This window comes from Ammodytes marinus, assembly GCF_949987685.1.
Source record: "Ammodytes marinus genome assembly, chromosome: 6".
In the NCBI taxonomy this organism is placed as follows: domain Eukaryota; kingdom Metazoa; phylum Chordata; class Actinopteri; order Uranoscopiformes; family Ammodytidae; genus Ammodytes; species Ammodytes marinus.
The window spans coordinates 6,530,373-6,772,602 of record NC_137235.1 but is presented as its reverse complement, the minus strand read 5'-3'; the positions used below and the strand labels follow the sequence as shown (position 1 = coordinate 6,772,602).

General features: G+C 40.3%; 6 protein-coding genes across 7 annotated transcripts in view; 4 read left to right on the top strand and 2 right to left on the bottom strand.

Annotated features, from left to right (window-relative positions):
- The window catches only part of tmem192 (transmembrane protein 192), a 9,942-nt gene extending 3,060 nt beyond the window's left edge, over positions 1-6,882 (top strand). Inside the window, exons 5-6 of the mRNA XM_080030026.1 lie at positions 4,775-4,880; positions 6,191-6,882. Of these exons, the coding sequence (XP_079886152.1) occupies positions 4,775-4,880; positions 6,191-6,305 (221 nt within the window). The 3' untranslated portion in view covers positions 6,306-6,882. The remainder of the gene's footprint in view (positions 1-4,774; positions 4,881-6,190) is intronic.
- Positions 6,883-7,649: 767 nt separating this feature from the next.
- On the bottom strand, positions 7,650-10,672 carry apela (apelin receptor early endogenous ligand). Its single transcript, XM_080030034.1, has 3 exons — positions 10,546-10,672; positions 8,638-8,727; positions 7,650-8,098 (listed from the first exon to the last, which is right to left on the bottom strand). Exons 1-2 carry the CDS (start codon positions 10,625-10,627, stop codon positions 8,639-8,641), a joined length of 171 nt encoding a protein of 56 aa, XP_079886160.1. The 5' UTR covers positions 10,628-10,672; the 3' UTR covers positions 7,650-8,098; position 8,638.
- A 17,596-nt stretch (positions 10,673-28,268) lies between these two features.
- Positions 28,269-39,544, top strand: marchf1 (membrane-associated ring finger (C3HC4) 1; the record flags this gene model as incomplete). The annotated part of the gene is made up of 6 exons (XM_080029899.1): positions 28,269-28,436; positions 32,893-32,943; positions 33,530-33,603; positions 37,298-37,478; positions 37,842-37,986; positions 39,222-39,544. Exons 1-6 carry the CDS (start codon positions 28,350-28,352, stop codon positions 39,542-39,544), a joined length of 861 nt encoding a protein of 286 aa, XP_079886025.1. The 5' UTR covers positions 28,269-28,349.
- A 1,845-nt stretch (positions 39,545-41,389) lies between these two features.
- tma16 (translation machinery associated 16 homolog) lies at positions 41,390-43,787 on the bottom strand. Its single transcript, XM_080030032.1, has 7 exons — positions 43,722-43,787; positions 43,520-43,629; positions 43,071-43,108; positions 42,892-42,976; positions 42,572-42,720; positions 42,421-42,463; positions 41,390-42,224 (listed from the first exon to the last, which is right to left on the bottom strand). Exons 1-7 carry the CDS (start codon positions 43,722-43,724, stop codon positions 42,026-42,028), a joined length of 627 nt encoding a protein of 208 aa, XP_079886158.1. The 5' UTR covers positions 43,725-43,787; the 3' UTR covers positions 41,390-42,025.
- Positions 43,788-47,053: 3,266 nt separating this feature from the next.
- Positions 47,054-57,076, top strand: tmem154 (transmembrane protein 154). The gene is made up of 9 exons (XM_080030030.1): positions 47,054-47,291; positions 48,515-48,616; positions 50,212-50,268; positions 50,378-50,413; positions 50,598-50,771; positions 51,494-51,545; positions 52,162-52,235; positions 53,150-53,192; positions 56,178-57,076. The coding sequence occupies exons 1-8, from the start codon at positions 47,192-47,194 to the stop codon at positions 53,179-53,181; spliced, it is 627 nt and encodes a 208-aa protein (XP_079886156.1). The 5' UTR covers positions 47,054-47,191; the 3' UTR covers positions 53,182-53,192; positions 56,178-57,076.
- A 6,128-nt stretch (positions 57,077-63,204) lies between these two features.
- fbxw7 (F-box and WD repeat domain containing 7) lies at positions 63,205-170,686 on the top strand. 2 transcript variants are annotated; one of them, XM_080030212.1, is made up of 15 exons: positions 63,205-63,547; positions 72,080-72,233; positions 78,757-78,837; positions 95,778-96,032; positions 96,325-96,879; positions 148,571-148,653; positions 150,092-150,233; positions 153,262-153,396; positions 155,112-155,235; positions 155,721-155,857; positions 156,494-156,607; positions 162,780-162,961; positions 164,644-164,869; positions 165,901-166,111; positions 168,159-170,686. In XM_080030212.1, exons 4-15 carry the CDS (start codon positions 95,847-95,849, stop codon positions 168,425-168,427), a joined length of 2,364 nt encoding a protein of 787 aa, XP_079886338.1. In that variant the 5' UTR covers positions 63,205-63,547; positions 72,080-72,233; positions 78,757-78,837; positions 95,778-95,846; the 3' UTR covers positions 168,428-170,686. The 2 variants fall into 2 exon arrangements, with proteins under 2 accessions (XP_079886338.1, XP_079886339.1); XM_080030213.1 differs by lacking the exons at positions 63,205-63,547; positions 72,080-72,233; positions 78,757-78,837; positions 95,778-96,032; positions 96,325-96,879 and adding an exon at positions 142,970-143,330.
- Positions 170,687-242,230: the final 71,544 nt, after the last annotated feature.

The window sequence follows — 242,230 nt, the reverse complement described above, 5'->3', positions numbered from 1 at the left end:
TCGATTCCGTAAAAATTTACTCTAGCTTTGTTTTAATGACCTAAAGCTGCAAAAAGAAAAACTTCCCTCTGGAATTAAATAGTTTGGAAATTTGTCAGATATATTTTAAAGTTTAAAGTTTGGATTGAATGGAAAAGGTCTACTAAAATGTTAATTTAATGTTTCAAACAGACAGATGTATGACTAAATAAGTTGGAACTTATCTTGTGATTAGACTGCCACAAATATAAAACAGTGATACACTGGAAGTTTCTTACTTCATATTTATTTATTATGATCAACCAATTTCACAGTTTTCACAGAATGTTTTTAGGATTTTGACTCAACTTTATGTCTTGTTTCTCTTCTGCATTGTGGCCTATAACAACTTATTAACTTATAATTGATTAATGTTACTGTCAGTTTACTTATTATTCAATCTCACAACTACAACATTTTGTTGCTGTAAACATCCCTACAACAGCAAAGTTACATTTTGTAGAGACATTCACAAGATGAATCACAATGACATTGGTTATCCTCTTACTTTTCATCTAATATAACGCCAGAATCTGGTAAAAAATTTAAATTTCCCCAAACCTTGGTTTATGACCAAATGCCTGCTAAATGAATGACATTCGCACGCATTTATGTAATGGTATTTCATAACAAAATTGTTTTTATACAAAGTAAAAATCATGACCTTTGGATCCATTTGTAAATATGGGAAATCCTAAGAGGAATTCCATGTGAAAATCCCACTGGAATCTCAGTTGTCTGTTTGTTCTCCATCACATTCGGCTACATGGTAACGGAAGGGCAGGAGGTCAATCTTCAGATTAAATTCTAAAGCTGTGCTAAGTGTCATACCCCAGAACTTTACAAGTGCCACCTACTTTGAAACAAAGTCAAGTACCAATAGTATATCATATTTGTGCTTATTTTATTATTTTATTGAGACATAGTATTTGGTGTTAGTTTGGGTTTCATTTGGTGTAGTTTAAAAGTGTTAAATAGAGGATTTAGAATTAAACAGTGTAATTTGGCAATAATTACAAAGCATTTTTAATAATACCCAGGCCCACACTCGTATCAATATTTCAGAAGTCAGTCCGTGACTATTTATTTTAAACGTGGACATATTTGTTAGTTGTAAATAGTATAAAAAGCCATGACTAGGATGACAGACAATAAAGCATACATATTCAGATATTCCCCAGAATGTTATTTTTAAGTCCAGTACACTCGCCTTCCTCTCAGTGTGTAAAGGAAAACCAATATAAAGATGCAGTATCAGAGGATATTGATATTGAAGAATCTGTAATGAAAGGAAATCTATATATATATAAGGGGTGTGTTTGGCAGCTGAGGGGCACAGATTGGGGCTCCAGATACCAGAGAGGCAAGGAGTGAAGATAAGACGCATTAGGATTTAGCCTAGCCAAAGGGTAGCCCTCGGACCGCTACACCCAAACACACACACACGCATACACACATTGTCCCTGTGTTTACAGTTAGGGTGATCTAGTGTGTGGTTGGGGGTTCTGTGTTCGCCTGGCACATTCCTACTCAGATCAGTGCGGTCAGGCACAACGCAAACCTAGCGACGCCTCGCAGCACCAACCTTATTCTAAAGCACAAGCATGCACATGCACACACACGCGCGCGCACACACACACACACACACACACACACACACACACACACACACTCACACTCCGACTGATGCAGAGTCAAGGTGCCATCAGTGAGTTCTTGAGAAGGAAAGAAAAATCAGTATATGAGGAGACAGAGAAGGAGAGATATAAAGCCTGCAGCTATGAAGTCCATAGAGGAAGGCCTCGTTCAACTTCTCTTTGAAGTGCATGCTGACTCTGTGTGTGTGTGTGTGTGTGTGTGTGTGTGTGTGTGTGTGTGAGAGTGTGTCTTTGAGGTTTGCTGTATGTTTCTGCCTCTCTCATTTTAACATGAATACCCTCTCCTCTATAGACCTCTATGCACATCAAAGCCACATCTTGGCCTTCAAAGGCTTAACTTATATACATCTCTCTCCTCTCTCTCCTGGTCTCCTACATCTTAGCACTGGAGGGCAGAGGGCTAACGCACACACACACACACACACACACGCGCACTCACACACACACGGATACAGAAACAGATACCTACACTACATCCCTGTCACACTTAAACTGCAATGCAATGCACTTTACTGTACTGTATGACTGACAACGTCCATTTGAAAAAGACCATATTTTAAATCGCAAATACCTAGCTGTAATTTTTCACAGCTCCCATAGTAAATATTTTATATAAATAATAAATTGAAACATATGCAAAACATCCACTGTGTACAATGTGATCACCATGAAAATTGTTATTTTGTAACTTTGTTAGTGACGATAACTGATAACATTTCATCACCGTGGCTCAGGTGGTTAAGCGGGTTGGCCAATGATCCAAGGGTTGGTGGTTCGATCCCCGCTCTGCCACCTGTGTCATGGTTGTTGTGTCCTTGGGCAAGACACTTCACCCACCTTGCCTCGTGTGAATGTGTATGACTGCTGTATGTTTGAGGTGGTGGTCGGAGGGGCCGTAGGCGCTGAATGGCAGCCACGCTTCCGTCAGTCTGCCCCAGGGCAGCTGTGGCTACTATCGTAGTTTACCACCACCAGTATGACTGTGTGTGAATGAATGGAACCTGGAACCCTGTAAAGCGTCTTTGAGGGCCTTGAAAAGCGCTATATAAATCCAATCCATTATTATTATGAGTATTAAAAATCTTTAATTCATCCATATCACTTTACCAGACCCTAGATATATCCCTAATAGATTTGGGTCATTGTGATTTACAATACTATTGTGTAAATTATTTATTATTTTTTTCATTCGGACAATTTGCTCTGCTTGGAAAAACCTACCTTTTTAAGTGTGCTAAGGTAAATCCAGTAATCCTGTTTTATAGTTATTATAGAAAAACTCATATTTGAGGCGTGCCAAACCTGCACATAAACCACGTCCAGATCAGGATGAGAATAATGTATATTTTTAGCATCAAAAGCGTCTCAAATTTTGAAGCGTTCATTAACGGACACTTAAACATGGTCTTCTTTGTTGCCTATTTATAAACATTTCCTTGTCTGCGTGACCGCCCGGTTTCTCCTTGAAAAAAAAGGATTTCTTTACACCTTTTCCCACATCTACAACGGCACGTGACACACTTTCATGAGCAGGAAGTTATTGTTTCAGTAGACTGTAGACATGCATACTAATTCAAACTCCTGTGTTGCAACTAAAAGATGATCACACCGCTCTCTCTCCTCCTTCGTCTTGTGTCACCTCACGGTTGCCAAGATGAGATCCATTTCCTTCAGTGTCTTTGATTTTGTGATTCTAGGCCGTTCATAGCTGTGAGCCCTTGGTGTGGTACCATTAGCTGTTAGCACCTCTGCAGCCTCGCTATTATCACGTGGAAATGTGCACTGCTTCTTCTTAATGGGTGATAGAGGCTCAGACCAGTCGTAGTAGACCCGGTCTGAGCACTGTGTCTGTCCAGAGCGTGTGAGTGTGTGAGAGTCTCTAACAAGCATGTGTGAAATGTGTCACGTCCATCCATCAGTCCTGGTCTCTCTCCCTCTGTCTTTTTCTTGTCCCATGCTGTAATACTCAGTGTAAGACGTCATGCATATCTTTTATTTATTATTATTCTTCCGGACAATTACACACAACAATACACAATTTTCTCTTTGCATATTCATACATATTACTTTGTGTTATCGTCCAAAGGGTGGCAGGAGAAGCCAAAGGCTTATCAGGTCCCGCCCCCACTGCCATAAGATTCAGATACACAGATATCTTCATCACCCTTTGCATTAGTTCAGGGAATTTATAAGTTTCCTACAATGTATGCTGGTGGTGTAGTGGTTAGAGCGGTTTGACTAGAAAAGCACTATATAAGTACAGTCCAACTATTCTGCTTCGACATTTCTGAGGCATTCCTCATCATTTCTCTGCCTCTCTAGAATGTCTCTCTACGTCACACTTACCTGCTTACTTTTCTGTATTTACACACACACACACACACACACACACACACACACACACACACACACACACACACACACACACACACACACACACACACACACACACACACACACACAGATTTAGGGCCTCATTATGCAGGAATGTGCAGTATTTCTTTAGATTGTCTGTGAGTGTGGATGCTGAGATGCTGCGCTGTAGCAAAGTAAAGATAGCTCTCTTTAGAACCTCCCTGACAATTTCCTCCGGCTAATGACACTGGAGTCTTATCAATCCTCGGCCAGCTTCTCCCTGTCTGCCCTTCCTCATACACACTTGCCCCAGGAACCCCACACACACCTCGCAGCCTTATCTCGATGCAAACAGCACCAACATCTACCGTACTTCTGACCCGAGCTCCTCTTCTAGCTACTGGATGCTTAACACAACCACACCTTGCTGCTAACCCCTCCTCCTGAGTAAAGGTGTATGTTTAGGGTGAGAGAATTAGAGGTTTGAGTGCAGGATATGGCTGCCCATAAGGCCTAAGTGCAGGATATAACAGCCCGTGTGTGTTTAGGAGAGGGAGAGGAATGGAAAACAGTAAAAAGAACAAATGTGTGCCGTTTCTCACCCGAGTGATTCGTGTTTGTAGGGACAGCTCTCACTGCCCGGTAACGTCCGTGTGTCTTATTTTATGTGCAACAGACAACACACAACACTGGTTTGATGATGATGTCATGAGAAAAACAAAAATCTTGTTTGTGTTTTTTAGTGAAAGTGATGCAGTTCAACAGGGAGCGAGCTGCGCCAGACGTGAGCCATGAAGAGCATACGCACAACTTTAGTGTCACGAGCCTGCCGACCGAGACGGGCTTCAGGTACACAGCTGTCACACATAATGTTTAGTGCTTCCTTTAAACAGGAACAATGCTCTGTAAAAGTTCAGACATTTTTACGTGTCGGTCTCATGTTTGTATAAGGCTCCCAGCTGCATGTTTTTACTGCAGGCTGAATTAAATGGTTTCTCATCGACTCAAAGGCTCCAGCAGCACAAAGTTCAAGTACCTAAGAGAAATAATAAATGAGGGCCGCAGTCTGAGTTAAATACTCTGAACGGGTACATTTGTAAGTAAAGTCAAGGATTTCCTTCTCTAACTTTTTTTTTATTATTATTTTTTATTTATTTAATGATATTACCAACTGAGCTAAAGGCGCCCCCCTCTAACTTTTTATTAATGCAGGTATTGCATACTAGCTTTTTGCTTAAATATAATTTGTTACATGTTATAACGGTAAGTTGTCCACATAGAGTGACCTAGACTGGTTAGAAAAGTTATTCATTAGCTTTAGTATAGTATTTATTAACCCTTAATTACAAGTCAGGTATGTAAACTAAAGCAATATTTAAGTATTTATTAGCATTCAACCTGGATTAATAAATCAGGTGATGTTAAACTTGATGCTAATAAATCATTTTCAAACTAATATACTGTAGGTCACACTGTTAATAGCATCTAACGTTAAACATACCAACTTCTGACCTGGGAGTACGTGAACACGCAGAGACGGAAGAACAAATTCCCAACTCGGACCAGAGCACTACTAAGCATAAGTCTTTCTATAGGATCTGAAGACTAAATTATAGAATACCACCTGCTTTAACCTTAAACAAACCGATGAGGCCAGTAGTGTTACAGATTATTACACTCAACAAAAATATAAACGCAACACTTTTGTTTTTGATCCCATTTTTCATGAGATGGACTTAAAGATCTAAAATTCATTCCAGATACACAATTGTACCATTTCTCTCAAACATTGTTCACAAATCTGTCTAAATGTGTGATAGTGAGCACTTCTGCTTTGCTGAGATAATCCATCCCACCTCACAGGTGTGCCACATCAAGATGCTGATCTGACATCATGATTAGTGCACAGGTGTGCCTTAGACTGTCCACAATAAAAGGCCACTCTGTACACAAGTGTTGCGTTTATATTTTTGTTGAGTGTATGTCAGAATCAAATCATAAAGCCTTTTTTGTCATTGCATAGGATACAACAAATTGGTTTTTGACATTCAAGTGATGCATTCCGACATAGGAACATAAAAACACAAGAGATAGGACATTCAGTAAAGATAAAATGGATGCAATAAAGGTATTTACAGGTGCTGTTTTTTGTGTCCCAGGGAGGGCTCCAATCTGGAGGAGGTGGTGGAGAAGCAGGCCGACCTCATAGAGTACCTGAAGCAGCACAACACCCTGCTGAGCAAACGGCTTCTCAACCTCACTGCTCAGCACTGACCCTCATTCCGCCCTCCTCATCCTTCTTACTGAGAACCAGCCGCCAAGGAGCCGGGCCCGACTATTTTAACTCCCCTCTCTCTTTAACACAAAGCCCAGGGGATCAGTGTGTTTGAAAGTGAGGACTGACGCTAGAAGAAAACACTGGATAAAAAAAAAAGACTTAAAGAGTAAGGTAACCCCTGTGCACACAAGCACCTGAGCACACAAAGACTTTGAGACGGGCAAAGCGAGGCATCATCCTCACCTGAGATGGACAGATAACGCAGGATGAGTTGAACTGTAAGTGGAGGTCAGTTAAAGAAGAGTCACGGGTCACTGATCAGAGGTGAAGGGTTTTTATCACTGTGTTACGACTTCCCCCAGTGATCTGTGTATGCTGCCGCTTGTGCTACCACGAGAGAAACACAATACAAGAGGCAAAACTGTTTCAGAGATCATCTGCACTAAGGAGGGGAGGGGTTCTTCTCACCTATCGGGGTCAAACAATGGAAAGAGATAAAGTAACACTGTTAAAATGTCCTCTTTTTTATGTCTGAATGTGTGCGTAAATGATGTATTTGTTTAGTATTTTGTTTGTTCGACTTCAATCATAGAGTTTGTGTATCTGTAAGCAGATTACAATAAATCTTAATATACTCTCATTTTGTACAATTGAATTTATGTTTCAGTTTAAGAGCGACAGTCGACACAACGCCTCAATGAAACCCAAGTAAGTGACTGGTGTTTATGTTTGCGACAAGCGTTTACTTTGTATGATGTAATGTAAGAGCTGAAAAGAAAGATCCCCAAACAATAGAAACTCCTAGTGTCAACATTAGCCCGGTGTGAATGTCCCCTTTCCCGCCTCGCCCTTCTCTGTGTTCAAATTTCGACGGTCACGGGAATCCACGTTAGCGAAATATGGAGGTCTTCATTTGAACCCGGGTTTGGTGTTTTACTCCCCCATTGTGATTTCTTTATGCTCTGGTGTCCGTAACTCAGCAGGGGAGCGCCGCATTTACGACTCTTTTCACATTTTCTTCTCCTGGGAGCCCGGAGTTATCTTAAGTTACTGCAGGTATCAGGAGCCCCATTTGACCTGGGGGGGCTTTTTTTATATACAGATACGGACTTGTGTCCTTACTAAAAGTATCCCACATTTAAATGTATCCTGGCCTAAAAACCTGGAGATATGAAAACCATCAATTATCCTCACACCCTTTAGACCTGTTTAATTTTAACACATACACATAATCCCATCAAGTAACAACCAAACAACTACATTGATACATCTTTTTTTATTAAAAAGTTTTAAACATAATTCAATAAACATTTGAAGTGCATACATGCATTATAAACACTGTGTGGGAATGCTATGTGGATGCTGTACATCTTAGCTGCAGTCACTGAGATGTTTCCAGCTCTTTGGTCCGTAGCTTTTAAGTCAGGCATGGAATGTAGCTGCAGCTCCTTTTCCACTTGTTTTCATTTTTTGGTTAAATACGGAAATATGAGTTTTTCAGAATGAGGATGGAAGGGGCTGACAATGGGACATAGCCAGATCTGTGGCCGACGGGATTACATGGTTTATATATATACATATATATTCTTTGTTGGGAATGACAGTTTCTTGGAGCTATTTTGCAGCCAATCATACATGAAAGTCTTTGGATGGCATTTCAATGACGTCCCATAGCTTGTCAGTCTTATGTCTTGGTACTGGGAGCCATCCATGGTGATTGGGCCACACGCTGCAGTTGCTTCATATTCACAATTCTCTCCTTGGCTCAACCTAATTCTTGTGCTTCAACCTGAAATGAAAAAAGAAAAACATAATTTAGTGAGTTTCTAAAAGCGGATTAGGACCAAAACATCTTATGCAACTGTGCGTGTACCGGAGTCCCAATTAAAGCTGAAAAACACCCCTTGTACCAAAGCCTTTCTCTTCATCGTTAGTAAGATTTATGCCTGAGACTTTCCCCCACCTCGCTGCACTCCTGTTCTGCGTGAATACACACTTCTGCCTCTAATCACACACACCTTCTTAATTGCCACCTGCCGACTCTTCTGGCCTGGTTTTCTTCCATGTTATCACCAGGCTTGGCTCATAACCTCTTTTTTAACACAGAAACCCATGTATGGGGGCGCCCTTAGCTCAGTTGGTAGGGCGTCCCCCCCAGGCCGGGCCCAGCAGACCCGGGATCGATTCCCGCCCGCGGTCGTTCTCGGCATGTCACTCCCCTCTCTGCCCCATTTCGCCTCTGTCTCTGCACTATCAATAAAGCATAAAAATGCCCAAAAAAATATCTTTAAAAAAAAAAAAACATGTATGAGTGCACACACGTCTCACCTCAGGGGAAGGGGACTCTGGAGTGGAGTGGCATACAGCGTCTGTATTGGCAGCGGTGTCTGTGGTATCTTCTCCTCATCTTTGGGAATTCTGAAAGGAAAACATCATGTTAATATGTGGAAGAAAGACACTGGATGAGCATTTCTAGCCTACAGAATAAATATTTGAACCTATTTTAGACTGTTATCATGAATGAACCGCTTATCAATGTAGTTTTAAACGTAAAAGTCATTTTTAAAGGGTAGATTTATGTCTGCAAGTGGACCCCTGCGTTTCACCTGACAGGCCTAATTGATCCCAAATGGAGTTCAACTCAACCTGAAGCTTTTAAAACCAAATGAGGTGAAACAACTGTTCCTCCATCCCCCATTTTCTGAGTAGATTTTGAAACTATCAAACCGTAACTTGAAGGCCTACTCTGTTGACCATAGAATAGCCTGCTTTCATTGCATTTTATTGTTTTTTGGACGAATTTTCCAACAGCAGGGTGACCCCCTTCTAATAAACTGGGACACACCGGCCCAACACATGATTATTTTTAAACGTCCCTAATAAATCCACTTTGACTCCCGCGGTTCACAGACTGCCAGGCAAGCCCAGGAAGAGATAAAGTGCCAGATGACTTTATGACTCCCTCTACCTCCTCCCCCCTCTCTGAAAGAAACTGCTCCCCACGCCTGAAGGCAGCCTTCTTTACACTTGGCACTGCTACTCCATGTCATGTTAATAAAGCTCGGGTATTTGCATGGCGTTTTAACACCATGATTAACAAAAGCGCGCCGGAGTGCCTTCCAGCCCGGGACAAAGGGCCTCACTGGGGGTCGCCGTGCAATCCCCGGCGGCGCTGCGCTCCCTCCCTCTTTATCCCTCCATCCATCCTCTCCTCTCCATCGCCGCATCAACCTTATCACGACCGCAAGCTCAAATTAAATCTAGTATTTATTTAACAACCGCTATTTGCTAGAAAAACTGCATGGACATGTGCAAAAAAGGTACACCTGTTACAAACAGCATGATACCTATACTTTTCCCGTCAGCAACACTAAAACCAGTCTGTCTCTAGACAGGTGCATAAGAAGAGTTGAAATTACAAGCATTAATGTTTAACCCAAAACACACCACGCTTTTTTTTAGTTGGTGCTGCATTCAAGCCATGTTGGCAAAATGGAACAAACCTCTTTAAGCGCAGGGAAATAACCCCCAATTCTATTAATCTTGCCATACCTGACTCAATTAAATTACCCGTACACTAGTAATTCCATTCAGTATTATATTTGTAAAAATAAAAAAAATATATGTTATAATGTAATAAAACGGCATTGTTTGCGAAATTGTTTTACCAAGTAAGGATTTGATTTAATTTAGATACAACGGCAGCTTTAGTTAGTTTCTGATCTCTTTTCCACCGGTTGCTACCACTTTTTCGTGGTTCTTTTTCTTTTAACAGGAGGCTCGTGGTAAAAAAAATAATCCCACTGTTGAGTTTTCCTATTTACGCCGAACTCATGAATGTACCATCATAATTTGGTAACGATTCGTAGGCTAAATTAGCTAACGTCCCGCCGTGAGCTTTTATCAACTAGGAAGACTAAAACAGAGAATAATATAAACAATTGTCATATTTTATTTGAGTCTGTAGGTAGGTTAACTTTTATATTTTTGCCACAGACTGTTGTTTTAGCTAGGTGTATTTTAACAATGTCAATGTCGAGAGTTTAGCTAATTAATGTAGCAAGAAACGTTGTTGCTATGGTAACCCGCAGTTTAATTTATGAGTTTAACCCAGGCTACATAGCACAGTGATTTGAACCCGCCATTTAAAAACGGTAAGCCTAATTTCAACTGTTCTGTCCAGGTTAATAACGGACACCTGCCGGGAGACGGTAAAGATTTTTGGAGGATGCTCACCTGGTCTGAAGGAAGGTGCAGGTGCTACAACAGCGGCGAGCAGCAGGAGCAGCAGCAGGTAGAGCAGGTTGAAGATCCTCATGGCGGGACAGATGCGTTCGATGTTCCGACGAGCTTTAGATAATGATCATTTATCCCCCACACCAAAAAAAAAAGTCTGAGTCCTCCGAGTTGATGATGCTCTCTTCTTTCTCCTCCTTTTGTTTCAGAACAGAAGAGCCCACCACGGGAGAATCCAGGGAACACTGAAGCACCAGCTTTTTCTCAGGATAATCAGTAGGTCCCCCTGAAGAATGTTTGTGTGTGTCCTCCTCTGTTTGCAGTGTCCAGAGAGAGTGTGATTGTCTCTGTGTCTGAGAGCAAAGTGACAAAGGTGCCTTTCCCCCCACCTTCTTTATACGGCCTTTTTTTTAGAGGGAGGGGTGTGTGTATGTATGAGGGGGTGTAGCTCACAGAAGCCCCCACCTCAACCCCCTCACACACACACACACACACACACACACACACACACACACACACACACACACACACACACACACACACACACACACACACACACACACACACACACACACACACACACACTTCAGCATTGCACATATTGACCCCACATGTAGAGGGTAATTCAAGTGACAGGAAGCCCCCTCCACTAACCCTCCGAATGCCCCTTTAACACACACTCTCCTGCAGGTTGCATTTTGTGTGTATGTGTGTGCGTGCTTGCGCCAGTATGAGTCAGTGAAATCTTGAGAGTGAGTGAAGGCTATGCTTGATTTATCACTCACAGCACCCGAGAAGAAAGATTCAAGAAGCTGTAGTTGAAAGAAGCAGGTTTAGTGTTACCAGATCTCGAGAAACAAGGACACAGGCCTATAAAAACAAGCCCAAAAGAAGTCCAATATAAGCTCACCAATAATATAATTTAACCGCAGAAAAAAAAATATTAATTTAAAGAAACAAATAAAAGCCATCCTTCCACTGTCTCACACATAATGAACAGGCCCAAGAAAACAAAAGCATATGTCAGTTAAGTTACCAGATCCTGCAACAGAACAAACAAGCAATGCATTTAAACAACATATCAAAACCAGCTGTTTAGATAGCTCGCCCAAACTTTACGTATTTAATGATTGAGCTGCAAGCCCAAATAAAGCTACTGCACGTTACTGACATGCCCAAAAAACCGCAACCCACTACATCCAATATTTTTAAGTGACTCTACCAAAAAACAAGCCCAAAGTTGCTTATAAAAAGTGTACTTGTCAACACTGGTTGAAAGTAGCAGGTTGCTTGCAGACTGAGAGCAGAGCTGGATGATCCCTCCTCCCTCAGTTGTCCCCAAATTGTCCCCTACCCCCGCACAGAGGAAGACACACACATCTGGGGCTTGTGGGTGCCGGGTGGGGATGGTTGTGGGGTGGGGGGTATTTGCACCGAGCATTTCAGGGGGGGTGGTCCAATCTGGTGATACACTGACTGGACTAAAGATACTCAAAGAAGTCTGACTGTGTGTCTGGGATGGATGCCGTCTACTGTCTGTCTCTGTCTGTCTTCACGAATGTCTCTCTGTGGGATCTAGGGTGTGTGTTTGTCGGCGTGTAGTTCTGTGGATAAAACTGTACTTTTTGGGGGGACTATTCAACCGTTCCAAAATTTTGATTTTTTATAATTAAATTAGTAAACTTTCACTCTTTTAGCATCTTCTAATCATCAAACATCTTGTATCAAACTTAAAAATGTTGGTGGAGCCGAACAAAATCTGTATAGTAAACTGTCAAATACTGAAAGGGTGTTAAAGGCTTGATCAAATTCACCATCTCTATTGTTAATCACCAATCGATCGTTTTTAGTACAGGCCAAAATATGATGGAATCAGAGTCAAAATGTCTCTAGTATCGGCCGGTAAGCTGGCATCAAATACTGTATCTTGTTTACTTATATTCTGTTGAGGGAGTTCTTTTAAATCAAAATGTTGCCAATGTTAGACTTTTTTGTTCAGACAAAGTTGGTGCACAGGTGCGTTCAACAGTTAGGAAATGTGGTCACATTTATTTTTATTTTATTTTATTTTTTTAAGATATTTTTTTGGCATTTTTATGCTTTTATTGACAGTGCAGAGAGACAGAGGTGAAATGGGGCAGAGAGGGGAGTGACATGCAGAGAACGACCGCGGGTGGGAATCGAACCCGGGTCTGCTGCTGGGCCCGGCCCGGGAGGGGGACGCCTTACCAACTGAGCTAAAGGCGCCCCCTGTGGTCACATTTCTTAAATTTTTATTAAAATTTTTTGAGAAATGTTGGTACAAAAGCTCTACCATTGTATCTGCACTAGTATCAAAATATCCGTACAACAATACCCAGCCCTGCGTGTCATGTATAGCTCTGCTGTCAGCTGGTGGTATTCTCTGGGGGATTCCTCCTGCAGCAGGTAACACAGGTCTTTGGCAGTGGCTCTGTGGTTGTCCGTCCGTGGCTCTTGCCAAAGTGCAGGGACTCATTAGCGTGTCTGCTTGCGGCCGTCTCTGTGGACTGAGGGGCACTTTACACGGTGAAAACGTGAGTTTTCCCGTTTTTGGTTTTAAAAAAAAAAACCCGTTCAGACACAATTTATCTGACATCTTCACCCGTACACAAAGTTTTCAGAGGAAACGGGCCGAAATCGCTGAAGTAGCAGCCATGCCAAGCCAATAATCAGCGGTGACACAGCCTAGTAGATAGCTCTTCCGGTACAATTTGATGCATAAAACCTTACTGTAACCGAAAATTAATGCCACTAACGTTCATAAAGCGGTTGGTGTAAGCTTGGGGTTACAAATATTGTAAAAGACAAGCTTATTTCACCGCATTGAACTCGGAAAAACAGCAGACTTGCTGATAGTGAAGGGGCTTCGTGGGCGGATACCTTCCTGTTAGGCGTACTTCAGAATAAAAGTCAACTCACGTGTGTCCAGCGAAATGCTATGAATGTTTAGCCAGTGAAATGCTTTTACTGTGAAGCCTTAATGCTCCTTTTGTTGAACAGTAGCCTAACTTAACCGCTGCACGCTGATAGTGTTTTTTTAATGTAGAGAGAGCCGTGTCCCTGGCATATAGAAGTGACACGTTTATTTAGCTAGAAAAACAGGCAGAGCACAACTCTTTCCCTATTTGCTTGTAGGAGCGATTGGTGGCACGATAACAAATTCATCAGCAACAGCACAACGTCCATGAGCACAATGAATACAGCTCGGTGATCCGCCATTGTTGTTGTTGTTTTCCAACTGGCGCACATGTACCTACAAAGACGGCGCATGCCTATTTATATCCAAACGCAATGCGCATGTGTGAGGGTGGAGCCGTGACGTCAGCGTTATCAGGGGAAATGGTTTCGGTGTTCACAGGAAACCAAAACCGTTAAGTTTTCCAAAAAATCCTCCCTCGGAGGTGATCTCAAAAATCTGCGGTTCATGCCTGCGTTTGCGTTTGCGTTTGCGTTTGCTGTTTTCCTGTAAATGATATAGTGCAACCGCAGAAATTTTTCTGCGTATGCACCGTTTTGCGTGGCCGTGTAAAGTGCCCCTGAGTCGCTCCATTCAGCGACCCAGCTAATGAATTAACACATTAAGATGAAATGTCGGCCATTACATGTGAATGAGGATTAGAGAAGCAGCAGGACACTAATGGACCGGGGGCTCCAAACAGTCACAGAGACTTTGAACAAGCATCTGCACCGTCAGCTCCCTTTGGCCCTCAAAAACTAGACAAAAGAGGCCAAAAAGGACTGTCTCAGTTTGTGGAGTTTTTTTTCTTCTTCTTTTTTTGCAGTGTGGGTATGTGTCATTGTCATTATGTCTTTGGAAATGTTGCCTTTATTGTTTTATGGTGTTTGCAAAAATGTCGCCTGAAATGACAGAGATTCCTCATGGATTTGGTAAACGTACAAACACATACCGTCGCTTACGAACACATTGATCCTACCGCAAACACTCGGCCGAGGTATGTAGTTTGTTTCTGTGGCAAGCTGCACTTTGCATATCAGCTGCCATTGTCTTTTAAAAAACTTTTATTTTACCCTATTTGAATATGCTAATTTGGCTTCAATTGTCATTCAGAGCCACCTGGTATACCGCATCCAACTGCTGCTCTAGTTTCTCTCCATATCTCTCCCTCTCCCCATTTTTTTCTTTATCTGCCCCTTTAAAACAGCAGCGAGGGAATCGTACCGAAATCTCCCCACCAGGTTTTCTGTGTGACTGAGTCGAGCGTGTTGTAATATTTGCTCTCCCTGGGGATTATACGTCTTTACAGGGATTACCCAGCCTGCTCAAACACTCCCCTACGAGAGAGGCACACACACACACAGCCCCACACACACACACACACAAAAACACACACAGAGGGCAACCTCCTGTTACACTGCGTCAGCACCTTGGCAGGTTGCACTGCATAGCTGGACCTCGCTCCCCTGCTAAAGGTTATTATTTGGTGCGTGATAATTAGCTAAATTAACCTCGGTATTCTTCTGGTATGGACCAGAATGTACCCCCCTAATTGGTTTACCCTATGAAATAATTGCCCGTTGCAATTTTCCATGTGTTGTTTTGTCCAATAAACCGAGGAAAATCTCTGGCAAAGCAGGAACCTGTGTCGTTAAATAACTTAAATGGTTGAACAGCTGTAGACCTTTGGATTCATTTTCTGCTGATTGATAAACTATTTATTGATTAATAATGTCATGCTCACTTCTTCAGTGCCAACTGAAATGTGTCCGTAACACTGCATATTGTATCCCAAAGTACTGAAAGCTGGCATCGAACATCTGCTCAGATTCATGTTATACTTTGCATATTCTTTGATGAGATAGTTCTGGAATTTGGTCAGTGTTCGACAATCTTACACAATTCTAATAGATAACAAGGAACTATGAAATGTTCATGAAACAATTACATTTTTCTTCTGATGATTATAAATGACCTGTAACAGCAAAATAGACCATCAGTAAAAACAACGCTATTGTTATATAGTTATTATTAATGCCTTTGCACAGGTCCGAATCCCCGCAAACGTGGAAGAAACAGTTTAGTAGTAAATGTGATCTTTATGACCGCAGAGGAAGCTTCAACCTCTCCTCCCCTCCTGTCTTCTTCCTCTCCGCATCATCTCCTGACCGACAGATAAACAACTTCCTCTGATAGAAACTCATTAAGAGGAACAGAGCCTCATAAAAAGACAGTACATTACTGCATTTACACAGAACAATGGACAACTAGTTATACAGATAGGTCACAGGTTAGAGAGAATAAAAACTGGAGTATCATAGTCAGGTTTAGCTCATCCTTGAGATGCCACAGCAACTTCAGTGCTGTCCAATACATCAATCGGCCATAGGTGTTCAGTTTGATCATAATTCACATTAAATATAATGACATCTTATGTCTCTGGTTATGTTTTACCTTTGTTTGAAGCAGAAATATTCGAATTTCATATTGTTCATTTTTACATCACTGTGATGAAGTTACTTTATTCATCAGGTATTCTTCCCTTGATTAACCAAAAGCAAACCTATACTGTACGTATATGCATACAGCCTTAAGAGTTTCATTATTGATTTTCCGTGGATTTGTTTTAATGTTTGCTTAATGCTTATACACTGAGCAGGTGGTCCGTCTAACACTTTTGCCAATTTTAGACTATTCAATTCAGTGTAAGGTAAGCTCGATTGAGGTACTAAAATTGAAAAGTAATTTCTATATGTAGGATATCTGTAGTAGTATTCAGTTGACAAAATAAGTAATGTGAAATGTTTGTGAGCACATTGGTCATCGAAACTAACTGAAGCGCTTGTGAGAGCTACACAAGTTAGGCCACAGTTTCCCTTTAATAAACTCAATCCGAGGTGGATACAGCAAGTGCCGTGATGTCTGAATTTTCCGGGGTGTAGTCCAGTGTCTGGGTGTGTTTGTGTGTGTGTGCGTTCACGAGTGTTGATTGTGATCTGATGGGTCAGTTTGTTGTCCATCGTTACACTGATAGTGGGCCTGTTTATCATGTCATAAGGTCGTCAGTGTTAATGAGGACTGTCCGCAGCCAGCCATAGCTTAATGACTATTAAGGCCCCTTATCTCCCAATTGCCCAATACAGACCCCAATGGATGCATAGACCCACGAGCATCAGTGAACACCCCAATACACACACAATACAGTTTGGATCATCAGGACACATAACACAACACAAATGAACCTCTTTAAAGCAAAGAGATAAAATCTCACGATGGTGTATTAACTTTCAACGTTGTGGCGCGCCTCCTCCCCTCCGCGTCGGCAACAAGACGGCCGACTGTGGAGGAGTGACGGAGGGCTCACGGGTCAGGGGGCAAACTCAACAGGGAGCAGCCTCTAACCCCCCCGGGATGTCACCCCAATAGGGCTTCAGGGGGCAAAAGTCACTTGGTTTGTTAAATCCTCACCCAGACACAGCGGCTTTCTCTGGACACACAAACCCAGCGTCCGTGCCCCGCGGTCAGAAGTTCAGTATTGTTTTTTTGTGGTTTGATGCAGAGAAAAGCATGAAGTTTCTGTTTAATTTGTGCCATTGTTCTATGTCATTGGACCTTTCAGGGCACTGTTAACATGAACAAGTTAGGAAATCTCTAGAAGTTACTCACTAGAAGTTATCTCAACAACACAATAGAATAAATTGCCCCAAATGTTTTCCTAAAAAACGAATGGCTTCTAGAAAAAGTCTACTTTTTGACCTTTTTTGACACATCTGTCCTGTTTTGCACCGTAACATATTTCAACAATCAAATGGTTTTATTTATTTTCAAGAGACAAGGTTAAATATTGGCCATTTGTCAGCAAGAGGCAGGATTTTTATCGGCCTCACAGGAAGCTCACTGCCCAAGCAGTATAATTCATGGGGAAGGATTTTCTTGTTGCCAAAACCAGGTGCTCAGTAATGGTTGTAAAATCTCTTGACCAGAAAATCACAGCTGAAAGTGAGAACAGAGCAGATCAGTGTAGCTTTTTTTTTTTTTATAACTTACACTTTGACACTGATCAGTCTGTGAGGGCATCACAAATGTACCCAAATCACCATAAAATAAAGACCTTGCAAAGTACAAATGTAATATTTTGTTGTACATACATTACTGTTGCTGCTCTACAAAATTGGCTCTACAGCAGAACATTTCAATTCCACATTAACGTCTCAGTTTCTGACCCTAACATCTTCAATTATTTAGTGATAGCTGGCTCGAATGGATTCATGCTATAATACATAAGTCATTAAACAGTGTCCTTTTCCAAGTTGTATTTGTTACAGACTAGTTTTGAGGTAGACTTCATCATTTATTTGGGGCTTTCAGTTCATTTTGAGTTCGTAGTATACAGAAAGTGAGAAGCCTCCAGCAGATCCAGGAAAGAGCTTCTTGGACTTTTACTTCATGGTTTCTTCCTGGCCTGCTTGGTGATCACTCTCTGCTTTCTGTAAACTGTTCGTGAAGTCTTTTCTCCGTATATTCCGTCTTCTGAAAGAGAGCATCGGACGCACAGTATGCAGTGTAAGGAAAGCTAACTATTTTTTTGTGTGTTTGTGTGTGTGTGTGTGTGTGTGTGTGTGTGTGTGTGTGCGTGTGTGTGTGTGAGACAGCAGACGGAGACTCTGTACCTGTGCGTGCTGCGTCTGGTTTGATGCAGACTGAAGCCAGGGTGAAGAGCGAGACGATGAAGAAGGCAACGACGATGAAGGTCAGCTCAAAGCCAGAGAACGGCAGTTCCATCTACACACCTACCCAACACAAGGCACGTCATTATTATTTAACATAGTCACAATAAGATACATGACACAAGACTGACAATAAAGGAAATCATCTTCTATATAAAAAAAGACCTTCAAGAGACACAGTAAGAAACTGGAATACATGTATTACGCGTAGCCTGATATTCAGACTGAATCTTCCTTTTCTCTTCACTTCATCCATTTACTATTTGAACCACTAAGGAGAAGTGGGCAGGAATATAAAGGAACGTTGTGGATACAATTAGGACTTGACTTGTCTTGGACTCACTACAGATGTATCTGTCAGCTTTTAAGCCAATGTTTCACAACCTGTACTTGGAAAGTTAGTATTTTTATTGCAATACTGTTGACACCTGTTTTATATACTATCTATGGTTGACACACAACTGGAGAAGCAGTAGCCTTTTGACTCCACCAGGGGGCCTTGTCACTTTGTTAATTACAGGCATACTGTGACATCAGTCATTTATTGTTTTATGATGAATAATGCTGTCTTTGTAGTGCTTGTCAACAGTTAACTGTGTTATTTTCCACAAATATACTAATGAAGAAGATTTTTTTCTTGCTTAATGGTTTATTTTATAGAAGATTTTTCAATTTATGATTTTTTCTAATAATCTATCCAGTTCACTTGACCAGCAGTATCGAATGCAATTTTGGGTATCACAAATTTAAATTAAGATACACTAGAACATGATATTTTGAGTGACTTGGTATAATTCAATGGGGCTTTTTCATAAATACAACAGTCAGGGTTAAAATCCCCCAAAAAAGGTAAAGACTTTTAGTGGAACTGAGAATATTTTACTTCAGTGAATTGATTCTTCCTCTTAAGCAGAGTTCCTTGATCCTGCTTGCTGCTGTAGATCTGTTCATTTACACAAGCTAGCTCCACCCTCTGATCCCTGCCACGGATGATTCAGACGTGTCATTACTGCAGCATTGTATGAGAGTCACTCTAATGCGGCGAGCGCACCTTTTGTTTCCGACCTATAGCTGTAGCTTTCTAAGACGGATAACTTACAACACGTTTAACGAAAGAAAAAGTCTGTGACAAGGTTTTTAGACTTACCAGTGGATGAATCTCTGTAGCTAGTTCCAGATGTGAAGATCAGAATAAAAGTGACTTCTGTGTATCTTCACACACACTCACACCCAAAGAGAAAAGAAAGCCGGAGTGTGATACAGTCTCGGAAGGAGGCGTTTGTTAATTGACTTTACAATGCACCAGCTGAGCCACTCCTTTGTGCCTCATCCTGGAAACACAACACTGGATCCTATAACAAAGTGCACACACACACACACACACACACACACACACACACACACACACACACACACACACACACACACCTTCAGAGGGCAGAATTTAGACTTTGCGCTGGTTACTGATAACACGCACAAACACACACTCACGGCTGACGTGTCCTCATTGGGGCCTGAACAGACCACCGCTACCCTCTGAAGTTTTTCAGTCATGAAACCTCGTCCGCGGTCAGACGATCAGCTCCACGCGCTGTGGTTGACTGTTTTTCTCTGATGGATAGGAAATAAGAAAAAGTGGTCACGTACTTAGGTTTTCTAACTTCATGGCCAAGATTTTGTCACAGTGAAAGAAAGAAGAAAATGACTGATTAAGTTTATTAGCGTTGTTTAGTGTCTCATGGGATAAAAACCTCAGATTTATTTTGAATTAATCAGGTGTAAAATAAGATTGTGTATATAATGTTAGACATCAGAATTATCTTTACACACACTCAGCCATTTGCATTTGCTGAAATAAATGCGACAGTTGGTGAAAAGTTGCCAAGAGGACTTTTGTGTTGAGAATAAAAAAAAAATTTGTATTACGTCCATCATTTTATTTAACACATGACTTTTTTATACATCATTTAAATGATGAGGATGAGGTCTATTCATGGCTATTGTAGAGGTTGTGAATACACCTCCACATATGCACGCACGGTATTTTGTATGTGTAGTTTACACACCAAATAAACTGACAGGAAAGAAATAAACAAGAACATTAGACACATGAAAACTATTTGTGGTTAAGATAAAAAGGAAATCTGGATTAATTATAAGAACAGAAAAATAATTACAAAAACATTATTTTACTGGGCCAACAAATTGTTTTAGCGATACAGAAAGAAACCCATACTAATATATTTTTTGTGTTGCACTTTTCAAGCTAGAGCACAAATGGCTTTGTGGAAGAATTTGAAATGAAGTGCGCTAACAAAATACTGGGCACAGTTAAGATATAAAAGAAACAGTTATACACAGGAAGAAATGAATAACATGTTAAAGAAAACATTCTGACCAAACCTATAACAAATATATAAGTATCGCTAATAAATGAAAAAAATAAAGATTAAACAAGTACCATTAAGCAACAAGAAATCTTCATATCTTATTCTGATTTGAGAAACAAGCCACTACTTGAAATTTAAATGAACTCCACTACCATTTTAGAGGCTGTAGTTTGCAGTGCCATAACAACAGATAATACAGGATGTTTTTATTGTTTTGCACATACTCAGTATATTTTATAAACTCAGTCAGTATCCCTTCCTAAATCTAATAAAATGCAACTGCCTGCAAGCTTCAATGTAAGTTACATTATACAGAGAGGTGTCCCTAAAATCATATCCACCACGGATTTAACTATTAACTCCCGAAATGATCATCAAGTTGAATCAACATCTCTCTGAAACATTGTCAACACAAATGTAATATTATAATCTTAGTGAAGGCAGAATTTAGTCCAGAGCTGTTGCATTAGTTTCAGCTAGGTTTCCAATAAACTGGCAGTGTTTGGTATTATCAGAAAATATTCAGTTTTTGCAGTTATGTAATCAACAAAACTACAAACTATTGATTTAAAAAAGTGCAATATTAATATTACTTCTCTGACAAAAAGAAATAACATAATCAGTTTCAGCAGAGTTAACATTTATCACAGATCCCTAATGAATTCACCATCATGACCTTTAAATAAGGTTATTACCTCCATGAAGGTAGGATTACGGTAATTGCCGCACTGTTTAGTTAAACTTCTAGATTTATCTAAAAAAAACCTGGAAACTTTTTATCCTTTCATATTATAGTATACACCTTTATGAAAGTGACAATTATGTAATACAAAATGAATTAATACTATCACAGCAATGTGTAAAAAACAGATATGATTTTAATCGTTCAGTTGTTTATGGGTGTGAGAAGAAATTGTCTGTGAAGTGACTGAATGGACCCGGTTAGACATTATTGTGTTGTGTGTGTTTGCAGTCGTACCGTCGGAGCGTGCACCGGCCTCACTGAGCATCCCAGTGAGTGTGAAGAGGCCGAAAACCAGCAGAGAGAACAGGATCGTCAACACCTCCAGCTCACTAAATGGAGATGCCATCTAAACCCGCTGCCACACCTGCGGAAGTCTCACCTGTTAAGTCACACAGGTAACATCACCTTGCGTCAAACACTCTTATCAGAACTACCGTATTTTCCGCACTATAAGCCGCACTGGACTATAAGCCGCAGGTGTTATAATGTTTAATTACCATATGTAAGAGTTTGTGCACAGAGGGGATTGTCGGGAAAGAGATGGCTGCTTGAGGAAGCTTCCATTTATTAACATTTCAACAAACAAGTTGCATATATGCATAACGTATTCAAGTGTTACCATTTAGTGCAATAGTAGCTACTAGGGATGGGCACGAGTGTTTTCGCTACTCGTGTGATCGCTTGCATTCCTCGAGGATCAATCGATTCCTCGTTAAACTTTTTTCTATTTTTAGAACGCAACGCATCTATCTGCAGAATAACGGTTCACCGCAATAAAGCGCTCAATGCTTATTGTCAAACAGTCACAGTTGCCATATGATATTAAGGATTTTTTTCCACAAGTTTAAAACACATTTTCCTCACTGAAAGTAATTAAATAGACGGGCCACAATTTAAACCGATCAATGGGGAGAAAAAAAGAGAAAAAAAGCATGGGCTGTAGACCTAGTTGTAACAAAAATGTAAAATACCATTTAAAATAAGAAGGGCAGCAAATAATATAAAATTATTGTCCTACAATTTAAATACATATAAATAACTCACCAAAGCAGATAGTTGTATATCCAACCGCGTAATGCTCACTTCGTGTCCGTGAATAATTACCGCAACTAATTCCTCATTAACGGAACGTTACACTGGTCGGTTTTTGAATCTTATCCCCATATTCCCTATTGAAGGCTTCTTAACTGTTGTTGGCTCGGCGCGAATGTGCCTGAAGTAAGCCTTCCTTCTTCTTTACTTTCTTTCCAAGCTCACCTGGAGTCTACTCATTACTAACTGAGAGTAACAGGTGTCATCTCCCCTTTTTATAAACGTAACTTTATCATCTGCTTTGAAATAATTGGACAGTTACATATATTCCTGAAAATGTTCTGGAGAAGAAAGGAGAGACCGTGTTCAGCTCTGCGGTGCTGTGGAGAACACAGGCTGTGCTGCGGTGGCACTGAGGTGGCAGTTATTTGCAGTTGATGTTTGACACAACGCTCAGTTTATTGCCCTTGCATCAAAATATTTAATTTTGTTAAACTCTATTTTATCCGTTTTGTGCCGTTTTGTACACGTATATAACATTTTAAAATAGGGGCGGGCCGCCGGCCTAAAGGCTACAAAAAAAAAGATTTTCCTCATCCACCAATCGAGTTCATTTGAAACGAGGAGTACTCGAGTACTCGATTACTAACACCCATCCCTAGTAGCTACAGAACATATACTGTGCTGTGTAATAACAGGGTCGAAAAATGGGGGAAAAGTTGCAGTTGATAGTCCGAAAATTACGGTAGGCTTAAACACTTACCCAGGTTAAGGTTACTGGATCATTTCAGTGGTTACCATTACACTGCAGCTTCGTGATACACACAGACACACAATCCCTCTCTCTCACTCTCACTCTCTCATTCTCTCTACCCTTTTCTCTCTCTCTCTTTGTACCACACTTGTGAGACCTGTGAAGAGCTAACTAACACATCCCCCTCTCAAGTTCAAGTGAGATCATATTAACTCTAATTATTCATGGGCCCTGTGTGTGTGTGTGTGTGTGTGTGTGTGTGTGTGTGTGTGTGTCATTCATTCATTTTCCTTTATTTATTCTCGAAAGATCAATTGAGGGTTACCCTCTTTTACAATGACGTCGAGACAGATACACAATATACAATGAGAATACACAACAAGCTTACAAAGAGACAACAACAATTAAAACATTCAGATCAATTGAATAAAACAGAACAATAGCCTAATTAAAACAATTAAAACAGTTACACGTGGAGTGGGGCTGATTCAAAATAATAACTTTAAATTGGTTAACAGTTATGAGTGTATTTATTTTAATTTGATGTTGTAGGCTGTTCCAGGAGTCAGGGGCACTGTGGCTAAAAGCAGTTTTACCAAGGTCAGACACACAGGTGTGTGTGTGTGTGTGTGTGTGTGTGTGTGTGTGTGTGTGTGTGTGTGTGTGTGTGTGTGTGTGTGTGTGTGTGTGTGTGTGTGTGTGTGTGTGTGTGTGTGTGTGTGTGTGTGTGTGTGTGTGTGTGTGAGAGCGAGTGAGTGAGTGAGTGGTTCAACCAGTAGAAACACCCCATGTAAAAAGCATTCATCATATCTTAATTTTAATATTCATGGTTGCACTCTGGAGGGTGGGCGTTTATGAAGCCCTGAAACTGAAACTCTTTTGTGGAGGATAGCGTTTGAGCGGTTGGAGGCTACAAAGAAGTGTTCTGACTTCCCCATTTCCAATGCTATGAAATGGTATTTGCCACCATGCTTGTGTGCATGTGTGAAAAGGATGTCGGTGGTCACACATTTCTGGGGAACTTTATCTCTGACCACAGTTTGATCGCAGCATTGCGCAGTGAAAACAGGCTGTTGCTGCTGCGGTTGCTGCTGCTGCTGCTGCTTAAAACCAGTAAAGGTTCGTCCTGCTACAGAATCAGAAAATAAAGACATGTAAGACCCCATAATGGAATTTAAATTTAGTTAGAACTAGGAGTGTGCGGAGACGTCATTATCTGTATCTGTATCTGTATCTGTTCAACCAACAAAATTATCTGTATCTGTATCCGAATACACAACAAGAAGTGGGCGTGGCGTATACCGGACGTTTCTTTTACATTAGCCTACATTAAAGGAAGTCACACCTAAATTGATTTTTCTAAACTAATATCTATTGTCAATGCAATTGTTGTCCCTTCAAAGCATCAAATTGATTTAATATTGACATATAAGTCAAAAAGTCAGATATATTTCTACTTTTCATCTCTCTCTATCTCTATATATATCTCTCTCTCTCTCTCTCTCTCTCTTATTGCCCCTCATTTACTAATAAGTGAGTGGAAACGTTCTCACTTGCGGAGTTGGTAAACGTTTATCGTTGTGTCGCATAAGATACAGTGGAGCAATCATATTCTTTAAGCCTTGGTCTGAGGAAGTTCTAAATTTGTTCTCAGAATACAAAGAAATTCAGGGAATGAAAATATTGATAAATAACAGCCCAAATCTGTGCGTAGGCTACTCACTGTTAGTAAATGAGGGCCAGTGTTTTACTTTTAACTAAACTAAGATCCCCCTTTAACTGGGGGAAATTGAACAATCTGAAACTGGAAAAAACATGTAGGCTACAGCTGTACTTCATGATTTCTTTTATCTCTATCTCTCCCTCTCCCTCTTTTTTTTACATTTGTTTTACTAAACTAAGATTTAGGAACAATCTGTATCAACGTATGTGTCAATCTCATAAACCCTAAATTATATTTTAACCTTTCCACAAAGCCATATGTGATTTTAATGTGTCAAGTTTGCAGTTTCCGATTTTATTGTATGGGTCCTGAAGTAGGCCTAGGCTTCTACGCATTGATTGACAGCTGAAAAAGTACACGTCCTTAGCATCAGTTTGATGGAAAGGTTGTGGTGTTTGAAAGAGTTTAAGCAGTAGGCCTAGTGAATGTAAATACATCGGGGAAGGGCTGACGCATATTCCATCGGTTTGTCTCTTCTCCGCCACGGCAGCGGTTTACGAGGAAGCACAGATAAAGACAGCAACGAATGCGACCGGTAGAACCCTCTATTCAAGGGAAAGGGCGAACACGCTGCGTTTATCAGTGGGTAAAAAGAGAGAAACCGCGGGTCATGGGACGTGCCCGGTCCTCTCGTGTCCACCGCAGAACAGCTGTTAGTGTCATTCTACCTGTTGTGTCATTGAGGCGGAACGCACTGCGACAATTAAGTGCATAATATAAAAAATAATAATCCTGAATAATAACGGGACTATTCGGAAAGTATCCGTATGTAACTCATTATCCGTGCTTATCCGAATACATATTGGGATTCAGGCTCATCCCTAGTTAGAACCCCCCATGAGGCTCAGTTCTCTTTGCGGCGGACCCGGGTTCTAATCTGGCCCGTGGTAGTTCTCTGCATGTCATTCCCAATTTCATCTCTGTCTCTCCGCACTCAATAAATAAATCAATCAATAAAAGCATTAAAAATGCCAAAAATAATCTTTAAAAAAATGTTATACGACCCATAATGTAACAATTTATAAGTTAGGATGGATAGATTAAGCTACTTAGCTAACAGAACTGGAAACAGTTTTCTGGACACTTGTCTGAAGAATCTGTACAGTAGCTGCACCTGAATCAAATGTCTGACAGATGAGTCAGTGCTCCTCCTGCTGTGCAGTGCCTGTTTAACCTGCCTTCACCCGGGCAGGTTGGGTTACTTAATCTACCTCTTCATTGTCTCTCCCTCTCACCATCACCATCTATCCTTATGTTTTGTCTTTATGACACCCCTTTCGCATTCAACATTGAAACCAGATTAATTTACTATGTTGTATTAATATGAGTTTCAATCTAAATATAGTTTAAATGAAGGACAATCTTCTTCTTTTTTTAAGATATTTTTTTGGGATTTTTTATGCTTTATTGATAGTGTAGAGACAGAGGTGAAATGGGGCAGAGAGGGGAGTGACATGCAGAGAACGACCGCAGGCTGGAATTGAACCCGGGTCCGCTGCTGGCTGAGGCCCATGGGGGGGACGCCCTACCAACTGAGCTAAGGGCGCCCCCATGAAGTTCAATCTTGATTGGTTTTCCTCTACAGCCTGGCCTGATAGCGAAACTGAATTGTTGTTTCCTTTCACTTCATTATATAGTCTGATGTAGTGTTTGTCTGTGTGGCCTTGTTGTTTTGCCCTCCTGTTACATTCTTCTTCTCACCATAATCATTTCCAGGCAAATTGAAAGATGCAGTTGAATAATTAAAGGTGCTGTAAGCGGAATGGTTCTTTTAGCTAACTTCCTGTCAGTTACTGCAGTTAGCAGTCCCCTCGCTCTTCCCTACGTCACCACATTAATGCACTGAGGTCTTCAATCAGCGAGTTATCTAGCATTATCTCAGATCCATAAGTGTAATAAAACATGATAAAAACCATCAAAACAGACATTGGGAAGGATTTTTACCTGCTCCGCCATTGTAGCCACATAAACATTCACCCACCTGTCGCTCTGGCGTGCACCGGCAGTGAGACCATGAGTGAGACAGGTGTCGGTTTGTAGCGTTCTCTCTTGTGATTGGATATTAATTTTGGGATCCCCCGAAAAGTTTATTTGCCGATTACATGCAGAGAAGCTGACTGAGAGATCGACTTTATGAAACGCGCACATTATGTAAGTGATCACTGTATGAATAAAGAGCGATTTAACACTTATATTAACATAAATAAATTGCTTACTTCACCTTTACCTTGAGCTCTCAAATCAAAATCAAAAATATATTTAAACATCAAAGTTTTGTTTCTTCTGTTATCAACTCAAAACAGCCTCTTGAACCACGTAGGTCTCATTAATTCTATGCCATTTTTGTGGAAAATATTCCATCTACCTGTTTGATACGGATTCTTTATTATTAATCCCACCTACATAACTCTTATTCTCTGAAACCAGGCCTGCACCATCACAGCTCAGTTATTGTGGCGGATTAGACCTAGTTTGAAAGTGGTTGTAGCCGGGCTCTATAAATAAGATAGAGGTGTGGCTGCTGTTTTCTTGGTGTTATATCAATCATAATCTTCCTGGCCTGAGACAGTTTGAAACAGCATTGAAACCTCACTGTGAAGACACTTTGTTTTTCTCTTCAGTCAGACGGCTAATGTGCCTTTATTCCTTTAACATGTCAGAGGAAATGAGGCGGCTTAACATCTATCAACACATTATTTCTCACCAGGGAGTATTTAACAATAAGGCTGCGTGTGCGTGCGTGTGTGTGCGTGTGTGTGTGTGCGTGTGTGTGTGTGTGCGTGTGCGTGTGTGTGTGTGTGTGTGTGTGAGTGATTGAGGGGTGATTGAGGGAAGGAGAGAGAGAGAGAGAGACTGCTGTCCATGTGCACCAATTGCATAAGCTTATTAGCAGCAGGACTTGTCAAAGGAGGAGATTGAGGTTAGTCTAAGCCGTAATCCTCGTAGACCGTATGCTTATTACCAAGCAAGCACGACAGAATCCCGGCTCCGCCCCCTTGGAGAATGACTCTCTCACACACACCCACACACACACACACACACACGACATCACACATTCCCCCTGCCTCCTTTGTTTACTGCTCGGCTCCATCCCATCTCTTGGTCTGCCTCTCAGCAGGAGGTGTGTGCAGGACGAGGAGGGGTTGGGAGAGGCTGTGTGCACTGTTGAGCAGGTTCCCAGTCGTCATGACGACCTCACACCCCACCGTCTCCGGAGCTGTCTGCCTGTTGCCACGGTGCCAGATTCCCTGTACCATCTTCCGCTCCTCTTGATGATCCGGATCGCGCTGATAAGGGAGAGTGATATCGGAGCGCCGTGTCTGTTCTACTGAACAATACAGCCTGTTGGATGGGACCGCGGATCACGCGCAGGCACGCGGATCGGAGGACAGGAAGGCGCGGCGTGCTGGGAATGCTGTGGAAGTAAGAACCGGAGCGTTGCCTGGAAACAGCAGCATGCCAGTACAACAGATATCTGTGGGTCCGGCCAGGGAGACGGCCGGCAACGGCAAGAGTGCTCCTCGCTCCAAAGACAAGGCCGAGGTGAGTTTCTAACCTGTTACTCTGAGGTGCCAGTGAATGCCCTTTATGTTTGTTTATTTTTTTGCAGTTAAGGCTTTTTAACTAGTGTAGAGTTGGTAAATTGAGAGATTAAAGATTCCAGCGTTGATCATTGCATTGTTCCTTGAGCATTATTCTCAATGGTTGTAGAGGAGATTGCGTACGTACGTGTGTGCGTGCATCAGCCTCTGGTTTAAGCTGACATTTCAACACATACAGTATTGATGCACTTAGCAACCTTTTGTCACCGTTCAATCACTTCAGGTTTGATGCTTTCAGCTGCTTCTTCTACAGAGCCTGACGTCACACATGAAATGTCTCATCATAAAATATCGTAGAATGTCAAGCCACCGCAAATCTCCTCTTGTTAAGTCACACGCATGAGGCTATAAAGTGATTTTCTCTGACCGCGAGGGGGATTTCAATTTAAACTGTTAGGGATTTATACCAGGAGGAGAAAAGACGCCATCAAGAAACAAACCGTTGGGTTTTTGGAAATCTAGGTAGTTTACACAACTCATCATGCAAGTTATGAAATGGTTGTTGCCAAGTTAGTTTGTATAATGCACTATGTATTGGTCATTAATAGCTTCACTGTGAATCTACTTGTTCAAACGGAAACAACAGCTTAAATAGTCTCTGATGTTCATTTGAGGGGAGATTAAGTATAAAACGGTTTCACTTCCTTATATTTTTATTGCTTTGAAGAATGCTGTTTAGAGATCGGTTTAAGTATCCTGAACAATCTTGTTGTGTATTCAAAAGAAAGTTCTACATATTTTTCCTGGTGTTCAACAGTATTGGTTTGCATTCATATCCATTAGATGTACAAATCAATTAGCAGAAGTCACATTGTCTGGTGGTTGATTTTTCTACTGCACAGAAAGGATTTGGAATCAATTGCTGACATCTTAAAAACATTAATTTTACTTAATTAATTGACTAAAATAAATTAAATATCTACAGCCTGCATTTGAAAAAATCTCAAATTTAACAATTAAATTATTAAAAGATGAAGAGCTTACTTGAAAAAGTATTTGTATGGTCCGTTTAGCACCCATTCTCTAATGATAAGATCTTAAAGACCTACTTCACCGGTTGGAATGTGAAGGTGTATTGAACTCGGAAATCCTATGTAGTATAAATGTGCAAAAAAAAATTAAATCGGATCATCCTAGCCTGAGAAAAGGCAGAAAGAGAGTTTTGTGGTCTCACTGTCTAACCCTACATTTTCCTTCTTGTGACATCACAGTAAGGGTCAGGATTAACAGGACAGCTGGGCCAAGGGAAGATTGAGGGAAGACTGAGGAAAGAAAAACCTCATTCATTATATTATAATAGTGATTTTATAATGATAGAACGCTGGTTCCGTATGGGTGAAGTATTCCTTTAAATGTAAACACTCTTGCCTGTCACAGCTAGAAAAAAACATTATATTTTAATTATATCTATTTCATAACATGAGATATTTCTCTATTTTGTGTTTATTATGTGCTCTACTCACTGTTTTTTCTCTCTTGTTGGGCGAAGCTGTGTTGGAAAACAGTGTTGTGATCACATATCTGTCTGGACCAATCTAGATTGAACAATACAAATCCAGAATCCAATGACATTTTTTGGGGTTGTTTGGTTATGTTGCCATGGAGATACCACAACAATATAACTCCTGTCTTTTTAGCATTACATTCTCACAGTTTTAGATTTGAAACCAGGCATTACATTCCTATTTTAAAGCTGTTGTAATTTACACAGCACACTTGTAGCTTTATGCCAGGTTGTCTAAATGTGGATGTAGGTGCTTTTTGATCTTGAGCCAGAGAACAGAACCAAAATATAACCCTTAGCCCAAGCAGCGTCACTTAATCCTCTCTACAGAAACATGCACATGTCAACACAGACATTCACCATAGCCTCTGCTGCACATCAGAGTGAAAGTGTTGCTGGGGAAGCAGGTGCCCAGGTAAGTTGTATTAGGATGTTATGATGCAGCATTTCATCACAACTGATCTAAGTTTGAGGCTTATACAAAGCTCCAAAATGAAGAACCGCTGTGTTTTACCGGGACCTCCTCATCTTTTTGAAATGTTGTTGAAAGTTGTTGTCCGTTGTTGTGACTCATATCTCTCAGGCTTTTGATTCTGGTGCAGCTACTGTACAGATACTACTGACCAGTGTAATCTTTAGGAAACTGCTCCAGTTGTGTTAGCCTAGAGTAGTTTAGCATTGCACAAAGAAGGTTTTTGTGGATAAAATACAGCAAACACATCACGATACCTTCATGATGTGTTAACTCTATCTGTTTGATTCATCTCTATACCACTCGGTAGAGTAATGTTATGCAGATGAAAAAAATCCACTATATATCACTGTGTATTTAAATAGTATGTCTTTCAGTCCACATCCTACTGGGAAGTAGCATGTGGACAAGTTTTTCTCTGACATATTATCCCATTGACCCTGGGAACATTGTTATGCTCCCGACTGGAAGCACAGGGAAATGACAAACCTGGCAATGTCTAAATCAGACATCAGACTGACGTCACCGATCCATGTACCGTTCCGTATTCCACAATCCTAATCCGTTTAATCCAGGTCCCTTTTCGCCAAATTCTCTTGGACTTCAATAAGGTTTTTTTTACCTCTCAGTTTTTGCTGTTCATCACCATATAGCCTGAGTTGATTTGATTACACAGTTCTTGCACTTTTATTTTAAATATTTTTGTCGCCAAATTAGCCATTTTCACTCTTTGTAATTCAGTGAAAGTGATGTTTTTTCATGCTAAAATCTAGGGGATACTTAGAAGTATAGGTTACTAGCTAACAAGGTTAGCTCCAAACACCTTCTATTATTGTTCATGATAAACACCTGTTTGATCAATCTCTATAAAGAGGAATGCAACAGCAACACTCTCATACATGTTTCAAGGAGAATGCAGAGTGTTTGCTTTGACTCCCCGCTGGACTACTGATTTAAACCTGGCCGTGACCAAATCCCTTGATCGGCTTATGATGCAGTCTTCTCCTTGTAACTGTCTCTTATTTATTTCACTCGATCACATTGACTTCACCCACAACTGTGTCTATGTGAGGATTGGTGCACCCATGCTCTACTGTGTAAAAATACTTCTGGAAGATACATAAAGTTTCTAACTGTTAAACCTATTATACTATAAGTAGAAACATTTTACAAATCAACCTCTAACTGAGACAAATGCGAATTCTTTGGCCATTTTAAATAATTAAAGAAAAAATCAGGCCATGGAGCAAATTTAATCTCAGACATCCGCAGTATCTACTATTTTCATTATCTAAACATAAAAATAACCAAAGTGAGAACAATAGTTTTTAACGATAGCAATAATAAAGGAGAAAAAGAAGAACGAACAAAAGTGGGAAAAATAACAAGAAATGTTGCTGAAATATTGTCAGTTACTTGAGGAGACATCATTATATGAAATAAGGAGCAATTACACCTATTTATTAAAAAACATATATCAAAGGAAGTGTTTTTACATGAAGTAGGATATCAAAACAGACTATTCCTGAGACTATGCAAACATATAAGTTAGTTTAATGAATTAATAGTTTAGCTTTAGTTCATCGCACTTACGCTCTCCAACACCTGACAGTTGTCAGATCATCCAGCTTGACCCCATTGCATATTCAGTGTGTATGCGTGTGGTTTGTGTGTGTGCATACGTGTGCATGTGTTTGTTGGTGACTAATTTTCTCACATAGCTCATTCAGAAACTAGCACACATTCACAGAAAAGACAGTTGAGGTTAGAGGTAGGTTGCGAGACTCTGGAACAAGAAATTTTTTTATCCCACGATTGACCTGCGATTATGAAAGCCCAACTGAAAGGGGCGAAATTAGGAAATGAAAGCAACTTGTGTAAGCCAGAAAATTAGGCCTCAAGTGACTGAAAAGGGTTGGGTGGGTTCAAGTTCCGTTCAGTTCAGGCAATAAACACTCTCGTAAGTGCTAGAAAAAGTGCTATTAGTTTGCTTTAAATAGAGACTCATTGCAGAGCAGCATCTTGAACACTTAGCAGAACGGCCAGGTAATAGGATTGGCCAGCTTTAGCTCTGGTCACAATGAAATAACAAGGTCACGTGGCAATGCATAACTCCTGATGCTTGATCGCCACAGAGCCAGCCAACAGTGAATACATTGATGGTGCTAAAAGCTGCTTAGCTTAATTAAAATATAATTATTTTGGTTATATTAAGTGTAAGCTTTAACTTTACGATTTGCCAATCTGAAAAGAAAATCTGCAGATTATTTCACTATGAAGGTAATTGTTTGTTATATATAAAGTGTTTGTGTGCCAGAGAAATCTCTGTCGTAATCACCTCGAGCTACTCAGGTGCCATTTAAAGCATCTCATACTTCTCTGTGGTCTCTAATGATTTCCTGTCTCTCCTCCTCCCTGCAGGGGAAGAAGGCCCCCGGGCGCTCAGGGAGTCGATCCAGCAACATCTCCAAGGTAACTGCCGAGTACCAGAAGGCTTTTAAGGGCCATATTAAGGTCACAGTTCAGAGTGTTTGGTAACAGTGTATGGTAAAGCTCACCCAAGCAGAATCTGATGTGAAAGGATGTACTAATGCTATAAGTGTTCGTGACCACTCAATACAAGGTTGCTCTTAGTACAGACTGTGGACTGATAAAACACTAAAGTATAATTTATGATCAGCAGATCAATTGTTTGTATCCATCTCACCGGGCTCAGCGCTATTGTTAAGAGCATGAAGGAGCTATTTTTTTTTATCAGAGATGCTCTGACAGGACAAGGTTGACAACTATCTTATGTAATAAGCATAACATTTAGAAGCTAAAGATATATTTCTCAGTATTTGGAAGTGTCAAACCGGAGCTAAAATGAGAGCGAATTCTGGACAGAATTACAGAATCAAAATTGATGGTAGTGTTTCTCCGTGGCTACTGGATGTGTTCAGCCAATTGTCTGCCTACATGTTCCGAACTTCATACGCCTGTTACATGTCAAAGTCGTATGCTTGCTTATCGCGGCTTATAAGGAAGGAAGCTAAGTTGACTCTGTTGAATGTTTCAGGCCAGCAACTCTACAGCAGGAGTCACTACAGCCTCAAGGACATCGATCGCGCCGTCTTCTCAAGACATATGCAGGTATGATGGTGGCCTGTATAAGATTTGCTCAGAATTAGTAACCTCGGTTGAATGTGCAACTCATGTTTAATTAATATCTGCAAGCATGACTTAAAAGTCATATATTATGCAAATTTTCAGGTTAAAAATTGTAATTTGGGTTGCTACTAGAGACTGTATTCTTTAAACTCTTTAGTGAAGTGTCCAAAAAACCCTACATATTTCTCACAGTGCCATTGCAGAATCCCCTCTTTCCAGCCTCAGTCTGAAACGCTACGTTTGAGCGAGCGACCTAGGCGCAGCTTATGATGTCGTAAGGGGAGCGAAATCTGACTGGGGTTTTTTGAACAGAGGATTTTAGAAAGTGGAGGTGGAGAAAAATTATAGGTATGTTTTTTCCCATACCTTTGGAGTCTCTTGACAGACGGAGAACCCATATTAATCATGACAAACCATGAAAAAGTGCATTTCGCATAGTGACAAGAGCAGCCACAGTTCTCTCTGTGATATAAACATGCACACTTTAAAGCTTCTTCTGCACCGAGTGGGAGACTCCATTAGGACGGTCTACCGCACCCAGAGAGCATTAACAATATCAGCAGAGATGCTGGCATCCAACAACGCTATCATAAAGCGATCAAGAGAGGAACAAGGCGGATTTCAGAGAAGGTATCCTCCAGCTGATAATGTCAACTTGTGGCGTCGGCGTCACACTGACAGACTCATTCCTCTGGTTTGGAGGCTGAGAGGACGCTGCGTTTGACGGACATTTGTTTACCTGAACCTGCCCGGACCTCCACATACCATGCTCAAATCACTCTCCATTTTCTGTTCTGTCAACTAAATTACCTTTATGTTTCCACATCATCATTCGTAAAGCATGTCTCATTTTCTGTCTCAGAGGAGATTTTATTTTGCCCTAATCATTCAGTATAAAATGCCGTGTCTGTCCTGCCAAGATCCCCTTTAGGCCACAGCAGGTGGAGGCAGGAAGCTGTAGGGAGTTTATTGGAACAGTTTATGTAATGTTTCCACATTAATCAGAAAGTACGCTGAATTTGAATTTGGTGTTTCTGTAAGTTGACGTATCCCAAACCCGTTGAGCTGCGTGTAATTAAGTTTCAGCTTATTTTTTGAGAATCAGAATTAGAAGGAATTTGCTTTGGTCGGATGGTGCATACAATATGACATAAAGAATATAAGTGAAAGCACATTAAAAATATTCAAAAATATGGGGGGAGGTGAACAGTTGTGCAGTCAGATTGTCCAGATTTTCAAAGCAGTCAGTCTGTAATGCTGCATCCACACCAAACGCGAAAATTTGGTGTAATGCATAAGTGTGAACACTTTATGTTAATGTAACATGGTGTCTATATAGGGTGATTTAGGGTCGAAACTGGGGCACCGGGGGCCTTGTTGATAAGGCCACCTCTGCAGAGAGGAGTGTTTCATAGAGTTTGATTCCGGGGGGAGAAGGGCCGGCCTCAATCTTTCCTGCACGCCTCATGTTCCTGGAGTGACGGCAGATTGCATCCAATCACCTTGTGAGCAGAGCGAATGTTAGGCTGCAGTCTGTCTTTGTCCTTGGCAATGGCAGCAGCGTACCAGATGGTGTTGGATGAGGTGAGGATGGACTCAATGATGGCAGTATAGCATTAGACCATAATTGACTTTGCAAAAAAATTCTCTGCTATGCTTTCTGGCCGACGTTCAGCTCCTATCTGTGGTCCTGGGAGATGACGGTGGAAGGAATCCACAGTGTCAACAGGATGATGGGGCTGGGTATGGCTGCGTAGTTTCTGAAGTCTATTATAATCTCCTCTGTCTTTAAGCGTTGAGACCTAGTTTGTTCGAGGTCATTAGTGGGCCAATCTCCTGCCTGTAGGCGGACTCATCCAGAGATGAGTCCAACGAGGGTGGTGTCATCTGCAAACTTTAAAAGCTTGACCGACTGATAGCTCTGTAGGCAAACTGCGGAAGGTCCAGGAGTGGATCGGTGATGGATTTGAGGTGAGACAAGACAAGGAGCTCCAAAGCCTTCCTAGTCAGGGTGACAGGTCTGTAGTCATTTAGTCTGGTGGTCCTTTTGAAGAGGCCTGGGCCTTTTCTGTGGAGGAGGAGCTGGTTAATGGTGTCAGGACTGACCTATTATCTACAGTATAGTGTAATGGTGGGCTTTTGGTTTTCGAAAGTTTTTGATCTGCTAGAGTTCTTTCCAGACTGAGTGTGATTCATTAGCTGAGAACTGATGTAGGAGTATTTTACCGCCTTGCTTAACCTGTACACCTTTGACCCCTTAAACCTGTCCATGTCCCCAATCCCCAATTTTCCAAACATAGCTCTCTTGCCTTGGCTGTGAACCAGGGTTTGTCATTTTTACAACTCATCCTGGTGTGTGATGGTACACAGCTGTCCTCACAGAAGCTGATGTGCAGTATCATGTCACAGCCTGTGTTCATGACATCTTTGGTTTACATGGCTTTTGTTTCTACCTGCATACAGGCATCAGGAGGGCTGTGACTTGGTTAGAGTGACCCAGTGCAGCATAGTGTGTGTAGTGAAATAGGGACCCAATACTTAGTTCATAATGTTGTCACATTCATGTCTGTTCCATCTTGTTTCACTTTAGTTTTTACACATCTCCATCTTTTTGTTGCATGTGCTCAGTTCTACCCAGCTGACCCCTTTAGAGGAGGATGTTTCTGAATCGCACAAACACAACAAGCACAAACACACCTCTGCGATGACGGTCGCCGGCACGTCTCTGGGCTCATCCGCTCAGGCCCAGAAGAAGCAGGTGAAGCGCCGCCACCGTCGCAAGAGGAACAGCTGCACCGCCATCGAAAGCGTGGAAACCATCGCCAAACAGGAGCAGAGCGACCGCAGCCTCACCCCCGACCGCAGCGAGCAAGGGGAGAAGCGAGAGAGGTCTTCCAAGAACCGGAGAGAGCTCCCGCCTCGCCTCCGCAACACGGCGGCCCCTCACTCGGACTCCACCTCTGAGGACGAGGCAGGACCCGAGGCCCGAAGCTGGAGCAAAGAGAAAGCCCGGAGAGTGCGCCGCCGCAGTGGAAGCAGCCTGGGGCGAGATGGGCCCAACGGGGGGAAAGGAGCAGAAGTCATAACGGAAGTCATGGAGCTTCAGTCGGTGGACTCGGACGAGGAGAAGACGAACCAGCCTCTGGTGGAGGACGGCGGAGGCCTAAAGAAACGGCACAGCAGCAAGTCCTCAAAGAGCGACAGCCACGTAGCACAGATGGAAGTCTCACAGAGCAAAAAGAAGGAGAAGAGCCGAAAGTCCCGCAGCCCGGCAGGCAGCTCCTCTCTGGCAGAGGATGGCGAGGAGCTCATCACCAAGAGTTACCAGGAAAAGGGTTCGGGGAGCCCGGACATGTCAGTTCCCACACTACAGAGACACTGCAGTGCGAACGGAGGCATGGCACAACCCTACTCTGAAGATGACTCTGAGCTGGAGGTCTGCAGGTCAGTGGCTTGTTGTGAGCCTGTATTAGTGTGTGCTCTAAGCATCCGTCAATATCAGGTTAAAGTCTTTATCATCATTTATCCTCCAAAAAGGGAAATCCTCTTGGTCGCTAATACCTAAGATACCCATCAAAAAACAAGAGACAGTTCATAGAAATAGTACCGATATCATGCAAATCGTTACCTGTTTGGATGTGTGGGTATTGTATGTTTTTTTTCCTTGTGTGTTTAGGATCTGCCACTGCGAGGGGGATGACGAGTGCCTGTTGATAATGCCTTGTCGCTGCACAGGAAGCCTGAGTTTCGTCCACCAGGCCTGTCTCAACCAGTGGATCAAATCCTCAGACACTCGCTGCTGTGAACTCTGCAAGTTTGACTTTATCATGGAGACAACGCTCAAACCTTTGCGCAAGGTAGGAACACGTTATGACTTGGTTTGGGCAAGGAGTTCATGATACGATACGCGTCACGATGAGTATCACGATATAATGCAATCTTCCAGTTCATTGAAAATATAAAAACAGACCTGAAATACAAGTTGCCGTGTAGGATATGGGTGGTCCTAATATATCGCATCATTTTGATCGATATTACAGCTGAAATTGAGTCAAAACTCAATCCCCAATTTAAAGAAAATTAATATCACCATATTTTGCCATGTCGATTTTTGAGCACGGCCCTAGTACAGGCCCAGTACATCTCATTCAAAGCAACCGTCCTAGAATTGAGTGTCAGGCTGTGATAATGAAAACCATTTATCTTTTTCTGTCTTCCAGTGGGAGAGGCTACACATGACGAAGGGCGAGAGAAGGAAGATCTTCTGTTCTGTGTTTTTTCACCTGACAGCAATAGTGTGTATGTTGTGGTCAGTCTTCATTCTGGTCAAGAGAACTGCAGAAGAGATCAGACAAGGGAAGAATGGTGAGTACGTCCCCCCCCTCCCCCACCCTGTCTCACACATCAGATACATGTAGTTAAGTTATTTTTGGCTTTAAAGGTCACATATTATGCTTATTTTCAGGTTAGAAATTGTAATTTGGGCTTCTTCTAGAAACTGTTTTCATGCATGGTGTCAAAAAACTTTTGTATTTTTCACAATGCCATTGCTGAATATCATCTTTTCAGCCCCTGTCTTAAAGAGCCTCCAAAAACCCCAGTCTGCTCCGACTCTAACTGTCAGTTGGATTCAGGGGTATCTTTCGGGTATCTTTTCGGTATCTTTCACTTTTGCATAATAGGTGACCTTTAATGAAATAATGTTTTGATTGATGGCAAATTAAAGGTACAAAGGGGAGTTTTTAAATGTTTTATATGTAGATTTATCCACGCTAATCGTTTCTCACCACCAGGTATTATATTATTTACAATTAGCATTTGCAAACCTTCAGTTCTTTGAAAGTTTGTTTACATCCTTTAAGATTCAAGATTTAAGCCTGCAGAAGTATGTGTGAAAGCCCATCCTCACACATGCATCCTCCCGCTGATAAAATACTTACAATACAATCAATACAGTACCAAGAAAACATAGATCAGTGGTCAAAAACTCTACAGGGTACCTTCAACCTTTGTACCTGCCCGACTCTGGTGATGTGATTTTGTGTAGTCACTTGACTTGTCGTCGTTTGTGTTCCCCTGCATTTTAGAGGTGTATACGTAAACTGATCATGCAAATCCACCACTATATTCTCTCAAAAATATCAAATTATTGTATATTCTCTGAGTGATCTTGTAATTTAAAGGACCCTGATACACACTTTAGCTTCAATGTTATCTCTGAATGTGTGGCATCCTTGTGAAAATAAAACCCCTGTGTGCTTTTGTATGTTCGGTGTTGTAGGTTGATGGTGTGCTCTGTTGTGCTGTCGTCGTAGTGTATCTGTAGTATCTTTGTCATACTGTAGGATATTGGTTAGAGGTAGAAAAGGTAGATACAGTATATACCATGATGTATTCAGAAGTCATGTATAGAGAAATTACACTCACTCTTGATTGCAGAGGAATTTTGGAGAATTTCTCTTCTGAGGATATATGGTTCCCCACACGGTAAGCACAGCTCCGCATACGGTAAGCACGGCTCCGCACACACCGCCGATCATGGTCCGCCACACGTCCCGCAGGCTGTGTAACAGTGTGTGTTGTTGCGTTTGCGTCCTCAGGCGTGCTGGAGTGGCCCTTCTGGACCAAGCTGATTGTGGTGGCCATCGGCTTCACAGGCGGCCTCATCTTCATGTACATCCAGTGTAAAGTCTACCTGCAGCTGTGGCGTCGGCTCAAGGCCTTCAACCGCATCATTACCGTGCAGAACTGCCCCGAGAAAGGCCTGCACAGCTCTCAGGCCCGGCCCAGCGATTTGCCCAACGGAATGGGTGAAACCGCGGAGGTTCCGGTCTGCCCTGCGCCCGTCCAGGACACAGAGGCACAAATGGACTCGGATGTGTCGGTGGAGGCCGCGGTGGCTCCGGACCAAAACCCTGTCTGACACCATTCTCCTCCCACTCAGAGGAAGTCCTGAAACTCACCTCGCTCATCCAACTACACACGCCGGTGTGAGCACGGTGTGATTTGGTCTCGCACACTGTTTTAGTGTTGTTCAACTCCAGCTCCTGTGATTACTGATCTTGACACACAATGTACGGAAACTAAAAAACTTCAGTAATCAAGGAAAACTGAATAGCTGAAAGAATTCACAGAAGTGAATTTGTAAAGGAAGGAAGAATGTGGCAGAAAATGGGGACAAGAGGAGGTGAAGAGATGTGAAGGAAAATAAAGCCATCAGCAAGAAAAGTTTGTAAAGACTTTAGTTGTGGGTCAATATCGACAGATTTATTTGTGATGCACTTTCTCTGACACTGACAAGAGTTCAGAGGTGAAACCCCCTGTGGATTAAAGATGTCTCAGTATGCTTCAAACAGATCTGTAGAGGACACGTCTTACAACCATGTCATATATAGTTTGTTTGGAGAGGAGCGAGATGCAAGGATTCGTAAATCTCTCCTCCCAATGTGTTTGTGGTGTTGCTTTTGGTGGTATGGTCCATGTGAAAAGAGACACTGCGTGTCTTCAGGAGTAAACTGAGGCACAAATACTTGATGCTCTAAGAATCTGTCAGGTTGTTTACGTCACATGTCGTGAACATGCTCTCAATTTAATACCAATACTTTGTAATGCACTTTGTTTTATTGCAGACGGGAAATAAGGTCAGTGACACTGAGCATATTTGCAGGCTGTCAGAAATGTCACCCTTGCAAGGGAACGTTGGCTGTACACTTTAATACTGTTCCCAGAGACAGCACTCATCAAATGGATGTAATATTTCACAATTATTTATGTAGGAATTCTTACTTTATCACTTTTGGGGGAGGATTGCTATAAATCAATCAGGATTTCAGCAGTCACCCACATAAGATGAGACATAATTTATGATAATGATGACACCTTCTTTTGCTGCTGCCACCATTTTCCTTTAAAATAAAACATATATATATACTCATATGGAAGCAAAATGGATTCTTCTGAGAACAATAATAATTAATCTTTACTTCAGAAAAATGGGGGAACATTTTGTTTATGTTTCCACTGTTTCCTTATTGTGCACTTATTCCATTATGAATGAACAAGTTGTAGGATTGAGACCTAGTTTCTCCAGTTTACAGTTAATTGAACTTTGATCAGCAGTTCTCAAACCGAATGCTTGAGTTTCCCTGATGGAAACTCCCATCTGGGGTGAGTCAACTCAAGAGCTCAGAAATTGGCAAACCTGCTTTCTGATACAGACCATTTGCTGCATACAGGGGCAGATATAGCGCAGAATTAAACATTGCGATTCAATGTGCATGCTGTTCTCTTATTACTACACTGAGTGACTGCAAAAATGGAAATATTCACAACCATTTGTTGACACAGTCATACATCTTGGGCACCTTTGTGATAAATATTACAAGGCTGGGGGAAGGTTTGAAAAAGGATTTCGAAAATTGTGTCGACTCGACACACCATGTCTCAAGAAAAAATAATTTATTGTTGAAGGGGAAAAAACAGTGCCCACTTGAGGACGGTCCCTACAGGGACATCAGTGGTTGTAGTGTGATATCTTGCCAATTTTCACACCTCCGCACAACTGGCTAACCGTTAACAGATTTTGACAGCCTAACAGTGTCTTTAGTTTGAGGCATACTGAGGCCTTAACTCTCAAACTATCAGGTTTTAAGACACCAAAGAGTTATGTATGATAAGTAATCAATTATCTAAAAAGTATCTTTTGCTAATCTGATATCGAAAAATTCCAATGTTTTGAATATGCTAAATTTGTTAACTATGGTGGGAAAGTTTTCTAAAAATATCAAATCCAAAGTAGCCCAGTTGTTTGACGTTTTGTTGGGAAAGCTTGCAGCAAAATGCCATTATGCTATGTGAGGTCCAGGTATTTATACCCAAATGTAATTAGAGCTTTCATTGTTGTCAGCCGTTGATATTTTTACATTAAACTTGGCACAGTGTGAAAGTGACAAGACATATTGTACAAAAAAAGGCGACTGTTGTTTACACTTGTCCACAAGTTTTATTTGGTTCTTTATCAGTTTCGCCGACACTTTACCGATAAAATAACATTATCTCTGCGTCTTACAGCCACCGGGTCATTGGAACATTCAACATCTTTGTCCAAACCTTTTTGCTATCTCCGATTGGATAAAATTGTATTTTCAGGTTACATTTGATGCATATTTGTGTGTGCAATAAAAAATGAATGTAGATCCCCCACATGGGCTGGTGTGAAGTTACTGAGCAACAACAAGGAGGGCAGAGTGAATACATTTGAGTTTTCTGTCCAAGAGTGTGGCACCATCTTCTGGACACTCATGGAGTAGCAGCATTTCCCACCACACATAGATACAGTTCCCATAAAAAAAGTCTGATATTCAGCTCCACAGTTCACTGATTCAGCCTCAGTCCGACATCAGCCTCAGTCCGACATCAGCACCATCTCGTCCACCTGCTCATCATCTTCATTCTCATCATCATCATCAATATCTTTATCCTCTTGATCTTTATCATCTTCCGCGGCACGTTTCTCCTTTTCTTCATTCTTGGTTTCCAAATCCATCTTAGACACCTTTCGCATTTTGATGTTTGGAAGTTTCTTCAGATCACCAGTCCACTCTCTGCACAAATAAAGCATCATCAAAAACGATCAGAAAGGATGTTCCATGTGATTAAAATATATGTAGGCCTACATTTATTTGTATATTTCAGACAAAAAACTCCATATGTTGTTGTGCACGAATGTATACTGTAAGAGTCATTTTTCAAATACAATAATTGTAATAAAATAGAAACTACAAGGTGCTTTCCACTTACCTGAATGTTTTCAGATTTTTTGTATTAATGATGTCTGGGATCTCTGTGAAGGGGACAAAACAGAAGACCATGGAGGATTTTCCTACGCCAACTGAAGGCATGTATAAAACCTGTCTGTGCGCTTAAGTGTATTACCACGATGAGGACTTACCAAATCCGACGCCCTCATATAGTGCTCGCTCTCGCTCGACGGCTTGTTTGACAGCAGCCTCTCTGGCGCCATGTTGACGACCCTGACGACCTTTGATCCCGTTCAGAAGCTCAATCTGCTCAAGTTCAGAATCAAACCTTTGGAGGTACCTGCACACACACACACACACAAATAAATGCTGTGTTCATAGTTACACGTACAAATGAGAAAATGCACAAAGGTTTCTTCCCTTGTTTGACTAGCCAATTGCCACGCCAAATTGCCAATTGATGTGTTGCAAAAACTAAAAAGGAACACAAATCTCCTCCCATATATTTGACCTTTCAACGATGCCACATGCGTCTGCCTTGGTGTAAACTGTCTTTTCTGGCTCCAACTGTTCCTGAAACCACTGCAGTTTGTCACCTGAGAGAGGAAAGAGACAGTGTGTAATGAGGGAGTGATTTGCATCCCAACAGCGAGCAAACATGTACGATGAAAACAGAAAACACAGACTTACCAACGCCGCTCAGAGATTTTGCTTTGTCGTTCTGCTTCCTGCAGCGTCAGAGAAACCAATCGCACGAAGAAGAGTAATCGAATGAAGAAAAGAGTGTCTCAGTTTATTTATTCACATTTTTCCACAAGCCTGAACTCAAAACTGCAAAGCAACAGGACGAATTTTTATGAAGAGTTTAAAAGTTATTTATTTGACCAACTGCAAACTAAAGCAGATGCTACTTAAGTTCAACATGTTTCAGTTTAAAGTAGTTTTTGACAACCAGCTGAAACCAGCTGTGCTCAAACAACGCTTATGTGCTGTGTGTGTACTGTTGATTGGAGACAGTTTGAGAAGTCTCCAGTCTGCGACCCTACTCGGTGGAAACGAGGCATAAACGTCCGTAAAAGTGAAATGCCTAGGTAAACATGAGTGTGTGTGTGTGTGTGTTTTCTGTCTTTTCCACGGACCTTTCTTTCTTTTTCAGTCGGATTTCTTCTCCCGCGAGGTAAGCAGCTCTCCTGCTGTACGGATGACAAGCCTTCTCCGCGGGTTTTGGTTTTCCTTTTTGAGGTTTCGGCTGAAACATTTAAATACACGGCAACGAGACAGTCAGTAACACATATCAGCGTCCCCATTAATAATAATACACTAGCAGGCGACAAGCATTACCATTTTATCGGATTAGAAAACACGCGTGGTGCTCCTCTGTTGACAACTGGATCGGTCCGTTGCTAAATTGTGTCCGCCTCCGGATGTGTTGCGGAGAGATTACAATGGTTCCTGTTTTCAAAAAGTCCGAAATGATTCGATTTAAAAATATATCTGAGATCAGCAATCATGATACTTCTATTTGTACCTCTACTTTGATTTGCGTTAAATATAATAATTACAATTATAATTTCAGCTGAATTTTCGAGATTTCTTTATCATTAAATCTGTGTTATGGCTACACACATATAATACTGTATAAGAAAGAAAAGCTAAAATATTTTTGGGTTCTCATCATTGAAAGAGTAAAATAAAAAATAATATTAAAAGTGTTCAATGGACATTTTAAGAACAGCGTGTACAGTGTTTACAAATACACAAATGTTAACTTCTAAATAGCAATTAGGCTACAAACTGTTGTAACACAACACAAACAGTGATAACAAAAACAAGATGACAATCTCAACTCATGATAGCCTACAATGATTCTGATCAGTCTAGACTCTAGTTCAAGCTGTTTCAGTGGGACCAGTTGGAACTAGTCAGGCGGGCTCCTCCAGCACTCTAGGCTTGGCTTGGTTAGAAGGATCAGATATGAGGGAACAAGCCGTGGTTTGCTTTAGATGCTTATCACACTTCACTTGAGACACTTTCATTTTTAATTTGGGATCTTTAGAAAGTTGTATTGGTTATTAGTGTTTATCTGAGATGAGACAAACGTTTACAACTTCTGTGGCTAAAATAATAATTTTACACTCCATTATTTGGCCAACAGTATGGAGACATACATACCATTCACATACCTCTGTGTACTTAAGGACCTGGGGCTGTTTTTTAATAGTTTGGTCTTATTCTCCTTGAGTGATATTTTAGATAAGTGAAGTTCGACATGACACAGCCATCCATGCATAACGCAAAGTCCACAAAGAAATGTCCTACTCTGCATTCCAATAACCATGCTTCCATATTATTTAGATGGCCCAATACACAATGTCAAATGCAGTATGCCAAAAGTACCCAGATGTACACAGTGCTACTGCATGCAAAGTACATACTTTTTAAAGGCAGATGCAGTATGTAGTATTGTGTGTGATTTGTAACGCAGGGTTTGATGTTGAAGCTGAGAGCCCCTGACCTTAACCTTATCACACATCCTTAAGGGATAAATCGAAAGATTATCGCCCAATGCATGCGTCCAACCGCACTAATGCTCTTGAGGCTAAATGGGATCAAGTCTCTGAATCAGCCACGTTTCCTAAATCTTAAGCTTTCGTAGAAGAGTGGAGGCTATAATGTGAGCAGATTAACACCTGTGATTGTGGGTTTAAATGTTTGAACAATCACAAAACAGTTTGAGTGTTCAGGTTTTAATGTACTGTACAGTACGTTAGGCATGTGTGTCTTTACTCTAATTTCATTTACATCTGCAGTGATCCCACATTGCCTCAGAACTTCTCAACGTCGCCAAAAATACAGACCTTTCTTTGGAAAATTGCTGTCCAGTGGTAGAAGAAATAGTTTACATACAGTTGGTTATTTATTCCTGTGTGAGTCGGGCCCCCATCCAAAGGGTCACAAGATAAATCTGAGATCTTGTGAGATTATTAGTTGAAGAGGGTTATTTCATGCAATTTGGGCCTAAAATAATCCTTTAAATTCAATTATGTGCAAAGTTTAGAGGGGATATTAATATGCATCATTAAGTATTATAGACTGTAGTTGAGTACTAGCATCTTACGTCTAGAAAATTACAACAACCTTTAAGTAGGAATAACAAAAAGTAGGAATAATCTTGAACAATGTGTTAAAATCTGATCATGTTTACTTTTTGTCCAATTTTATTTCTTTCTTTCTGTAAATTGACCTGTGAAAAACTAAAATGTTCCATCTTTGTAGGCTAAGTAGAAAGATAAAGTATAGCATATCATGAAAACACTCAGATACAAGTAGGCTACAAATTGTAAGGTATTTGAGTAAATGTACTTTCCCATTAATCATCACGCATTAAATCAATCTCACTGTTATAAAGCAGGTGTGTGTGTGTGTGTCTGTGTGTGTGTGTGTGTGTGTGTGTGTGTGTGTGTGTGTGTGTGTTTGTGTGTGTGTGTGTGTGTGTGTGTGTGTGTGTGTGTGTGTGTGTGTGTGTGTGTGTGTGTGTACGTACAAGGAAATGAGCTCCACCTAAAACAGCCTGACTCAGACCATGTGACTCAGTTAGAAAAGAGCGACTGTATGAGTTGATTCCTCCGTCATAGATACGCTCTTTGTTCCTCAGATGAAACAGCGTTAAGGCTGAATACCCATCAAATATGTCATTTTAACGTGTCACTTAATGAGTTCTCAAATCTTGAACTCCATTATTCTCTTTATATTGAGTCCACTTTCAACTATTTAAATAGTATGAACGCAATATCTCATGAACGCTTTGAGGGGTTTTGGTCATATTTGGCACAAACTAACACTTTGACCCTGTGATGAACTGGTTCATTCTAGAGGTCAAAGGTCTCTATGACCTCACGTATTGTGAACAAAATATCTCAAAAGTGCTGTGAGGGATTTTCCTCAAACTTTGCACAAATGTCGACTCTGACTCAAAGATGAACTGATTATACTTTATGCTCGCAGAGGCATATAAATGTCAGGCGGTATTTAGTTTTAATATTGAAGATGTATTTGAAGAGAAAATCATTCTTGTTCTCACAAAGAGCCTGGGTGTCCTGGGTTACTTTGACATTTAAACAGATTTTCTAATGCCAGAATCACCAAATATGTCCCAACCGCCTGAGAAAATGACCACCAGTATTTAGATTAATCATGGTGCAGCTACCACCATTATTGTGCTGTTAGATGAAGAGGAGAGGCCTCTCAAAGTAGGCCAAAAGCCTCCGCCCATAGATAATCATAAAGGCATGACCTTCCAATTCATGTTCAGAATATTGTGACTCTTTTATGCTCCTGCCAGTTCTCGTTTCATGGAACTGATCAGCAACAAACAACTGTTAAGATACATGTACAGCCTTTGGTAGTTATTTAAAGAAGCAGACATACATATCACCACTTTCTCAAGAGATACCAGACCAGATGGCCAGTCCTGCTTGAGATCCGAATTAATTATGTTTTTTCCCCCCTGCCCCTAACAGTTTGTTCAGCTTTCCCCCTTTGCTCTGTAGGCCTGCATACCTCAACGGCAAGAATGTGATTGTGCTGCAGCTGAGAAGCCGTCAGACTTGTGTCAACAAGCACACACAGTCCATTGCATCACATCCGAGTGAGTTATCTGAGTGAGTCTGACTGTGAGGGTGTGTGTATGTGTGTATGTGTGTTTTGTGAGCGGGTGATTTTTTTCTTTTCCTTCCATTTTACATGTTAAGTCAGATCAGGAAGTGTTGATGCTGTGACAGAAGAGGAGGAAGTGGGCACACAATGGCACTATGTCTGCTGCTTGGCCCGGTAACATGAGTGGACCCCGGGTGAAGAGCCCCTTTCTGCTGCTGCTGCTGCTGCTGCTGCTGACGAGCCTAACCAGGACAGGTAGGACCGGGCGTTAACCTTTTTTTACTCTCTGATTTAAGACACAACCGCACTCTCACTTCTCCCTTCTCCTTGCCTGCTTTCTCTTTTGTGCTGTATTCTACTCTTCTGACTTGGTGACTGCTAGTGTAACTTCCTAACTGACGGTTAAGAGTGTGTGTTGAAGATACAGTCCAAGTTTCAGAACTTTAGCCTTTTTTATGGTTAATTTCACCACACCACAATGAGCTCATAACAAGGCTCGGGGAACCAAAGTACTCACATTTTTAACTCCTGCCCTAATTATTAACTGAAAATCATTGGAAATGAGGGTCACCACACTCAATGATATCTCGCGTATAAATAACGGTTGAATGAATTATACTTCAATCCACCTTTGTCAACGCTACGCCATGTTAAGAAACGTATTGCCATGTGCAATTCAAATTAAACTGTTCTCTAAGTTTTATAAAGCTAAAACCAGTATTTGCTGGTTTAAATTGTACAGTATAGCCTACACATCATACTCTATTTTACATTTTTGACATTCTTCTTTAGTTTAAAATCTTGTGTCTTTTCTTGAGCAAGACATGACAAAACTCTGCGGGGAACACATTGCTCAACATGTCGAAAATCACCACCTACTCATCGCCGTCCAATTGGTGAATTTTGAAATCCTTTTTTAAATTCCTGTAACAGCGGCTTTGTCATCATGAAAATGGATGTTTTCGGTTCTCGGTTTTCTGTCAGTTATTCTGCTCAGCTGCAGATGTTTTAGAAACCAGGCCGACGTATGCCGGGTAACTGTCCTCTTTCACCTCTGATAGAAATGCTGCACATGTTTTTTTCGCCTACAATGCTTTTGCCTTGTTGTCAAAACATTTCTTGAAAAAATTAGGGAATACCTCCCAACGATGTCTCCAAAAAAAAAACATATGATGTTTATATCAGCCATACTCTATAAACGGGAATGTAAACAAAGGGTTTGTATACAGAGGGGGCCCACCGTAGCTAGCAACTTGCCTATTTACAGAGTTTAGGCTGTGTATAAACACAGGTTTTTTCTTCAGCGCGCACACAGTACGGACAGGTAGGGGATCTTGAGGAGATTTTGATCGATTTTGACAAAAAGCAACTTTGAAAACATGCGTTCTCCAGAGTTGGCTAACTGAAAGTCCACTGTATCCCTTTTCAATGACATTGCCGTGCCATGATATGAAGTAATGAGAGTTGTTGAATTGCAGTGAAATGCCAAGAGGAAGATGACACTGATCCAGAAACCGAGACAGAGGAAGGGGACTTAGGTGACCCTCCACCAGAGGATGATGAAGGGACGGAGCCTGCAGGTGAGAAATGAACCACAAAACACACTACATTAATATTAGATTATGTGTTCAAGAATATGTGGATAGGGGCGTTCACATTTTTAAAAATTTTATAAAAAAAAAATGTTTTGTTAAAAAAAATCCTGTTTTATTCTCAGTTTGTTTTCTTTTTTCCAATTAAAGTCATTGTAATTTTCCTTTATTTGTCCAAGTAAAAGCTTCCTGAAGATATTTTAAGAGACAATTGCTCAAGGCGGCAGCATTAAATTACATTCTTACAACAATTAATGCACCAAGAGAAATGTAGCATGCTGTAAAAGTATACAAAAAGTATACAATTATAACGTGTAAGTAGATTTCAAAAGTTTCCTAAGAAATAAAATAAAAATAAAAATACATCTAGCATCAAACACACAGACCAACTGTCCAGATCTTTTAAGATTACTTTTGGGTTTGGCTGATTAAGTACTTGATGATGTTGAGATTGACAGGAAACATGGGGGAAGAGACAGATAGAGAGAGAGAGAGAGAGAGAGAGAAAGAGAGAGAGAGAGAGAGAGAGAGAGAGAGAGAGAGAGAGAGACAGACAGACAGACAGACAGACAGACAGAAGATAGATAGAGAGAGAGAGAGAGAGAGAGAGATAGAGAGAGAGAGATGGTACTTTTGTGAGTTGTTCCAGGAAGGGGCAGTGTCTGTATCTTAACTCCAATACAATCCTGTATGAGAGCACAGGACATATTTCTACATGTTTCTGAACGCAGGTGAGGAGGATGATACAGCAATGCAATGATTTTAGACAGCAGTGTGGAGGAAGCAAGGCCCTGTCCTGTTTCAGCATGTTTTCAAAGCAAGGTCCGTAAAAAAAATAGTTTTCTGAGAGTAGTAATGAGAAAGAGCTAGAGACTGGTCTGCACAGATCCCCTGGGCTGAAGCCATAGTTTTAGAAATACTGAAGTCATGAGTCACATTAAGGCCAATTGTTATTCCCTTCTTGTTTTATTGATGCTGTTTTCTGTTCTTTTATGTTTTTTTCAAACTATATTTTCCAATATTGAAGTAGCCTAAATGCAATGCGAAATACTACTGCAAACTGACAGGAATAAAAGTTGTGGAGAAGTGCAGAATATTTTACACAGCTGATATAAGCGTGGATGTAGGACCTATATCTATCCAGCTCAGGTAGTTTTGAGCCAAGCCCCGGAGGTTTTTGGTCTGAAAAAAGTTTTTTTACTTTGTCCAGAAGCTGGTTTTATGTATCCTAATGTAGCGCAACATAACTTTAATGTAGCATAGTAAGTTGTTGTCGTGGGCAATGTCTGTTTTTTAATGTTACACCAAATTTTGTTTCTTTAAAAAAAAAAATGTTTTCAGTCTTTATAAAAGGTGGGAAAAATAAGTGCCTTGAGACTTGTTGTTAATGCTACTTGACCTTCAAAAAGTCAGCCCCAACGTTTAATTTTTTTTAATTAATTAATTTAAAAAAAATTATATTCTTATTGGTTTTTGAGAAGTTGGCTGTTGTTATTTAATTTTTTCACCTAACTGCTTCGAATAATCTGCAAAATGTTTAATAGAACTTGAAATTCTGCCGTTTGTGTTTGTTGAACCTGAAGATGGAGCTGCCACTGAACCCCCAGTCACGGTCCCCACAGAGGAGATCCTAGACCCAGGTCAGTCCATAACAAAAAAAAAAGTTAATATACTAGCCACTAACTCACTAAAAACATTTCAGTAAAATAATTTAACTTTTGTTGTTTTCGGTTGAAAACACCATACTAGGTCCAGGAGAGATCACCTCCACTGCTGACCCTACTGGTATGTCACAACCACCACCTGGCCTTGCAGCACAGTTTCTGACATGTCTCTCTGTAAATGCAGAACACACTTTTGTACTTGTATTAATCATAAGACTTAGTAACAGAGCAGTTTTGCTGCAGGATACATGTATTTCATTAAGTGACGAATAACACGACTGACTGAACATGACTGACTCCTGCAGATATGGGAGAAGAGTCTGGCTCAGGCTCAGACCCAAAAGAGGAGATAGAAGATGAGGAGGGTTTCAGTGCTATGATCATCCTCATCCCCGTGGTGCTGGTCGTCCTCATCATCGGCTTGATAGTTATTGGGATTTGCATCAACCGCAAGTGGAGCAATAAAGCGAAAATTCAAGGTATGTACACCACAAGAGTGCAGACTTTAAAAGAGCAGTTTATCCTAATCACAAAAAAAATATATACATTTTTAGTGGCCAGTGAGATTTTCAATGTGGCTGAATATATACAGCTCCGGAAAAAAAATTAAGAGACCACTCCAAATGTTCAGTGTCTCTTGTTTTACTATTTATAGCCATATGTTTGAGTAGAATGAACAGTTTGGTTTTATAATACACACTACTGGCAACATTTCTATCAAATTCCCCCCAAAAATATTGTCATTAAGAGCATTTCCATTAATTAATGTAGAGATGAAGATTTAAGAAAAATTACGTCTGGTCGCTTAATTTTTTCCAGAGCTGTATATTCAGCTGTATATTTTTATATAAAAAGCCTTGAAAGACAGAAATTAGAACTAAAAGTAAATTATAGTGGCATAAGTCTTTAGTTCGATTTATCATTTAGACTTTTGAAGGTCAAATGTTTCACTAATGCCATAAAAATGTCATATTGTTTATCTCAAAACTTGAGAATAATTCTAGAACACCCTCTTTGTATTATTAATATTGTTTTGAAAAAAAAATACATTAGCTGCTCACCAATCCTTGTGTATTAATATAACTATAATGGATAACTGAACTTACGGTATTTAGCTTTGGTTAAAGTTAATGATATTCTATCACGGTAATGCTGTATCTTATCATGATAAAGATGTCTGATGACTGTTCTCCTCTTATAGAACTAGGAGCAGACGATCCATTTTTGGGGTCCCCTACAGAAAAGGTGCCAATGTAAGTAATCAGAATTGAACTATTTATTTGTACCGCTGGTAATTTGAAGGACTTCTGGTAACTATGCTAAATGTTTGATTTTTAAAGAGTTGAGAATCTCAATCTTAAAGATGATCAATCTTTGGTGGGACTTGTATTTCCTGTTTTAAAACATGACTGCTGTGCAAAGGAAGTTCTGGTTTCATATGTAAGAGTTACTTAAAGTAACATAGAGTTACCATGAGTCATAGATGTTATATACTTCTTTAGTGGTATGTTCTCTGCTACTTACAACATCTCAAACATCATATTTACTTCTTGATCGCTAGAGTTAACCAAAATACTTAATAAAGTTGCAGACTTGTCCGTCTGTCTGTCTGTCTGTCTGTCTGTCTGTCTGTCTGTCTGTCTGTCTGTCTGTCTGTCTGTCTGTCTGGCTGTCTGTCTGTCTGTCTGTTTGTCTGTCTGACTTTCTGTGTGTGTGTGTGTGTGTGTGTGTGTGTGTGTGTGTGTGTGTGTGTGTGTGTGTGTGAGTGTTTGTGTGGGTGCACGTGCATGTGTGTGTGTCTGTATGTGTGTCTGTGTGTCTATGTGTCTCTGTGTGTGTTAATACATTTTTAAACACTTGTGTTTCCAGGCCCATGTTTGAAGAGGACGTGCCTTCTGTGCTGGAGCTAGAAATGGACGAGCTCAACTGGATGAAAAAGGATGGTACGTATAGCTGAAGTATAAAGTCAGTGTTGTGATGTAGCTAAGAACAATTAATGTTTTTTTGTTAAAATTTGAATACTACTTAAGCATTTTAATTTCTCAACATTTTCCTAATTCTAGTCCAATACATTTCGGAGGGCAATATTGTATTTATAGTAATAAAATGTTACTCCATTACAACTATTTGAAGCTATATTGTTATGCCTATATGCATAAAAGTACAAAATAAAATCAGTTTACAAGTTTAAAAGTCACTTTACAAGTCAAGTGTTGACTTAACGTATGAAAAACTTTTAAACACGCAAACAAAAAAACAGCACAAAAAGTTTCATGGATTCTGCTTCTCAGATATGACAATTAAAAAAAAAAAAATAATTACAGAATCTTATTTTGTTTTGGAACTTTTTACTTAATAAGAAAACATACTATTTTTAGAACAATTGTGTTTCAGTACTTTTAACATTTGTTTACACATTCACCATTTTGGTTTTATGAATTATTTTAATGTATTCATTTGTTTGTTTTCTTTTCTCGGTATTGTGAGTTGGGAGTTTTTACAGTGAAGTGTGTTCGAACTCTATTATAGTTATTGTTGTCTAGAATGCCCTGTTGTTCTATTTAATAACGATTTAAATGTGATCCTTTGTGTCTGATTATTTTGAGATGAAGCTCAAAATAAACCATCTAAAAGTGGAAAAAAGGAAACATTTCTAACCGTAAGATTACCGTAGTTAGGGAGTTTATCCAGCAGAGGTCACTGTTGCTCATATTGCGAGACCATCACAGAGAGAAAGCTTAACGTCTTGGCTGATATGTCAGCTTATTCCTTGATTGTGGAAGTACTGTATATCTATCTGTATAGGATATATAAATAAGTACATGTTCATGTTCGATCATTGGTTTGTTTTTTCTAGGTGAAACCACAGAGGACTCCAAACCCACATAAATCTATTTATGGTGAGCATACTTATTAAATGTATGTCCAGTTTAAGAACACATACAGATTCTATTTAGTCCCTTGTCATGTATTGCTCATGATCAGAGAGCTATTCTTATAACCTCATAAAAAGGCTCGCTTTTTAATTATATTTTTCATTTAACTTTTATTTATCCTCGAGAGACCAATTGAGGGGTGACCCTCATTTACAATGACAATGACGTCGAGTTCAAACAAATTCAAAGGAAAAACAACAATACATAAACAATATTCAATGCAAATACATCGAATACACAACAACAGGTGAATAGAAAAACAATTGAAACATTTACACAGTGGTGAAGAGTGGCAGCAATTAAAATTAAATGGGTGAAAGTACAATATAGCCTAATTAAAACAGTTACAGGTAGAATTTGGCAGATTTAAGATAGTTTGTTTAAATTGGTTAAAGGATATGAAGGTATTTAGTTTAATTTGTTGCTGTTAGTTGTTCCAGGAGTCAGGGGCACTGAAGCTAAAAGCTGTCTTTCCCAGCTCAGACCGGGCTTGTGGGACATTGAGCATAAGCATGTCAGTGGAGCGGGTCTGATAAAGCCCATCTGAAATTTGCAGCATTTCTGTTAAATAACGAGGAAGCTTCCCGGTCAAGGCTTTGTAAATAAAAATGTGCCAATGTGCGTCACATAATAATAATAATAATAATAATAATAATAATAATAATAATAATAATAATAATAATAATAATAATAATAATAATAATGCCTGGAAAGTGCTTTTTTTAATTACTCAAATCTAAAATATTGTTTTAAGATATCAAAACAAGCAACATTCATGTGGGTACAATACAAACTACTATTTATAGAACCACCTCATTGTAAAACACTCACAAAAAAGTATGTAAATATTTATTTGCACACATTGATGCATTAGAACCGACCCATTCCACACAGATTGATACACAATAATGCCAACACAACACAGATCGACTGAGGTTACACAATATTCTTTCTGCCAGCCTGTTTGTTTTGATGCACCAGCTGCTTTCAGCATAGCTGCCTGTGTCTGATGAACTGTGACCCTTTCATCATTACATATGGTACTGTTTGAAAGCACAAACACTACCAACATCTGTTAGTGATTACAACAGGCATGCATGGGAGTGTGGCGCAACTTAACCCCGGGATGGTCTCCTTACTGGAAGGGCTGGGAAAGGCGAGGTCAAGGTCCACTACGAGAACTGTTGACCAACGCTGTTTGGTTTACACCAGGCTTTTTCATTGGATTTTGTTTCCAAAGCTGTGCAAGTGTCAGGGGGAACTTTCATTCAACAAAGCGGCACTCTGTACACATTGGGTTACACAAGAAAGTCCGAAAAACAGAAGTGGATGTAATGTTACTGCTGCTGTTGCTGGCGTTGCACAATGTGATGCCATCTCTTGTATCAGCTGCACCCTGTCTGTCTGTCGGACCTGTGAAATTCCTCAGCAACTCAGGGACAATAATGGGTCAAATTAAAGACAATAAAGGGCATTTACAATGTTGTTAAAAGAGACTTCAAACCAGGCAAGTTACTTTGCACTGGAAGAAGTTGAACCCTATTGTGCACATAGTCGGAAAAGAAAAGCGGTTTAATGGAGGTGTTTAGAATTGTTTTCAACACTAATTGAGGTGAAAGTTAAAGGACAGTAAGTTTATTGAAAAAAAGTGCACAAACTCTAGGCTTCTTAAAGCTGCCTAAATTGACATGTTTTGTTTATACATTGATAAGGTATCGCCTTATAAAGTTGTTGTTTGTGAACAGTTAAGGAAACAGTTTCTCTCTTCATACACCCAGGGGACACAAAACAACATTGTTATTGATCAGGATTTGAGCTTCTGACCACCTGATGAATGCATGTCCAATATCAACTCTCTGTTTTGGTCTCCACAAACTCTTGAGGGAAACTTGTTGACCGATCGTTGCCTCTTTGGCCGTCTGCTCTTAAAGTAACAGGCCATAAAAAACAAAACAACAATGGGCTTAAAGACGCTAAAAGTTCCGAGCGGAAGTATAGAGTTAATTCTCCTTGGGTCTGGTACCATGAGTGAACCTTACACATTATCTTGTATCTATGTCCTTAAGTGTAGGTTCTGTTGAGGTTAGGTTTGTTGTTGGAGCTTGTGGTCGGAGGAGATTCTTCCTTGACGCAGTCTGACCAACACCTTATTATTTGTGTGGCGGCTGATGACGACAGTAGTGAGGCTATGTATGAACTGGCCTGAAAGTGGAATTGACTGAAGAATATGACCTACGGTGACTAGCGAGGAGTTTACCCAGAACTCTCTCTGTTCCTGACCTTACACTGACTTTGAACCAATCAGAATCAAACCTAGATTCTCTCTCTTCTTTCCTGTAGTTGTTTGAGGTCCACAAAGCATCAGACAAGCTCTCTCTTGGATAGTACGGACTTATACACCTCTAAGTGCGCCTCCATAGTGAAAGCGAGGCAAAGAGTTTGGGACTATAGGAGTTGCTTTGTTGTGATTAGTATTTTGCCGTTGAACAGGTTGTTTCAGCTTCACAGACGTCTGTTAACACATTGCCACATTATGTCTTCCCTCTGTCTCTGCTGCATCGCCACAGAGCAAAGTGTAGTATGCACATTTGTGAAGTAATGTCTGCTTGTTTTCATATCAGCACTCCATATATTTCTTAAGATATTTACATGTTGATTCTTATTTTGTTAGTTAACATTTAGACAAAACCACTGATTCACTAGATAGTTGTACAGAAGGAATGTGGTTGTGGTGGTGGAAATATACCTTTGGATAACAACTATACCAAAAGCGACTGTCATTTAATATCCCGATGTTCTATACACTGCTTTAGGTGCAGTGTAACTATTCCCTGAATATGTGAATGTGAATTCCATCACTACACCAGAGTTATAGAGGAATGACCTCTGTCTATTGTAGTCTCTCTGACATTATTGTCACCTCTCTCTCCCCTCATTTCCTGACTGCAGGTTAACAAAGGACGCTCTCTCAGTGTGCACGGACACACGGTCAACAATGCCCTGCTTGGATTTCTGGATTGCAACTTGGACTTTTCTGACCTTCCAGCAACATTTCTGAGCACAGGGACCAATTTGACTGCCAAGAAATTATGTCACAGAACTTAAAGGACAAATATGATTTTTTTTTATCGGTAAAATAATAAGCAAGAAAGTCTTCAGTGGATGGCTATATGTAACAAAACAGTGTTGTGCCCTTCATGAATTGTTTTTTCATCATCTGTTTTTGTTATTGTTGAACAGCCAATCCAGGGAAATGCACAGCGTTTTAAAAAGTATTAAGTTAAAGCCTAAAAAAGAAAAACACTTTTCATGCAAAATCATACTGTTGATTGTCTTCTCGCGCCGCATTAAGGTGATACTTTTCTCCACCCCTCATAGATATGAATGCTCATTGTTTCTGCTGATGGCCTCTCCTCAGCTCTAAACCTCTTTGTAGTATTACACTATGGGACTCCCTGCAGGCGCAGGATATAATGGGGGAGATAGATACACTCATGTTTATTTCATGAGGATATTTCCCTTATCAAAAAGGGGAAATATTATTACAGATATTGTTCATATACAGATTCTGCTCTAATGTTATATTTCCAGTTTTGTCTTGAAAGTGTATGAATTAATAATAATAATAATAATAATAATAATAATAATAATAATAATAATAAGCAGTAATGACACTGATCTAAATGTGGGAGCAACTTTCCAAATGTGTCAGTGAGTATTTTGCATTGTAAATATGAGAATACAGTACTCAAAAGAATATTATTTTCAAGGAATGCCTTCTGTAAATATTTCATATAAGGCTGTAGTATTGTGTTGCTCATGAATTTTTGAATAAAAAGCCCTTGATATAATTATGATGTCTGAACATTTATGGGCACGCTGGGAACTTGGCCAGTCTAAACCATATGGGCCACTTTAAGCTGCTGTTGGATCAATGGGACCCATCCTCAAGCTCATGTATATTAAACAAACAATAACAATGAGTTGAAATAAAGGAGGTTGCACTTCAACAATGGAGATCCTTGGTCGAGTGCTAAACCAAAATCCAAAAGGCATGTTCCAAAAAGTAAAGACAGGGTCGCACATCTCAGGTTCCCCACTTAAGGAGGAGAAAATACTGGAATTGAATTAGACTCACATCAAAATAAATCAATTCTGACGAATTTCGGCACAAAGCCCTCTTCAAAGCGTTTAGATACAATAACAATATTTGATGCCATATCCCTGTTTCTGTGAAATTGCTGTAATGATAGTAAACATCAGTTTGACAAAACATTAAATAGAAAACCGCAGGCTTTAGAGTGTCCTAAATGTGTTGTGATTCAAACATGCTGCTGTAAATCCACTGGTGAGTCTGCTCCGCTCTGCCCATTCAGCTCTGTGCTTGTGATGGCATCCACAGCAGCAGAGGAATGGCTGGGTGAGGGAGCAAAGGTTGGACAATCCACACAAACCAATGAATACAAATGAGCAAATAAGTCTCATCTTGCTCTAATTTCTCCTCCTTTTCACTCTCATTAGATTTCCAGACAGCGGTCCTGTGTGTGTCAGCGCGCACACACACTCTATGCACAGTCACCGCTGTCTGGGCCGGGCAGACGCTGCTGACTATACACGATGACATTTTCAAACTCAACATCCGACGCCTTAAGAAAAACTGCACAGGTATATCGAGTCTGGACTTCTTATATGGGAGTATCTTAAGTTTGAAGCATTATACCTGAAGGCTTGTCCAATCATGTTGGCATCACCTTAAAAATAAGGTCTATCTAAAGTTTTAGAAAACAGAACAACTCTTATTGCAACAGCCTCCCTACGTGTCTTAACCAGTAAAGTTACTTACAGGGTACAGACTGTTCAAAACTCTTCCGAGAAGCTTTTCACCACAGCTGTGTGTGTCCTAATTTCACCTTTCTTAGCCTCACAGCAAGGTGTAGAATCAATTGTTATAGACTTTAAATTATCTTTAAAGAGGCACTATGCCAAATTTCACATGTCAACGTGTGTTTGCTAGTCAACTGAGCCTGTGAAAAGAGTTGTTAAATGTCTTCTGTGGCTCTTAAGTAGCTCGGCCAAGTCTGATAAAAGTTTCTGACTTGACACCACCCAGGTTTTCTTCACATTAGCCTGGAGACAGAAACCCTGGAGACATGGAGTTTGAAAGGCGTGGGATGTTTATGTGCATCAGGGAGTCTCCCGAAGATTATACTGCATCATAAAATCCAGCACTTTTTTGGAGCTTGACTGACATTAAGGCCTAAAGTCAGGACACCCCAACCTTAGCAGCATTGATTTTCTTCTCTGATGTCCCATTAACCGTATCAAAAAGCAATTCTAAGTCACCGGGGAACTAGTTTAAGGCTACTAAAGGCGTTCTCATCGTATAATCTTTATAAGCGTACAGCTTCAGATCTTTGAGGTTTTCTGTCTGTTCCGAAGTCCGACTTAAAACTAAAGAAGGAGCAGAGTTCCTTCAGTTAGAGCCCCAAGGCAGAGAAACGACCTGTCAGAAGTAAGTCAGTATTGAATCAGTATCATCTTTTAAATCCCTCCTTAAAAGAGACTTCTATCAGTTATTATGGATGTTACTGACATTTTTTTTCTTTTACACAATTTGGGTTTTTACTTATGTCTTTGTGATGTTTGACTGGAATTTGTTTTACCTGCAGTAATTACATCTTTTTAATTTGTTGCCCTCTACATTTTCAAATGAGCTCTTATCAACACTGATTTTAATAGTTCCTTAAACACCGGATTGACAGTTGATTCATTAGTGGATGGACAGAAGATTAACGTATGACTGTAACAATTCCATGTTCCAGCTTCTCATATAGAAGGGGTGTCTGCCTGTCTTTGTCTTGTGACAATAAACTGAATATCTGTCTATGATTGTGACATTTTATTAATCTAACAATTGGTTGATTAATCAATAAAATAACAATCTGCAGATTATTTGATAAAGAAGAAAATGTAAGTTTCAACCTTGGGTTTCATCAAGTCATTTGTAACTTTTCTTATTCTCTGAAATACAACCTCAATATTACCACATAGAGAAAATACAAACACGACGATATATCTACACTTCTATTTACTTCCTCTACAGCACCAGGGGCCTATTGCATAAAACTAGGATAAGGGATTAACCTAGGATTTTTCGGTTATCCTGGCTTGCGTTAGCCATGATCCGGTTGCATAAAAGCGGAGGGACATAAGTTACCCTGGAGATTTATCCTTTACGTTTAGCCTGGTCCCGACCAGGCTAAACGTAAAGGATAAACTTATTCTGTTGCCTGACTGGCTCAGTCAGCTGTCACTCCGATCTGAAGGTGTTTAACAGTTATTCCATGATCTTCTGTGTAATGCTTAAGTTTCAATAACCTGTTTTAAAGTACCATATAAAAGACTGCATTGTCATTTAGTTAAATAGTTCTTCTTTTTTATTATTTAACCTGAACCATTTATAATTAACTTAATTATAATTACATTAAGATGAAATTATATAAATTATAATAATTTATGTAATAGTCTGTTCATATTGCGGGCTATATTTATACAATTGATTATCGATGGTAGATGACGTTGCAAATGTGGGTCAAATAAATTCACTTTGTACTTATAACTATATCGAGGTGCATCTAAAACAAAATTAAATATCAATGAAAGTTTCCTTTTTTCTGTAATTTAATTAAAAAAGTGAAACTTAAATATGTTCTAGATTCATTACACATTAAGTGAAATTAATCTAGAATAAACATACTTTTCAGAAGGTCAACATTTCTGGTTGGTTGTATGCAATATTCTAATATTTTGAGATACTGGATTTTTTATTCCATGATCAATCAATCAATCATCCAAAAAGAAGGCCTGACATATTTCACTTTGTGTAATGAAAGTTTAACTTTTTTAATGGACTTTCCATGATATTCTATTTTTTAAATGCACCTGCAGACTGCTCACTGTCAACTATTTTATCATAAAACAATGCAGGGACATCAAGATTAGTTGGCAGAGATGACATCCCCTGTATAAAATGAACTGCCCCCTGATTTACGGTTTAAACTAGCAAGGCATTGTGGGAAAATGGGCCGTCTTTTACATTTTTACATCAGTAAATCTGTGTTCGATCTCTGGGTCTACTTCTGAAAGCTGTGGGCTGGCACTTAACAGAATGACTTACACCTGGCTTGACAAAGCGGCCCCTTTACATCCTGGATTGGCATTTATGCAACTGACTAATCCAAAGTGCCCAGGCTAAACTTTGTCAAGGCTGGCTTTATCAATCATCCTGGATATCTTAATACCACTTTTATGCAATAGGCCCCAGGTGTAGGGTTTCTGGCCAAGTGTTGCTTGCAAACAGCATTGTTCACACTAGGTCAAATTCTGGCAAAACTGGTTTACATGTAAATAAAACAGCGATGCTTCTCACCAAAAACACCGTCAGGTGAAGTGTTGACTAATGAATCTGAGCATATTAGCATAAGACTTTCTTTGTTTTCAGATGACTTGGCCTACAACTTGACCAAGTTTTCTCACACCAGGGTTTGGAGTATTGAATGCCATAAAGTGAGGATGAGTTTGTTTTGAATTGTGATTAAAGGCCTGTCCGTCACAGTGAACAGAAAATGCAATGTAATCCCCCAGAGGAAAAACATTCACAACAACATCATATTTGCAGTGACCCGTCTCTTTGAATTTACCACACATAGTAGACAGAGCCAGTGTCTACCCAGCAGGCACTGTTGCTGCCTGTCACACTCTATCAGCTCCATTTCACAGCCATGTTTGTTTGACTTCAAGAGCTGTGATGTTACAGAGTATCGTCCATCTGTCGCAACAGGCGCATTCACTCATTCTTGGGCAATCTTTGAGCGGAAAACACAAGGGAATAATCTCATCTGTGTGTGTGTGTGTGTGTGTGTGTGTGTGTGTGTGTGTGTGTGTGTGTGTGTGTGTGTGTGTGTGTGTGTGTGTGTGTGTGTGATTAGCGGAGACTTAGTTCACATTTGTTTTGAGTTTTGGTCCTTTGTCAAGTAGTGATAAGCAATCATTTCATACCGTGTGAAACTTTTCCACTGCCTCTTATGAAACATTGCTCCTTGCACCATTTGGAAAACGTTCGATAAAAACTTCTCATGAACCAGGCCTGGGGCTACCAGTGACATCACATAATTTTTCAGGATATCTGCTCATCTGGAGCATATAGTTTACATTTTGTAAATTAACCTTACACATTATGAGATGTTTAAAAGGTGAGACTCTGGGCTCATCATACATACATAAGTAAATATATAGTAACCATTGAACTATTTCCCTAATGAGAATGTAACTCCTGTGGGAATGGTGGGGAAAAAAATCTCTTTCAAAACAGCATTTATTCCATCCAGTCTAGGGATTTGATGTATAATAATATTGAGGGGTAACATAACACTGCTATTTCACACATTATTTATACAACATTATACATTTTTATGGATTTCTGTGTAATAATGGATAGGTACCTCTTTGGTTCACAGAACATTCATCAAATGATTCAACCAAGAAAACTTTATTTATTTTAAGATGTCAAATGCCAAAACCTCTGTTTCAGACAATCGTGTAGGGCAACTCTGGCATATACAACTGTATATGCATACAAACTATAGCCTAACAAAACTACATTTATAAAGGAACATTTTGAAAATGAACACTTTTCTATGGATTTCAGGTCTTTTATCTATGGATGTGTGTGTTTGTGAAAACATTGAGAGATAATCTCCATACTACCAACATCATGAACACATGGCTACAACACTGTAGCCATGTATCTTTTGTTATTAATATTATCAAGTAACACTGACAGCATGACTAACACAGCACCTATAAAGAGATGACACCAATGAAAAACCGTCAGTTCAGATTCTATTCTCACTTACAGGAGCAATTTCCAACAAAGAACACAGCTACTAAGAATATTTAGTTGCCAAGTGAGGATATTTACAGCCGTCCTTTGTTTCCAGGGTCTGCTTTTCAATCCTCATTGACCAGATGCCAGTCTCAGCTCCACACTTCTTTGGATCACATATTTGGTGATATCTCAGGGCTGCAGGCGCTCCCTGGAGGACCCAGATACGGGGGCATGAAAATGACCATGAGCCAAAGCTAACCATGGCTGGCACTGCAGGGGTAAGAAGCAGCAGGAGCAGAACAAAATGAATCCAGGATGACTTGGATTTTTTTTCTTCGCCTGTGAATAAATCAGGCTCAATATGCTGGAAAGAGCTGCTCTAGGTTTTCATGCACACCATGCACATTTGGATTGTCTCCCCTCGCATGTTTTTTCTTCTTTTTCAAAACCTTATTGATTAATCAACATAGTAAAGAAAAGAGGGAAAGAAAATGCAACTATAACATTTAATTCAGATTCAGTTTTTGCCCTCATTAACATAGCGAGGAAAATATTAAATCTGGGTGTTTAAAAACAAAAACAAAAACAAAAACATCTGTATATATTACCACTGTTTGTAAAGCAATTACAAATGGTTTGTCTAATTTGGTAGAAGCTATACTACTTTTAAACACAATTAATTATCTAAGAGGATTTATCATTTATGGTGAATAGATAGATTGAAAGATAGATAGACATATAGTGTACTTTATTTATCCCAAAGGGAAAATTGCTATACATTCATTATTAATGACAAATTATATATACACAAGAACAACTATAGGCAAGATGTAGTTTACGTATAATACAATGTATTGAACTTTAAAACAATAAAACAATAGTAATAATAATACATTTACTCAATTACCTGAACAATTTCATTAGTTGTGTTACAGATATTATAGTTTAAATGTAAAAATAAAAATATTACTTTAATTTTCTCACATGGAAGTCATCCGGGGAGTGTTTTTATTGCATCACATTCGAGCGCCAACCAACAAACAAAACCGGTCCGTCATCATGCTGCGACAGCCATTCTCTCTAGTCGGTGGCAGAGACGAACTAACCTGGCGGCTGCTAAAGAGGCTGAACGGACAAACCTCTGATAAACTGACACGCTCATTGCTGCCAGCGGATGTGTCTGCCCCCCTCTTGTAATACTTGGAGGTCCATCATATGTCCCTACATCAGTGACGTTTTACTCAACCAGCGAACATTAACACGAACTTGGCTGGTGAAGGCTAGTTAGCTGCTCATGCTAACGTGCTAGCTGCTGTTGTGTTCGCTGCCGGTGGGAATCGTTAGAATTCATCAAGCTCAAAGGGATATCTCGGTTTGGATACACGACCAAAAAAGGAGACTTTTGTCTTTTTTCCATCTCACCGCCTCTGAGGTAAACACAGCACACTATTACACAAAGTGCAGGATCAAAACAAAGGGGAATATCGCAGTAGTTTTCCAGTTAAAGTGGGCCTAGCATTAGCATGCTAACGGATAGCTCGTCGGCTAGCTGAGGTAGCGTCGCTAACGCTAGCTCAACTTAGCGCACTTGTGTTGATGTGGAGCTTGTGAAGTGACACGAGAGAAGTTAACTGAGCCTGAACAAATAGTGTGCTTTTTGTTTTCCAGCTGTCATTGAGGCAACACCACCTAGTTCGGTGTCTGTGTTCGTTTTTCTGCTTAAAACAACCTGCACGAACTCTTCAAAGCCGCAAAAGTGCGAGGAGTTCAACATTATCCGAAGACCACAAACTTTTACAAGAAGTGGATTTTATTTATTCTTGACAAAGCGTACAAGGTAAAGTTGAAGGTGCTATTTCGGAACTAAATAGTCGTTTTTTTGTACTCTTGTAGTCAAGGCTTTATCCACCAAATGCAAGAAGAACCGATGTGAAGTCAACTTACTATCCCTCCCGTGCATTAACTGCAGCTAAATCCAGATGTTCCTGCGGTCTCACGAGTGACAGATGTTTCTAGGTAGTTCATTGGTAATTGTGACTTTGGGGGTGCTAAAATGCTTTGTTCCGATTTTGCCATGCTCAGTAGAAAGTTGCTGTAATAGAGCTCTTACAATGTCGCTTGTACACTCACTGTCACTTTATTAGGTACACCGAGAGAAAATAATCCTGTCTGCTGCAAACTTAATGTATCTAAATGAAGATTATTATAATATATTGCTGTCCTTTTTTGAAGCTGTTGAACTGTTTAATTTTATACTGAGATATGTTTCTAGTATTTACTTCATGCTTAGTATACAAAGGTTGTAAGAATATAATTGAAACTGCTAGTTTTTCAGGAGAAAGCGAGAATAGAAACTTGAAATAGTTCAAAATTGAGAAAGCACAGTTTGACCAATTAGGGTGCGCTCGCTTATACGGCAAACACTTGTGTGAGAGGTGCAACAATATTTATTACAGTCTTCAATCAGTTGTCACTTTATTACCATCTTCCAGCTTAAGTTTGTGGAGCTGTCAAACTGTATAATATTAAAGGTGGAGTCGGTGATTCTAGAGAATGCTTGCTGTCAAAATCCCTTTGTGTCAAAAACAGTGAACATCTCCTCACATTCCACTACCTGTCCACAATATGTGTGTGTATGTGTGTGTGCTGAAAAAAAATACATCATGTTGTTCATCAGACAAAGGTTAGTAGAGTAAAGTATAGCTGGTACTCTGGAGAAACGCCAATAGTCTCATGTTTTGAACTGGTTATCCCTTTAGTCTATTTTACCCACATGGTGTCTCTGTCTTTATCTTGTCTTGAGCTGTTTTTTTGTAATATGTAAGTTTATTATGTCTTAAAACATCAGTGTCCGAACCATCTTTACATCTTAAAAGGGCAGGCGGATGGTTGTAAGGTCGGGTCAAATGACACATGTTGCTCAGCCACACACAGGTTTAACCTACATCAGTAGGTTGGTTTGAAAGGGGTTGTTGACTTGGGGCTCTTATTTCCCTTCCAAGAGAAGACCACTGCTTCTCCACCCTACCTTCTATCTCGGTCTGAGTCTGTCCTTGTCGATGAGATACTGACAATAAGAAACATCTGCTTCTTGGTCCTCAAGCGACGTGGCCGATATCCAGGACTAAAATTGTTCCCCTATGTTTAATGGGCTATGAACTATGATAACAAACAAATAACATGTAGGAGACCCTCACAATTAAACCTCAATATAAACAAATAATATGTTGAAGTCCTCAGTAGATTAGAATGTATTCCATCTCAAGAAAATCCAATTTGAATAATTTCTTGAAAACTGCAAATCAGTTGTGTAGGAGTTTTATTACAATAAGTGGGAGCTAAAATAAACTTTCAAACCCCGCTCCATGGCACATTTCAATACGTTTGGGGTATCCGACTGTTTCATGCTGCACACACTGTTTCAAACTGACAGGTGATTTGGTATTCAGCGGGAGCAGCGTGGTGAAATGTGTGGGTGACCTTGATGATCAGTACGAAAGCTGTGATACGGAAAGAAGGAAAGAAAAGAGCAATAGATTGTGCTTTTTATTAGTTTTCCTTTGTTTTTGGGGCAGTGTCATTTAGGGACAATGTTAGAGCTGAGTCTTGCCTTGACACAACAGTCCTCGGGGCAAGAAACTGTAGAAACATTATTGTATCATAAGGATTTTAAAAAGTGCTTTCCATTTTTGCAGGGGATCCATGTGATGCACAGAGCCTCACCACAGAATCCAACTGTTTACACAGTCAATAGAATGATACGTTGGTATTTACTCATCTAATTAGATCTGCAACAACTCCAACAAGCCTTTCCCTCAGCAGTTAATTCAAAAACAAATGTCTGTATTAAGAGTTAAATACATCTGGATGGCACAGTATCAACAAAAGCTAGACACATGAAGCTTAGAGGCAGGATTTGTGTGCTCTACAACAGTTTTTCTTCTCCTTATTATTCAATAGTTTAGGAGAACTGGATGCAAGTACAAACAGAGGCTGATCATTCAGACAAGACTGGCATGTTTTCAGTTCACATGGATCGTTGTGATGAAATCCGATTTTACTGGCTGTGATTATTGCTGCAAGGCCTTGGAGAGTGAGAGTTGAGGGCTATCCTCGACTTTGTTTGCGGAAAGCTTTCACATTCCCACACTCTTGACTGTTGCTGTGTAACTGACCCCAGGGCTTTTACTAGATCCATTCTTACGGACAGTCAGATTTCACGGCTTTAAGACGAGTGAGATTTGTTAAGGGTGTCAACAGTGTGTTTCAGGTGGCGAACATTCTTGGATACAAGTAGACTTGACTAAGTGCTGATAAAAACTTGCCCTGCGTTCCAATACCAATACTTCTTTGATATTAAGAGTGTCCCAACACATGATGTCAAATTCAGTATGTATATATTATGGCTGTTCTGACCCAAAATCCTATTGTCACATTGACTAAGCCTCCGAGAGCACCCTGCGATGCGTATAATAACATAAGGGCACTATTGTATGCATACTGCATGCAAAGTACATACTTATTATGTAAAGCTAGCTGCAGTATGGAGTATAGTAAAAAGAGCCTATGCGATTTGGAGTGGACGCAGGCTAGGTTTGTCAAACTTATTTTATGTAACAGGGCTGATAAGATGGTTCCTGTAGGCAAACCCATAACCCTAAAGTTAGCCCAGTTATGAAACCCAACATGCATTCTTGGCTTATTAGGGAATAACTACTCTCACCATAATTATTTGCGGATTTGTTGACTTTTTCCTCCAATTTGGAACTCTCTTTATACTCCCTCCATCACCACTCCTAACTTTACTATAGACAGATTCATCCAGAAGTCATTTTGATCCCTTTCTTGGCTGAAGACTGGGAAGTGATGGATAGGAAACAAGTGGAAACTTGCAACCAGGGCTTCCCCCAAAACACCAATGAATTGAATCATCAGCTGGGATGCCCAAAGTCGAATATCAATTAAACAAATCGCTACGCTTTACACTTTCATTAGAATGACCTCACTAAAAACTAAACTAACAGAGTGCAAGGGGCTAAAGGAGGATGAGGACTCGAGAGAGAAGCTTCTGTGTTGAAGTGGAGTGCTTTAGTAACGCCTTGAGTGCAGTCCAATCAGAATGGGCAGGCTTCCAGGCCTTTTGGAAGCACAAAAACACTGTTTAGTGAAAGATACTGGAACATTTGGATAATGAGTGATTCATGAGACGATTCATGATTTTGATGAGCATCCACAGTCTAGAGAGAAGAGAAGGGATTGAGGGCACACCTTAGGCTAAAGAGAGAGAGAGAGAGAGAGAGAGAGGGTACAAGCCAGCAGTTATAGTACGGTGGTTAAAAAAGGTATTAAGATTTTGAAGGAATAATTCAGCCGCAGAATTTGAACTTAACTGAAGAGGAGAGACTACAAGTGAGTCAGTCTTGTTGAGAATGTGCCACTTTTTCTCAGCTACCTGCATATTCTTTCTCATCCAGTTTAATGAATTCAGACAATCCTGGAGGTTGTTGAGGACAGGTGGGCAGGTGAAGAGAAGAGAATACATCTAAAAATGTAGGCGAGGAGAGACGGGGAAAATAACAGCAGGGGAGAGCAAGAGCAGGGAGTATAGCTTGTGAAGGGACTGATTTATCAAAGAGGAAATACATTGGACATCATAACCATGCAGAGGAGTGGCCAGAAGATTAGAAAAGCAGCTTCTATGAAAGTCCAGCCTGCCACCGTCAACTGTGTGAGTGGGAGAGAGTGGGCGGGCGGAGATACTTGAGAGAGAACGAGATCAATGAAAGAGGAAATTAAAGGGCTTTTCTGTTGGGAGGTCCAAGTCACCTTGAATAGAGAGAGATCTCCCATTTCCAGGAAATCTCATGAACTCAGTGCGTTTTTTTTTTAGAAGAAAGTCATCAAGTAGGACTTTGGGACGACAGCAGATAGTAACATCAAGGAAGGCAGAAATAAAAGGTTAGGCTGCGAGTTAGGGTAAATGTTTATTTTGGATCTTACTTATGTCCTCTTGACAGTAACACAGATATCTCCCTTTGCTGAACAGTGAATTCAGGTATTGGATGCTTAATAATCAATCATTGTAATATTGAGTTAACACTGACAGGTGTATAGGCGCACAGCAACAACTTCTCCCATCTATAAAAATGACTGATCAGCTAATGTACTGATGGCTTACATTAAGGTAAAAATCAGTTTTCTGTTGGAGCTATGAGGAAAAGTACAGAAAAGGCTGAGCTGGATGATGGAAAGTAATACGGCGGGTGGTGGTTTCAGATATTAATCGGAAAATGTTCTGCATTATGGAACCTGTGTCAACATATTAATTTGAAGTGATGTTTTATGGAGATTTTTGGCATTTAACAGTTTTTAATTTAGACCAATTTTAATTTGAGACCTCTTTCTGACTTTAGACATTAATTTCCGTGTGGTGATTCACCCGAAACTTCTCATTAACTCACCTGTCATGCCCTGCTGTTGTCCTGCACTCTCATTTTGTGTGCGCTCTTCTCTCGCTCAAGATTTTTTTTCTCCGTTACTTTAAATTAGTTTGTTTTTATTGCAAGCCTTCATCGTCCAATTAATCCATTTTTATTATGCTATCATCAATCATATACGATGATATTTCTTTGGTCTTTACTCCCTGTTTTAACATGCCTTTGTAATCTAGACAACAAGCAACTACAGTAGCAAAGTGTGGGTGTGTTGTGCAGTTGTGAATGGCCCTCTGCTCTGTATCAGTGAGGCACAAGGAGCCCTTTAATAATTCAGTGCTGTGCCATGTAGCTCTGAGTTGGTTAATGAACATGGGGAGGAATCTCCCAGGCATATTGCTTTGATGTGGGCTACAGTGTAAACGCTGTGTGGCAGTGCAGAGACAAGAGGAAGTCAATGGTGGATATATTATGGTTCAAAATTCTGCTGTGGTGGCAGAGAATCCTGTCGGCTCTCGAAGATGACTTAAAATAAGGATAGGAGAACGGAGGGGGGTCTCCCTTCATTCTGCCCTAGGACAATCCTTTCCTTTATTTTTCTGTGCTGTGCTGCTGAACAAGCACGTTTTTAATAGTTCCACTGTCCTTTCACTCATCACCAGGAACACGTAATGTTCTCACAATGAGCCGACCTCGCCTAATCAGCCAGGCGTTTTCTCCCCTGGTAGATGACATCTGCTGACTGAGGTCATTCACACAACTGCAAAGCTTAGCAAATTGTCACTGAATAATGTTTAAGTTTTGAATCGACAACGTCCTTTCTCTGATGCATTATTTAATTTATCTGAAACCCCGGCATTGTAAAGACTGAGTAACTACTACTTGGTAGATAACCATATGGGCCATTTTTTCTTTTTTTCTTTTTTTTTAAGATATTTTTTTGGCATTTTTATGCTTTACTGACAGTGTAGAGACAGAGTTGAAATGGGGCAGAGAGGGGAGTGACATGCAGAGAACGACCGCGGGCTGGAATCGAACCCGCTGCTGGCCGAGGCCCATTGGGGGGGACGCCCTACCAACTGTGCTCATATGGGCCATTTTGAAAAAGTGAGTGAGTAGTACCCACTTAAACATAGCGGTTGTGTATGAAACAACCTGACTGTGCGCTGGCATGTTATCCGATTAATCAATGGTATAATCAGTAGAATATTCGAGTGCTAAAATAATCGATAACTGCCGCCCCAGACTGTTGGATAAAGTGTTTTTTATCGTGTCACAATGTCCATGTGAAGTGAAGGGCGATGCTACTAGTAGCTTCTCAGCACACAGAGCCACCTGCAGCCTCTGTGTGATTTCCTATCAGAGAATGCATTAAGGCTCCCGGGCTTTCAGCTCAGACCTTTTCCATCTTGCCTTAACACAATTGCATCTCTCCTCTGCCACCCACAACTCATTCCCTCTCCTGTGCCCACCAGTCCTTCTGTGAGGCTGCAGCAGAGGTGCAGGATGAAAACCATTTGAAAGGAGGGAGGCCTCTCCCCCCCCCTGAAGAGGTCCTGTTGTTGGCATGGAAACGGCTGTCTTTGTGAATGGAGGCTTCTCTTACACCGGTCAGAGGTTGCCCACTGTGTTGTGGTCCAAGTACGGGCTTGTCAGACCTTTTACAAGCAAACCTGTTACAGGTTCAGAAAACCTGGGCTTAAATTGATTTTAATGTATGTTTTTGGTAATGCCCTTTGTTGTTCTATACTGGTTCTTTACGGTTCGTAGTTAATGTGTGTTACTGCTGGTCTGACGTTTAGTTTCCACTTGATGTGAACACTAGGGTGCTTTCATTCTTCTGTTCAAAGGGGCAATGTGGACCTAAGGTTCAAGAACCAGACACTTGGTTTCAGAGATTCTTCTGTACGAGTGCAGTGATTAATGGATGCACAAGTTTACATTATGGTAGATTTCTCTGTAACAATCTACTGTCTGAATATGTTTGTTGACCAGATTGGGATTACATCTGCTTCATAATGTAGGTCAAAAACAATTAAACTTTGCTTCTACAATCATTTGATTATCCAGATATTGTAGCTGCCCTATAAAGTCAACTATTTAATGAATACAAATGAGCAATAAACTGGCATTTCATCAGCTCAAAAGGGGGTCAGGAGGAAAGGCCAAATTATTGTTGTTTTTTTATGTGCAATCAGGCAGGTTATTGTTCAATGATTAGATGCCTTAGGGGAACCAGCAAGTCTCTTTACTCTGTGGACAAAGCACAGCCAACTACTGACATAATTATTCATTTCCAAATCCAGTTTGTTCAAAAACAAATAAATCGGCACCCTGTTCCTGTTCTTGTCTTTAACACACAGGTGTCTATATTCAGCACACCCTTCACTGTCTCTTCCTCATTCTCTCAAAACAGAAATGGTTAGTAAAGGTGTTATGGTGCTTTTAGGGAAGATGCTTTCTCCCATAAATGTGCACTTCTCTATGCTTGGATTATGCCCAGACAATATCTGATTCAAACAAACCAAAACCAACCTAATACTTTGTGACAACCAGAACACCGTAAAAACAGAGGAATTAGTCTGATTTGAGGCATCAATGCTCATTCATTTCAATAATATTAACTCGTATCTTTTTCACAGTACAGTTTCCCAGCATAGAAACTGCCTGGAGATCGCTCAGTTTGAAGTTATGTAGATCTCTCCTGGCCCACATCCTCTTTTTCTACAAGATGAATTATTCACTGTTTATCAAAATTAAAGTAGGTTGGATCACACTTACTGTAGCTCAAAAATGCGTCTTGTGTGAATTGATCCTAACTAGACAGAATTAGAAGACAAAAATGCACCAAAAATGCAGTTTTGATACCAGATTCTTCTATTTATTTCAAGTTGATTTGGTTGTAATGTATTTCACCCTGTTCCACTTTTGGATCAAAGTTCACTAATAGATTATCTTGGCGCACTAAATAATAAGAGGGACCATAGGAATGTGTTGCATTGTCATGCTAGGATATCCTCCCTCGGACCTGAGTGACTTTCCGGCGGAGTCGCAGGCAGCTGGGAGCTCAGTTAAAGTGCTTTAAGACTATCAGAGGGGATAATCCTGGAAGGGAGAGTTCAGTGAACAGAAGGAGCAGCCAAACCGTCTGTCTCTCCGTTTACTTTCCTCACATTCTCCAGCTGATAATGTCCCTTGTAGAACACGTCACGAATGCAGTCAGTCGTTCTCCCAACACATGGCCACCATATGCCTCCTTCATTGCTCCCTATAAGGAGAGATAGCCTCCCTAAACAACATAAAAAATACAAGTGGAAAAAATGACGTGTTTGTGTAATCTTCTTTTTTTTTTTAAAGATTTTGCTCTACTCCAAAGAAACTGGTTATAAATGATCTCTGATGTGCATTTTTTGACACAATTGAAAATGAATAAGGCGTGACTTTGGTTTACGTCTGCTGTTGCTGCATCTTCGTCTAACTCAGTTGTTTTCTCACCTATGTCACTTTCTCTTTTTTTCTCTCCTCTCCAGCCTCCCACCTTCCCCCTGCACTGCCCCTGGCTCAGTGGGTAGCTCAGCATCACTTCAAAGGGAAGGTCTGTGGAGCTGCAGATAACACGCTGTACCCCCTAGCATCGCCAGGCTTCTCCAGAGCCCCCATCACACGCAGTCCATCCTCTGACAGGTTGGCCCCCTTCTGTGTCTTGTAGGAAACAGTTGATGCTACTCTTTGTTTCTTCTGCTAATGTTTCCATGTTTTTTCCCCCCCTCTTGCACCGCTCTCCCATTGTTTTGGTGAGCCCCAGGCTTTAATGTACACTGGAAATACATTGTCACAGCAGCACGGCATTTATATGTTCATGGAACAAGATGAAAGGGATGAGTAACTCCTTGGTATTTTGCCAGTAGGAGTGTTGTGGGCTAACGCATAGTGGGAGTTTTTGTATTCATCCTGCGAAAATGACATGCATACATGTTAAAATGTACATTCTGAACTCTCTTTTTTTTTAAATCAAAATCTTTTTATTTGGTTTTGTGATATTGCAGAATGCCAGGTTGTTATTTTGTTACATATAGTTGAAATGAAAAGAATAAATGAAAAACAACTTATGACACTTTACATTCTGAACTCTCTTAATAATTGATACCATATTACACGTGGGGTCAGTGATTCTGGCGAAATTTTGGTGACCAAATAAATTGTATTCAGTTTTGAATCGAATCGTATTTGCAGCTGTATAAACACGAAATAAATGTAATAATGAGTGTGAAGCTTTTCTTTAACTATTGAAAAATTAAACTTGCTTAAAAATGATGTTTCAACAATCAACATCCATTCTGTGATATAAATAGTTGTCTTATAAACTTCTTTTGGACGATGGATACCAGCCGCTCTCCTTTGAGTACAAGGATTTAGCTATAATGCTCAAAGTGGAGGAATCTGTTGGATTATCAGTGTTTCCATGGTAGCAACACTTTGCTGCTCAGGTTCCATGTGATTTCCACTGGGATGAAACACCTCTCACTCGGCTCTCTAACAACGTTTTGTCCACCTGTGGCACAGATCGTCTATAATGGGAAAAAAATACTCTTTTAATGCAAGCTTAAAAGCTAACCCTTTCTTCCACGTAACCAGGAGCCAGACTTATCTTTCAGAGTGTATCCTAAATCTTTTATATAGAAGTATATAAGTATGTCATTCGTGTATACAGAATAAGAATTGTAATACGGTGGATGTAAAGTTCAGTGCAGCCTCCAATAATGAGCTCCACTAAACTGTTGGGAGTAGTTGTTGACATAACAGGAAAAGATTATATCAGAAGTCCACACGCTGAACAAAAGCCTGCTCTCCTTTGAAGACATTCAAGTTATGTGCATACGTCATTGTTGTTTTCATTCTCCGGCAGTGGACTGGACACATGTTGGTGTATGTCCCTCCCAGTTCCATGCAAATCCTAAAATAAAAAAACTGGAATAATATAACTTTTAAACCTGCCATTTATCTTTATCTAGGTGATAGTGTTAGCGATAATGATGGTGTCAACAATACGGACGGGGGAACTATTTATCAGCAATGATTGTTGTTATCTTTACAGAGCCAGTAAAACTGTCCAGAATTCCAACTGAGCTCGCCTTTCACACTTGTAATGGAAACTTTAAAGGATGGGTGCAATGTCTGCAAAAGCTTAAAGGGATTTTTTTTTGGGTTGAAATTCTATAAACCGGTGCCATCAACAGCCTGACACACAAACAAGCATCATGATCATACTCTGTCATTATGCCCGCCTCCTCTCATTAGTTTCTGTTCTGCTTCGCGACTCCTGTGCTGCACGACTGCATTGTGAGCTTGTTTTTTACCCAAGGGGAGGATTTCTTACAGCTGCAAATTGTGTCATGATTGCGATGGTCAGGTCTCGGGTCGCTCGGTGTAAAAAAGCTCCTGGATTTGGGAGGAAGAAGCTGTTGAGAAGGTGGAGTTGTGGAGGAAATGAGGTTGCATTCCACGAGTAATTTATGAAGTGTCTTTCATTCTCTCTCTCTCTCCATACTGCTGGCTAGTTTGCAGCTGCTCCAAACAGTTCCCCGACTTTTTACTAGATCTGGACCCATCTCGACATAATGCACTGTGAGGAAGTCATTAGTTTAGTGGCCACAGGAGCATAGTTGATATACTGTGTGGTTAAGCTTAGGGAATCGTTGCTGATTTTAACAGACTCATCTGTGGCTATTGAGTTTTCTTCTTTTTTTCAAAACCCCATCCGTATTTGCTTTAACCAATCCATCATCATTGTGCAACTTTTATTAAGAAGCTTGCGTGTTGTGTTTTGGCATCCCCCATTTTCCTCTTGTGGTTTACATTCATCAAGGAAAATGATCCTGAATGGAGCTCTCACATGGACCACAGAGCTGGGAACTTTAACTAAATGCTCACACACACTACTGCATGAGTCACATCTTAAGCACGGGTTCCAAAGTGACTAGACGAGGCCTGTTTTATTATTAATGTGTTAAAGACTCCAGCACTGCACTGCTGTGTGAAAACATGTCAACCAGACTCGGCTCGAAAGTCCACACCTGCAACAGGAATTGTAAGACATTCTTGTCCGTTGTCATTGTTGTCTGACTATGGTGGAATAACGTTTACAGTAACAGTCTAGTCTAAAATCCTTTTTCCTTGATTGAAGATAGCAGTGTAAACTGTGGCATCCATTGTGCGACCTATGATGATGAGCCTCTCCAAATGAGTTAACGTTCAGCTATTAGTTATGCGTTCCAGAAATAATATCAACGGTTTGTTCATCCTATCGAAAAGATCTTCTTTGACATTTTCATGGTCAAAACAATTCATGCTGCTTAACTGCAGGCCCCTTTTTCCCCGAAGTACTGTTGGAAAAGTATCAATCCCTTTTTTTCGTTCCAAATTTGTAATGTTTTAATCAAATGTCAAGCCAATTTCCAGAAGAAGGGACCAACTATTCTGAAGAGGGCCCTAATGCATTGATGTCAACAACACTACTGTGCCTGTGTTCTTTTAAGGATTTGTTTTGAAGCCAGATATTTTTGTTATGTAACTGTTGGTATTTATTAGCTACTATCTTATGTAATAAAAACATTATTTATTTTGGTTATGAAAATGAAATGGAAATTGTTTCAAGTAGGTTTAATATATAGTTTCAGCTGACTGAAAGTGACATATCTGCATTGACATCCTAAATGAACTCACACATAAGTACATGTACAAGCTGAGATGCTTATTCTGGATGAGAGCAATGCTTTTGTTCACTGAGTACTGTTGCATAACCTAGTGCTTCTCTCATATTTTCACCAGAGTTACTCAAACCTAACCGAAGCCAGGAAACACGGCAGTTGCATTCCTTCATGCCGACTCATTGTATTTGGCACAACCAGATACAGCTGACCCAGACTGAAGTTGGATGCAGCCATAACCCCTGTGCAGGATTCAATTAAAGACCTCTGAGAAACGTTAAAAACTGTTCCTAGAAAGCTCTTGGTTGGCTTGTATGGCTTTTTATTTACTGGCTTATATTGTGTCCAAACACAGCAGTTGGCTAACATGCAGTGGCGAGAAGGGAACACACTGATCCTTGTTTCTATATTAAGGAGACGTTTTTTTGGCTCCAAAGTCTATAGCACCAATTATCACACATAAGTGTATAGATAGAACTCTCGTCTTGATCCGATATTGTATATTTCATTTTCCTATTCATCTAGGAAGCAGTTTGAACATGATTTTGGCATTTTTCCGTTATCAGATAAGTGTCAGAAGGTGCAGCAGCTACGCCTCTGTGACGCCCCGGAAGCAGATTTTGAACTGTACTGTTTGAAACTGAAAGCCAGAAGGGTGCAGTTATGTTTAGTATGTCGTGCCTTGTTTCTTTTTCAGTGTTATGATACCTATGAGCTTGATGTGTGCTGTACGTGAACTAATGTTGCATTAATAACTTGATGTTTTCTTTATGAGCCCAATACTAATGATCGGTTTCTGTATCCGCTAAATTAAATCAAGTGAAAACCTATATTCTTCTCTATTCAACTTAACTGTGTTTATTTAACTCTGGCCTGCGAGTTCTGCCAAGTCAAACCTTCAGTTATACCACATCATTCATTTAAGCCTATCCACTTATATTAAGATTAATCTGTCCACTATAGTTTTCAATCAGGACTGTCAGTGTTTGGATCCAAGTAGCTTGGGAAACAGAATTTTGGCCAAATTTCTCAAATACATATTTTATCATCATTTCAGTCCTCAGATCAGACTTTACTGATTGTGTGAGAACCATCATGTCATTGGAAGCCTGTAACCTCTCGCCACATCTGGAAACATCCACTAGTTGCTTCATGCATGCAACATCTTTATTACACAATAGACAACGTGTCTTTTATCCGCTACTTCAATTTTGCACTTGATTGAGAAATAAATCCTATAAAGCAATCCTGAATTGTGAGGACTTCAGCCTGTCGACCGATCTCTTTCTCTCTCACGGTTATCAAATGTCAAACAGCTGGATCGCCTGCCTGTCTGGGCATCTGCTCATTTCCCAGAACTCGGTTGTCCATATCCAGTTTTGTTTACTTCAACTCAGAAATCCTATTCTCTCTGCAGAAGCCATGCGGCTCCTTTCGCACTGCTGGGGGAGTCTAGCGGTGCTAATTATGTTTGTAGGCAGCTGCTGAAACCCAACAGCTCAATTTCTCATATTAGAACACCTTGATCTGTGTTCTGACCTGTTGTTGAGCAAATTACACCCTTGGGTACAGGAATAAGCTCTCGGCTATTGGACAGTTTTCTTTTTACAGCGTTGATCTCAACAAATGAACATATGGATTGTGTTAGAAGAATCACAGGGTCTCTGCCTTCGCTCATTCAAGGTCAGAAACAGGATCAGATTCACAGGTGTTTTATCGAACTGAAAGCTACTGAAATAACATTTAAAGGTGCAGTGTGTAGAATGTATTTGCATTTTTGAGAATATACTTTTTAGAAATGGAATATCATATTCATAGGTAAGTTTTAATTAGTCTGTACCATAATCGCTTTAAAAAAATGTAATTACCTTAGAATGAGCCCTTTATATCTACATATGCCATGTTTCTACAGTAGAACATAATGGACAAACTTAACTTATACTTCACCTCAGCACTTGATTTTGTGGAAAGACTTGAGGCAGTGGTGGATGATGCCATCTTTAGTAACTACGTAGCTTCTGGTCCTCGAAGGCCAAGTAGCTTCTGTGAATTCTCAGAATGGGAGGGATAGACTACAGAGCGATGCAATTTAGACCATTCACCATTAGATGATGCTAAGAAAAATACTTGATATTGCACACTGTACCTTTTTTAAAAGTATATATATATTATATATATATACACTCAACAAAAATATAAACGCAAAACTTTTGTTTTTGCTCCCATTTTTCATGAGATGGACTTAAAGATCTAAAATTCATTCCAGATACACAATTGTACCATTTCTCTCAAACATTGTTCACAAATCTGTCTAAATGTGTGATAGTGAGCACTTCTGCTTTGCTGAGATAATCCATCCCACCTCACAGGTGTGCCACATCAAGATGCTGATCTGACATGATTAGTGCACAGGTGGGCCTTAGACTGTCCACAATAAAAGGCCACTCTGAAATGTGCAGTTTTGTCTCACAGCAAAATGCCACAGATGCCACAAGCATTGAGGGAGCGTGCAATTGGCATGCTGACAGCAGGAATGTCAACCAGATCTGTTGCTCATGCATTGAATGTTAATTTCTCCACCATAAGCCGTCTCCAGCAACTTCGCACAGCCATTGAAGAGGAGTGGATCAACATTCCACAGGCCACAATTGACAATCTGATAAACTATGCGAAGATGTGTTGCACTGCATGAGGCAAATGGTGGTCACACCAGATACTGACTGGTTCTGAGTCCCCAGACCCCCAATAAAGCAAAAAAATGCACATTTCAGAGTGGCCTTTTATTGTGGACAGTCTAAGGCACACCTGTGCACTAATCATGATGTCAGATCAGCATCTTGATGTGGCACACCTGTGAGGTGGGATGGATTATCTCAGCAAAGCAGAAGTGCTCACTATCACACATTTAGACAGATTTGTGAACAATGTTTGAGAGAAATGGTACAATTGTGTATCTGGAATGAATTTTAGATCTTTAAGTCCATCTCATGCAAAATGGGAGCAAAAACAAAAGTGTTGCGTTTATATTTTTGTTGAGTGTATATTACTTTTTTCAGTCGGTTCTTATTTGGTCCAAATTGTAATTCCATAAGGGAGAATGAAAGAAGATTTTTTTCAAAAATGAACCCCCGTGTTAATGCTGTATCGCATGCTGGCTTGTCAGTAGCTTTCCCTCTCCCATCAGACGAGACGGAGGAAGAACTGACGCGTTTGTGGCTGTGTGACTCACTGTTACAGGCTGATGCAGGTGTTGCATGTTGTACCAGGTTGTTACATTTTTTTCTGATGTTGTGTTGTTTTTTTCTCTCTCGAAGAACTTGTGTGTACCGTCTGGTGTCTCAGAGAATACACTGTGAAATCCCAGCATCCTTATCTCATTACTCTGGCCCTCCTGCTTTCTCCTCTCCTGTTCCAGACGCCCCCGTGGCCTGTTAACTCTTTGATGACCTCCGAGATTGCTTTTACTTAACTTACTTTTTTCTCTCTCTCTTTGTCCACAGAAATAATCAGCCCTTAGAGTAGGATCTGCAGTGGAGAAGACCAATTGTGGCCCGAACAAAGACAGACAGACAGAGAGAACTGTAAGTAAACACTGCTACCGTGTGAACTTCGTGTGTATTTAACTTGTGCTCCAGTGACGTTCTTATCGCATAGGTTTACACACACACGCGCGCACACACACACACACATACTCTGAGATTTATGGTTGTTTTGAATGGCTGGGAGTGGAGATTGCTCCTTGGTGTATGATAATGTATCGGAAGCTTTGTTTGGATGTGGGGATGAAATTGTACAGCTGATGGCTGGAAATGTCTAACAGCTATTTATTAGGCTCCTTGCACTCGTTTAATAATTGTTTCTTTCTGTCCAATAATAGTGTTTTGTTCTCAAGTTAAAACTGCAGGAAACAACAATGGTTTAAAACCTCCATTGAAGAGGCAATCATTATCAGGCTCAAGTTTATGTTGTGTTAATGTTGGTTGTTACCTGCATCAACTGCTGATTGGTTGTGAGCTTGAACCCAGTCGTTTCTTAGCAACACAGGTTCCTACTGTATTTAAGGGTCTGTTATGAAGTAAGTTAATTACCTTGCCAACATGGTGGTATTTTTAATACCATAAAAAAGTTCTCAACCTATATGCATCACATGTTTTTTTTTTTATTTTTATTTTTTTACTTTTATTTTAGTGGTTTTTCAGTTTTTTACATACGAACAAAAAAAAACTGAATAAGTAAACACATACAATACATACACAACCCCCACCCCCAGCCCCCTCCCTCACATAAACAGACAAGAAATACAAAAGAAAAAAGTGAGATAAATAACTAAGACAAAATGATTAAGAAAATAAGCTATAAATACAAAAAAAACTAAACAAAGCTAAAACAAAAACAAAACTGGGGCAAACCTCACACATTTTGGTTCCCTATGTGCTGCAGCACTGGGCCCCATACAGCGGGGAATTTATGGGGGTGGCCTGACAGCTCGTATATGCATCACATGTTTTCATAAGACTGAAGAATCTAGCAGGAGCACAGTTTTAATTGATCATCTATTTAGTTGCTTATTAATTGTTAGTCACATGAATAATGTTTCAGCTCTACTTGCAGCGTCTATATAACCCTGATATCTCTTGATCTGTGACTGTGCGTAGCGGCTACATTAGCTCCCTTTTTGTAAGGAAGTGTAACCAGTGTGTTAGCTAATGGGAGTGGGGGAAACAAACTTCCACAGAGATCAAGGAGGACAAGGAAGTGATTGCTCCAGTGATGTGCGGAAGGCCCCACCCTGTGTTTCAATGTCAGCGGCTCGGGCAGGATGCAGAGCTTTCACACTTGCACACGAGACAAAGTGGAAGTTGTTGGGAGTTGTTGTGAAGAAACAGGAGGTGAATTCACTCTGAGGCATCCTATTGGTGTGTTTTGGTGTGTGTGTCCTTTTGTGGAAGTGTGTGTGTGTGTGTGTGTGTGTGTTGAAGGAGGGAGCTGAAAAGCCATGTGAATAGCTGCAGTATAAAGAATGAAAAGCTGTTTTTGTTTTCTTTATTCGGTGTGTCCAGACATTGATGAACAGGTTTAAATATATGGAAATCTTGTGTTGTACATTGCCAATGTTCTGGCACAGTAACCTACAATATGGTCAGGCTGCGTGTGTACTTATGCATGTGAAATTGTCGCCAAAGGGGGCGCCCTTAGCTCAGTTGGTAGGGCGTCCCCCCCATGGGCCTCGGCCAGCAGCAGACCCGGGTTCGATTCCAGCCCACGGTCGTTCTCTGCATGTCACTCCCTTCTCTGCCCCATTTCAACTCTGTCTCTACACTATCAATAAAGCATAAAAAATGCCAAAAAAACATCTTAAAAATTGTCGCCAATGACTGGAGCCAAAAGCATGATATAATTAATGTGTTTATGGTGAAGTCAGTGCTTGTAGGAGTAAGGGGTTGGGGGTGTTCTTCCTTAAAGCCACAGAGTGCGGTGAAATACCTGAATTATTCATTCCCGGCACGCGCCTGTGAATTAAAGGTAAAGTGATAGCACATAGTGGTGCATGGCTTGGCTTGCTGCTGCATTTTTAAAGTGTGGACTGGCACTCAAATGTCAAAATGTTAATATAGTCTTCCCCCTAAAACTGTTACCCCGGTCCCAGCCAACCGGATGAAAGACATTTGATACGAAGTTTGAATAATTCAGCGATTGGGATAGAATTTTCTTCCAAGTGCAACTTCCTCATTCGTATCCCAGTGCTATCTGCTCGTGCTCAAGACTTGAACGCTATCAATGATGGATTAATCTGTCCTGTTGTTAATATTTCATCTTGCAACCTAGTCATTTTTGCTCATTCATTGATCTGTGCGTACTTCTGCTTGTTACATTCACTGGAAGAGGTTTTTCATCTCCTTTCAAACATTAAGAAAAAGAAGAAAAGTGATATTCCCTGAAAAAGCTGTCTGTGTATCGCAGAAACCCTGTAGTAAGAAGCGGGTTGCTGTCATTTTTTTCTTTTCCCTTTTTTAACATCTGAATCTGATGCTGTTGCCTATTGAGTGTTTGAAGAGACTGTGATTTAGCCATCCTCGGTGTTATTCCCTAATCAGTCCCACAGCTCATTCCCTGTAAATAATTCAGAACAGCTTTTTGCCTGCTCCACAGAAGAGCACACACACCATTGATAATGGAACATAGCTGCTGATGCAGAAGTACAGGAAGTTTAAACAACTTTTACCACATCCTATCATTTTAAATTGAACATTTGACTAGGGATTAATTTGAATGACATTTTGTCTTTGGGGAAATGAGTTGCCGTGCCATATATAGTTTGTTTTTACGAAATTGTCAAATTGTATACACTAAAGAAGAACAGCTATTCTCGATGTGAGCCAGATAGATCAGTGTTTTAAAATGAAGGCATGATTTACTGACAGGTCAGTCGTCAGCCTTACTTACTCCAGGTTCTGTAAATGTGGTTAACCAGTGGTCATATGTGGCTCAGTGGACTTATAGCGCATTTTTTTAAAGACTTTCCTCTATGAAATGATGGGTACAGAATATGCATAGACGTAACAGCCATCAAGCCTGAAGCTTTAATATTTTTTATGATCTCTCACTGTGTATTGACAATTTTCAGTTTTTCATCCCTCAGCCTTGAGGCCACTCTGTGTTGTATTGTTAAATTCTAAGTGTGAAGACAGGAAAAAGATCTGTGTCATCCTTTCAATTTTATAGTTAACAGCTAACACCCTCTCAGCCATTCATGTAGTGAATAGACAAGTTTGCCCCTGTGTTGGAGACAGGAAGTCGTGACCTTACTAGCTCTCTTTTTGCTTTGCATAGGCCTTGTGGTAACCGGAGATGATTTGTTAGGACAGTCAAGCCTATTCTTTCTGTGTCATTTTTGATTGTGTTATTTTGTGTTTGTCCGTCGGTATTAGAACAATATTTGAGTTTGCTAAGAGTGAAAGATACCACCTAATCACATCCCAGAAAAGTACAAAATAAATATGCCAGTACCTAAATGCTGGTTCTTTTAATAGTCTCAGGTAGTAAGAAATTACCCACTATCAACCCTTTTCTTTTCTTCATTGATGTGAGTTGCATTCCTGCTTGAGTTTTCAATCTTTCCCCACTAGAGTGCAGCCTGCTCAGAGAAAAGGCTTTGTCTGATATCTTATATCATATGCTGTGGGCATTTTGAGGATTAGTTATTTAAGTGAGACATGTTGGCATTTTAATGTTCAAATAATTAATAAATAAATACATTAAAATGAATGCACTTTGAGACAAAAAAGAAGGACACACACTTTGATTAAACATCCGACTTCATCAGTGTGCTTTTTTTTATTTTAGTACTTCAACATTTTGGGGCTTTGGGATAATTGAGGATATAATTAACAAGCCCATTTAAATGCATCAACCACTGATTGTTTTGAACAGATGAATGGCACTGTGTTAATTATAACACATTTGCCACTTTGATGTACCACTGAAATAGTCAACATCCTAATCCTGCTCTTTGAAAGTGTGTTCATCGTCACTTTTTTTTCATCCAGAAAACAACAGAAGATGATTTAAAGTACATATTAAGAGAGGATATTAAAAAAGCATCGGGTTTCAACAAGTTTTGTATGTGCAGTTACAGCTTCTGATTGAAAAACTTAGAGCTGTCAGGCCTGCTTAGCTTCACACTATGTCATGTTAATTAATTTAAGGCTGCTTGAGGCTCCATGTTACCTTGCTTTTTTTCTTTTCATACCAAAATCAGCCCTCCGGTTGATCAAATTTCCTCTCCAATAATGAACTGCCTGTGTTATTACCATAGACCCCGGGCACACTGAGACGTACCAAATCCTGTTTTTCTTTCAGCAAATACGCAATCAGAAAAAGCCTCGATACAGAAACAAAACAGTCTTTTGACATTTTGTTCCTTTTCAATTTGAAGTATGTCAAAGAAGGCTGATTAAAGGTCAAACATGTGTCAGTAGCAGAGGTTGCTCTTCAGTATTAAGGGATCAGGACATTGGCGTAAGCGATGACACATTTCAGTGGACAATGGGAGATGAGACGACAGTGACGCAACTCTTTATTGAGCCCGACTGATTCTTTGTGGGTGAGATACAGTAATCATCATCCAGGGGAAAGGTGTTTTGGTTATAGTTGAATTTAATTGGCCTTCAGACTGATGATGTGTTTGATATGTATTGACAAGACTTTATCTCGCCTTTTTTAATGAAGTTTTTCATTTTCAGAAGTTGGCTTGCAGGTACAATGACGCTCAGAGGCTTATCGTCTTTTCTTAGTCCCCTAAACAGATTGATATTTAATTTTTAATTTTTAATGCAGTTAATGAAAACTGTGTCAGAACTATGAACTAATGGCCGAGAGATGGCAGTGGTAATTCTATTGCACGTCCTGTAAACTCGTATTAATTTAAAATAACTAAAACAAACTGTACCCATCACTTTACCCATCTTTTTGTTAAGAAAAAAAATATTTTAAAAGTGCATCACAGAAATGACACAGTGGAAAAACCATCAAACCATCTCCAAAAAAATTACATTTTTAATGGGGATACAATTCAAAAGAAATCGGGTCAAGTCAAAAGATAGTTAGCGAGATAGACAGCTTTTTCAGATCACCCTTATTTATTCACTATTATCCCTGTAATGGTAATTAACCACGACCAACATATTGTTAGGGTTTTTTATCGCAACTCGCAATACAATCTTATATCATCATCACCCTACTCATGATGAACAACTCTGTCTAATGACTAATTCTTCTCATTGACTGCAACAAACACTACAAACTGTTGTACAGCACAGTATTGATCAGTAAAGTTTTCATTAAGTTAGTGCGGTGCTGAATATTGGTTGTGTGGGCACAGTTTAGTAATTATTATGTAGTTATTTCTTTCATAGTTAAACCAATAATGCAGTGAGATTCACGCCATGTGTATATGGCAGTCTAGCCGGCCCACTGGGGTTTGATACTATAGCTGCTGCATCGTTACCTCTTCCTGTTCAAACCTCCTGCTGTGGTGCATTGGGTCTCCACTTTATGGATCAATACTGAAGCAGTAAGCTGACACAGTGGAAAGCAATATTCATAAATAATAAATAGGCCACGGTGTCTTTCAGTCCTGACCAAGAACAGAACAAAACCGTTCACATGATGCTCATTCTTGCTCATGGAGCATTTTTCATTTAAGGCGACACATTTTGTCACTCTTCTGCCGTAATGTTAGCAGCGACATACATTAATGCTCAACTTACTTTGAAGGTGCACTTTGTAACTTTGGGTGTGTCAGAGAAGTGAATTTATTTTAAGGTAAATTGCCATATCTGAATAAACAACCTTTCCTCATGGGAAAATTGGATCCCCGGAACACATTTAGAAGTTAGAAAGCTACCTGAAAATGTATTCTTTTACTGTTGTTGTTTACAGCAGCAAGGCCCACAGTATTGTTTACAAACATATTCCAGTCTTACATTTGGTTTCATGTTCCTCAAAATAATTTACTTTCGATTTATGATGATAGAAATATTCAATACTACATTCAACACTGCATAGTGCACCCTTCAATGCTACGCTTCATCCTATTTCCTACTTTGACAGTGTTGCTTTTCTTTATAGATTGTTACCGATGATGGTAGATAAAAGTCTCTGCATTTGCCTTGTTCCATTTCTTGCCTGATGTGCTATTTGTGTAAGGGAGATGGCAACGTGGCGTTTCAAGATATTTCTGTTGCAATGAATCAGAGTGAGGTGTCACCTTTAGTAGCACTCCCATCAGCTGTGCAGCGATGTGCCAGTGAGTGAGCCGCTCTAAGTGCTTCATTATTACCCTTTCCGCATCGCCTTTTCATGGTGGGTGCAATTGGCAATCGGTCACAGCTGCACACCGACCAAAGCAAAAAGCATGATGCACTTCACCCTAAATAAACGGATGGAGCAGTTTTTGACATTTTTTGCTCTACCCTAAACAGAGACTAATGGCAGTCGATTTTAAAGTGGATCTCTTTGCGTCATTTAACCCCAAAGCCAGTACATGGAATACTGAAAGAAGGTGGACGGCTGAGATACTTTTGCATTCTCTGGACACACACTTTACTTGACCTGTTAATGGTGTATTCCTATAAGCCAAATTTATGGATGGCATATATCCATATATAGATATCGATATAAAGACAAACTGAGATGAGTATATCTGCACAAGTTAAGGATGCATTGGGTCAACTTAAGTTTAACTGCTGCACTTCTCCTAAGGTTTTATGCTTTCACCCAATGTTTATACAGTCAGGTCATGGCTTATTACTTGCTCAAATTGTGGATTTACATCAGTAATGGGACACGGTAACTAACAGTTACAACATTGATGAAGCTCATACATGTTGGGTTGGGTGAGGTTCATATTTGAACAATACTGGTACCTATTTTGGCATCTTTTTTTCTGTAATAATGAAAATTGTATTCCAGGAGCAGAGCCTTTCCTGACCTCCCTGGGGCCCTAAAGCAACATTTTGCAGAGGAGCCTTTCTACCTGAGCAGTGTTACCTCTATTATCCTCCCATCTGTAAAAAAAATAAATAGTTTCCTCTTTCTTTCGGTCTAACAATAACTAGATACAGTACAGATTAAGGTATTAACAAAAAAAAATCTGTAATATGTTCTATAGAATCTTAAAATAAGTGATTATTAACAGTAAGAAATTGTTAAAAAAAATAATACAATATAACCATTAACTTTGGGTCTGGTCCCTAATAATCAGTCCAGTCCAAAAAAAAAAATACAATCATGTTGTTGGCTATATAATGTAACCATAAACCTTTAGACTATGGCTGCAGCTATATGTCTATCACACACTTTTATACTATGGCTTGGCTGAATACTTGATGGTTATTATTGACCAAGAGAAGTGCATCCATATTTCCCAGTATGTCCAGCAAATCGACATTTTAAATTCAATATTTAATCAATAGTCAACATCACTACATTTCTTTCCATCTTGCATTACTCCAGAATCGTAAGTAAATGTTGACTGAAAGACTACATAATCATTATCTTGTTTTTAAAATAATGTGTGCCAATGAGGAGTGGCATCACACCAATATACTGTCTGAGCTGGTTTCCACAGAGGTTAATGCTGGAAAGAACCAGTTAAAATGTTTGCCCGTGTTTGATCTCTTGTTCACGAGTAGTTATTCTTACGAACTGCAGTTTATAAACATGATTGTCTGTTTCGGTTTATCAAAGGTAATACAAATTGGTGTATTTTATTTAATTCACTTTTGTTGTGCAAAAAGTCACAGCTCTGCAATCAATATGACCATGGTAAAGCCAAGTAAAAGTTGATTCAGTACCATTCGAAAAACACAGGATGTTCCAGGGAAATCGGACCCACGCAAAGGCATTAGTAACTATAAACAAAAATATCATTATTTTTACTGATGGTCTCGTTTGCTGTTACAGGTCATTTATGACAATCAGAAGAAAAATTTGACTTTCATAAACATTTAAAAGTTCCTCAGAGGATGTTTAAATCACGATGTTACAGAATCGCCACATTTTTAGAAATCGCACAATCACAGAATCAGGTCTGGAATCAATATAGTATCTTATTTTTATGTCCCTTTTCATCATTGCTCTTACTTAGAAATGTTTCCACCATCAGCTTTTATAATTTTTCTTTGCCTTTGATTCGGTGGTGATAGCAGACTATGATTCAGAATGGTCAATTAGTCATTATGTGCGTGCTATTAATAACAAGCTGGTGCCGTTCCTTTAACAGATGATCCGTTCTCAATTTTTTGTCATCCTATCTTTGTCTTGCCATTATTGCTGAACCTCCCACTCGCTGTCTCTCCCTCCCAAGGCCTCACGGCTCCATTACCCCGGGTAACTATTAGCTTCCGTGCCCAATACTGTTAATGTCGTTGATGTGCGCCACTAGACTGGAATCGGGTCTAACATCAGTGATGAGGTGAACCGGGAATGTGCTGTCTCAGGGAAGATATGGCTAATGTTGACATATAATCTTGTGCAAATGCTTAAAGGTGGGGTCAGCGCTACCTGTCTGTACTGTGTGTGTTCTGAAAAGAAATCCAGAGTTAATACACAGGCGTGTAGGTTCAGCCTCTCTAAAATATTATGTAAAGAAAGGATTTGTAAACATAGGGGGCCACCGTAGCTAGCAACATGCTAGTTTACAAAGGCTGGGCTGTGTATTAACACAGGATTTTTTCCAGCACAGACACTGTAGCCGATCGCGAGGAGACATTCACTGATTTTGACAACAACCATTCTCCAGAATAGCTGACTCCACTTTTAAATCTTATAAACTCGAAATTACTTTTGAGAGCATTAAATCTTATAAACTGTAAATTACTTTGAGAGCATAAGCATAAGGTTTTTGTATCCCATCTGCTTTTCCATTTTTTTTACGGTCGCTTATAGAAATTGTCTTTCTTTGTTCGCACTGGTAATCACAAAAGTCATTAGCGGCATCTTGACCGCTTAGACAGATCATTACCATAATAATCCCGTCTGCTCAGTTATTGTGTCCTAAATGCCTACAGTATACTGGAGCCCTCCCCCACTGCATCCCGACTGTAGCCATCCTTCTGGTGCATGCAGAGTGTCTTGGATTTCTTTCAAATTTCTGTCCACTGCTTCCTCAATTAATGGAACGACCAGGAGCTCCAATGTCATACGAGAGAAGCACTTTTATCGGCAAGTTGAGAGATCTCAGTCTGAGTGGTTTACCGCTGGTGGGGCGGTGGTGTACAGTGGTGGCAGTAGCATTGACGGGGGATAGCATCCTCACTGCACAGCAACCGAAGGGAGTGGGAAGAAAACGGATGGAGATTGTGGAAGACAGACGCGAGTAGTGGTAGGCGTCCTTGGAAGAAGGTGTTTTGTGGATGTGAGTGACTTTGCTACAGCAAGGAGGTGTGTGCTACTCAGAGAAAGACCTACGGCAGTACAGGGAGTGAAGTAAGTGGGAGACAATCACAAGGGAAATGGACCGACAAACTGTACTTCTCAACTCGAGTTCCCTGACTGTGAATTAAGGTGAGTGTCGCGTCGGCATCTGTGTTATGTCGGCTGTAGATAAAACCGACCTGATCTCGGTGACAGAGTACCTGTGGATCACCATGTGGAATACATCACAGAAAAGGCATCAGCTTTGAGCGTTACTAAAGGGAACATTTAACACGGAAAAGAAAGTGGCTACATCTCTTCTACCCCCTCCTCGTACGTCGGTCTAACTCCAGAACAGTGGGGCTACTAATGAGCAAGTCGATGTGTGGCTGTGGCTGCAGCATAATCTCGTCTCTGATGAAGAGACTGGGCCGCTCGGCTTGCTGCTCGGATCTCTTCAACAGTCACACTTCGGAACAGCTGCATAGACTGGCCACCGGCTGCCCACCTCAACCTAAGGTAACAATGAATGAATGCAGCAGCAGCAGCGCCCACTGACACAGTCACATCTATGTTTCCATGCGAACTGTTCAGCAAGCTGTGTGCTTACTTTATTAAGGAAACGAACAGAGCCTGACAACATAATATAGAAAACACAGCGTGTGAGCCAAAGCGTCCTTTGAAACGATTTCTCAGGAAGAAGAACCAGGGTTACCAGGGAGAGCAACGCAGTAATTGGTTCTTTTAAAGAAACCAGGTGATTTGATGGTTGTCTTGCTGCCTTGGCAACACTGGACTTTGAGCTAGCAGAGTTATTTACATGGATTGGATGCCTTCAGTCTGCCTGTGGTAAACAGTAATTGCTGCTGCCCCACATCAACTGGAGAAAATGCTTTTCCTAATGGAACAAATGAAAGCCAAACAAGATTGTGTGTGCGTCTGAGTGCTTGTGGGCACGTGGCACGTGCCTCTGTGTATGTCTGTGAATGAGTGTGTGGCTTTGTGTCATGGCTGTAGCTTCTAAGGTTCCCTCTGTTTCAATGTTTGTTATGCACATGACTGTTTTAATAGTTGTCTGGCACCGACTGGGATTTTTAGTCCCTGGAGTCCCTCACAGGAGATTTAATCTCTTTTGTATCTAAGAAGAATTAGGCCCCCATGAGTAATGTTGCCTGGCAACAAATATAAAGGAAATTTGATAATGAGTGACAGTTTGAGGAGTTGTTTTTAAAAACTAAAACTAATTTCGCTTTTCTGTTGAACAGATCTCATTGTTTTTTTGAGAAGGCATTTTCACAAAATACAGTACTAAAATTAATTTGGAAACGTGTTATCCCACTCTGCCAAGCAGCTCAGGGATTGAGGTTTCACCTTCTTCCTGTGAGACTTCACAGGGCACCAGTTTTAAATAGAGCCATCGATTAAAAGCTGCTGCTTTGAATTGGAGACGGTTTCAGCAAAGAAGTTTATTTATAGATTTGCCAGCCTTTGCTTGGATCCTGGAAAACGGTTCCTAATATTGCATGTCTTGGCTCAAAGAATTTACAAGTGCAAAAGTAAAAACTCTTATCAGTTTTTGTTTCGCATGTTGCAGTTACTAGGAAACCATGTGAAAGCAGAAGGTCCGTCCGCTTTAAAAAAATCTTGTATTGGTTAAATTTGGTCTTCACTAATTCAAATATATTTGAAATAAAGTGGAATAGTCGAGCCACAATACATCCGCTGCTCGATCTATATGTTCCTTTGTTCTTTGTGCACAGCCAATATTTTCTCCAGTCTCTCCAGCTGTTCTATTAAGGTCACATTTATGTGATTTATTGCTGCCATTTCGAGTTGTTCAGTTCTCAGTCCTCTTAATGTTCCTTTCCTTATTGCTAGGGTTTATGTACTAGCTATCCAGTAGCCTTGAAGTGATAAAGCATCTTTTCAGTCAGGTTTCAAAGCTGGAAATGATTGTCACATTTTGAGCCCTCCCCAAGAACTCACGTTTCACAATCCATCATCAAACTCAGAATCTCCTCATTAAACATATTAATAAAGAATGTGAATGATTGAAATGGTTAGTAACTGCCGACTTGGTCATAATTGATTCGCAAATAAGCATATGTCAGCAGAAGGTTATTTTTGCCGTATCAATGACTCTAATAAAATTAAACCATACTTCCAGTAAATTACATAAGTCCATTTCACATCAGTTTAAACATAAACGTTGTCCTGTTGCTTAGACTGACATATTTCTCAGTACATTTTAATATTTAACTCTTTGTACCCACCAATTAAACCCAAATGTCTCCATAAACGTCTGATCAAAGTGTCCTTAATTTGAGAGAATATGTTCTCCCATTTCTCTTAATCTTCAAAACATCACTTTCTCAACCAACATAATTAAAACAGGTTTTTACTGGCAGTTCAAGAAAGGGAACTCACATGCTTAATGGGGCATTATAAAGGCAGTTTGCCAGCCGTACAGGCGGTGCACTGGAGGGAAACGAGGGCATCTTTTGTAAAGCTTGAGCACAAATGGTACTTTTGAAGTTTTTCCTTTGAGATCTGGTACACCTTTTATGAATAATTTCAAGAAACCCACCTTTTTCGACTTCTCTGTCTGTATTTTTGCAGTTGCCTTTCTTTAGGGAAGCACTTTGTGATATTCTGCTCTTCAAAGGTACTCAAATACAGTGTGTATGTAATTGTATGTAAACACAGTCACTTAATTAACTAATTAAGTTTAGGCTGTTATTTTTTAACTAGATATCTTCTAACCCTTACCCTCTTATGTTTTGCACTTAAAAGCAACAATTACTATATTTCCCATAGTATCTTACACAGTGTGCAATTGGGTCGCAATTAGACCGGAAATAGATCAAGTCTGATGACTGATGCAAACATTTAATACATTATTTTAATTGATGTGATACTGAATATTGGCTTGAGACACCCCTAGAAATATGCTTTTGCACTTGATAGACTAGATTACATCCCAGACTGTCTTTTGTGTTTTAATTTGAATCAGTGATGAAGTGATGCAGCTGTTTCACCAACAACAACAGCAGCAGCAGCATCAGTGTTTGGTACCAAGTTTGGATGCCAGCTGTGTGTATGGTGGGGAGCTGCTCAGGTTAGCTGCATATACTATCCATAGACAGTGAATGCCTTTCTGTTGCCACCTCCCATTACAGCATGTAGACAAACTGACCAGATCCACCCCCAACACTCTTGCTGAAGTGCCCAGTGTTGAGCACAAGCTAAAGTAATGGCTGTGTGTGCCACAGCTGGGGCTTGTCTCTGTGAAGTGCCAACTTGGCACCACCCACTGGAGAGATCCCAACCCCTCACCATCAGCAACTTCACCAGGGACTGTCTGCACTGTATGTAGCACTGCCAGGCTGCTGGGCACACACTATCAAGGCTGGTCTAGATACATCTTATTATTGGAAGAAAAGGGAGTTCATCTTTTGGCTACCAAACATTTATAATAACATTCTTAAGAAAACAATTAGAGAATCTTCTTCCCAAGTTGGCAATGACCAACAGGATAGGCAAACATTTGAAACACGTGAAACTTGATTGTCGTGGTTTATACTACAGGTACTGTATAATGCAGTGGAGTTTTCAAAGCTTGCTGAAAATAGCTGTCTTGTCGAGTGTTAAAAAATATATTAAAACGTTCCAAAGAGTTGTGGAGAACGGCATTGAGTAAAAAATCTTCATGGTTGGAACACTAAAAGTATCTTTAATTTACATTACACACATTCATTTCATTGGAGCAGTTTTAGTTGTGTATTCTGACATTTTAGTTTACTGGTGGCAACCAAGCTAACATGAGCAGTAGAAGATGTGAATTAATTAAAACTACAAACTAAAGTTTTGTGTTTGACACTAAACCAAGCAGGTGTGCATAATCTTATAGCTCTGGGGGGAAAAATCTCTGGTCTGATTTTTTGTATTTGCTCTCAGAGTCTATCTCCTGGGCACCTGTGTCACCCAATTCCAGAGAAACAAACTCACACCTGCCTGGCCTGCCCTCCCCAGCTTCCCAAAGCTATTTTTGTATTCATAGCTCTTGCAGGACTAAGAATAGGGACTGATGAAGGAAACTTGTTTATGCAATACTTAATGTGCCAAGTCTTTGTTCACTACAAGAGTTGCTGGAATTTCATCTTTTCCTGTGTGGTATAGCTGCCCCAAAACACCAATTTAACACCTAAATAAGCTTAATCTAATCTTTATTCTGAAATAATTTTCTGCTTGCCCTCTTTAAAAGGGCATTTAAGTTTAAGGAGTTATCCAATTGAAGGGTGAATTGCAGGATGTCTAGATAAAAACCTTTAGAATAACTTGCCCTTGGCCAATTAAATGAAACACATCTTGGTTAAAAAATGTTCATCAGCAACACGTTTTCATTGTGCGTCAATCTCTCTCATCCTGTGTGCACCGCTCACAATTGTTTGAACAACAATAAAAACAAACACATTTCGTGCTGTGTTTAGGAAAGTAATTACGGAACCTCGGCCGTTCCGGTAAAAGGCAGGGACAACTTTAGCTATTCATAGCCTTCCTCTTCTGAGCTCACAGCAATGAACTGGCAGTCCCGAGGGGGATCTGTGCAATCTGAGCCCGGCCTAATGCTTCCCACCACAGCACCGGGACCGTGCAACAGAGACAGGCAGAAGAAGAAGCCTTACAAAGGGACCAGTGACTATTTCTTCAAGGTCAAAGCAATTGGTTTTCTATGAGACAGATAAAGTATGTGAGCCTTCTAAGAATATTTTATCAACTCATATGAAAGGCATTGAGGAGATTAGGAGCTGCAGTCTTCATAGCTGATCCTTAATTTCTCACTTTGTTATTAGCTAGAGACCTCTTGTGGGCATTTAAAAGGACACATGGCTTCTTTTTGTAAAGCTGAACCAGCTATGATTTTAATAATCATAATAATCTTTTAAATGTTCCTCAGGTCTTGTTTACAGCTGTTTGGAAAAGCCAATTTTTTTAATTAATTTTGGACTACTTGAATTTATGCAACTGCATGTCAATCAAGGGGGCTTAAGTCGAGTTATGTGACAAGAGGGAGGTGTAATTGTGTTTTAACTGCCTTGTGAGGATGTACTTTGGTTAATATACTGTACCTCATGGCTTGCAGACTCTGCAAGCCATGAGGTACAGTATACAGTCTGATACATATCTGTTATAACTAATCTTTGCTTCCACTGTGTGTGCGCAGCTGGTGCCCTCGCATAAAGAAGCTCCACCCTAATATTTATTTGTCAGAACTTGTCTTACAGCTTCACATATATTGGTGGAAGTAATTGTTACTAAAAAGCATTGAGGATGGATCTGCTTTTCATGCTACTTACTCCCACTACCACTTTGACATGAGGAATCTGACTCACACATCCCACTTACCTTTATCGACGTACAACTTTCTTGCCTCTTAAGATTTGAGCCAGGAGAATACAATTTGTTTCACTGGTTGATTTGCTTTTGAGTACTTTATGCCTTTGTCTGCATACAAAAGTTTGTTCTTTCAAAAGCCAGTTATCGTTGAGAAAATCTCTAAAAGCTGTGAGTGAATGATTGACATTTGCATTCAAAGATGCTGCTTGTGGAAAAATGGAAACGTGACTTTCAACTCTTATACATTCCCTGAAAACATGTAGTTGTAGTAATAGTAGTTCTACTTGTTCTGTCTTTTTTTTTAAACGTGGACCATATATGGGCAGGAAGTGCCTGTAATTTCTTTTGAAATAAATGTTTTTTAGTAGGATCACTTTACCGACATACAGAATGTCAATGCAGAGAGCCAAACGTTTTGCAATTGTCTTTTTTACAGTTTTGTAACCATATAAACAGACTGTGATCAGAACTGAGACTCAACAATTAAGTGAATTCACTGATACTGTTTCTCAGTGTCTTTGTTTAAAATCCAGATGGATTGGTACTGACAGAGATTCTGTTTCCTGTTTGTAGCTTTGCCAGATGTCTGAAAGAGCCCTCTTAGTCATATTTATCCTGCTGAGAGGTTTTGCAGGAGGGGGAGATTTGTCCATCATTTTTATGTCAGTGCAACTGCAGATTTTGGAGGGTGTAATGGAAAATAAGATGTTGTGAATCACTGCTCCACAACGGAACAAAGTGTTAATTTTTAAATTGGCCACTTGAAATATAGAAAATATGACAAGATTTTGTATCGGAGCCCAACTTGGAAGACAAAATGAGAAAAGCTTGGACAAGGGTCTCTTTTGTGTGGGATCTCCACATTTGTTCTAATGACGTACTTTCATTAACTGTGATAATGGTCCAGTTGACAATGTTATCATTAAAATAGTAAAAGTATGCATTTGAATAACTATAGTTGGTTAAAGGTGCTCTGAGGAACTTTTGTTTTTCTTGCACCCCCTTAGTAGAAAAGCAGTAGTGTTTTTACTACGCCAGCTGTAGTTCCTAGGTGAGCATACCCATGATAAAGGCATTAAGAAAAACTATTTAAAAATGGCATTCTTTGCACTGATGGTCTTGTTTGCTGTTACATGTAATTTATGATCATAAGAGGAAAAATTAGACTGTTTCAGAAATATTTAAAAGTTCCTCGTAGCACCTTTTTAATGTCATCTTAACATCCAGTCTACAGTAAATACTATTTCTTAGTCATTTCCATTATTCAAAATATAACATTTTACAAATTGTGTAAACGGTTAATAAAACTTTACCCGTCCGTAAATATTTTTTTGCAGGAGTTGATACAACAGTCACCTCTCAATGGTTCAACCACATCATCCTATAACGTTGCAGCATCATATTTGCATTCAGGGGCCAGTAACTAAAAGGGACATGTGGACTGAAAGAAAAACTTCAGATAAGAGAGCTGATGCTTTGATTGTGACAGATTATCTTACTTAGCTGAGTTGGATTCTCATCTGCATCGCTGCATATGTGGCACAGTGTCACAGGAAGGAGCTGTCTTATTGTAGATAAAGGGGCCTATTCCCGTCAATTATACAATATGAGACATTTCAGAGACGAGCTATGTGACTTTTTTGATTATTCAGCAGGGTTGCCATCATAAAACGGACACACAGCAGATTTAAAAGATAAACATGTCTTTCATTTCCCCTGAACCTTGTAGACTACACAAACCTTAAGGACAATTGTTGGACTAGCGTCTGGTACATTTAAGCCCTGATTTGCTTTTGTATTTGACAGATTGGTCTTTTGTTTATTAACTTTGGTGGAAGCTGGAACACATGGAGCTCTCAAGCCTTCTCTGCCCATCCGACGCTTTGTGATCTGCAGCCAAACACAATCACTCCCACCTTTTTTCCCTTTGTCTGCTGCTGAGCGGCAATAGCGTGTCTCCAGGAGCAAATGCTTAATTATTTTCATTCAGAGGCAAGGATAGAATATGAAGGAGGGATACTGACACATTCTTTTGTACGGAATAAGCAATGAGTGTTCATTTGTGTGAATGGATAGATATCCAATAGGAGACTTATTCTTTCTCTTTAGCGGTGCAAGTTGAATTTGGACAGAAGAACCTACAACAGCTAACATATGTTCATGTCATTTATCCTTCTTGTGTGTGTGTGTGTGTGTCTCCTTGCAGAATGCCAAGGCCTTCTCCTCCTCAGACAGCCTAGCGAAGGTCCAGGAGGTAGCAAGCTGGCTTTTGGAAATGAACCAGGATCTGCTGTCGGGGGGCAGCAGCAGCAGGCGGAGCAGAGGGCCGGGGGGTCCGGCAGTGCGAGGTAACGCCTCCTCCACGGCCCGGGCGCCTCAGCAGGCAGCAGAGGAGGGAGACGAGGATGAGCACATGAACCGGGTGGTCGAGGAGGAAGGGCAGCTGCAGCAACAACAACGGGTAAGGAGGGCCAAATGAGATTGTCGATGAAGTCCCAAGATTGTTGAGAATTTTCTTCAGACATTGTGGAAAGCAAGTTGGAACTTTTAGGATGCTTTCACACCTGTACTGTGTGGTGGACAGAGACCTTGTTGAAGAGTTGGTCTCCGTATGCTTTCCAAAATGTACTCTGGTGCGGTCCGGACTATCAGATGTGAAATCGCCCTTAGACATTTATTGCAGTGCAGGTACACATTTTAATCAGCCGTTTCCTATGACTCATTGTGGTTTTTTACTGTCCGTCATTTTGCAGCCCGAGGCGTCGCAGGTGGACGGCGAGAGGGAACCACCATGGGCGCCGGGTGAGTCGGGGGCGAGCAACGGGCCGCGGGGAGACGAGGACGGGGAAGAGGACGAGGAGGAAGAGGACGGTGGCGCTCCCAACGAAGTAAACGGAGACGGACGCAAAGGAGCCCGATGGATGTGGGGGGCGGAGCAACGCCGTCTCCGCGGCGGCGGTGACGAGGAGGAGGAAGAAGAGGAAGAGGAGGAGAACAACAACAGCAGCAACAGCATCGGCGGTGGCAACGGTCACCAGGACGACGAGGAGGAGAGGACAGAGGGAGGAGGGGAGGAGCAGGGGAGGGAGGAAGAGGGGGAGGACGAGGAGGATGAGGACGAGGAGGAGATGGACCAAGACAGTGACGACTTTGAACATTCGGCAGAGAGCGGGAGGGAGGAGGAGGGAGAGGAGGGCGAGGGAGAAGGGGAGGACGGGCTGCGCTCTGCCTCCCTCAGGAACAATGTCTCTGCCCCCAATAACAACCTGGACTCGGGTTGTACGCACCAAAGCTCTTCCAACAAGAAGGTAAGCACAGCTGTTTGTTTGTTTGTGTGTGTGTGTGTGTCGGTGTTGAATGGACCTCTGCACTTTCCAAAATGAAGAAATGGGCAGCGTTCCACTTCCCTTACTTCCCTGCTATTGAGTATGGTAGAAACATATTTTGGATGTCCCAGTACCGTTGGATAAAAAGACCCGGATGTCTTGCTACATCCAGTCGTAATGTTTGGTGTGGAGATCGGCATGCTTTTTTTTGGCGATTCTGACCCATAAACCACTGCACACCGGAAGTGACGTCACATTGACAGAGCAAAGTGAAACCGAGTGAAAACAACCCAGCCATGCAACGGATAAATGAGCATGAGGCAAGGCCAAGAAGCGTGTTACCAAATAAGTAAAAGTATGTCCCAATTGTATCCCTTATGAATGCAATCTACATACTTTTTGTGATCAGCCGACGCCGTAGTATGTAGAAGAAAACTAAGAAAAAGAGTATGTGATTTGGAACACAGGTCTGGTTCATAGTGAGTTCATTTTGATAGAGTTATGGTGGATTATGAAAAGACTGACACTTCAAAACTTTGGAATCTAAAACATTTATCATTTGCATCGCTAGAAACCACTAGACATGCAATGGCCAATATGTAATTTTGGTGAACAGACCCTTAAGGATACTTATGCAGCAGGCACATCCATTTCAGAATTTTTTTTTTACAGGGAGTGCTTGGTTATTATCACATCACTTATATTAAAACTCCCCCATTAGACTTCCCTGGTAGAACATGGTTTCTTATTTAAAACAGCAGCTCCCTCTTTTGGCAGAAATACGTTACTACACTTCACAGGTCCTTTAACAGGCAGTGACCAAATCTTCCCTGTAAAAGCATCATGATATTGAAACTACATTTTTATTTGAAAATACCCATTGACAGATGACATATGAGCATTAATAAATACATATTTATGAGTGAATATGAGCAGAGATGAAAGCACTGTCTGCAAGTGTTAAGTGATTAGTTAAAAATAATGCCTTGTTCCCACTGTAAAGTTAGAATAGCTTGTTTACGCCCCATCTGTCACCGTGTGATGACACTTATTTTTAACTAATTCTCAAGTTGTGAATATCTTTCCTCATCACAGTAAAGATGTCAGCTGGTGGTTACCTGGAAAGAAAACGGACCCTGCATTCTAAATTGAATACTTGATCATATTACTACACTACAAATAACATACTGCAGCTGCTCTTTTACTTTGCATGAAGTATGCATACAATTGGGATATACTATTTCATCATAACATTGCGCCATGATCTTTGACCCACTTGCTTATATTGCTCTCTCGGCAGCTCAATTGATTTAACGTTACTTCTGCTGCACAGAGAATTGTGGGTCAGAATAGCCAAGAATGCATAACGTATAATGCCCTTGACATGCATGTATTGGGACATCCTTTTTTCTCTTTCTGGCAAAACTGATTAACGATGCCTCTTTAAGAGGTCGTCTTTATTTTGCAACTTCACAGCTCAACAAGTTAAATCACATGCGGTTTTCACGGGCCATTTCCAACATACTTTTTAGAATAGGAAATAATAATAGCTTAAAAGCCTCCTTGTAAAAGCGTCATTCATGTGTACAATGTTATGAAGACTGTTTTAGGACATGTTAGAACTCTAGGTACGTTCACGCCTTGCTGATTGATCGCTGACACGAAAACAGAAGGAGCGCTTGATGCTCAAAAGTGTATCTGACTGTCAAATCTCTCCTCGCCTCCGGTTCAAAAGGCTCTGTTGTAGTGGCACGGCACCGTTGTTTGGATGTCAATGCTGGTGTCCCGTTTAGAAGTGATGACTGATGGCATGGCTGTTTGTTGAGTGTATCAGCGGCCTTCACAACAGCTGTATTTAAAAGGAGGAAATGGTGCCAAGATGTTTTCTAGGAGCTGGGGATGGTATTCATAATTTGCAGTGTGTTTGCAATACACGTCACTGGCATTGATTCTAACAAGAAACCCACTAAGTTAAAGGGCTGACATCCCAAAACATTGTCTTATTATTGTTGAGTCGTATCTGTTTATATTTAGATCCAAATCTGCAGCAGATGGTGGCGTGAGTGTATTATAATTCATGTACCACTAACAATATTGTGCATTTTTGTTAGGTATATAAATTAATCCAGCATTTGGCCTGTTTTTTTATATTTAATATTTTGTATAACAATGTGTTATTGTACATTCTATTTAACGCACCAGAGGCTACGTAGAGGACAGCAGAGATGATAAAGCCATGCCCACACAGACAGTAACGACATATTACTGTGACAGATTAGTCATCAGTGGTGCAGTATCATGACCAGGATGCTGCTCTCTTCGCAACCTCTACATCTACGCATTACGAAGCTGCAAAGCAATGAAGTGAAATAATTGCTGTTGAAGCAGAAGCACATTTCCCCCCTAACAGTCACGCAGTTGTTTCCTGTATCATGTCAAACGGGTGGTCTCATTATACAGTGACGTTATATACGCGTCTCCTCCTTTGATGGTGATATTGTCCTTGGTTATATTGGCCTAAATATAGCAGTAAGTCTGAATTTGTTCCTGTGTGCCTCTCGCCATCTGACCCAGCTGTCAGATAGGTTTGTCAGGGTCCCGGTCACCATAGCGGGCCTTTGATGTTCAATGTATACATTTTGTTCAGCTGTGCATCTTGAATGCGTGGAATTAGATGCGGCGTAGAAAGAGTAGATCAGTATTTAATTTTGACAGCTTAACTGAGAAATGTTAAACTTAGGATAACGAAACTTCCTAAAAGAATCCATTGTTGGAAGAGTCAAATGCTTTTTGATATATTTTTGTATTTGATGAGTAAGGCAAAAAGCTAAAATTAAAATGTTGAACTATTCCTTTAAAACCATATGGGAGATCATGACACACACTCCGTCACACGTTATCTTGGGAAACTTCACTGTGCTCACTTCAACTTTTATATATTCATATATGAAGGATACCTTTTGAAATTTAAAATGCTTTGTAAACTGGGATTCATGAATAACAAAATCAGTCATTTAATTAGAATTGTTAGTGTTACCAATAACCATAGATCTTGTGTCCTTGTACAGTCACTGATAGACTAACGACTGCATAATTAAAAACGACGTCCTTTCTGCACTTACAAGCAAGCTGAATGTGAAACCATCAATCTGCCTTGAAATTTAAATATACTGTATTCATGATGAATACAGTATAGGAGATGACATCTCCGATCTATCCGTTTACTTTAAAACCATATTACATTTATTATTTAATAAGGTTAATTATTTCCATTTATTTTTAGATAAAACCATGCTTTTTACAAAATAATATACTTTATAAATCGTGTACAAAATGTATTAGAGTAGTTGTGATGGCAGAAGAGACTGTACCTTCATATCGGTTACACATTTAAAGGTCCTCATGTATGCAGTGCTGCGAACTGTATGTGCATTATGTCAGCTGCTGTGTACATGTGTCAAACAAGGGGACACAGGGTTGTTGAATCAGTCAGTGCCCATGTTTGAACCCCAGAATGTGTCAGTCCATGTGGGGTTAAGTGAACGGTACGTGTTAAAAAATCTAAGAACAACATGTGTGAAGTTTTAAAGTAGAAGTGTAAAAACGTTTAGCATGATGATGATGAGCGCTGTGTGCATGTTTTAGCGTGTCCCTCCCTGGTGAGAACAGATTGTGTTCCAGGCCTCAAGGTGCAGTGGACTCAGGTCACCAGATTTAGACACTTCCACTCCTCTTCTTCTACTCCTCTTTCTCTTTTGACCATGTGCCAAGCAGGCTGATATACTCAGTGTTAAGCTTATCATTTAACCGTTTAAATCCTAAAAGATCTTCTGGAATCAGTATTTAAGCCGTGCATAACATCCCTTGAGGCCTATAGTCCAAAAACATTTCTGAGATGAGGCAAAACTTAATTCAGAGATGCCTTTCCATTCAAAGGTACCAAAAAAAAGGGTGTGCACTGTGCAATGTGCATCACATGTTATTTTTCTCGTGCTGAGTGAGACACTAAATGGTGTTGGATGACTTGGGGCTTGTTGCGTTGGGCTGAAGAAGGTGTTGATGACTTGCCATATACATTAGTCCCCGGGAATGCAAGTTATTTGACATTAGCAAGTGGGGAAAAATGTTAACGATTTTTTCGGTGGAATGTCAAAGGTTAACAATTTACAGGCATACATGTTACTTAAAATAGTTAATTATCCTACTCATCCCGAAATGGAATTTTAAAAAAAATTATAGGATTTTATAAATAAGAAAGTAAGGTTGGTTACATTTGAAATATTTATAAAATATACTGTGATTACATGTGTAGAAACACCATTTAAAAATGATGTGAACCCGTTGAATTAAAGGTAAGCTTCAAACTAACAGTAGAGCTGCTTTTAAATGTGCTTTTACACAGTAGAACAATTAAGAACTTTACACTTGTGTGATATTTTTCAGTTTCAGAACATTATTTTTTCTGTAGTAATTGAATGCATTTTCACTTAATTAGCTGTTTATGATACTGAGAATGACACATTTTATTACACGGTGTGGGAGGAAGCATTACACACAATTAAAATGTAACCTTTGTTTTTCAAACCATAACCAAATCTTTGAGAATTGAAATTGAATTACAACATATTTTATCTGCCATAGTTATTAAAATATGCGATCAGAATAAGTGTCAACATATTGTGCCCATTTTAGGCTCCGTACAGTGCACTGCTGCCTGTCCATCTCACATGTCAGTCATGACGAATGGGTGCGTGAGGCATTATGTGATGTTACAGGATTAGATGTCTCATTATGACTCATGAGACCTTTGGTGGCAAATGGATCTGCACAGCTATGATCAGGCATAGCTGGAGGGCAGAGTGCATTGACACCATGTTACATTGACATCAACACTGGCTGAACAAAGCATTGCATGATGTCAATTGAAAGAAGTTAGAAATTAGGGGAGACCACAAATAGTCGACTATCCGACGACTAGATCTATGGAGCCCAATTTGTCTGCCAATCTCGCAGACGAAAAGTCGCAAAATTATGGAACGGGGATCATTCCATTCTGGCAATATGGGGGGTGCTGAATGTCTGTCTGATTTTACATTGCATTGCTTTGTTTCTCCTGTAAAGTATTATACATCACCTATTAGGGAGCAAACAAATCACATCAGATTTGACTGTGTAAATTCTTATTTGGAGACCACCACTCCTTTAAGAAATATGTTAATTGGGAGAAGTGGGTGTCTGATATCTTGCTTACATTTTGTCTTAAAGGTGAAGTAAGAGGTTTATTTATATTAATATAAGTGTTAAATCGCTCTTTATTCATACAGTAATCACTTACACGATGTGCGCATTTCATAAAGCCAATCTCTTAGTCAGCTGCTCTGCATGTAATAAGCAATTAAACTTTATGTAGTATCCCGAAATTTTATCCAATCACAAGAGAGAACGCTACAAACTGACACCCGTCCGCACCCGTCTCACTCATGGTCTCACTGCCGGTACACGCCAGTGCGAAACATGGGTGAATGTTTATGCGCCTATAATGGCGGAGCAGGTAAAAATCCTTCCCAATGTCTGTTTTGATGGTTTTTATCATGTTTTATCACACTTATGGATCTGAGATGATGCTAGATAACTTGCTGCTCGAAGACATTAATGTGGTGACGTAGGGACGAGCGAGGGGACCGCTAACTGCAGTAACTGACAGGAAGTTAGCTAAAAGAACCATTCCGCTTACAGCTCCTTTAACTAAAAGGCCAGAGTCTTTACCTTTTCAGCTTCAAACTTCAGCCATCTTGCTACATCTGAGCATCATTTAAAGGCAAAAGTATAAGTATCTATTTCATTCTTAATGGATTGGGTTTATATCATCCATAGTTGCTGCAATGTCTTTATTCATTCTCTTTTTGTCTCATGAGGTTTTCAAAGCTGACCATATCTTTCCCAAGGCCCACATTAGAAACTGCTTTGTGAATGGTGATGAAAGGACATTTAAATAGAAAGGACAGCCGCTCATTCTAGTGCTTGTGGGTTAATGGCTTTGGGGACACGGTGTCTTCTACAAGGTTGAATTAATATTTTTTGTTCCGGTGTTCCTGATCTGTTGCTACAGCCATAGGAACAGAGAGCTTCATGGCCTTGAGCAGTATATGTCTGAACTTTCCGAGTCTTCTACAGACTTATATCACATTATGTATAATTAACCGCACTATACTCTACTGCAGTAATTAGTTGGAAAAGTTGTTTAGGTGTAACTGTATGAAAAAGAGCAATGATGAGCAAGACCTTGTTTATACAAACTTGGACAATTTGAAGTACGGAACATTCAGAGGTGCACTTTTCTCTGCATTGCCATTAATACAAAACATTTTCCAAAGAAAAGGCAGCCTGCTTACTGTAGGTGGTTTCTCCCACACACTAGCCTTGTCACACAGGCAGAGATGAGCCACAAAGGACAAGTGTTTCATCCTCCCACATGAAGGCAACTAGTTTTAGTCATCCCTAATAAAAATTCAGTATAGAGTAGACAACTTTTTGCTTACACAGAAGTTTTTCTTTATGAAGTGATGGGCTTCATGTTGAATCGATCATTTTGATTTTAAACCACAAAAATAAAATTGTTAGGATGTGCATGTGTGGTTAAAGAGGGAGCTGTTCTGGTACGTGTGTGTGTGTGTGTGTGTGTGTGTGTGTGTGTGTGTGTGGGATCACCACTCTTGCAAGCTCAGCATGTTTTTTTTGTTAGAAGCCTTGTAATGACAAAGAACCATGGACTAAAAGGATTGGGCCCTCCATAGAGCATGCAGTTACATTATTTGCAGGTTGTGCCTTTGCAAATTTGTTTTCTGCAGTAAAAAAAATCATATTTGAGATGCAGAGTGTACTCACAGGTTCTCAAGGAGCCAGTCAAGTTAAGTTGTTGAAGTTTCTTCATTGTGTTATTCCTAAATTTCTAAGTACTGTAAAAATATATAAAGGTGTAATCAGCGATTCTGGAAAATGCTTGTTAAATTCACGTGTGTCAACATTTTGTGACTATCTCCTCATTGCTACCTTGTACATGCTCTGTCTGAGCGGACCGTGAGGAAATACTCACCGATGTTGACTACAAGCTTTCTCAAGAATCACAGACTCCACCTTTTTATATGGATTATGTTGTTTTTACAAAATATTCGCGAAATTTGTTGGAAAAAACCTGCCGTTGACTGGATATTGTTGTAATGGGGAATTTTGCAGCTCAGCTTTGTTGTCCCAGTCTCTGCCACTAGAGGGAGGCAGTGATCTGAAAGTCATGTACACACATCAATCCACGGACCACGACCCTCAGGTTGTTGGGAGCATGTTGAAGCTCTGCTCATACTTAGGGGTGGGAAAAAAAATCAATTTTCCGATTAAAATCGATTCTCTCTCGAACGATTCTGAATCGATTCAGAAAAGTTAATAATCGATTTTATTTATTTTATTTTTTTTTTATTACATTTTTTTTTAATAATTTTTTTTTTTTTTTTTTTTTTTTGTAAATACTAATACTTCCTGCGCCATTGCGCATGCACACCACACATGTGCGAGTTGTTTCCAAAGTGGCTTCAAAAGGGCTGAGAGCAGCAAACCCATGACCTGCACCGGCTTTATCTCTGTTTACGTTTTTGTATGAGAGCTGAATTCCAAGCCATACTTTTTGTACAATGTGTTGAAATGACATAGAAAATAGATAATAGAATAGAAATCCTATAGAAACATGATTTACGAGATTAGAAATAAAATAAAACTGAATCGGTTTAGTTTTTACATACTTCCATATTGTGTTGAAAGCTGCATTGATTATTGCACTGTTCATAGAAAGTCATATTTGTGACAAGAAAAGCTTTTCTCTTAATACAATATTAGAGAAGGCAATTCATCTGTTGATTGTCTTTAATGATTATCACAAAAGTAGGAAGTGATTAGCAAACTCTGAGTAGCAAACTCAGATGTGCATATAAATATATTTTTGAAATTCACACATGGGTATGTACATTAAAAATGTTTTGCATTAAGATGCATTGAAAATCGATTTTGAATCGAATCGTTGACCTCTGAATCGGAATCGAATCGAATCGTGAGGTGCCAAGAGATTCCCACCCCTACTCATACTGCACCACAGGCTTTAACCATGTGATGGATCGTTATCTGTCTCACATGGACAGTTTTCAGCACTGCTTGAAAAAGAGTGAGCTTTCATGTGTTTTGTTTTTCTAGTCTTGTCTCTGGTGTTTTGCAGAGGTTGTAGCTTCAGTGCTAGCAGATCTAGAGACAGTGTGTGGGGGTAAATGGAATTTTACACTACTCCAGAAGTCTTCACTTTACTCATATCTACTATACGGATATCTACTATACGGATATTTAAGTGTAACACCACCGCACCTGCTGCATGTTGGGTTTTAAACGGCATCATTCATTACAATTGCATAACACCTTCCTCCATGGTATTGTCCCTCTCTTAAAATAAAAGGCTGATCAGTGCCAGTCATTAGCAGGCAGTTGGAGTATAATTGATTTATTATATTTCATCCTATAGCTTCTAGTGCAGCCTATTGTGCTCCCTAGAGCTATAGTGATTGGGTGTTTTTTTTATTCGAAATATTTCAGTGCAGTTATGATATGGGGCAAAATGTATTACATATAACAGTTAAAACGTGAGCAGTATTTGCACTACAAAGACTAACTTGATAATGACTTTCTCCACATAATGAATTATCATGGGAAACAAAAATATTGTACCAGAATCTATACACGGCAAACTTTTCACTAGTTCACTTTAATCGGAATGTCATGTTTTGGCCGGGATTGTTTTTATTTTTATTTTTCCAAACAGGCAAGGCTGCATACAGTGTCCCCCTTCATCTGCAGCCATTACCTGTCATCTCAGTGGCTCCAAAAGGCTAGCATTGATTTGTAAGTGTACTGAGTTACTAGAAGCCAGCCATTCTTGGCGTCTGGCTCTGCAACAGTCTTTGGATGTCTTATCAGGGATTGCAAACTTGATGACCAGGCTGTTATACTGGGACACAGTATTAACAGAAAGCAGACAAACAAGACAGAAGCCATGTATCCCTTCTGATAGCTTTGTTAGTGTACTTTATGAGGTTGTACAATCGTTACGTTCTGACCATAAAATCTAAAGTTTGTTGGAGTCAAAGTGTTTGGTAGTTGGTTGTATTTCTGGTATCGATCCTCTACGTTTGGGTAATCTTATATTACTGTAAACATCAATAAAGCCTCATTATTTTAACAAGACATGCATTCTATATAATGGTTTAAGGAAAACCTTGTTCCAGGCCTTCGGGGCTAGCATTGAGCAGGATCCAAGGGTAAATATGCTTCCTTGGCTTGCCATTTAACAAGTTACTTTGGGCTGATCATGTTGTAGCAGACTGGAGCAGTGTCTTGCCACATAGCTTTATGACCTAAGATTAGTCTGAAAGCTCAAGTAACCTCTACAAGACATGTCAGAAACAAGCAGCCCATCACAAGTGTCCCATTGGTTATTTGCACACTACAAGTGGACTATTGTCAATCAGGGTTTGTGAACTGAAAGGTAAAGTTTATGATTGTATTAGCCAACCATTGAAGTCATTTAATTACAAAAGCATCACTGTCTTTAGCATAAACAGTAAGGATTGATGTCAGAACTCGTATGTCTGTATGGTAGTGTAAACAAAGGCCAACAGAAATAACAAATGACATCCTATGATGTTGTCTGTAAAACATTGAACACACTGCAGATATTGTAGGTGATACAAGCCCACAGCTTCCATTTATATTACATTCTGCACCCGTGTTATGGTGCGGGCACATTAAATTCCTGATATGTGAATATTTACTCTGTCTCCCAATTCTATTGAAGCCTCCACAATGGACACATTAATTAACGTGGAGGTTCAAGTGTTTGTGAATGGATACCTTATTTTGTGCCATTGCCATGTTTAGTACATTTACACTACTTGGTGTCAACTTAGTGTCAATAATGTTAATATATTGTTTTACCTGCATGCGAGCCATGGCATCACAACCTTTTTCAGGAATGAGTTGTATTATCTGACCTTCAATATAATGACATTTCTACTTGAACTTGATTTGTTGAAAGGACGAGTGAGTACATTTTTGAGACCGAAACCCTACCACACCCCATCGGTGAAGGACAATTCCAGACATTCATTAGGTTAATCTCATTGAATCCTTGGAATACCTGCTGTGGGTGTGTGATAGAAAAGTTACTTGAAGTCTGAAGTTTTCCCTTGCTCGGCTCTGATGTTGTTAAATGTGCTATTTTACTTGTGAAGAAGCTGAAAGCAAAAATAAGACAAAACTGCACCAAAGGGGTTCAATCACTAATTTGGTTTCGCAGAATGTTAAATTAGAGAGCTCTTTGTCACAAAGTGTGGCTGCTGTTAGTCCAAAATGCTAACTTGGAACAGCTGCCATTAAGGCGCCAATTATGCTGAACGTTTTGCAAAAACTGTGGGTGTTGGTCAGCCACTAACACTCAATGGCAACTGTCGGCCGCGTCAGGGCCCTTAGTCTACTCTGATAGATGTTTTGGTTCTGTAATCCTCGTCAAACAATGGTGGATGTGAGAATAGAATGGGGGTTAAGCCCTCGTGTTTCTGTTACCATGTGTTCTGACATTTAAATGCACACAGGGACGGTTGACTCTTGACATTCGCTCAATCTGTAGATTTGATAATGTTCAGTGTCGGCTGTCTTCTGTGCGACATCATTTTCAGTTTGAAGTAGCATTAACACAATATAGAACTTTCCTCAACTCTGGTGTCTCGTTGTGTTTTAAAGGTGGATGAAGCGATTCTGTAGAATGCTTGTTGTCAAATCACCTTTTAGTCTAAATCAGTGAATATTTCTCCATGATCAGTACTGTGTGTGCGCTGCCACGCCCCCTAAGTTTACATATGTGTTAATAGAGCATAAGCTGACAGGATTTTTCTTTTTTTGCGCAGACGTACAACGGACATATAGTGGATCGTGAGGAGATATTCAATTGTTTTGACAAAGTGATTTTGACAACATGTATTCTCAAAAATCACTTAATCCACCTTTTATTGAAAAAGAACGTCATCCTGCATCTCAGTTTGTAGCTGAATGTATGGACAGTTTGATAGACTTACATTTCCCATCCCTCTTGGCACTTTAAGTGAGTCCTTGTTTAAGTGAATGTGTCACACATACTCCCATTGGACTGCTGTCTGTTTGTGTCCTGAAATATCACCAGCGTCTTTGCTGACATGGACAGAGTTACTGACATTCCCACACACTCAGGTTCATGGAAGAGTCAGAGAAGGTTGGCATTTAACAAATCCCAGCTTCAACACTTCTTCACATTGACACATGTGAATCAGACAAGGATAGAGTTGTTTTGTTTTTTATGCTGACAGTGTTCAGGGGGTAAAAGTCGACTGGGCCCAGTGATGATGCAGGCTGCTAAGTTGGGAGGACCAGAAGGGGGTCAGAGAATGACCACAATGAGGAAGCTCCCTGCTGGACACGTGTGCTGCGTCGGACGACTGCTGGTACACATTCCACCACCGAGGGTCATGAGAGCAGATTCCACGGTGCCTGTCTGAGGGGGGAGAGGCTGAGTTGGTCCATCCTCTTTTCAGGGCCCTTACAGCAGCTGCTCCGCCTGGCTAGGGCGCAACTAATGACCTCACACCCCCGAGATATTTTAAAGGGAGCCAGTCAGCAGGGAAAAGAGATGTGAGGAGGTAGGTGCAGAGGCTCATCAGCGCAGTATTGATACATCCGCAAGAGGAAGATACCAAGTTCACTTAAGAAGCGGTACCTGCTTGCGACAGTTATTGACCCGCTTTCGGAGTTCTTTCTGGGATATGATACATTGAACGGCTTTTATTTTTTTCTTGCAATGCTGAGGCATTGCCCTATACCCCGTTTTTCGTCGTCCAGTTCTCGGAAAAAGAACGCAAATGGGAAAGAGAAGACTTTGCTTGTCCCGCAGGAGAACAAGCCACTGGAGCTGGCGGAACCCAAGAACGTCACCAAGGAACCATTGCCCCCTCAGAAAGTACTCAAGATATTTAGCATCAACATCATTGCTCAGAGCTTCTGTCGCAGACGGGTAAGTATCGTGTGCATTATGCCATTCATATGGTTTGGCTCCAGTTGAGCCACAGAACCTGAAAATGTCAAAGGTCATCCTACACTCTCCCTCCCATTTCACTTAAGTTGTTGTTGCTTTATGTGACAGCTTGTTTATCACAATGACAAATCAAAATTAATTTATTTAATTTAATTTTTTTTGTCAGCACAGTGATGCCTTCACTTTTATTTATTTTCTACCAAATTAACCCTTAGTTTTGCTGAATTAAAAGGTCTGTCCAGTTAACTTAAATCATATGGCAATAAAACATTTGCAGTCAATTATTGTCTTGGAATCTACATTTTACATTGCTTGAGCGGTATTGTCAGGAACAGGTAAAATACTTTTGATTTGTTTAAGATGGATACTTTTGTATTGTTCATATGTACTTCAGCTGTTTCCATACGCTCATAGATATAAAGTACGCTTGCCATGGCTCCGCCAATGACAGCCGACAGTCACCAACGTATAACCTTAAAAAGCCCGTCGCCAAAGATCCTATTTTTAGGTTATGTTTTTCGATGAACACATTTATGCTTAAATTTGAGGGAAAGTAAGAAAAAAAATGCATTTAGTTGCTGTTAATGTAGTATTTATAAAGTTAGATATGCTGATTAATTGATATATGAAATGATCTGATTTTATTAAAAATTATTTGGCACATTATAAATGGGCGGATATAGGATTTTTTAACTACAATAATCTGTCTTGAAATATTTAGAAATAAAATAAATAGCATTTATCCATCAAATGGCAACTACTGAATTGGACTGGTCGTTTGACTTACTTTGTTTAACATTTACAATTGTTAATGCCTATTTTAACAAATGTTTACTTGGCAGTGTTGTTTCATTAATTGTGATATTTGCATTACAATTCTTGGCATCGAGCAATTATTCAAATGTGTTCAAGCAAGCTGAAGGTTGAAGTAGTTCCAAAACATCAGCGCTTTCACTATGACATTAGCTATTTCTAAGTCTTTGAAAGCACATTAGGCTGCCTGATGGGAGCTGTAACGTTAACACTACTTGCATTAAAATCCCCCTCTGACATCCCAGCTGAATTAATTCAGCATTAGGAGCAATGTGACTTGGAAATTAATTAAAGAAATGTCCCATTTCAAGTAAGATGTTTCCAAAATTAACCCAGGGCCGTTTTTGAAAGCCGTACACCCTTTAGATGACTCATTTCTCCATGGGTTGTCACTGGCAGTCTAATGTTCAAACATCAAGAGACCTAAGCCAGTTATTATGACACATTCACAGAATTATTCAGCCTTAACATTTTAATTGATAAAGATTGTATTTCTTTCAGTGAACATATTACTGCACCAAATTGATTTAAATACATGTTTTTTCACTCCGTTGTTTTTTGTAAATACATTAGAAAAACTAGATCTTCTATTACAACATTGCTATATTTGCTTTATTATCTCACATATATCTCCAGAACAAACACAATTGTACTTAATTTTGAATTGATTTAAACTGATTTAAAACTTAAACTGAGAACATCATATCAAATGAACACCAACTGTTTTAAGATTGCTGCCTAATGCCTGTGTAGTAAAGTGGTGCAGACTTAACGTCATAAGAAATGTCAACCTTCTTTTCTGTCACCAATACACTAATGAGATAGCCGTGGTAGTGAGAAGGAACGTTGTGGAGTATCACACAAAGACTAAAATAGAAATAAGAATAGTGGTCACAGTCGGCTTGTCCTTTTTCCATTCATGGTTTCATCAGATCAAAGCTAGCTCTGGAATTGACCAGCTTTTTGAGACATAGGGTCAATTATGGTGATATCATTTTAATTAGTGCTATTTATGCATTAGTTTAACATTGCGAGTGAGTTCAAAGCATTAGCCGTGACAGTCCGCAGCTAGAGGATTCTTTATTTTACACAGCCACAGGCTTAAAAACGTCAAGTCAAATCTAAGTAGTAGTGTGGCACTGATATAAAAAAATTAAAATAAAGTAGAATGCAGAACTAAATACGTTTTTCAACTCGTTTTTCAAGTTATGGAACATCCCTAATTACATCTCAGCATACAGCCATTATAATTTAATTTGTTGCCTTTATTTCACGTCAGATGTTAAGTCCTTATTTCCAAGATTTGTATTTTACTTTTTTTCGCCATGCTACCCACCTCAGCTGCTTTTTTCGTGTTTAGTGCTAATTGGCAAATATTAGCATGCTAACATCTTGAATCAAGATTGTGACCAAATAACATCTGTTTAGCAATAACATGTTGGCTTTGTCATTGTCAGCATGTTAGCCTGCTGACCTTAGCATTAACCTTAGGAACAATCATTGCTGTCATTTTATGTGGATAAAAGATGTTAGCTGAGACATTGATACATTTTTTAGTTTTTTTAAATAACTGGTTCTACAGCTGTCTAGCTTAACATAGTTTACACAAAGTATTGTTTCGAACAGAACAGTAGTAAGGAAATGGTTTCATCCTTCATGTCCAGGATTTGAATGACTGTAACCAAAAAATAACTGGTGAAAAATTCAGTTGCAATGACGCCAGGCCTTGAGTTAAAGTGTTAAACTCTGCCATCTGTATGCCAGTGGCACCACCACCACCACATCAAAGGGTCTTGGATGTTGACGGAAAAATAGGCACTTTTTGTTTGCATAGAGAGACCCAGGAATATGTCTTTGTGCTCAGGGACCCTTTATTTATTCTTTTGATTATTTACCTTTTTATTGTTCAAAAAGCCAAGCAAGTTTACCCTGAAGAAATGGAACTTGAGCTTTAATGTTGTTTACAAATTCTGTTTTGCTTGATGAACCAAGTGGAAGGTCCCGCAAGGCCAGTTCATGGAGTTGTTAGTTCAGGAAACAGCAGGAAGCCACGTGGGACCTGCTGCGCATGAAGCAGCTGTCTACAGTGAGTGGCATAGCTGGGAATTCCTAGGGTCTCTGTGGTATGGTACTACTTAAGACACCTGGCTGGAACTATGTCTTTATAAGTCTTAATATTTAACCGTACTGTGAAGTCGGCCTTCACTGTGAAGGAGTGTTGTTTCTCACATATATAATGTGTCTTGAGCAACTTAAAGTGAGATCTACACTAAACATCTCTTACTGTACGGACAAAAATAGTCATGGGTTAAATTTCCAATTAGATCGTGCCCAGGGGAAGCTACTGTACTTCCGGGAGCCAGATTGGGCATCCAGCTGTTGCAGGAGATGGCGATCGAGATATAGAACATTAACAGCAGGACATTTAGGTTGCGGTATTACTTTTTCTCACCTACCGCACCCTTCTCTGCAGGCCTGTTGAGTAAGTTGATCTGGATTTGCCCATCCCAGCTATGTCTGTATCAACCGCTATCAGCAAGATGCATATGCTGTATGAGCAGGTGTTGTGGCCGTGGGAGTGCTGCCTGCAACCTTCTATAGCAAATTTGATTTTGAGTTTCCGGTGGGTTCATCTTCAGCCATGTGAATTCTTTCTATGGACACATTTAAACCAGTTCCTTAGAAAGTTTAATATATTTTATTAGTTAAATTTGCATAATATAAACTGGTGTGAAAGACAACACCAAAAAGCTATCAATCACTATTTGAATCCACTGTTTCTCCACCATCTATTTTAAAGGAACATATCATGCCTGGTTACACTGAGGACATTCGTATTCACTTTCAATCGGAGTTGTCTGTCCCTGCCTGTTACGTGACAACTTGGGCGACATGATACCGCTTGTGATCCTGCTTCTACCGAGTCAGATGATCTTGTAGCGGCTCAAGTGTTATTTGTCTTTACCCTTCATATTTCAAAACCAACTGTTTTCCATCACCAGCACCTTGAATTCACCTCGGTTAATTCAACTTTTGGATTGCACTCTGTTAATTTTAGTATCACAGGCGACCTGTTGATACGACCTGTCCAAGTTATGTGATCGACTGTGAATATGCATAAATACAACAATGCCAGTTGAGTGTAAGAATTGTCCATCTTGTCAAGCTAAATAATATAACAGTGTTACCTTATCAGTATTCCCAGAAACAAGTCCACAAACAACACACATTTTTAGAACAAGGTGCAATCGGGAAAAGGAAATCCTCTGTGCTTACAATGAAAATAGCCACAGCGGGAACACTAACAGCAACCACCACAGGAACACTATTTTAGCACGGCAACAAGCAGCTGATTGAAATACTAAAAGTATTCAAACAACTTTGTTAATAAAACACATTTTTATGGACTCTTTATGATACATGATTAAACAAAGGTAAATGTATCTCCTTAACATTGCCAGAATATGTGTGCAGTTAAATTATTTTGCTGCTTAAATGTACCACCTTCATTGTTTAGTAGCAGTCAGTGTTTCGCTTTAGAAACAAAAAAAGTAATGTTGGTCTCCGTAGATGAGTGTATTGTAAAGAAAGTAAACCTTCCCTGACACGCAGTATCAAGCTGCTTTACAAACACTGTCATTCATTCCTCTCAACCTTTTTTTCTCCTGTTTTTGAATAGCCCAACATAGACTATTGTGTTTGACAGGACAAGAAGCTAATTCAATTCTTTTGAAGTTTGGAACCTCTTTGTTTTGTCTTCCCCGATTAGTGATGCAATACAATGTAACACACCGGACTGAGGTTGGCGCGATGCTGAAGTGAGCTGCCTTGCTTAGTATATTGTTCTTTAGCATTTGAAGCTGTTGTGCCATTTGGATATGCACATTAGGAGTTTCAGACGTTTCTGTTTTTGTTTTGCAGTATCGTCACAGATAACTAGAAAATCTGATTGCAATGGTTAGACACGTGAAGGGACTGGCATTCAAGAAACTTTGATTTAAATTTAAATCTAGTTTGTTTAAAATAGATAAGTAATCAAGTATATTGAATGATAAGTCTGTGGACAGAAAACCATTTGTCTTCATTACAACAAAAATATATGTCAGTTGCAGCACTTACGTGTTGATCTTAGGTAATTAAAGGTAATTTGCTTGCAACAAAGAAGTTTCCCGATATGTTACCTCTATGGATTTGATCCCGCTTGTTAAGCACGTGCGGACTGCAGGTATGAGTTAACATTTGAAAGGTTGCTGGTTTCATCCACCGGACTTGAAGCCCTTTCGGCCTGTCCTGAAGTAAGGACCACACCACAGTACACTGCAGGAGGTTGGATTCCATTGCCCTTGGTCTCCAAATAACACAGTGGGGAGGAAGGCATCTGCCATTGGCTATTCTGAGAAGCAGTCCCATTCCAGGGAGCACACAGATCTAGTCAGCAAACTACCCAGCTCCCAGATCGGCCAAACGGTTTTGTTTACTCGATTTTTATTGGGGGACTCATGTTAAAGGCACCAAAAGACTGGGATAGTTTATTTGAAAATGATGCTCCGTTTTACTTGAAATCTATCTTAACTAGGCCTTCTAGTCTATTTAGTGATTATCGGATGTATTTACCAATGTGTTTAATATATATATTAGGATAACATTAAGTCCAAACAAAATATGGTTTTGCTCCATACAGCTTTGCTATAGTTGTTTTAGACCGTGCTGTCTTTGCATTTTGACAGTGATAGGTGAACATACGCCTGATCTAAATACCTCTAGAGTTCAAGCTTGACGATGTAAAGTGTTGGGCTGTTGTGCTTTACATGCATACTGGATAGCAATGTGCTCTCATCTGCCATGGGGCCGCCTGAAGGCACTGACATTTCTCACACCGTCAGATACTGTATGAGGTGAGAAAAGACTCACTCTTCCTTTAAGGAAGGTGTCACGGCATTGTCTTTTATAATGAAAATATGATGCAAACGGAAACCTCTTTTCGCATCTTTCACAAACACCTACGTTACTCAGGTTAAATTATTCATCTCAGTTGTGCTGCATTGTGAACACATTAGCTACATAATTCAACACTTTTTGGCACATTCAATGTGTTGAATGTGAGGAAACCACTTGGGTAACCGGCTCTTATGCTCTCGACTGCATTTTAATGTTTTTTTTAAAGTTTGTTTTCAGTTCTTCTCCTTTCTTTACCTACACTTAATCTGCTGACTTTACTTTTAAGAGTAAAATACTTGTTTCCTTTTGATTGAAAAGAGCAGCCCTCCTGTGACAGTGACCACACATGGGCTGCTCAGAGATGTGTGAAATATTTCCGCACAGTGCTTTTAAGCTGCCAACTATAATACAACCACAAGTTTCAAAGCTGTCTATCATTTCTTTTCAACACAAAACCAAACGCACAACTCAAGGGAACAGTTTTCACAGAGCATTAATTATAACATAACCAACGGCGCCTAACCTCACTTTATTGGATTGGATAACCTCTAGAGTTATGGGCAGACTCCAATCTAATTTTTGTATTAAAATAGTGTAAACAAGCTTACTGCAAGGTAAAAACGCCTGCCAAAAAAGCTATGCTGTACTCTGGGTAACAAACTGTGCGAGAGAAAATACTTCATGTGTAGTATCATACCCACATAGTAACATAAGACTGCCTTCTATTTTGTTTCTGTATGTGTGAATGCAGCACAAGTCGGTGGCTTTTTGCAACTTCACAAAATGGTTTTATCTTTGTTGGCAATTTTGCCACTGGTTACAGTTCTGCGGGGTAAAAACCAGAGAAAGTCCACACACTGCTTTCCAGATTCTGTTTTCTGATAATCTGATCAACGCGTCTTTGCTCATCTGTGTCTTCCTACTGTTTATAAACTTAGTTTACTAATAGGTCAATAGGTCAAGCAGATGGTGCCCTCTGCTGGCCCACAAGAGAAACTTCTTCAGAAACAGTCTGGCCGATGGACGGGACATTTTTTACCACAAACCTCTGAATCTGTGTCTTACTGTGAAGGATGGGGATGTGCTTTTTTTTCATGAGCGATTTCTGTAGCTGTGATTTTGTCAGATGCTCGTCTGTCTGGTTTTGAAGTGCTCTGCTGTGTGGGAAAACCCCTTATGTCATATACTGTTCTTTGAAAACTAATGACAGTTGGTGGGTTGATCATGTTGCCAGACACATCTCAATCAAAAAGTACCCTATTATATAACATCTGGGTTCTTTGATGAAGTTTTTGTCTTTAGAATTGGCCGATCCTCCATACGACACAAAAATTTAGGTCAGCATTTTTCAGCACTGACCTTCAACAAGCTCCCCCTGTGCCTCTCACAGTGTCCCGCTCGCTATAATCTGGTCATCGGCAAAGACAGACTGTGAATGGATAGCTGACCGGTTTTAACTGATACTGCCGTCTGCATAGTTTGTCTAAGCTCTTTATGAACCCTGCTGTCTGAGTCTCGGTGTGTGGTCTCCCTGCCTTTGATGCACTTTTGTTGCCACTGTGGTGCGGACTGTGTTGCCTGGACACTCGCTGCAGTTTGTGACTTCCTGCACTATCACACTACAGTAGAAATAACAGTGTCCATATCAGGTTGGTGAAGCCGTTAGGCTTTGTTTTTATGATGCACTGTTAGAAGTTATTGGCAAAGCTTGAAAGTTGGATTACATTTGCATTGTTTGTCAGTCAGGCAGTAGCAACCCAACAAACAGCAATAAACATATAATCCAAAACGGTTCCTTTAGTCCAACGTGATAAATGATCTTGAATATGCCTGTCTACAGAATGATATTAACTTTTAGTACCTGATGCTTCTGATGAAGACTGCTGGAAGTTTAGCAGCCAAGACATGTCAAGATACTAAAAGTTAATACTAGTCTTTATACAAGAACTTTCAAGTAATTGCAGCAAACAAAATTTATCGGAAAGTGTCTCTAAAAACCACAAGCATAGAAATAATAAAATAAATACTGTCACAATATATTAATAAAACAAACAACATCTCATCAGGCCAAGGTACCCTGTCTGTTCTGAAAGCAGCTTTGCTTTGCTTCAAGGCCCTGTACACTTAAAACGCTTTATATTGAATTGAAGACAAACACCTTGAGCTTACCTCCTCTCAGTATTTACCTGCAGTTGATGGAGTATCAAGTGCCTCCTTTTATTTCTTTAAAGGATGAAAGACAGGTGTTTTTTGTTGACTGTGTTGGCGGGTGTCACATAGATTTGCTTTGTTGTGGAGAGGTGAAGCAGAAATTCAAACATTTGCACGGCAACAAGGGAATTACACCCACTTCTGAACGTATGGCCACACAATCTGAAAAGTTTTTACATAGATGGGAAGGATATAAAAGAGAACGCAGCTCATGATAATAATGAACTGATACAGGCTGGATCTGCTGGTTTTGTAGTTTCTAAAATGTGTTTATTACCAATGAGCAACATTTATTTAGCTTTTAGGAAAAGCTGCAAAAATTGCTTAATGAATAAGTTAATCAACAGAGAAATTATTAGCAACTATTTTGATGTTTTGAATCGATTGATCGTTTTGAAAAGAATTAAATGCACTAATTTCCCTCAATGTGATTATATTCTGATTTATTTAGGCTTCTTCAATTGTAAACTGAATATTGTTATGTGTTAATTGATTTTATTATATTTATATTAACATTCTGAAGAGCAAACTTATCTTTATTTTATCTTTTTACATAGTTTTCTTTCAAAAGCAACACTATTACATTATACAAACTTGACATCTATAATCGTGACATTAGAGCGATAGAATTATGTTGATGGAGAAAAAAATGATGACTGCGTGAACATAATATCCTCTCGGAGCTGTTACAGTTACCGGTCCTGTGGCTGTCAGTGGCCTGTGTGACCATATGCGTGTCTGTGCGAGATACTGTAGCCGCTTCATCATCTGACATTGATTAGCAGCAATGTACAGTGTGAGGGATGATGGACGACTGCCAGGTTGGGGGCCATGACATCCATATTTATAATTTGTGCAGTTTATAAATGACCTTGGCTCTGCTGTGCTGCACCTCCCCAGGTCTGACGAGTAAGGCAGTGTTCAAATCAAAAATAGCAAAACCCACACATCCGCTCGGTGGCTACAGGTACTGGTGAGAAAATGAAACATGATTGTGGCGGTTTACTTTGAGGAGTACATCCATGACTTTGTAGGCTTATCACATGTCAAAACACTGCACAGGGGTTTACAATAGTGTGAGGTGTGAGTTTTTACACCTATGGAAAGAGTTACCATGGTAACATTTGATCCTCGGTCATGAAGTTCTCAAGGTAAACAATAGAATTAACGCTGTTAATGTCACAAAGTAATCTTCCAGGAATATAAGCTTGCAAATACAAGGATTTGATTGGCCACTGCAGTGTGCTGCTAGACAATAGAACATTGGCGGATGAGCCTGCATCTTGTTTTCTGTATCCCTGTATTTTGATGAATAACCATAACACTCGCAATATGTTGATCCATGGTGAATGTTCATTTTATGATTATTGGCATAATATCTTGAATCGTAATTATTTGGGCCAGAATAATCATGATGTTGATATTGTTTCAGCACCAAAGAGTAGTGCTCATTAAAATGAATAAGGAGGCTGAATTTCTTTTGACACGGTGCTGTTGTGTCAGTCTTAAAACAGCCTTACACGTCAGCACCAGATTATTACTTTTCTTTTTACTCTCTTTCCACACAAAATAAAATACTTTTTCTTTAATTATATTAGCCTTCCTCCGCCTTTCTGACTTTCTGCATTTTAGTATTGAAAACATCAACATGTTATTGCTGTGAGGAGGTGGGATGCATCTATTGTAAATGCGCTCTTATTAATGTAAATGTGGTGAGGTGACTCAGATGACTGTAGTCTTTACCAGTCTCCTCTCTGTGCTGGAATATTCTACAATATACTCTTCTTGACTGTCAATAGACAAACATCACATCAAAATACAACCAAAGATCTTGGAGAATAGATATGTTGAGACTAATGTCTATTTTTTACAGAAATGTAACATTTTCTTTGTGGAAAACTTTTCTCACTGCAGTAGAAACGGTTAAAGCTTCATTCCTTCCAAAGTTCCTTTTGTTATTTTGAGAGTTTCATCTGCGCCTTGGTCTTTTAAGTCTTTCAAGGACAAAACTCTCTTTATCGTCATTAGTGCAACAGAGAGGAAATTATAGCTCCCGTTCAGTTGCCCTCTGCGGACATAGAACATTGAGAGAATGACTCAATGCTGGGCAGAATATTGACCCACTGTCCGTAAAACGCCAACTCTAGCTTTGCCTAGTTTTTTTTTTTTTTTTTTTTTTTTTTTCAATTTCGTCATTCTCTTCTACAGTCTTTTCTTTCACTTGTTCATTGATTAAATATTTCCCTCTGTCAGGAAAGATGACTCCCGGCCTTATCTCTGAGGAGCAGAATAACACACGCACACACACACACACACTCTCACACTGTGTTTGCTGCTTATTGTCCCGACTAAATTGAGTCATTCAGTCTCAGTACAGATGACTTCCTCTAACTGAGCCCACACAGACCATGATTAATTTTTTAAAGCTTAAACTTTCCAGAAAGAGTGAATTACTTATTTATGAACAAAACTATTTTATAGAAGTGTTTTTAAGCTTGGAAGTCAAGAAGGCAAGAACATTATAAATAACTAAAACACATCTTCATGACCACCACACACATTCCTGTTTACAGAGCCTAGGCTGTTAAGGTAGCGATTTGTGAGGAGATATACACTGATTTTGACCAAAAGTGATTTTGACAAACGGCGTTCTCCAGAATCGCTGACTCTACTTTTAAGTGTAAAACCTCCTCTAAAGTTGTAAGCACGGGTGGCCAAGTAAATATGGAAATTGTTCATTTGCATTACATTAGACAATTTAATCGCACCAGAATCGTGACATAGCCACATGCGACAGAGCTGCATCCTTCGGACAGCAGTGGTAATCTTTAGCCACAGTTCTTTTATGTGAATCATTTAATGGCTCATTTGATGAAGTAGTTAATTTATATGAATCGGAATTGCAAATGGAAGGCTAACAAAGCAGTGTATTAACCATTCATATGGGAATGAATAAATCTAGCTTGTACAGACTGTTTGAACTGTCCGTCTCCCTCCAATTAAAAACAACAAACTTGGAAAAAGCAGATTTGACAGCTGCCTTTTGAGAAAATGTTTGGAATGATTGTGGCGACATTTTGTGCATCTATTGAATCTTTCAATGTTAGTTTTTATCCAGTGGGTAGAACTTTAAAATGAATGAGTTAAAAAAAAGAAAGCAAAGAAATATGTGAAAGTAAATTGAGGGAAAAAGTCAAATATAAATGCACCATCATTCCTGTAACCTGCCGCCTCTGTCTTCTCAGCATGTGGGACCTCTGTGACTTGTGTGTGGGTTGCTGTAGTTTTCACATTTTGCTTTTCAGACTAACAACTGCACACACTATTCTCGTCTGTACTGTTTCAGCTCTGGTTTGTTGCTTTCGAGATGAACAGAAGATTGCTTTTCAGTTTCAACTGTTTGTGCCGCAAAGGCTCAACGCTGGTTCCATTTTAGCCGATGGTTGTCTGTACAATTGGTAGCAAAACTAAGGAACCAAAATCGATTTCTAGGAACCAAAAGTGAATTGCTCTATCAGCTACACAATATAACATCAGACAACCACAACAAACACATTCATTACAGAGCTGCAATCCCAACCTCCTCTAGTCATAGCCAGTCAGTCTCACACAAGGCCAAAGCATACAAACACTTGAGCCGCTCCAAAACAGATCCCTTGAAAGTTTTGGTGCTTAAAGGCCTACTTCACCAGTGGGAATATGAATGTGTATTGAACTCGAGATTGAGATCCTATGTAGTATAAATGTGCAAACATTTTAGAAATCGGTTCATCTTAGCCTGAGAAAAGGCAGAAGGAGGGTTTTATGGTCTCACTGTCTAACCCTACAGTTTGCCCAGTTGTGATGTCAGAGTTCGATACACCTTCATATTCCCACTGGTGAAGTAGGCCTTTAATATTCGGTTAGTTTACAGGTTGAATGATGAGGTTTGTACTGTATCTTTATGAACTTGTCAGTTCAACCAAATCACACGCACAAAAAACTGTTGCACTAGCGTCCCACCCCAGTAGCATCTCGCACTGCAAGATATTTTGGCCTTCATTTTCCCACATTACAACATATTAGTCTCTCACACTTTTGTTTGCCTCGAAACAACGAGTTGAAATGATCCCTGAAAACTAATAAAAAGTTGCATCTGAAAAACTCAACTCGAGTATGTGCTTTCAATTATGACTTCATGCTGTTTTAGTGGAAAAGTAATTGTAGCACTTTGCCGCCCACTGGACCTGCTTATAATGCACTTATTTGCTCATGCCCTTTACCGCTAATGAAGAGCCTTCCACTTACAGACATTTGTTTTTCTCTTTCTCCCCCATGTCCTGTTCTCCTGTTATGGAACGCTATCGACACACAGGTAAGAAAAAAAAAACAAATCTTTTTAGATACAGTACTTACATTGATTTCCACATCTTCATCTAAAGCAGTTAGAAACAGAAAAAAGAAAAGAAAAAACTAACACACTCCTACTTCACTCTTCACTGGTGCTTGAAGTGTTTTGCCTGCTGTTCCCTAGCCTCTAGGGGGCAGCATGAACTTAAAGTTAAATGATCCGTGAGGCAGTAGAAAGTTCAGGACCATCCCTGTGTCGGTGTACAGCTGAGAGGGTTTGTGCATTATGGCTTTGGCTAAGTCACTTGCTGTGTATTTGATTTCTCTTGCTTTGACAGCAGTTGTTCAATGTAGTTATTGTTTTGGTCTGATAGGAATCCTTCATGCTTGCTGCAGTGATTTGAGTATCAACAGTGGTGTTGTAGCTCTGTTATCATCCTTAGTTTAGTTTTTTGAAATCACTGACACTTCCGAATCACAACAGTTCTGCCTGCGGTTGTGCTACTCTTGCTGTTTTCCACCCCTTTCCCTGCCTACCTGCTGAAATTTGTATTTATGAACGGTTCCTTTAGACACAAATCTGTTTCCTCAAAGCACAGACTCTCTCTCCCCTTCACTCAGGTTCCACATGCAGACACTCACGGCTAAGAGCTTCATTAAATGTTCAGGTTGTTATGACGACTATGAGTGCAGCATTCACTACTACATTAAGGGTCTGATTATGTTGCACTTCTCTCAGCTTTAATGCAATGATAATTAAGAGGAGAACCTTGGGAAAAGTATTCCATAGAAAGCCTATGTTTAAAGACCAATACCTTTTTTTGTTTAAGATTTGTCTTGAAAAACTTAAATGCCAGATGTCTATTTAATTATACTGTTTGAATGAATACCTTGGTACCTGAAGGTAATGTTGTCTCTTGTAAACAGTCTGAACAACACTGAGAATAAAATTAGTTTCCTTGATTACAAAAAAATACGTTTCATCCTTCACAATTTTCCAAATGTTTAATTAAAATATCAGATAGCTGTGCCATAACGGGATCATGCAAGCACAAGGGTTACTGGGGGGATTTGACCTTTTATCGGTCTACAAAGTTCGCCGTTTGCATATACTTTTCCATGGCACAATATTATTTTGTCAATGAAATGTTTCCTTTATGCTTTGGCCTTCTGTCTCTTGGCTGTTGGTTTGAAAGTAACATTGCTCTGCGGTCAGCCTTGGGTGTGCTGGTGCTTTGTGTGGGGATGATTGTGAACCTGGTGCAGCATCAGTGGACCTTGGCTTTTCCATGACTGCGTGGAGTGGTCACGTCATAAGCTGCATCTCGGTTTTTCTAGTGTTTCTGACTCACTGCGGGTTATCCATGCTAAGTAAATGCCTGTCATTGGATCTTTAAGCCCACTGATTGACAAGTCAAGTCCACTACACAGTGATAGTCCACTGTGGTTATTCCCGTGGAGGCAGAGTAAAAACAGCATCTTGTTTTTTCTACTTTAAAATGACGGTTCAAATTCATTCGCTTAATGTGGCATTCAAAGCACCATTATCTAATTCCCTTGAAACAATATGGACAGCTTCACATTTGCAGATATTTTCTCCTGCACCTCCATGGAAGTGATGACATCTTGTCAGTTTTGACAGGTGTCTGCTGGAAGGAAAGGCAGCGAAAAAGAACAACGGCTGCGGGCAGCACATCTGAATTCATGTTGAGGTCACATCAGGCTACACCTAGAAAAGAGCAACAATCTCATATTGATTTATTTCCAGCCAACTGCATGAGTGCATGTGGCCAAGCATACATGCTTTATCTTGACGTGAAGGGAAATTATTTTGCTTTTAGAGGGACAATAATGGATGAGTACTGTGTGTGTGTGTGTGTGTGTGTGTGTGTGTGTGTGTATGTGTGTGTGTGTTTTTAAGTGTTATCTCTGAGTGCTAACCCATAAGGGAAGCATTCATTTAAGTGCCAGGCCAGAGAAAGTGTGTCACATCTTATCTATCTTTTCTTTGTTTGGTCAAGACGACATTGAAATAGTGTGGTAATGATGATGTGTCTTCTTCAGCCCATGTTCATTGTATATTAGCATGCCAACAGAGCCTGCATGGCTTCTCCGTAATGTCTGACATTATTAATACACTACGACAAAAGTGGATGAGTATTTGTTTTGGATTGAACTTGTCCATGACCAGAAGTTAACTGTAAACTGTAGTTGGAGCATCAGGGGATTTGGGGTTAAGTTAAAGCTCATTTTAGGCAGATGCCAAGGATTAGTGTTTGCCTTTAAATTACCTTAGAAAGTTTTCTAATTTCTCTTGAAGTTAAGATTAGAAATAGAAAAAAATAAATCCCTTGCCATTCATGGACATTCAAATCAACTGAAACAAATGATATATGGTCACAACTTGTGACTCTACTACATCTTGTCCCCAGTCCCCCAACAGTTTAGCGCTGTTTGTTTTGCATGGCCAGGAATTGAATATTTACCCTGATGCAGCAGCAGCTCCCTTTTAGAATTAGTATTTCGATTAGCAATTCATGGCCTCCTTAAGGCGGTATAACAAAGCAATCAATATCCTCAGATGAGAAAGGGAGGAGGGGGCATGTCGCAGGGATTAATTTACTAATACAAATTGGAAAATCAATGATAGGCTCCTCACATACAAATATGTTGTACACATACATGAACACGAACCCGCTGGATCTCCTGAGCTATATTTTATTTTTTATTTTTTTATCTCAGCTGCTCTGTGTCAGTAGCCTGTTATTTTACTGTGATGGATGACAGTGGAAGGGATTCCAAGGCTTCATTAGATTTTCCAGCTACGTCTCCTTACAGAGCAGCAACATCCGCAGCCTTTCATTTAGCCCGAGCCCTGATGTTATTAGCAGAGCCTCATTACTCTGCTTGTTACGCCTCCCACTTGTTTACCATCAGCCCACAGGAAAAAAAAACACACACAACCGCGTTGGGGACAGACTTCCAAGTTTCGGCAAATTAAAGCTACCCCCTGAATTACACGAAAGTAAACTTTTATAGACAGGAGCTTCCCACTTAATTTCATTAGCCTGAAATGCCGTCAATACTTGCTGACTCTTTCCTTTCTTATGGGAGATACTTTAGACTAAATGTAACATAAAATAGGATCTGAATAGCTCTTAGACATTTGGTGCATGTATGTAGTTTTGTTACTTTTTTTCCCTAAATTATTTGCATTCATGATTAGTAGCCAGCATTCTTTCTCTTCCGCCCTACCTTTGTTTGCATGAAGACATTCCATAGCACGACAGGAGTGGTCAGACATTTCACAGGGTAACTTGGTGGTCTGTCCATCATTGTGTTTACTATGTATATTAAACATTACATTCACTGAATCTTAATGACTAATGCAGTGAAATAATGTTGAGGTTCCAACTTTTAATCAACACCTCCTATCTTATAGTGTTTTTCTAATTAAAATGACCAAATATTTGGACTCCACAAGTCTACAAAAGTTATCTCCCACACCATCTGCAATTGAGAATCTCAACACCTGCGTCAATACAGAGCTTTACAAAATGTAGATTCACGGAGGAGTTGCAACGGAGCCCCATCATAGCCAGTGTCTTATAAAAAAAACAGACAGTACAACACATACATTATAACCGTAATAAAAAGCAGCAACCGGCAATGGTTGTAGCCTGGCGTTGGTTTTCGAAAGTTCAGGGTAGTTCTTTTTTATTACGTGTCATTTAGCAGATGCGTTCATGCAATGCGACTCACAACTGGAGTGAGGCAGTAATCATTAAGGGTCTTGCCTAAGGACCCCCACTGGGCTTGCCCTGCCCTGACCGGGTATCGAACCTATGAGAACATATTTCAGTGCCAATCAATAAATGGCAATTGAATTGGATAACTGTGACTTTGCTGAATGAGATGTCGCAAACAATTTCCATATTCCCATATGCATTAAAGCCGAAATGTTGCGCTCCGATAAACATCAGAAGGATCTATTATGACAGCTTTGGTCAACTTCAAAATCTAAAGTACATCATGAAGTTATTTAAAAAAAAAGTTTTCATGCATATTATATTTAACAGTCAGTGGAGATGGCGCCGCCCTGGACATAGTGGAGTTGCTTAGGGCTTTGAGTAACCACATGTGCTCTTCATGCATCATCTCCCCCGATCTTCTCAGGGCCTCCCTTACACCACCTTACATCAGCATGCTACAGTGGAGAGGAGAACGTGCTGATTTGGTCTGACTGCCCTCTTTAATTTGTGATGAGCGTGGGAGAGTGGGACCCCACGGGGCCGCCAGAGAGCCTAGTGGCCAGGTTGTGTTGCTGCTCCATCCCCCTAGCCAGCTGTAGATACACCTGCCAAGTCAAGGCAGGCAACTCTTCTCATTCTTACCACTTCTAGGAAAGAGTCGAATTTGCAAGCTAAGAATTGACCTTTTCTTCTGCCAAGAGAGATATGAAAATGTCACTTTTTCTTTGGGTTCTTTTAGTAAAATTATTCTTCCTTTCATTGTAAACCAGTTTTCCGTTATTATGTTACAGAATACTTTAGTGTCCAGTCCTTTGCCAGTATGCAAATTCATGTTTTCATACATGAAAACCATTTTACTACCATCAGTGCTGCCAATCCTTTCATAGCATTTTATTTTGCAAACCTATTTACTGGAAGGTAATCACACAAGGAATCAATGTCACAGTATTTGCCTTTCTCTTACCATAGTTGTCGTAAATTCGGATGAATGCGTTCACCTTCATTAATTAAAAAGGATAAAATTACCAATAAAAATGTACAGTTTCGCTGGATTAAAACAAAAATAATTTAACATGTTGAGGGCATGTTGGTCCATATCTAATTTTGTGACTCAAACCACATGAACATGAAAGAGACATATCTACACACGTTGAAAGCTCAAGTGGAATCTAGACATGAGTAATATGGAATATCGCTCGTTCCTCCTGTACTATATCACTGGTGATCAGAATGAGATGCCACATCCAACAGACAGTGTTAAAGTCAAGCAGAGTCCAGACAGCCGTAAATTTCCATGGATTCATCCTGAGCTGTAAAGAGAACTTGTTATTTTCCGAAATTAGAGACTCGATGGTATGCTGACTTTGCTGAGGGGCCATCTAGACATGCCTGCACAGATTCTATAGCCAGGGAAAAAACTGGACTTTTTCATATTCATGTAAATGGGGATATCATATCCTATACACCTGGGTGCCACTGCCCTTTGGACAATATCTATTGGCAAAATTAAAAGAGAAAAAAATAAGTTTATTCTATTAATGCAAATGGAGGGAAAAGGCCTATGGTATTTTACCTTGGGATGTGGCATTATTATTATAAGTTATTTCTGGCCAATATACATATTAGACATAAAAAAATTCAAGCAACAATGCCCCTCTTCTTGATTTGTCTGACTCAGACTGCTAAAGGCTCATGGTAGTTTCATACGAACCCCCCTGTGCTACATTGAGATTGCTTAAGGAAATGATCTCTTCACTGGCAGTATTGACAGGTGGAATGCAGACAGCATGTACATACGGGCGTGTTAGCAATTTGGAAAAAATTTGAACTTATCCAACGTCAAGTCACAAACCCCAGATGATATATTCTTCAGCTTTTCTTATGTTGGAAAAAAAAGAGAAGAATTATTAGTATGGTTTCTATTTATGAACAGCCAGAAGGCGTGTGAGGAGTGCTGATACTAAGGGTCATAGTGCAAACAGCAGCCACAGATGTTAAAGAACTGTTAAGGATGGACGATAAAGTGCATGGAAATATATAATTAAAGTGATTCAAGAGACTTCATTCCTACAGTCATAGCCTTACAAACTTGTCTTCAAAGGTGCTGTGCAGTTTTTTTGCACTTCTGGGGGAACATGTTTGACTTTCCCTTCTGGAAAAAAAAGAGCACACATTCTTCTGTGCAAAGTTGTATTGGTAACCAATGGAAGCAGATATTTGCTCTGAGCAGTTTCTGTCGCAAAAATAACTTGACATTTGCATTTCTGAGGCTAGGCACATTTCTTAATATAAAAAAACTGTCTCTCACTAAGACAGCTTGTGCTTTATAGATTTGTTTATTCAATTATGAGAATATACCTTAGAACATTTTCACTTCTCTTTAACATAGTGCACCTTTAAATCTCTGTCCCACCACCAAGGAGGACAAAGTCTTTCCTTGTACTCTGACCTTCTTTATCTATTTATATCCGATTTCATTTTCCAGTGAATATTGAGGAACATTTGGTAAAGAATTCCTCTTCATCTTGATGCACTTTTTATGCCTATGAGCACAATACAGATTGAGGAACAGATAAAAATGGCTAGGCTGAATGCTTTGGAATAATCCATTTGTTATAAGCACATCTCCTCTGCATAACAATTAACACAGCATCGTCACTGAGTGCATCAATGGCAGATGGCGTGGCCAGCACAGGAGGGAGAAATAGAAACTCTAGAGGTCGTGCTGTTTCCCTTAAAAGATGATTGTTTCCAGCCTGTAGGGGCTGTGGCCTGATGTTTATGGCATTGTTAGCTGAGCGAGGTGAGTGACAAATTGTAACAATTCTCATGGATAGAAATTCCATAGCCAGCCGTGCCTTAGGACTTTGTGTCACATTTTGAGATAAAATTGGCTTTATTCTAGTGAAATTGAAGTCTTCATTAGCAGCCTCTGCAGATTTCATTACTGAATGGCAACCCCTGCTTCCATTGCCAGAATTGGTTGACTCCAATAGCAAACAGCCTTATCCCTGGATGAGGCCAGAGGCAGCACACTGCTGCCTGGAGGCCAGTGAGAGCCAATCCTGTTGCCAGGCAACAGTTAACAGATAGAGGGGGGGCTAGTCGCTGCTGCCCACGCCCCTGCCTGGCCTTCGTCATCGTCGCGTCAGGATTAGATCTGCAACTTGCCTTGATTTATTGATTTGGTTTTCTCAAAGCATCCACATTTCACTGTGCTGCTCCTAACGGGATATCTGACATCAGCTGTCACTGACAGCCTGTCTGTTATTCCATGAGGCTCAGGGAAATGCAACCAACGCTTGAAGTAGTTCTAGAGTAGAAATGTCATTACACCTGCAATCCTAAAAATGCTATTTAATTGACTATATAAAGACTCTTGTGGATAGAAGTTAAGATATTTCTGTTCTTGATGTTTTCTCTCCTAATCACAGCGTGTATTTTGTTTCCAAAAGGAGGAAAAACCACAAGGTGGCAGGCAGAGTTCTTCAGCCTCATCACTTGAATACTTTAAGGTTTTTGTCCTCCGCTTTTTCCTTTTTCTCTCTGCAGGCTTGTGCGTTTGGTGGTTGTTTGTTGTTGATTTCGGATGCTTGTCTGTGATGGAGCCTTATTTGTTTCCTGAATGTCTAATCTGCCAAGTTTCGTGCCTTTGGGCTACCCCACTGAGAAGGGGTTCCTTGTTCTGTGTCTGCCTGGCAATCCCAGTGACTGCTGCTGTCCCCGGCCTCTCGTGCACATTACCATACAGCTGTCCCACAGGATGTAGTGAGACAGACACCCAGAGCTTCAGAGAGAGGCTGGGCACTCCCTCTCTTCTCCCCCAGATCCACCTCACAGGCAGCAGCCACAGCAGATGGGCTCTGCAGATTAAACCACCAGGCACATGGCATGCTATTGTGGGCTGCCTATTGTGACATTTTAAAGGTCATCTATAGGGTCAAGGCTGAATTGCTGCAGTGGGCCCCGCCTCCTATACATGAATCAAGGTGGCAAAGGTTTTTGCTAATGATAGCTTGTCAGGAATCTTGATCAATAGACATTATGCTAAGGGGAAGCAATAGTCAGAAGGCAGCTTACAAGCAGAAGCACTGGCTGGAATTTGCATTAAACATTTTTATTTGTTTCATAAAAAAACAAGTCTTGTGATATTCTGTGTCAATTAAAAGACAAAACATGTACCTTACTATAATAAGTATTGTCTGTGTATACAGGGCTTATTATATTTTAAATACACTTATTTCCCTGTGCTGTGCACTCCTATTATAGCTACAAAAACAGCATAAGTTAGTCCACTCCTTCTGCCTTTGGACTTTTATTTTATTGTTTTTAATGATCTTCCACAGTTTATTTATTGTTTTGCCTCCATATATACGACTTACCTTGTTGTGTGTAAAACACAGTAAACAACCATAGATCAATACAACCCCCCCTCTGAAAGCTGTCTAAATAAAAAAGTTAACTTGACACGCCTGACATTTGAAATCTTGAATTTCAGGTTGCGTTGGACTTAAAGGTTAAACAACATGGCGGGGGGAAATGGAAAGCGACTGAAAGTGATGATACCCTTTGGCTTAAAACATCCGCCGCTGGAGTTTAGCTTAGGGTTCATGAACGGTCCCTGCAAGCCATAAACACAGAGCTTTATAAGTTTTAGATTTCATAAAATATAAATATCACCTACTCATGTTTTGTGAACTCCCACTCGAATGTCGACTCCAATAAAGAGTACAAGCACTGTGTGGATGCAGTTGAGGTTTGGGTAACCCACTCTGGTTGCTGTGCGAGTTCACTTCACTCTACTTTCCTCTCTCCGAGCGAAGTTGACCCCCAAGTTTGTGTCCCGCTATTTTTGAAATGCAGGCCAACAACATCCCCTAAAGTAGATGGTTTGGTTTCTCAGTTGAAAACATTAAAAGGCTTCCATGCTCTTGCGGTGGGGAGTAAGACAGTGTGTGCCATGGGAAGTCTATTTTGGGGGAAGTTGTTCCAACCTCACTTCCATTTTCCACTCTTGTGCTCATTTCATTGACTGGCCATTTGGCTACGTAGCATCTTTGTTGGGAAAGTAAAGGAAAAGAGCTGACGGAATTATATGGCAATTGGCAACTGGCTCCATATGAGAAAAAGTAAATGATAACCATCCACCCAACACAAACAGTTAAGGGTTATGTGGTAGACTCAGTTACAACAGCTCTTAAAATTGTAAATCTGTCCCATCTTAAAGAGAGGGAAGCGTTCTCATTGTTTGGTTATGTTTGTATGTTTCACATAAAAATTCCCATGAGGCATTGTGTTGCTTTTAGAAATCCTGACGCATGAAGCTGACTAGCGAAATAATTTGAACTTTGAGTCTTCATATTTACTGGTTGGGCCCCGGGAGTCTCTGCACCTTTTTAAGTAGGAAAGCATATTTACTTTCTTCATGCCATCTGCTGCTCCGATGCCTGCAGTATCTCTATGGAGTGGTAAGCTCCCCCGCAGGCTACATTGTCTGTTTAAGGTAGACGGCTCATCAAGATGAATGACAAGTTTTGGAAGAATGAAGTGGGACAATTGACAGCTTGAACTAACAATACACTTCCTGCCACAAGAGGAACATTTGCATGTTCTAGCTTGACCTCCATGTAAAACGGTTGGATTTATTCAAGTTAATACAACACCCCTGACCTGAAAACGAAAATACTTGAGAAATGATTATGCTTTGTTATCTATGGAAATCTGTAGCCCACTTTGAATAGGCATAGACTTATCAGTGAATCTATTTATAACAGGGACACAGTTGTTTAATCAAACTCCACATACTTTGTTTGATTTCCAAACTTAAATCTCTTCCTAGACAAAGGCCAACGCATTTCCAAAAACTGAAAATGCAAATCCCATTCGTTGATCATGAAGAATTTCCATTATTGGGATAATTGTTATTTGAATAATTGTGAATATTTTAACATGAATTGCAAAAGCTGTCTAGCTTGCTGACCTACATTCCTTTTATTGATTTCCTTTTTTATTTTTAATTGCTTCAAAGGGAAGCTGCATCTTTCTCGTCATTCCTAAATCAAAACTGTCACCCATGTCTGAAGGCGTGGCTTGCCAAATATATGTGCTGCAATCAATATTTTTGACTTGTAAATGTAAGAAAATGTAAGGTAAAGTGATCCCAGTATGTCTAAGATTAATTTTGATATTTTCAAGAATATTATAATATTATCTTGAATTGCAATTATTTTTGCAAGGATCATTGTGACAAGAAATGTTCATATCTTACCATGCCTATTCTCTTTTTAAAACAACATCAGAGAGAATGAAAAACACACATCTAGACAAAACAAAGACAGAGTCAGAGACGACCACATGCATCACTAAATAGATTTGAAGATAAAAAAATCCTTTGTAACCGATTTCATTTATAATGTAGCGAGCAGTATGAGATTAAAGGATATCTCCAAAGTCAAGCACAGACATGAGGGTTGACTGTGCTATCATTTTCCTCCAACACATGCTTTATTCCAATATATATATAACAAAACCTTTTTAGAAATGGTGTCTCTGCCAGCTGCTCCACATGGTTGAGTTGAAGACATCAGATAGTTTTTTGTGGCATTTGGGTTATTTTTAGAAAAACATTACAGAAACTATTGGGCTGTAGGAAGTAGTGTTAGGCATGACTGACCCATTTTAATAAAGAAGGTTAAACAATATAAATGTGATAATGAAACTTCCATAATGTTGGTGAGAACACAGCTCTACCTAAAAACCTGGTATAGTAAAGGATATACCCCTTGCACTCTGCTGCCTGGTGTATGACTACATGTTGTGTTATCCTGGTGCAGGGCTGTTGGGTAATTCTATTATCCATTCTGCAAACGAGAGAACAAAACAACAAACACAAAGCTCCCAAAGGTGCTTTTACCAATGCTTAACCCATTGATGACTATGGCAATCTAGGATGCATGTCCTTAATGCCTGAGGGTTTTCTGAAAAAATAGTACGAATTGTCAAGTCTACCAAAACCTTAATATCTAAGCCTGTGTAGCACATAGAAACATGAAATAAAATACATTTAAAAGTTAAGGTTCACAGGTTTTATTTAAACATGCTCCCTTAGCGCTTACAAACCAATAAATATTTCTAAAAATCGTCAAAATTAGATGAATTAGAAAATTATTAAATATTGTTAATAAATAGATGCAATGTGTTGTGTGATTTTCGTCAGTAGTCTATAGTAGACCTTGATTCTGCGCACCAAACGCCACTAACTGTTCTGTCGCCGACATAGCTGGCGTATTTTTTTTATTATTTAGTTTTATTTTTATTTTTTTTATTTACATGATTTTCGGCAAACCACACAACTTTTGGGTGGTCACGTGGTCTTAAAAAAATCAACAAAACCCACCTCATGTGTATTTGATCCAATGACAGTGCATTCTATGCTGGGAATGCCATGAACATTAGATAAAGTAATAATGCTGCGCGACGCAGCATCAGGCAGGAGAGCCAATGTGGCATCGCGCAGCAGCCGTCATCAATGGGTTAACATACATTCATAAGATAATTTATTTTAACGGAATCAACGTCAGTTAATCCGCCAAAATCTTTAAAATGTCATGACGGCACATGTGGCAATAACACGAGGTCTGACTCTTGCTAAAATTGTCAGAGGAGTTTTGATGAACACAAATTATGGAATTCTCTGGTAACATACAATGAATATCCAGCCATTCAAGATTTCCTTTTGGCAATAGTGAATAGCTCCCCAGGCTGCCTACCCTCACAGCCAGACAGATTTCCAACTCTAGATTCATATGGACATATGGCAACCACCGTCGGCTTTACCAAGTATTACTGCAGACCTACTCAATACATTTATATACTTTGTACAGTGTTATGGTTCTCTGCTTTTTCACTTATTTAAATGTTTTTCAACTTTCCTTATTTAAGAGTTGACTGCTACTCTTTCCCAATATGAAACCCCATATTTGCAGCTGAAGCGTCTACTGTTGCAATAATCTGTATCCTGCACATTTTCATGTCTCTGCATCAATACATACAGTAGGTCTCTTGTGTCTACCACTGCTGTGGCAGTATCAGTGTTTGCGAGTCTGTGAGTGCATGTGGGAGTGAAACAAACATGCTTGCAAACCATCCACGGTTCACCGCTCCTCTAGCCTTCCTGAAATGAAACATTTATGACCCATGACCCTTGTCATTCCATGTAGCATTTTAAATCTTGGAAGATATATCTCCCTCTGCATCAGTAGTACCATCGATCTAAAATGCACTAAAGAATGTCTCGGTTAGCTCAATATGATACCTGCCATGTACTGTGTTTTAGCATGGCCAGTCTTCTCCAGAACAAAGAGGTCCACTCTTCCTCATAATGTATAAAAATTCCAACCTAGATTACTTTTCTTATCCCGCATTGCCTCAGCCAAGAAGGCTACGTGATCCTCAGTCATACCAGTATGGCATATTAAACATGGTAAATAATGATTCCATAGCCGAGTGTATACTTCATGGACCAAATCATTGCATTACTTATGATCTTCTGCTAATGCATTCCTTTTCCACTAGCAGTTCTCAGTTTGCCTCCGGTTGTTTTGTTAAGTAATAGCTTCACATCTTTTGTAGTCACAGTGCAAAGCCTTTTTTTTTGCAAGTGTCTCGTGTATGTTAATTTGAAGGGTAGCTATTGCTAGCAAATACAGACAAATGTCAAACTGTTCAGATCATATTTATAGATGATCACATATCGATAAAATGTACATCGATATTTGCTACAGATTTACAATAATGAAGTCGACATTTAATTAAATTCATTCACGTTCACAATCCCAGTAGTCCGTGGATGGGCTATGGTTGTTTAATTTAGGTTTTTGTATCTTTGAGTAAAATCTTGAAACGTCTAGTCCAAAGTCCTCATGCAAGTTTCATTGCTGTTACGTTTTATCAATCATCTTCAAGTCACTCAAGTCCCCATTGTCCGACTCTGTCACCAACAAACGCCCAAATATAGATGTATGAACTCAGTTGCAGCCTTGTTGATCTCTCTTTTGAAGCCATTATGAGTCTCACTTTATGCCGTCCGACATGGCAATAGATAGCAGTGAAGTCGGCACTAAAAAATTTGCTTTTACCCACCCTGCTGGTGGTTCGACAAGAGCCTTGGCTTTCAAAGCTTGGCCAGTGGACACATCTAAACAAGATCAAATGTGCCCTTCACTTTCTAGAAATTGGATTTCTTTGTCAACACAGGATCCGAGTATTTCATTCCCTTCAAATAATTGTGTTTTTTGGTCACTGTCCATTCATGCCACCTCTGTATTTAACTTTGCTTTCTAGTAAAAAAGGATGAAAAAATAGGAGCCGTGTTTCAAATTTGAGCTGATCAAACTTGCAGGATGTTGTACCTGCATTCTTTCAAGATTGCCCCATCCATCAGGCTAAACTGTCAGAGGGATCCACCTTAGTTTAATCTTTAGAAAAGCCCATGTACCGCATCCTCGAGACAAAAAATGCTTCCCCAGCTTTCTCGGATCATCTTCCTTCCTAAGTTGTTAAACAGTATCCCTCCATTTATCTTATCGGTGATATGGCCCTGAACTCTGCTCTTCTGTTCCTCACAAGTGTGTTATGAGGATAGAGACACTACAGTCTGTACTAAAAGGAAGTTCATGGTCTTCTCCACACACTACCAGTGTGTTTTGAAGAACATCGCTAAGACGGATGACACCATTCCACTTGAAACTCTCTTGCTTTTCTTCTTCACAAGATTAAAGGAGAGGAGGCTCCATAACAACACATATTAGTATTAGTAGTAGTGCCACAGGCATGTAACTTTGAACTATTTTTAATCGCAGAGCCCCTTTCATCATAACATGAGCGTAGATAGTGTACCATGAATGTCGGCACAACATTTCATAACTATATATCCTATAGGTGTAGAGATAATTTAGTCTTCTTGACCAAAGTGGATGTTCTGACTTCTGGAATCATACTGCTAACATGGCTGATAAAAACTGAGGTTGATGCCCAAAACAAGGGTTAATGCTTATTTCATTGCATCTAACAGACTGTGAAATAGCATTTTATGATCAACTCAGTTTAGGATAAAATCTCAGTTGAAAGGTTACTCAGGCATGATTTCTTTAGAACCCCTTAACTTGAAACAGCAAGCATGCAAATGACAGCTTAGTTGGAGAGATAACAGGGAGTATGGGTAGATGCTGTCCCAGATCACTATCACAAAATACATTTCTGACATGAGTTCAGGTCAAGGCAAGCGTCTAAGTCACTGACCGTCACAATGTCCCCACATTGTTTCCCGCCACCTTCTCAAGAATGTTTAGGGATCTACAGATGACAGGCAAAACCCCAGCAGGCACAATTTGGCTCGCTCTGCTTCATCTGGGATGCAGAGTGGTAATTCTGGATGATTAAAGAGTAGGGATGCACCGAACATTCGGCCACCGAAAAAGTTCGGCCGAAAATGGCAAAATAAGTCATTTTCGGTTTCGGCCCGAAACAGTTAAAAGGCCGAACAAAATTACCGAATATTGACAAACTAAATGACAATAAGGAAATATTTTTTTAAAAGAGCTGCCCGCTTGCAAACCAGGAAATGGAAGTAAAGAGAGACGTAACCGTGTATGCGAGTCCACGTCTGGTCGGGAGCGCGCAGCAGGAGCAGTCTGTAGGCTGCGTGCATGAAAATGTCAGAGTCCAGTGTGGGAGCATTTTTTCAAACTGGATGAAACACGGCGCATTGCAATGCTTTAAGCAGCATTAAGTTAAAACACTCGTCAAAGACTGATGTTTTATCACATTAGAAACACAAAAGCCTTGCGCGAGCGAAGCAGCGATTCACCCAGTGAAACTAACGGTTGGTAACGGTGTCATTCACAGTGACACCTCGCCGGTGAGAGCCGCAGCGCAAAAAAAACTCTGGTTTGACGGCGAAAATGATAATCATATTGTCCGTTAGCGCTGTGGGAGAGGGGGGGGGGGGGGGCACTGCGATCTGATTGCATTGCTCGAGCCTGAATACATTTCTTTATATGTCCATGGAATACAGAGCCATCTCGGCAAACTGACAGCGTAACTAAATATATGTCCAGTGAGCCGCCTCCCCCCGTTAGTGTCAGTCTACAGCCGAAAAAGTTACTATCACCTCCTAAGCATGGACATCGTTTAAAGCCTCTCATTGTTATGATCATTAGGCTTTGATGCACATTCTGAAGTCTGATCATTACGGTGGGAGCTGTGGTGCAGTTTTTTAGAGCAACTCAACCTGCACTGCATTGCAAAAAAAGAAAAGAAAAAAATGGCAATAAGTCGATCTTTTTGTAGATTCTTCCTCATATAAGTCAAGGTACACATCAATGAGTGGTTCACAATGGGGGCGGGACCTGATAAGCCTTTGGCTTCTTCCGTCACCCTTCGGACAACACAGTTAAATGTATGAATATATGAAAGAGAAAATTGTGTATTGTGTGGAATTGTCCGAAAGAATAATAAATAAATAAATAAACAATCACATTCCTAGTAAAATGTTAATTTTACTCTTAGATTTGAAGGTTTTACTGTTTCTTTATTTATTTGGGGTTGATTTTTAGTTGTAGGCTATGTTTGAAGAGAACATTTGGGAGTTCATGTATGCAATGTTGAAAGAAGTGGCAAAATAGATAAACAAAACTGCAAAAACCTCTTTCGGTATTCGGTTTCGGCCATTCGGCCAACTGTTTCATTTTATTCGGTTTCGGTTTCGGCCAAGAATTTTCATTTCGGTGCATCCCTATTAAAGAGGTTTATTTGCTTCTGTGTAAATGTTTATGCCAGCCCTGGCCAAGTTTCACCTGGCTCATCACACACATTTCCATAACCCTCTTTCATTTCTGAATGAGATATGACAGTTCAAGCGGCATCCAAATACAAAACTAGAAAGGCCCGTCACAGGAGAAGGATTAGGAATGGAGGCAAATGCCTCTTCAGTTAAATCTTTCCTGTACAATTTGACTTGAGAATGTGACCTTCTCCTTAAGTACTTATTTCTTAATTTAACTTTTAGTAGTAAATAAGAATTTCAATTCACAATTTGCTTCTACTGTCTTCACTGTACATGACGAAACTATTGTCGCCTGTTACCGATGGAAGAGTTGGACTGGCCCAATATGTTTAGGCTCGTAATTTTCTTTCTATCATTGATCTTAGACTAGACTAGGGTGTCATTATACAGATATTATTTTACAAATTGTAAAGTTGACTGAGACACACTTGTGATTTTGGCCTATATGAACTAAGCTGACTTTGAACAGGCCCTTGTATAATAGAGAAAGTGATGTAGTTCAGAGAGGTCACTCCCTGAATCAGAGCCATCCAAACTTGCTGCCCAATGTTTCAGCTGTATGGAAGGTCGAATGTAATGAGGAGCGCTATGAAAGAGGCTGTGGATCTCGGGGAGGGTCACATATTTCTGTTTGATGCTTTTTCTTTAGACAGTTTCCAGCAAGCTAGTTTCACTTTGCCAATGGCCTTAGGACTTGATATAAGGTGCCTGTGCATGGACAACATAACGATCGAGAGCATCATCCAAGTTTTTTTCAAATGCAAAGAGAGACACGATCATTAATTACATGGACTTTATTACTGTTAGTGCAACAAATGATTTAAAGGAGAGGAATGTAACACCTAAAAAAAAAAAAAAAAAAGTGATGTAATGCCCATCCTTGCCCCCACCTCTAAAGTTCTTTCCAGTAGTACTACAGGGACAAGTGAATGTCGAGCAGTTGTCCTTGTAGACCCACTGGGAAGAGCTGCACTCCGCCAGCATGTGCATAGTATTCTGTCAGGTCATATTGCGTGTATAATTGCTAAAAGAAATGAAACAAACGTGTACTGTCATAGCCCCGAAGCCTCTTTCTTGGTTCGAACATTAGTTTGACACGCACGATTTCTACACCTGACGCAAGACTTGCCTGTCCTGTCCTTTTTTTTTTAAAGTGCTTGATGGTCTGTCTCTAAAGTGTCTTGGACTTCTTACACATATAACAGTTTTTTTTAAGTTTTTTTATAACCTTTATTTATACAGGTAAATCCCATTGAGACCGAAGACTCTTTTACAAGGGAGACCTGTTTTCCTTTCCCACGTTACCATTCACACACACATTCATACAGTTGTAACTATGACATATTTAAGATTTAAGAAGGTTGAATTGGGGGTTTAGAAGCCAATTAAAAGGATGAATTTGAATTCTTAAGGGCTGTGAATGGAGCAATTTGTTGGGTTCCTTCCTGTGTTCAAAATTTCCTTAATTTAATGTAAATTTTTAGGCCAGAGTCAACATCATCGTCCCCAACTAAGCACTCACACCAGATTTTACTTATTTTCCATGGGGAAATCAGCTTCTTGGTCTTTAATTGCCTCGCTAAGGGTTCCCTGGTCACTTTTAATAGCACACATTCCTAAATAAAAAGACATGATTTATGTTTTTTCTACTAAGGCTGTGGCATTACGAGAGACAGGACACAGCTATGGACATTGTGGTTCCGCTACAGATGCAGTAGAGTTTCATCTTTGTAGTCCAAGCTATTCAGTAGATTTCCATGTTAGAGAGAAGCCCACTGCGTCTTGTTCCCTTACATCATTACTGTGGTTTTTGCTTGACTGCCTTCTGCTTATTGTTAAAGCAAAGATCACAAAATATGTTTTATTGTATTTGTGGCATGCCTGTGTGTTGCATAAAAGTGTTTAAATGTCTATATATATTTTCTCAAAATATGGCCACACTACATTGGTTTTATCATTAAATGCGACTTCGCCACTCATTAAGCAGCAAACATTCCTATTCAGATTCTGTTTGGTGAGTGATAAACAAAAAATATTAGTCAGCATTGTTTTTGCCTTGTGTTTTATGACACAACCTCACCAGCTTTAGCACTTTGCTGTATGCAAGAAGTGTGGTAGACTAACGCTGTCTGACTGTTTGAATTTCATCCTTCTCTCTTTAACGTTTAAACTTTTGTACATTTTTTTCATTTTCATTGCATCAACCATTGCCAATTAAATATTTTCTCAAGGATATTCTACTCGTACCCATGTTAACACGCTTGAAACTCACATTTTCTAAATAATTGGCTTTACTTGCGAAGCCAGGACCTCTGCTCTTCATTCATTTTTCCGAGAATCCCATGGATGTCACGAGGGAGATACCAGGGGCTCTTGATTTAATTTCTCTTTGTTGACCTGACCCCTTCAAACGTGAACGTTCCAGTCGCGTGGGTGGCTGTAGGATATGTTAATTCACCTCCATGCAGATGATGCTATTATTACCCTTCGCTGTATGCCATGATCCATGATTTCCTTATTCATCAAACCTCCCCCACACGCAATACATCTGTCCGGCCTGGAATGGGGCTCACACTTCAGCATTTCAGAGAAAGAGAGAGACCCCCTAGTCCTCCATTTTTCTTCCACGATGAGGACAATCGCACAATGACATGCCCTCGTTTAGTGATGCCTCACTGCACAGGAAGTATTTGCCTCCTTCAAGTTCATCACCTCACATTAAACATTTGCTCAAGGAAGATCCTTTTCTCCCCAAGCCTTTTCACCACCAACATCTGTTGAATAGTAGGCCTGTCACATTCCTCCAATCAAACTAGTCTTAGACCTTTAAATACCTCTCCTAAGGCTTAAATAACTAGTCAGCAACTCAACAGAATATTAATCTGACAATTTAGAGAATCAATTTAAGAATTTCTTTTTCATCATCAGTTAATCCACTGGTGACTTTCTGGGTTATTGGATTAATTATGAGGTCTTTGTTTTAAGAACATTCCCCGTTGCAGCTCCCCATAGTTCAAACCCCAAAAGATATTCAAATTGCTGTCATTGAAAAAGACAAGAACATTTTCACGACTGTCAATAGTTGTCGATTAATTCTCTGTCCATTGATGAATCGAATGATTGTTTCAGCTCTTAAATCATTCATTAGGTCAATCTATTAAACACTTGCTTTCAAATTGTTTTCTTGCTTTTCTTAAGACACCTTTTGCATATCTCGATAATGAGACATAACCAATATAATATTTAGTTTCCTGCTGAATAATGCGTAAATATAATTGACATCACATGGATTAAACAATCTATTTGTGCATGAAAAATCATAAATAAACAGACGAAGAAAACATAAAAAAATCAATACAAACAACAAAGTCATACAGACATTAAACGCTTTTTTCACAATTTCTCAAATCATCATACATCCAAGGATGTTCCACTTATCTGAAGGCTCTTTGTTGAGTCAGTATGCGCAAACCTGAGCATTGATGTCTATTATCTTGTGCACAGTCAAATGAGATGGCATTTGCATTTCCCTCCACGGCACTGCGTATAATGAGCTTACTTTTTTACAAATCCTTTCCTCTTCAAATATTGCAGCAAAAGGAGCCGATGGTATTACCTGAAAAAGATTTTTGTTGTTGATACTATAATAACATAATAGACCTTGAGGAAAAAAAACTGTTTTTCTGACCAGAGGGATTTTCGGTTTTGATAATCCAGAGGTCAGTATCAGCGAGGGAGGGGTTGTGGGCCGTTGTTAATGCTTTACCAACTGGCAGAAGGAGAGCGACAAAGGAGGCCGCAGCCCATTCAAAGGCCACAGTGCAACTCCTCTCGCATGCCAAGCATTCCAATGTGCTGTGTAAAGGTTGAGCCGGAGAGCTACCAGAGAGGGCCTTTCTCATGAGGGCCACCTTAAACACACACAGACAAAGCCGGTAGCGCTCTGTCTGATGCACCGAGACCTACGCCAAATTTCAATGCTTTTCTCTTTTTTGTGTGTGTACTATTGCTATGCTGAGAAAGTGTGACTAACATGACAGAATTAGCCAAGTGCCTTAACACCTGTCGTCATGTCCTCTCAAATTATCACGATTTATACTTGTGTCTATATTAATCCAGACTTTTTTCTCTACCATAAAATCCTTCTTTTACTGTTTAAGATTATATTTTATCATCTTTGGTAAATCACCACGGAAAAAGTGCTTTGCAAGGTTCGCAATTGTCCCATCACATTAAATTATTTATTGGCTTGTATAAAATGACTCGACAAATCTTTCCCAAATTGTGGCGCACATTCCTTTAGCCAGAACTCTCTTGCCAATTTTTCCTTTTTTCGGCAACACGCCCTATATTCCCCCCTCCCCCCTGTGTGGTCACTCAGTAATTACAGGTGTAAATTGGGAGTGCCTGGAAGGTTGCCAGGTCTCAGTGCTCCATCACCTGTGAATAGAGCCCTTCCCACGACCCTTCATTGTGCCCCCTGTTTGGATGATCTAATGCCAGTGCATGTGCGGTCAAGAGTAGCAAATGCTGAAGATCTATTGAAACTATTGGTTTGGTCCAGACTGGTATGAACTGGAAAAATCTCAAACACGTTTTTTGCAAGAGGAAATTGTTTAATGCCATGCCCAGAAGGCAGCACACCAATGCTCAAAGTTGGATTCAAACTACACTCAAAATGTCCCTGTTTAAAAATGGCAACAGCTCAGTATAATGTAGAAATGTGTTGCAGCCAGCTCTCCTGCTGCACAGTGACGTAACACAGTTGGCCAGAGACAAAGTTTCATATTCTCTGTTCTCAATTTGTCCAAATTAATCAAACAAAAAGCTTCTACAGTATTTATATCGCATGGCTAAACAAGATAAATAGGTTTTATGTCACAACTCGAAACTCTTTTGTGACAGTAAATGTTCATGTTTTTTTTTTTTAAACCAAAGCTGCCATCTTGAGGTTGTGAGTTTTACTAGCTGGAATCACAGATGTGAAGCCATCAGCAGTGCGTATAGTTGTGACTGGACAGGTGCAACCGCCCATTACCTGCCATTCTGAAATGCAAATATTGGCCTGTGTTCAGATAGGCAGGTGCAGCTGACGTGCATCCATTCACACTGTTGACTGATGGGTTATAACGGCCACCTGTAATGTGTTCTTTCTTAAAGGCCGCACTCCAGTGCAGTAAATTACATTTATGTTTGATTTAGTTGGTCATGGTGGAGCATATTTAAACTGATTTTTTTTTTTAACTTTTGGGTTGTGTAATCTATCACAATGAAAATGAATAAGAGTCACTTATCAAGCTGATTTGTCTATCATTCTCTGCTTTAAGCTTCAAGAAGGGGAGAGTTGCTTATTTTCTTTGTATAACAGGACAGCAGAATAACTGCTATGTTTAAAAAGAAGACATCTGGAGAAGATTCTGACGGGCATTTTCACTATAGGCTACAATATTTCCCGCTATAATTTAGTAGCATAACATCGAAAAGGAAATTGAAATTTGTTGTTAGGCAAATAACTTGAGTAAATGTACAGATTATAGATTATCATTCCACCACTGCATTATGTGCATTATTAACTGGTATAGTGTCCAATTGAATATATTTTTTTAAAGAGAGAGATTTGTCTTGGGTGTGGTGCATCGTGGATGGATGGATGAGGTGTTTTAGTTCTGCAACAAGTGGGCAGGCGGGCGGGGGTCCACCTTCTTATTGTAAAGGACAAGTGCGTACCCCACCCTGCCTCCGTGTGCCGCCTCGCAGTAAAAAGGATGCGCCGCGCACTCACAATGTGTTGAATGTTGGACTGCACCATTGCTGCCGTCTCCACCGGGGAGGCTGGGCTGTAATCTGAACCGTCGTGCTGCCTGTGAAGAGGAAGAAGAGGGCACTGCTCTGACGCTCTCTTTCTTTCTCTCTCTTTCTCTCTCTCTCTCTCTCTCTCTCTCTCTCTCTCTCTCTCTCTCTCTCTCCACTCCTCCCCTTTATTTGAGTGTCACCCTCTCCCTCGCTCATCTGTTCTGTTCACTCCCTGCGCGGTGAGGCTGGACGGCGGCGTGATCGTCGCATCGTATTGTTCTTTTCACCCAAGCCCCCTTCGTTAAAGTCGGCGTGGCGCCCCCTCTCTATTCTCCCCGTGTTTTAATTCGAATGCCTGGATCTACTGCACGCTCGCCAGTCCGGTGGTGACGTGCCCGAGCATGTTCACATCACTGACGGCGTTGGATTTACCTGAGAGTACGCTGCTGCTGCTGTTGCCCTCGCGCTGTCATCAGAGCCATCTCCCCACCTCGACCGCGCGCACACATTTGGACTCTTTCACCGCTTGTCACTGAAGAGGAAAAAACACACACGGATTACAAGGATGGGGTTCTACGGCACTTTAAAGATGATTTTCTACAAAGTGAGTAGGGATTTGTTCTGCTTGTAATGTGTCTCCTCCAACCAACGTCCGTCCCCGTGTCTCCCGTATTATTTCACGTTTGACTCGCTCTGTCGCCCTCATTATCTTTGACGCGCCTCTCACGGCATAGTGTGCGGCCACTGCGGAGGGATGAGTAGCAGCGTAGTAGACCCCCAGAGACGCTGCTTTAATTGCCTGGGCCTGTATGTTGTGTTACGGTAGCGCTGCGTTACAATGTTGGAACAGCACGACACGGTTGGTGTGACGGTGTGGCATCCTTTCCCTCCATAGTAACTTCAGCCGTGTAAATAAACGCCACTGCAGCGATTCAGGGCGAATATAGTTGCATTGGTATTGTAAATACTACTGTCGCTCTTATTTATGTCCATCTAAAGCTGCAATAGTGGTTGGGAATATGTTGGTTTTCCCACTGAATTTCCTCGTTTCTAGATGGCATAAGATCCCATTTTACCTTAGCATTGGCTCGATGCTCCCTGAGACTGCACCTGTAATATCAACTGTGGTCCTCCCCTCCACAACCTAGTACATGCTCTCGAGCTATAACATATTAAACTACATATACATAGCTATTCTCACCTCCTACTATGTTTTAACACCTGCAGACTTCCACTATTGTAAATCTCGGGAGAAAAAAAAAAGCCTCCAGTTCCTCCCAGGCTTTTGCCGGGTTATTATGATTCCACATTATGCAGCAGTGGCTCTCTTGCACTGACCAGAGCGCCTGCCATGCTGAGATGCATGCATGTGATCAGTCTGCTGCTGCTGCTGCCTGTTGGAGTCGCCTATTCCCTGACATTGTAATCTCTCCCGCCCGGGGCTCCAACCGCAGATAATGGGTCACTGTGTCAGACTGCGTGAGGTAGAATATCCTTGAGGAGTGTGGGTGTATTATGCTGTTTGGCAGACATAAAAAAAAAAGAATAAAACCTTGCTACCATTAGCTTGAATTGCATATTTTTTTTAAACGCTGAGAGTGTAACGCAAACAAATGTGTTAATCCCATATCACTCAAATTATGACGTGAGAATAATCCATTGCTTTGGGGGATTTTTCGGTGTGTGTGTAGCTGTGTGCACTTTGTCTTTGTGGCGTTGAAGCTTTAACTCAATTAATCTCGATGATCAAGAGTAAACGTCATTCTCAATCAATGGACGGCAGTTTATTCAACTGAACTGTGACTCATTTGTATTCCCCGTCCATCTTGTGGATGTGCTCACTCTAAGATATCAGGATTTTCAAGTCGGCCCCTGGAGCGCCAATATTTCTAATGCTGCTGCTCTTTGATGGCACTGACAGAAACTGAAAAGCCAAGACTGATTTAATTTTCAAGGCACACTCAAAAGCCGTTTCATGGTTCGATTCAAATTCTACAACTTTCTCCCGGCTGCATGTCTCTCTGCGTCTCCGAGCGGAGCTGATTGACTTGATGAAACTGCTCCTCGGCCGCTTGAAACAGTATTTAGAAAAATGAGAGAAGATTTTTCAAGGGGCTGATGCTAGCCTGTGTTGCAATGAATCAACACATTATGCAAGAGTGATTGCTGTCTTTAAAATATCATTAACTCTGTGTGTATCCATCTGGTGCTTTTGGACAGATAGGGAAGTGAGGGTGGTGGGTGGGGTGAGGTCAAGAGAAAGGAGGGAGGACTGATTAGTAGTGATTTACAAACACAGCGTTCTCTGGTTACCTTTTCCCAGGCTGGTTACACACTGTTTTCTTTTTTCATGCCTGCATTTAGTCTGAGGTTTTTCTTCTGTATCCACACACTCAAAGCCAGCCAATACTCCCCCCTTTTCTCTCACACTCGGGCACACACACACACACACACACACACACACACACACACACACACACACACACACACACACACACACACACAATGCATGCGTACCCACACCCAGGCTCTCCTTGGCTACTGAACTGCCTTTGCAGTGAGATCACTGCGTTAAGAGCTAGGCAGTGGGGTTCAAGAGCTGGATCTTAAGAAGCAGAGGAATCTTATGAACCCCCCTTTATTTCCTCACAAAGTGAACAAGTACAGCTTGTAAGCTACGCACCCACTTAGCTTTTTTGAAATAGTTCGACTACATTTGCATGGTTTTTGTTAGGGCTGCCACCTGAAAGTTGATCATTTCTAATAATTTTTTGTAACCCCCGTTTTTTTCATTGTGCATTACAGTAAAAGCAAACATTAGCGTAATTATGCCAGGCCAGTAGGTGGCAATAATGTGTCAAGTCAAACACCATAGAAGAACATTGCGAGCATGCACATTGAGTCTTCTTCAGTTAGCGGCACAACTAAACTGGAAATGGCTCAAGCCAATGCGGATATATATGTTTGTGCACAATATATTGATTCTCCTCCGCTCGGTGTAGTAATATTGTAGTAAAAGAAGGTCGCCTTGGAAACAATTAAGCCTTACAGTACCTAGCAGATGAAAACAAACTGGCAACCTGCCATTAAAACCTCCTTTTCACATGTAAACAGAAGGTCTCCACCCTGGAGGTTTCTTTCTAAAAAGCTCAGTTTGCAGAGGTCGAAAACTCAGTTTTCCTCTGTTTTAGTGTAGACAGAAGGCCAAATATCGAACTCCAATGTGCTCGCAAATAGTCAAATCTCTGTGTTGAACAGGCAGATTGGATTCAACTGAGAAGTAGGGAAAGCCCTTGTTTTTGCCACTGACACTACCTCTCCCTGTGCCCATTTCCTGTACATTTCCATAATGAATTACTCAAGGGTTTTATGGCTCTTCTCTCCATCCTCTTTGCAGCTTCACACAGGAGCTGACCATCACAAATCATTGGTCAGGTCACAGTGTAGTGTCCGAGGGCCAGTTAACCTGCTGGCAGAGATAGTGTGCTAGTCATGCACTCATGCCTCTATAAAGCCAGGCTTTGTGTCAGTTGTTTGGGTGCATTGATTCATTCTCTAGTGGACATTAAATAATCCCATCTTGAGACCTAATGCATGGTCACAGCTGCAGATGTCCTGCTCATCCGTTCAGCATTTCTTAATTGTTTTTCTTGGTTCATCGATGTTTTGATAGATTGCATGCTGTTCTCAACGTTCAGATGTGCCCCCTAAGGCTGCAAACACTGAGGACAAAATGCACTCGTACACACACTCTCTAAATTATAGTGATAAACAAAAAAAAACACACATCTTGAAGACAGACGTGTAATCATGCCACGGCAAAAGCCAGACATCATGGAGTCAAAGATCCAGTGCTGGGTTCTTGTGCAGCGTACAATGCTATATAAACATACCCAAGATGCATCAAAATAGCAGTGATTGCCCCACATAGAAAGTTCATTTTGAATGTGGTTTCTAGTTTTCAACAAGCCATTATCCTTTTCTACAATGGCAGGAAAACAAATGGAAGTCCTGGAACATATTTTCATGTACAGGTTGCGTCTTGCAGCACAACAGGCTGGATTGTATCTTTAGAAAAACAGTTGACAAATTATTTTGACCTTATGTGAAAGTGGATTATTATGCCACACGTTATGTGGAAGAACCTTGTGGGAAAACTGCTATATGCTGCGATAGTGCTGTAATAAACCATTCATCTGCACCATAATGTGGGTTATTTGGTCAAGATTACCCCCTTGATGGTGGTAGTTCCTTACCTGATTTTAAGTTCAGAAAGAGGATCGAGAAGAAAAATATTGTTGTACAGTCAGTGGCGTTACCCGAGGCTGAACCTAGTACTTTAACTTCTGGTGAGACACTGCAGATGAATAGGGTGCTTTTTTTTTGACATATGCAAATATGGCCATATTTAACTAAGTATAGGTACATTTGCATCTATTTAAAACAACAAAAATCTAGATGTTGGATAAGAGTGCTTTAGACGTTGAGATTTTTTGTTCAGAGCATTGGAAAAAAATAAGGTTGGGATAATGGAGGATGAAAAATGGTTGTGAAGGAGAAATACACAGACGAAAACAGACAAGGTTTAGTCAAATAAAAACCTACATATGTAGTTTGGTCCTTTTAACTTAAACTAGTATGAAAGAATACATGTTAAAAGGCAAACATTGACCACTGCAGTGTCTCACCGTGAACCTGAAACATGTTTTATCAATCAAGGAACACACGGTCACATTGTATTTCTTGTTTTTGCCACACAGTTATTTATTTTGGTTGCTAATCATGAGGAAGCAGCGATGAGATGGTGATCACTTGCATGTGTGGCGTGAGGCCTTGCCAGGGAGAGTGGCAGGCATGGGATGAGGAAAAAATTGGTTTGCCAGGTCCGTTACAACAGGGCTCCTTTTGTTTGCACGGTAGGGAAGGTGGCAGCAGGGATCGGTGTAGGGTGTGCACACGCAGGTGATAGAGAGCGATAAAGAACCAACATTTCTCTGTTTTTCTTTCTCTCAAGTATCGGTGTGACTCAAACTTCAATGGGAAAGAATGCACGCTGTACCCTCACTGGATACGTTCTGGTACTCTGTGGTACTTTGTGGTTCTTGTGTGCGCACGAACATGCTGTGCTGCTGTGGGAGTTTAGGGTGTGAAGGTGGGATCGCCTCAGGATATTCTGGGGTTTGTCTAGTTGCTGGAAGATCTGTGTTCACTTGTCATGTGCCTCCATCATGAAAACTGATCAAAGTACAGCACAACATTAGTAAACAACCACCTGCCTTGTATCCCACCATCTCATAACATTGAGTTGCTTCCTCAGATACTGTATACCTCTCTGCTTTATAACGGAACACATACATTCATTAAATTTCCAGACTGTATTTTCAATTCCTACTTGTAGAAAGCTGTTGCAAGGCATTGGAGTCGGTTTTGTTTTGTTTGCTGAATTTCAGACATACTGTTGTTAACAAACTCTGCAACTGGCAAAAGCAATTTTCTGCTTCCACCCTTTTAAAAAAAAAACTTCAATGACCTGTGTCCTTTTTTTAAATGGGCTTTTGCTTCTCCCCCTAAAGTAAAGGGACTTGGAGTCTGTTTTTAAAAGCAGAGTTATAAAAGGAAAGGAAGGGGGAAAAGGAAGGATTATACAACACATGCAAAAACTATCCCCTACAACCGAATACTATATGGCACACACAACAATGAACATTTGTATTTACTTCTCAGAAGTTTGTAATATAATAATTAGCCTTCTTTTTTGTTTTGAAGTACGGTTTCCTACAATGTTATGTTGTGATGGTTTCTAATGTTTTTCTTTTGTCTTTTCTCTCTCTCTCTCTTTCTCAGATGAAGAGAAAGTTGGACCATGGCCCAGAGGTCCGATCTTTCCCTTCAGGAAAAAAGCCCTGCAAAGGCACAGAGTATTCAAGGTAACTGACATTTCACCCAGGGCATTTCCAGTTGCTCAACCTTGACACACCTTCTCTTTTTACTGCAGTGTTTTGCATTCGTCTCCCACCTTAGGGCCAAAAGGGTTGTATGAGAAAGTACATTTTAATGAGGCTCATCTCCTTATTTTAAGCGCAGCACACATATTAAACGACCCTACCCTGAAATAAAATTATGAAGAAAAAAAAATATCAAGAGACATGAACAAAGGTGCTTCAAACAGAATGATGCTTCACATCATATTGTATCTCCAGCATCCAGCCGGCGCTCCCAGATGTTTTCTCTAACCCTGAATATTTAATGTGCGTGTTCACATGTAGCCACATTAAAATTCAGACTCAACACAGCCACTTAACTGTAAATGTTGCCATGTAGCTGGCTGGCGTCTCAGTTTCCTCTCCCATTAAAAATGAATCAATAATGAAATGGACCCACAGTTTTGCCATTGTGCTGCCAGCCCACAGTAGCCAAAGTACAGACGGTCCACTGGATGATTTCTCCTGCTCCTCCCTACGTTACAATGGGAACAAGTCCTTTGAAGTTGTGTGCTGCTTTTTTATATTCAAGCTCTAACAACAGATAGGCGGGGTTTGAACACACATCTCTGGGATTGTGACTTTGAAGTGCCCCAGTTAAGAATATCTTGGAAGTTCTTTCATGTAAACATTAATAATGTATTGTCATATTAAATATTAATACAGTGTTGTGTGAGTTTGACATACGTGTCATTCAAATTTGCTTCTTCGTTTGTGACCAACAGGATTAGTATTCAGTTTAAAAGTAGAAAAATCTTCAAGTAAAATCCATTTAAATATACTTTTTGGTGCCGTCTGAAGTTTATACATTATTTATGATATTTGGCTAAAACTGTAACATTCCACAAATATAATAACAGTTGCTGTGGGACTTGAATAATTTAAATGTAAATTGTCAAATTTAAATGTGTAATTTGTGAGATTTTACCCTTTTATTATTACAACAGCACATCTGTTGACTTGCGATAAACTGTAGAAAATCTACATATTTTTAAACAGGGCTTAATTAAAGAAATTTACACAATGTAAAAAGTTTTATTTTTACTTGTATGAAGCCATTTTAATATGTGTTTTGAGGAATACACATGCTTTCAGCTGTGATTTTTCTCTTTTATCAAATCAGTGGTTGGCAAAAATGCTTTTAGTTGAAGTGCAACTTTAATAATTTATATTTAACATAATTCTCTTCTCAAGTAACTTACAGGTCAGGTATTGTTTTATCTGTTGTCAAAATACATTTGCGTACACACATACAAACAGCTCTTTGTACATACAAAAGCTTCCGAAAAACTTCTCCAATAAAGACTAAATGCCTGGCTGTTTGCCTGTAAAGATCTTCTGTTATAAGTTTCTAAGGATTTTTCTTTCTCTTTCTTAACTGCAGCCCGACAGGAATTGTCCCATGTCCCGCCACACCCACCACATTTGGCCACATTAGAACAGCCAACGGTCAGGGGCAGCATAGACGGCGTATCACCTCTATCCAGCCACCCACGGGTCTCCAAGAATGGCTCCGAACATTTCAGGTGAGCACAACAGACTTTTTCTTCTTATTCCCCCATGGGCGACTCCGAAACCCTCGAGCAGAGTCCTCATCAAAAAGCAGATGTTGTACCCAATCAATGTTCACTTAGTCTGGGAGATAATTGGTGCCGTGTTGTTCAGGCCCATCACATTACCATAGGCACCGTAGCGTGGAATTGGAATTAGCCGTACCTGTTCGGACTAAAAAAAGCAGGCTTATAACACCACGACTTGAGGTCCGTGTTAAAAGTTGAACAGATGTTGTCTTCTATGATCATCAGACATTTACTGCAGTATATCGCCTAAGACTGTTATTACCTTGTGTGTTTTTGCTGCATTATCCAAGGACGGTAATGCAGACTTTGTGTCTCTCCATGATTTGAAAAATGTACAACTTTAACCCATTTTATTATATAAGGTGATTCTGTATTATTCCTTCATATGAAAGCTTGCCCCATTTTTTTAGATTAATTTTTCTATATTACATCATCCGTACAGATGCAACATAATGGGGCTATTTCTCAAATGTCAGTCTTCCGCTGTAATGGTTGCAGGCTTTATGGAAAGCTGTCATTTAAACATATTAGCCTTGACGGGGTCTCTTTGATTTGTTATATAATGGATGGCCATGGCTTTCATTACCTTAGAAAGCTTAAAGTTATTATCACACTGAATAGCTGGACCCACCTGTGACACCTCAGTGTTTATTTAATGTATATTAGGCCTCATCCCTGACCTGCCATGTTCCCCTGTCTTTCATTTTGCAGCGCATGCTAAACCGCAAACATTCTGTACATTCTCCCGGTACCAGTCCTAGCATGTAGCTCCTATTAGAGAAGGGAGACACAACTACAAAGCACAGACCAAATGTTTTTCACACAAACTCTCCGACATCTGGTGTTATTTTGGGATTACGTGCAACACAAGGACACACATGGTCATGGCAAAGTCACATTTAATATTAAAGGATTAGTCGGAGAGTTTGGAAAATGTGCTCATCCGCCCTTTAGATTTAAGGGTACAAACAACATGTAAGGATTTTACGGAGGGTTATGTGTGGGACTTTCTTTGCAAAAAATAAATCAAAATAAATAAGAAACTTCCAAAAATACTATTAAAAGTACTATTAATTTGATACAATAAGCAAACACATCTGGTTTGATATCATACATTAATATAATTAAAAAAGTACTTTTAATTAAAACACATTTCCTACTAAACTTTATCTAAGCAGCAAGGCACAAGCAATTATAATGACTGGCATAAAAGATTAAATAATTGCAGCTTCCCTGTCTTTGCGGCCTAGTAATCTGTGTGTGTTTGCTTGCAGCCCCCTTTTTTGAAGACCAAAGAATTACGCCTTCTTCGAATGAAATAGTTTTTCTGCAGATACTTCATCATTTCCCTGTCTGAACCAAAGTATTTTATCAGCGGCCTGTCACAGTGATTTGTTGATCAAAGGAGGAACACTTGTGCGTCAGTGAGGCAGCCGCAATTTCCTGCAGGTTCCAATATCAGCTGTACCATCCCAGTTGTTAACTCCTGGTTTGTGTCACAGCAGCCGTTCTCAGGGGATTGTTGACACTCTGGGAAATTTAAGAAACCTGTTACGGAAGCAGAAGAACCCCTGACATGTTGAGGCGGAAAATAGTTTATCAAAAATGATGAATGCACTGAGAAAGTCTTAAATGTTTAAGGAACTTACTTTTTAAAAATACTCTACATTTTTAAAGTTATTATGGAAAACTGTATCAAACTAGAGCCATAATGTTATCACAAATATCTCATAATTTTTTAACATGAAATATTGAAAAGTACATTTCTGAATACAAAACAATAGAACATTTCCCAGCAGTTTTAACAAACAAACAACCCATCACAGGTTGGGAATTGTTAACCTTTTTAGCATTCTGCTTGTGAAACAAAAAGTTCCATCCAACATAATCTAGGGCAGAAAATGGATGTAGCAGGTAAATAGCTGTTTCGTGGTCTCCCTCCCAATGGTATATGGACGAGGTCTGTGCACCCTCTGATTACCTCCAGAAGCAGCACCTCTGGCTAAAGCTTTTAGCTGCCAAATTACAGGTGGTTTGCAGATTTTCCATCCTGCCTTGTAGCCTGTAATCATTGTTAGATTTCCCTAACAATCCTCCGCAGAGGAAAACAAATGCGGCAATTTGCAGTCCAACAATATGTTACGGTGCTTTTCACCAGCCCCAGCCTCAAACAACTGAATGTTCAAGCAGGAACAAATAACCCCTCTGAGTTTTAACGTAGTTAATGGAGTCTGGTTCCCTGATTTTTAAATTTTTCCACTAATTTGTTGGCTGCTAGAAATAAGCAGGTGCCCCAAGCTACTCCGTGCCGCTGTGGAAGTCACGTAGGGAAACATTAACATGTTACAGACACTCTGCACAAGGCGGAATGTTTCCAAGGCGCTCCAAGCATAGTAGAATAGAAGCCTACACAAACACGCTAGGGCGTTTAGTTTGTCGTACGCACAATCGGCCCATAGTGTCCAGCTGCTCTGTTTTTCAGTTAAAACTCCCACTCCAGATGTGGAGGTGTTATGAATATTCTGCTGACAGTGTTCAACTAGGGTTTTTCCACCTGTGATAGCCAACATGCAAAAAAAAAAAAATCTTCCTATATTTTAAGAACCTCTTAAGAGGACAGTACAGAGAGTACAAACTACAATGAAATAAGCCTTTTAAAAGCCTGGAGGATTACACTACTGTTCTAGTCGGACACTCCCTATAACTAATACCTAAAAATGTCACTAAGCTGCTACAGCAGAAAGTGTGCTGGTGCTTGATTTTGGAACATGAATGTAAAACTAAAATTGCACAGTCACTGAACACAACTAGAATCATAGCAGTGTTATGCTGGGTTTGAAACGGTTAAGTAAGTCACCCTTTTAAAAGTGTACTTTCTATACTTGTGGTGCAGTATATTAACTTCTGGAGGGTCAGAATCTCTAGATTTCTGGACTCCCTTCATAAACCGGTTCCTCTGTGCTTTGTTTTCCAGAGCTGGACTGGCCCAGAGAAGCTGCTGGCGCTGGATGAGTTGATTGACAGCTGCGAGCCCACGCAAGTCAAGCATATGATGCAGGTGATCGAGCCGCAGTTTCAGCGAGACTTTATCTCCCTGCTGCCCAAAGAGGTGAGTTACCCAATCCTTTTTCTGTTACCAATTTCTGTTACCATTGGGAATCCCTTGTGGTAGACGTTGTTTTTGAATACACATACGCAACAGAGACAAGGTTTTTTTCTTCTCCAGCCCTAAACCTATGGCAACCTGCCTTGACATCATTTAACAGTATCTATGGTAACTTGAATCACAACTGACAGTACAAACAAGCTGATGTGCCACACCAAAGATAAGATCACAAACAGGCTCCTTAAAAAAAACTCCACAGTATCTGTTGTAGCAGATCAAATATGGTCGTAACACCTTGTCTGAGTCAGGGAGGTGGTAGCATAGGGAGTGAGGTAATAGGATGCAAGGTTTCAAGGTGTCAGCACCACTTGCTCTACAGCCAAATACACAACAGCATCATGTGAGTTCTCACCAGGACATCAGCGCTTTCATTTTTTCTTAACACCATGTTCCCTCCGACTTCTTTTGATAATCCCGTCTTTACTCTCCACCAGAGCTGCTGGATTTATATATCGGGTAGGGCTGTCGAGTCGTTTTAACGGCACAATCCCTGCAGCTGCACCGTAGATACACTTGGAATTGAAACGATGAAGTCGGCTTAAAAAAGCCATCACACACTCCAGGTCCATTCATGAAACTCTTAGAATATCTCCGAGCCCGCTAATGACTAGCGGCTTATACGGGCTTTCAGGTGATTGAGGTCTGTCAAGGTTTGTGGGGGGGTTTTTAGGCGAGTGAAATAATAAATAAATAAAAACATTACGAATGTTCAGTACCAAATGAGGACTACCGTATTTGACCCTATGTCTTTACATTACATACATACATTTTGAACTGTATACATTTGGATATTTGTGGAAATGAAGCGCTCAAAAAATGTTATAAAGAAACAGAGATGGTCCAATCAAGTTGACCAGTTCCACAAAAATCAACATTGGATTTAATCTAGCTAACACAAACCTAAATTAGAATAAATCTAACTGGCACTCACACTAAAAACCAGTCTAAAGTGTTTTCATGGTTATTGGAGTGACCTTCACATTTGACATTCCACTACGTTCATGACATCACTCCTGAATTGGTCACACAGTGTGCAGTGCAGCCATTATCATCTCGGATTATTGTAATATGATAAAAGAATAATGTTTGCACACCGAGTTACAGCTCATCCTGCAAAATGAACCCATAATCCATATCCTTTATAACGAGGATTTTAGAGCAATCGCTTTGACCTGGTGGTTAATCCGCTGCAGTGTTTCATAGTTGCAACAGACACAAAATGTTTGAAAAAAAAACCAGTAGACAATAGTGTTTTCTTTTCTATGCCTCAGAGGTCTGGAATTATTGCAGCAGGTTTTGAGTCTCTGTTAATGCAGGCTTTGGCAGTAGCCCTCGCATTATTACCTGCAGTGTGAAACTCATTTTGTATTTTTTTTTTTGTTAGGCTTCTGTTGAATTGTTGATTCAATTATATGATAATACCATTGTCTACCATTGTCAGTCATGCTGTCAATATAATTCCCATAGTTCTGTTTGGCAAGTGTATATTCTCAGCTGTCCCTTTTTGTTTTTGTGATTTAGTTGGTACAAATGAATAGCTTCCCTCCCACGAGTTGTTTGTACTGTTGTGTACACATGCTACAGTGAATTATGTCTCCTTTCTGTGTCTCCCTTGCCATTAACACCTCTTACCATTTGCATTCCTTGTCTTTCAACAGCTGGCTCTGTATGTGCTGTCGTTCCTGGAACCGAAGGACCTCCTCCAAGCAGCGCAGACGTGTCGCTACTGGCGCATCCTGGCGGAAGACAACCTGCTCTGGAGGGAGAAATGCAGAGAAGAAGGTGATTCCTACACTGATGTAAACATATCCTGCTTGATCTACTTGAAAAAATGAAGGCCACTTTGCGCATTGGATAATTACATAGACCAAGCAATACTATATACATTTTTGAACATATAAGAAATACATTTTCCAAGTAAAATCAACTTAAGTTATCAAGTAAAGCCAACTTAACTTGTCTTGTCAAGGAAATAATTCACGTCTTGTGTTATGAACAAAAGAAGATTAAGTCCAGGACTTGATTTGTTTTTGTAGAGATAAAAACTAAAAATGTTATTGTTAATATCACAGATGTAATTGTGTTACATTTACATTATCACATCATTTTTTTTTAGTCTTAAGTGTTTGCTACAGATGCAGACAGACAGCATGTGGTCTAGAGCTACTGCTGCTTTAAAAATGTGGTTCTACCGGTTTTTAAATTGAACGTTCAGAGGAAATACACAAGCCTGTTAATCCAATCTGCCTGCGCCTCTCTCCTAATAGGCATCGATGAGCCTCTGCCCCTCAAGAAGAGGAAAATCGTCAAGCCCGGCTTCATTCACAGCCCCTGGAAGAGTGCCTACATCAGGCAGCACAGAATAGACACTAACTGGAGGAGAGGGGACCTGAAATCACCCAAGGTAGCGTTTCTTTAAAAACTAATTCCTCACCGGTGACCTGATCTTATAGATCTGATGTCACAGAGAGATGGTTCAGTAAGGTGCTTGATGGACAGTCAGTGATAGGGCGAGGTCTGTGCTCAGCAGTATCTGTGTTGAATGATAATTGGGCTGGAGAACAGCAGGATCTTATCCTCCTTTAAATCTTAAACACTGCATTAGTCTTTTGCCTGTTCAGAAGTTTTCCCCCATAAAGCATGACCAGCATGCTAGAGCTGATCCTTAATTGGCCTTGTGTGCTTTAGAAACGGCCTCGGGTCGTTTCGGGCCACCGCCGATTGGTTTCTGTGCTCTTCATACTCCTTTGAATATGCAGTGAGTTTTGCTGTTTGCTGAGCTAGCAGAACTGTGACCCAATATTAGCCAGCAGAGAGTAGACACACACAAACACGCATGCATGCACACACACACACACACACACACACACACACACACACACACACACACACACACACACAGCGTGTATCTCTGTTTAAAGAGCTACAACAATGTTCTGTTATCTCCTCTTTGATGAATAAAGCAAACAAGACGTGTCATTGTCAGCATCAGTAGTTTTGCCCTTCTCATTGCGTGTCTCTTTATCCGTCCCCTCTGAAGGTGCTTAAAGGTCATGACGACCATGTGATCACCTGCCTCCAGTTCTGTGGCAACCGCATCGTCAGCGGCTCCGACGACAACACGCTGAAAGTCTGGTCGGCCATCACAGGAAAGGTATCAGTCAACTACTTTAATAGTTTTCTTCAAGTTTGCGCCTTAAAATGGCTTAGTTTTTTTTTCGTACTGTTGTCAGATGTATATGGATGGTAGAAATGCTTTGGACTTGTTGAATGGGAAGTCAAGGAGACAATCATCTTGTGTAGCTTGTTGTTAAGTTATAGATAAAAACAGCTTTCTCTAGCCCTTATAGTTACAGTTTCATGTAAAAACATCCATGCCAGACTATCCCCGTCTCCTCTCTCCTCTTACATTTAGCCATTTTGCAGATTTGTTACACAGCACATGTCCGCCAGCGGTGTTAGTATTCACAGCTGAAGCTGGTGCCGCCACACAGGCCGTGAGCTGTAGCTTGTTACGCTGTGTATTAAAAGGAAAAGTTTTACTGTGGTGTGGTATAGAGGTTCATAGTTTGTTCTAATTCGCAGTGCTTTCATGTCTGGTGTTTGATTCCATTAAAAAAAAAAGCCTTTCACAAAAAATTATCCGTAAACCATACTGCATATTTCTCTTTTTCCGCTCAATTCCTTTTACCTATTACCTGGGGATGAAATTAAATCAGGATGGGCTTTGGTTTAAAAAAGAAAAGAAAAATAAATCGAATTGGAAAAAAAAAACTATGAGAAATTGATATTCTGTATGATCATTCGGCAGAAGGTTTTACGTCCCTACAGCAGAAGAGAGCTTGCCTTTCATTGCTTGCAAAGCCTCTCTCTAGTCTTAACGGATAGTAAACGTTGGCATTCACCCAGCTAGTGATTGCATGTGCATATCAGTCACAGTATTTGCTGATCTGAACATATTTCACAAGGTCATCGGATAGGCACGGAGCACAATTCCCCCCCCCCTCTCCGCCCGAGACTAATATCTGGATGACAGGTTGTTGAGTTACAGCTGCAGTGGCTCCATATTTGAGCAGGAAGTCTGTGGCGATGAGTCACTACCGCCAGCAGGCCCAACCGCTTCTCTTGAAAACCACCCAGCATTCAGACCTACGTCACACACAAGCACAGTATACTGTCTGTGTGCTTTTATACAACGTTAATCCCACTCAGACTTATTTGTTTACATTTGCTATGAAAAGCAGATGAGCCTTAATCCGTTTTTTCTGTTTTGGCGGCTGTATTAAGAGCACGTCCCCTCTGCTGGATTTCATCTCTTTGCTTCCTTAGCGAAGAGAGAGAGAGAATCCCTCACTTGAAGAGGAATGGCCAATTAAGCCCAGTCGACCATTTCGGGGTGAAGTGGCTGTCGATGGCGGTGAAACTGTAAAAGTAACAAAACAATGGGGATTACCGGCACCTGCATTTGTGTTTACTCTCCGCTGTCACTTTCTCTTTTTGGTCTTATCCGGCCTGTTTGAGGGCTTCATTGCTAAGTTTTTTTTCCTCTCTGTCACTTTGGCCCCATGAGACGCGGGGCTGTAAAGTGGCCATCCGCGATTCTCCAGGTGTTACACCGTCTGCGAACGTGTCAACATCTATTCCTCTTGTCCTTCATATTGTAAATGGCCAAGATGTTGTGAAAAAAAGATGTACTGCATAACCCTCCTTTTTTAAAAGTGATTTGTTTGACCTTGGTACGCCATTTATTTTATTTTCCCATCAATCCCTGGACTTCAAAGGCAGCTCAGGGTTTTCTTCCCAACAGCAGAACTTAGGACTTAGAATTGGATCAATAAGAGATAAGCAACACAATGATCAACGGAGATGAAGAACTCTGTTGTTAGTCTTTAAACGTCCTCCTTTTGAAGCTCCATGCCATTAGACTGAAGATGTGGGTTTTCTTTGCTTCGTGGCCTTGATGCTCTTAGAATGCTCTGTGTGTTTGATAATGGATGGTTTTTCATTCATCAGAGAGCTCTCCCTGCAAAATCAGTAATGAGTTTGGTGGTGGACTATGGATTACCAGGGCAAATTGGCTCATGCACTCAGCAGATCAGCAGCTACATCTGTCCTTCTCTTCAGACGAGAGATTTGAAATGCCCCTCCACCAGCTAGCAGCTTGCACTGTAGGCAGAGGATTTCAATTGATGAGACGGAAAATAAATTGGTCACAGCATAGAGACAAGTTGTGCCAGGTGTACAACAGCGTAACATTTGGCCACTTGTGCCGCTCTGCCACTGAAATCTAGTGTTTAGTTTAGACCGATCAAACTAGAGCTGCAACGATTAATCGACAAATCGATTATTAATCGATTATTAAAATAATCGCCAACTATTTTGATAATCGATAATCGTTTCAAGTAATTTTTTAATAAAAAATGTCCAAATTCTCTGATTTCAGCTTCTCAAATGCGAATATTTTCTGGTTTCTTTAATCCTATTATGACAGTAAACTGAAATATCTTTGTGTTTTGGACATAAAAATACATTTGAGGAAGTCAACATGGGCTTTGGAAAATGTATCAAAATTTTTCACCATTTTCTGACATTTTACGGGCCAAAACACTAATCGATTAATAATCGATTAATCGAGAAAATAATCGACAGATTAATCGATTATCAAAATAATCGTTAGTTGCAGCCCTAGATCAAACAGATTCCTCTGTGATGATCCAATGTGCAATGCATCAAGTGGTGTTCCGTCACAGTAGTATCCCCTAAATAGTGAATCAGTTATGATGTTGACTAGATTGTAACAGCTGTTTCCATCAATAGTTAAAAACTTATTGGTGAATTATGCATTTTCCAAGCCCACTGGGCACAGAAAGCAAAGATTATTAGATAGAGAATTATTTTCTCTGGCTCGTATGAAAAATGTATAAATATCCATCAGAAAGCGTTGATCCGGTACAACAGTCATGTCTAAGGCTCAACAAACCCCAAGCCGCCAGGTGTGTTTTGCCCTTGATTTATCTCATTATAGCAAACGCTGTGTAGTGCACCCTCGCTGTGAGGCAATCAGGGAACTTTTGTATGAGCACATATTATATGTAAACGCTACCACACCTCTGAAAGAACCGGGCCGTTGCTTAGCGATCGCAAGATACAATGGGGATTTGATTGTGGTGAAAATATTGCATCAGAGATTGAACCAACACACAAGAGTTTAAAGTGACTTAAGATTCATCTGTTGAAGCTCACAGATCAGATGAGTGGTCTGGAGGGGTTTTAAAAAAAGATTGGGTTTTTTCTGCTTCTGAAGAAATAGTTTGCTCAGGCCTCCAGCTGTAGTGAAAGATGTCACTCTGCTACACACACACACACACACACACACACACACACACACACACACACAGCTTCAAAGGTGGCTGCCTGGTGCTTAGCAGAGCAGTGCATGTCCTCTGTGGCCTCCATCAGCAGCAGCAGTCTCAGCTGTCAGGCGGATCTAACATGGCAGATCTGTGGACGGCTGTCGTATCCACGGAGACATGTCACATTGTCTGCCAGATGCTCTAGTTGAGTCAATATACCAAGTTTACCTTCTCCTCTTTTCCCCCATTTTTTTATTAACGGATTAGAGATTGCGTAATAGTATTGTTAAGACGATTAGAAATGGGGAAATTACTACTGAACTGTTAAATTAATGAGGCAATCAAGCATTCATGCATGGGTGCGTTTGAATGCACAGACGAGGTCGTGATTCTGTGTTTCCATAATAATGCCCTGTTCCTATTCAGAAAGCACAGTGTAGTTATCTGTGAGTACGTGTCGTCGGCCTGTCAGTGTTTGAAGTGGAACAGTAAATCATACCCGTGTCATCAAATCAGCAGCAGAGGAAATGAAAAAAGGGCAAACATGTTGCCATCCTCTTTCTCACCACCTTTGATTTATCTGCCTTATTTCCCCAGTGTTATTTTTATTTTATTTGTCTTATTAATACTTTTCTATTTGACAAGCTGAGAGCAGGGTTTGGATTCGGCAGCGGCAGGAGAAAATGTGCCAGGAGGATCACTTGGTTGCTCAGTTGGCAAAATGTTCCCAACAGAAAATGACCAAGTTCATAAATGTATCTATTATGGCAAGGGCTCCATTACTGCACATAACACTAGCCACAGATCGTAGAGAGCAAAACAATTGTATTCATTACAAAAAAAAAGGCTACTATTTTGAGCATTTATGCTGTTGAATGTATAATAATGCGATTCTTTGACCAGCGGTAGTTTATTTGAACCTCACAAAGCATTAGCTCCATGCAGCTTTAACCGTGTCCACCCTAGTTTCCTGATATTTCCTGCTAAGTTCAAGGAGGGTTTTCTTTTCACTACAAAGAGAAAACCTACAGAATGTATTTATTTAATCAGTCCTTCATGGTTTGGGGCTCTGTTGGTCTCTGCTGCTGTACTGGATGCGGATACTATTCTACAGGCTTTCCTTTTGAATGGATAGAAAATATAGTACACATGTAAAATGCATTGTGTCAAACAAATTCAAAAAAGTCCCGAAAAATGTAAATCGCTCCTTCACACGTCCATGGAAAGAATTCAAATCTTCTTTCACTCTCGGCAACAGTTTCATTCTGTGTTTGTTTCACGCGCGGATGAAGACGCCTAAGCCCTTCATTCCAGGTATTCTCTCAGCCCACGCAGTGATTGAGTCAGCGCTAATCACACACACTGATTCTTCTTCTTGGAACCTGAACCGCTGGCTCCGATTCACGGGGGAAAACAATCTGCCATCCTTGAGAGTACAATTACAGTCTACTGCAAAATAAACACAAACCGTAGACTGTCAAAACAATGAAGATAATCCTGATAATGTTCTCCGATACTCCACAATAGTAGCAACCTTTCTGCCATATTTCAAATCAAGTGTAATTTTAGACGCATGTTTGTCCATCTGCAGTATTATTCTTAAGATAAGAACAATGGGCCATTGTGATAAAACAAGATACTTTTATCACTGTAGTGGGGTTGATTGTAAGGTCGCGCTACATCGGGCCACAGTTAATGAAGCGATTCTCTTTATCGCAGCATAGAGAAGAGCATCATAGCATCCTCCTCCTCTCACTCGCTGTAATAAAAGCCCCCTCATCCCGCGCTGCCATTCACCGCTCAGCTGCTTATCAGCTGCTGTCAGGGGGGTCGCATGTTCTCCACTTGAACTCCACTCCTCTCCCCAGCACTCCACATTGACCTCTTCCATTGTTTTCCTCCTTTCCCCAAAGCTTTTAGGTTTATTACACGCCACTGATAAATGCTGTGTTCTGATTGGTCAATCACAGCACTCAGAAATTATTTCTCGATAATGCCCGCTGTTAAGGATAATTCACCGTTGCCATGGACCTATGGACAATTGTTATAAAGGATCACAAGCTGCAATATCAATCCACTGACAGACAAACAGTTAGGCCCACTACTCCATTTAAAAAGCAATGGAACATTTCAACATTACTTTTAATGTATGGAGAGCAAGGAACTTCGGAGTCATGGTTAATGTCTGAAAAGACTCCAGACAAGTCCATTACTATGGAGGAAGTTCCGACCTTAGAGGACTATTTTTCTAACTGTAAGCAATTTAAAGTATTTCTAAATCAATAAAGCCAAAGTTAAATCAATATTTTCTTAAAATTAATTTACTTATTTAGTTAGTGTATAAGGAACGGGTCACTCAAGAAATAAAGATGGACAAGGTGAACAGGAGCCCGACTCACAGAGTAGGGATCTTGTTCACCTTTTTGGTCGCTATATATTATCCCTTACTTAATGCCTTTAGGATTTAATTAAACTCAGAGAAAAATAAGACAAACTGTGTGGAGAGACGCACATTCAATTGACGAGACGTGGATTTCCATAACAGCCGTAATCAATAGCTTATCTGCTATCCCTAATGAGAATGAATGGGAGCATTCTCTTTTATTGAAGACAGTTGTCAAATGTCTCGGCAAAGAGGATGAATCGTGGGCTTTCCAGATAAGTAAAAGCAATTATAAAAGCTCAGGGAGAGATTTTGTCCCAGTACAGAAGTAGCAGCAGGTATATAAGGACTGCACTCTTCTTCTTTCCCCTAAAAAAAAAAGGTCACATAAATTTCATTTCCTTGTCTTTTTGTTCTCCCCGAAGGCGATAGGGGGTCGTAGGGGAGAAAATCTCAAAATGTGATTATGTCCAAATGTGTTATGTATGAATGAAATCACCCTGAATGTCTTTGAAACTTAACTTTTTCTTACACCCAAACTCTACAGCCAGTGACAAAATGTACTGATCTTCTTCTATGGTTTTTTCCAGTGTCTGCGCACATTGGTGGGCCACACCGGGGGAGTGTGGTCATCCCAGATGAGAGACAACATTATTATCAGCGGCTCCACTGATCGCACGCTCAAGGTCTGGAACGCAGAGACAGGCGATTGTATCCACACCCTCTATGGGCATACCTCAACAGTGCGCTGCATGCACCTACATGAGAAAAGGTATGGAGCAATCTCATTGTTTGTGTTGTAGTAGGGTATTTTGGCAGCGTGGTGCTTTCGATATGACTCAGATTTGGCTAATAAACCTAGAGCTGAAAGGATGAGTTGAATGATTGACGAGATGAGTTGAGTGAGAGGAATTTTAATCCGTTTGATTTTTGAAGCAAAAGTGCTGAACATTTCTCAGATACCTAGACAATGGGCTGTCTTATGCAACATTAAAACCAAACATCTTTGGATTTTTTTAATGTTCATAAAATCATAAAATACAAACCACTTTCAAATTCACTCCTACGTGAAGTTTTGAATGTTTCTGAAACATCGTCAAAAAAAAAAACAGCATACAAAAAACAATGGAAGATGACAACCTTCTACTAACATTTTTCCATAAATGTTGGAACTGTTCCTTTAAATTCCTATATGCTCTGCTATTATTAGAACCATAACGGCCGACTTAACAGGGATCCCACCAAGCAAAAAGAGCATCTCTGGCTCACTGTAAGAGGGACAGGATCTCTGTGAAAGTGAGCATGTGGTGTCATAGTGATTAAATAGAGCCTGTGAGCCATCTTAAGTGAACTGCTACTCACTCATTCACTCACTTCTGCACTCCAGAGACTTAGAGTGCTCTTTGCGCCTTGGGGCCCACCAATCTTTTTTGTGTAGCATTTGATTACTCACTGGGTGGAAACGCTGCGAGCTGCAGGCAGACAGTGAAGAACACGTTGGTGAAACCCATCTATGCAGCGCCGCCAGGCATCTTACAAATAAAAGGTCATGTGCACTGTGTATTTAGAGCAAGTTTTATCTGAAGAACCTACAATGGGGATCAGTTTATAATCTGGAGGAATGTGTGTTTATTGAGGTGTCCGGAAATTCAAAACAGCAGTGACTATCAATGTTTAATTAATAACTTTAAGTAATATCTTTGGTACAATCTGTCCTTACAGTAATATTCTGGAAAATGCATATCTTGAGAAACAATCTTCCCTAAAGGGAGTTTCCGTTTCTGTAACCTGTAATATATATTTTCCCTTTTGACATTGTGGGGTGAAGACACTGCTGCAGGGTGGCTGTTTTGAGTTAAACGGCTGTTTTTCTGTACGTTCAAGTATGAACATGAAAGTGACGCTGTGGGTTACTCGTTGTCTGCGGAGTGAAAGAAAACGTTCATACCATTATTCTGTCAGTAGCAGCTGCCAAGGTATGACTGTGCGTATGAATGAACGTGTTGTGTAGACACTGTTGAATTTAATCTGGCAGAACGGGAGTTGCTCCTTCTGTGTGAAAGAAAAGCTCAACATAAACACCTCCATTGAATTCACGAGTTTTGAACATCTTGTGTCGTAGCCCAGACTCAAAATGCCTCGTTTCCACTAAGCGGTTTGTGTCGGCACGGCGTGGTTTGAATCAGCGTGGTTACACTAGATCTGGTGGGGTGCATTCAGGACGGCTATAAACCCTTTCGACCCCAACGAAAGGGTCTCAAAAATAGGTGCGGCTCGGTTTGCTTATTTCCGGGACCTTACCCAACTTTTGACAGTGGAAAACGCAAATGAAGGCACCGAGCTGCATCGCTTAGTGGAAACGTGAATACATAATCAATATTCATCTCTCAGGACTTACTGGTTCTACTACACATACTTGACTCTTTCTTTCCCTGTGCTGTGCTGTGCTCTCAGGGTGGTGAGTGGCTCTCGTGACGCCACCCTGCGTGTGTGGGACATAGAGACGGGTCAGTGTTTACACGTGCTCATGGGCCACGTGGCGGCGGTGCGCTGTGTGCAGTACGACGGGCGGCGCGTGGTCAGCGGTGCCTACGACTTCATGGTCAAGGTGTGGGACCCCGAGACAGAGACCTGCCTCCACACGCTGCAGGGACACACCAACAGAGTCTACTCATTACAGGTGAACTACTACACACACACACACCCACTCTCACACACACACACAAGCGTACATTTAAGATTAGTAGAAGGCTTAACATTTACAATCAGTATTATTTTTTTAAGAACTTCCAAATTACTACTTCCAGCTGGTTTTAAACTATAGATTTGGTTAAATTATCACACCATTAGAAGTTAATGGAATATCTCATATCGTAAACACGCACACTGGTTTAAAAAAAAAAAATCTGTTGCACCTTCCAATGAAGAAGTAATGAACTATGCAAACAGAAAGTCACTTCAGGTAGTTATTAGTATAACATTTTGTAATTCTTTCAATCTCCTCCATTATTATAACCAAGCTTAGTTTAAATGTATGAAAAACTGGTGCATCTCCATTGAGGGTTTGCCTTCTCTGTAAACTGCTCATGATTCTAGGAAAGGGAACCTCCTACATTCAAACCTACTGTATGTACACGTATTGAGTTTTTGTTACTTGAAATAACTCTTCTTGTGCTAAAGTAGTTGCTTTGCCAATGTGGCACACTAAAGGCCATAAAGACCTGAACTGAACTCTTGGCACCAAGCGTTTCTTATACGGTTCTATAATGATTTAATGTACCCACTATAAACTGTGTGTGTGTCGGTGTGTTGTTCATCCCTCCGTGTCCTCTAAGATGTCCTCTCGCCCACTCTGTGTGATTACAGTGCACTTTAGCTGGTGCCATCGCCCTCTGAGAAGAGACTGTTTACTGAGCTGATAGATTGGTTTTTGAACCACAGGCTGCATCGTTAGGCTGTTAAAAAAAAAGTGTTGGTGCTCTACCATTTAACGTGGGGAACAAAAAGTCAAGTTTCAACCGATCAATAAAATTCATTCATTTCAATGAGTTCAATCTGGAGTTAGTTAATAGAAAACAAGGGGATGCTGTGTAAGCATCAGCTGCAATTTCAGGTGACAAGTTGATCCTTAGCCCTTTTTTATAATGGGATTCAGTCTGCTATCAGGGTGAAAACATTGTCAACACTTATCTTTCCCCTCTTCCTCTGTAGTTTGATGGGATCCACGTGGTGAGCGGCTCATTGGACACGTCTATAAGGGTCTGGGACGTGGAGACTGGCAACTGCATCCACACGCTAACGGGCCACCAGTCCCTCACCAGCGGCATGGAGCTCAAAGACAACATCCTGGTGTCGGGCAACGCAGACTCCACTGTCAAGATCTGGGACATCAAGACAGGCCAGTGCCTGCAAACCCTGCAAGGTGAGTCTTACTATTGAAGCAGGCTATGGTTTTAATTTAACATGCAAGCTGTATTTGGAGGTAGTGCAGGATTTATGATACAACTTAGTTATCGTATTAATTGCTGCATTATTAATGCGGAATAACACACTACAGGAGGTGAAACAGCCCTTTTTGGAACACCAATTGAAATATAATCAACTCAGTTACATGATGCCGTCAGTAGAGACGGTGCAATTGATACAAAGTGTTGCAGAAGCACTCAGACGTACACTGAACTGATATGTATAGGAGAGCCATAAATATGTAACTAAACGTAGAAAATTGCCACTTGCCCTTGAACATGAAAAGGCAACACATGTTGGGGCTTGAAATAAATCCTAGCCGTCACCTTGTGGCTCTACAATTTGTGTGTTAAAAGACTCTCATTTCCTCTGTGTGTGTTTTGAATAGTTCAGACTCCTTTAACAGCCATGGTTCCTCACGGGAAGTTGGAAATCCTTTTGGTCGAATAGCAGCCGCAACCACCAGCGCCACACCCCTTAAATGCCCTCATTAGTAAACTACAACTCTGTGTGCTGCACCCTACAAATACCAACACTGAACAAAGGGATGCCCCAGAGAGAAGGAGAGAAGGAGGGAGGGATAAGACTGACTGGGGGTGGAGGAGGGAGTGACTACAGTGAAGGGATGAAGGCCGGGGGAAGTTTGTGGGTCACATAATTAGGTCAGCGGACAATTTCTGCCATTCATTAGTGTGTTTTGATAAGACAATGGTTAGACAACAAGGTCCCCACTGTCAGCTGAAGAGACTTGTATTGGCAGTGATGGAGCAGGCTGCTTTGTTGTGGTAATGTAGGGAGTGGAGGCAGGCAATGTTGGGGGTTGGTGCAGAGCAGCGCTAGTGTGTATACTCGGGTAAATAACACACAGCCTTTGATCCAACCCCAGACAGAAATGGAAAAGATGTGTGAAACGCGCGTTGATGCTGAGATTTCAACAAGCGTTCACTGTCAAATGGATGGTGGTGAAAGCGTAAAATAAATTCAAATGTGTCTGAATGAAACAGCTGCTATTGCTTCAAACTTCAATTAAAAAACGCTCTTCATTTGCGGCAGGCACTTGATTCTGAGCTTGTTTGTTTTTTCTGTGTCGCCCTAATTCATTTAATTAAGATATAATTTCCACGCCCTTGTGGGACATTTTAACATACAAGTCAGTCAGAAATAGTCACCTAAATGAAGGCAGTAACAAGCGGCCATCTTCACTGTATCTGTGGCGTTGTGCCAGCTGCCGGCGCAGAGCAGACGGAGGTGTAGCTGGAGCTGCTTAGCCTCCGTGACAGTGACACGCCTCGGCCCTGGCACGTTGCTGCAGCTCGTCCTAGAGCCAGAAGGGCCTCACTACACTCACTACACTCACTACAGCTCACCAGCTTCACAATGAAAGAAAAGGAAATGGAACCCTTTAGCTCTCCAGAAAAACCCTGGAACGAAACCTGCATTGTTACTAGAAGAACCAGGGTCTAAATTTAGACCGTTTAGAAGAGTTCTCTACTTTAATTACAAGTTTAGTGAAACATTTGTGGTGGTGTAGTGGTTAAAGCGCCCCCCATGAGGCTCAATGATCCTCGCAGCAGACCCGTTTCAAATCCGGCCCGTGGTCGTTCTCTGCATGTCATTCCCCTCTATGCCCTATTTCATCTATGTCTCTCTGCACTATAAATAAAGCATGAAAAAATGCAAAAAAAGGATCTAATAAAAAAAAAGAAAAATTCCAGCTGCACAGCAATGTAAAACGAAGGACTGTTTGGGCCGCCATCTTTCTAAGGAAATCTATTGGTAGATGGGAGGCTTAACACATTTAATCATCAATTTAACGAAGGAACGCCTGTCCTGGTCCACTTTAGTTTAGTATTTAGTGGAAAAAGGTTATTTTAAAAACTAGTTGTGGCAATAAAACCCTCACATGAATAACCTCAGAAACTAAGTAACTCCTACAAAATTCCCCTCTTTACCCTAAAACTCATCCTTCTCTTCCCCTTTTTTCTCTCTCTCTCTCCATCCAGGTCCCCACAAGCACCAGAGTGCCGTGACGTGCCTCCAGTTCAACAAGAACTTTGTCATCACCAGCTCCGACGACGGCACAGTCAAACTGTGGGACCTGAAGACGGGCGAGTTCATCCGCAACCTGGTGACCCTGGAGAGCGGGGGCAGCGGCGGGGTGGTGTGGCGCATCCGGGCCTCCAACACCAAGCTGGTGTGTGCTGTGGGCAGCCGCAACGGCACCGAGGAGACCAAGCTGCTGGTGCTGGACTTTGACGTGGACATGAAGTGAGACAAAAAGGGACGAAGAGAGAGAGAAAGAGAGAGAGGGAACCAGCCGAAGAGGAAAAGGAATAGAATGCGGAGATAAGGCTCCTAGAACGCCCACAACTCTTCACCTAAACTCGCAAAATCCACCACCCACCGCTACAACAACAACAACAAGTGGGCTGTCCATTATCTCCCCGCCCCCTCAGTCCCCAAAAATGTTACCGACAGAGCCCCAGAAACCTCACACATTCTTCAGCCACTTGATATTGACCCCACCTTTGGAGGGAGGTCGGGCTGGCAAGGAAGTGAGCGCATGAGGAGGGGGCGGGGCAAAGACCAATCTGTCCCTGGATTGGCTGGGAGAAAAAGAAGAAGAGAGGAAAGAAAATAAATGACGACTGAACTCTTATGAAGTGACTCTCAACCCTTTTTCAGTTCGGGGGTCGGCTTCGCACAGAGACTTGGTTTCGTTCAAGCCTGACAGATTTTGAGATGTACAGAGATATATTATTTTTTAAAGACCCCCCCCCCCTTCCACACACACACCCCGTCCCTCTCTTTCTCCCATCAGTGTGCGCCCTAACACACACACACATACACTCAATAGAACAGCCAACCCAGAGAGAGTGGAAAAGATTGAGGAAGGTGGGAGGGTGAAATTCCACACACAGTTAAATGCTGCTTGTTGTTATTGGAGACCGGAGGGTTCAGCCTGCAATCAGGCTTGTTTCTTGTCACTCCATTTCCGTTCTTATTGTTCTCCACACGGTTTTTTGTAGTTTAAATTCTTTACAATATCGCACACAAACACAACTGTGAATTTCAATTGGTTCTTGGTTTATCATATGAAAGGGGTTACGTTTTTTTTTCTCTCTTCTTTCCTCACGGTTGCCAACAGCAACAAATCCCAGTATTAGAAAGCTGCTCTGTTTAAGTTTGCTGTCATTATGTCACATTCTTTTTATTTGAGTTGTTTGTTCTTCCTTTCTGTTCTCTACGTACCTGGGATGGAGCTCTGTCTCCACACAAACACCAATGCTGTCCAGAATTTTTCAGAGTTTAGCTGGGGTGGCTTCCCTATTGCCGGTGCTGTGAGGAGGTTAAAGGCTCTTTGCTCTTAGCGCCCCCCCAGCCCCTTCCCCTCTTCTGTTTTCCCCCAGTGGCCAAACTGTATTTATGCTGCTAGACGAATGAAAAAAAAAAAAGAGTGAGAGAGAGAGCGGGAACTTTTACTTGCTGTGACGTTTTAGTCCCAGGCAAAATTCCAAATTGAACTCTATATGTTTGGAGAAACAAAAGATGACAAAAGATAACATCCGACATTGTTTTATTTTGTTTGTGTTTTTTTTTTTTGCCACTGAAACTTGAGCCAAACGTGCCTCTACGAGGCTGAGAGGCGGGAGCGCGGGCGACAGGTAACTGCCGGTGTTCGGTGTTGTAGAGAGGAAAACAAGGGGATGTACACTGTTGGTGTGCGTGTGTGTGCGTGCATGAGTGCGTGTGTTAGCGTGTTGACGGGCAACTTGTAAACACATTCCTTTGGGACAAAGCTCTTTCAGCCTGTTCTTTGGGGAAATGTACAAATGCTGTGTGGACTGGCAAAGAAAAAAAAATAGCAAATGTATCGGTTTTAACACGTGAATGAGAGAACTGTCCGTATCCGTGTGTGATTGTTGTTCCATTCAAAGATGTCTGAAGCAACAGAGGAGACCATCACAAGCGTCAGCTGACAGGCGGAGCTGCCAGGAGTCTTAGTGTTACATGTGTTGCAGTTTGAGATCAGCGAGGCGGTCGCAGCCTCCTGGATCGTCAGTGTGAGGGGGAAAACGACAAACACAAAAGGCAACAGACCTGAACAGAAAACATTGTAGCCAAACGAAAACTCGTCTCAATCTCCAAGAGTCACAACTCAAGCTGAACTGTGAAAGTGGTATAACACTGTATATTAAAAAAGAAAAAAAGAAAAGAATCTTGCTCTATCTCCTCTCGTTGTTTTCTCCCTCTGTTTTAATTTATGGTCTGGTTTGAGAAATCAGATTTGTTGCAGGTGTTTTATTTTTTCAGTTCATGTAAACTGCCTGGCAAAAAAAAGAAAAACAGACAGAAAAAACCTTAAAAGGGATTGTGTATTTGTTTGATTCACTTAGAATTTTATTTTCTTATAACTTAAGTGCAATAAAATGTGGGTTTTTCTTTTTTCATTTCAAGCATATCAGTTGTCTGTTTTTGTTACATGTGTGAAGGCATCTTATATGTTCAATAAAGCAAATTATTTGGTTAATTACATCCACGAGGGAATAATTTTAACAGTGTAATGGACCATCTTAAAATCCGGGTAATGTTTTTCAATTTAAAAACCTCTGTCCCTTTGGCTACGTTCACACTGCAAGCCTTACTCCTTAATTTGGATTTACTGATGTTTCTGTTTGGCTTTTGACAAAAAAAACATTAAACTTTTTCTTAACTAATATCAGATTCCAGTGTGAACTGTAGAGTCTTGAACTGAATCCAATGTTCAAAGCAACAATAAATTGATTGAAACAGAAACTATCTGGGATCTAGGCCACTTTTGCCTGCATTCTGGAGAACGCTACATAATTTAGATGTACATGAACTCAGTATAAAACCCTAAAAAAAAATGACAGTTGAAACAATGAATTTGAACATTGCGTTCGACCTTGGGTTGTAGCTGAATAATGATCCCTTTATAGTTGAACAGAAAACATGGTTTCTCACCAACAAAGCCTGAAAAAACCCAATGTCCCAATAAGCAGAGGTGTCAGGTATGCAGCTTTAACACCAGCCCTAATACTCAAATGGTCCCATTAGTTCACATTAGTGATCAAAGGATATGTGGAACCTGGAAATGGGTTTTTTGGCTCTGGATATTTGTGCAAGGACATTTTTATCTATTCTCTAATATTTCATGAACTAAAAAATTTGTTAGGAAATTAGACGTGGTCTGACATTTCGAAAGCAATCTGAACCCCTGCGGCGGTGTGAAAGGCCTATCTCCAATATCCTAAATTGAACTCTGGTTTTTGAACCTGTTGGGATAATCTGAGCGATTTGAGCCTCATTGAAGCCAGAACAGAAAAACATGTCACTTCCCTGCAGCTCAGTGTCTAAATCACCATGCAGGGCACCAATTTGAACGTGACCCTCTGTAGGGGTTTCTTCCTCAGTGTCAGTTCTATCCAGCCTGTGTTCTGTCATGAGCCTGTACTGTAGCAGCATAAACAGGCTCTGTGCTGTGCTGAGGATTCCCCTCCTGCCTGTTGCCTAGTGATAGCTGCTGGTCTCTGAACCGGGGCCTCAGAACTCAGTGTAATGGGTTTTGTGAGGCAGCAGCGAGGGGCTGAAGGCCTACATGTACATCCTCACATGAATGGACCAGAGCGGCGTGGGGGAGTTTCCACTTTGGTTGGCAGGGTTACTGTGTGTGTCTGTTTGTTCCCAGGATCCACTCATGTGTTGTGTTGTGTGAGCAGCCGCTCTGCTCCACTGACCGATAGTAATCTGTTTTTTGGAGCAGAACATTTGTTTATTGGTGTGTTTCTGGTTTCACACAACGCCAGAAAACACCACAACAAATCTATGATTTAAAGCTAGAACGATTAAAGACCAAGGGATTATTTGGATGGATCCAATCCAATGTCGGTATCAGGTCTGATATGGGTGCAATGCATTCATTGGACATCGAACTGATATCACAGATCCAACTGCCATTTGCTAGTTGGTATCACTGTAATTCAATGATAAATGGACTGCACTTCTGTAGCGCTTTTTCCAAAGCGCTTAACATAGTTTGACTTATTCACCCACACTCATAAATCGATGGCAGCAGCTACCACGCTAATAATTGTTATCAATTTGGGGTTCAATGTCTTGCACTGAACCCCAAATACTCATTTATACATATGGCAGGAGATGTGGATCGAACTGCGCCAACCCTGCCATCAGTTGAGAACTGCTCTACCTGCTTAGCTGCAACCGCCATTTAAAATAAGAAGCATTGGGTTGAGGACTTTTGTTTCAACAAAACAAGACATTTACATTTTTCAGACCACAATTAAATGATTGATCAACTTATTGAGAAGCAAGTTACTGCGACACATAATCAGAGCCTTTAATGAAGTAAAGGTAGCCTACCAATACCACAATGTATTCTTTATGTATTAGTAGGCTACTCACTATCAAGGTTTAATAATCACATTTAAAGAGGGAAGAGCATACATTTTAAAGGTCTTTAGGACATTACATCCACTATCCACTCAATGTAACAAACATCTGGGGGTAGGAGACACTGATGAATCTCCACAGATATTCCTTTAATGGACTTAATTTTAGGAAGCGATCCATCATCTCATTTCACGAGGTTATTAGCCATTTATCTACCTTACACTGCACTTCCTTCTTGATAAATGAAGGCCCTGCTCTATTGCTCCCTCCTCGCTACAAACAACGCACCGCCGACATGAGGGATGGAGGACACTAGTGACGGATGCTGCCTCGCTGAGCAGAACTTGACTGTATGGAGAGCGTTGAAGAGGTTCGGATGTCAAGATAAAAGTGGTGGAGGGAGGGGGTGGGGGGGGCTCCCTCTCCCTCACCTCAATCCATATCCCTCCATCTCTTTGTTCATTAATCCTGCCCTGAAGCATCGTGGCTCTTCCCATTGCCAGCAGATTCTCAAAGGGCTATAGAATTAGCAGTGGTAGCGCTCCACGTCTCGGCTTAATCCTATTTCGGAGACCTTTGTTGTTACCAGAGAACTGATAAAAGGGCCACTTAATCGCCATAACCTGCTGTCAATGGATGATGTTGAAGGGAGTTATAGCATTGTAGCTCCCCATTGATCCGTTGACAAACATTGGTACTAGGGATCCAACATGCTTTTTGTTGATGTCCATGTCGGCCATTAGTCTTGACAGTTGCCCTCTGAGGAAGAACCTACAAATTAAAGGAAGGTGAGGTCAGCCTGTTCAAGCGACTAGCTCCCTTGAGGGCTGCAAGTGTGAGTTTGTGTGAATTTGACAAGTCTGACCTTTTTCTCTCTCCTTTAACACCCGTCTTGCATCCAAAATGGCTGCAGTCCTTGAAAGAAAGTAAAAAAAAAAACACATTGAAATGCCAGGTCTGTCATTGGGCCAGATTGGCAATTTGAACGAATTCCTGCGTTTGATCACAGCTCAGCAGCAGGAAGCGCACCCAAATCAAATCTTCTGTTTGGTAATGAGATGTGTCAGAGCCATCCTTGAGTACAGTATACCTCTGGATGGGAGAGCAGAAATATCCATTCATCTTTTTTTCTCGGTTGATAATGGCCAGGTGAACACGGGGAGGACAGATCGACTGAAGGCCCTTTGATTGTGCTGATGGGTGTTATGCCTGACTGACACTTCTCCAGTATCAAGAACCAGAAGACAGCAGGCGGTAAAACTGCAGGGGTCATTCATTCCATATCGCTGACAGTCCCATGGATCCCTGAGGGCAAAGAGATGTAATATAAATTATAGTCAAGATTCCAGTGTCTCAATACATTACCCACCATGTTGGGAGGAATCAGAGAGACATTTGTAAAAGATGTTTGACACATCTAGGGGTGACCCTGAATAGTTGACTATTCGCCGATTTAATCTAAGCAGACCGATTCGATTGGCAAACTCACAGTCATATAGTCGCACAGTGGCCCTCATTTATCAATCTTGCGTAGACCAGAAAAATGGGTGTACGTACATCTCCACGCAAATCTCGGCATTTATCAATATGGACGTGAGCGTAGGGTACGCTCAAATCCCACGCCAGCTCTCAGCTCGTGTACGCAAATTTGAAAACAGCTTAGACTCGCAGTGCAGGCTGTGCCGGGTAGCCGATGACTTTGTTGGACAATTATTAGAAGATAATACAAATGCAGTGCAAATAAGACCGAAATAAAGATATTAATCACTTAAAAATGAGCAGCTTATGGTGTGCAACTGAGTAGGAGAGCTGATTCAATAGTGCGCACACGTAAGGGCAGTTGTCTCCGTTTTGGAGCAGCTGGGGGGACACTGAGGCACGGGGGCTGCATTCATTCAAAATGTTAGCCTAAGTATTAAATATGTAGTAGGCCTACACTGCTCTTTATGATACAAAAAAATACACGGCACAACAATCAGCTTAACATTTTATTTATTTGACGCACTTTGTAGATGTTAGTTCCTCTTTTAATGTGTCATTGATGCTAAAGCGAGCGATTTATTTCCACCTTAACCGGCACGTTGTTCCTATCTGCTGGTGGAGCAGGACGGTGGGCGCTCTCACAGCTGATCGCTGCCGGGTCGGCTTGTGCAGCTGACGGCCGGGCTGACCACTCGTGCCAAGCGCATGCTGTCATACAGTAAAACGCTAAATGTGTTATTTTTAGTTTTTAAAACCCTTTTGAGTAGTGCTATCTAAAAGGGCCAATACATTCTAATCATTCAAATCTCTGCAGACCTCTATTTATTTTATGGGGACCATTATCGGACAGTTGGTGCGTCTTTTTCTCCTCCACCACTTATATTATGCCCGCAGCCCCGCACCCCCAGTTGGTTGCATTTCAGAACAGCAACACGCTTTTTTTAGTGGCGATTTTGAGTCAACACCAACGCTGTTGACCGCAGCAGTTATTTCCTTCCTAACTGCTGCCTTCTGTCGTTATTTGATGCTGCTTGTAGGCTAATGCTCCGAAATGAAACTCTTTTTTTTCTACTTTCGCTGTTATTCTGTCAATTTCTACTTCAGGGAAGTGCCGTATTGCGCATATCCATGTCGCAAAACCTTTGGGCGAGGCCTCTAAACTGATAAAATATAGGGGCGTGGTACGATTGTTTTCAGCCGCTGCATTTATCAATAATTGCGTGGCGTACGCCGAGATTGGCGAGATACGACTGTTTGATAAATCCCACGCGATACCTGGCGTAGGGAGGTATTTGCGCCAGAATCTGCACCAGTTTCCACGCAAGTTTGATAAATGAGGGCCATGTGTTTATGAAACAAGTATTATCACATTCAGGTTGTATTGGGGTAGTGAATGTTTGATGCTTGGTGGTTTGAATATCAGCCTATAATATGAACACAATCAGTCTCCTTAGTGTGTGTGAACAAAATCACCATGGTAGACTTAGTCTAAAGTAATTGGGTGTTCCAGCATTTGCTGTGGAGAAAATGGAAGCCGATGTAGAAAATGAGAATCAAGGATCAATGAGCAGAAAAAAAATGAATGTAAGGTTTAGTCGACCATTAGGCAAGACAAATTCGACTTAGTAAATTCTTATTCGGTCTAAAAGTTTCAGTTTGATAGGATGAAGCAGCAACACAAATATGGCATCTTTGGTTAATACATATTTTTACAGTCATATGAAAAAGTTTGGGAACCCCTCTCAGCCGGCATTATAATTGACTCTGCTTTCACAAAAAAAATATAAAAGTGGTATGTCTTTAATTTACCAGGAACAGCTAAGTACTGGGATGTTTTCCAAACAAAGATTTTTTGAAAAGCAGTATTTGGTTGTATGAAATAAAATAAAATGTGAAAAACTGGCTGTGCAAAAATATGGGTACCCTTGTGGTTTTGTTGATTTTAATGCCTGTAACAGCATGTAAAACTGATGAATTTAAACACAAAGTTGGTTGGATTATGTTGTTAAGCCTTGAACCTCATAGAAATGTCTGTTTAATCATGAGAAAATGTATTTTAGGTGCCTAAATGCAAGTTGCACTTCTCTTTGACTCTCTGCTGAAGTGAGACAGAATGGGATCATCAAAACAGCTCCCAAAAGATCTGAAAAACAAAGATTGTTCATTGTCATGGTTTAGGGGAAGGCTACAAGAAGCTTTCCCAAAGGTTTCAATTGTCAATTTCGACTGTAGTGAACGTTGTCAGGAAATGGAAGGACACAGGCACAGTGGCAGTTAAACCCAGGCATGGCAGACCAAGAAAAAAACAGGAGCGGCATAGGTGGAGGATTGTGAGAATGGTTGCACACAACCCACAGATCACCTCCAAAGACCTGCAAGAACATCTGGCTGCAGATTGTGTATCTGTACATCGTTCAACAATTCAGCGCAATTTGCACCAAAACATCTGCTTTTTATAAAGACCAAATAACTTAATTTTTGTCTCATCAGTCCAAAGCATTTTCTTCCAATATGAATCTGGCTTGTCTAAATGAGCTTTTGCATACTCCATGCAACTGTATCTGTGGCGTGGGCGCAGAAAGGGCTTCCTTCTCATCACCTGGCCATACAGATGTTTTGGTGCAAATTGCACTGATTTGTGGAACCATGTACAGATACACAATCTGCAGCCAGATGTTCTTGCAGGTCTTTGGAGGTGATCTTTGGGTTGTGTGCAACCATTGTCACAATCCGCCGCATATGCCGCTCTTGTACTTTTCTTGGTCTGCTAGACCTGGGTTTAACTGCAACTGTGCCTGTGTCCTTCCATTCCCTGACAACGTTCCTTACAGTAGAAATTGACAATTGAAACCTTTGGGAAAGCTTCTTGTAGCCTTCCCCTAAACCATGATAATGAATAATCTTTGTTTTTAAGATCTTTTGGGAGCTGTTTTGATGAACCCATTCTGTCTCACTTCTGCAGAGAGTCAAAGAGAAGTGCAACTTGCATTTAGGCACCTAAAATACCTTTTCTCATGATTAAACAGACATTTCTATGAGGTTCAAGGCTTAACAACATAATCCAACCAACTTTGTGTTTAAATTAATCAGTTTTACATGCTGTTACAGGCATTAAAATCAACAAAACCACAAGGGTACCCATATTTTTGCACAGCCAGTTTTTCACATTTTATTTTATTTCATACAACCAAATACTGCTTTTCAAAAAATCTTTGTTTGGAAAACATCCCAGTACTTAGCTGTTCCTGGTAAATTAAAGACATACCACTTTTATATTTTTTTTGTGAAAGCAGAGTCAATTATAATGCCGGCTGAGAGGGGTTCCCAAACTTTTTCATATGACTGTATATAGCTTCCACATCTAGAAGTGCTTAATCAAAGGAAACTGGACTAGACTGTTTTGAGTCATTTTGCTTCAGTAAAATGTACTTTAACCTTTGATTGTTCACAGGTTGATGTCACCCCAGGGATCAGCTAGGTCACGTGGCGGCCTCGTGAGTCATCAGGGACACATGAGTTATGGTGTTAAACTGCCTGGGGATTGAGGGATGTCAGGATGGAAGTATCTGTGAGTGAGGACTTCTGGCATTATTATCCTGTGACCTGGAGGACTTGAACGCCTCTTCCCGCTGTGTAATTATGGGGCTCCTTTACAAAAGCCGACAATCGTGAAGAGAAACGCTGTGAAATGTCTGGTTATCAGTACAAAACACTGCCTCTATCACCAGAATGTGAGATGTGCTGTATGACTGTATGTCCAAAGAATGACTAATTTAGAGTTTTGAGTCAAAAATAGGAAAAAGGCCTTAAGTGACTTACAATGTACTGGCAAACAGAGATGGGTGAGTGAAAGGTGCTGCTTGCATGTTTTTCTCTCTTTGGATTGTAATTGTAAGTCTGACAGTAACAGCATGATCTTACACGCCTCCAAATGTAGATTGTGCAGCCAGCGAATAATCATTTTGAATTATTGATTAGTTTTTTGACTATTTTTCCAATGAGATCTTCAAAAATAGAGCAAAATACCCATTGCAATTTTCCCTGAAGCCTTTCAATTGCAGTTTTTTTGTACGACCAATAGTCCTATACCAAAATATATTCAATTTATATTGATATGAAACAAACCGGGGCTGCAGAAACTATCTATTAATGATTAATGCCTTGAGTATTTTCTTGATCATTTCAACTGTAAAACATACACAAGGTTATATCTTGTTTTTCAACCCACAGTCCACAACCTAATGATATACACTTCTTGTTTATTAATTTCAGTATCTTATTGTTTCATCCGTCATATTTTGCTATGTGGGTGACCTCTCTTTGCATCGTGACCTTCAGTCTGTAGGACTTAGAGGTAGGAGAGTGACTGTGGAGGAGCATTCAGCTTCATGCTACCCCAGAGCCCATCTGAAACACTCCTGTGCGTAGGCAGTAAAAAAGTATGTCCGGGGAGGGTGCCAGCGCATACTGCTACGGAGAGGACACGCTGACTATCCAGCACCACCTGTCTCACTACGGTAACTGATGAGCACAAGGTGTGCAACGGTGTGTGCTCCCATTTATATGCAGAGGAGATGAGTAAGCAAATTCACCTGTGGTGTCGTCCTCAAGAGCTAATTATGTGGTCAATTTTCAGCAACAGAGGATAGAGTAGGCATTTTAGAGAAAGATTTATTATGTCTGCATGAATATGCAACAGAGGAAAAAAATGTTTCGGAAGGAGCTGATTCGATGTCAAGAAAATGTAGTTGTATTCGCTCTTATTCCCCCATGTGCAGTGTATGTGTGTGCGTTTGTGTGTGTGTTTGCGTTGCTGGTGCCTTGGTCCCGCTGTGGGCTGGCAGGGAGACATTGCTGCTGACAGGAGCAGGAGAGTGCCGCCGCAGGCAGAGCTCGGCTGTGACAAACCCTTTTTTAGAGCGCGCTCATGACTCAACAGATAAAAAAAATACTTGAATCCCTAATTCCCCGACCTCCAACACATTTCTCTAGAGGACATTCCTAGTTTAATAAACTTTAGTCTCATTATCATAGTTTAAACTTTAGGTCATAATTTTTTATTTTCATTCAGATGATGATGACTGTGGCTGTGGCTGTTAGTGGGTGTGCTGATTCAGTTGCATGAAGCCCACTACATTACAACATAGAGGTCAAGCAGATGGAGGTGGTTGCCCTAAAGTGTTAAGCCATATATCGACCGACTAGAACAGCCCTCTCATTCAATTAAATGGAGCCAACTCCAGTAACAGCCTCCAGTTTTTCGGCAACACAACTCTATGCTATCCTGTGTTGGCAAGACAGATACATTTAAGTATCACATTCCTGGTGGTTTTGAACCCTTTAGTACTACAAACTATTGTACAGTGTTTGTAACTTCCTTTATTGTTTTACCAGGACCTGGGCTGGTCTGAAGAATCCTAGATAAAGCTTGCAATCTCTCTCTCTTATTGCTGATCTTTGTTTAAAGGAAAAGTAACAGATTTTCTTGTTAATATATATTACACGTCGTCTCTTTAACTAACACGAGGATTTCTTTATATTCTGAATGCCTCTCTGACTCAGTGACTAATGTGGGCCGTACTCACCTGTACAGTGTATAGCTGCTCTTCAGCCAACACGACTTCTACATCCACTGCTGATGGTCAGAGGTGATGAGCCCCACTGGTTGACTTGTTCTCTCTCCAGGATGTTATGTAAAGGTTCACATGTAATGGCTTCCTGTCGCACTATTAGTGTTGGAGTGTGTTAAGTGAGGGGGTCAGACCAGCTTGTTCACAGAGGTGCACACACCTGCGTAATTTTCGCACATCTGGCCTAGTCTTATTACTTTCATCAATTATGTAAATCTTTTAACACAGCACCAGGGCGGTAATTGACCTTCTACACACTAATGAGCAGGTCTAAAAGACTCAAAGTTTATACAGTGAGATCGCAGATTACTTTAAGACTCTATGCAAATCTCCAAAACTAATTTCTCAATATTTCAGAGTCAAGCACTCTCAGAAATAATACAAAAATCCAAACAAAATGTTGAAGGAATCCCTATATCGGAACGTAGAGTTCATAAACAACCTTAGAGGGAGCCATTTTTTTTTAAATCATTGAAGTGCACAACTGATAGAAGAGCTTTACTTTATCTAGGTTAAATATTACCCAGAGACAGAGAGAGAGAGAGAGAGAGAGAGAGAGAGAGAGAGAGAGAGAGAGAGAGAGAGAGAGAGAGAGAGAGGATGAAAGTACTGCAAGTGCCTTTAATTCCAGGACACCAATTATACTCACCATCTGCAGAATATACTGCACAGCAGTGATTCCCAAGACTGCCATGTTGTTACGCTTTCATCATGATCACACTCTTTCCCAGGAGGAAAAACTTTGCCATCCAACCTACTGGGACTAATGCAAGTCTGCAAATGACTCCTATCAAGTGTTGCAGTGTAACAGTACCATTATTATCCTGTTAGAGGTCACGGTTTGCTTTGAATTAAGATTTGCACGCATGTTCGGGGTAATTTTGAAGTGGATCGTCGCATACAAGAGCAATTCAAAGTGCACAACAGGGCGATGAAACAATAAAAAAGGTTAATACTGTACAGACAGACAACAACACATGTAGTCACAGGAAAATAGATGGAGATAGTGTTTTTGCAAAGCTCAAATGTTGTTTGTTCGGGGCTTTAGGTGCATAAAATTGAGTGTTTTGAATTTGAGATTAAAAATAAGCTCTTGGAACATGAAAGAGATATCAAACCCATGACCCTAAGAAATCTGTTGTGGACACGTGCCAGATTTTTTTACCTGGGGCCATTAGGCATGAACAGGGAGCAGGATCTTATAGTAAATTCTGTAATTAAGATGTTAGCAACTGGAGATGTTTGAGAATTTGAGTGGTATGTTTGACTTGTCCTAATTAAGATGCCAGTGGCTTCATTGTGATTTGGCCGAAGCAGTCAAATTGCTATAACATGATGACGAGCAAAACCGGACATTGCTGTAATCTAAAAGTTAACACACTTTATCTGCTGTGTGTAAGAGAGAGACGATGAGATAAGGTGGAAAGAGCCAGTAATGCCGCGTCCACTTTATATTGTTTTGTCAAGGTCTAAAAAGGCTGGATTGATGCTCAGTTTAACAGCTTGCTCTGTTGACATTGTGATCTCAGAAGAAGGGCCAACCTTACCTGAGGACAAGTGATGAAAAAAAAGATTGTCGGCAAAGGACAATAAATTATGCCGACCATGTTGTGACCTCGCTTGTGATTCTAGGTCATTGCACATTTGGGCTCTGCTACATCATCCCTGCTGTCAAACGGCTTTCTGTCAATCTTTAGGACGAGATGTATTCCTCTAGCGGTATCATAAAGCTTCCCCATGACAAGCGATTTACCCGCATAACGTTGAGTAATCATCATCGATTGTCTTTGTTCTTCTTTTGCTTAATCACCTTAATTGTTAAAAAAAATACTATTTTAGAAAGAAGATAATCCAAATGCTTGTGCTTCTGTTAATCCTTCTCTAAAGCTACTGAAGAAATGTTGCCTATTCTTATGCTTCTTTTTTCTCCCTTTCTTTGAAATCTAAATTACATCAAAGGAGCAGTCTCACTCTATAAGCGGCAAATGTAATTAGGCACTAGGCACTAATGAAGAAGAAGATGCTGCTGCATGCTTTCATTCCTCCACACAAGTGACACTAAAGGCGCGCGTCTCACATTTCTTTACCAGCCCGTCTCCTTGGGGGGGTGGGGGGTGGGGGGGGCTCACCAAGCCATCAGCCAGTCGCTTGGTGAGGCCTTAAACCCCCCTTGGGTGAGAACAGACACACACCAGAGATGGAGGGGTGGGGGACTACTCTTTGCTTCTCCTAATGACAAGCGTAGGAGAGCTCAGACTGTGGAGAAAGCCCGACTTCAAAGGGGCCCAACCAGAAGAAAGAAAGGCAGAAAGATGGCGATACGCGGGCAGGCATAACGTGTCAGAACAGAGGGCGTCTGAGGCAGCAGAATATTAAAAGGTTCAAACCGTAAAGACCTCAAACACGGTCAAGGAGACACCTGAGTGCTCAAGTCCACTTAAAGGAACTGTACAGCCCAACTCACCTTTTGAAGCTATAGCTGCAGGACTTGGTTTGTAATGTTTGATTAGGAGAAACGTTGGCTGGACGCCGGTGTGCTGCAAGCGCCCTGGACTGTATTTTGATTGATGATAATGATGGTAGCCCCCGGCTTTGTAGAAACAACTTGCATCATGATGTGACACCACACATCGCTGATCAAAGGCCCGAAAATATGACATGTGAATATTAACGTTTGAAATGAGATTGAGAGCGAGAGAGAGAGAGAGAGAGAGAGAGAGAAAAGCAACAAATGAATGTACTGTATATCAGAGGTTCTACAGGCTCTCTCCCCCCTCTCAAGGAGGACTCCTACAACCCCCTTGTGAAATAAGGCATGCATATGGGCCTCCCCAAAGCCAACCGTGCTGTGCGATCCCTGTGCTCAAAAACATAATGAAGATCCTTTTTGGGCCTGTTCAGAGCGGATTGAGCGAGCGTTGGCCGTGCAGCTGATGACTGCCAGAGCCCTGGGATAATGAGGCTCGGGATAAGACCGGAGCTGTGAAGAGGGATTGGAGGAATCTGCAGCAGACTGTTGGCAGGCTTGTGTTGTCTGAGCCAGGCTCTTTACACACACACACACACACACACACACACTGCACCGGAGGAGGACCACTGTTTCAGCCAAGGGGAGGGTGGGAGAGTTACAGTGGAGGAGGCAGTTTGTGTGAAAGAAAAAGAAATACACCCACATGTAACAAGGAAAAAAATATATATCTGCCTTAAAAATGTGGTAGATTTTCCCATGTGGCCTGCTGCTGCTGCCTACAAGCCTGGAAGCAGAACAGAGGGATGCCAGTCAGTCAGTCAGTCAGTTAGTCAGTCAGTCAGTCAGACAGTGAGCGTGGTGGGAAGATCTGCCAGCAAGTGAGATGAGTTGACATCACCAAACATACTGTATGGTGTCTGTATTAGTGAACAAACAGAACCTGGTTTTTGGATGTTTTGCTGTTTCCATAGTGCACACCGACTTACTTCAGTATTTGGTCAGAGGCAGGTTTAGGAACTTTTGAATGGAGAGAGAGAGAGGGAGCTGTACATTAGAAGGTAAAATATCTATTCTGTGTGAAAACTAAGTGCCGTATTATCATCTTTAAATACTATTGATATCACTTAATAGCTTCTATTTGTGTGCAGAATATGAGACAATGAGCCCCTGGATTAAAGGACATGTTAAAGGACACCCTTAAATCACACACCCTGCATTCCAATACCCATAAAAAGTACCTGGATGCTCTACATTTGGTTGCATTTTACAGTGTGCAAACAAGCATGCTTCTTTGGCCATTCTGACCCATAATCCTTTGTGTATCGCAAGTTACATCACCGCCACTGAGTCGCAGAGAGAGAAACAACCAGCCATGTGACGCATATAAGCAAAAGGGTCAAGTTCAAGGCGCTGTGTTATGACTAAATATATACACAAGTATTTCCCATGTAAATATGTCCCAGTTGCATTCTACCAAACAATAACATTGACTTCTCCAACAAAAAAAAATAGTTTTCAGTGTGCACCGCGGTTCAAATGAGGCCGATCATTAGCCTCCCTCATTCATAATTTCCCCTTGAACCAAAGGGAATGATTAAAAAAAGCCTCCGATTGGTTGAAGAGTTTCTGATTCCGCGTTCGCCGCAGACTTCAATCAGCCTCTAATTGAAAAGTAATGAGATTCAGCCGAGCTCAGCGAAAGCACTCCAGCTCGACTCGACTTGATTCAACGTTGGCGTTGTCTCCCGGAACAAAGCGAAAAGACAAGACACGGCCTTTTGAATTTCCACACAAACGACTCTCGTGGAAACGGATCTTTTTTTGCGAGAGGCTTTTTATTCTGATGATCAAGCTTCAAAATGAAGCGACATTAGAGGCGGATTGAATGCAAATTGAATGCGCGGAAGGCAGTTTGTGTTTTACATTTGGGCTGCGTGTGCAATTAGTTGCCTTCCACAGTCACAGAGGAAAGGAAAAGGAAAAACAATGCATACATATTGCATTAGGGAGCAGACGGCCGGGGAGGAGCTTCATTAATCCAAGATCCATAAACAGCGCTCATAATGGCGACCCAGCACTTACTCTCAAAGCCTTAGACACTTGTAATGAGCAGCAGTCTTATTTCTACAGAGTATTTCTACAAAGTGGAGAAACATACAAACACAGAATATATGTTCAATTATCCATTAGTAGGACTGGCACAGCTCCTATAAATTTTTTCTATCTGCTTATATTTCCATCCGCAAACATGAAGCATGAGTTCTACATTCCCTGATGGAAAGAGTAAGTCAGCTATAGCACGCTCGTATTTTCACCTGGAGCCCCGGGGAGCCTCTGTTAGTATTCCTCATACATCTTATACAGCTGCTTTAGCTCTGAGGTATATATATATATTAGTGTGTGTGTGTGTGTGTGTGTGTGTGTGTGTGTGTGTGTGTGTGTGTGTGTGTGTGTGCATGTGCGTGCGTGCGCGTGTGTGCATGCTTGTGTGTGTGTGTGCAAGTGGATGTATGTTTTTATATTGTGGAGGTGCCTCAGATGAAGAGGCTGACTTCCTGTGGGCATCACTGCGAAAGGAGGCTCACAATCAGTCTCCACTCGCCCGTATCGCCTCAAATTAATTTCCCAATGATAACCTCCAGGTTTCTGCCGCTGCTGTTTTTCTCCCTCTGCAGATCTGTAATGTAAACACTGTGCGACGGTTTGCACGTGTGTGGGGTTATATTTGTGTGTGTGTGTGTGTGATTTGTTGCACAAGAGGGCCGCGGCGAACTGTAGGTGGTTGAAAAATGACCACCCCTGGGCGCTGAGTTAGGGGGGAGGGGGGGAGGCAATAAGAGGCGGAGATAAGGAGTGACTGTTTTCGGAGAGAGTCTGAGAACAATTTTTCTTGGACAAAAGGAAGCCCAGACTTACGGAAGAGGATTAGGGCCACACAAGAAGAAAAAAAAAAAAAAGTTCTGACTTTTTTTCATGAAATAAATAAAATAAAATAAATCTGACTATTCTCAGAATTCTGAGAATAAAGTCAGAACTTTTTATTTTATTTTTATTTATTTTTTTCATGTGTGGCCCTAATACTCTTCCGTACAATCCTCTTCCGTACAGACTTGATAGAACAATTCTGCCAAAAGTGTTCAAGGCCTTGTTATGGCCACACAGCCATATTAAAGTTGGTACCTCTTGCACCCACACTTTATTTTCTTCTATCCTTAAAGTAATTACGAGGAACTTTCAGATTTAGTTGATTCTAGCGGCCCTTTTGGACAAAAATGGTAGTGTATCTATGACACCAGCGCCTGCTGTGAAAGAGTGACGGCAGACGTCAGGATGCATCACAATGAGGAAAGGAAATGTTTTTATATGTGACTGTCAGATTAATAATGGTAATATGACGATGTTGAAGCAAAGCAAACTTTGATTTAGTACCGTTTGGGAAACACAGGATGTTCCGGTCTGCCTGCCTAAATCAAAGTCAAAGTTGTCACTAAGTTCTGTTTAGTGGACCTCTTTTACGGGCCCAGCTCTTTATGTTATAGATAAAACACTTTCTTTTTGAGTATGTGCCTGTGACTCCTCCTGTCTTTCTGCTCGGTCCGTCACAGACCTAAAGAAAAACACCATCTATTCCTTGAGAAAACGTCTGCCAGTGAATCTGTCCCACTGATCCACCCTCACCGGGGTCCTCATCTGTTTGTATGACTCTCACATGAAGTTAATGGCAAAGCTTATTAGTGTGCACTCGGCTCCGATACATCGTTAGAATATGATTTCATGCTTGGGTGCCCGTTAGCTCACTGGGGCCTGACCCGAACTAACCCGAACGCACGCTAAATGGATTCATAATGTTTTTCTTGTGCATCTTCCAAATCATGATGAGTCATTTCTTGTCTCTTGCTTATTTCCAGAAAAACCCATCAAACCCATCTCCGATATCTTGTTGGCTTCCTGCCTGAGAGGATGGGGGGGGAAGAAGAAAAAAAAATAACAGAAGGAAAGGGAAAAAATAGCACACGCAAGCAGCAAATTCAAAAAATATCATAAGTCCAAAATGAATCTATTACCATAATTCTCACAGCTATTCAGTTTTTTTCCCACCATAACTGTGCTCATGTGGCGGCCGCTCTGAGCCTGTGCTACCCATCTCCATTACGCTCAGCTTGTCAGTTGCCAAGCAGAGCGGAACAAGGAAGGAAGGAACGTCGGTCATTATGAGACAGACGATTACAAAGCAGAGGACGGATGGAGGGATGTCAGTGACGGAGTGAGATTGGGCAAAGATCTAAACAGCCCCAACGTCCCCGAAAATTAAACTGCGACATTTCTCGCAAGGCCGTAACAATCGACTAGTAAATCATGAATTTGAAATGAAAGGGAAATGACAATTAGTGGGTTTTTCATCATTTCCAGTAGCCCGCCTTTTGTCCAGAGCAATATCGAGCGATGATATCCACATCATTTAGAGAGAAAACTATGAATTAAACATGGCCACTTACTCTACTCTGGTTCCAGATGTGATGAAATGCAAAAACATTACGGACACTTGTTTTTTTTTGCATACTATTTGATTAGAATAGCGGCCCAAAAAAGGAGTGGAGGATTTTGGGAGTGATGAGTGATTAACTTGGAGGGGAAATGAACCTCACTGTTTCTAATTCCATCCAGGGCGCTGCTGCCTTTTGGCTATTGTAACACTGGTATGAAATTATTCATTTGAAACGAATCCATTCTTGTTCTCCTAGCCTTCCTGTTCCAGTTTCTCTTTTTCTTTCATTTCATGGCGGCTCCTTTTTCATCTGTATTATTTCACTGACTTTTCAGTTTTTCTTGCCTGCAGCTTTGGCAGGTGTATCCACAGTCCGTCACAGGTCACTGGTCCCCTGTCTGTCCCCCTGCTCCCTGTCTGTCACCCTGCTGCCTGTCTGTCCCCCTGCTCCCTGTCTGTCCACCGTCCAGACTGTAAACAGGAAGCTGCTCTTTCTGCCAAAATAAGAGGTTGAAGGGCAAACCTCTGCTCCCTTTACTTCCCTTGAGAGTGTGGCCCACTCCCATTGGCCGATGTAGTCTAAGCCCCAAGCACTGAACCCTTAACAGACTATGAATGACATGTCAGGATCAGCATCAGTGACTGAGTGAAGGAGGCACAAGAGGCTCTGAATGCTGCATATGGAAGGGCACAGAATTGAGTTTAATCACAAGCTATTCCATTGGCCACTTGACTTCATATAATAAAAGGTTGGTCACAGTGCTGTCCCCCACGAGCACTTTAACATGTTTATGTCATGTCTTTTCATGATTTTAATAGTTTTTATTTTTGTATTTGTAATTTCCAGATAGAGCATCCATTTCCCACTCAAGCCGGCACAAACTGAGTGACAGTGGCTGGAAGTCAGAGTTTATGTGCAGTGGGGATCAACACTCCAGGAACTAGTGACAATTCAATATTGATGGTCCAGCTTAAATAATGAATCCAACAGAGGGAGGAAACGAGTGGCTGGTTCCCATCGACGGGCTGTCAAAAGAAGACAAACTGTCTTTTCCTGAAACAACGTTAAAGAACGGATACATTATTTAATCAATTCACCATTAGTGACCATTCATAATATCCTGTAAAATTGTTTATATCGAACGGCAACGCATTAATTCAAGCCCAGTTTTTTTCTGTTCTTGTTTCCGTATTCCCTTTTCCTATCTAATCATCTGCTCGACAGCAGCGAGCACTGCTTTATCCCTTACCATTTTGTCTTGTATAATAGCGGGCGTACAGTATCACAGCCCTAAAATGGTTCTCAATGGCCTCCCCAGATGAAAGCCCCCAAATTGGCATCCAAAGGCCTATTTGAGGAACAAGGTGTGTGTTTGGAGCTGGGCCGTCTCACTGCTCTGACAGCTGTGTCTGTTTCACAGGCCTCATTATGAGCCTCTGTCTACAACTTATTTTCCCCCTGTACCTGACCCTCGATCTCTCCCTCGTATTCCGTATTCTCTCTCTTTCTCTTTCTGTCTCTCTCACACACACACACACACTCTCTCTCTCTCTCTCTCTCTCTCTCTCTCTCTCTCTCTCTCTCTCTCTCTCTCTCTCTATCACCATGACTGGGCCTGATCCTTGACTGCCACCCACTTTTTTTTTTGCCGGTCCATCCACTGCCCTGATTGGCGGGTAATTACCGGCCAGGTGACAGCAGCCTATTTCAAGAGTTGAGAGGTCTTCAAGCTGTTTTTTTATTTAATTTTTTTGGTGCACAAAATAGTTTTCCAGGACCTCCCTATAAGTTCTCAGTGACAGAGTCACCCAGTGAGGCAGCAGCAGCAGGGCCGGGTAGTGACAGTGTAGACAGCTATTAGTTTGTGTGTGGTATTGTGAGCGCTGCTGCCATACACATCCTCCTGAGCCATCTTTGATCCTACATGACTGAAAGGCGGGCGGAGAACAGGCCTTGTTTTTCTGCCTTAACCACCGGTATTACAGGCGAGAAATTGCATCGAGTGTCTTCAAGTGCATTTGAGGTTATGTGAAGAAATGTTGTACTACGTGAAAGGCAAAAAAGGAAAAGCAATAGAAGCAATAGTGTGAGGTAGCGGACACAAGTTTTTTTTAGGATTTGTTTGACACAGGAAGGAGGTTTAGTGAAATCCAGGAGATCTGTGTTGAATTTCTTGGTTAAAGGTTCAGTAAGAGGAATGGTCAGTTTAGCTAACTTCCTGTCAGTTACTGCAGTTAGCAGTCCCCCCCCCCCCCCCCTCGTCCCTACGTCACCACATTTATGCACTGCGGTCTTCAAGCAGCGAGTTATCTAGCATCATCTCAGATAAGTAAGAGTGATAAAACATGATAAAAACCATCAAAACAGACATTGAGAAGGATTTTTACCTGCTCCGCCATTGTAGGCGCATAAACATTCACCCATCTGTCGCTCTGCGCGTGCACCGGCAGTGAGACAGGTGCTGGTTTGTAGCGTTCTCTCTTCTGATTGGATATCAGTTTCGGGATCCCCAAAAAGCTTATTTGCCGATCACATGCAGAGCGGGAGACTGAGAGATCGGCTTTATGAAAGCACACTATGTAAGTGATCACTGTATGAATAAAGAGCGATTTAACACTTATATTGATATAAATAAATCGCTTACTTCACCTTTAACATTCCCAATGGAGGCCTTTAATATGCAGCTTTTATTGATTTTTCCGCATTTTTAGGGGCAGGAGAACAAATTGTTAACACAACTTGGGCATGTTAAAGTTGCTGATGAAAAAGCGTTAGCATACAATTACACATCTAGCAAACTTAAGCATCAATTTGGACTAAATTCCCCACTATGTTCACCATCTTGTTGCTGCCCTGTCTGTTGCTGTTTGGTGCTTGGCTGAAAGTCTACAGCTGTTGATGGAAACAACGTTGATGAAAGTGGCGAGACTGAGCCAAAACCATGAAGCTGAAGGCTCTAAACCCAAAACAATGAGCTCACAGATGCTAAAACGTCCTGAAAACCCACGGGAAACTGCTGAGCTGTGTTTGGGGGGGATCGTCATTTAATCCAACATTATGTAAAAAGATTGCTGCAGCAGTAATGAATGTAACACATTAAAGGAACACTATGATATCCCCATTAAAGATATCCCCAGAGGCAAAGCTTAAGGGAGTTGGATAGAAGAAAAACAACGTGAGTAAAAATATGTTCCAGTGTGAAAAACAAGCTGACACGTTTTTTGTTTTTCGTTGTAACTTTAACTCGTCTCATTTGTGCAATAATTGGGCCTTGAAGTCATTAATAACTTTTCTGTCCTGGAGCCTAATGCTTCGATGTGCCCTCATATCCGTAATGTCATGAATATAACAGCCAGCCTGCGTCTCTACAGCTTACTGCTTCCTGGCCTTTTGTCCTGCTAAGAGGTGTAATTGTTGTCTGTGTGATCTGGTCAGGTTTCTGTCGGCCCTCTACCCCTAATTTATCTCATTCACAGAATTAACACATTAAAACCGCATCCTTCCGCTACATTTGTTGTTCAAAGACCCATTAGCTGCTTACTTAGCATTAGCTATTTTCTGCACTAATACTGACACGGATGCTAACGAGAGACAAGACACCGTAAGATTAAGCATTGTGTTGCGTTTGTGGTGAATCATCCAAATACTTGGGTTTAGTTCAGCCTCAGTCAAAAAAGTTTCCCTCAAAATGTAATTTGATATATAGTCCTCTATATATAGTGCTGGTTAGGATGTACAAGCAGATAACCCACTGAAAATAGAGACTTAGCTGTCTGTAAAATTGCAATAAGTAGGCCTGAAGTTAAATGACCCCCTATCTGGGTGCAGCCACAGCGCCTGTCAGAGTGACGCCCTGGTGATATTTTCAGAACAACATGAACAAGTTGTGTCTCCGTTCTTTCTGCTCATAGCATACTGTTATTGTACACTTGGACCTCGGTTGCATAAGACTCCGGGGCCTTTATTTAGCCGGAGAAAGCTCTCATTTGAGGTGCAGCGTAAATGATGCAGGGCTTCTGAATGACGCACGTAGACACAAAAGCCATGGAGAGGTTTCCCACTGCGGCCGCCATTTTGGGCACAAAGAGTCGCCACCGTGCCGGCACTCGTACGGGCTGAGTCACATACTGGACCGCATGTGTGACGTCTGCACCTCAGCAAGTAGATTGAGGGGAACTCGCATTTTTAAATTCATGAATAAAGAAGCAAAGACAATTCAGATAGATCTTTTAAAAGTCTTTCTTTCATTGATGTTCCTTGATTCCTTAAAAAAAAAAAAAAACAGTCCTGCAGACATGAGGGTGTGGTGGGGGAGCCGAGGCATCCACTTCCACAGACCAACACCACAGAGAACATTCTGGAAACTGCTGACTTCCCTCTCCCCGGCCGCAACCACCGCCATTGCAGAACCATAATTTACCAACAAGACGCCGGTGCCTTTTTGCACCAGCTAACCCTAATACTTACTCCCACACATGCTGACAGCGCTATTATCATCTCAAAATTACAGTGCTTTTCCTGCTCGCAACTGTACTTTGCAAAAAAAAAAAAAAAAAAAAAGCAAAAGCAACTGGCAACCCCACCAGCCTTCCAAGGTCTAACTCTCATCTGCACGTATCAACTGCCAGCGAGAGATAGAAGGACGTGGTTTTCATGGGAAAGCACCCTGCGTCCTGATTGATATGCACCAACTGTCTTCATGTAAGGCTGCTGCTATACCGCTACCTCTACGGCTCTGGAAAAGGCAGAGAAAATAAATGCAGGCAGGCACAGAGACACAGATGAAAAGCCACCAGCTTACTGTGTGATCCAGCTTCTCTATTGAGCCCTCAGAAAACAGGACAGAGCCGCACTCCAAGCCAGACAGACCTGCGGATGTGAAATACTTAATCTCCTGTAAAAAAAAAAATGCCTAATTGATACTCCGCCGCTGCTCAGGGAGGATACAGGTCCACTCTAGTTTTGTAGCCTTACCTCCTCCAGCTGGGAGATCTGAAAAGGATGAAAAAGATTGTCACCGGATGTGATTGTATGAGACAGCAGTGTTTGATCTGTGGCTAAGAGACTGAGAAGTTACCCATCATGATGCAAGAAAGAGAAATAATGTCAACATTGGGTTTGTTTGCAGGACTTCAGTTGGTGTTGACAGGTCAGAGCATTCCCGCTGATGCAAGCTCCAGGTACACACACACACACACACACACACACACACACACACACACACACGCACGGACGCAAACTGTTGCTGCCAGATTTTTTACAGACCCCTCGCGCTTCTGCATTACCAACCGTGTGGCAGCCCGAACCATGACTTAGCTCGTTAGATGGAGACAAAAGAGGGCTTGACAGTTTACATAAACCACACTAGATATGTGCCCCGTAGGCATAATCGACAACAACCAAAACATCTCCTTAATTAAAAATCGTTAACTTGATGCATTTGCTATTAACACCAGCAATTAATTACACACAGAGCTAATGTCTCATAAATAATGGAGAGAGCAGCAGTAGATGGATGAAAGGATGGATGGATGGATGCACTGTAGCGCGAGAGGAGAAAGGAACAGATGGATGTTCCCTTCGCTCGTTTTGCTGCGTCAGTTCACGTTGGGTCTCCCGCCCGGATCAGTAAACTACACTAATGGGGTTCTGGTGGCAGCAGTCCGGAGGTTGATGGCGACAACTTTGTTTAGGGGAACAAATGAATCCTTCTGAACCTTTGCTAGAGCCATCTGTTGACGGCAGCCTCACATGCACTCACACAACAACGGCTGCTGCAAAGCCATCAGACCCTGCTATCCAGCGTGGCTAATTTCATTAAGTGTGTAAGTGTCTCGAAACATCTGCATGTCCTTTCTACAGGAGTGAGTGTTTTTGAGGTTGTCTTAATTTGTGACCCTCAAGTTGCAGTAACATTCAAGTCACGGAGTTAAGCATCTGCTTTTTGAAAGAAAACTGTGATAATCTTTGAAAAACCAACAAGGTCATTTGACAAAATACTTACTGTTAAAGGGACTCACACCCATCGTGCAATTGAGAATTACAGCACTATCATACCATCCCGCCTCCCTCCAATGCCCCCACACCCTCGTTCCATGCTTGTATCACTGGTTTCACTTCAGAGGTGTCGGCCAGAATACCACTTATGGCCAAAGGCGTCAGACTATAAGCATGAGACTAGGAGAGGAGGAGTAGGGTTTTATCCGCTCTTTATTTTCCTTCTTTCACAGGCACAGTCGCATATAGATCGCGGGAAAAGAACAAAGGTTTAAACTCCGCTCGTGAGGAGACGTTACAACAGCTGTTGCGACCCGCGAATCGCATGCAAACTATATTATAACAGCGATTGGGACTGCATGTACATACTCACACACGGGTGATTCACATTTAAACTCAGATAAACACGTTTCCATGTGGAATGATCGCTTACTGCGGCAACGCTCACACATCTGACCGAGGGAGAAGAGAACGGAAACTAAACAGGCTCTCTGTCCGACTGACGTCACGGCCCTAACTGACTGCTATCCACACTGAACAAAACACATTTTAACACACTGTAAGAACTAACAACACTGTAACTTATGAACGTTGGGGCCTTTTCTACAATGGTCGCTACTCGCTACTGTCTGCAGTGGAATCAAAACAAACCCTCTAGTTGAGAATGCGCAATACAGAAGCAGACCGCAAACAGACAGGTCTGTCGGCCAATCAAATCGTTCGGACCGAACGATTTGTTTGGTCCGTTGGTTGAATTTTATATATATTTTTCATAATATTATGAGATTGAAATCATTGTTTGTTTTTACTCCTGGTGGGTCTGTCTTATATTTTAGAGTGTAATTACCTTATTAATACCATTTTAACCTAATGCAAAAAAAGTGTAAAAATGCACCAAAGGTAAGAGTCGCTTTAAGAAGGTTTTCCCAACATCTCCCACGATCTGGACGAAAAAAACATTCTAGCTACTCCACAATAAAACTTTTTTTAACATCCAGGGTCACTGACAATTTGATGACTTACCATGCAGATGTTGTATGTCCATAGACGATGAATTCACATGACTTTGGTGATCCTCTGACTTGACCTCAAGCTCAACAACCCTGTCAATGTTTTCACTCATTCTGTTAAATATCTCAACATATACTAGATGGTTTTGCCATTAAGCTTCTTTCAAACATTTTTAGTTTGGTGCTAGACTTTGAACTTTACTTTTTTGTTTTGTACCCCCATGGTTGAATGCACTAATTGAAAGTTTTGGATAAAAGCGTCAGCTAAATCATATATAATGTAACGTAATGCTATTGTAGGAAATAAATGTTTATATTTTTCTTACTGTCGTATTGCATCGTTGCTACTCAGATAAGGAAACCAAACTTGCAACTTGGTAAAGGATTATTAGGCACTTTTTTTTTTATTGTGCAGCAGACTTAATATTATTTAATCCATAATATAGTTAAAGCAGTCTTTAAGGATTATGGAAATACTTGTTAAAAGAGTTGTTGAACTACATTCAGGGTTTTTACAAAGATTCCTGCTTATTATTTTAATAACATGCTTAGCTTTGCAACTTCAATAAAATGAAACAAATTTGAGCCTGACTAGTCAAAGCTGAACATTCATCATCAGAAAGTGACGAGCGAGCAGCAGAAGAATCTCTCCCACAAATTACAGATGGCCGCCGTTTCTTATACAGACAGACACACGTCTCTTCTAATGAGCAAAGAATCTCCTCTGTCAGCTTTCTTCTCCTTTTTTCTAACACAGTCTATGCATTCTCTCCCTGACTGTCCTTGATACTCTTCTTTTATTTCCCCTCCTTCGCTCATTTCCCACTTCCTGTCTGTAGCAGCATAAGTGAAAAAAGCCACTACTTCACATCTTTGAGTATATTCATAAAAAAAAATAAAAAAAGTGCTCCCAAGGCTCCCTTCCTAGTTGAAAGCAATTTGTATGATATACTGCAGAAACAATTTAATGCCCAATACATTTATTCCCTTGGTACTTTAATTGTGAACTATTTCCAGATCCACTGTAAATTACCTGCCATCTAATATCTTTGGAGAAGTGGTACAAATTCTTTGCAAAGTTTAGTGTCTCCAGTTACAAACTTCATGCTCTGAAATTGCTTTATTGCATCGCCAATTACGGTCGATCAATGTACACTTTGTCTTTCTGAGCTAGTGCTGATATCATAAAATATTCATAGATTTGGAAAAAAAAATGTCCCATAAGAACTAATAATCCACAGCTAGACTCACAACCTTGTCAGTGTGTCACTCTTTGTTGATGTGAATAAAGGTGGAATCAGCGATTCTGGAGAACGTTTGTTAAATCAGTGAAAGTCAAAATCAGTGAATATCACAACACGATCCACTACCTTTCTGTACATTTACAGAGCCTAGTGTGTATTAACACTGGAGTTTTTTCAGCACACACAGTACAGACAGGTCGCGGATCGTGAGGAGATTACTGATTTTGACAAAAAGGGATTAATACAACACACATTCTCCAGAGTCACTGACTCCACCTTTTAATAAACTATATGTATGCAGTGTTTCTTATCATTAGATATTAATTGTATCACAGCTTTCACAAGTGAAAACAAACACACACAGACTAAATGTCTCCTTCACCTATCAATCAAAACCAGGGTCTGTCGCATCCCCCCTTTCCCTCATCCTAACCCTATAACTGCCAGTTTACTGCACACTAAACATATTATCCAATGATACGTCAGAATGGCTTTGTTCACCACAAACCACATCCGCCTCCAGGACAGAGTCACAGGAAAACATATTCAGCCTCTGTCCACAGTGCTGCCTTCAACATGAAACAGTGCAGAATGTAAATATAAAGCAACTTTTGTTTTTGTTGTGTTTTTAAAAAAATATTTAGTTGTTTTGTACAAAACACAGCTGATCAAAACACCACCCAAGGCTTTTTGCCTTTGTCACAGCAGACATTTTGACTTGTCATAAAAGCCCAGGTGTTACCAATCACTATAACAGTGTCTCAGTAGGCCCTGACAGTGTGACGGGGGAGGCAGCATTCACAATGCCAAGACCCTGAAACTGGAACAGCTAAATGGAATTCAGCCATCAGTCATTAAATTATTTACATGTCTTTACTGTCACATGTCAAAAATGTATCTTGTGAAAAAGGCAGCTTATCTACCAGCCTCCATAGTATGCATATGAAACATTTTGGGGCACACAATGTTCAATTTAAGGATATAAACCAACATTTCTGTTGTTTCTTTATAACATTTCACTCAAAAGCAAAATGTCAACCTAGTGGCAGGGCTAGAGGAAGATAAAAGGATCGTCAGAGTCATTAGGATTCATTATAGGAGCCATAATGGCATGGACCACATTTTACACCGATCCATCAAGAAGAAATGAGGCAATTTTGACCCTGTGATGGTGCTAGAGGTAAGGTCACAGGGTCACCAAAACCATCAGGATTCATCTTTTCATCATTTGGGAATGGTGATTGTCATATCCCGTTCCCTTGACCCTAACCTTGTTGACTGCTGTAATGCTTTAGTTGTCAGTATGGCTTCTTCAGAACGGTTTGACGTTTGACCTTGAAAAACCCACACACCTTCATGACATCAGATCTCTGCAAATTTCCATCTATCTGAGATTTTTATTTGAATGAATCGCCAACAACAACCATCGAAGGGAGCATAATGGGAGAAACCATTAAAAATATGGATTTGCTTTATTGGCATTCAAAGAATTGTGTATCAGTTTTCCAGTACCACTCACAGTGTATTGTGCACAGGAGATGATATGTATGCATGACGATAAACAATATACTGTGTCCCAATATTGATTGGTCAAGCGATGTCGATTCCATCCCAACCATTTATAGAGAAGACGCTTCCGTAATATCCCCAGTCATTCATCACTGTCAATGCCGCAAATCAAAATAAATGGTAACACTTTATATTTGCTTTAAGACAATATTTGGAGATCTGCATCAATTTCATGAGGTACTCTGATTTTTCCGGTGTTTTAATTTACGAGATTAGCCAAAGATATTCACATCCAGTACATTTTACTATGAATGTCCTTTTTTTATTCTTTTATTTATTTAAATAAAAATATTAAATTATTTAATTATGAGCGACTCATTTATATTGCCACTCATACATTTAAACTAATAACGTTATTGCTTAGTGTTATGCAGTCTGTTATATAATCATATACTCTGAGCCTTTTTACTGCATATCTTGCAAAGTAAGTGATTAGCTGATCAAAATATGCATCCGGTTTCCCATCCACAAAGATGTACAGTATTCATCAGGATATTGGCATCGTGTATAATGCAACAGTGACTGGACCTGTTTGCCAAAATGAGACACAAAGGAGATGTATTTGTCGAAACGGGGAACATGTGCAGCCTCATTCTGTGTCCATGCAGCAGGCACAGAGCCTCTCAAATCAGAAAAGCCTGTTAAATCCAATCCTTGCAGGAATTGTACCATAATAGGTCACACCTCTTATCCCTGCTAAACATGGACACGCAGGTTCAGTAAATGAAGCCCACGTGCACTGTATATATGTGTGATATAAATGTTGAGAACTGTCTTTCAGAATTTAATTAAAAGATAAATACAGCGCAGGGTTTAACAAGAGGCTTAATTTCACTAACAGATGAACGTACACCTGCTCCTTCAGGATGTTGGGGGACGGATTAGTCTTTGATTAGATTGTATAGCTGATGGTGCAAAGCGAAGAGGGTCATTACAACAATCTACTTGAACTCCAAACCTCCCCAGCTCCCCAGGTGCTAAGCATTTATTTGCTTTACACTCTGCGGTAGCTCAGATAACAGCTGGAGTACAATAAACATTTCAGCTGCACCTTGTGTGCCACAAATGTCTCTCCTGATGCCCAGGAACAGATTGAAGTCCAATCAATTTGACAATTAATCATTTTGTTATAAAGGCAGATAAATATCGCAGTTCAGGAGGCACAGAGACCTGCCTCTTCACTTATATCAAAATTTAAATATCCCTTACTTCTCCTTCAAAATTGGTTTTAAAAGTACAAGAGCCTTTAGCAAAGTTCTGCAGTCATATTACAGGACTTCAATGAATTCAAACATGCGCTTCGTTCCAAATCGCATAGTCTTTCTTTTTCCTATTTTACATACCACATTTGACCATAAAGATAATCTAGAAGCAATGGCTTCCTTTTAACAGCATATTATGGCACAAACACAAATGCTTTTAATTTTTAATTAAAAAACTAATAGGACAACTTTGCATTGTGTGTAACATTACTTGTTTTAATTGCAAATTAAAAAACAACAACAACCTGCAATTAGTTCAACTCTTTGGGGTACGCTTATTTCCTTTGAGTCTCATAGCTGTGCATTCAGAATGAGCTGAACCTTAGCTTCAAATGGAAAAACAAATGTACCCTCTTACACCTGCAAAGCTCAGCAATTAACATATTATATCTCCGTTTAATCCCTACACAAACGGAAAATGTAAAAACAACTTTTGTTTTCACGGAGAATTAGGCGTTGATCAACATCTCGGCGCAGTGACTGTGCCATGGTTTGGCTTCTTTGTGTCTGCACAGGGACCAAAACTAAATCCTGTGCACCCTGACTGACTGTATGAGGCAAACAAAATTATAGTCACAAACTGACGTTTTTATCTTTTTATGCAAAGGTTATGCAAATGTGCTAATTAGTCAGTTTTAGAGGTGTTGGTTGTTGCATTTTGGAGAGTGCCAATCTAACTGTTTCCACTGCCTCAAGTATGTATGCTAATTTACGCTAAACACTTGGCTCTTTGATTCTAGCTCCATACACAAAGACATGAGTAAAAACAAATAAAGCATATTTCCTAAAATATTGAACTAATACTGTCACCACATATTAATTACTACTTTGCTTAAAGTCCTACTTCACCGATGGCAATATGAAGGTGTAATGAACTTTGAGATCTTATGTAGTATAACTGTGCACAAATGTTAGAAATCGGTTCATCCTAGCCTGAGAAAAGGCACAAAGAGTGTTTTATGGTCTCACTGTCTAACTCAACATTTTCCCATGTGTGACATCACCCATGGTAAAATGTAGGGTTAGGATTACCAGGACAGCTGGGCCAAGGGAAGACTGAGGAAAGACTGAGGGAATAAAAACCTCATTCATTATATTACAATAGTGATTTTATAATGATAGAACGCCGGTTCCATATGGGTGAAGTATTCTTAAATACAAACTGAATTCTGAATCTGACTCAATATATAAGTGTTGTAAAGGCCAGGACACACCAGCCCGATAATCGCCGTCGTCAAAAAAAATGGAGTCGGCCGTTTCAGGAAGCTCCAGCTTCCCGTCGCTGCTAAAGAACACACCGAGACGACTGTTTATTTTCCGTACGCTCGCGGGACGTAATGTCTCCACAACAGCAGGCGGCGCTAATCTGTATTGTGGCCCGAAAAAATACGAAAGCCGGAAATGATTGGACATCTCTCTAGTGCATAAACATAGATAGAAATACGTATTTATATTTATGGACCATAAGAGCACAATTTTTAGCAGAGAGTGTCGAGCATGGTGTCGAGCAGTCAACAAGGGTTGATGCATGTGAGTACTCTCAAAACGAAACGAACAAACACATTAAAACGATGGCTAGCTGTTGTTAGCTGTTTGTGCTACCCGCCTCACTTCCGGGCTTCACTGATTCGCTAGCCCTCCACCAATCAAATTGCTCCAAATGAAAGACGGTCGGCCGCCGATTGAACATGTTCAATCGGCGGCCGACAGGCTCAAAACAAGCCCGACGACCTCTACGTCGGCCGACGTCACGGCACACACCAAACGGATTCGTCTTTTTTTTTGACGACGGCGATTATCGGGCTGGTGTGTCCTGGCCTTTATAGGTTAGATTTAATGTAACACGTAACAATGGTTGAATGATCTTGTTGACATTTTTTAAATTGGTGTCACAAGTTTATGTGTGGAGCATATTATGACATAAATGTTACCAGAAGTGTTACCATTTCCTGCTTAATGTGTAAACTGTTCCATTTGTAAACTACGAATAGACACATTAAGATGTGATTTCCCCCAGAGCAGGACTGCACCAAGCACACTCCTGATGCATCTGCCTGCAGCATGAAATGGTTGGAAAGAGACACCGCATCTGCAACAAACTGTCACCATTATAACAGATGCACACGCGGCCATCTGCTTCTATAAATGTTTACTATGCTAAAATCATACTTATCTTGTGAAACGTGTGTCCCGCAGAGGAGAAGATGCTAAATACCTCCATCACAGACACTTATGCTTTCCTGTTGTGGCTGTGAAATTTTCTGTACTACTTCCTGCATAATTTAACACAATCCTCCCAGTAGCCAACCGGTGCCTTTCTTGCATGCTAAGTAACTGTGAAGCTCAGCTGTAGATTAGAGTGGTAATGAGCTCAAACCACATCGCTGTTTGTGTTCACTCCAAATCCTCATCGGGACTGGAATCCTGCAAATGGCCGCCATCATCACTGTGTTTAGGCGTTCAATACTGATCATCTAATCAGGCCTTGCCGTCACAGCTTGTGTCACGCTCCCCATCCCGACACCAAAAGTGGCAAAACAAGCTCTGCACAAACAAGCCAGGGCAATCAATAGCCATCACAAACACATAACAGTGGTGTGCTTGTGTATAGCTTCTATCTATTGCCACTAAACACCGGGACAGCTAAATGAAACCTTTACCGGGCCCAGGCAGGCGCGACATGATGACTTTCCTAAATGAGGCTTCTGCTGACGGCAGGCCTTTAATCAATGGCGGAGGCAGGCGTTGAAATGAAGCCCCCGAAGCATGTGCTCAGAGTTTTCTGTGAGAGAGTATGAAACTAGACCCCTCCACACGTATATTAATATTTAATCGTTGGCACACTCGTTCACTCATTCCTATGAGAAAACATTGTGGCTATGGGCAAAATTATGACCACAGCCAGAGATGGTTCTTCATGATCAATCGTGTCATACTTTTACTTCCTGGTTTGAGATGACGTGAATGGCTTTTGTGTTTGTTTAAAACATAATTAATTAAAACATTGTTTCTTGTTATGTTGTACATTGGGTAAGTACACTTCATCTGTCCAAACTGTAGAAAAGTCCACAGGAAAGAAATGAGAACTGTAATGATCTACATATGCATCATTCAGTGAAGCGTTAATGAGCATACGCTTTGGTAATTGCAGCTTTAGACAACACATTGTTTGGCGACATATTTGTTATCATTTGATGTGTCTCGTGCTGAGATAAACAGAGGCCCTAACCTGCTATGTAAGGGATTTTTATTGAGATGCAAATGTGAGTCTTGGGGATTTTAGCTCACAGTCAATAGTTCATTGTGTACCCTGACTTCCTGTTGCTCTGCAAATGTATGATGTTATTTGTGATTCAAAGAGATCCACCCAGGCACTGAGGACAGGCCGGCTTTTCCTGCATATTCAATCACCAGCTTTGGGACGAATAATCTGGAGTTTTTCTTTTCCTTTCATGACAAAGTGGCAGTTCTCTGGAGTATAACTCATTCCCCTCCAGTTAATGGGGAGTTATAAAACCTAATTTGGTATTAAGAAAATAATGAGCGGTTTGACAAATGATCATTAATACATTATGAGGAATTTTACAAATAGGGAAAGTGATGGTGTGCTAATAATATGAAAGCAATTTCCTTTGACAGGTGGCAAATGACCTTGAGATAATGATATCTTAGATGGATAGGGATGTATTCCTGCTTCTATCTATCTATCTATCTATCTATCTATCTATCTATCTATCTATCTATCTATCTATCTATCTATATCCTCCATCTATCTATCTGTCTATCCATCAGTTTATTCATGTTAGCTACACAGGGCTATGTTCAGTTATGTTACATCTCCAACTCATTGTGCAAGCATTAGCACAACGTTAGCATTCAGTTGCAGTTAATATTTCAGCAAAATCAATGGTCACTGGCAAAAAATAAATGAACGAGGAGTCTAATTTTGTCTCCTTCCATCTGAAAAAACCGAGACCCATTGTTTTAAACAAGCTGGGAAGGGTCAATCATATTCAGAGCTCAGGGCGGACTCAGATCACAACATCAAAGTCAAACTTTAAAAAACATTCAGGAAGGATCAGCCTCAACTTTCCCCCTCAAGACAGACACCAACCTCGGTTCAAATAACTTTTGACCTGTCATGACATCACCAGCTCTGAGATTGTGACTTCTTATCTCTGTTTCTCATAGCCGATATAGTTAATAATAATATAACATAATCATTTCTTTATTTCAGACTCTAGAAGACCTCCTCATAGCTTTAGAAAGCAAGGAAACACATCAAAGATATATATATACAATATAGAATGCATCTGTCATTTAAAGAATTTATGTCCAGGCTGTCATGCCAGTGTTTTTAGAGTAGAGATGAGTATCGAAAGCAGCCTTAGTTTTCTGCTGTTGAGCACCACAGCATAATGTGGTTTCCCTCTGGACGTCCAGTATTTAGTTCCATATTTTCCAAGTGGCTGGAAACATAATGGCCTGCACCTAAGCCACAGCAGCTAATACGCCAGGCTCTTTATATAATGGGAGCACATTTACCTCCATCTCTCTCCTCGCTCTCCTCTCTCACTTCAGGATGAACACACACGGCCAATTCTTAATGATTGCAGCAGGATGGGATTTTCATGCAGCAACTTTGTGGGAGCTGCAGCCAGGATAGCCGAGAGTTATAACATCGCTCTGTCCCGTGCAGTTAACCAACCCGTCCTGTTGCTCGGGGACTTTAACTCTTGTGACCTGTCCGATCATCTGCCCACTTTACATCAATACGTGGACTGTCCCACCCGCCTGGCACGTACCCTGGATAAGTGTTATGGCAACATACCTGACGCCTATAAATCCATCTGTAGGCCTGCCTTGGGGAAATCTGACCATAACGTCGTCCATCTACTTCCACGTTACAGGGCTAAGTTGAGACGGGAAAACACAGTGACCAAGGAAATTGAGATCTGGACTGAGGACTGTAGGGAGGAGATGAAATGCGAGCTGGAGACTACCGACTGGCTTTTTCTTAACTCATGTGACACCCCTCATGAACTAATTGACACTTTCACGTCTTATCTGTTGTTTAATGAAAGTAAAATCACTCGAACTAAAACTGTTAGAATATTTCCTAATAACAATGTATGGATGTCTAGTGATCTTAAGGAATGCATTCGTGAGAAAAAACACGCTTTTAGTAATGGTAATACTGAATTACTTAAGGAAAAAAAATGTGAACTAAGATCTAAACTGAGTAAAGCAAAAATAGAATATAAGGATAAAGTTGAATGTCATTATTTCTCAGGAAATGCCAAGAAAGCATGGGAAGGTTTAAATGTGATGATGGGCAGGGAGACTAAGAAAAAGTGTACCCCCTTGTCACACCCCTCTCCATCTTTTGCAAATGATTTAAATGTCTTTTTCAGTCGTTTTGACAAGAATGATTTCAGTGCTGAACGTGATAGTGTGTGTAGATCCATTCCTGGATATGTCCCTATTACACTGAATGAACATGAGATTGTAGCCAGCCTGTCTAGTGTTAAGCCCAACTCGGCCCCGGGGCCGGATGGCCTGAGAGGGAGAGTTTTAAAAGAAAATGTTTATGAACTTAAAGGTATTGTGCTGGAGTTATTTCAGTGCTTGCTTAATTCTTTAACAATGCCCAAATTATGGAAAATGTCTCATATTGTGCCTATCCCTAAAAAACCTGGAACTACTGAATTAAAAGATTACAGGCCCATTGCACTTACTTCTATCTTAGGAAAATGTTTTGAGAGAGTTATAAGCAGACAAATCACAGCATCGGTTTCTAACAGCTTAGATCATCTTCAGTTTGCTTACAAAAGCCATAGGGGAACCGATGACGCAACCATCAGTATGGTCCACACTCTCTCAAAGCACCTTCAAGCCCCCTCCCACTTTGCTAGGGCCTTGTTTATCGATTTTACTTCCGCCTTTAACAGCATGCAGATTCACATCTTGCTGCAAAGACTTATCGAGATAGGAGTAAACGGTGGTATTATCCACCTTGTTAGGGACTTCCTCTCTGACCGTCCTCAACAGGTTCTGGTTAATAATACTCGGTCCGACATCACTGTACTTAATACTGGCGCCCCGCAAGGGACCATTTTATCCCCATTACTTTTTTCCATATATACAAACGAATTCCAATTAGATCTGGAAAACTTTCGTTTATTTAAATATGCTGACGATATGGCCCTGGTTGCCTTATTAAAGAAGGGGGACACAGTCGGAGAGGGAGCATATAGAGCATATGTGGCATCTCTTCAGAAGTGGTGTGATGTAAGTTCCTTAGAGATGAATGTCACAAAAACACAGGAACTTGTTTTTCATGAAAAGGACCATGTGCAGCCCCTTACAATTAGGGGACAAGTTGTAGAGGTAGTAGACAGTTTCAAATATTTAGGTACATTTATTGATTGCAATCTAAATTTTAGTGAAAACACAGACTATATTTTTAAAACCTGTAACCAACGTCTCCATCTACTGCGCAAACTCAACTCATTCAGAGTGAGCAAGCACATTATGGAAACAGTTTATAAGAACCTTATTGAGGGCATTTTAACCTTTAATATGGCAATGTGGTATGGTAACCTAAACGTAAAAGGAAGAAGCAAGCTACAGAGAATAATAAACCTTGCCTCAAAAATCATAGGGACAAAACAGAAACATTTAAGTTGTATGTACGACGAAGTGCTGAGGAAAAAAGCTGTTAAAATAGCAAACGATCCGTCCCATCCACTCCATAGGGAGTTTGAACTTCTTCCCTCGGGTAGACGTTACAGAGTGCCAAGGGCAAATCGTAACATTTTTAAAAATTCCTTCACTCCTAAAGCGATTGGGGTACTGAACACCATGTCCCGCTGATGTGTATACTGCCACTGCTGTCCTGCTTCTTGCCCTGAAGATGTCTGTGTGTAAATGTTGTTGTTGTTGCTTTTGTTGTTGTTGTTGTTGTGTTGTCCTGCTTGTTGTTTTTTGTATGAGACCGAAGACGAATCTCCACACCGTGGACAATAAAGATTTAACTAACTAACTAACTAACATGGTTGACATTTCTGAACACACACACAAACACGCACGCAAGCAAGCACACGCACACACACACAAACACACACGAACGCACGCAAGCACACACACAAACGCACACACACACACACACACACACACACACACACATGCACACGCACACACACACACAAAGCCACAAGAGAGTGCATGACGACAGAACGAGAAAGACAACAAACATTTATGTTGCATTGTAGATAAAGCTATTATCCATAATAGTGGTCCCAATCCCTCAACGTAAAACATACATACATTTTCTTAGTGATGACTTTTAAAGATTTGACCAAACGATTGTCATCCAAAAAAGAAAAATTCTGTGATGGGACCTTTCAGACATACTGTAGTGTTTGTCCCTTGTTTTCGGATCACTCAAATCACATCTTAAAACCAGGTGGAAACAGGGTCTAAGTTGCAGAAGTGACTCTTGTTGTGGTGTCACAGTTGTGGGTGAACAAGGTGGAGAAAATAACCACAAAACCTCATAGAACATTTTCTTCCCAAGTGTATAAAAAGATGTGAGGTGGCCATCAACAGCTCCTTGTGAAACTGTACAGAACTTGAGCTATTTTCCAGCGGGGAAACGCTTTTCAGGTATGAAACTTATTTTTACCTTGATGGATGAAGGACAATGACAACTATGTTCTGGCAGTTCAGACAACACAACTTTTTAGTCTCATAGGATCTGTGTTAGTTTCTTTGACAAACTCTCACATTAAACTTGGGTTTTAACGCATTTTGTAATATTGTGAGAATGGAAATGTTTGCCCGACAACGTCCTTGAGTAGATGAATTTAGAATAAGGATGCAGTTATTTTAGTTTTTTCTGTAATTTTGTGTCCCATCTTTTGTTCCGAATACATGAAACAAAGCTTTTTCCTTTTGATTACAATAATCAACTGTTTCTACTAATAGAGGCGGCTTGTACTTTCATTTTGAGTATGAATATTTATTATGGTACATATGTTATTTAACATCATAAATAAATAAAAAAATGTACGTTGAAAAAGCAAAGATCAGTCAAGTAGTAGTGAACAAATAACTTTGTTTTTGTACCCTGGTATGCTCAGTTAGCATTTGTGTAGTCTATAAATGCTCTTGTCCTACATTTCATCAGGTTCTTTCCCAGTCACCCCTACATGTCTCCCCTCCTTGTTCTGAGGTGTAAATGCAAAGTGATGGAGTGACAAAACACTGTCAATCAAAATGTCTTTCAAGAACACTTGAGATTCTTGGCTGGTCGTGGACTGTGAAAACATCTAAAGCTCTAAAGCCAAGGAGTGAACAGCAAACCCTGATCTGACTGTTAATAGGCCTCAAGATCCCCACTCTGAACTTTGGGTTATTTTTTCTTGAGAATACTCTTTTATAAAGTGCTGTTTTTGCAGTAAAGCTTCAGCTCCATTCCCAGTCCCCCCCTCCCCTCCCTCCTGATTCAATGCTTTTGAATGCGGACAGCCTATTTGTCAAGTCTTTCAATTTAGAGTGTATAATGCCACTGATTTCCTCGCCAAGGAGTTTGGTTTTTTGAGATGTATAAATACACGGGTAAACACTCTTATTTACCTCGGTGTTCTCAAACATAATCACCGGGCTTTTTCTCCATGCTCTGTGCCCTGCATGAAATTAGCATGCCATTGATTCCTCCAAAACCTCCCCACGGTTCTCAGCGTCGCAGGGCCCTAATTGGCTAAACAACAGTTTTAGTTTGGAGCAACGTGACAGTTTTGCTCTCGATGTTGTCTCAGGCAAGATTGCAGGAGCACCGCGGGCTGACATTGTATTAGACCTTTTTAATCATATTTCTCATCGCTGCGTGTGAGTTGACGAGCGGGAATAAAAGGAGGCCTTGATGTGACATTTGCTGACATTTAGCACTGGAATGTGAATGACTGGGTCTTAACATGAAAGGTCATGCCATGCCAGACAGTTTGCCGTCCAGAGCTGACGAATGTGTCGACACTTCTGTGTGCATGCATAGTGTTCAGAACATTTGATTATTTTAGATTCTCTACTGCTCTTTCTGAATGATTTTTACACTTTAGTAAATTTATTTTTTGAAGTCCCATTGTTCCAAAAATCATTTTCAAGAAAGGGAACTGGTGTGCAACTGTTCATTCCTAGGAAGTTCCTGGAAAATGGAAATGACTTTATAATCTGGTTATAATAAGGGAGAAAAAGTTCAGTAAATTCACCTTCAATTAAAGGGTAGCATAACCTCCTTTTTACCAAAGTAACCATTCTAGTCCAGAGCATGTCAAAATGTCTGTGTGGAAGTAGTTGACCAAAGAGAATACACTTTTCAATTAATAAATGGATATTTACATGGACCCTTTAAAGTTTTTCCATTTAGTAAGATTTTTATTTTATTTTTTTATTTGATGAACAACATAGGCTTATCAACTGTATAAGATTTCCTGTTTCTCTATTTAAAATTCAAATGAGTTTATATGTTTTTAATGTTTTTTTTTGTAATACGTAATTATAACCAAATAAAGAAAACTTCCAATGAAAATATGAATTAACTGAAACCTTGATCACTGAGTCAGACTGAGCACTAGGCAATAAATTGATGATGCAATTTTTTGAAAAAAATAAATCAAAAACATTTAGATTTTTTTTTTCAAGCAAACATCCTCTGGTTCTGGCTCTTCTAATGTGATATTGCTTGTTGTCTGTGATTAACTGAATATTTTTAGGTTTTGGATTGTGATTGGATAAAACAGGAAGTCTGAAGATGTCACCTTGGGATCATGATGGATATTATTAATTCATTTTTCTGACATTTTATCAACGGTTAATCAGTTCATTTAAGAAAAAAATAATAATCTGTAAGTCAGTGAGCACTCAAGTCGCGCTTGCTGCATTAGCTGGTTCAGCCACTTAGTAATCACTCATTAGTCGCTTGGCAACCAGCTGATTAATAACATCCAATCATATTCATGCAGGTGCACACGGCGGCCTTTATAACCTGACTCTTAGTGAATAGTCTGCTGATAGCTTTATGCCAATGGTGTTCGCTTCCACAGCTCCCTCCACCACACAAGCCTCCTCTTGTCCTGCTTGAACTCTTTGTGACCTCCCCCTAAGGGAAATCTAGCTGTAAAGCCATTTGCTGTAGATGCTCAGTTCCTATAAAAAGGGTCTTTGACTTAATTGCAATTTAAACATTAGCACTCTTTAAAATAGAGATTGTAAACTGCATGTGTTCCCCTTTAATGGTAGCTTTTCCTCCATGTTCTGCAACCTCACTGTTTGCGGGTTTCGGGCCCATAGCGGCTTCTAATTGGTCAGGGACTGAGGAGACACTTGTGATGTGATGACAAAGACAAGAACAGCAGCGTGTGGAGCCTGGCAGCCTATGGGGGGTCTCGTCACATCTTTTGACAGAATCGATGTGTGTGTCTGTAGCCCCTTTCAGGGCACAGGGAGTCTAGTTCAGAAGAACTAATCACTGTCTGTCTTAAAAAGTTCATTTGCTGCAGATTTTCTTTCTCTCTTTCTGTCGTGTATTGAAGGAGTTGCAATTATTTTCAAGTGCTTCATTATATGTTGCCAATCAGTGACAGTCTACATCCCTGACTGTGATGCAAAGAGTGATTTCAGTGCTACTGCCACACAGTAATTGTCTGGTTGTATGTCTGGTTCAATATTATTTATTTATTTTACATTTTACATTTTACCTTATTTGCAAAGTCATACTCTCACTCGAAATTACCATATTTTTATGAGTTGGCATCACTTATCAGTCCGTCTGAGCTAAAATTAAGAGTAAATCCTCGTGATGTGTAATAGATGGTTTCCGTATTAGAATATGACAACATGTAAACCATTGTTTTCAGTGATAAACAAAGAGCAGCTCAGTGATGTCACATCAGCACCAACTGACGCATGTTTACTGCCTGCCAGGAGCCTGTGTACTGACCTGATAGATTGTGCACACACACACACACACACACACACACACACACACACACACACACACACACACACACACACACACACACACACACACACACACACACACACACACACACACACACACACACACACACACACACACACACACTTTCAAGCTGGGCTGACACGAGCAGACAGGCCTCTCCTAGGTAAGTGGGTGGGAGTCGACCAGCTCGGTCAGTGGGGAATGCACGGCGGGAGCTCTGGAGCAGGTAGGGGGTCTCACTGCCCTGCTCTACCCCAGCTGATAGATTGCAGCACAGACACAGACCAGACAAGAGCCAGAGCTGGGTAGAGGTCCCAAAAGGCTAAATTGCAGTAACTTGACAAAAATGACCCATCTTCAAGAAGTAGATACTTTAAAAGTGTATATTGTCTGGTACCGTCACATCACAGAGATTTTTATGTTGAGCGTATATGTATTATTTCCTTTGAAAAAACAACATTATTATTATTTTTACTACTATGACTTATTCTAGTACAGCACTTAAAATAGATGAAAATGTGAAGGACCATGATAAGCTTCAGGAGAAACAGGTGGATGCTGAGTGGAGTTGAGACAAAAGACTCAGTAGCAGTCTACACTGCAGCTTTTGTCTAAAAAACAAAACAAAAAACTACCTCCATTGCCATCAAGTGTTCAACTGTTTAGAGCAACTTTCAGAAGTGAAAAGTTTAAGCAATGTAGAGCGCAGAATAAAGAGCTGGCAAGGACACAGTGGGCAACATCAGAATGTTAATTCATAATATTTTATAGTATTAATTAGCTTATCTTGTATCCCGACTCCCTCTTCTGCCATGTTTGAGATTTTATACTGGAGTCCTTGATGGGTCGGAGAGTGGAACACTTAAGTCTGTTAATACAGAGATGTGACTTTTCATTATTATTCTCCACAGAAAACATTGTCACTGGCATACAGTAGGTTTTACCTCCGGCTAAGGCCTTAATCCTATTGGATGTGCATTGTGGAAGTCTGCTGTATCCAGGTCAAAGTTTAATGTAATTGAAGTTTTGCTGGACAACCTGGCAGAAAAACAAGAAAGGAGAAATTCTTGTTTATTACATCGACCGAACAGAGACAAACACGGAACAAATCATCTTAAGTGTCCACTATTGAAATGCAGACAGTGTTTCATACAGTCCTTGATACAAAAATGATAGACATTGTTCACACAGACATCAGCAAGACCTTGACAAGAGACAATGGTTTGCTAAAGAAAGGAACCAAGAAAAGGCCAATAGGACCTAACAGTAACAATGGGTTCACTGAGTCTGTTCCAGAAAGGACTTTTTCAAATACATACTACATACGAGAAAGCTGCATTCACAGCTTACTTTTTAAATTTATTTTTTGAATGGACTGAAATTCAAACAACTCAAACTGTTAATTAAAACTTTTGCCAATTACGACCATTTGAAAACAACAACCCTGTGAAGTTACCAGCTTGAGGCACCAGCGTGGCTTTTTGAAATACAGTCATGTATTACTCTATGTATGCATACTACTACTCATAATTCATATTTTGTATATAAATATTATGACGGCAATATATTACTCTCAAACTTGGTGTCATCACTTGTCACTGAGAACAAATTTATCAAATAAAAATGACACACTGCCACTCACACCTCATTTACTTAAACACGACCAAACACATGGAGGATGTTGAAGAGTAAATCACTTTTAAATTATCAAAATGTTCCTTTGGTAACCAAAATAATCATTACTTTGGGTTTTGGATTGCATTTAAGCACATTTTACGCATTAAACTGAGACACGGCAGTAACAAAATCATTTAATTCATTTATTCGGTTATCAGTTAATTAATTCATTCTTGGCAAGGCTACGTTTTCTAGCTTAATTTTCATCTCTGCCGCTTGAATTGCAAGTGACTAATGCGCTTTACAATTGAATAAAACACTTAATGTCTCTGATGCCCTGAGTTCTTCACAGTTTGTGTGTGTGTGTGTGTGTGTGTGTGTGTGTGTGTGTGTGTGTGTGTGTGTGTGTGTGTGTGTGTGTGTGTGTGTGTGTGTATTTGTGTGTGTGTGAGCGCGAGAGATCCCAAGTTTCCTCACAGAAGTCTCTATATCAGGCCGGTAGGGACACGGTTAATCTCAGGTGGGCTGAGTCCACTGTGGTTTCTGCTTAATTAATGTGGCGCCATCTGTTCATCTCTAGAGGAGGTAGACCACCAGCTGCTCAGGCTTTGATCTTACCTGTCTGTCTGTCTGTCTGTCTGTCTGTCTGTCTGTCTGTCTGTCTGTCTGTCTGTCTGTCTGTCTGTCTGTCTGTCTGTCTGTCTGTCTGTCTGTCTGTCTATGAATATGTGTCTGTATGAAAGTTTGAGTGGCTGAACCCTGAGTTATCAATTCCTAACTTTGGTACTCGCTTCAATAACAGAGCAGTTCTTGCTTTGTTCTGAAATCATAATTACAGCTGAACTATGTATGTCCCTCATATAGTTCTAAATTGTTAAACAAACTACACACTACATGGCCAAAAGTATAGGGACATCCAAACCAAGTATGTGGATAACTTATTACCCATGTCTGAATGATTGTGCACCTATATAAGCACTCCCCTCCCCTGAGATGTTGAAAGTGTTTTTCTCAGCTTGAAAGTACCAAAATAGGAATTTTCTCTGTCATTCTTTCTTACATAAAAACACTCCACGGACAAAAGTATGCGATGGAACTTCCATTTGAAAATTGTATTTGAAGATTAACCCCTTGAGATGCAGCATCTTGTTTTCAAGGGAGTCCACGGTAAAACATCAAGGGAACAAAAAACAGGTAAAATACAAAAGTAATACAGAATCATCTGAGAGCTCATATGTGTATGTGCTTGTCCTTGTAAAACACATCATTGCATATGTCTTTTACAAAGACAAGCACATACACATTAAGCTCTTGATTTTATTTTATTTTTTAAATCCCACCCATTTTCATTACATCAAAATTAGTGCAAATGTCATCGGTACATTTTTTAAGTAAATGAAGAAACCAGAATTACATTGGTAGACCATACCTCATTCCACAGAATCACTTATATCACATTCAGGGCTTTCACAAGAAAATGAGAAAGTCTCTAAGTACTGAATAAAAATAAAACTGCCTCCACTCTTCCTTGGCTGCATTGATTTGCTCCCATCAGGCCACAACAGCATAAGTAAGGTTAAACTCTGATGTGGGGTGATATGTCTGCATTGCTTTTCTACATTTAATGTTTTTGGCCAACATTATAATTCTGTGATACATTTCGCTGTCCATCTCTTCCATCCATTTAACAGTCAGGTTATGCACAGCAGCATCATATGTTGCATCATTGATCTCCCTCCTGGCCTGTGGACTGTCTGCTGGCCTGTGTGCGATGTGTGTGTCTCTTTAAAAGTCTAGGTGAGGCTTCAGCGTTGTGTGTGGGAGGAGAGCGCTCTTGTCCTCTACCTTGAAATCTCCTCCGACAGCAGAGGTAAAGCACGGACGGCTTTCACTTCAATCCAGCCTCCCCCGAGGAAGCTTAAGGAGGAACACCATTCACACAAGTTTGTCATTGAGACAGAGAAAAAGTCACGGTGTCCCTGTTTTTAGAAATTCCTTTCTCCGCTGTCTGCGTCTTAATTTGAAAAGTGAAGATGAGTAAACCTGTAGGTCATGATATATACATACAGAACTTTCTGAGTCATCATAATGAAACACCGAAACAGATTTATTTTTGATTGTGGAGAAGTGATTGTGAATCAGCCACAGGGGGCAGTGGGGTAGAGTCAGTGACTCTGACTTAAAAAATAATACACTCTTATCCTGAGCCATAATAAAAATCTATTAGTTAAGTCTTGAATATATACACTTTCTCCCATCAATTAACCAATTTACATATGAATTGACAGCTTTACCCACGACTTGATTGAATTATGCAGGTGCAATGCATTGTAGATGAGCGGCCTTCATACACTAATATAAAGTATATGTATATTTACAGCCTTCTTGCAGTGTTATTCAAATTGCCATAATGATTTTACATTATGAAATTCATTAAACAATTGTAGTTAATTTATATACATAATATTAGTGCATATCAGTGAAATATCTCTAAAGATTTTTATGGTAAAGACAAAAATTTATTGTGCTCCAGAGGTATGTGGGGGTTCTTGTAGAATATTTCCCATTGTATCCTCAGGATGCATTTTTCATTTGAATATGTATTGTTATTATGTTTTGTTTTATGGCGATGTCTTTCTCCGAAGCAAAAGTGAATTTGGTTTGATAGAAGGCATACATCCGATGACAGCGTCTATTTTGAGTTCTTATTATCGTAAAAAATAGAAGAAAGAAAAGAAAAGAAACTGGAGCCTCATTCATTATGATACTACGATGCATCCGAAGACACTGGGCAAGGTTTTTTGTGTTGTGTTGTTTGAGTGTCGCTATTTGAACTGACAGATTGTAACCCTGCTGGATGATGGATAGTCAATAAAAGTTTTCCAAATGAGTTTGTGAGCCTGTGGCTCGGCATATTTTACAACGCTACAGCAGCCAGAACTCTGGTTTTCAATCTATTGAGACCTGCGGCAGAACACACGGGTAGTATATGTTGTACATGAGGTATCCTGTGTTGTTTCACATTGTTTATTAGAAATGCCAAAGGTTTTGTCATGTGTCAAATTACTCTAGCTCTCTACATGTTGTAGTACGTCTTAAGAATACATACGTACATCACTCATTAATGATATAAACGCACAGCTCTCTTCTTTTGATTAAGTCCTACATACAATTCAATCAATCAATGATAAACAAGAGTGATATGGAGTTTGAATCTCATAACCAGTTTTTATCAACCAGATAACTTTCCACAAACTGTATAACTTTCTGGTGGCTGTGGGCTTAGCAAGGCTTGAGGGACATCCTGAGGTGCTCCCAAGCCAGATGAGATATAACATCTCCCCTGTTGGATGTGCCCGGAAAACTTTCAAAGGAAGGCGGCCAGGAGGGAATCAGATGCTCCATCCACTGTAACTGGGTCCTTTCAATGTGAGGGAACAGCAGCTCTACTCTGAGCTCCAGATTACTGGGCTCAACCCATCTCAAGAGACCAGCCTGCTATGGACAAAACTCATTTCGGCTGCTAACAAAGAGGTGAGCCTAACTATGTCTAGCTGGTACTGCTCCATCTCCTGCACTATCTCTAGTTTCCTCTCCCTGCCACAGAGGTGACAGTCCATTTAGCTAGATCTTGTCTGTGATGCTGCATGCCTAGGTCTCTGGGATTGCGTAAACAGTCTCTTTCTATGATATAGTGTAGACAGTGAATTATTATCAGCGCTGATACATGGTGTGTTCGTATTGGTCTATCACAGCCTTCTACAGTCTGATATTTCTCAATAACTGACCGCTGTTAAGGATAATTCACCATTGCTATGGTGAGTCTTTTGTTTGCTCACTTCCTGTAAAAAAAAACAATGGGTTACTTTTTCAACATACTTTGCATGTATGCTTTAAAAGAATGTACAAACAAAGTAATGCTTTGTGTCATGTATTTTGTCTTGGTCAAACCAACACAAAGTGATTCAATTCACGGTTATATTATACAGAGATAAGCAGCAATCTCACACATCTAAGCAACTGGAACCAAAGAGGTTTGACAATGTGCTTTTCAATCAACAACACCTTGGTTAATTCTGTAATTCCAGCCCTTCTAAAAAAGAAATGTCAACATGTGGGATCCTGTCATATCTGCAAGGTGTCCATACTCCATTGTTATTATAGAGAGAGCAGAATGAAGTGCAATGTATGTCCAGATCAAGGTAAAACTGACCCAGGCTCCAGTAGATAAATCAATCAGTTATAACACGGCAGAGAGGAGAACTATCTGGAGGATTGCAGGTTACAGGTGCTGAATAGCAGCAGAGTGCTACGGTTCATATACTGTATTGCTGGGAGTGTCCAGTGGGGCTTTGAATGGTCTTGAGAGTCGGCAAGTGGAAAACAAATCATCTTCTGCCTCGCAGTTCAATATTGGGGCAGTGAGGGTTTTATTGGCCCTGAATCACTCTGATGTAGCAGTGAATGACCTTGACTTCCCAGCCTTATGAAGGACAGTTTACACATATAGTGGGTGGTGGCACTGGGGAGCATCGGTATTGGAAGACAACTTCCCCTACTTGTACACTCTCATCTACACTCTCATCTTTACCTCTTCCTTCATTTCCTCTTGTGACTTTATTTTCTTGTATCCAGTCAGAGGTGCAACAACATCCTCTCCTCCGGGCTTTTCCGTCCATCAACATTGTTAAAACAAACACTCGGGGCCTTGTCCTATACTCCTGGAATATTACAGTTTAATCACGTCAATACATACAGCCCCATAATTGCACTATGATTTTAAATCACCGAAGCCATTGTTTGACATTCATTGATGAATGTGTGAACGCAAGGGTTGCTTGGAGAGTGACAAATGACAGGACAAAATGACAGTACAGACTGACTGCAGATTAGCCGCGGCCTTATAAGGTCAGGAGGAACTGCAGCAAGCTGGTGTGACTCACACACACATAAACACACAAACACACACAGCACTGCAGATATCCACAGTTGTAATGAGCAGTTTTATCCTATTTGTACTTGCAGAGAAGCATGCGTTTTGTATATATGCATGAGGGACTTTTAATTGTATGTTTCTGAGCCACCTCTGGCAGTGCTGTGTGACCCACTGCTGGCCTGAGCACAATGACTGAACCCCTTATGCTGACAGGGGGATAAGTAATAGCTGCACTATGGCCGCCAGCCTATACAATCATCCCTGCTATTGCCTCCACTGATTTATTGAGAGACAACGACCTTTGGTTCCTCTGAGCCCTGCCTGCCTGGCCTGACTCCCGTTGCATGTATTGTGTTTTTTAAAGATTTTTTGGTGCCACATATTGCCATGAGGAGACACTGCGGCCCTGAGCTGGGGGTCCCTGTCACTGCTATACAGATACTGCTGTGTTCGCTGTTCATAAAAAGGTCACAATCAATTATATGACACCTTTGCATTTAGTACGATGGAGTTTCAGGCCCCACGTTGAGGAACATAAATCAATGAATAAATTACAGGAATAGAATTGTATTATTAGGAGTATGAAGTCATATTTTTTCTTCTAAAATTAAGAATTCATTCTGGTAATTTTATTATTTTTCCAGGACATGGCCCTATTAGTGTGTAGTAGAGTTGATAGGATGGGCTTGGGATTTATTTTTATTTTTGTCAAAACATTTCAGGAATTATAACACAATGTAATGTTATTTAACACACAGCCCCAGTCAAAGACACTAATATAGTCCATTGGTATTGCATGGTCAACTTTATTGTGGGGTGGATTTCCTTTTGATTGATGGCTAATGTTTTAATTAAAATACGTTTCAATTATCCCAGCTGATTGAGTTCAGATAGAGTGCTGTGGTAAATCACCCAGACCAGTAAACTGGACAGACCAAACTAAATCACCTCACAGAAGTATTTCTCATCCCACAGGGTTTGTTCATTTCTATTCTATTTCATTTTGTCTCTTTACAAAAAAAAAAGCTTTATTGGGAAAGGCAAACATTCCCCGCCGGAGCCAGAAGTTGCTTCCCGTGCCGCACACCTTCATCATCGATTGCTTCACGGTGGGTGAAGTGCTGCCATGGGCGACCATGCTGATAGAATAATGTGGCTTCAAGCTGACTTTGATACCAACACAGAAAATAGGAGAGAATGAAAGAGGGAAATGAGGAAAAACAGAAAGACTCTGTCCCAGTCAGCTTCATTACTACGGTGTTGCCTACTGTTATTAAAATTGATGAGGCTTCGTCTACAGAATGAGGTTAAAAGGACACAAGAGATGCTGATAGCAGGAGAAGTACAATTCTTCTCTATAAATACCGATACTATGATTTTTTGTCATAGCCAATGGTTTAAATTTTTACTGACAAATTATGTATGCTATTTAGTTTGCTTACAGGAGATGGCTTTAATAGTCATATTAGTGAATGAAAGTTAAAGCTTCTCCATTTTTGATAATGTGACATATTTTCCGGTGAAACCGAATGTGTAGGCCCGGTATAATTACAAGTAGGCTTTAAACTAATCCTCAGGATTTGGCTGGACCGCTCCAAAGTAGGAACCGGCTTGACAAACACCTCAAGATACGATACGGAGAGGTAGAGGAATTCTTGCATCCATCAACACCTCCCTCGGCCCAGTTGTTAGATCACAAGGCAGAGGAATGGCACATTAAAAAAATTAGACAACAACCAAATTATTTGAGAATTGCCACATCAGAGGCAAATCAAAAGCTCTAGCATATTCAGAAGGCCTCATTATGGCAACTGAGAACAAAACAGCCCAAAGCAGTTCAAACAAAACTGACCCAAAATATGAAAGGGCGTTCATTTAAGCGGCTGAATGTTTAATACGGTTTCCACAAAGCGTAGCACGACACAGTGTTGTGCTTTGTGATTCGGATATTTCTTTAATGAAATGCTGGGATTATCCTGACTACAAAAACAACAGCTTTGGTGTTAAGAAATCAACCATGAACCATAATGTCCCTGGTTCATTGTTACCATTGTCCCATCTTTCTCTCCTCTCATTTCCTGTAAATTCCCCACTGTTGGCTTTAATAACACTAAATAAAGAAATGGTAGTTAGGTTAAATGAAAACAACCTCTTATTGCCTTGCAAATAGTATATTTTGTCTCTTAGAAGCACATGCGACAGTGGCATTACATTGTTAAGGCAAAGACTACTACCAGATGACTTACATTATCAATGAAAAGGAAATTAATTCAACTTGTATTTCCTTCCTAGTACCCAGAAATAATTCCTAGCTCTTTGTTACTCCAGTATTTTTATGGTTCACCAAAAAGTGAAATGAGAAAGAGAGAATATTCAGCAAGAGGGATAGAGTGAGAGGGAACATCCTCTGTCTGCTTACAGATATGGTAGGTTATGTTCTCCATCAGTGGGTCTGAGGGATGGAGGAAAGAGAGAGAGAGAGAGAGAGAGAGAGATAAAGAGAGAGAGAGAGAGAGAGAGAGAGAGAGAGAGAGAGAGAGAGAGATTGTGCTGGAAGCAGGAGCTCAGAGTGGTGACATGGAAGAACACACACACACCTATACGCCCAGTAACACTTTACAATGAGACACAACATTGTAGTGACTATTACATACCTAATAACATTACCTACTACATAGTTTATTTTTTTAGTAACTACAACACCTTTTAGAGTCCAAAGTTTTTACAAAACAGATTTTGAATACAGCCTTTTTATTTTATAAAAAAAAATAAAAAAATACTGTAAAACTCATGTTTTTAAATAACAAAATGTATCATACATCAGTTGAAGTGCACAATGCTAAGAATGATTATGGAAAGTCTAGTTTTGAGATAATGGCCTTTAAAGATGCTTGTATGGGAGTAAAATAAACACCTACATTAACATTTTGGTCCATTTATTTATACTATTATAAAAGTAATCATGTTATGGAAGCAACGTAGACAAATATCTCAAAATTGCTCAGTGCTTGAAACAACAATGTGTTTGCCTGCAGTGTCTATAGCCTTACAGCAAATTCATGTGCTTCACAAAATGGGTTTGACTGACTGAGGTAGCATACGAAATGTGTTGTTGTCTGCAAACAAACAACTCATCTGTTGGTAATACTGAATATTGAACATTGTGTGTGTGTGTGTGTGTGTGTGTGTGTGTGTGTGTGTGTGTGTGTGTGTGTGTGTGTGTGTGTGTGTGTGTGTGTGTTTGCCTGTCTCTGTCTGTCTCTGGGGCGGTAAACAGTGACTGGGTGACAGGTGAGTGGAGCCTCACAGGTTCATTACCGGCTGGCAGAGTGAAACACACTCCAGGGCACAGAGTTTGGAGGTAACGCTTGGGGCCTCCCTCATCAACTTCCTGTCACCTCCATTTCACTCTGTCAAGCCTGGCACACAGGCTGACCCAGTCCTCCCTCTTCCCCAGGGGGAAAACACACAGTCTTCCAGGACAATATGTCAGCACCTGGTAGTAAGAAAAACACTGTTTGTGTTTAGTCACAGAGAAAATGAAGGGTGGCGTCAGCCGACCTTCGCGTGAATTTCATACTCGGTTTGCAATGAACACGCAGTGGCGAACTGAGTGTTTGTCATTGATGGTTTGCGCTAAAGGATGTTCACCACATTACACAGTCTTTTTAACAGTGAAATGAACCATTTTCATGTGTCATATATTGTCATATTGTTGGCTTTATGTGTCTGTTATGGCCTTGAATTCCATATAAAAAGGTCTCCAGTACATAACTGTTCTGTAAAGGCTGCGTGCGAAAAGACCATTATAAATACAACTGAATTGAACACATGGTGTCTGGTACACAGAAGGAATCACGGTTTAAATCTTATTTTGAAATGAAATTACAAAAAAGTATTGAGTAATTGACCAACATGAACTAGATGGTCCCCACTCATCACTAATGTGAGCTTAAACAAGGAAAATAATAATAATATACTGTATTGCATTTTTCTTGAAACTCAAAGTCGCTTTGAAAATGACCTGAACACATGTATGTTGTTATAATGTGCATGTTGTCACTGCAGCAATCCCATTAACTTTCCCATTACAAGCACGGTCTGATGTTCTTGGTTTTGTCCAGCCAGACTGCCAGTGAGGGAGGGCTCTTAATTTCAGACTGCAATCAAAGAGAGGGTTTTCCAAAGGCTTAACTTCACAGGCCAAGTCTCTGAGAACTTTCCCCAGACAATTTCACCGCAGTATGAGTGTACTTTCCACTGTTATCTTCGGTTAGAGGAGGTAGGAGAAGGAAGTCATGCAATATCAGGCGGCAATATGTTTAGCTGAGGGTAAAGAAATAGCCAGGCTTGTAATTGCTTTGGGACAAGCTCCTCTGGCAGCAGGAGATTTTTCTTTTGGTCAACCATGAGGGCAAAAAGACAGATAAAAAGGGGAAGGAGAGAGAGAGAGACCGACTGAGAAAGAAGAGAGGGGTGGAGATTTTAAGATTTTCTGAAGTGTTCAGTTGAAATAGAGGCATTATCGTCCCATGGGGTTACAATAGAAAGCCCACAGTTGGTTTCCCCTCCAAAAACTCGGAGGATTAGGACAAGAAAAAATACACACACACACGGACACGCGCGCGCACACACACACACACACGCACACACACACACACACACACACACACACACACACACGCCTGGGAAGAAAAAAGGAGAAAGAGTTTCGATTTCTGAGTGCATTTCAGTTCCTTTACAACTGTTTGTCCTGGGCTTGTGGCGACTCCCCTGAGAAATCGAGTTTCAGCTTTGGTTGTCTGTGTTACTATCTGGATGTGTAATGTTTCTCTAAACAACTTCAATCCTGTTTCATTACCACATCTTCTCTACGAGATAAAACCTGCTGAAATAGATACGTGGTAGATAGAGAGTGAGGCACTTGCAGCCACTGATACGGTCGACTTTCCACTTGTAATGTACATCAGTTGCCCTGTCGGGACAGGTCTTGTTTACAGTCTCTATATTGTGGGCTTCAACTAATAGCTTTGGGGTTGTTCTTTGTGTTTAGCTGCCTGAGGTGGGAACAAGTTTATAAAAAGTTAATCATTAGAGTAGAACCCTCCAAACCCCTCAGGGATAGGGCTAAGAACTGAAACAATTAGTCCTGCCAATGAAATATAATGCAACTATTGTGATCACAAAAAATACAAGCACTCCATAGTTTTTAATTGTGAACATTTAAGATAATTAGAGTGTTGGTTCGATATGACAACACATTTAATGGCTTCACCTTGGGCTTTTAATCGGCTTTTCAGAAGATTTGTTGCAGTTCAGGATAAAGGTCGGCATAATTTTACCTCATAATCGCATATTGAAGCGTGGCACCCTGCGTCAGATGCACTAGACTATAGAGAGAAACTGACAAGCTCAAGTACAGAGATCATCTCGTTTTTAAAATCATGCAAAATATTCCAAAAATGTCATGGACACCTTGGTCTAACTGCAAAGAGTAAATTCAACCAATTCAAAGTGTTCTCGCCCTGCCAACTGATAATATGCTTATCCCACAACCTGTGCAGCATGTCACCACATTATAGATAGACTTATAACTTTAACCTGTAGAGGCAGCTATGCATATCCTCCCTTTGAAATCTAGCATTGATGTTCTCTTTGAAGAAGAAAAACAAAGTGCTCCTCGGACTTGAATTTTGCCATTAATAAAAACTCGTTTCATGTTTCATATCCACCTGGACCATTGAGAGTCACCCAACTTTTATTTGGTCTCAGTAATGACTTATATTAAATTTTTTAATCTAACTATATAAACAGGACTAGAAAATCAGCAATATAGACATCTTCTACAAATTCCATGTCCGATATAAATCTGAATACAGGTACATTAGAGATATTTATATTCAATAAACTGAGATATAGTAGATAGTAGCATTGTTACACCTATACCCTTGAGTATACATCAAATAGGTCCTATACATGAAACACATCTGGTGATTCATTTGAATCAAAATGTTCTCTTTGTTGGTTCCTGGATGCATAATAGCCTAATGTGATAGAACAATCCTATTAAACCAAACGTATTGTTGCCTAGAGGCACAGAATCTGTGCACTTTTTCATCCCTTTTGTTTTTTATCTCTTATTAGTTCGACAACATGTAGCCCAGGTATTTTCAGTCTCATATATTAAACTCTATTATCTTGTTGTCTGGCTTTTCACATTATAACTGATTGCCCTCAACACCTCCTGTTGCAAAACATTTACTCTGCAGGTTGCTTTGCTCCAGCAAACACACAACAACATAGCTCAAACACATCATCTTTAGTAATAAATAAATAAAACATATCGATGTTACTCTGTCCCCTCGCTATATGTTTTATTTCCCAAAATACACATTTTCCATGTGGGCAGTTAATTGCATTAGGTGCTGGGTGTGAAGTAGTGGGTCCTTAGCAACAGTTGCCTGCCCACAATGCATAATTGAACTTACCAAAGTTAGACGGAGGGGCCGAGTGGTGCATAGATAGAACCATTAAGTAACTTATCATGATATTCAATGAAGGATGTTTGTGGCTACTGCCTCTTAACATAGACACTTGTGTAAATCAGCTTCTCTGTACCAATAGAAAGTTTATCTCTCATAATTCAGTGAGATGCTTGATTTGCTTTTGACTACTGGTATATATATATATAGATAAGATGGATAAATGCAGCAGGTACAAAGGATAGTCTCCACACACAACCTGAATCTGGTGGGGAGACAGTATACCTGCCTGGAACAAATGGTCCCTGAGTATTCATTATGTGGCTCCTTAAAAAAATAATGTCTGCAGCAGCACAGTCGTATCGTCCGTATAGAGCACCACTTAAAAACGTAAGGGTTTCATCCCTGACAGATCCGACCCCGCACGGCCACCTTGCAGCGCAGTTCTCTTTGAAATATTCATCTATATGCATTTACCGTTCATCATCCGAGTTCACCACCAAAACTACAGCGGTGCAAAGGAAAACTTTGAGAGCCTTTTTTCCTTAGAAGTCGGCAGGCACGCACAAGACTGCTGCATCCGTGTCGACCTTACTGATGGCTCAGATAGTGGCTTTTAAAAATAGCCCTGGCTGTCCGCCTCTCCCTACGCACAACACGCCACTGTCAGTGTGTCGCACCTGCTGTGGGGAGACCATTGCGTAACCATCTCTGCTCATGCAGAAGATCAGCATTTTCTCTCCTGTGTGTGTGTGTGTTTGTGTGTGTGTGTGTGTGTGTGTGTGTGTGTGTGTGTGTGTGTGTTTTATCTGAGGCCTCTAACAGAGAACAGTCGAGGACAATGAAGGTCAAAAGGGACCAAATGCACTTTTTGTTCCCATAAATAAAACCGTGTACGATAATAAGATCTTCCACCATGCTGTGTTTTATCCTGTTTACAACATCACCTGCCTTCTCCAACACTGTGGGACGTCCTCAACTGAAGGTTAGGATGTTCTGTCAGAGGACAGAGCACAGCAAGTACCATTTATATTTAGAAATAGTTTTTGTGGCATTCTTTGTCTGGAAATCTGCATTATCGAATAGCCGGAATTAAAAAGAGAGGAGAGATTTAATCTATCAGTGAATAATTGATTTATGGATCAATTTCAGACAGATTGAACACTCAGTTGTTCCAGTGATTGTAATGATTATTCGCTCCTCGTCCGTGTGAACTGCTGATTATTAAATTCAAGTGGAGAAAAAGACAATCCTGCATGCTGTTGGCATACTCTCACGCTAACTCTTCCATACTTTCTGTTGGTATTTTATTATTTCATTATGTAACTCACTGTGCTCAGGTGAAAGCTAAGTTTTTATTTTGACAAAATGGGAGATTGCATTAGATCTACCCTGTATTCCTTTAGAATCCAATACTTTCCACACACAAAAAAAACTGATAAAAAACAAATTACGCAATTACCAAACAATACTTTTACTATTGATCTGTCACTAATGGAGAGCGTCTACAACCACAATAAAAAAAAATGCTCAGTTTTATAGAGTCCAAGCTGAGCTAAAAAAGGACACCTCCGCTAACACTAGAGAAAAATATAACACCTTTATGAAATTTAATATAAAGGCAAGGCAGGTTTATTTATATAGCACAATGTATACACAAGGGAATTCAAAGTGCTAAGGTTATATGGAAAACACACAACACATCTAACAAGGGAGGTAATTGTTTAATTAAACTGTCATCTTTGACTTCAACTTCGATAACAAGATTAAATGTAGGGGACTGATTGATCAGTCCCATTGTGCTTTCGGTTTCACATTAATTAAATAAGCTCAACACATTGCAGTGTCGGAGCAAAATTAAAATCTTCTGGGAAAAGCCATGGCACAATGAGGTGTTGATGTGTGAGAAAAACACTCATCACTTGGGACACCAGGCTGAGGTTTCTGTAAACTGTATCCATCCAGTTTAATAATTTAAACTGAGCAACATGGCAAGGTGAAATTAGTTTAGTGGAGAGAGTGCTTACCACCACTGCTAAATGACTTCTAACCTTAATGTACAGTATGCATTCACACTAGTGGACACAAGAAGTGTGTGAATCCATACTCAAAAGCCAACAGTCCCAGCAAATAACCAATCCAATAAAATAGAAAAATAATTTAAATGCCAAAACACAATTTAAACAGAGGCATTATTTTTGTTTATACCTTCCGATGACATTAAAGTAGTTGTTTAATGTGTAGCAAAAGGTCACGCAAGCAAAATGTCAACGTATGATGACAATCCGCCTCTGATTATATGGTGATTGATGAACAAATCGTTTGTCTTCAAGTGAATCATATGTGCATGAATGTCACATGATGTGCCATTTACAAGAGAGAACAGACACACACACACACACACACACACACACACACACACACACACACACACACACACACACACACACACACACACACACACACACACACACACACACACACGCACACACACACACACACACAAACAGGAGCATGGAGTTAGTGAGTGAATAACAAAAGCAAAACAAAGCAACAGCAGGTGAAAGTATCAGTTTAACAAGATTTACAGCAAGAAGTGTTTTCAGCATTTATCAGGGGGGGAAAAAATCAGATCTTTCACTTTATAGGGAGAACCTGCAGTAAAATGAGAAATAATGAATGAGGCTTGTGTTTGGAAAGCTTGCCTGGAGTTTTAATGTTGACTTTAATTGCACTGATTTACTGAGTTAACTTATAAACTGTTCTAATGCTGTGTTCACACCAACAATTACTTCTGTCCATTTTAATATAACTGTAAAACACCTTAAATTGGTTAACACTCTCTTTTTACTGAGAAACTGCTGACCTAAATCTCAGCTTCACAAGTGGCCAAGTAATGCTTTCTTCTCACTTCAAACCTAATCGCGACTCATGATTCTTTCTACAGCTTGTCATGATATTCTTGAAAATGTCTTTGCAATGAATAGATCAAATGAGTTTCTCCGCTTATAGCATTATTGTATTAATAATAATTGTATAATAAAAGCACAATGGAATATGTCCATTCCTTTAAAGACAGCTATTAATAACTGATTAAACATTCACTCAAGTTTAGCCTGTTCAGAAAAGAAAATTCACTTACTACTGAAGAATCTAGAAAATGTACGATTTTTCACCAATTTTGAGAGACATTTTCTCTCCCTCTGTGTCAATAGGCTAACCTTCAAAGGAGCTGCCTGTAAATTGATAAGAGTTAAATGACCTTTTTCTTCTTTAAATGCTAACTTTTAATAGGTTTTATGTGCACTGTAGATTGATGATGGACTTAAACAAGCGTGAGAGTCTCCTTTTACAAGCTTTTTAAAAAACTTTTTTTAAACATCCTTCTCAAAGATTATCTTTCACTTTATAGTTGTTTTTGTTAAGTTCTTTTGACCTGCTTTACGACTGTCTTAAAACATATTTTCATGACCATCATTAAGGGGTCACTCTCTTTCACTAGACGGAGCTTTGGAGAGAAAGGTTTTGTATGCTGTGAGTAGAAACATAATAAACCCAACTGCTCTTTCTGACTGACTGGAATGAGATGGATTTGAAATTGTGATCCAGGACTTCTGCTGCAAATTGTGTGTTTGCTGTGGAGGTGTAGCGGGTCAATTTCAATTACTGTTATCACTTTTCCTTTAAAGATGCGCACTCCGAGAGGCGATGTAGCCTTCAACCAAACAGCAGGGCTCTGTATACTAGGTCGATTCACAGATAGAAATGGCTTTTCGATACTGAATGGAGCTCTGTGGTGAATTTAAGAATAAAGACGGATGTTCCCTGACCTCTTGTGATCCTTTGCGGGTATGCTAGTAAATCGATTAAAAGTTTAACTCTAACTTTTAGATTGTACTGCTGTGGGAAGTGCTACCTTACATTGAAGCTTTCATTGATTCCTTTAAAGACGGCAAACAGACTGTGATACTGACTGTGGGATTAAGCTCATGATGTTGGGTGTTGGCAGTACTCTTCTGAAGAGGGCGCTCTGTGGTGTAGTGGTTAGGGCATGTACCGTAGAGGCTCAGTCCTCGTCGCTGCAGACCCAGGTTCGACTCCAGCCCGGGTAGCTCTCTGCAAGTCATCTCCCTCTCTAACCCATTTCATCTCTGACTCTCCACACTGTCAAATAAAACATGGAAAAGTGCCAAAAAATTAAAAAAAATTCTTCTGGAGATTATATTAGCATAGCAACTGCCACAGCACATTTTGGCTACAAAACATGCTTTTGTCCCAGTTTGATGGATTTTGAGCTAGGCACAATAGCGCTGGCATGTATTGTTCTTTGTTCTTCATACAAGGTTCATTCTTGACGTTGGAAACAGCTGCATTACAAAAGTAAATCCACAACAGGTCAAAAATAATAGTTTTCAATTATTTTTGGTGATATTTCATAGCAGTAGGACAAAACATCTTTTTTTTTTGCAGCAAATAATACACAAATAATTTTATATAATCTGCTATTCTGCCTTCAAAATCAAAATCTGGGTATCATCATAATTGTGTACACTTTTAAGGCCATTCATTGTTTTGATTTTGTAAAGGTGTTTGCAATTATTTTTTAATTGTTTAAAGGTTTCAATTCGAATATCCACTAATTCTGAGACTTTTTGGGAAATGTGTGAAAAGGCAAGTTTGACAAACCAGCAGAAACATGAGGAGACATAGTGAGAGTCGGGGAAGAAATCACTTGGCAAAGTTCAGTGATGTAGAGGCAGAGTGTGGAAAGACAACTTTAAGGTATTTTATATTTCATGGAGCCATGTCAAATTGTGAAGGTTCACCTGGATGTCATATCCATATTCCAGACTCCTCTACCCCGATGAGGCAATGTGTGAGGGCCAGGTATTATTGCCAACCGGTTTGCTCACCAGAGGCATAATTTTTGTATCTATGCTGTTTGAGCAAATCTAGTTATGTGAAGTTATGGATGAAACCTGATATATTGTAATGAACAGCAACCCCTTAAATTAGAAGACCACATACACCTGTTGCTGTCAGCTTAATGGAATTCAACAACCATAATGGCATTAATAAACTGCCTTCAGACAGTGGTAGAAGACACATTTCTATATAAACCTTAACCGTATCACCTTACATGCACTTGAAACACATGAGTAGACATAATATGATATTTATGGGGTGCATTGACCCCCCTGCAGCCTTTATAGCACAGAGAGCCTGCTGTGAGATATTGGTGAAGGGAGGGGTGCTAGTTTTGAAAACACAACTGCACTGCTACACACTCAACACCCCTCTGGTGAGCGCTCCCTCCTATCACATCAAATGCAATGTTATGGTCAGCTGTGAAACTGCCAAACTGGAGCCGCACAAGAAAGTTACAACGAAATAACAGAAGTCACTGCTGGAAATCAATAGAAATAAATGGGACAATCTGTCTTTGTCTGAGCGCTCTGATTGTAAACTGACATATAGATGAGGTATGAAGAACATAATACAACATAATTGTTGTAGCTCTCTAACCTAAAAGCCTCCACACACTGATGGTTTGGCCATTTCAAAAAGACAAAAGAAACTTTAGGCAACATTATACTTAATATGTAAATACAGTTCCTTGCCCCAACGTACAGAGCTGCAACTAGAAAATGTAATTCCAAGCTGTACTATCAATGTCTCCAATAATACCTCCAACACTTTCATCACTTTTACAGTTTTAAAGGTTTACAGGTAATACGAAATGGAGATTTGCCACAGAAAGAAATTTTAAATTCAAACCCATTTTATCTCTATCTCCTAGTCTTTCATGTCCCAATATTTTAGCCACTTTCAAAGTGATACTGTCTAACTCAAAGCTTGGCTCTCTTAAACGTAATACAATTTCACTTCTCCAGTATAATGTGGACAAAACTGATGTACTGTAGATGTTACAGATTTTCTCAGCATACACTGTGGATTTGAAGTAAAAGTTCAAGTAAAGTAATTAGCCGTCATTATAGGCAGAGTATAAGGAGCTATGGTGAACAGGACAAACAAACAATGTATCTGTCCAATGTGCTGTTGGAGGCGACAAGAGGGAGCTACAATAAGTGATTATTTCAGATGAGTTTATTTATTGCCGTCCTCCGTTAGCGTCAAGGAGCTGTGTTTACACACAGTCCCAGAAGAGAGATAGTGTTCCATCTCAACTTATTTAGATGACAGAGGTTGCTCGCTTAGCTTTATTTCCTATAATAAACTATATTCCCTCAGTAATGTAGCCTGGAAATCCAGACCTGCCGCCGGCAAAAAATCTGCTCAGCCTGTTGGTCTGGACACTCTCCATTTAAGCTCATTAACTATGTCGGAAAATTCTGACTTACCAATCATATCGTTCTATCTGATATGGGCCCTATGTATGGGGCTCTGGGGCGGACGTAACTGGATGACGACAGTGCTGTGCATACGCCGTCGAAGCCGTGATAGAAAACAACAAATATGGATGTGGATACGTTGTTTGAGTTTGAAACCGCTTAGGCTTGACACTTAACAATTTGGAAGACGGCACTCAACGGTTGTGTGTTTGTGTATCTATGTTTCAAGAATATCAAAAGGTACAGAAAGGTTTTGCCACAGGACAAGATTACCTTGATAGGATATGGAAAAGGTGTCTCGGTGAGTGCTGTATTAGCATAGGCCTACAATACTCAAACAAATTGGTCAACATTTCTCCTACAGTATTTATCTGCAAAAGCATTTTATTCTACACCAGCAATTTACATTTTAGCTGAGATAACATGTGATGGATATTACCGTCCTGCTACTCCACATGGGTCAGCTCTATGAAGAGGGTCAGACTCTCCAATAGAACCTCTGAGGTATACAACTGTTATGACCATATTTTGAAAAAACATATGAAATATTGCACTGAAAAATATATCACATCATTTGACAAATAATAGATGGATACCATCGAAAAAAATACAAATTAAACTTCATTTTATGATTACTCATATGCAGTTCTGTTTATTAAAATCAAACCCAATTTATGAGGAATCCTGGGACAAGATTGATGTATTAGCGGGATGTAATCCTTTTTAAATCAACTGACAGCAGCTCCCCAACTGCCCAAATTAAACAAGCACTGGGTGGTGTACTAGTACGACTAATACTATATAAACATTAGTAGAAGGATCTGAGTTTGTTCTGCGTTATCCACCAAATGCTAGCCAACACAACAAAAGAGCATCTTGGCAAACTGTCTGCCCATGTAACACCATGTATTTCAGACCTGAATATTACACAAAACTCAAAACCACTGTCCCACTGACCATGGTCAAGAGGGTTCACTGCTCTCTCATACACTTGATGAACATTTCTGAACAAAATCTTGTCTGTCCTTTACAGACTTTAAGAGGGTTATCGATGCACCTCATCTATAGTGGGCCTCAGTGAAATGTACTATGACCTCGGTCTGGAGTTTTTTTTATCTCCTGTCTAGTGGAAAGTGCAACTACAGCTCTTATAACAAATTGTAAAACATTGACTTTTTCTCTTTTTCTTCTGGCCGCTGTATCATTTTGGAATTAAGATTTGGCTCTAACCTTTAAGAATCAATAAGGTCAAGTCAAATCCTGACAGGTTTTCATTTCTCTCAACGATTTTAACCCTCCGAGTGTTCAAATACAGGATACTTTTTGCTGCTTTTTTTTTATTGCAAGCACTATACTTATATTACCTTGTTTTAATATGTTTGGGTTATTTGGGCTGCAATATTAAGACACAGATAGAGAGGTTAAGGAAAGATAAATATCCCTTCACTCTCAGAGGAAAATGTCTTGTATTTGTTTAATTTGAAATTATTGATGTTCACTTAGCTAATTGCTTGTTACAAATGACATTCAAACTCACTAATAATGGACTGCTGTTTCAGTGTATACTGGCATTGTAGCCCTATTTACTGTTGACAATCATAGACAAATTGTGAGGTTGGAAACACATAGGTGAGTTATTCATTTGTGTTTTTCATCTTTGACAGATGTTTTAACTTCTCTGTATTGAAGGGTTTCCAACCCTTGTTCATGTGGAATACATCAAATTAGATTCAAGTTGCAGCCTAATTAAATTAAAATGAGCAACGTTTTATGATTTCTATTTGTGCTTTTGCTGACCTGTAAAGGACAAAATCTAAAATTCATTAGAAACGACCTGCATGAGCAGATAAGCAATAAAAGGGATCCAGAGTCTCACACACACACACACACACACACACACACACACACACACACACACACACACACACACACACACACACACACACACAGAATTGCACAGATGATTTCATATCATCTAACTAATTGTTTGGAAGGCAAGGTTGCAGCTAATGGGGAATAAATATGATTAGCTTAAATGATTTTTCTCATTCTGTATATCAGTCATTAACACGAAACAAAGAGTAGATCCTCATCAAACCAATCTGCTGTGGAGCTTTACAAGTCGGAATTAATTCAATGGAAAAATTTAAATATTAATATTGGATTATCAGTGGGTGTTTAATTTCATCCACCAGGGGACTGGAAATCTACAGCAAGGACAAGATCAAGTCATTATGAAGCAAAAAGTCACAAGTTCAGTTTTAAAGGAAAACTTGGAGCCAGAACGCCTTCTACTGGATTGATTACTGACACTTCCTCTTGATTCCTTGGCAAACTTTTGAAACAAAAAGGAAAAAGGCGCCTGAGAAGCAGCAAATAAGTCACGATGTAAATTCTACAAACTGTTGATATTTGACTCTTGTCCTAAAAAAAAACAATTCAGTCCAAACACAGACTAGGGACAAAAGAACAGTCCCCTGAACATTTCAATTATAATCCAAAAAGGTTCATTTCATTCAAATTATATATTTATTACAACACCAAAAGTAATTCCACCCATATTTATTTTTTTAATAAACATGGATGAAGAAACATTTTGTGTTGTACATGTGAAGCCACCTTCATAATGAACATATATAACGTGAAAAATAATGAAAAATACTCACTGCCTGCATTTCATTTTGTATCTGTTCTTGGGGGTAGGACCAGAAAAGTTAGAGGGGGTAGGACCAGAAAAGTTTTTTTTAACTTCTTCCTATCCCTTTTGAACATGAACTATATTATTTGAGTTATGTATTTGTTGTTTAAGAGCCCATTTGTTTGTTTTTTAATTTCTTTCTTTCCTTTTTTTACTGCTCAATTGTTTTATTTTTGTTTGTATTATTATTATTATTATTTTTTTAACCATGTTCAATAAAGACTATGAAACTGATACAATATACACTCATGGCAATTTAACATTGCTTTTGAAAAATTATCCTTAGGCACTTACAGCACTTGTTTAAGAATAGCCAAATACTGAGGTCTTGATTGAACATTTAAAGTCAATTACATCATGAGACAGGGTAAGTGTAGTCTTATCCTAAACACACATTTGAGGCAGAAAAAAAACGATAAATAAGACTGAAAATAAAAAGGTTGCCAGTGAACATACTTGCCATTTCATTTCCTGCAAAATTAGTATTTGGCAAAACCATTTAGTAGTATATGAACGTACTTTTTAGAAGATAGGGTTGCCCAGTGAGTCATGTCCTGTCACCTGGAAGAATTATGATCATAAAGACTAATTACATGGTGCAGTACCTTTAATTATAATCACTGCGTCATGTCATATTTCCTATTTCGAAACTTACAATATGCCCGTTAATTAACCTTTTATATCACAAAACAGCCAGTGCATACTAACACTCTTAATATCTAACTTCATTATGCAAGAAGACTATGCAAGAATGAGCCCTTTTCTTTCTGTAACACATTTGCATAACATAACAAAACCACAGGGCTTTCCTCACCACCACACCTAATCCAGCAGATATCTCACGATGCATCATTAATTAAACCCATCTAGACTCAGCTCCCCCACTATAACAAGTTCCTCGTCAGCTTTCAATGGATCCTACAGCTCGTAAATCAATGGCACTTTTTTGACAACTGGAATGTCCAGATGGGGATTTGATGACCTGCGCTGGTGTCAGCAAGTTGTGGCTGTAATTGGACCTGCCTGCCAATCACTGTCTGCATTGTTAACAACAGCACCAGCTTTGGAGTCCTGCCATGTGTGTGTGGTTGTTGCCCAAACATGTTGGACTGGTGCTGTCTGTCAGTGTCAGACAGACAGAACAGGCGCTGACTCTGCTGATTTAGCTTCAGTTCGATAATGGGCTCATTAGAGTTAATGGTCCAGGTTCCTTAAAGAGGGAATTACTCATTATGTCTTGCTGGATATTAACTCGAGGTCCATGTCAATTTGAAATGCAACAGCAGTGCCACAATTAAAATTATTTGAATATTTTTTTTCAATGACCCTCATTTTAATTTGTACATCTGTGTCTGTGCAATACCGTATAGCTTTAGGACAAGCTGACAGAAATTGACCTGTTGAAACAAGTGGGCATCTCCTTTTTGAATGTACATGATCTAAATATAACAGTCAAATATCAGTATGTACATTGAAAGAGTTGTTGGTTGCTGTACTTGTTCCTCTTGTCCACACTGACTGTGAAGAGATCAATGAAAGGAATGATTAGTTGTTGTTACTTGCTCAAAAGGGGAAAGGGCAATGTGAGTCTTTTCACTGCAATTACAGTGTTTTCCTGGCTGCAAAGGAAGAATTCTAACACAGTCTGGGGGAAACACACACACAAACAAAACATAATTTAGCCTTGGATGTTACCCACTGGATTTGACAAACTAATATGTTGCTTTGGTTGCACATTTTATACCGGATAAAGACTGGATTCCATCCCACATCATTTACATGAAAGGGATATCTTAATGACAAACTTATTATTTAGTATTAGCCCACCTAAATGACATGATAACTTTACAATTAAACCAAATGTAGAGAAACAAAAGGACAGAAAGTATAAATGGCATAGGCCTATGTGCTTTTTGTTAAATACTGTAATTTCATTATTTACAGGTTTTGATTGGTGCGTTGTCAACAAGTTTGAGGCCCCGTAAAAAATACAAAATATTTAATTTTATTTTAAGGAAAGTCCCAGCTATTGCAGCAGGTCTCAATCCCTAAGATTGTGTGGTCTGGAACACAACATTAGCCCACTGCACACCAAACACAGAGCCCTTATTGGTTTTTCTGCACATTTTCTTTATCTTCATCTCCTTCCCCTGTCCTCATCTAGCACAGTCATGCAGCCAGTGATGCTTATTGCTTATGTTGCAGCAGCTTTGATGCATCTTGATGTCTGGGAGAGCAACACACTCTGTGGCCGAAGAAGTTATCTGAGGGCAATGCCTGGAGTGCTGCTCTGAAATCTGCACGGACAGGAAGCTACTAAAGATTAGATCCCATCAGCTCCTGTGTGGAAGATTACATGGATGATCACACTCATGCTCTTGAGTAGAATAACAGTTCACAGGGGACCTCACTTGAACTGAGCCAGAATAAAACATTTAAGAGAAGAAGAAAAAAAAAACTGTCACCACTTTCCAGCCCATTCCATCAAATTATATCGTAAATCCATTTTACTATCCAAATTTTACAGACCACTTTCTTTTTGGTTGAAATGGCTGGTGAGTTGTGCTGAGTAATTTTCATAAAATATCCCTTGTTGTGAAATGCTGGCTGCCGATCCCAGTCTACTAAATCAGACACTCAGACGAAAATTGTTTTGGAGCAAACAGAACCGGTCAGTGGCTCTCTGGTTGGAATCAATTCATTGATTCGGTCGCTCATATCACTCAAAACTAAACTGGCTGTGCATAGGAGTGTGACTCTAACTCCAAACAGGAGGAAAAGTAATGTTGATGGGAGACTTTGCAGTGAATCCTAATGCAGTTCTGTGAAGGATTGTTTGCTTACCCAGCCTCAAGGAAAGATTAGAGGGAGAGAGAGTCGGTGATTCAGCTTGCCAACTACAGTGGTGTAACACACTCACACACTAGAGACACATCGACAGAAAGGCCTGCATGCCATGATTTAACTGCTCCAAAGGTCTTGTTTTTCTATGCCTTATCATTTCCATACATTTCCCTACTAAAACACATCAGATTGTCACAGAACAAGATCCTTGACTGGGATTAAAACAGTGAACAGTTTCTCTCCTACGGTATTGATATGTATCTGTATCTGCGTGTATGCATGCTGTCTATTTTGAGCAGTGTGAAATGATTAGTCTAAGTTATTTTTCAAGCATAAACAGCCCTTATAACCTGTATAAATGTAATGTGTATTGCTCAGTTTTACATTATCATAATATCTTTGGATTCAAAACATAATGTTAAAAGCACTTGGACTGTATTGAATTTGTATAACATTTTGACATACATGACATGACATTTGGGTCGACCGCGGCTCAGTTGGTAGGGCGGGTCGGCCAACGATCCAAGGGTTGTCGGTTCGATTCCCGCCCGGCCACCTGTGTCATGGTTGTTGTGTCCTTGAGCAAGACACTTCACCCACCTTGCCTGGTGTGAATGTGTATGACTGCTGTATGTTTGAGGTGGTGGCCTTGACCAAAGTCATGATTCAAGCGGCCTCTAAAGGTCCTTGTCAAGGTAAACAACTGTTGTCTGCGTCCAAATACTTTTGCTGGACCATAAGCCGCTATACTTGCCAACCTGTGGTGTACAGCAGTTGCAGCTTTCACCTCTCAGCTCTCAGACAGAAAGATTTTTTATCATTGAAGTATCACAATATACTCTATGAACCTACCTCACTCCTCCACAGTAGATCTCTTTCTTAAGTGAACTAAAAAGGTGTAGGTAGAAAAATCTATTATAATTATCTATGTCACACTTGCCATTCTTACACACCTCCATAACACCTTTAGAGGTCTAGGGAGGGGGGGGGGGTTGAAAAAAAGCTACACAAAGTGCACATTTCTTTTCAAAGCACTCTGCATTTTCAAAATCGACAGAACAAAAAAAGTGAGTCACATTGACGTCAGAGGGAGCGTTACATGATAACTGACCCATGAGAAGGATTTGTCTAGTACATGAAAGAAAGTGATGCCTATACACACTTTACTGTGGTTTCCAAGGAAACACAAGCAAATGCTCCCTTGCATCCTCACTGAGTAGCCCAACAACTCTTACTTCTATATTCTTTTTCTATGGTGAGCAGGGCTGAATTTCACCAAACAGTGATGGATTGAATAAGGAAGAGAACCCACAGTCCCCATACGGTGTGTATCATATATACTGTATAATAAAACAGAGCTGGGAATGTTTGACTGAAACCAACTGTTGGTGGCAGAATAGTTACTAAGGTTACTTACAATCTGAGGTGTAATGCAAAGGTCTAGTGTATGTAATCAAAAAAATCCAAGCTACTCTGTACTGAGAAAATTATAGTATGTCCATGGTGTAAGCGAATATTCCTGCCCTTGAAAGACTTGAGTTATTTCCTGGATGAATTGATGTGCTAAAAGTGATGATTGTGAAAGTGATGAACAGTAACACTCATGTGTTGCATGAAAGCGACAGCTGAGTCAGGAGATTTTCTTTTTGGTGATTTATATACAGAAGAATCCCGGGGATGAACCAAGTCTATGCTACAACAGAAGGACATAGTCACACAGACATTAAAAGGGACTCACACCCATCGTGCAATTGAGAATTACAGCACTATCATACCATCCCGCCTCCCTCCAATGCCCCCACACCCTCGTTCCATGCTTGTATCACTGGTTTCACTTCAGAGGTGTCGGCCAGAATACCACTTATGGCCAAAGGCGTCAGACTATAAGCATGAGACTAGGAGAGGAGGAGTAGGGTTTTATCCGCTCTTTATTTTCCTTCTTTCACAGGCACAGTCGCATATAGATCGCGGGAAAAGAACAAAGGTTTAAACTCCGCTCGTGAGGAGACGTTACAACAGCTGTTGTGACCCGCAAATCGCATGCAAACTATATTATAACAGCGATCGGGACTGCATGTACATACTCACACACGGGTGATTCACATTTAAACTCAGATAAACACGTTTCCATGCGGAATGATCGCTTACTGCGGCAACGCTCACACATCTGACCGAGGGAGAAGAGAATGGAAACTAAACAGGCTCTCTGTCCGACTGACGTCACGGCCCTAACTGACTGCTATCCACACTGAACAAAACACATTTTAACACACTGTAAGAACTAACAACACTGTAACTTATGAACGTTGGGGCCTATCCTACAATGGTCGCTACTCGTTACTGTCTGCCGTGGAATCAAAACAAACCCTCTAGTTGAGAATGCGCAATACAGAAGGAGACCGCAAACAGACAGGTCTGTCGGCCAATCAAATCGTTCGGTCCGAACGATTTGATTGGTTGAATTTTATATATATTTTTCATAATATTATGAGATTGAAATCATTGTTTGTTTTTACTCCTGGTGGGTCTGTCTTATATTTTAGAGTGTAATTACCTTATTAATACCATTTTAACCTAATGCAAAAAAAGTGTAAAAATGCACCAAAGGTAAGAGTCGCTTTAATATTGCCAAATGTCAACTGGCAGGTGTGGTCTCAGCCTGGCCAATATACTTTTTCCATTCTGTGTATCATTTAATCCGGTGTCTGCCTCATTCATGTCTTGACTCAGCTTGGTGAAGCTTAACTGCAATAAACATGACATTACTAAAGAAGTTAAAGCCAACCCTATTGTTTACAACTCTGTTAAGGTATTGGGGAATATTATTAAGCTTTGAAGAAGAAAGGATTTAGTCTGTGGAACTGCGTGGCAAAGGTGGTATTTTCAAAATTAGAAGTAGAAAATATCCTGTGCTGTTTTCTGCTGGGATTCCCCTCTAAAGATGTGTCACTTGCCTCTGTGAAATTCAAATTGCTGGATAAAACATTGCTTTTGTCACGAATTTATTTTATTCAAAAACTGTTACTTTGTGGAACAAAGAGATACTTGATGTATTACCACATGAGAGCATCAGTGCTGTGCGTGAACAGTTATGATCAGTCATTTCCGAACATCTGGAGGCAGCTCATAGAGTCAGGAGAGAATGTTTATTTAGATGTACTGTCAAAACCTTCCTTCTTGAGCTGGAAACCTTCAGGACAGAATAGTGGTATTGGACAATTCGCTTGGACTGACACTATAGGTCAAAGTGACATGGCCAATGGTGGACAACCAGAGGGGTAGGTCTACAACTTTGCTATATCAAAAATGACTGCCTTCATATCGCAAGTTTTTTTAATTTAGAAAAAGTTATGGTAAGAATACAATATATTAAAACATATTTCAATATAAATATTTACTCCATTGAAGCTCTATATAATTACTAAATATTGTGTACATGTAACTGTTTATCCATTTTACTGTTCTGACATTAATGGTAAAACTCCCAATGAGATTGTTGTGTTATAAAATGATATGATAGACAGTGAGTGTGAGAAGTGACTATAGAATCCTTGTTGTAGGGAAACAATAGTATAATATAAGGTGGTGTGATTCTTTAAAATGTAAAGAAGGGAAAACCCCAGAAAAATCAATTAATATGTTCTGAATCAGAACATGTACGCGCAAAATGAATACCCTTCAGCTATGGCACTGAGAAGTTGTCATTTTAAGTAGTGGTGTGTGACATCATCCCATTTGCTTATAATGTCATAGTGTGAAATAAAACCTCATTGTTAAAACTGTTGAGCTTATGGTTGACAGTTGGTAAAAGAGCCATGAGTGCTATTTTGAGTAAGAGTTAGTTGACAGCTCTGTGGCAACTGTGAATGCATGTTCAAGACATGCATCATTAATTGAATAAAAATACACTTTCTATGTGCTTTTCTGACTCAAGATGTATCACTGGAGGAGGAATATATGGTTAGTGGGCGAGACTCCAGAGATATGGTGTGAAGTGTGCTTGAAAAAATACATTTATGTTATTAAAAGCAGCACATGAATGAAACTGTGCAATTATTTCCGAGTTGGCCTTTTCACCATAAGCTACAGCATAGCAGCTATGACAGGAAGCTACGTACAGGAGTGTTGGGAATTTCACCCACTCATTAATTAAAGAGGCACTATGATCTCAAAGATTTCTTGGATGAAAATGCAAATTACTTCTAGGCAAACTGTTACTAAGAGTGTCAAAGAACACGTTTATAAAAGTTAGAGACATTTTGAGTTTAAGTCTAAGCTGAAGTACATAGATGGTGGGCTTAAAGGAGCATTTTGTGGATTTTAAAACCTTACTTCCACCTTTTAATGCATACAGATTGTACTGTATGTCTATAAAGTCCACAGGTCTTGCCACTGTTGTTTCCGTCACTGTAATCTCCTGTCGAACCTGTCGCAATTTACTTCCACCTTCCCCTTCCCCTTGCATTTTGGATGCCTGAGGAGAGTAGATAGTTTAAGACCTGCAGGAGGGATTTGGATGTTTTGTTCTTTCTCTTCACCAGAGCTCAGTCTGCTATCAGAGGTGACACACGCGCTTCGGACAGCAAGACAATTTCAGCCCTTCAATGGTCATTGTGGATTGCTGCTACACATTTTCTAACATGATTTCGGAGTCAAAGCAGAGTCAACCACAGAAGGAAAATAACTACATTTACCAGAGGCTGGGAGACTATATACTCATCTTATGTTTTGATGTAAACAGGCTGGGTTTCAACTTATTTTATTTATGTACTTATATAGAAGAATCAGATATTTCGTGTGAGTTGGACTTTCAAACATACTGTGGTTTGGCAACACCTCTGACCACCTCTGGTCCATTGACAAGAATGCCATCTATCATGGATAATAACCTGTGAAACACCATCTCTTGAGTCTCACACGAGGGAGGCAGGGTATATGTGTTCTGGGAGACAGTATCAACTGGGTAATTGTCTTTGATTTTAGCTTATTGATGAGAAAAAAATAATGAAAAAAAGTTAAAAAAAAATTTAGATGTATTTTTTCCTCAAAATGCCTCCCAGGGCTGTGGTTCATGGCAGATGCTACACACTTACATCTTGGCACGTTTGCTCATTATGAGACAGCGGCACACCAGCTGTGACTAGATTCTCTCTCTTCAACCCAAAGGCTGTGCCGGCCCGCCTGCGTCTCCCTTCTCAATCACGTAAAACAAATGGAGAAGCATTTCGTCACAAATGAAAAAGGAAAATTGAGAAAGAGAGAGAAATTGGGACAGAAAAAAAAGAATACAGTGTCAGGTGAATAAATGATATAATCACGGGTGACAAATTTCTTCTGGGCTTGGAGCCAGTGTATTTGACTGTGCTGTGTTCGCTGGTGCAGAGCCTGCAGACCTGCTTCTTTTGATATATTTCCCTCTCAGTGAAGGTGTTGGCCAGGTTCTGTTGGGGAGTAATAAGAAGGATGATAGGGTCAAGGCTTCCGGATACATAACATTCATATTCAAGGGTAATAGAAAAATTGATCTCTGTCTTTTCACGGCACACCTCATAGATAGACATGTCTGCATTTACTGACATGTAAAAGAAGATATTCTCAGTTGTGAGGGGTCTGAAGTTTTAGAGGGGGGAATAAATCAACCATAAAAATCCATAGAACATATTGTGAAAAGATCGTATTATTCTCTAAGTATTTTTAGAATTTGTCGTACATGATATTTATACCATCTAAATGTTTTAAACACTAGAGCACTTCTGACATAAATTGCATTATGGAATCTTGATTGAGTCTGTGGTCCTTTTGAGATTGAACAAAAGTGTTTTGTTATGATGAACAACACACACCATATTCATTCAGGTTTTCAAGTAGAGTGGCAGTTTCATGTGAGCATTAGACAAAAGCAGAGGAAAGACGGCTTGATCACTGCTGTGCAAGAGAGCTTGTGGAGTCTAAAAATTAAAAAGGCATTGTTTCCATAATTGCATTCATCATTCTGAAGTTATTAATTTATTTCATACCAGAAAGTGTTCACACTGTGTTTGTTTAAAGATGCTCTAATTGGATTAAATGATTACATTTAATGTGAAAATTGCCGCTCGTGGTAATGAATCCACAGGTTATAATTACACAATATTGCAGTTCCCCATAGCTTTACAGAGTTTTATCTTATTTACTTTTTTAGTTAAATGTGTTGATTGTATGGCCCATAATTTCACTGTTATGGTACAGCCTTACTGCTTAAATATCATGATTGCCCAGCGCAAAACACACTCAGACGGACTTAGTTTGTGAACATATATAGCGAATAAACAAGCAGCTAAAAAAAAACACGTATTACACTCTGGTGTTGGTGGAGACCAAAACAGAGCTAAATTGAGTTGAATCGTCAGTTGGGAACATATATCAACTTTAAATAATTCATACTTTGCGTACACAAGCCACTATTATAACATGTTTGCTTTAGGTTGTAATAAATCAATGTTGTGTTTTCAGTTTGATTCCCGCCAAGTGGCAAAACAAAACAGTTTATGCAGGATTCAAATGTAATCAAAATGTTATGGTGAGGTTTGACAAGGGATATTATTGATTTCCCCACAGACAATTCCATTTAATTTCTTTTTTATTTACAACTTGGTTATTTGATTAAGCCAAGAAAAAGTTCATTCAACTCAATTAATCGCTTAGTAGAAAATGCGAGTCTGCTGTTCTTGAATACTCCTGAATTTAATATATTTGTTTTTAGAACTTGGTTGGAAAAAACAACCAATTTAAATCTCCTTGGGAAATTGTAATTTTGGATTGAATTTGGATTGAATTTGAAAACTCTCAGTATTCTCTTCTCTTGGTACCAGTCTTGTGGTCAATATCTGATAAATCAACAGTAATGACGGTTGTTTTTGAGTTGAAGCAAATACCAGTGGTTCACATCAAGTCTAGCATAATTGTAATTGCAGTGCTGCTGAATGTGAACAGAAAAGTGAGACACCAGGGTGTGAAGTATTACAAGCTTCTTTCTGTATAGTTTGCATAGTAACTACTTTCTCTCTTTTTATAAATTCATAGAACGGACTGCTAGACAAATACAATATCTCATTACATGCAATATCCCTTTTTAATATGAGGGAAATAGAGTTTGTTCAATATAAATGATAATGCGGCAGGAAAGGGATCATTACATCCTACTGTTTTATTTAGTAATTACCTTTAAAACAATAAAAGGCCATTATAGCCAATTCAACGCCACGTCCAGGTCTAAATCAGAGGGGAGGTACGTTTTTGTTATTTGTTTTGACACATTTTCCATGGTCTATTAAAATGGTTATTATTTCTCACATAATCCAATATGCACATTTGATATATGGAAGAGTGTTTTAATACAGAAGATTATATTAGTTTATGAAGATGAGGTTGTAACTATTAACCCCAGTGCTGCGTGACGCCACCAAAATAAAGGAAAGAAAATTGTATGTCTTATCTAGAAATGCATCAAGTTAAGACATCTGCTAAGACAGCTATTATAATTCCTACAGTAAGAGCATTTCCCTACAGTATCTAGTCCATATAGGCAGCTGTACTGTATATATTATACTTATACAATGAGTTTCTGTGCTGGTGCCATGACCCTATACGAAGGAGTAATGGATGTTTAATAAGAGTATGAACTTTCCATGTCCTTTCAACCTACCAACTATACATGTCCAGAAATATCACTTCTCCAATTCTGCCATAGTGCCTTAAGCCCTTTCATCTTATTGTCTGATGAAACATACACCTTCAAAGGCCCTTACATATTTTCAATCAGGGGAAATGTATTGCAGTTCAAAGAAAATGAAAATAAAGTTTTTTTCTTATTAGGAAACTGTGGAAGCGGAGTGCACCATTGAGCTTTACATAGTGCTGCATGTTCTGCATTGAAAGCACATAAGTAACATCTGAGCTACAAAGACGTTCAAATATATCTGATGCCTGAAGCTAGCAAATTTAATCAGACCATGTCAACATAATCTAATTTTCTCAAAGAGAGTGTTTGTGCCGTATCTTTCTACTTATCTCTTCCTTACAGGTCGGTGCGATCTTCTAAAACGATACACGCGTAGATTGCCGTTTTATTTATACATCTGCAATGTTTGAATGAGTTATTATGGCGATCCAGTTAAGATAAGTCAAAACGTTTTCCTGTGGGTTTCGGCACTTCGTAGCCTAAAGATGCCACATCCTATCTACTTGATGGAGCTTGAGGCAGCACAGACACTAATGGGAAGGGGTAATGCATTTGGGGAGGTCATTCAATTAACATCCCACGTTGATGTCTGCTGATGATTCCAGCTCCTTCAGTTTCACTGTCGAAAGAAAAAACAGATGTTGTCTAACAGAGTTATTTGAAAGATGTCTTATTTGGTATTTTTTTCAAATATTTTGTTTAAAAAAAGAATAAAGTGCATACACAAACACATGCAAAAAGAATTTTTTTTGGAAGGTCTTTTGGGCCATGCAGAGGCAAAAAAGCTGTATATAACAGCAATAACTAATCAGCAGCTATCCT

Excerpts from the sequence above, each read along its gene's own strand:
- fbxw7 (XM_080030212.1), top strand. The coding sequence starts at position 95,847 with ATGAACCAGGATCTGCTGTCGGGGGGCAGCAGCAGCAGGCGGAGCAGA. Across the intron at positions 96,033-96,324 it reads AGCTGCAGCAACAACAACGG|CCCGAGGCGTCGCAGGTGGA; the intron begins GTAAGGAGGGCC and ends GTCATTTTGCAG. Across the intron at positions 156,608-162,779 it reads GGTCGGCCATCACAGGAAAG|TGTCTGCGCACATTGGTGGG; the intron begins GTATCAGTCAAC and ends GGTTTTTTCCAG.
- tmem154 (XM_080030030.1), top strand. The coding sequence starts at position 47,192 with ATGTCTGCTGCTTGGCCCGGTAACATGAGTGGACCCCGGGTGAAGAGC. Across the intron at positions 48,617-50,211 it reads TGAAGGGACGGAGCCTGCAG|ATGGAGCTGCCACTGAACCC; the intron begins GTGAGAAATGAA and ends TTGAACCTGAAG. Across the intron at positions 51,546-52,161 it reads CCTACAGAAAAGGTGCCAAT|GCCCATGTTTGAAGAGGACG; the intron begins GTAAGTAATCAG and ends TTGTGTTTCCAG.
- apela (XM_080030034.1), bottom strand. The coding sequence starts at position 10,627 with ATGAGGATCTTCAACCTGCTCTACCTGCTGCTGCTCCTGCTGCTCGCC. Across the intron at positions 8,728-10,545 it reads TGCACCTTCCTTCAGACCAG|AATTCCCAAAGATGAGGAGA; the intron begins GTGAGCATCCTC and ends TTTTCCTTTCAG.
- tma16 (XM_080030032.1), bottom strand. Across the intron at positions 42,977-43,070 it reads AAAATCTCTGAGCGGCGTTG|GTGACAAACTGCAGTGGTTT; the intron begins GTAAGTCTGTGT and ends TTCCTCTCTCAG. Across the intron at positions 42,464-42,571 it reads ATATGAGGGCGTCGGATTTG|AGATCCCAGACATCATTAAT; the intron begins GTAAGTCCTCAT and ends TCCCCTTCACAG.